Below are 268,423 nucleotides of genomic sequence, written 5' to 3'. Positions count from 1 at the left end.
CAGTCTTGTGCCTACGACCTGAACAACAGAAGTCATCTCACAGGATCAGATAATTGCACACAAATCTACCATCCTGAGCCACACTCACACATACAAAGCAGGGCTGCCAACTTCGATCAGCTGGCTGGAGTGACATTTTCAGTTCAAGACAAGTCTGCACACACATGCACATGCATTTACATGTATGTAACAATTTTATGACCTTGTAAATAGTCTGTGGGGTTTGCAAACTATCCCAACGCTTTTAACATAGCTAATTTTAGGTTTATGATGGAATAATATAAATTTGCCATAAGATTTCTTGCATGAGCGTGACAGTCAAAGTTTAAGTGGCACACCAGATGACTGAGAGTTGGCAGCCCTGACAAAGGCGAAGGACTTCAGTCTTAAAAGTACTTTCTTACCAATTCCACACACAAGTTACACTTCAGCACTTAAGTTTGCATTTTAAGTGTAACATGAGTACAAGCAATTAATTTCCAATGCTGGGCATCATTCAGTTATAAGGTCTCTAGGTCCTGCCCAAACATGGTTAAATCTCACTTTCCACTGTCTGGACCAGTCGGCATCCATTCCAAGCTGCACATCTCCATCTCCGCAGTCCCGTCAGTCTCTTGAGCTGTAGTAAATATCCATATATATTGTAGTCCCAGGAAAACATACATCAAACCCTACAGTGTGATTGTCCCATGAATTGTTTAATGGACATATAACACACTGAAATGATTCTTTTATATTGTCTTAATAAACATGGTCATTGATTTCACTGTGTTACTTAGCCCTTGGGCAAAAAAATGTATAAGACTCATTAGGAACAGCCAGACCATCTGTCATACCCATCATTTTGAGAACATGCAAACATATGTTTCTTTAAAATAACCATTGTGTATTGATCTTTTAGATTGCGATACTGAATCTTCTTGATATACACCTGAGTAATTAGAGGTCCTTACACCAGCAGTGCTGGATCCCTATTGTTTTTTTTCATTTGCAGTTTATGACATATATTCTGTTTCATGATTTAGAGGCTTTTCACTCGGTTTAGAAGCAGAAATGAAAGGTTTGCAAATGTCTACAAGCCTGTCATTGCCCAGAGATAAAGGGACATTGTTTTGGTAGTGAGGCACTGCATGACATGTGACAGATTAAAAATTAGCCAAATAGCTTACCAAAAAGGATTTGATATTGTGTATCATACTACAATGAAAATGAATACTTTCCTGTGATGGATGTGATCAAAGAACATTCACTGTTTTGCTTATTAGATAGCTTTCTTATCCTGTTTGTTATTGTACAGCATGATGTCACTATATAACTGTGCAATGCAATTTCCTTTAATAATCCATTATTTTGTTCATGTAATGCTTGTTTGTGCATGCTGTTGTCATGACGAGAAGGAAGGACAACCCAGATGCAGCCTAGGCGTGAACTGAAGTGCTTTATTTGGACATCAACACACAACCAAACAGAAACAAAAGGACCACAATGGGTCAGAATGGGAGGCTAGGAGAAGCAATAAGGAGAGTTTTGGGCCAATCAAACATAGGGAGGAGAGTCTAGGGCCAATCTAACATAGGGAAGAGAGTCTAGGGCCAAGTAGCATAGGGAGGAGAGTCTAGGGCCAATCTAACATAGGGAGGAGAGTCTAGGGCCAATCTAACATAGGGAGGAGAGTCTAGGGCCAATCTAACATAGGGAGGAGAGTCTAGGGCCAATCTAACATAGGGAGGAGAGTCTAGGGCCAATCTAACATAGGGAGGAGAGTCTAGGGCCAATCTAACATAGGGAGGAGAGTCTAGGGCCAATCTAACATAGGAAGGAGAGTCTAGGGCCAAGTAGCATAGGGAGGAGAGTCTAGGGTCAATCTAACATAGGGAGGAGAGTCTAGGGCCAATCTAACATAGGGAGGAGAGTCTAGGGCCAAGTAGCATAGGGAGGAGAGTCTAGGGCCAATCTAACATAGGGAGGAGAGTCTAGGGCCAATCTAACATAGGGTAGGGTGACCAGATAATCCATGTCAGGGAGGACACTTTGAGCTACTTCAGGTTTTACAAACTACTTTCAAATTGAAAGGCTCCTGTGCTCGGCTAATTAGTTCAGCTCTTCTTGTGCTTTGACTGGTTTATTTCCTTGACTGAAAGACTCATCTGTTAGCTGTTTCACATTAACATTAGTGACACATGCATGATTATAGGAGACTGACCAATCAGCACACAGCAAGAACTCAGTGCTCAAGTGAAATCCAGGTCCGTTTAATTGAAATGGTAATTTACAATTCCTGTCCTAGCTCAGAGTGTCCTCCCTGACATGGATTATCTGGTCATCCTAACATAGGGAGGAGAGTCTAGGGCCAATCTAACATAGGGAGGAGAGTCTAGGGCCAATCTAACATACGGAGGAGAGTCTAGGGCCAATCTAACATACGGAGGAGAGTCTAGAGCCAATCTAACATAGGGAGGAGAGTCTAGGGCCAATCTAACATAGGGAGGAGAGTCTAGGGCCAAGTAGCATAGGGAGGAGAGTCTAGGTCCAATCTAACATAGGGAGGAGAGTCTAGGGCCAATCTAACATAGGGAGGAGAGTCTAGGGCCAAGTAGCATAGGGAGGAGAGTCTAGGGCCAATCTAACATAGGGAGGAAAGTCTAGGGCCAATTAACATAGGGGCAAGGTTCAAGACAAGAGAGCAGAGGACACACTAACTGTGAAAGCGGAGTGACACCAACACTAACTACTAGGGCAGCGGTTCTCAATCTTGTTCCTGGCGCCCCTCCTGCAAGAATGTTTTCAATATGACCCACACTGCTTTCAGCCTGCCACATTCATTATTAGCCTATTGAGGACCACATAAGACTGATTAAGGTCTGATTAAGTGAGCCTGGCCCAGGAGGACACACATCGACAATAATGACCAAGCTGGGCAGTCTGGCGAGGGCAAGCACATGTTTACACAGATAACAAGTACTTGACAAGAGACAGGTGCAAATGATTGGTACATTAGGGAGGTATGGGATGACCAGCGACATCTGCTGGTCAAACAGGAACATGATAGAACTGATAGGGACAGATCCTGATTGCTATTTATCTTCAGAAAATGATTGTTAAAGCACGGATCTTTTTCATTATTGTACTGCAAATTGTACTATGCATTTTTAAATAAATTTGTAAAAGGTTATGTGGTGGTGAAGGAAATATTTTACAATGCATTAGGTGTTGGGATATTTGTATTCATCTGACATTTACATTTTGTTTAATTTAGTAGGCGCTTTTGTCCAAAGTAACAAAAACAGAGACATAACAATGTCAATGAGCTGTCAATGAGCCATCCCTGGTACAACAGACCTATAGCTAGGCTGAGCTTCAAATTATTGCAATATATTTGCTGGAAAAAAACTATAGGAACATGGCTTAAAAGTTGCCATTTGTAATCAGAAATACAGTGTCTTGTCATTAAGTGGGCAGACTCAGATGCAACGTACAATCAACATTTAGCATGATGCATGTGTAAATAACAGAGACAGCAAGCCCGCAGAGCAGACTTCCCCAATTCTGCTCTTGGACGGCCAGAGTCCAACAGTTTGCAGGTTTTCCTGCACAAACACATTTTAGTCAACTAATTACCTGTTTGAACAGGGAAATTTACAATCTGTAGCCTGTGCGTCCAACACCCCTGGCTGACACTGTCTTCTGCATTGTGTGTGTGTGGAACAGAAGTTGAAGAGTCAGGCTCCTTGTGCTGACTGGAGGGTTTATTCTGAATACGAAAATTAAAAAGACACATATGTACAGCACATCTAGGCTTACAAGTCTGTGTCACTCTCCTTTCCCTGGCAGAGTTCACGACCAACCGAGAATAAAGCAATACACTCTATTGCCGATAATGAAATAAATAAAATGAACAGTTCATAGAATAGACTCATTACAATAAATAATACATATTAGTGGAAAAATACCGTAACCCCAGCGAGATGGCTTCGACTAGCAGAGGCCATTTGCATATGCTGGCATGCTGGCAAGCTGTGTAAATTGCCCCTGTATGTATTTGTTATTGGAAGCTGTGTGTTCCCAGCTGTCGTGTGTCCTTGCCGTGTCATATGTGAACCCTGTCTGATCCTCACGTGTCTTTAGCTATTGTGTAAATTTACCATTATGTGAGTGCCTTGCTGTCCGGCGTCAGACTACTCCGCTTTGCCGTTACGTGTTGTCTGAGCTGTGGTTTATGGGCGCTCTTTTTAAGGGCTGCTATTAAAGAGCTAATATTCCAATCATGGGCGTCGCTAGGCCATTTTTAGGGGGGCTTTAGCCCCCCTAACATTTGTACTCAGCCCCCCTAAAAATTCTCCATAAACTTTACACAAATTGGTGATCGGCCACGTCCCCTTTAAATTTCATATGAAAACGGCGGCAGACTTCGGCTCCGCAACGTCTTTCAGCGCGGTCTTCAACTGAAGCATCACAGACTGCGGCATCACAGAGCGAGGATTAAGCCAAGGTGTGCGTTTTTCGATAAATTGTTATATCTGTATCAGTGCAGTCCTTTTTCATAAATACAGTTTACAAAAAATGTCAAAATTTTCGCTGTGTTACGTCATCACACCAGCTGTTTCCTCTAGCGAAAAGAAAGCCCTTAATACTTACCCTATTAACCTATAGTCTACTTTATAAAACAATGATGCTGTTTTAATTGGAAAACCTAACTGTCTATATTATATAAAACATTACACAGTGCATGGCATTAACTGCCATAGAGTTATGCACATAAATGATTAAAAACAGTGACAGACAGCATTCAATGCACTCGTTTTAACTGCATAGCAGTGTGATTTACAGAGATAGAAAAATCCTGTTTTTTTTGTAATAAATATTGTATTAAATAATGTCCCAGATCATGAAAAACATTTATTAGCCTTAGAGTAGCGTTTTTTGTCACTTTGATTTAGAAAAAGTTACTTTTTTAATGAATAGAAACAAAAAAAGAATGATATAAAAAAGATGTTTTGTTTAATTACATTAAAACAATGTTTGTCTATATTAATGAATTAGAATAAATAGCCTAGTAGATATAAAGTTTTAAGGGGTTGAATGTAGATTGTAGAACCTACTCTCTTATTTATGAGGAATCAGGAAGACTCATTTGAGTACTGATTCTGAACAAGCCAAATATGTGTTAAACATCTATGGGGGCTGAGCCCCCCTTAAATGAAAATCCTAGAAACGCCCCTGATTCCAATATTACAATATTTCTCCTATCAGTGTCCAATATGTCCAATATTCATTCCACTATAGCTATAGTCCACACACAGGTATTCATCATCCAAACTATTTAGCCGCGGTAAGCGTTCCAGGTTATAGGCCACATGTATTTATTTAGTATAAGGTAGCGCCGGCCAGACGGTTCCGAGTAACGGAGCCCAGTAAGTGCACTGTTCCTGTGTACTGTTGCTTGAGTGCAGAATTACATTACAAGCACAGCTTCGCGTCCTTTCACGCGTTGTCGTGTTTATTTTCCGCAACCACAATACAAATAATAAATATGCATAACGGCACCATACAGTGCTCAAAATGGCTATCATTAGCGTGGATTTTCAAAATGTTGTGATGTAGTTATAGCTCCATATGGATTTTTAGTGATACTTTTCTTATAAATATCTTTCCCCTTTACCCTATACCGGAGAAACAGCTGGAAGACAGAAGGATTTATATCTGCATACGCGTAACTTTTATTGTTATATTCATATCCGTGAATCTGTGACATGCATATTGAGCAGATTGCACCGCGCGCACCAGATGCCGAACACCTGGATGGCACGCGGGTGCTCCGGTGGCGCTATTGCTCCGTGATGGCTCTAGGTGGCGCTGCTGCTTCGCTGGCGCTGGGCGGCGCAAACAAACTGGCGGTGACGCTGCTCACATTAAAAACTTCCCGGATGAGCGGTGCATGGCGCGCGGGCGGGCAGTACCAGTATGTGTGTTTCTTCTTGTATTCTAAGGATTGGCTAATGTGGAAAAAACACTTCAAAGGTTAATTCAGTAATGAAACTTGATTGTCCGGTCTTACTGATCTGCGAACTAAATGGGTTTTATTTAGCGGTTATCGGGATGGTTTGAAAATGCATGGTTAGTTAGTTAGCATGCTAGGCTCCTGGCATGTGAATGCTAAAATTGTATGGTGAGGTGCTAATTTAGAGAGAAAATATATATTTCAATTGTAGAACGTGCAGTGTTTTTTGTATCATTTTATTTAACGGCATTGAATGAACTGTCCGGGTGCTTTGCAAGGCTATTGCTGACTTCAATGTTATTCTGCGTAGGGAATGCTGTATTATAACACATTTGAAACCTTTTTGGTGACCTCGTATTGATTTCCCCGAACCGAGGAATGACGCCGGTGAAGGAGGATATGTCGGCGCTCATCGAGCGGACCATGCGGATGAGGCGAGAGGAGCAGGCTCGGAAGGTGGTGCTGGCCTGGGCGGTGCTCAACATCTCCCTGGCCGGCATGATCTACACCGAAATGTGTGTGCCTTCGCCATGTAGTCTGTTTCAGTACTCTAGCTTTATCGGCTACCGTCAACCTCCTAATCAACTGTTACAAATGTTTTTAACAGGACAGGGAAATTGCTCCGGCGTTATTGCAACATATCTTACTGGCCTATCTGGTACATCGGTGAGTTTGTTTTATATTGCAAACCAAGTTTTTTCTTTACTAACGCCACTGCTAGGGTAATATCAGGGTCATGAGCGGGGTGCAAACTGAATTGCATTTTAGCTGAGTTAACTGGATATCATCATGTCTTGCATCTTTGTCTCTGATTTGCACTCAGAGCTGGCCCTGGCTTCTCTGTTCAGCATGAACGCCCTCTTTGACTTCTGGAGGTACTTCAGGTACACTATGGCGCCCTCCAGCGTTGCAGTCACCCCGGAGCAGCATCGTCTCCTGGGCCTCAGGAAGTCGGGTGAGCCTGATGTGCCGTGAAATCACTTGTGGAGTGGAGAGAGACGCGCTCATCTGTCAGGCTAATAGAAACCACAATAACTGTTCTTGAACTGCGTACCTGATTTAAGTCTTTGTTGCTCACTTGCTCTGATTTATATGTTCATTTTGTATTATTCGATCTATATAATTGGATATTTATAATAACATATAATTATGGATAATGGTGGGTGGCACCCATGGCCGGATTCGGGCGGCTGTGGGCCCTGGGCTTTGCTACAATAAGGCCCCTGTCACCCGATTAGCCTGCCGTAGCAGCAGCAATATCATTGGTTATTTCCTGACTGTTAACATCTGCATATGTGATATCTATGCTAGCATCGGCTTTGTTTGTATTGGCTTGATTTGATCTTTCCTGGCACATTTTTAAGCAGTTTGGCACCTTTTGCTTAGGCTCCCACTGGCCTGTCGGGTTCCAGCAAGATCTATTTTCCCTCCATAAAATCCTGCGGTCGCTCACAGTTTCATTTCCATACGTGAATGACTGTGAACATTTGCTAATATTTGATAGGCTGATTACTGTACTTTTCCTCCAATTATATTTTGTAAATCTGGCATATTCAAAGTCCCCTTAATACAGGCCCCCCCAGGCATGCTCCCGGGTTGCCCACATAGGCCTAATCCCAAACTATACCCTGGATGCTCTGCCTTCATTATGAGCTACACTCACGCTGAGTCACCCTCACAGCAGACCCTATGCACTTAAACTGAAGGGAGTTTTAGCAAGAAAGATTTGAGATGGACTCACCCTTACTGCGCCTTGTTCAGTCCTCTGTACAGGACAGGAAATGCGTTATATTAGGGTGTGATAAAATGGTTCCTTCAAGAAGTTGTATTTCTTTAGTAATATGAGTTAATCTTTTTTGATTTTCTTATCTGCTACTAGAAGACAAGTTGGGTGGTCTTATCACACGGATTGAGCAGAGTTTGTACACGTTTTATTTGGAGTTTGTTGTAAGTACAGCCTGCGGTTCACGAACAATCCATTCCAGGAAAGTGGAACCAAGACAATTTTCCCCATAAAGCATTGAAATTCAATGAATTTGTTCACGAGCCTACCAAATTATTTTTGTTAGTTAATTTTTTGGGTTTTGTAGTAAAAACTTTAAAGAAAAACACAATATAGTGTGGCGTTGGGCGGACCGAGGCATTGCGGGAGCAGAGAGAGACATGGAGACTTGCTTGTGGGGAAATCACGGTCCTCCTATTTACGATGGCATGCGGGGCATGCTGGCACATGCGCCCGCTGACGTTACACAAGTATTAAAAAAAGGAATCTGGTTGAGGAATCTTATTTAATCTGGACAAGAATCAGTGTGATGTATCCTCTTCTGATTAATACTGTACGACTGAATAAAAATGGCTGAATATAATTTTCATTTCTATTTAGCTTGTGAAAACGAACTTCAGAAATGTAAGCATTCATGTTTAAACATTCAGTTGCATTAACTGACTGACTTGATACTGACTTGATATGAAATATTTTATTTGAATATGTAATTGTTTTCTTACATTTGTGTGACAATACATTGTCCTCGTGTTTTGCGCTGTTCAGTTTTCTGTGTGCAAAGCATTGTGGGATATGAGTGGTAGTGGAGTTGTGTGAGGCTTCATTGTGCTGACTACCTTCTGGGGGGCATAATGGACCATTCCCCCTTACTGCTTTGAGACACACTTCAATATGGCGACAGGTCTCAGGAACACTCAAACAGAGGCGGAGTGGTGAGGCAGAGTGTGTAGGGACCGGTTTGAGATTGGGCTGTAATAGATATGGCTGTGGTGCCACCCACCTTGTGTTTGAACCCATGACTTCCTGATGACAAGTCCAGCCATGTAATTTCTGTGTCACTCGTCTCCCGTGTGTCTCAAGGCATCCAGGCCAGTCCACCCCAGAAGCCCGAAAAGAAGGAAGTACCTGCTCCTGTCCAGTCCTCGCCTCTCCAGGGCCAGAGCGTGCTCAGCTACAGTCCCTCCAGACCTCCTAGCACCAGCCCCAAGTTCTCCCCCAGCTGTGTGCCTGGCTACAGCCCGTCCCTCCAGAGCCCATCCCCAGCAAGAAGCGGGGGCTCTTACTCACCTGTGACCTACACCATGACCAACAGCAGCTTCATGAAGGTCAGCACTTCTCTGGGCTTCACTAGCAGTGCTACCTAACCCTAACCCTTTAATGCTTTTGTCTCTATTTTAGCTCTGTTATTCACCTTATAGTAAAATGCCTCAAGGCAATGAATTAATATCAAATATTACAATGACCAAGATGAATGTTCAGCATTTTGACATTTTCTCATTTTAGGCTGTGCAAAATAGCCCTCCCTTTGCCTCAATGACAGCATTGCAGACTCTTGGCATTCTTTCATCCAGCTTCTAGATGTAGCCATCTGGAATGCTTCTCCAGCAGTCCTGAAGGAGTTTACCCAAGTTCTGGGCACACGTTGGCTACCTTGCTCATACTCTGTCCCAGCTCATCCCAAACCAGCTCTATAAGTGTGTAGGTTGGGGGATTGTGGGGCCAGGTCATCTGTCACAGCACTCATTCGCTTTCCTTGTTCACAAGACAATCCTACACAACCTCAGAGTAATTAGGGTTATTATCTTGCTGAAAAACAAATGATTTTCTGCAGGTGTCCAAACTTTTGACTGGTTCTGTACAGTTCGTCTGTCAGGGCAGCCTGTGATGGACCTTTTTTCAGGGTGACATCGTGGGTTTGTTGGGTATTTTTATTGCCAGGTGTGGAGCTACAGCTCCTCCCCCGGGTCCTCCCCCTACCCCAGCAGCATTGGGCCTACAGAGGGCGCCAGTCTCCGGGCACGCTACCGCACCCCATCTTCAGTCTTCACCTCTCCAGGCGGCAAGGAAGACTACATGGAAGACCTCAGATCTCTGGAGCGGTTCCTTCACTCCGAGGAGGAGAAGAGCCAGCGCAGCCAGCTGGGTGAGAACGGGGACCCTGGGCGTTTAGATCCCGTCAGTCAGGGCTGTAGCCCTGGGTATTTTAACCCCGATGCCAACCTTGCTTTAAAAAAAATTATAATAAATAAAGAATTTTCAAGCCCCAGGTAAAGTTGCTCCTGATGCTTTTCCATAGCTAGAAATCCCCCTGATGGGGACCGTGGGGGTCTGTGCTGGGGGGTCGGTTAAACAGGGCAGAGTCAGCATGTTCCTGTCACGCCTCTTAGGGAGCCCGGAGTCTGCATCCCCTTCCCACAGCCCCACCTTCTGGAACTACAACCGCTCGGTGGGGGACTACGCCCAGAGTCTGAGGAAGTTCCAGTACCAGCTGGCCTGCCGGTCCCAGGCGCCCTCCGCTCACAAAGACGAGACGGACCTGGGCTCCAAGCAGGCTGCTGAGGAGGTGAAGAGGGAGCAAAGGGACTGGTCTGTAGGGGGCGCTGTTTTGGTGTTACATCCTCACAGCACTGCAGAACAAACAACTCCGTATGAAAGCCTATATCTGAGATTACATGCCATAGATGTTCCATCGTTTTTAATTCTGTCTCCTTTCTCTCTTGGTTCCAAACCATAGCTCAAATGGCCTAGTGCCCCCAGAGAAGTTAGTCTGCCTCAACTCTGACATTTTAAATTGGTGTAGATTTTAATCAGCTGCGCTGAAAATACTGAGGTGTATTTCGTGTCCTTTGTACTTGTGAAATTAATCTTTGCAAGACGCTTGACAAGCCTTCAAAGTTTAAAACCGGTGTGGAATGAGCAGGTTGCAGTGGAACAGAATGAAAGCATCAGCAGTGCAGCGGGTCACTGCTCTTCTGTGTGCTAGGTATGGGCGCGGATCACACCCAACCCGCCTGTTTTGGATCATATAGACAGCTGGACTGCGAAGCTGAGAAACGTGAGTAAAAGTCCGTCTTTGCTTATGGTGACTGTCGGCCCTCAGGGGTGGGGGGGGGGCACTATGTGCTGCTTCAGGCTTTACAAACTCCTCTAAAACTGAAAGGCTCCTGTGCTCGGCTGATTAGTTCAGCTCTTCTTGCCTTGACTGGTTTGTTTCCTTGATTGAAAGACTCATCCAGCTGTTTCACATTAACGTTAGTGAGACATGTATGATTATGGTTAATTTACATAAATGATATAGACACCAATATATACAGTAAACTGGTGAAATTTGCAGATGACACCAAGGTGGGTGGTGTAGCAGATACTGAACTAGCGGCTCAGCAGCTACAGCGGGATCTTAATTTAATTAGTGACTGGGCCGATACCTGGCAGATGAAATTTAACATAGACAAATGTATATAAATATAAAGTACAGGTATTTTATGGGACCTACTGAAATAAAGGTAGCTGATTATGAGAAAGACCTTGGTGTGTATGTTGATGCTTCCATGTCTCATTCTCGCCAGTGCGGGGAAGCAATAAAAAAGGCCAATAGGATGTTGGGGTATATCTCCAGGTGTGTGCCGCTCCCCTCCTCTCAGCCGCTGAACGCATTCGAGCTGCTTAACACACATACCGAGTTAGCCGAACATGGCATATGCTGCAGTTGAAGGCACTTCACAAGCTGCTTTAGTAAAAAACAAAAAAACAACGCAAAAGTGCCATTTGGAAGTATTTTGCAGATGAGCATGGAAAGGCTAAGGGTGTCGATAAGCCTCTATGCAAACAGTGGTACACAGTTGTGGTGACGAAGCCAAGTAGCACGTCCAACCTGGCGAAGCATCTTAAAGACCGACATCCTGGTCTTTATGAGAAGTTTCACGAGGTCAGTAAAGCTCGTGTTCCAGCAACACTGAACTATTAAACAATTATCAAAAATGTTAACTTGGCCGGCACACACCTTAACATTTGCCGTTTATCTATAAGCAGTTAGCCAACAAACTCGTTAGCCATATGTTATCATTAAGATAGCGGATAGGAGCAGTGGCTAATAATAAAATAAGTTAAAATGTGGGAACAATGCAAAAACGGAAAACAAAAATGTCCTGTAAAATCCTGTGGAATGTGGTGAACGCCCAGCCATACTTTAAAAAAATAAAATAAAATGCCGTTGTATACCATGAAACTGATATATGATAACGAATTGTGATATAAATTTTTGCTCATACCGCCCAGCTCTACTCCCTTGTGAGACTGAGAGTGTATTCCTAATATTCATATATTTAGTTCATTGATATTTATTGCATTTACTTACAAAACACAGTTTACCATTTTACACTTCCACTGGTTCTATCGGATCCTTTTCTTGCACGTGGTTTACTCAGGTTGCTCTGGTTCAGTACAGTAATATTAGAAATGTATTCTTTAGTTGCTGCGTACGCTGCCTGCTGCCCCTGTTGGCATTCTGCCCCTTGTCTCCCGCAGTGGATTAACGACACGATCCTGGTGCCTCTGGTGAAGGAGATCGATGCGGTGAACACACATCTGCGCCGAATTGGCTGCCCCGAACTGCAGACTGGAGGTGCTGCTTTTGCTTTCCTTCCTGCTCTTATGCCTGGGTGCCATTTATAGTAGCATGTTGCTAAATGAGCTATTTTTCGTTTTTTCATTAATTTTGTAATTCTCCTCTTCTACCACCAGAGGCCAGTATAAGTAGCCTGAAGCAGGCTGCTGTGGTTAAAGCCTCCTCAATTCCCACTCTGAATTCAATCGTCCAGTATCTGGATATCAGTCCTAACCAGGAATACCTTGTTGAACGAATTAAAGGTAAGTCAAAGGTTTTTGTGATTTTTTTTTTTTTTTGTGTCTTTCTTGGTTCTTTGATTTTTGCAAGGCCAAAACCTTTACCTTGGGTAAGCCAAAATGTGCATCACATTAATCGGCCCCCCTGCTCGCCCCCTGCAGAGCTGGCACATGGTGGCTGCATGAGCTCATTCCGCTGGAACGGGGGCGGGGACCTGAAAGGCAGGAAGTGGGACACAGACCTCCCCACGGACTCGGCGGTGAGTCGCTCTCTCCTCCCTGTGGTATGTGGCTCTGTCGGTAAGGACCTCGTGCCCACGGCCTGGAGGTTGTGAGTTCAGATTCCATATCGCCAGACTGATATCACTATCGGGCCCTTAAAGGCCCTTAACCCCAGTTGCGCCTGGGACTGTGACCCTGCTTTCTTAATTGTACGTTACTTTGTATAAGCAGTGTTTTGTATGGAGGCCTTGCCCTCTCGTCCCCATGATGGCTGCTCTTGTGTGGACTGGAGGGCTCTCCTGTTTCCTCCAGATCGTCATGCATGTGCTCTGCACCTACCTGGACTCCCGATTGCCCCCTCACCCCAAGTACCCTGACGGCAAGACCTTCACCTCCCAGCACTTCACGCAGACCCCTGACAAGCCAGGTGAATGTGGCAGATTTTGGGTCTTCATCTTAGAAGCTTCTCGTTCACTGACTTGAGTTTGTTGAATAAGGAATTCTGGGTAAAAATAAGTCTCATTTTGGAGTCTCGTCACTGACATGGTCCTGTTTGATCTGTTTGTGGTGAACAGATACATCAAATGAGAATCTGCTGTGTATCCATCAGAGCAGCATCAACCCACCACACTACCAGCTCATCTACCAGGGGCATGTCTACAGCCTCCCTAAGGTGAGGGCCATTCTCTGCTGCCCTCTTCTGGTCATGCATGGCAGCCCACATACGTGCACAGTCTGCTTGCAGTGCTCATGCGAGGTCTGCATGTGTACGTGTGCCTGCCCGTCTGTCTGTATATCATTGAGCCCGTCTGTCTGTCTGTCTGTATATCATTGTGCCCGTCTGTCTGTCTGTATATCATTGTGCCCGTCTGCGGGGGTGGTGATATGCTTTTCCCTTCATGCTTATGTGAGGTCTCCAGTGTGTTCAATTCACGTCTGGTTGTGCATTTTCACAAGATTTATCTCAAAGCGCTTTACATTATTCCCACCCAAAGCCCCCAATGAGCAGCCAGAGGTGACAGTGGCGAGGAGAAACTCCCTAGAAGGAAGAAACCTAGGGAGGAAAGGGACTCAGAGGGGGAGCCCATCCTCCAGGGGGCGACAGAGGAAGTCAAATGTACAAAATCCTAATTTATACCCAAATCAAATTGGCCTGAAGGCCAATAGGATGTTGGGGTATATCTCCAGGTGTGTGGAGTTTAAGTCAAGGGAGGTAATGCTAAGATTATTCCTTGGTGAGACCTCACCTAGAATATTGTGTGCAGGTTTGGTCACCATATCTTAAAAAGGACATTGCGGCCTTAGAAAAGGTGCAGCGTAGGGCCACAAGAATGATTCCTGGTCTTAGAGGAATGTCATACGAGGAGAGGTTAGTTGAGCTAAGTCTGTTCAGCCTCAAGCAAAGGAGACTGAGGGGGGACATGATCCAGGTCTATAAGATTCTAACAGGTTTGGATGCTGTTCAACCGAATAGTTACTTCAGCATTAGTTCAAATACAAGAACTCGTGGCCATAGGTGGAAATTAGCGGGAGAACATTTCAAACTGGATTTAAGGAAGCACTTCTTTACACAGCGTGTAGTCAGAGTATGGAATAGTCTTCCTGATAACGTAGTGCAAGCTGAATCCTTGGGTTCCTTTAAATCAGAGCTAGATAAGATTTTAACAACTCTGAGCTATTAGTTAAGTTCTCTCCAAGCGAGCTCGATGGGCCGAATGGCCTCCTCTCGTTTGTATAGTTTTTATGTTCTAAATTTTAACATTTTAGTCTCAACGTGGGGGGCAGGCAGGTGATGACTGGTGCTGCTTCAGATGGCAAGACAAACAGTGGTACAGCAGCAGGGCATTCAGGGAAGCGGGTCGCGGGCAGGTAGGGGATCGAGGGCGGGTAGGGGGTCGCGGGCAGGTAGGGGATCGAGGGCGGGTTGGGGGTCGAGGGCGGGTAGGGGATCGAGGGCGGGTAGGGGGTCGCGGGCGGGTAGGGGATCGAGGGCGGGTAGGGGGTCGCGGGCGGGTAGGGGGTCGCGGGCGGGATATCTTGATAATTTGGTGTCTCCAGGCAGCACAGCCCAGGAGGGGTAGGGGAAATAAAATGTGCCATTAGCACTAGAGACAGGAGACATACCTGGGCGTCCAACAGGCGGCTGCCCTTCGCAGACAGCTTGTTCTACAAAGAGCAAGTTGAGGGAGGCGTAAAAAGAATGTATGTGAGCTCCAGCAGATATGGCAGCATAAGTAGGAGGGAGAGGCAGGTGGGGAGTCCCTGAAATGTCAGCACTCCAATTCCACAAGGGGGGTGTGAAGCTAGAGTGACAGACTGATGGGTCAGTTCATCCAAAGCCAATGGCACCGACCCCCCAACCAGCTCTACACCTCACACTATAGGTCTAACTGGGAGTGAGGAGTTAGCTAGAGCTAGAACTAGAGTCCCTATAAGATAGACGAAACAAGTGTGTTTTTAGTCTGGACTTGACTATTGAGAGTGAACCTAAATCCCACACATCCAGTGGAAGATTATTCCACAGCTGAGGAGCTCTCTAAGAGAAAGCTCTGCAGCCTGCCATAGCTCTTTCTACCCTGGGTACTAACAGATATCCTACTCCTTGAGATCGAAGAAAGTGAGGATGGTTGTATGAGGGCCAGCAGATTATGAAGGTATTCTGGTGCAAGGCCATTCAGTGTTTTATAAGTTAATAGCAGTATTTTGTAGTCAATCTGAGTCTTAATTGGAAGCCAATTATGGGAACATAGAACAGGGCTAATATGATCACATTTTTGAGTGTTTGTAAGAACTCAGGCTGCTGCATTTTGTACTAGCTAAAGTTTATGTAAGGATCCAGATGGGCAACCAGAAAGGAGGGCATTACAGTAGTCCAGTCTGGAAGCTATAAAGGCATGTATTTTTTTCTGCATCATGAAAGGAGAGCATCTTCTGAAGTTTGGCTTTGTTCCATAGATGGTAGAACAGTGCTAGTGATACTACTTATGTGAGCATCAAAACATAGATCTGAATCAACCAGGATTCCAAGATCTGACCACTGTTAGGTTGGGTAGGGAGACCAGGTTGAGGTTGTCAAACTTATCTTGAGCAGCCTTAGGACCAACTAGCAATACATCTTTTTTTTCCAGTGTTTAACATAAGGGCATTTATAGCCATCCAACACCTGACGTCAAGTAGAGTCTACTGTCAGGGGCAGTGGTGGCCTGACTGTTAGGGAAGCGCGCTTCTGATTGAGGATTCAAACCAGCAGCCTTTCAATCAGGTACCACTGCCAGGTACCCTGAGCAAGGCACTGGCCCCAGGCACTGGCCCCAGGCACCTCATGATGTGACATAGGGTTAAATGCAGAGGACACATTTCATTGTGTAGTGTGGTGTGTCAATAATGACAACTAATCCCTTTCACTTCTCACCCAGAGAGCTGAGAAGCATCATCTGGCTTAACATGTACAGTTTTATATATCATCAGTATGACAATGAATCCCAACACCATGATTTCTGATAATGTTACCAAGTGGTAGCATCTATAACGTGAACAGTAGCGGATCCAGCACTGATCCCTGTGGGACACCATGTTTGATTTTAGTGGGCTTCGAAGACTGTTAATGTGAACAAACTGATAATGATGTCTCTGTCTGTGTGTATATTTGTGTGTCTGGGTCTGTGTGTGACTGTCTCTCTGTGTCATTGTGCCTTTCAGCAGGGGTGGTGACATGCTTTTCACTTCGTGTCCATGTGACTTTGTTCACAGGGGAGAAACAACATGTTCCACACCGTACTCATGTTCCTCTTCGTCATCAAGACCAAAGAGTCGGGCATGCTGGGGTAGGTGGTCGCCATGGAAATGAAAAAAGCAAGCGGAACACCGCTCCAAATGAGCAGAGACTAACAGGTCTTCTCTTCCCTCAGGAGAGTCAGTCTGGGCCTGTCTGGAGTGAACATCCTGTGGATATTTGGAGACTAATGTACGTTGCTCTAATGGAGATTAACAGAACATGCATGTGACCTCTTGACTGGAATGGCAGCCAAATTTGACTTGAAAATGTTCATCCTCTGTTTTGGTGCCAGTGGGTACCACTAAAGTGACTCGAAGATTATTTCAGATTCCAGATTCACACCAAGGGCCCTTGTGGAGCTGCACCTCCAGGACCTGGACACAGATTCAGCCATTTATCATACAAATCGTCCTGTTTCTTGCACAGCTCTTCAGTATTTTTATTTTTGAAGATGTTTTAGCCTTTGGATTTGACTCTTTTAGTGTAAATAAACCTTAGTCTCTCACGCTTTAGTATGTTTGAGTGCTGTATATTGACTGCTTGGCGGGTGTGATGTCACTTCCTGTGGATGTGTGTTTTACAGGTAATGTGGTGCTTTCCTAATGTGTTGGTGTGAATTACGTTGTGTAAATGCTATTTTCAGTCTCTCTGTTTCTCACCATTAGAACTTGGCTTCTTCCCGCTAGCCTCTCTTGTTTGACTTTCCCGCTCCGCGTTGCCATAGTGCTCAGCTGGGCTTTTAGCATGAGGTATCTTCAGCTATTTTTATCTTCTTAATTCAAAAGTTACATTCATTCACTGTATGAAGTTTACATTTTGCTTATCTATGCAGCGCCAGGTTACTATGAGGTAAAAAGGATAATTGATCTCTAGGTCTACTGAATGCGCCAAGGAGTAAAAATGTGGACACTACTTTTCCATGATTTCATAATTTCATGCATGACCAAAAGGCATGCTCTCATTTCCTGTTCATTTTTTTAAAAAAGCCTTTGTGAAGTTCTGGGGTTTCATAAATTATTTTATTAAAGCTGTGTTTTGGGAGAAGGTGGGGAAAAGTAATGTTTTAATGTCCAGAAATGTCTTAATTTACGTCTTTGCTCAGTATTTTTCAAACCAATTAGCGTAACTGCATAGGCGCCTGGGGTTATTGTACTCATGTTTTAATGTCTTCCACTGAGTGGCAGTATAACATTACTACCGAAGGCAGCGTCGGACCGTAGCTGTCTGAGGATTCAGGTGCATTATATGTACGCATACATAACTCAGTCGTTGTATAGAAATCCTTTTGCTAATAGAGGTTTCTTAGTTTCAGTTTAGTTACAAGACGTTTAGATGAACCTGCAGCACGCAGGGCTGCCTCAAGGTCCCGTAGCCAAAAGCCATACATTAACGACCGGTAACATCAAAGAAGTCCAAATAAATGCAGAATTGAAACAAAAGTTGGATTATTTTGCTATCGCCCTTCTCTCAATGATTAACAATGTAATTTGGGGTTGCGTATAGAATATTTTTCAGTTGTGGGTGAACTATATAACATATTACAGCTCAAGTTAACCATGCATCATTCGTTAAAGCTTGATAAAGCACCGTTAACGGATTAAAATGTAATTTAAAATCAGAATAATCGAAATATGCTTAATCTGACAATTTGTGCAGAATTAGATTAGGTTGAAGTTTGGCAGTGAATTGGATATGTAGTCGAATTAGAAGCGGCACTTCGTAAGTCTGCTAGTCACGTACAGCAGGTGATAGTACCTCCCCAACTGCGAAGGTAAACGGCGATGAGCTGTGTACGTCAGTGGCTCAACAAACTGCATTTACCAGAATTCCCTAGAACAAATATTTGGCGGGCGGGGGTGTGAGGGAACTGAATTTTTATCTGTATAAATACCCGATTGTATATACATATAACTTGCATTGATTCCACGTACATCCTAGTGAATTATTATGCAATGTAAAATGGCGCATAGTTGACAGAGTTGTAGAATGTACCATGTGTCATAGCTGTAGCTCACGTTTATAATATGGACTACATCTACCACAATCCTTTGCCTCTGCGTCATCCTTCACAACTGTGTTCTGTATTCGTTCATACGTTTGTGTTGGGGGGAAAAGGACTTCGAGTAACTACAGCGATGTCAGTCCAGGTTGTATCAGCGAAAATGGCCGAGGCGGACCTGCAAGCCAGTTCCAGCAAAGAGCTCAAAGCTGTACCTCCGGGAATGCCCAAGTCGGAGGAGAAAAAGGTGCTTAAAAACGAGCCTAAGGCTGCAGCTGCTACCTCACCGGTGGGTCCGTCGACGGAGGTTATAGCGAAAGGGGACCCCAGCCATTCTCCGACCCCCAGTCCAGACCTCCCGAAGATGCAGGCATCGGCGATGAGGCGAACGGACGGACGACAAAACGGAGAGTCCCTCCTGAACAGCGACGGCACCGTAGCCGAAGCTCCTAAGACGAAGAAGGTAATGCCGCTCAAACGGCGCCAGCCTGCCCCGGTTATTACTGTTATGTTGCTGGCTCCCTGCACGTCAGGTTATTACGTGACCTGCGGGCAAAAAAAATACATTATAATCCACACTATAACTCAGTATATACATGTACACTTCGGATTTTTTCCCGGCTCTTGAGAGCAATCCAGTTGAGCAGATGGCGATCAATATGTGGTGCGATAAGCTGTTACTACAAGCTGGCTAGGGGAGTGATGTTCCCGGGGACCGCAGTGCGCCGCCCGGCCGATGCTCTCCGGCAATCGCGCGCTGTTTCTGCCTTCGCATCGCTATGTCCCATTTTAAGTCACTTCGTCAGGCAGTCATTACCAACGTTAATGCTCTAAATATTTAGTCAGATCCAGCTGTCCACCAACCCCCAGCCCATATACCGTGCAACCTGTTATCTGTTAGTGATTTTCCAACACCTGAACCCGTAATTGCATGCAAACTGTGGCAACTACTCTGATTTATGCAGAGGTTATTATGTGCATCTTAACTACGTTTGACGATGACCTTTTCCACTGCCATCTGAGGCCAAGGAAAAAGTGCAAATGCAGATGAAGACGTCTTTGGGCCTTATCTTTCAGGTCTGTTTTCACAGAGGAGTTGTAGCGTTTCACTCAGACCAAGTGACATTTTGATTGGAGAATATAACTTAAAAGCATATTTACTTAGCAGATCCGTTTCTTGATCCTGCAAAGAGAAAAAATGTGCAAGAAATCTGTGCAAAGAACAATTACAGTAGCTGGAGTTATCTTCTCCACTATAGAAATATTTCTTAGAACCTTGGATCCCACTGCTCATCTCAAGTTTCTCATTAAACATAAACCCATAGATGTTAAGCCCAGGTAGTTTTGACGTGTGAAATTCCAGTGAAATGTAAATGAAGATGGGATGCCCAGCAGATTTCATATTTGTCTGCATAATTATGGTTTGTTCTCTAATTATGTTTTATGTATCACAAGTTCAGTAGATCATGATGGAAATGTGTGTTACAAATGAACGCCGGTATGCAAGTACTATAAGGCATTGTAAAAATGTCCTACAAATTGGCCGTTACATTTCATCAGTGTGCATGACAGATATCCTGAGTGTTGTCAATGCAAGATAAGACACGATGAGTCTGACTACATCATCCATCACATACTGAGGGATATGTTGGTGAATAGGGGAAACCTCACTAGGCTTAATCTACCTCCAGGAGTTCTTGTGTGCGTCAGTATTCTATCTAGCTAGTCTCGCCTTCCTGTCAAGCATGAACGTTTTTGTGATTACAACTAGGTGCATAAGGAGCACTGAGCTGCTTATGTGAGCTTTTATCTGGGAGGACTCGCAGAATTCTGACTCCAGTATCTCTGAAGAGAATTGACTGTCCTTCTTATGGCTGACGACCCAGGCTGCTGCGTGAATGTTATCATCATGGTTCGCCACAGCTCTGATAGGCCAGTAGGAAGCCATTTATAAGATCAAAGCTCAAGGTCACCTTTCACAATAAGAGCAGTTTTCTCGATGGGATGTTTTTCTTGGAATACTTAGACTTTGCCTGGACCTTACAGGTGCGACAGTTAACGAATGGCATCTCCAGTTAAAACATCAGGACTGAATACGCATCAAACAGGATCCCAGTGCTGTCCATTCACTTCATGTGAGCAGTGACGTGTATTGAAAGCATCAGATCACAACCGTGAGGAAGAAACTCTGTGTAATTGCATAAAGTTAATTGAAAATTCATCATTATTATTATTCCTTTATCTCCAATACATGGAATTATACATCATCTCATTTATTAACTATCCTAAGATGTGCATTTTATCTGAAGAGTTGTGTGTGTGTGTGTGTGTGTGTGTGTGTGTGTGTCTCTGTATCTATCTCTCTGTTTCTGTTTTTTGTGTGTGTGGGTTTGTGTGAGTGTCTGTGTGTGGGTTTGTGTGTGTGGGTCTGTTTGTGTGTGTGTCTGTGTAGGTTTATATGTGTCTGTGGGTTTGTATGTGTCTGTGTGGGTTTTTATGTGTGTGTGTGTGTGTGGGTTTTTATGTGTGTGTGTGTGTGTGGGTTTTTATGTGTGTGTGTGGGTTTTTATGTGTGTGTGTGTGTCTGTGTGGGTTTTTATGTGTGTGTGTGTGTCTGTGTGGGTTTTTATGTGTGTGTGTGTCTGTGTGGGTTTTTATGTGTGTGTGTGTGTCTGTGTGGGTTTTTATGTGTGTGTGTGTGTCTGTGTGGGTTTTTATGTGTGTGTGTGTGTGTCTGTGTGGGTTTTTATGTGTGTGTGTGTGTCTGTGTGGGTTTTTATGTGTGTGTGTGTGTCTGTGTGGGTTTTTATGTGTGTCTGTGTGGGTTTTTATGTGGGTTTTTGTCTGTGTGTGGGTTTTTATGTGGGTTTTTGTCTGTGTGTGTGTGTTTGTGTGGGTTTTTGTCTGTGTGTGTGTGTTTGTGTGGGTTTTTGTGTGTGTGTGTGTGTGTGTGTGTCTGTGTGTGTGTGTCTGTGTGGGTTTTTATGTGTGTGTGTGTCTGTGTGGGTTTTTATGTGTGTGTGTGTGTGTGTGGGTTTTTATGTGGGTTTTTATGTGTGTGTGTGTGTGTCTTTATGTGGGTTTTTATGTGTGTGTGTGTGTGTGTCTGTGTGGGTTTTTATGTGTGTGTGTGTGTGTGTCTGTGTGTCTGTGTGGGTTTTTATGTGTGTGTGTGTCTGTGTGGGTTTTTGTGTGTGTGTGTCTGTGTGGGTTTTTGTGTGTGTGTGTCTGTGTGGGTTTTTGTGTGTGTGTGTGTGTCTGTGTGGGTTTTTGTGTGTGTGTGTGTGTCTGTGTGGGTTTTTGTGTGTGTCTGTGTGGGTTTTTGTGTGTGTGTGTGTGTCTGTGTGGGTTTTTGTGTGTGTGTGTGTGTGTGTGTGTGTGTGTGGGTTTTTGTGTGTGTGTGCGCCTGTGTGTGGGTTTGTATGTGTGTGTGTGTGCGCCTGTGTGTGGGTTTTTATGTGTGTGTGTGTGGGTTTGTATGTGTGTGTGTGTGTGTGGGTTTGTATGTGTGTGTGTGTGTGCGCCTGTGTGTGGGTTTGTATGTATGTGTCCGTGTTTGTCCAGCATTTCCCCTAATCGTAACCCCACCTCCTATCCTGTATTTCTTACACTCATCGTGACGCTTCACTGGATAGGCATTTTGTGGAGGATGGATGGATGATATATATATTTAAGATAAACATGACCGTGTTTCTACCAACTAAGTTAGCTAATGGGTTGAGATGAAAGCCTGTTTTGAATCCTGTACAGCTTTAAATCTCCAGTCGCAAACCCCTGCAGAGGGAATCGGCCTGCTCACTGCACACAGCAGCTGGTCCTCCGAGGCCTTCCTCAGTGCTTACCCTTCTGACAGGGCAGTGTAAATTGGCCTTGCCGGAATAGTGGTTGCTGAACTTGGGGCAGGATTCACTTGCGCGTTACCCTGGCAGGCGATCGCAGATGGTGCTGAGTTAATGGTGCAGTCGCACCCGGCTACTGGAGGACATCATCACAACGTTTAAAGTTGTGCAGCCCTCTGTGTCACAAACAGCCGTCCCCTGATGGTGTCCCTCTGTGTCGCTGAGCACCTGTCCCTTGATGATGTCCCTCTGTGTCGCTGAGCGCCTGTCCCCTCACCGTGTCCCTCTGTGTCGCTGAGCGCCTGTCCCCTCACCGTGTCCCTCTGTGTCGCTGACCCGCTGTCCCCTGACGATGTCCCTCTGTGTCGCTGAGCGCCTGTCCCCTGACGATGTCCCTCTGTGTCGCTGAGCGCCTGTCCCCTGACAATGTCCCTCTGTGTCGCTGACCCGCTGTCCCCTGACGATGTCCCTCTGTGTCGCTGACGTTGTGGGGGTATGTATGTTTTTTGTTATTATCAGCAAACTGTCAGTCTGACGTTTCAAATTGCCTGCCAGTCCAATGCCATCCTTAGAATCGGAATCACAGCAACGTGTCACCTGTCATTCTGTCCCCAAGTGAAGCTCCACCTCCCAGTCTGAAAGGCACTGGAACATTTGCGATCTGAATGAAGGCCTTTGATCTTTGACCCCCAGCTTAGTGGTATAGCCTTCGGTCTGGCCTGTTATTACACGTTCTTATTGCTCAGGAACAGCGTTAGCTTGTTCTTCAGTCATTATGAGTGAGCGTCTGTCTGTGTCTCTGTCTGTGTGTGCGTGCTTTAGTGCTGGGTGGTATACCAGTTCATCAGTTTAAATTTTCCTGTACAGTTTGAATTTCTCAGGTATTGCCATACTATACCATAGCTGAAACAACAACTGTAATACTTCAGTAGGCAGCAGATTATATGATACTGCTCGCTGTTAGAACTGCCATGGATGGATATGCAGAGTGTACTGGAAGGACCCCTGTTAACTCTGCGTATCCTTCTTTCTGACAGTTATAACTTTATAACACAACAATTCTCCGTATATAACTGATCAGAATTATAGTATTTAAGCTACTGCTTCAGTCTGTGCCTGAAAATTTGAATTACGTGTAATATACCAAGGTCTGCAATTAAATGCATATCAGTAAAGCAAAATCCCTAGTATCATCGATTTTTATCGTGGTAATAATGACAGTTATAATCAATAAAATGTTATCAACCTTAAAATACGTTAATACTTGACGATGTCCCTCTGTGTCACTGAGCCGCTGTCCCCTGAAGGTGAAGGTGGGGCAGCGTGTGGCTCAGTGGGCTAAGCCTGTGTGCCTGTAATCAGAAGGTCGCTGGTTCAAACCCAGCCTCAGCGCGTCTGTGGGTCCTTGAGCAAGCAGTAGCTTAACCCCCAGCTCCCTGGGCGTTGCTATGGGTGGCTGCCCTTCACAGACAGCTTACTCTACAAAGATGGAGAGCAAGTTGAGAGAGGTGTAGGGACAATTTCCCCACGGAGATTAATAAATTATTATTATATAATAATGATAATAATCTAATAAAACTAATAAAATGACCATTTTAAGCTCAATGTTAACTTTTTATAATTATTAATAAAAACAAACCTTTTTAATGGTGAACTGGAGGGGTGGCCGACTGTGATGTATCATAAAACCGGCAGAATCTTTAAAAATTCAATGATACAAATGTTTGGTCACTAGCGTGGGTGTGTGTGTGTGTGCGCGTGGGTGTGTGTGCGTGCGTGTGTGTGCGCGTGTGTGTGTGTGTGCCCTTATGCCAGTTTCCTGGCAACGTGGCATCTGTCTGAGCCTCTTTGCGCATTCGTTGGTCACTGCATCCCTGGGGGGGTGGGGGGGCTGGGTTTACCTGACACGCTGCAATCACTTCATCTTTCAAGTCCGCACTGAAAATGTCTTCATTTGGAGAGGGGGCTCAGTAAATGAGTTGCATAATTCATACCTCTCTCTCCTGCTGAATGAACTTTATCTCCCTCTCAGAAGAACCCAGAGTCTGTTCACAATCTCTATAACAAAGAGCCATTAACAGGTTTTATTAGGCTCAAAGGATGCATGGAAGTTTTTTTTGCTGCTTTTATCTGGCGGTGAGGTGATTTATAGCGGGGGGGGGGGGTGGCTGTAGAGCAAAACGACAGGAAATCAGGACAGATGCCTAACCTGGGGAAGAGGGTCTCTTCACGACAGACAGTGACCCGTCTGTTATGTGACCATGACGTCCGTTACCTGACTGATGCAGGCCCGTGTGCCCCCTCCTCAACAGCAGTCCCCACATTCAGTGTGCTGTTTCCCCTTGGATTGGGGCCTAAAGCTCGCGGTCAGATCCAGTCCTGGTTCTCAGCCCTCCCAGGTGTTCATGCTGGGGGTGATGATGCCGCGGGCTGATAGCGTCTGTCTCTTCGTCTGCCTCTGTCTGTCTCTTCGTCTGTCTGTCTGTCTGTCTGTCTGTGGAATTTTCCTTTCGGTTGGGGGAGGCCCATATGATTATACTCTTAAACTCCTCAAATTGCAATGGGCCCCAGTAAAATGGGTTTAAAATAAGATGTAGTCTGCCTTTTGTGTTCACAGTAATTATACCCCTTGTTAAAAGTAAAGCGAAAAAACACTGTTTACAGAACATCACTGCCACAGACTGACATTATGGCTGGAGTCACCTTGGATTGTCTCGTTCTGAAAGGAGCGCTTTAAGCCACAGGTTTGTTTGGGAGGGTGGAGGCTGCTGTCTTTCTCCGGGGGGGTGCCTGTCTGTGTGCGGTCTGTAGCGTTTCCCTCAGTGTAGTGACTGTTCACTCACTTCAGGCGCCAGCTTTCTGCCTCACCAGTGTTTTGGGAAATGGCACATTTCCCGGGTGAAAATGCAAGCTGGAAACAGGAGGTCAGGGGACAGATACGTCTTGTGAAGGCCCCGGATCTGGGCAGCCCTCGACGGCGCCGAGCCTCCTCCATCTGGTAGCCTGATCCCGTTTTAGCCCTTAGAATCTCGGGATAATTAAACTGATAGCACCCCTCGCTTACACAAATTATTCAGTCCTCAGCAACATCCACCAGGCATTCACCCTAAGCGGGACTCCCTGGCAGTGCCTGTTCAGAGCGAGCTGGGCCGTCTGTCCCAGCCCCAGAATGTAGAGGGGAGTAATTAGCATGGAGATAGATGGTGAGAGGGAGAGGGTAGGTAAGTGCTGCAGTGAGAAGCTGGCCGGGGAGTTTAGTTTCACGTTCTGCCCGACAGCTCTCCGTCCGTGAGACGCAGCGTTGGAGGATTTAAACTTTATCTGAATCATCTCGCTGGAGGCCTAAAATAAACCTGCCCTGAGCCCTACCTTCCCGCCGTCCCAGCATGGTGATCCGGGGCTGCTCCTATCATTCCTACATGTCATTACTGTGGAGACCTGAGGGGACACAGCCAGCTTTCAGCCAACCTGCTCATTCCCCACCAGGGGGCGCAGCACCAGCCAGACCCCTTCCTGTACGTTTAGTAGCTGATGCTCCCTGCTTGAGCACAGGGCAGCCTGATATGCCATAATCCCCTTCTGCATCTGCAGAATATGCAGCACATTTAGTTTTAAAAATTACTTGATTAAAGTCGTTATTTGCATAAGGGCAGATTTATTAAAAACCCAGGATCCCTAACCCTGTGCACATTGATAATTACACCTAGAGCACCTTGAACCGGTGTGGCTTCCTCACATGGCCCTGAGTGTCACCATCCTAATGCAGCAATTAAACAGTTAATTAACCCTCCCAATGGGGAATGACGGTAATGGTGCCGAGTGACGATCATGGTGCCGAGTGATGGTCATGGTGCTGAAGAGTGAAGTGGAACAGGGAAACGATTTGGGAACCACTGGAAAAGAGACAGTTGCACACAGTACAAAGATGTACCCATTTTACATAGGAGGGTAAATCTTCACGCTGGGCTACTCCTGTTGTGAGGATGTATGTGTCCTTCGTCATAAATCTGCAACTAGTGAATATAAATAGTGCAGCTTTTGACGCCACTTGCGGGCAGCTACATGAGAAGACGTTCAATGTTCAAGGACCTGCAGCATCTCACTTCTGCTCAGAGGTGTTGGGTATCTTTGCTCTTTGGGCGCTGACTCCAGGTCCCTCACTTGGCTGAAACCAGGCGCAAAATGGCCTGTGTTCCCTTCTTGGAGGGTTCTGCCTTTAAGGGGGCCTGTTTTCCCTTGATGGAGGGTTCTGCCTTTAAGGGGGCCTGTTTTCCCTTGATGGAGGGTTCTGCCTTTAAGGGGGCCTGTGTTCCCTTCTTGGAGGGTTCTGCCTTTAAGGGGGCCTGTGTTCCCTTGATGGAGGGTTCTGCCTTTAAGAGGGCCTGTGTTCCCTTGATGGAGGGTTCTGCCTTTAAGGGGGCCTGTGTTCCCTTCTTGGAGGGTTCTGCCTTTAAGGGGGCCTGTGTTCCCTTCTTGGAGGGTTCTGCCTTTAAGGGGGCCTGTGTTCCCTTCTTGGAGGGTTCTGCCTTTAAGGGGGCCTGTGTTCCCTTCTTGGAGGGTTCTGCCTTTAAGGGGGCCTGTGTTCCCTTCTTGGAGGGTTCTGCCTTTAAGGGGGCCTGTGTTCCCTTCTTGGAGGGTTCTGCCTTTAAGGGGGCCTGTGTTCCCTTCTTGGAGGGTTCTGCCTTTAAGGGGGCCTGTGTTCCCTTCTTGGAGGGTTCTGCCTTTAAGGGGGCCTGTTTTCCCTTCTTGGAGGGTTCTGCCTTTAAGGGGGCCTGTTTTCCCTTCTTGGAGGGTTCTGCCTTTAAGGGGGCCTGTTTTTTTCCTTCTTGGAGGGTTCTGCCTTAAAGGCGGTGTACTTTTCCTTATCGGAGAGTTGTGGTCAATCCTCAAGAGGCGGGTGGACAAACAAAAACCCACAAATTCTGACAAACTCCAAGCATTAATTATGCAAGAATGGGCTGCCATCAGTCAGGATTTGGCCCAGAAGTTGATTGACAGCATGCCAGAGCAAATTGCAGAGGTCTTGAAAAAGAAGGGCCAACACTGCAAATATTGATTATTTGCATAAGCTTAATGTAATTGTCAATAAAAGCCTTTGACACTTGTGAAATGCTTGTAATTGTACTTCAGTATCCCACAGAAACATCTGACAAAAAGATCTACAAACATTAAAGCAGCAAACTATGTGAAAACCAATAATTATGTCATTCTCATAACTTTTGGCTGTGACTGTAGGATTTATTTAGTCAAGTCAAACTTTGACATTTCAAATGATGTAGGCATACAATGAAACAAAGTAGTTTTTTTTTTTTTTTATCTGAGTCTTTAAAAACAGCTTTAAACATAAGACAACATAGACACAAGACTATAATGAATAACTAAAAAAATATGCCGTACAAATTAGCGCATATTTATTTGCTTTTGGACTTTGAAACCTGATGATAATGAGGCATGAGGTCTCACTCTTTCTGCCTCCATGGCCATCCTGCTTGGATCATTGGTGGGCATGTATGGTTCCTGGCCGTCCTGCTTGGATCATTGGTGGGCATGTATGGTTCCTGGCCGTCCTGCTTGGATCATTGGTGGGCATGTATGGTTCCTGGTCATCCTGCTTGGATCGACGGTGGGAGCGTGGGGTCCCTGGTCGTCCTGCTTGGATCGACGGTGGGAGCGTGGGGTCCCTGGTCGTCCTGCTTGGATCGACGGTGGGAGCGTGGGGTCCCTGGTCGTCCTGCTTGGATCGACGGTGGGAGCGTGGGGTCCCTGGTCGTCCTGCTTGGATCGACGGTGGGAGCGTGGGGTCCCTGGTCGTCCTGCTTGGATCGACGGTGGGAGCGTGGGGTCCCTGGTCGTCCTGCTTGGATCGACGGTGGGAGCGTGGGGTCCCTGGTCGTCCTGCTTGGATCGACGGTGGGAGCGTGGGGTCCCTGGTCGTCCTGCTTGGATCGACGGTGGGAGCGTGGGGTCCCTGGTCGTCCTGCTTGGATCGACGGTGGGAGCGTGGGGTCCCTGGTCGTTCTGCTTGGATCGACGGTGGGAGCGTGGGGTCCCTGGTCGTCCTGCTTGGATCGACGGTGGGAGCGTGGGGTCCCTGGTCGTCCTGCTTGGATCGACGGTGGGAGCGTGGGGTCCCTGGTCGTCCTGCTTGGATCGATGGTGGGAGCGTGGGGTCCCTGGTCGTCCTGCTTGGATCGACGGTGGGAGCGTGGGGTCCCTGGTCGTCCTGCTTGGATCGACGGTGGGAGCGTGGGGTCCCTGGTCGTCCTGCTTGGATCGACGGTGGGAGCGTGGGGTCCCTGGTCGTCCTGCTTGGATCGACGGTGGGAGCGTGGGGTCCCTGGTCGTTCTGCTTGGATCGACGGTGGGAGCGTGGGGTCCCTGGTCGTCCTGCTTGGATCGACGGTGGGAGCGTGGGGTCCCTGGTCGTCCTGCTTGGATCGACGGTGGGAGCGTGGGGTCCCTGGTCGTCCTGCTTGGATCGATGGTGGGAGCGTGGGGTCCCTGGTCGTCCTGCTTGGATCGACGGTGGGAGCGTGGGGTCCCTGGTCGTCCTGCTTGGATCGACGGTGGGTGCTACATCTGCCTCTTTATCTTGTAGGCAATACAGAGCAGTCATTAGCTCTAACTGACCTTGAATCGCTGGGTGGGGTAGAGCTGAAAGGTCCACACTGAGCATTCTCTTTACTGGGGATGTGCCCAATCAAGTGTGTATGACCCATATTCCAGTTCTGAAATCACACTGCCACCTGTTGTTTGTAGCCTGCCATTGCAGACTGGAGCACTTTTTACTACTGATGGACCACGTTTAAATGAGTGGGGGGGACACCTTCTGACCATCCTGTTCACACGTTTGACGTCAGATCTGAGTCTAGCTTTGTCATGGCTCATAGCATCAAGTTCTCTTTCATTATTGATGGCTGGCTATCTGCATGCATAATGCACACAGCCATCTTCACCTCAGTCTGCTGAGCAGAGACAGGAAGCACTTCGGAACAAGCAGCTCATGGAGCATCGCTTGTCTTCTGCCTTCCTGACAGTGGGACATTCCATCCATGTTGTGCGGGTGGCACATGGGATGTACCATTCCATGGTGAAGTAGATACTCTGGGTCATATTTATTGTTATTTTTCCACGAGTACTGTACCTTGAACAGGAAGTAACAACTTAAAGTCCCCAGTCCTTACCCTGCATCTCAAGCAGCAGGTCTCCTGCATGCCACCTGCATGTTATTTGGCGTTAAACAGCGGTTATGTAGCAAGTGTGGATTTACCTGATTTGCTTTAAAAATGACCCAGCCGGTCGTGGTGGTACAGTACCAGTTGAAAGTTAGGACACACATATCAATAGAAAAGTTTTTGTACTATTCTCTATATTTTAGAATAATTATAAAGACATTAAATCTATAAAATAACATATGTGTTATGCACTGACCAAAATAGTATGAAAGCAGTTCATTTGTTGGGGAGGGGGTGGGCAGCTCTGTGGGTTGGGATGTTGGGACTTTTGTAGATGTTTTAGTACCACCTCTATGATAAGGGTACTGGTGCTGAAGATGTCGTAGTACCACCTCTATGATAAGGGTACTGGTGCTGAAGATGTCGTAGTACCACCTCTATGATAAGGGTACTGGTGCTGAAGATGTCGTAGTACCACCTCTATGATGAGGGTACTGGTGCTGAAGATGTCGTAGTACCACCTCTATGATAAGGGTACTGGTGCTGAAGATGTCGTAGTACCACCTCTATGATGAGGGTACTGGTGCTGAAGATGTCGTAGTACCACCTCTATGATGAGGGTACTTGTGCTTTAAAAATTGGTCATTTAAAAATACATTTTCTCTCCTCTTTGGAACAGGGTACCGTTATAATAATGTAAAATGCATCTTCTTACCTTTTCAGCCACCAGCTGCCTCTGATGCAGCTAATTGAATATTTCTGAAGGTGATGGGTGGGACACTAATGCCTTACAGGGAGAGGTTACTGGATGTCATGCGTGAGCTAAACTATCTCCTCTGCCGGCTACCATCTGACATTACCCGCTGGAGCTTCTCTGTGATTGGCCCCGAAGCCATCGAGCTGTCACTTTCCGACACGAGCACAGTGCGTCAGGAGCGGGACTCAAGGAGCTGAACAGCAGGGTCCCACGTCTTTTGCTCACATAATTTGCACCGTTGTCTTCCTCATCCCTCTGATGGGGCAGATTACCCGCACGTTCACAGTCAGTATGTTCCATAAGTGGTCACCTTGGCCTTAGCGGCTCCATGTGCTGGAAGTATGCAGTTTCCTTCATTTGAACCCAGCGCTTCTTGCTTTTCAAACTGTAAAAATAAATTTATCGATGCCTTTCCTGGTTTGACTGCATCAGAGAGCTTGATATTAAATGTTGCGACAACGTTACAAATTAGCCAACTTGATTGTGTGGGAGATGATTTAGATGCCATCTAAAGACGTTTGCCTCCAGTACAGATCATGTGCGCCATGGTCCCTGTTATTTTTATGATCACCTTAGGGGGGCGCTCCGAGCATTAGTTAGGGTTTATTCCTCCAGAGTCACTGTGAATTGCACTGTTTATTTCTGGTATTCGATTTAATGGATAGAGTTGATCTCCATCTTGTAACTGTAGAGTCATGCTGTGTGCTAATTGAGTGCAGAGGGTAATGCACCAGTGAGAACAGCATAATATTTAAGGAACTGTTAACAATTGTGACATTATATATAGGGATGGGCCGGTCCACATTTTTTCAGTTCCGTTCCGATTCCGATACACAACTGCTGATACTGATACAGATTCCGATACAAGAGCACTTTATACTTTGTTATACTTTATATATTAATTTTTTCAAGCTAGTAAATACAGAGGGAAAAATGTATGACAAAAAATATTTAATTAGGCTACTACTAGAGGTGGGCGATAAATCGATTTTATTGACTTCAATTGTATGAGATTAAAACTAGAAACTGTGAACTGGATGGAGTTAAATAACAAAACTGTTGAAGAGGCATGGGAATTTTTTAAAAGCACATTATTGCAAGTGCATGAGGACTTTATACCTGTTTCCAGGAAGAATAAATCTAGGAAATTGCAACCTAGGTGGTTTACTAGGGAAATAAAGTATAAAGTAAGGAGGAAAAGGGCTTTGTTCCAGAAATGGAAAATAATTGATGCTGACAGAATAAAGCAAGAGTATCTAAATCTACAGGCTGAAGTAAAAAATGACATTAGACGAGCTAAAAGGAATGTCGAAAGGAAGATCGCATTGGAGGCTAAGGACGACGTTAAAAGTTTCTTCCAGTATTTTAACTCTAAAAGAGCTCTAAAAGCTGAAATTACTAATCTGCAGGATAGTAAGGGTCTTATAATTGAAAACGACATTGATATAATAAATGAGTTCAATGATAGTTTTGCACGAGTATTCACTGTTGAGGACACTAGTAACTTACCAGTGCTTATTACTAATCCAACATCGTCTATAACTAATATATATATATATATATATATATATATATATATATATATATATATAACTGAAGCTGATGTTTTGCAAAGCCTAGCTAAGCTCAAAATAAATAAATCACAGGGCCCTGATGGCATCTTACCTATAGTGTTAAAAGAGATGAGGGATATTATTTGCCTACCCTTAACTTTACTGTTTCAAAAATCCTTATCTGAAGGTGTGGTACCTTCTGATTGGAAGCATGCCAACATAACGCCCATTTTCAAAAAAGGGGATAGAAGTAATTTGTCAAACTATAGGCCAATCAGTCTAACTTGTATAACTGGTAAAGTTATGGAGGTTATAATCAAAGAGAAAATGGTAGATTATAACATTTTGAGGGATAGCCAGCATGGATTTAGGAGAGGTAGATCCTGTTTAACAAATCTGTTAGACTTTTTTGAGGAAGCTACTCAGGAAGTTGATGATAAGAAGGCCTATGATGTCATCTACTTAGATTTCCAAAAGGCTTTTGATGTTGTCCCCCACAAGAGGCTCTCACTTAAACTCAAAGCGACAGGTATTTTAGGAACTGTAGCGACCTGGATTGATAACTGGTTAACGGATAGGAAGCAGCGAGTAGTTATAAGAGGCTCAATGTCACAGTGGGCCTGCGTTCATAGTGGGGTACCGCAGGGTTCAATTTTAGGACCACTATTGTTCCTAATTTACATAAATGATATAGACACCAATATATACAGTAAACTGGTGAAATTTGCAGATGACACCAAGGTGGGTGGTGTAGCAGATACTGAACTAGCGGCTTAGCAGCTACAGCGGGATCTTAATTTAATTAGTGACTGGGCCGACACCTGGCAGATGAAATTTAACATAGACAAATGTAAGGTACTCCATGTAGGGAGCAGAAATATAAAGTACAGGTATTTTATGGGACCTACTGAAATAAAGGTAGCTGATTATGAGAAAGACCTTGGTGTGTATGTTGATGCTTCCATGTCTCATTCTCGCCAGTGCGGGGAAGCAATAAAAAAGGCCAATAGGATGTTGGGGTATATCTCCAGGTGTGTGGAGTTTAAGTCAAGGGAGGTAATGCTAAGATTATACAATTCCTTGGTGAGACCTCACCTAGAATATTGTGTGCAGGTTTGGTCACCATATCTTAAAAAGGACATTGCGGCCTTAGAAAAGGTGCAGCGTAGGGCCACAAGAATGATTCCTGGTCTTAGAGGAATGTCATACGAGGAGAGGTTAGTTGAGCTAAATCTGTTCAGCCTCAAGCAAAGGAGACTGAGGGGGGACATGATCCAGGTCTATAAGATTCTAACAGGTTTGGATGCTGTTCAACCGAATAGTTACTTCAGCATTAGTTCAAATACAAGAACTCGTGGCCATAGGTGGAAATTAGCGGGAGAACATTTCATAAGAACATAAGAAATTTACAAACGAGAGGAGGCCATTCGGCCCATCAAGCTCGTTTGGGGAGAACTTAACTAATAGCTCAGAGTTGTTAAAATCTTATCTAGCTCTGATTTAAAGGAACCCAAGGATTCAGCTTGCACTACGTTATCAGGAAGACTATTCCATACTCTGACTACACGCTGTGTAAAGAAGTGCTTCCTCAAATTTGTTTTAAAATGTTCTCCTGCTAATTTCCACTTATGGCCACGAGTTCTAGTATTTAGACTGATATTGAAATAGTCATTTGGCTGAACAGCATCCAGACCCGGATTTAAGGAAGCACTTCTTTACACAGTGTGTAGTCAGAGTATGGAATAGTCTTCCTGATAACGTAGTGCAAGCTGAATCCTTGGGTTCCTTTAAATCAGAGCTAGATAAGATTTTAACAACTCTGAGCTATTACGTTCTTCCCAAGCGAGCTCGATGGGCCGAATGGCCTCCTCTCGTTTGTATAGTTCTTATGTTCTTATGATTAATTCGAATTTACAGTTCAGGATGATGTGTTTTTATGAAAATCGATTTTATTACTCATTTTACACGCGAGCGCCAAAAGCAGAACTAATGTGACGCACCGTTCTTCACGGGTAAATTAGCGCGGCGCACCCAAACATTCTAGCGCAGGGGTGGCCAATCTTAAGCGCGAAGGACCGGTGTGTATGCGGGTTTTCGCTGCAACTCCCTAATTAGATTACTAATTAGAGGACTGATTGGCTGAAGAGTCCTCACACCTGGGTTTGAACAGCTGACCTACAGGTTATCCCAAAAACCTGCATACACACCGGCCCTTTGCGGATACGATTGGCCACCCCTGCTCTAGCGGATTCAGAAACAACATGGCAATGGTTCGGTTTTGCACCATCGGACACAGACCAAACACGTCCTCGTTGCAAAGTCTGTTGCAACCAAAGGAAGCAGCAAGACAAATTTATTCCAGCACCTAAAGCAGAAGCACGCAGCGGAGTTGGAGAAGTGCAGCTCCCAGCGAAATGAAAATACCTGCAGCACCAGCACAACATCCAAAGTTAAGCAAGCAACCATCCCTGACACGTTTTCGAACTGTGTGCCGTATAAGAATCGGGCACGGTGGAAGGCGATATCAAACACTGTCACGATGTATATTGCAAAAGACATGGTGCCCATACATACTGTGGAAAAGCCGGGATTCATTAACATGCTAAAAGTTTTTACAAGTTTCTAAAAGTGTTTACAATGGCGTGGTCTGCCATCTCACTTACATTCATCTTTTTTGGCTTGTCAGATTGCACTTTAACTCTAACGTAAAAAAATAAAGTTAAAACTTGTTTTGAACCATTTATTTGTCATCTGTAGTTTGATTTTGAGTAGGGGAGGGGAAAATAGATTAAAATTGAAAATCAGATTTATTGTGAAAAAAATCGGAGATTTTATTTCTAGGATATATCGCCCAGCTCTAGCTACTACAAACGTACATAACGTACTGTACCACCTCGTTTGTATGTCTTGTTTTAACCGTTTCTGAGGCATTTGCAGTTCAATATGAAATATACACAAGTGACGAAAGCTTAAAATTTTAATACAATTTTTCTCCCATTGGCGTCAGCTCAGTTACACTGTGTTTCGATGGCAGCCCCTCTTGTATCACAAGCTGCAACGAGTTTGCAAGACAGTCCAAGTTAGCGACTCCCAATTTATCCATTACTTTTTTTGTCTGACACAGTTGCATGCGCTTTAAGTGGGATTGTCCATTAAACGCTATTCCCACCTCTCAAAACTTTATTTTACAAAGATTGCAAATCGCTGTGCTACTGGTTTCTGTTAAAAGCGTAAAATAGTCCCAGATCCTCACGTCTTGCGCTCCTCGTACTGCGAAGGGTATGCGCATGACGTCACAGCAGGCGGAAGTCACTGTACTCACACCCACTGAGTAGCAAAAAAGACTGAGGGGCAGCAACACATGTAAAATGGCAAAGAGCTGTCGTGCGATTGATTGTACAAATAAATTTAACACAAAATAGGAGCTATCTTTTTAGAGATTGCCAAAAACTAAATAAGTAAGTATAGGACATGGATCGGTCACGCATGGCCAATACCCGATTCGTCAAATAGGTCTGGATCGGCGCCAATACTGAATATCGGATCGGTGCATCTCTAATTACAGATATAGGACAGGACAGGTTGAATTGAGCTACACTAAAAAATGTTTTTATTGACAGAGGGTTACAGAGAGAATCCCTCTGGATAGCTGTTTCACACAAAGCCATTAACCAGGGATGGCTGATAGGGCAAAATATTTTATCATGATCATTGTTTCATATCAAGCAATATGAATAATTATTGTGGTATAATCCAAGTCATTATTTCTTTACTTCAATGCTTCACTTTTACAGTTTTGAGTTTTTCTGATTATGATGTCCAAATTGGTTTACCATTAGTTATGGAGCCTGCGACGGGTATACTGACAAATTACATCAACAAGAGACTCATACCTCGATGGAATTTGTATTAAAAAAAATAGTACCTTATCACTTTCAATTATGCTTGAAAACAAGACTGTTTAGTCTGTATCACGATACTCATGATATTCAAATCAAAGACCAGAATGTTAATTTAACAATATTACTGCTGTCTCGCCTAGCCCTGTGGTTAAACATGTAACATAATATACTGTTACGGCTACTATAATGAAGCCCTTTGTGGGAGAGCCCCCTAGTGGACTTCCATTGTATTGATCTGCAGGCCTTGGAAGCAGAAAGCCCAGGCTTACTTCCATGTTCTGCCATCCTGTCTGAATCGGGTATGTGCGCCTTCGCTAGCCCAGGCTGCCGTCACGGCCCCCCTCATGGCCTGGCCAGCGTCAGCGGTGAAGGGGACGATGTACAATGGACAGTGGTTGGCTGGGGGGAGGGCACAGTGGGGGGAGGCGTAGCCAGTACAGACACACACACCCCCCCCCCAGGGATATAAATCACATGGTGCTGCCATCGTCTGGGAGACTAGTCTTCTTGATACAGGAAGGATAAGGGAGCCCCCATGGTAAAGGTGAGTGGGGCGATTTTCTCTCTGTGCCTGTGACCAGAAGATCACGGATTCAAATCCCATGTTTGGCAGAGTATCCACTTCTCCATTGTGTCCTTGAACAAGATCCTTAACACCCTGAAAAATGCTGCAGGGTTACTGGATAGACAGCTGATCCTGTGCTTGGGCCCCAAGTGTCGCTCTCACCTGTGTGTATGTGTCTTTAAAGAAAAGAGCACGATGAGACATGTGAAAACTAACACATTCCAGTGTCCCTCTACTCACACGTGTACACATGGCAGATAAAGCATGATGTAGTCTCATTTAAACTGACCCACCCAAAGCAGTGACAGCGGGACATTGATGGTTTCTTGAGGAGCTCAGCATCCCTGGAAGACGGCCATTGGGGATGATGCCGTTCCTGCGTGGTATTTGGGGCAGTGAGTCACTCATGGAAAGCAGATCGCACTGGGGCTCGGGTCGAGCCAAGTCTCAAACTGGGACTTTATTTTGGCCCCTGCATTGCCAACATCAGCAACCCCATTAATGCCTCTCTCTCTGAATCCCCCCATTGCAGATCCAGTTTGCCGACCAGAAACAGGAGTTCAACAAGAGGCCCACGAAAATTGGGCGACGCTCACTGTCCCGGTCCATCTCACAGTCCTCCACAGATAGCTACAGCTCAGGTAATGGAGATGCACACCCTGGACAGCATCAGCAGCAGGATGTGATCCGCTCCCGTAGCCGCTTTGCCCGAGACCCCGGTCTGTGTCGATATAGTTCCGGTACTGACACACGCACCCAGCAACCATGACAGACCATGTAGCGTGCCCGCGTCCCCAGTCTCATTCTGGTACTGACACACACGCACCCAGGACAACATCAGCAACAAGCCGTGATCCGCTCTCTGTCACTGTGCCCGAGTCCCTGCTCTGTGCCGAGCTTCTCGTTCTGGTACTGACACACACACCCGGGACAGCATCAGCAGCAAGCCGTGATCCGCTCTCATAGCCGCTGTTCCCGACTCCCTGGTCTATGCCGAGCTTCTCGCCCCCGCCGTTCTGGTACTGATACGGGTGTGGCGACTTCTCGGCGCTCATCCTGCAGCTGCCTCCTACACAGACAGCTCTGACGATGAGACGTCCCCACGGGACAAGCAGCAGAAGAACTCCAAGGGGAGCGCAGACTTCTGCATCAAGAATATCAAACAGGCCGACTTCGGGCGCCGGGAGATCGAGATTGCAGAGCAAGGTGAGTGGCATGGAGCTTCAGGATGGGGGGGCGGGGGCAGTGCAGGTGCAGAAGGTACATGTACATTTAGCTTGCCGTCCACAGCCCGCGAGGGCCGTATGTTGACTTGCAGACAGATGTGGGCTCAGATCTGTCCACACTTCCTGCCACTTCCTGTGACAGAGAGTCGCGCTGCTTGCTCTCCCACTGCATTCCGGTCTAATCGGGCTGGGCCGTGTGCTGAGTGCAGTGCTGCTCTCCCACTGCATTCCGGTCTAATCGGGCTGGGCCGTGTGCTGAGTGCAGTGCTACTCTCCCAATATCTCTGAACATCAGTTCCCAAGCGATTAGAGTCAGTGGTGGGCCCTGGGGCAACAATGGACCATCCTCCCCCCCCATTTCCAAGGTCACACCTAGGGCTTGCCCCCCCCTTTCCAAAGTCACACCTAGGGCCTGCCCCCCCCCAAAGTCACACCTAGGGCCTGCCCCCCCTTTCCAAAGTCACACCTAGGGCCTGCCCCCCCTTTCCAAAGTCACACCTAGGGCCTGCCCCCCCTTTCCAAAGTCACACCTAGGGCCTGCCCCCCCCCAAAGTCACACCTAGGGCCTGCCCCCCCTTTCCAAAGTCACACCTAGGGCCTGCCCCCCCCCAAAGTCACACCTAGGGCTTGCCCCCCCCTTTCCAAAGTCACACCTAGGGCCTGCCCCCCCCCAAAGTCACACCTAGGGCCTGCCCCCCCCCCAAAGTCACACCTAGGGCCTGCCCCTCCCCCCCCCCAACAGGCCTGGCTGCAGGGCGGGACCCCAGTCTCCCCAGTCTGTGTGGGGTCACATCGTCCTTACTGTCCATCATAGGGGTCTGTGTGAATCTCACTTTGCCCGAGACCCTCAGAGGCACCCTCAACGTCACTGGGGGGGGCGTCAACCAGTCCACCTGTGATTAAAGTCATGCGTAAGAGTGTATTAAGAGCACAGAGTGTGTGTGTGTGTGTGTGCGTGTGTGTACACTAAGGGTCCCTGTGTGTTTCTGCTCCCCACAGAGATGCCAGCTCTAACGGCTCTTCGCAAGAGAGCCCAGGGTGAAAAGCCTCTGGCAGGAGCCAAGGTGGTGGGCTGTACCCACATCACCGCCCAGACTGCTGTGAGTATGCCCATATTCGCACACACACACACACGGGTCAGAGAGGAGGAGCCTAAACAAGCCCCACGCCCCACAGGTGCTGATGGAGACTCTCTCGGCTCTGGGAGCTCAGTGCCGCTGGGCTGCCTGCAACATCTACTCTACCCAGAATGAGGTAGCTGCTGCTCTGGCTGAGGCGGGTGAGTGTCTTCCATGCCCGCCCCCACCCTGCTCATGACCACACCCCCTTCCATGGACCCCACACAGTCAGTGTAACTGCAGATGAGCCCTGCTTATCAGTGTGACGTACATTGCATGCTGTCCCTCTGCTCAGGGATCTCAGTGTTCGCATGGAAGGGCGAGTCGGAGGACGACTTCTGGTGGTGCATCGATCGCTGTGTCAACCTGGAGGGCTGGCAGCCCAACATGGTGGGTCCCTCTCCCACACCGATTCTGCAGGCTTTCTTCATGAGCCTCGGCCTTGCCCCTTAACACAAACACAGCACAGGGGGTTGTGGTGAAGGAAGGCAAATTGCAGTTTGCAGATATACTATCAGGGATGTGTATTGATGTTCCTCACCTCGCACAGCACAGTGTGTGAGAAGCCCTGACTTCCAGTCCAGTTTGCTACTTATCGAGAGTTTCTGAATCGGTGTCTCTCAGTAGTCTCTCTGTTTTGGCAGATCCTGGATGACGGAGGCGACTTGACCCACTGGATCTACAAGAAGTACCCCAACATGTTTAAGAAAATAAAGGGAATCGTGGAAGAGAGTGTCACTGGGGTTCACAGGTATGGACAGTACCGAGCAGCCTTTTCTTGACAGGGGGCGATTTGAGTTCAGTCCTTCATCCAGCTTCACAGTAGCCCCCCTCCCCCCACACACTACACCACCTTCCTATGCTCCTCTTTTCTCAGGCTGTACCAGCTGTCTAAGGCCGGCAAATTGTGTGTTCCTGCTATGAACGTCAACGACTCCGTGACCAAGCAGAAATTTGATAACCTGTACTGCTGCCGTGAGTCCATCCTGGACGGGTAGGTGGAGCGACGAGGGTGTTAGTGAGACAAGAGCGATTTGGGGGGGGGGCTGGACATGCCTGATTCAGTGACCCTGCTTGCCTGCGCCCCCACAGGCTGAAGCGGACCACAGATGTGATGTTTGGGGGGAAACAGGTGTTGGTGTGTGGATACGGAGAGGTGATGTTCCGGCTATCACACTGCAGCCTAGTTAGTTTGTTAGCCTTAGGGTGAAGTAACCAACTAACTTAGAAATTCTGCTGGCACCAGTGTGAATTTTCTTGTACCGTAACGTTGGTAATCTACTAAACTGTATATTTTTAGGTCACCAGTTTTTAACATTATTCATCAGGCATCTTTCTCATTTTTCTCCCATTGTCACAATATTTTGTTTAGATTTTGTATCAGTCAGTTGGTAATTTAATCTTAGATGCCACCAGCTGAAAGTCATGGATGCTGGTCATAGCAGGAAGTAGCAGTTGGCCAATCACAGGCCCTGCTGCCAACCACGCGTGTTCTATGTGGCCGCAGGTCGGCAAGGGCTGCACGGCTGCTCTGAAAGCCATGGGTGCCGTCGTGTACGTGACCGAGATCGACCCCATCTGTGCTCTGCAAGCCTGGTATGTGCGGCCGGCTTTCCGGGAAGATTATCTCACCATTATGATGGATGGTTGGTAAACAAAGGGCTAGAGCAAGGGGGTGGAGTTTGATCGTCAGGTGTTGGGTGGGTTAAGTGCTTTAGCGAGAGGTAACCAGGGTAGTTAAACCTGTGTGTGCCTGGCCCTCCTTCAGCATGGATGGCTTCCGACTGGTGAAGCTGAATGAGGTCATCAGACAAGTGGACATTGTCATCACCTGCACAGGTAGTTCTCTAGGGTATGGCAGGTCCTCCCATCACGGGGGCCATGTGGCCTACTCACGCAGCTCACCACACGTTCTCCACCTCTCTCTTCAGGCAATAAGAACGTGGTGGTCCGGGAATACCTGGATCGCATGAAGAGTGGCTGTATCGTGTGTAACATGGGCCACTCCAATACGGAGATTGACGTGGTACGTAGGCCGCAATCTGCAGAGTAACACCCACAGGCCCCTCCCCCTCAGGTCCCTCCTCTTCAGGTTCCTCCCCCATATACCCCCCACCTCCATCAGACTCCACCCCCATATGCCCCTCCCCCACCCAATATGATTGACAGATTCCCCCCCCCCCCCCCCCCCCCATGTCCCGCTTCCCAGGCCAGCCTGCGCACGCCCGAGCTCACCTGGGAGCGTGTGAGGTCACAGGTGGACCATGTCATCTGGCCCGACGGCAAAAGGATTGTACTGCTAGCTGAGGTGAGAATTCAGCCCTGGCTCATACCTGTCAAGTTTTGGATTTGAAAATAAGGGAAATTTTCCGGCTCCCACCGCGAGCCACCCCACCCCCCCAACCAAGCTCCAGTATCCCTTACATTCTAAGACAGGTGTACAAGAAATCTAAAATAACCACTTCTCATTTACATTTTATTTTCATTACACATTTTCTTTTAATTTCTCATGTTCACTCATGTGGTTCTCTGGCATTCACTATAATGACTTATTATACAGATTTGTTGCAGACTTTGTATCCTTGTTGAAGTCGTTACAGAAGGTGAAAGTAACGTTGTTTTTGGCACACAGCATTGCCATTTTAACCTCCACATTTATGACCTGGTTAATGTTGTAAATGACCTGCAGGCTACTGCAGGTGGCAGTTCTCGTGAGGCTACTGGCAGTTCGGTTTGGAGAGGCAAAGGAATTTTTTTGAAATGATGATATAATACGGGAGATTTACGGGAAAATACTAATACGGGAGGACGGCGGGAAAGAGGGGTAAAATACGGTAGTTTCCCGGCCAAAATGGGAGACTTGACAGCTATGGTCTGGCTCCAGGTGAGCTGGAGGAGAGGCTGAGTGGCAGCACACTGCATGCTGAGGAAAGTTCCCGGCAGTCTGCATTGTAGAGGGCAGTCTGTTTTATAAGGATGGTCTCGGTTTAATGTGGAAAAGCAAGAAGACAGATTTAAGTCAATTTTCTGTGTGTGTGTGTGTGTGTGCGTGTGCGCGCATGCACCTATGGCCTGTGTGTGTGTGTCTGTGTCCACAGGGCCGTCTTCTGAACCTAAGCTGCTCCACAGTGCCCACATTCGTGCTGTCCATCACTGCTACCACTCAGGTAAGCTGGAGAGGGTTTCTTTGAAGGGTATGAGGTCAGCCTTTTGATTCCCTTATGCTCTGCTGAATCGGTGACCGAAATGAAGGTTTCCAATGACTCACTGCTCTGTGTCACAAAGGCTCTGGCGCTGATTGAGCTCTTTAACGCTCCTGAGGGACGCTACAAACAGGATGTCTATCTGCTGCCCAAGAAAATGGGTAAGGGCCTCATGCTATTAACCTTTACTCAGAGCAAACTTTTTGGCCCTCCTGCCTTCTGGTGGTTGCTTTTACTGCACTCTGTTTATGGCTCCCCATGCAAATTTAGTCACATTCTGTATTTTTTCATGAAATGATTATGGTTTTCTTTTTTGTTAAGGAAACCAATTCCCCAAAATTGTGGCTATTCTTTTCATGTATGGTAATAAAACTGATTACCGGAGTGTCTGTCTACCTCAGTGACTCTCACTCAAAGGTTCTTTCACTGGGAAGTTCTTGAGCTTTTACTGAGTTTAACCCAGGTCACACTTTCAGTCAAACTGTGTTCAGGGTATCAGCAGAAGACCCAGAGTGCTCAGCATCATGACACAGCACACAGCTGGCGCCGGTCACTGACCATCCGCATCTCAGCTTTCCAGCTACAGTCAGTCGCTCCTTCCCTTTCAGATGAGTATGTGGCCAGTCTTCACCTTCCTGCGTTCGACGCCCACTTGACCGAGCTGAGTGACGAGCAAGCGAAGTACCTGGGGTTAAACAAAAACGGCCCCTTCAAGCCAAACTACTACAGGTATGGGGCCCCACTCCACTACATCGGTGTTTCTCAACCCAGTCCTTGGGGACCCCCAGTCCACATTTTTGCTCACTCCCTGGTCTCAGCCAATCAAGAACACCGAATGCAGATCTGCTGGGAGCTGGAACGTGGACTGTCTAGGGGGGGGTCCCCAGGGACGGGGTTGAGAACCACTGCACTGCATGACGAGTCGTCATGCTGCTAATTTAAAGCGTTACTGGAATATCACTCTAATGCTCCTTCTGCTCTAAGGATGACGTAACTGAGATGTTTAGTGCTTTTGTTTTTTTGTACCTTGCCTGTATGACTAAGTCAGAAAGAAAATACATACTGTATAATACAGTAACAACATTATACACCCTCCACAAAAAATGAATAAATAAAGGCTTGAGCTGCCGTTCTTTCCACTGGCAGGTATTAAACCTGAGGGCACCGGGGGGGACACTGAAGAAGCCCTGGACATGTGGAGGGCCCCCCCACACTCAGCTGACTTGTCTCGCCCCCCCCCCCCCCCCCCCCCTCTGGAGATTTCACATCTTTAGGGCACTGTACAGTTGGCGAGCTCTTCCTGCTGCTGGGACCCCCCTGTCCTCCACCCACGCCCCCCCCCTCTCTTGTCCCTGTTCATCCTGTGCAGGCCCTTCGCAAATTTGGCCTTAAATTCAAAAATCCAGAAAACAGTTATGATGCATCTTTTTCAGGCTGATTGTCTTCATTTTTTTGTTCATTTGTTTTGTTTCTATCTTCCCACCTTGGTCACTGGAGTTTATACATGGTGCCAGGCCGAGGGTGGCTGGGTTCGCATATTTATTTATTTTTAAGAGATATCTGTTTTTAAAGCTCCTCTCCTCGTCTGGACAGATGTAGTATGTTATTGAGTTTGCGGACTGGACCCCTGGTGTCCTTATCACACGGACACTGCAAAGACAGCTTCTCTGCTCAGTGCTGCCGAAGCTGCTCATGTTTCATTCATTATTGTTCTGTTCTCTGACGCTCTAAAGTTTCCCTTCCTCTGAATTTTTCGTGATGCCTGTGATTCAGGTAGACAGATTTATCCGTAAGAGCCCGTGCTGTAATGTTATTTTAATTTAGCATATTTAAATAGCTAATGATACAACAACATGAAGTGTACAGAAACATTTTGTAAAGAAATGTAAGACTCTATTTTCCTCCATTGTTATTTCTTTGTTATGAATATGTTCTCATAAGAAAAAGTAATTACTCTTAAGTGTAAATTTCACTTGTAGAATTCAGTGTGCTGAAGTCATCATTTCAACGATAAAATGAAAAATCATGGGGGGGGATTTACTTCTGGTAAGATGGACTCTGTTTAAGAATTTTGTTTGTGAACTGTTTAGACATCATGTAAATGTTGAATTTATGTTTGCTGTGTCTGGAAAATTTGGCCATTCCGGATGATTTTGGTTAAATTCTTTTGGACAAAGGAAACTGCCTGAAAATGTTTCATCCTAATAACATTCCCATGATGTGTCTTATTGGCTCGTTGGCCTCTTTCAATCTCACGTTTTTCCAGACATTCCCATACTAGTCCCTAAGTTTCCCTTGTTCACCTCTGTAATTGCACTTTTATGTTTTTGTGCCCATTCTGTGCGTCAGTGGGTTATATAATTGAAAAGTGATTAGGCACAAATTAAGACATTTTGTCCAGTTCATGTACTCCCACCCGCAGCATTTTTATTATTATTTTACAATAATTTTTAATCGCAGAATTTATGTTTCCGGTTATTCTTGGTATGACTACTTGTACACCAGACCTGCGCGCCCACATGCGATCCTTACGTGTGATGCACGATGTATACGCTGCGTTGTCCTTTAGCGCCATCGTGTGGGAGAGGTTAACAGCAGCACCTCTAACGCAAAGTGGATCTGAAATTCACTCCGAAAACGACCGGTTAAATTTTTAGTTTTAAAGTTGTACAGGTTTAAAAGGTTTGAAATATTTCAAGTGATTATAGGTAATGAGCAATAAAGATTCTGTAATCTAAAAATAAAGAAATAGACTGTGAATAATCTATGGCTTATGTTTCGTTTTTTTTAGCTGTTTTTATTCGGCGTATTTTCACCCCCTTGGCGGATTTTCTAACTACCCATGGGCATTGCAAAGGAATGGTATTGCAACCGGGGACGGATTACGGACCGGGCCAGCGGGGCCGCTGCTCAGGGGCCCTTGGGGTGCAGGGGGCCCATGGGGCCCCTAGCCCAAAACAATTTGCAACGCTTATCAACAATGTATTTTTGTTCGTCTATTTTAGAGGGCCTACATTCTTTGATCCTCTGCCTACAAGGGCCCCTGACCCTATAGGGCCTCTGATGGAAACATGGAGGGAGGGCGTTTGGCTGCCAAGGGCCCTTGAATTGTGGTGGTGGTGGTGGGATGGGGTGGGGGCCCTCGCGAACGTTTTGCCCAGGGGCCCACACAACCCATAATCTGTCCCTGATTGCAACCCCCCCCCCCCCCCACACACACACACACGTTTTGGTGTGACATCGCATTTTACGTTAAAACTTGAAATAATTGACATACTATTGATGTAAAGGAAATGAGGAAATGCATGAAGTTAATTATGATTTGGTCCTTTTTCGAAGGGAAATTACCTTCCCCTCATTTTCTCAATTTCTTCTGATTTGTGAAACGTCACCATGCGCAAAATAGTTAACTTGATTTTGTTTTCATCTAGATATCTACGGCTGGGCGAATCACTTTTTTTTAAGAACCCATGTGAATGATGACCACATTTTTTTCCCCTTGTACTTATTACTCTATATCGTAACTTTACATGCAAATCTGAGGCATACAGCGGAATTCTCAATGTCTACCTATTTAACAAGTATATAAGGAGTAGACTCCAAATTATTTTTATATAGCGCCTTTCACAAGATAGTTGTGCCAAGGCACTTTACGTTGGTGTGTTGTGACTCATTATGACATCATAAAGGCAGTATGTATATACCTACACAGCGATACCTTTTCTAGGTATTCCAGTGATGATTGCAGTTTCCCTCAGCTAGTTGTTGGTGTAACTTCAGCCTCTATACAATGAACATTTCCTGAAAACATACCGACCCATTCAGAGCCGCCGGACACAGACACGCCAGCTCACTTCCAGACCGTCCCCAAGGCAACCACACGTCAACAGAGGCTGGCCCTCGTCAATGAAAGCCGGAGCATTAAGTAACGGAAGGAAAGTTATCAATTCTTTTGAACTTACCTGGAATTTTGCAGAGCCCTTCCAGTCGGTATAGTACATTTGGAAACGTAATGACAACCCCGATCATCCTGTGATACTTTTGTGTAAATTGCAAGTTTCAGTGATTGCTGACTGATTGTAATTGATTTTGAGTTTGGCGTAATATGGCATACTGATTTCCACCGATAACTGTAGTTACAAAAAAAAAATACAGTAAAATATATTCTCTGTACTACTAGTCTTTCGGGTAAATCTAAATATATCAGCCGTGGAAATATCGAATTAAACTGGAATAAAGAGGCCTGACTAGATCAGGAGTTTTCAAATACTGACCATGACAGACTATCAACCATCAAAGACAATCAAACCGTTTACCTGATTTTTGCAGACTGCGAATTGTGATGAAACAGAATAACTGAATAAAGTTGACAGAATGGTAATTGATTTCCATTCATTTAAAAGCCAGTATTATACATTAGTGTATTATTATGCTCCTTTATGCATTCTCATATATTGTATAATCACATAGTTTGGCAGATAGCTGTTCCGAACGTAATCTATGTAATGAAAGTTTAAATAATTGAAGATACAAGTGGTGTAAGAGGAGGAATTACTACAACAAACGGCCGTTAGGTTACTAATACATGTTCATGTGTTTTCTACAGCCTACAAAAACCAGAACATCAAAACTGCAAAGTGCTGAACCAACCAAAAAGAACAAGCGGAAAATCTCGTCCAAAAAGAGATCATTGAATGTCAAGTCCGCCGAAAAAGAAGGTGACATATTCAGCGCAGCTGCTATGGAGAACGTTTACTACATCGCCCATAATGCAGTGGACTGCTTACAATTCAGAGGATTTGGCAGGTCAAAAGCACCAAAGAAAAAGGAAAAGAAAGGCAAACTACATACAAGTAAACAATAGACGTCAAACCATACTCGTGCCAATACATTTTTTCTCTTATTTTTGTTTTTAAAATCTGCGTATTGCTTTTGGTTCAATGAAGAAATGTGCCCTCTAAGATGTTCAGCAACTTTGTAAAATATGACTGTTCATTTGACACTAAAGTATTTCCAAATGAATTAAGCGATTTCATCTCAAGATATGTATCTGATAAAAGCATTTCCGTGTGGCTAATAATTCATGTTACTTAATTGAATCGTCAGCAAAAAATATTAGCTGGATTGTATGTTTTTAGTTGTAAACCTATATTTTGTCCTAACGACTGTTTGTTTTATAAACCTCGTCCAGTCCTTATATCAATATTTTGGATTAACCTCAGTTGATACTGTGATACAGTATTTCTCTTTGTGGGACCCGAGCATGAAGCTGCTTTGACAGTCCCTTAGGCTCAGGTACACACAGACGTGCATGCACATTCACATTAAAGACACTGACTTGAAGAGTTAGGCAGCTACAAGAAAGCATTAAACTGGCTTCCCATCGTCGCCCACCGAGAGGCTGTTTCCCCCGAAATGCCCCGAGCAGCTCTTCCCCGCCGCCTTCCCTCCCCAGCATGGCGCCCGTGTCCGTGACGGCCGCTCCGTGACGTGTTGAAGCCCCAGGTCCCCGGCTGCGATGCGCCGCTGCGCCCCTGCTCTTTGTCCTGCATTAGCGCTCGGATTGCCAACCCCGTAACGCACGGCGCAGGCCCGGAGCAGCGCAGCCGCTCTGAGGTTAGTGCCCTACCGCGCAATCTCCAGCTATTTCAGCCCCGGCGCAGCCGCAGCAAAGAACCCGGCAGCGGCGGCTCGGTGGAGGGACGGGGGGTCCGCGCCGACGCGGAACGATAGCGGGGGTTTCGCCGATTGTGGGGCGCCGTTTTGCGAGCGGACTCAGGTTAAAGCGCCGATAAAGGAGGAGGAAGCATAAGCGCAGGCAGGCCACTCTAGGCCCCCATCTGCTGTTGCCTAACGGCGGCGGGCGGTGCTGCGGTCGCTAGCATCCCTTCGGATATACTAATGGCGATCGCGTCACGGCATTTTATTAATGGGGACATGTCAGAAATAATTCGATGTGCGTTTTAACACCCATAACATGCTCTTCCCGTTTTTACGTACACTGGGTGCTAAGATGCATTGCGGTGAGCGTGTTAACGATCCAGCCGGCGGTCTCTTTGTCTCATTAATAACAGCTAAGGGCGCTCTGTAATTCCTTAGTTTTATTAATACCTTTAGGTTGATTGTTGGCCGTAACAGAAGTGGCGTATGCAACGCTGGCTCGCTGGGAACCGCTTAAGGATGCGACCAGCAACCGGTCTCATGCCGCCGCCCGCAGCCTTAGTGTGGATGACAGCGCTTCCTCCGGCCTCTTCGCTCCCGATCGCGAAGAAAAAACACTTAATTTGGGGTCGCGATCTGCGGGAGGCTGCGGGCTGGCGCCTTGACGCCCGAAGAACCGGATGTACTCGGTTGGTTTCGAAGTGAGGCGCTTCTCCGTTTGGTGGCCGCCGGTCGAGGAAGCGTGCCTGGGCTGGGAAGGTCAGATCAGCAGAGCCTTCGCTGCGGCGGGCCGGGTGTTGGCGGCCTATGAAGTTTTAAGGAGCTGCTGGGCTGTTCTCTAGTTAGGTTCCAGTGTTAGCGACAGTAATAGTTATAACTAATGTTTTCATTTAATGAATCTAACAACCTGCTAGGAGCTTTAACCCATCAAAACATTGGTTAGCCAGACAAAAAGCTTGGTTAATTATGGTTAATTCTCACTGTGAACTGTATGTGATTGGAATTATAAAAATGTTTCGTGAATTTCCACCTATGCTGACATGATATGCACTCACTGGCCACTTTATTAGGTACACCTTGCTAGTATTGGGTTGGACCCGCTTTTGACTTCAGAACTGCCTTAGTTCTTCATGGCATAGATTCAGCAAATGGCTTGAAACATTCCTTAGAGACTTTGGTCCATGTTGACATGACCATATTTGTTCGGCTGCATCTTCATAATGTGAATCTCCCGTCCACCACATCCCATTGGTGCTCTTTTGGACTGAGATCTGGTGACTGTGGAGGCCATTTGAGTACAGTGAACTCATTGTCACGTTCAAGAAACCAATCTGGGATATGAGCTTTATGACAGGGTGTGTTATCCTGCTGGAAGAAGCCATTAGAAGCTGTTTACACTGTTTTCATAAAGGGATGGACATGGTCAGCGACAATGCTCAGGTAGACTGTGGCATTTAAACGATGCTCAATTGGTACTAAGGGTCCCAAAGGGTGCCAAGAAAATATCCCCCACACCATTACATCACTGTCACTAAGCAGAATTGTTGATACAAGGTATCCATGCTTTTATGTTGCTTACGGCAAATTCTAACCTTACCATCTGAATGTCACAGCAGAAATTCTTAATTGTCACTGTTGACACACCACAGCACAACCACAAAATGTGTCCTCTGCATTTCACCGATATGTGACAGCAGGGGCAGTTAATTCAATGCCCTGTTGAGCAGTGCTTGGGGGCGGTACCTTGCTCAGGGTACCTCAGTGGTGCTTTGCTGGTCGGGGATTTGAACCTGCAATCTTATAATTACAAGTGCACGTCCCTAACCATTAAGCCACCACTGCCCAAGACTTGTCTGACCAGGCAACGTTTTTCCAATCTCCCATTGTCCAGTTTTGCTGAGCCTGTGCCCACTGTAGCCTCAGCTTCCTGTTCGTAGCTGACAGGAGTGGCACCCGGTGTGGTCTTCTGCTGCTGTAGCCCATCTGCTTCAAGGTTCGATACACTGTGCATTCAGAGAGGCTCTTCTGCATACCTTGGTTGTAGCATTTTTCCCAGAGAATCGCAGCTCACTGGATGTTTTTTCCCAGCCCATTTTCTGTAAACCCTTGAGATGGCTGTGCGTGAAAATCCCAGTAGATCACCAGTTTCTGAAAATTTCATACCAGCCTGTCTGGCTGATGGCGGAGTGGTGGCTCTGAGGCTAGGGATCTATGCTAGTAACTGGAAGGCTGTTGGTTCAAATCCCCTGAACGCCCAGAGTGATCATACTCTGTTGGGCCCTTGAGCAAGGCCATTAACCTGCAGTTGCTTCGTTCTGGGTATGACATTAATCTACATCCAGTCCTATAAGGAGGTCCTCCAACTTACAGGGAGTAACTTGGGGGTAGGTGGCAGGATTGACACACCAGCCATTGGAAAAAAATAAACCTCACACTGGTCCATTCAGACTAGTGTGGTGCTGAGGGATCACCCGCCACATGGCTGCACTCAGGTTCTCATCCCTGAGGTGGTTTGTTATGTGGTGGGTGTGGCAACGCACTGTAATCAGTGCATGCTCCTTACACACTGTATCAGTGCACGACTCCTTATGCACTGTGATCAGTGCACGCTCCTTACACACTCTATCAGTGCACGACTCCTTACGCACTGTGATCAGTGCATGCTCCTTACACACTGTATCAGTGCACGACTCCTTACGCACTGTGATCAGTGCACGCTCCTTACACACTCTATCAGTGCACGACTCCTTACGCACTGTATCAGTTCACGACTCCTTACACACTGTATCAGTGCACGACTCCTTACGCACTCTGATCAGTGCACGACTCCTTACGCACTGTAATCAGTGCACGACTCCTTACGCACTGTGATCAGTGCACGCTCCTTACACACACTATCAGTGCACAACTCCTTACGCACTGTGATCAGAGCACGACTCCTTGCGCACTGTGATCAGTGCACGTTCCTTTCCTGTCTGGCACCAACATGCCATGTACAAAGTCACTTAAATCATCTTTCTTTCCCATTTTGGTGGATATTGTGAAGATTAACTGACCTGTATCTGCATGATTTTATTCATTGTGCTGCCTAACATATGATTGGCTGATTAGATATTTGTTTCGACCAGCAGTTGTGTAGGTGTACCTAATACCGTGGCCAGGGAGTGTATGTAAAGAGCTGCTCCACTGTAATATGGCATAGGATAAATGGATTTTGTATTTTAAACATTTTTGTAAGCACTTAAATATATTTATGCTGTTGGTGATAAATAAAGAAAAAAAATCTAAAGTTTTATAATGTCTCTATGTCATCACAAATAATTTTGGTGTATTCTGATGCAAAGGTCTGTTAAATCTTATCAAACAAAGCACACGTCAGAAGCGGTGTTGAGCTCTCAGTGATGCACACGAAAGCAGGCTGAAATTTAAAGTGGTTATGGAATTAGAAATACAGCGTCACCATTTTAGTTAAAATACCACCATGACCCTCAGCTGGAGAAGTGGGTCGCAGATGGCTGGAAGATAGCTGATGGATTCATTTAATAAGTTTTTGTCAGGTTCACTATACATACAGGAAGGAAGGTGAGTGTATCCTGCAGTGTATCCACCTTAAGATGTAACATCTGCAAAATTACAGCAAGAAGCAAAGGAAAACGACACAGTACCTTCATGAAACAAAGAAGCACAGATTAGAAACTGATTAGCCCTTTGGTTGTAATGGGCCAGTCTGCTCCAAAGAAATCCAGTGTCTCATCTGTTCATGTGTTTTAGTTTGGCTGGGACCAAACCGAGAACCATGGCTCAGCTATTTGATGTAATCTATAATGGAAACTTATGGGCCAGAAGTGTAACGTTTAGCTGCTATACACAAAACATGCTAATTGTGCGCCACTCAAAGTTCCCCAGAGGTATTTAGAGTGTTGTACCTCTCCCTGTAGCTGTAATGAACCCCCGGTGTGTGTTTCCGGCTCCTGCCCTCCCAGCTGATCCAGGTGAGCGACAGATAGGCCATGGAGGAGCACCAGACAGACATGAGCACCATCGAGGCACATGCAGTGGCTGGCCAGGTGCAGCAGGTCCATGTGGCCACCTACACAGAGCACAGCATGCTGAGCGCCGACGAGGACTCGCCCTCCTCACCCGAAGATGACACCTATGATGACTCAGACATCCTCAACTCCACTGGGGCAGATGAGGTCACAGCCCACCTGGCTGCTGCTGGTGAGATGTGCTTGTAGTGATGGGCATGTCCACAAGATGGAGCCCTTACACCACAAACTTCTAAACAAAAAAAAAGCCAAAAACAGCTTGAGTGACTGTGACACTCACCAAAAATGGATCCTTGAGAAATTTTTGATTTCAGGGAACATATATAATTGCTGTGAAACCATTATAGCAAAATACATGTCTAATCATCAGACAGATTCTTTGGTCTGGCTGGCAGAATATTCTCTTGTAGCCAAAAGCGAGGAGGAAAAACTGCCAGCCCAGAATATTTTTAGACCGACTACATGATCGGTGGCCCTGGTGTATCTTTTGGGGTTTGCATGCTCTCCACACAGCTCCCTCACCTCTTCTTTCCCCTCTAGGCCCAGTAGGAATGGCGGCAGCTGCTGCTGTGGCGACGGGGAAGAAGCGCAAACGGCCGCACATCTTCGAATCCAACCCCTCCATCCGAAAACGGCAGCAGACGCGATTGCTCAGGTGAGCGCCGCCCTAGGGGTTCTGATCTGCCTCTGCGCACAACACGGATACGACTGATGATACTAGACATCACAGCATCACAGCAGGAGTCCTCGGGGGTCACACTATGCCCTGGCCATCCGCCTTCCCTGCGGCCGCAAATCCCCGAGAAGCCGAGCTGTCACGTGTCGGCCACTGAGCATGAGCCGTTTGCCTCCCCAGGAAGCTGCGGGCCACGCTGGATGAGTACACCACCCGCGTGGGCCAGCAAGCCATCGTGCTCTGCATCTCGCCCTCCAAGCCCAACGCCGTCTTTAAGGTGTTCGGGGCAGCACCACTGGAGAATGTGGTATATCCCAGCCGCCTGCCACTCTCACCTCTCCTTTCCTGCCTGCGTATATTGCCTTTATTTCTATTGTATCTCAGCACATGAAAATATTCATAATTCCTAGATAGCACTTCGTAGAGCAGGTTGTTCTAAACAACTTTGTTTCCACCGTAGTTGAAAAGGAGCTTAATGAATTATTTAAAAATTATATCAGTAGTTCTCATCTAGGCAGCGATATTAAGGTATCCATCAGTAAATCCAGTCACGAACAGAAGAACAAGCCTTGTCTACCTTTCAGTGGTTTTTCTGCTGCCCCCTGCAGGTGAGGAAGTACAAGAGCATGATTCTGGAGGACCTTGAGAATGCATTGGCCGAGCATGCGCCCCCAGCCCCCGAGCTGAGCTCTGAGCTGCCGCCACTGACCATCGACGGCATTCCTGTCTCTGTTGACAAGATGACCCAGGTTAGGCTAGGCAGCTGCTAGGCACCAGGGGGCACTATTGCTATTGTTCATCAGATTAGTTCCTAACCTGATTTCCATTTACTGCCTGTCCTTTTGGTATATCTCTGATATATATACCCATACACTTTAAAACATGCTAAACTCATTACATGTAGTGGCTGATGGCGTTTTATTGGACATGGCTTTACTGGTGTTCCTTCGTGAACCATTGAGCTCCCAGTTGGCTTCTCCCAGCACTGGTTTGTTTACTCAGATCAGTGTAAATATCCCCCCACCACCACACTGGTTCTTTAGAGAAGCAACTCAGCAAAAGCAGTGCTGATAGGGTGGGGGCAGGGCTGGAAGTCAGCTGGCCAATGAGAGCTCTCACTCAGACAGGTGTGAGAGCCTGTGACTTGTTTTTCAACAGACAGCACAAATACCCCCCCAGGCACACGCACAAATCTAGCTTTGTATCGTGCCGGTCCCAGCACTGCACCTAATCAGAGAGCGGCAGGTGAACAGCGGCCTGTTGGGGGGTGGGGGGTGCAATTAGCCAGCCCTCTCAGCTCTCATAGCTGATTGGATCCCAGGAGGATTAGCGTGGAGGCTGACTTGTCCTCCCAGACACACATGGCCCCATAATTCCACTTCCCCTGTAATTAAGCCATGTGCCAAACACACAGTGCAGCCTGAGTGCTAGCTGGGGTGGAGCGATTGAGGAGTTGACTGGCCATGAGAGGGGACTGTTAAGACTGTTTTTAGCAGCCTGTACTTCTCTTTCCCTCCACCTGTGACTCATGGGGGGTCAAGGGAGTGGCCAAGGTCACGCTCAAGGTGACTGATGAGCTCTGTGTCCTGGCTGGAAGGGCTCCCAGTCCGCACTCCCTACTGCTGGGGTACTTGTGTGGGGTGGCTCTGCTTTCTGCCCTGTACAGCTGTGACAGCTGTGGTCGCAGCTGCTAGCATGGCGGTTAATGGTCTGGACTAACACTCGTGCTGAACCCTCTGTAGACATGCTGATGTTGATGTGTGTCACCCTCCTAAATGTACAGGCAGGAAAACACAGGTGGCCTGGCTGATAGGTTACAAGGAAGACAGACTAGGTGGCAGGCAGACAGACTAGGAGGCAGACAGACAGACTAGGAGGCAGACAGACAGACTAGGAGGCAGACAGACAGACTAGGAGGCAGACAGACAGGCTGGCAAGGAATCAGGCAGATGGACAGGTTGAGAGGAAGACTGACAGGCTGGGAGGCACACAGGCTGTAAGGGAGGCAGCCAGACTGAGAGGCATACACACTAGAAGGGAGATAGTCTGGAAGGGAGGCAGACAGACAGACTGGAAGGCTAACAGACAGACAGACAAGTGGGCAAGCAGACAGGCTGGCTGGTAGGGAGGCAGGTAGGCTGGTAGGGAGGCAGACAGACAGACTGGAAGGCTGACAGACAGACAAGTGGGCAAGCAGACAGGCTGGCTGGTATGGAGGCAGACAGACAGGTTCAGTGGCCGACAGACAGGCAGACAAGCTGGAAGGAAATCAGACCGACAGACTGGCAGACAGACAAGCAGACAGGCAGGTAGGTTGACAGACAGACAGGCTGGCAGGGAGGTGAGCATTCTGCTTTTGGCATTCAAAATCAACTCTCCATGCAACTTGATGGTGCCGGTCTAGCTCTGGATTTATATGCAAGCGATTCATTTTCCGGGAGCCAAATTTAGCCCATGAGGTCAGGCAGCCGACGCTGCAGTCCTCCACTGTGCAACATGATCCTGGTCCAGTGGGCAGCCTAGCAGCGGCACTGAGGCCTGGAATCAAACATCAGGATAGGGCGTGCCTGCCCTGCATCTGCAGACCGGCTGTGGGGGATAATACAGTCACAGCTCTGTCCACTAGTCAGCAGTGCTTTTTCTGAAACCAGAAACCCTGCATTAGCTTAGATCACACAGTTTTGCTTTGACTTAAAGACTTCATGACCTTGAATTTTCTACGCCGCGAGGCCGTTTAACAGAAATGTGGGTGTATCCAGACAGGAATGACCGGTTTGGTAAAGGGACAGCACGAGGCATCCTGTTTAAAAGATTGGAGTCAGGCAGATGGACAGTCGGAGGTTTGGCATGTATTTCAATCTGGAAGGGGGGGGGGGTTGTCGGATGGCTAGTCTCACAGATTAAGGAAAAGCCTTCTCCAGTGGTTGGGGAGTGTGAGTTTATGAATCTGAGCTTTGGCTTCTTGGAAAGCAGTAGGGGAATATTGCAGTCTGATTGTGGTTTGATCCCCCCACTCCTCCCGCAGGCCCAGCTGCGGGCCTTCATCCCCGAGATGCTGAAGTACTCAACGGGCCGTGGGAAGCCCGGCTGGGGCAAGGAGAGCTGCAAACCTGTGTGGTGGCCAGACGACATCCCCTGGGCCAACGTGCGCAGCGACGTCAGGACCGAGGAGCAGAAGCAGAGGGTGAGGCCACTGGAGTCACCAGAGTAGTGGGGACGTCCCACGGATATAAGCTGGGTTAAGGTGTGGCTCCATCTCTAGCCCAAAAGGATTCTGGGTAATCTTTATCTTTATAGACATGTAGCTGTCGGAGGCTATGCTTGATGCCACTGGGACGCCAGAGTACCCAGTCATAAACTTGGCTACCCAAACATAAACCTAGCCACCCACTCATAATTAATGCCACCCAATCATAAGTTTGGCCACGCAATCCTAAGAAATGTCACCCAATCACAAGCTTAGTCACCCAATCCCAAGCTTAGTCACCCAATCATAAGCTTAGTCACCCAATCATAAGCTTTAGGCATGTAATGATGAATCACGAATCGGTTAAAAATCCATGTAAATGTATGACGATTTAAACTGGCTGATGTGGAAAATGAATCGCTACTTTAGGAGTACTTCACAGTACTTTAACAGAAAAATGACATTTGATTTCACGACGTCAGTTCAACGTCAGATGTCCCTGCGTATTCACGTTGACGTCATATGTTAGTTTTTGGTTTTGACCGAACGCGAGATGGCGAGCGAATTTGAAATTGAGGACACGCTGCTGGGCGGCACGGTGCCGCAGTGATTCGCACTGCTGCCTCACAGCAAGAAGGGCTTGGTTTTGGTCCCGGGTCCTTCCTGTGTGGAGTTCGCACGCTCTCCCCGTTTTCACCGGGGGCTTGTGGTGTGTTGGCGACTGCCCAGGGTTGGTTCCCGTCTGCGCCCATTGTTCCTGTGGTCCCCCCCGCAACCCCAGTTGGGATTAAGCGGTTTCAGAAAATGGATGGACGCATCGTCCGATCTTAAATCGGCGGTGTGGCAGCATTATAGCTTTCTGGTAATTACAAACGAAAACGGTGAGAAAAGCACAGACAAGACAAAAACTGCATGCATAAAAAAATCGTGAGAAAATCGTATCATGAATTCAGAATCTTATCGAATCGTGAGTTGAGTGTATCGTTACATCCCTAATAGGCTTAGCCACCCAATCAGCAATGCCAATCATAAGAAATGCCACCAAGTCATAAGAAATCCTACCCAATCATAAACCTGGCCACCCAATCATAAGCAATGCCACTCAGTCATAAGCTTGACCACCCAATTATAAGCTTAGCCATCCAATCAGCAATGCCACCCAATCATAAGAAATGCCACCCTGCCTTAAGCTTGACCACCCAATGGGTGTTGTACCACTGGGGCCGTCATGATGGCATGGCACGTCTCCCTTCATGGTGCTCTCTCCATCTCACTCGCATCCCCTATCAGCCCTGATTTCTCTCCCCGTTTTCGGGCCCCATCCCAAGTAGGTGTCCTGGACCCAGGCACTGCGGACCATTGTGAAGAACTGCTACAAGCAGCATGGCCGGGAGGACCTGCTATACGCCTTCGAGGACCAGCAGGCACCCCCATCCCACATGGCCCCTGCCACCGCTGTGACCCACGGCATCGCGCACCTGGTGCCCTCGCAGACCGTGGTGCAGACCATCAGCAACCCGGATGGCACTGTTTCCCTCATACAAGTGAGTCTCTGCAGGGGCTGGACGGGCCCTGGAGCCAGCTGACCCAGGTCTGGACCACCTTTGTGCAGAGAGGTTCGACGTATCCCATGTTTTTTTTAGGGGGCGAGGGGGATACAATCAGTAGTCCTCAAAAAATGGATGTTCATCTGATTTTAGTCATCCACATAGCCAAGACGACTAAAATAGGTATGTACCTGAGTAATGGGGGTGCCCCCCGAGTCCCAGCACACCCAATATACACTGGTGTTTTACTCCCACCCCCCTGCTCCCCGTACTGTACTCACAGGTGGGGACTGGAGCGACGGTGGCCACCCTGGCAGATGCCTCCGAGCTGCCGGCCACCGTCACGGTGGCCCAGGTGAACTACTCCACCGTCACAGAGGGAGAGGTGAGGCCCTGCCTGATGGGGCACGTTGGAACCCGGTGGGTCTGAGTAAAGATACGGCAGTAACCCCTCACGAGGAGTCTCATCCTCGCAACAAGTCTCAGTCTGAGTAAAGATACGGCAGTAACCCCTCATGAGGAGTCTCATCCTCACAATGAGTCTCAGTCTGAGTAAATATACAGGAGTAACCCCTCACAAGGAGTATCATCCTCGCAACAAGTCTCAGTCTGAGTAAATATACAGCAGTAACCCCTCACAAGGAGTTTCAGTCTGAGTAAAAATACAGCAATAACCCCTCACAAGGAGTCTCAGTCTGAGTAAATATACAGCAGTAACCCGTCACAAGAAGTCTCATCCTCACAACAAGTCTCAGTCTGAGTAAAGATACAGCAGTAACCCCTTACAAGGAGTCTCATCCTCGCAACGAGTCTCATTCTGAGTAAAGATATGGCAGTAACCCCTCACAAGGAGCCTCATCCTCGCAACGAGTCTCAGTCTGAGTAAAGATACAGCAGTAACCCCTCACAAGGAGTTTCAGTCTGAGTAAATATACAGCAATAACCCCTCACAAGGAGTCTCAGTCTGAGTAAATATACAGCAGTAACCCCTCACAACGAGTCTCAGTCTGAGTAAAGATACAGCAGTAAACCCTCATGAGGAGTCTCATCCTCCCAACGAGTCTCAGTCTGAGTAAATATACAGCAATAACCCCTCACAAGGAGTCTCATTCTGAGTTAATATATAGCAGTAACCTGTCAAAAGGAGTCTCATCCTCACAACGAGTCTCAGTCTGAGTAAAGATACAGCAGTAACCCCTCACAAGGAGTCTCATCCTCGCAACGAATCTCAGTCTGAGTAAAGATACAGCAGTAACCCCTCACTGGAGACTCAGTCTGAGTAAACATATGGCAATAACTGCTCATAGGGGTCTCAATCTGAATAAAGCTATGACAGTTACTCCTCACAGGGGTCTCAGTCTGAATAAAGATACAGCAGTAACTCCTCACAGGAGTCTCAGTCTCAGTAAAGATACAGCAGTAACTCCTCACAGGAGTCTCAGTCTGAATAAAGATACGGCAGTAACTCCTCACAGGAGTCTCAGTCTGAATAAAGATACGGCAGTAACTCCTCACAGGAGTCTCAGTCTGAATAAAGATACGGCAGTAACTCCTCACAGGAGTCTCAGTCTGAATAAAGATACGGCAGTAACTCCTCACAGGAGTCTCAGTCTGAATAAAGATACGGCAGTAACTCCTCACAGGAGTCTCAGTCTGAATAAAGATACAGCAGTAACTCCTCACAGGGGTCTCAGTCTGAATAAAGATATGACAGTTACTCCTCACAGTGAATCTCAGTCTGAATAAAGATACGGCAGTAACTCCTCACAGGAGTCTCAGTCTGAATAAAGATACAGCAGTAACTCCTCACAGGAGTCTGTCTCAGTAAAGATACAGCAGTAACTCCTCACAGGAGTCTCAGTCTGAGTAAATAAATGGCAATAAACCCTCACATTGAGTCTCAGTCTGAGTGGTAGTAAATGTAGGGCAGTAACCCCACACAGCGAGTCTCAATCTTAGTAAAAATACGGCAGGAACCCTTCGTGGCGAATCTCAGTCTGGTTCCAGACGTTTATCCTCCTTTGTGTCTCTTTCTCCAGGAGCAGAACTGGGCGACGCTGCAGGGCGGTGAGATGACTATCCAGAGCACACAGGCCTCTGAAGCCACGCAGGCCGTGGCGTCCCTCGCAGAGGCTGCGGTGGCGGCGTCACACGAGATGCAACAGGGGGCCACCGTTACCATGGCACTCAACAGGTACACCTAGGGCACGGGGGACAGCAGCAGGTGTCTGCAAGGGGGTGTCTGTTGTCGGGACCCAGTGAAGTCACGCCATGTGGTTTAGGCCTGAGTGTGCAAGTGGCTGCCTGTTGCCTGCAGTGCTGCTCTTGACACTTGCCTGTTTGGGATTCGCAGAAGCATTGAAGATAAAGCTAGTAAAGTCATAGGTTCATTAGTCTGGACCTCTCCACCCACCCGGTTATATGAAACGTCGGCTGATGGGTAGGAATCAGGCGTGCAGAGACAGAAATCCCACCATGATCTTGATTCACACAGGGATATTTTTGCTCCTGGACTGTTTCTGGGCCAATATCCAGAGTTTCCCTGTCACGTTTCCTGGCAACGGCCCAGGCCTGGAAAGGACCCCAGGGGCTTGTTACCTTAGCTCACCTGTGGTTGCTGCCCCCCTCCCCGTGTTTATCACAGGTGAGCCCTTTTGAGCGCCCCCACGCTCACTTCCTGTTCTTTGTCCTAGCCGGAGGTATGAGGATCTCCCAGCTGACAGACGCTGCTGGGATCCCTCAGGACTGGTGATCGCAGATATTGGGAAGCAGGCTGTAAAGGCAGCATGTTTGTTAATGGCCTTACCTGGATTCTTCCAGAAGGTCTGCAGATACCCTGTACTGTGCTCACAAATCTCCAGTAGTAGTATTAAGTTTCCTGAGCCGTGTGGGCGGGGGGGCCTGGGGGTGGCATTCAGGCAGCTGGCGAGTAGCCTTACAAAGAGCCTCTTCCCATGTCAATTAGGCTCCTCATAATGACCCTCATTTTGAAATCTGCACTATAGGCCCAGTTCTTTGTGGCTGGAAGGTTTGGGAGACCCCCCCCTCCCCCCCGGCTGGGTGTTATCTCCCGTTTGCATGCGTGATGTAGAGCAGCACTGCCACTCCTATTACCAAAGGCCTGTCTCCATTGGGTGAGTCAGGTACCGCTGCCTTGGCGCCTCTTCACCTCCAGGTGTCACTAGTGCAGCAGAAGCATATATCATGGAGGCTTGTGATAGGCTTAAGTTATCATTTCTGGTCATGCTCATTCCCCTTTGGTGGTGGTCATTCACACACACACATAGCATCCGCTTCTGCTTCAGTGGGAATTCAGGAAGCCCCACCCCCACCTCTTAGGCTGTGTGACAGAAATTGAGCGCACCCAGCGTGTACAGGCCTAAAGATATGTGGCCAGGCAGATTATGGTAATCCCAGCACTGAGCTGACAGCCGGAACTCCATTAATGCCCCCCCAACCCCACCTGTACGTGTTACATCTGAGTGAGGGCTTCGCAGTAATATTGCACATTCGCTGTTTTTGTCTTTATTGTTGCATTTTAAATGGAGGGGGGAATTTTTTTTTACTCAGTGATTTATTTCTGGGATTTCAGAGTGATTGATGTTTATACGTCGATGAATAGCTGTTTCTTTACTAGACGGGAGCAGCTCCCTACACAAATGTTGTGTGACTTTTTAAATATTATTTTTGTTGGTTTTTCTGGAAGGGCTTTAACCTCCTGACACCCTACGTCCTCATATAAGGACATCATTTTTAGTTTAAAACTATTAATTGTTAAAAAAAATAATGTTTGGTTTTTATGATTATGAGGTCCTACTAATCCCAAATAGTTAAAGGAAATAAAACATGCACAAACAAAAGCCTGGGATAAATCATACATGTAAGTGAGTGTTTATGCGTGTGTGTCACTGGACACGCATGTGCCTGCCTTGCTGCCTGTGTGCATTTGCGTGTCACTTGTACATGACCCCCTCCCTCTCTTGCCAGTGAGGCTGCGGCCCATGCCGTAGCCACGCTAGCAGAGGCCACCCTGCAGGGTGGGGGGCAGATCGTCCTTGCGGGAGAGACGGCAGCTGCTGTTGGGGCCCTGACCGGGGTGCAAGACGCCAGTGGTGAGTGCAGCACACCTCTGTCTCATTCTCACTTACCTGCCTCTCCCTGTCTCATTCTCACTTACCTGCCTCTCCCTGTCTCATTCTCACTTACCTGCCTCTCCCTGTCTCATTCTCACTTACCTGCCTCTCCCTGTCTCATTCTCACTTACCTGCCTCTCCCTGTCTCATTCTCACTTACCTGCCTCTCCCTGTCTCATTCTCACTTACCTGCCTCTCCCTGTCTCATTCTCACTTACCTGCCTCTCCCTGTCTCATTCTCACTTACCTGCCTCTCCCTGTCTCATTCTCACTTACCTGCCTCTCCCTGTCTCTGTCTCACTTACCTGCCTCTCCCTGTCTCATTCTCACTTACCTGCCTCTCCCTGTCTCATTCTCACTTACCTGCCTCTCCCTGTCTCTGTCTCACTCTCTTGCCTCTCCCTGTCCCTGTTTTACTCTCCTGCCTCTGTCCCAGTCTCACTCCCCTGCCTCTCCTTGTCCCTCTCACTCCCCTGCCTCTTCCTGCCCAGCCTCACTCTCCTGCTTCTCCTTGTCCCTCTCACTCCCCTGCCTCTTCCTGCCCAGCCTTACTCTCCTGCTTCTCCTTGTCCGTCTCTCACTCTCCTGGCTTTCATCACTGTTCCCAAAGTACAATCTGTAGGCAGTTTCTCTGCAGCCTCCAGCTGTCAGCTGTCTGTCCCTGCTTTTAACCCCTAACCCTAGAGAAACCCTCCAGGCGTGCTGTGGAGGTATGTTTATGTGACTTCAGCGTCCTTCACAATATTATTCAGTGGGGGGGAGGGAGTCCCTCTTGCCCCTCCCACCCCTCCCTGTTAAGGAGACGAGGTTCATTAGGGGGCAGGCTGCTTCATGCTAATCCCCCAGGGCTCCTTCGGAGCAGATGGTATGTGTGTATCTCTGTATATGTATATGTGCTTTATTGTGTGCACACTATATGCACGCCCTCCAGCAGGTCACCACAACCCCGCGCTGCCTCCCATTCAGGCACAGAGGACACCTTCACTTACTTCCCCCTGGGGTGGTGTTTCTGGCCCTTTCCCAGGAGAGGACAGGCGAGCAGCCCAGTTCGGCCCATCACTAGGCATTGTGCTCCTCACTTGGCCAGCTGTTGGCTTCGCCCCAGGGCCTTGTGCATACCGAGAGCCAAGGGTCTGATGAGCAGCCCTTCCGTCCATGTGCATGAGGTCCCCCCCATGTAGGTCTCAGGCAGTGCTGGTCGCACCCCGGGGGACGGTGCTGGTGCATTGCAGTCAGCGTCCGCTCAGATGGTGGCGTTCTAGGTGGTGACCTATGTTGCCTAATGGGTTGACTGGCACTGGGCCAGCGAACATGACCGCCCTCTGGGGCACTAAGCCGCTACCACCCCCACCCCAGAAGGTGGTGTGAGAGGCGTAGTCTGGATCTGAGCGGGCAACATCTCAATGTCACCCCAAGGACAAGGTCACGGGGGCGCAGGGAGTCACTTCACCATGCTGATGGGCCTCAGTCCAGACCGCTCAATCACTCGGGCCCGATTAGGGGAATCAGCGGCACTTGAGGGCCCGATGCAGAGTGGCCCGCAGAGACAGCGCCAGGAGAAGTCTCCCTCAACAGCTAATTGGGTTCATTCAGGCTGAATATGCATTTGGCTGAGAGGGCGCGCAGAGTTAAAATAGGCCTGCCATGACTTATCAGTGATTTTGGGAATCCCAGGTGCCTGAAGGGTTTATGCATGAGGGTAGTGGGGTGGGGGCAGTGGGGGCGGGGCAGGGGGGTGGGTGCTCCATATGCCACTATGGGATAATCCCTGTTTGTCTGCTTATGCTATTAAGGGGTTACCCTCACCCCTCCACACACACACACACACACACACACACACACACCCAATGCCCTCATATGCATAACTAACCACTGTCCCTTTCATCTGGGAATGGCGGAGCTGTCCATTACCAGTCACCACACCAGTTAGCGGTCATTGCTGATTTATTCGCACCAGGATGTAGAACAAGCCACTATACACCATGAGTGAGACCATAAACACAGCCTGTCCATATTTTTACTGCCCTAAATTAGGTTGGACTAGTGTTTCCCAACACAATCCTCTGGGCCCCCATATCGTCCAAATTTTTGCTTCCTCAAAGCTCTCAGCCAATCAAGTACCAAGTACATGTGCTGGGAGCTGGAAGGGAGCAAAAATGTGGATCGTCTGGGGGTCCCTGAGGCCTGGGTTTGGAAACACTGGATCAGACAGTGCAGTCATACTGAACTGCATTGTCCAGTGAGCGTGTGGTCCAGTTCTATATGACCGCCTTACATATTCCTTTCCCTGTCTCCTCAGGTCTCGTCCAGATTCCTGTCAGCATGTATCAGACCGTGGTCACCAGCCTCGCCCAGGGCAACCGGCCCGTCCAGGTCGCCATGGCACCCGTTACCACACGCATAGACAATACCGTCACCCTGGACGGACAGGCCGTGGAGGTTGTCACCCTGGAACAGTAACTTGTGGCACTTCCTTGTCGGCAGTTGTACAGTATAAAATTGATCATTCACAGTTGGGGCGTATCGACTCAACAAGGCATTTTGTTTACTGTGTACAGTTATGTTTCATTCTGTTTTGGAGTCAGAGTTTTGGAAACGTGGCTCTGAATTTGGAAAAAGTCATGATATACCCTATTGTATTTATTTCTTACATGTTTTCACCTTTTTTAATAAACCAAAAATGTGAGGATGGGACAGAGACTTTAAATATGCTTCAGTGATGACAGACAAGAGGGACCAAATCATGGCAGGTTCTCCGTTGCCGCTTTTCATGTGTGTATGATAGAGCTTGGTGCCCTGGGCCTTTTTATTAAACCAAACATCCGGCACTGAAAGCGTTAAAGAGCTTTAAATAGGTGCCAAAATTAGTAAATGAGTTAAAATGATCATGGTGACCTACACTCCTTCCGGATTCATCCAAGCCCACACCTGTGTGATTCAGGGTTCCCTCATTCAGGGGCTGAGGTGTACCCAGGACTGGAGTGTGCTCACGGCCGGGGTGTGCTTACGGCCGGGGTGTGCTTACGGCCGGGGGGTGCTCACGGCCGGGGGGTGCCTATAGCCGGGGTGTGCTTACGGCCGGGGTGTGCTTACGGCCGGGGTGTGCCTACAGCCGGGGGGTGCCTATAGCCGGGGGGTGCCTACAGCCGGGGGGTGCTTATAGCTGGGGTGTGCTTACAACCGGGGGGTGCCTACAGCCGGGGGGTGCTTATAGCTGGGGTGTGCTTACAACCGGGGGGTGCCTACAGCCGGGGGGTGCCTACAGCCGGGGGGTGCTTATAGCTGGGGTGTGCTTACAACCGGGGGGTGCCTACAGCCGGGGGGTGCCTACAGCCGGGGGGTGCTTATAGCTGGGGTGTGCTTACAGCCGGGGGGTGCTTATAGCCGGGGGGTGCTCACAGCTGGGGCGTGCTTATAGCTGGGGTGTGCTTATAACTGGGGGGTGCTTATAACTGGGGGGTGCTCACGGCTGTTTATTTGACTGTTTTTTCCCCCCACATCATTACCAGCTGTGCTTCCATTTGGTCTGACACAGGAAATTATGCTTCCAAGGTACCCCCATAGCCGTCGTCACCAGGGCGACAGTGGAGGAGGGCATAGGTATGGCCAGCCGGGTGTGGGGAGGGCTAACTCTAACCCCAGCCCCGACCCGCACCCCCTTAAAGCACGCTGGGGGCGTAACCGCAGCCCCAACCCGCACCCCCTAAAAGCACGCTGGGGGCGTTACCCCAGCCCCGACCCGCACCCACTTCAAGCACGCTGGGGGCGTAACCGCAGCCCCAACCCGCACCCCCTTAAAGCACGCTGGGGGCGTTACCCCAGCCACAACCCGCACCCCCTTAAAGCACGCTGGGGGCGTAACCCCAGCCCCAACCCGCACCCCCTTAAAGCACGCTGGGGGCGTAACCGCAGCCCCGACCCGCACCCACTTCAAGCACGCTGGGGGCGTAACCGCAGCCCCGACCCGCACCCCCTTAAAGCACGCTGGGGGCGTAACCGCAGCCCCGACCCGCACCCCCTTAAAGCACGCTGGGGGCGTAACCGCAGCCCCGACCCGCACCCCCTTAAAGCACGCTGGGGGCGTAACCCCAGCCCCAACCCGCACCCCCTTAAAGCACGCTGGGGGTGTAACCCCAGCCCCAACCCGCACCCCCTTAAAGCACGCTGGGGGCGTAACCGCAGCCCCAACCCGCACCCCCTAAAAGCACGCTGGGGGCGTTACCCCAGCCACAACCCGCACCCCCTTAAAGCACGCTGGGGGGCGTAACCCCAGCCCCGACCCGCACCCCCTTAAAGCACGCTGGGGGCGTAACCCCAGCCCCGACCCGCACCCCCTTAAAGCACGCTGGGGGCGTAACCCCAGCCCCGACCCGCACCCCCTTAAAGCACGCTGGGGGCGTAACCCCAGCCCCGACCCGCACCCCCTTAAAGCACGCTGGGGGCGTAACCCCAGCCCCGACCCGCACCCCCTTAAAGCACGCTGGGGGCGTAACCCCAGCTCCAACCCGCACCCCCTAAAAGCACGCTGGGGGCGTAACCTGAGTGTTCCCAAGGTGACAGTTGGCCTGTATGCTTATGCATGTGTGTCTGAGGTACATTCAAGGCCGGACTGACACACCTAACCTGGGCTCTACATTCAAGGCCGGACTGACACACCTAACCTGGGCTCTACATTCAAGGCCGGACTGACACACCTAACCTGGGCTCTACATTCAAGGCCGGACTGACACACCTAACCTGGGCTCTACATTCAAGGCCGGACTGACACACCTAACCTGGGCTCTACATTCAAGGCCGGACTGACACACCTAACCTGGGCTCTACATTCAAGGCCGGACTGACACACCTAACCTGGGCTCTACCTTGGGGCTCCAAATGTTTTTTTTCTGGTTGTTACAAAAGCATGTTATGCTGTAGGCGGGACCACACCCCCTGAATTCAGCCCTGGGTGTGTTTCTTTGACACGGAGGCTTCCACCTACACAAATGCACACTTTAGTCCCTGCTGCTGCTAACGGACATGACCGGTCTCTCCTGCCTTTTGGCTGGAGCCTTTTCTATGCCAATCAATAGCTTTTCCTGCCTTCAAAATTTCATGATATTGAGGTTGAGGTATGTCTTTATTTTTTTATTTTGACAATTGCCAAATAATTTTGTCCTTTTAGAAACTCTTCAGCAGTGTATTATGTCCTATTATACTATGGAAATGCTATTAAAATTCTTTTTCGAATGGACATTATGTATATGTGGTTTATTCAGGCTAACAGGAATGAAAATCACAAATACAGCAAATAATTTTAATGATGCAGAAATAGGTTTTTCTGTAATCATATGCTTCTGTTTTCCCTGCCCAGACATTGCAGGTGTTTCCCAGCACCATTCAGTTAAAGGCTGTAAGAGCGTGTGGAGCAGAAGGTAGCCCCACTACTGCCCTCTACTGGTCACAGCATATTTAACATTGTGTCGGAAGGCAGGGTGTGACCTCATTCCCGGCACCATTCAGTTAAAGGCTGTAAGAGCGTGTGGAGCAGAAGGTAGCCCCACTACTGCCCTCTACTGGTCACAGCATATTTAACATTGTGTAGGAAGGCAGGGTGTGACCTCATTCCCGGCACCATTCAGTTAAAGGCTGTAAGAGCGTGTGGAGCAGAAGGTAGCCCCACTACTGCCCTCTACTGGTCACAGCATATTTAACATTGTGTAGGAAGGCAGGGTGTGACCTCATTCCCGGCACCATTCAGTTAAAGGCTGTAAGAGCGTGTGGAGCAGAAGGTAGCCCCACTACTGCCCTCTACTGGTCACAGCATATTTAACATTGTGTAGGAAGGCAGGGTGTGACCTCATTCCCGGCACCATTCAGTTAAAGGCTGTAAGAGCGTGTGGAGCAGAAGGTAGCCCCACTACTGCCCTCTACTGGTCACAGCATATTTAACATTGTGTAGGAAGGCAGGGTGTGACCTCATTCCCGGCACCATTCAGTTAAAGGCTGTAAGAGCGTGTGGAGCAGAAGGTAGCCCCACTACTGCCCTCTACTGGTCACAGCATATTTAACATTGTGTCGGAAGGCAGGGTGTGACCTCATTCCCGGCACCATTCAGTTAAAGGCTGTAAGAGCGTGTGGAACAGAAGGTAGCCCCACTACTGCCCTCTACTGGTCACAGCATATTTAACATTGTGTAGGAAGGCAGGGTGTGACCTCATTCCCGGCACCATTCAGTTAAAGGCTGTAAGAGCGTGTGGAGCAGAAGGTAGCCCCACTACTGCCCTCTACTGGTCACAGCATATTTAACATTGTGTAGGAAGGCAGGGTGTGACCTCATTCCCGGCACCATTCAGTTAAAGGCTGTAAGAGCGTGTGGAGCAGAAGGTAGCCCCACTACTGCCCTCTACTGGTCACAGGATATCTAACATTGTGTCGGAAGGCAGGGTGTGACCTCATTCCCGGGCACCATTCAGTTAAAGGCTGTAAGAGCGTGTGGAGCAGAAGGTAGCCCCACTACTGCCCTCTACTGGTCACAGCATATTTAACATTGTGTAGGAAGGCAGGGTGTGACCTCATTCCCGGCACCATTCAGTTAAAGGCTGTAAGAGCGTGTGGAGCAGAAGGTAGCCCCACTACTGCCCTCTACTGGTCACAGCATATTTAACATTGTGTAGGAAGGCAGGGTGTGACCTCATTCCCGGCATCATTCAGTTAAAGGCTGTAAGAGCGTGTGGAGCAGAAGGTAGCCCCACTACTGCCCTCTACTGGTCACAGCATATATAACATTGTATCGGAAGGCAGGGTGTGACCTCATTCCCGGCACCATTCAGTTAAAGGCTGTAAGAGCGTGTGGAGCAGAAGGTAGCCCCACTACTGCCCTCTACTGGTCACAGGATATCTAACATTGTGTCGGAAGGCAGGGTGTGACCTCATTCCCGGGCACCATTCAGTTAAAGGCTGTAAGAGCGTGTGGAGCAGAAGGTAGCCCCACTACTGCCCTCTACTGGTCACAGCATATTTAACATTGTGTAGGAAGGCAGGGTGTGACCTCATTCCCTGCACATCAGCACCACGTTCACTCTAACCCCTCCCTCTGCACATTCTCTCCTGATGAACTAGGAACTTCTTACATCATAAGCTGCAGCCCCCCCCCCCGCCCGATTTGTCTGTTAAACCCAGGATTTAGGGCCTGTGCCCTTCTGCTACAGAAACACATTTAATCCCTGAAGGTAGAGGGTAGCGTGGTGGTGCAGTGTTTAGTGCTGTTGCCTCATGCTTCTGGGACTAGGGTTCGAGCCCCTGCCATCGCTCTGTGTGTGTTTGTATTCTCTCCCCATGTCAGCCTGGGTTTCCCCCCACAGTCCAAAAACATGCTGAGGTTGATTGGTGCTACCAAATTGTCTGTTTGTGTGTATGGTGTGTAAGTGTGCCCTGCGATGTGTCGGCGCCCCATCCTCGGTTGCTTCCTACCTTGTGCATGTAGCCTCTGGGATAGGCTCTGACCACCCCCCCCCACCAGAATAGAACAAGTGGTTACAGAAAATGCACAACCAATGCATGGATGGAGGTACTTACCCCCCCCCCCCCCCAATACACTATTATAAAGCAATGGGGGAAAGGGAATTTTATAACCATTATCATAAATGGTACAGAAAATAAAGTTCGTAGCCATAAATATTACAGAGGTCAGTCTGACCACAGGGTTGTACTTAATGTCTCCGCAGCTGCCATCAGCCCAGCTGCAGCTCCTTCTTACGCAGCCACCATCAGCCCAGCCGCAGCTCCTTCATATGCAGCTGCCATCAGCCCAGCTGCAGCTCCTTCTTACGCAGCCACCATCAGCCCAGCTCCTTCATGCGCAGTCTCGGCAGCTGCCATCAGCCCAGCCGCAGCTCCTTCATATGCAGCCGCCATCAGCCCAGCTCCTTCATGCGCAGTCTCGGCAGCTGCCATCAGCCCAGCCGCAGCTCCTTCTTACGCAGCCGCCATCAGCCCCGACCTGCACCCACTTCAAGCACGCTGGGGGCGTAACCCCAGCCCCGACCCACACCCCCTTAAAGCACGCTGGGGGCGTAACCCCAGCTCCAACCCGCACCCCCTAAAAGCACGCTGGGGGCGTAACCCCAGCCCCGACCCGCACCCACTTCAAGCACGCTGGGAGCGTAACCTGAGTGTTCCCAAGGTGACAGTTGGCCTGTATGCTTATGCATGTGTGTCTGAGGTACATTCAAGGCCGGACTGACACACCTAACCTGGGCTCTACATTCAAGGCCGGACTGACACACCTAACCTGGGCTCTACATTCAAGGCCGGACTGACACACCTAACCTGGGCTCTACATTCAAGGCCGGACTGACACACCTAACCTGGGCTCTACATTCAAGGCCGGACTGACACACCTAACCTGGGCTCTACATTCAAGGCCGGACTGACACACCTAACCTGGGCTCTACATTCAAGGCCGGACTGACACACCTAACCTGGGCTCTACATTCAAGGCCGGACTGACACACCTAACCTGGGCTCTACATTCAAGGCCGGACTGACACACCTAACCTGGGCTCTACATTCAAGGCCGGACTGACACACCTAACCTGGGCTCTACCTTGGGGCTCCAAATGGTTTTTTTCTGGTTGTTACAAAAGCATGTTATGCTGTAGGCGGGACCACACCCCCTGAATTCAGCCCTGGGTGTGTTTCTTTGACACGGAGGCTTCCACCTACACAAATGCACACTTTAGTCCCTGCTGCTGCTAACGGACATGACCGGTCTCTCCTGCCTTTTGGCTGGAGCCTTTTCTATGCCAATCAATAGCTTTTCCTGCCTTCAAAATTTCATGATATTGAGGTTGAGGTATGTCTTTATTTTTTTATTTTGACAATTGCCAAATAATTTTGTCCTTTTAGAAACTCTTCAGCAGTGTATTATGTCCTATTATACTATGGAAATGCTATTAAAATTCTTTTTCGAATGGACATTATGTATATGTGGTTTATTCAGGCTAACAGGAATGAAAATCACAAATACAGCAAATAATTTTAATGATGCAGAAATAGGTTTTTCTGTAATCATATGCTTCTGTTTTCCCTGCCCAGCTGCAGCTCCTTCTTACGCAGCCACCATCAGCCCAGCCGCAGCTCCTTCATATGCAGCCGCCATCAGCCCAGCTCCTTCATGCGCTGTCTCGGCAGCTGCCATCAGCCCAGCCGCAGCTCCTTCTTACGCAGCCGCCATCAGCCCAGCTGCAGCTCCTTCATATGCAGCCGCCATCAGCCCAGCCGCAGCTCCTTCATATGGAGCTGCCATCAGCCCAGCCGCAGCTCTTTCATACGCAGCCGCCATCAGCCCAGCTGCAGCTCCTTCATGCGCAGTCTCGGCAGCTGCCATCAGCCCAGCCGCAGCTCCTTCTTACGCAGCCGCCATCAGCCCAGCCGCAGCTCCTTCTTACGCAGCCGCCATCAGCCTAGCTGCAGCTCCTTCATATGCAGCCGCCATCAGCCCAGCCGCAGCTCCTTCATGCGCAGTCTCGGCAGCTGCCATCAGCCCAGCCGCAGCTCCTTCATATGCAGTCGCCATCAGCCCAGCCGCAGCTCCTTCATATGCAGTCGCCATCAGCCCAGCCGCAGCTCCTTCATATGCAGTCGCCATCAGCCCAGCCGCAGCTCCTTCATAAGCAGCCGCCATCAGCCCAGCTGCAGCTCCTTCATATGGAGCTGCCATCAGCCCAGCTGCAGCTCCTTCTTACGCAGCTGCCATCAGCCCAGCCGCAGCTCCTTCATGCGCAGTCTCGGCAGCTGCCATCAGCCCAGCCGCAGCTCCTTCATATGCAGCCGCCATCAGCCCAGCCGCAGCTCCTTCTTACACAGCTGCCATCAGCCCAGCCGCAGCTCCTTCATGCGCAGTCTCGGCAGCTGCCATCAGCCCAGCCGCAGCTCCTTCATATGCAGCCGCCATCAGCCCAGCCGCAGCTCCTTCTTACACAGCCGCCATCAGCCCAGCCGCAGCTCCTTCATGCGCAGTCTCGGCAGCTGCCATCAGCCCAGCCGCAGCTCCTTCATATGCAGCCGCCATCAGCCCAGCCGCAGCTCCTTCTTACGCAGCCGCCATCAGCCCAGCCGCAGCTCCTTCTTACGCAGCTTCCATCAGCCCAGCCGCAGCTCCTTCTTACGCAGCCGCCATCAGCCCAGCCGCAGCTCCTTCATACGCAGCTGCCATCAGCCCAGCCGCAGCTCCTTCTTACGCAGCCGCCATCAGCCCAGCCGCAGCTCTTTCATATGCAGCCGCCATCAGCCCAGCTCCTTCATGCGCAGTCTCGGCAGCCGCCATCAGCCCAGCCGCAGCTCCTTCTTACGCAGCAGCCATCAGCCCAGCTGCAGCTCCTTCTTACACAGTCACCATCAGCCCAGCCGCAGCTCCTTCTTACACAGCTCCTTCATGCGCAGTCTCGGCAGCCGCCATCAGCCCAGCTGCAGCTCCTTCTTACGCAGTCTCCGCAGCCGCCATCAGCCCAGCCGCAGCTCCTTCTTACGCAGCTGCCATCAGCCCAGCTGCAGCTCCTTCTTACGCAGTCTCCGCAGCCGCCATCAGCCCAGCCGCAGCTCCTTCTTACGCAGTCTCCGCAGCCGCCATCAGCCCAGCCGCAGCTCCTTCTTACGCAGTCTCCGCAGCCGCCATCAGCCCAGCCGCAGCTCCTTCTTACGCAGTCTCCGCACCCGCCATCAGCCCAGCTGCAGCTCCTTACCGATCAGGGTTTGATCATCGACACCTGGAAAACTTTTTGTCCGCGAGTCCTTGAGTCCGGATTCTCACCGTTCTCACTGCCGTAACAGAACATTTACCACACACACATAGACATGACATTTCTGCCATGTTTTCATTTATTACAGCTATGTACTATGACATCACAACAATTATAACTCATATTAAATTTGTTTGCTGCAGCAACTACAAAGTGCTTTCCCTAAATACCATCTACAAGCGAATACGCAGATGCTGGAACTGGCACTAATAACATTGTGCTTCCTTAGATAGTGAAGTGATTGCTGCACTGCATCATGGAAACGTTTTTCTGTTATGAGGAACTGCAGAATGTTCCAGAAATGCTGGAGATGGGGGCTTCATCCATGTTTTGTATTTGCCTTAAGCCTAAGTATTATGCACCTTGCAGCGATAGCCATGGTCTTGCAGCCGTGCCTCTAGGTAAGCTGGAGGAGGAGAGCTGGGGGTGATCGGCTATTATTGACTTTCTGAGAGAGGAGCTCAGCACTCACAAGGACTTCTGGCGCATTGTATTTCATCCATTCTCCCGAGGGTCTGGCAGACACTGCAGATGAGCGCTAAGCTCAGAGCACAGGAATAAATGTAACATTTATGGTCCCTGCACTTACACTGGCATTCCATCAACAACATCACAGTAAGTAGAGAATTATAATTCTACACATTCTCTCAAATTTTAATCCATTCCTACAGCTTTAAAGAGAATATACGTACAGTGGTACCTCGGCTCTCGAACTCACTAGAACTCAAATTTCTTGAAAGTTGAACAAACTAGTTTGACCTAGAACTCGATCTGAATCTCAGAAGTCGAACCGTGAACGCTGACCTAATATAAATTGTACGCGCCAGGAAATGAGTCATACTACAATGCAATTCTTACTTGAATGCCTTCTTCACAGACTGGACGATTAACCAAATAAAGCAGCGCAACATTACAGTAACTAACAATAAATAAACCACTAACTTACGTGTACTATTAAAGCATTTATGTCATTTATTTAAACTTTATTTTACCAGGTAAATTAAATGAAAACCAGATCTCACTGCTTGGAACTGCCTGGGATACAAACGTCATGCGTGTAACTAAACTTTTCAGCCAATAAGGGCAAAGGTGTGTCGTCACGGAGGCGGTTCCAGTTTGTGCAGCCGGGTGAGAGGTTAGGATGCATCTAACCGTAATGCATTGCGTCAGGATCAGAATGCGTTGCTTTAAGCCAGCGCTGTAAGCAAGTCGAATGCACCCAATGACCGGACTGGGGAAACAAACTGAAACGCGGACTTAATACAGAGGACTAATGACAACAACCAGAAACAGCTGATCACATGGGGATCCCACACGAGGTAAACGAGGGGGCGTGGCCCACGGAAGGAGCGGACGATCGGGGCAGGACAGGGGTAATGTTGGGATAAGATCTTTATCGTTTTGGAAGCCATTAAGAAAAAAATTCTCTTCTTGTTTTATCCTGTTCATTTTGTGTTTAAATGCTAAAAAAAAAGAAAAAACATATTTAGGTGTAATTTTGGGGGGCCGGGAACCAATTAATTGGTTTTCCATTATTTTTTATTGGAAAAATTCGATCAGAACTCTTTAGGATTCGATCCGAAGTCCGGAATGGATTAAGTTCGAGAACCGAGGTACCACTGTATTTATATGCATTTAAAATACAGCTAGTGTATCAGCATAGCATATTAATTTTACTCTCTCACATTTATGATGTGGTCTTTCCTATGCCCTCCCACAAGCCCCGCCCCGAAGGCCACCTGGGGAGGGAGGCCCCCCACAAGCCCCGCCCCGAAGGCCACCTGGGGAGGGAGGCCCTCCCACAAGCCCCGCCCCGAAGGCCACCTGGGGAGGGAGGCCCTCCCACAAGCCCCGCCCCGAAGGCCACCTGGGGAGGGAGGCCCTCCCACAAGCCCCGCCCCGAAGGCCACCTGGGGAGGGAGGCCCCCCACAAGCCCCGCCCCATAGGCCACCTGGGGAGGGAGGCCCTCCCACAAGCCCCGCCCCGAAGGCCACCTGGGGAGGGAGGCCCTCCCACAAGCCCCGCCCTGAAGGCCACCTGGGGAGGGAGGCCCTCCCACAAGCCCCGCCCCATAGGCCACCTGGGGAGGGAGGCCCTCCCACAAACCCCGCCCCGAAGGCCACCTGGGGAGGAAGGCCCTCCACAAGCCCCACCCCATAGGCCACCTGGGGAGGGAGGCCTTCCCACAAGCCCCGCCCCATAGGCCACCTGGGGAGGGAGGCCTTCCCACAAGCCCCGCCCCGAAGGCCACCTGGGGAGGGAGGCCCTCCCACAAGCCACACCCCGGAGGCCACCTGGGGAGGGAGGCTGTCCCACAAGCCCCGCCCCGAAGGCCACCTGGGGAGGGAGGCTGTCCCACACATCCACTACAGACCTTTTTTCAATGGCCCCATTTGCATGTGGGTGCCGATATTTGCAGGCTGATGGCGTTAATGTAAAATATATGACCTTCCAGCTCGCTCTTAAAACATGATCTTTAATACAGCTATTTCCACTAGTGCAACATAGCTTTTCAACAGAATTTTCAAAGGTGATCATGACCCTGTAATGGACATGCTGTTATGGAAGATGAATGGATAGATTACAAGGGTATTTTTAAAAATAAAGATAAAAAACAAGTAGTTGAAAAACTGTGCTGACAACAGGAAAAAAAAACAAAACCCAAGAGAATATTCCAGTGCCTTGAGTAATCGGAAGGGCCTGCATCCGCCTTCATGTTGCGCACAGGAACACTGCTTTCACACAGATCCTATTACACCCCCTTGGCCAGGGCGGACCAGCGTCAGCTAGTCATGTGACCTGCTGCTGCAGGACATGGCAGAGATTACAGAGGCACTAACCCCCAACCCCCAACCTCCCCATCACAGGAAGCACGGACATGTCAGGAGGACACTGCCGCATCACAAAATTCCTCCATGTGCCATAAACACACAAAAGACCTGGAGCTGCAGCAGGATTAGCGGCTGAGAATCCGAGGTGCAGCATGCTGATCTCCATGAGAGAGAGAGAGTAACCCACAGCCGGCTACCTATATATACTGTTAGAATAAGCAGAATGGACAGAATCATCTGACATTTCCACGGGGCATCTCCACCCCACCCCAAGGAGATGGTTTGAGAGCTATTTCCATGAGGTGTGTACAGACGACATGCCACACAGTCACTAACCATGGCACAGAAGTAAAACAACTTAACATTGTTTAGGAGCTGCAATCAAAACTATTACCTAGTCAGGTAACATGGTAACATTTAGCTGAAACCTCAGCCCATCAAATCCTGGGATGTGGATATCCCTACAGATGACATCACTTCCTGGATGGAGCGTCCAGTGGAAGTTCAATGCTTTGTGACAGTGGCTGTCCAGAGGGGGCTTCCTTTATCATCCCACCCTGCAGCAGCCCCACCACTCGCTGTTTAACAAGGCCTGAGACCACCCACCCCCCTCCCCCAGAAGACCACCCAGTTCCTCTAACATGGTTACTTAGGTGTGCAGATCAGAGCGCTCTACCTGCTTGTGTTCCCCTGTCATCAAAATCACAGAACCGCAGGCATTGGGCTGCTAGAAGCTCTCGAGCAGTAGTTGGCAAGTCTAGAACCACCGGATCCATCTACCTCACCAGTGTGAGTTCTACCATTGCCAAACACCGCGAGAGAGCTGACTTTCTCACCAAGGAAGTCCCTGGTTTCAGTAATGAACAAAACAACATCAACCCAAGAGAATATTCCAGTGCCTTGAGTAATCGGGCTTGTGCCCCAACCAAGGGTTTCTGTCGTTGCAGTGATGTGTGGTACACGTCGGTATAGCATAAAAAGGAAGCAAACCAGCACTGAAGTTATTCTTCATTAGCGTCCTACAGAACCGGAATGAAAGTGAATGAGTCTCTGCTTTTAGAGAAGCATGCTACTGAGCGGAACCAAACACAACTTGCCAATAAATCCCATGAAGGACAGTCAACTTGAAAAAAATGTAAATGCAAAACACCTTTAAAAAAAAGTCCCTGCCTGTTATGGGAAGATAAAATGCATGTCAGGCATGTATGTGACAGTCCACATTCTGCTGTGTGAATCGTCACCTGATGACCGAATGAAAAACTCCTTTTGAGTCCATATACCACAATATACCAGTATAATTTCTTCTTAAGAGCAGTTTCCCACATTCTTACAATCTATGCCTCCAGAAATATTTACAGAAGGAAGATCATAATTTTCAGCATACATAACAAGGATATAGCCATTTATTACAGATTCAATTACAGGAGGAACCCAACAAACTTTACCAGTGAGAAGGTTTCAGTTCTTTGGAATTAATTACTGATTCTAGGGAGACAGATTTATTCCATGATAAGAGATATTGACATTTCCACCAAATACAGTACATATATAACTGACCTGTATAATGGCAATCTTTATAAAGATATTCAGTGAACCTTCACCTCATTCCGGCAGCAAGTCGTCGACCTGAGCAGTGCGTCTCTCTCTTCCTATATTGGCACTACACATAATTGCTCAACGGATATATACAGAAGCAAAAATGTGCTAGTGCCAAAATGGGCAAAGAAGACAGCTGTTGTTCAGCTGGGCACCAGCCTCAAGGACAGCAGGGCACATCTGGGGACTTTTACCTATCGACCGGCTTTTTCTAAGCCACAGGATCTAGTGTCATGGGGCAGCTCTCTCCAGCGGTAGGACAGCGAGACGATGACCGTGACACCAGAGTGCAGTGACGCGTGGTTCTTTCTCTGCTCTGTTTATGGCCCTATGGTAATTCACTGATGGTGCGCTTTCACAGTGAATTCTACCAGTGCCATACACAGAACAGGAGTCGTCATCACCCGACCCAATCCCCCCACCCCCGCAAATTGGAGCCTGGGGGGAGCAGCGGCTTGTCTCAATCTGCCTCAAGGAGGTGCAGCTAGGAAACATTTAAAAGTTTTGGGGGGGGGGGGGGGGGGTCAATGGCAAATGTGCAGGTTGACCCAATAGCCTGCAGCCCCTAGCTGTGGTGGCAGCAGAATATTGACTGACCTTGGTCTACAGTTGTGGGACAGGCAAAGTGGAGTGTACAGGCCACAGGGAACTCATACGGCTCGTCATTCTGTCAATCTTCCCTGACCATCCATCTTGGCTTCCTGAAGTATCAGTGTCAAAGACACTGTTAGAAAGTCTAGCAGTCTGTGCACATAATCTGCATCAACATAAACTAAGACCCACATAAACACCCTGTGATGCGTTATGTCTGCTCCCAGTGGAAATCGGGGACATTCAGCACTCTGGGCTCTCCGGTAGCCTGGCTTTCTAACCATCTAAGTCAGGGGTGGCCAATCTTATACAGACACGGCCGCTGTGTGGCGGGTTTTCACTGCAACACCCTAATTAGATTACTAACTAGAGGACTGATTGACTGAAGAGTCCCCACACCCGGGTTTGAACAGCTGACCTAAAGGTCACCCCAAAGACCTGCACACACACCAGCCCTTTGTGGATAAGACTGCCCCCCCTGCTCTAAAGCTTTAACAGACATCAGCTGATATTATGTCCGGGGCAGGAAGCCCTGATCCCGGAGTGCCAGCATCCAGCAGGTTTCCCATCCTACCTGGTCTCTGAGGAACCACCCCTGATCTCAGGCAGACAGTAACTGATCAGATAGGATAGAGAACCTGCTGGATGCTGGCACTCCAAGATTAGGAGGGCTGCCTATCCCTAGATTACATGATACACACCTTCTAATACATCTATGGAAGCCACAGTGTGGGACAGAAAGACAATGACCTAATGACCTTTCTCTGCATGTAATAAAATGCTGGGAAGTGCACAGTTATCCACTATTTATAAAAATCTGTTAACCAAAACCTTAATAACGGTTAGGAGTCACAGGCAAAGTCACAGTATTCATTTTATAATATTCTACTGAAATACAAACATCAATATAATCCTGTAGAAATAAATATCTAAACATACCAAACGCAACAAACAAAAACAGAAGAAAGATGAGAGAGTGGACTGATAAGCTCGCCCATCCGTCGCTCCCCCAAACTCTGCACAATTCCAGGTGCTGCAGTTTCTCTTGACACCCTGAACAGAGATTAAGGGCACCATATGTTGCTACACTGATGTTTTTTCTCATAAGATTTTTTTGAAACTATAATGAACCAAGAGGCAACGTTCCCTCAGAACATCCCCCACATGAAGCCGTCTGTGGATTTTTCAGCATTAACTGCACACTTGGCCTATTAGCTGCCTAAAAAACAAATATCAAAAGTGAGGCTCAAATGTAAATTCGCTAGTGAGGGTTCATTGTACCAAGTCATAACCCTGCTAAAGATCCAATAAAGGAAATGGGAGAACGACTGTTCCCAGTGTGGAGGCACCCTACTCTCCATAACACACTGCAGATCACCATAACCTTGACTAAATATCCAGTTATTAAAACTGCTTGGATAGAAACAACCTGTCAAGAGGAAACTTCATGGGAGGATGTGTAGGAACCCTCCCAGGTATGGTATTATCTTCCAGGTGGTTCCATGGAGATGCCATGAAATGCAGGCTGAGCTCCTGCGACGTGGGCTGTGCATGTCACCCGCCAAGCCGCTGCTCCTGCAGGTGCCCGGAGTCACAATTCTATGGCCTCCACCGCCTAATCTGCCCACACCATCTGCCGCAACCGTAGCCTTCAAGCAGCCGCCTCCACCATGCTCCCCAGGACTGCCCCCCTGGTGAGTCTGGGGCGATGGGGGTGGCCATTAGCTTCCCTGCAGTGCAGTGGGGGGAACCCAGATTGATCTCGGCTGGGAAAAAATGATGTTCTAAGTGATTTTTAAGACGCCCCAAATGGCTCCCAGAGATGGACTGGTCTTGCTATTTCCTGGGTAGATCAATACCACTAAGAAGGCAATATGGCTTTTAAAAGAAGCCCCATCAAGTCATGTTAAAAGGAGGCCTTTTCCACGCCCAGGGACTTATAATTGCCATTCAAGGCAAAATTAGTCATATTATTAGTGAAAATATGATTGGTAATGTGAAAAAATATATAGTCGATTATTTTCAATCTCTTTTTTTAAAAACGAATATTTAATTTCCGTAATTAAGGCAATTGGTCTTTAGCGGTTTTGAAACTTAACCATCAAATTCTAGTAAAATACAGGCCATAAGGAGATATTAACACAATCAATGCACAAGTAATGGTCTCTACGCAGATGTCACGTGTTAAAATTCGGCTTACATTTCAACGAGTAACTGTTTTCAGCATGGCTTGGAGTACCGACCAATGCAGCGACAGCGAGAAGCAGATGCAGAAAACCATTAAAATGAACTGTTTCAAAACGAAATCCTATACTTGAAAATTAGATTAAAGCGGACAGCAAAACCCTGATTTAAAAAAAAACGTAGTATTTTGAGAGAAAAACTGCTTAGATGTCTTCATAGCAAACTACACTACGCTACTGTCTGAATAACATAAATTCGGACAAATCATTTATATTGCTTCATGACCAGAAGTTGATGCAATTAAAAACAAATGAAAATGTTTTTCTATTTAACATGGCTCATTTACAGTGCAGCCGAGCTATTATCCTATTATATATATCACTAAAAATTCGATTTTAAATTCGAGACAACGCTTATATTTATGTATGAAACATGCTGATGTCTGGCAAGACACGCAGCTTTAGCTCGAGGCGCCGTCGTGCAGGGAGGGGCTTGGCGTCTCGGACTGATCCCTTCGAGTCACCTGTCTTTAAATTACCCTAAATGACAGCTGCATAGTCCGTTCGTTTAATCGTATTTGTCTTTGATTATAGCCTGTAACCTCCTTCAGACTTTAGTTATTTTTGGAGAGATCTGGAAAAAAAGCTCTTCTCTATTACAAACTAAAAATATCGAAACGTAACAATCGACGATTACAATTATATAAATGGCATAAGATAAAAAAAAGTGGCTAATTCTATTCCCCAGAATTAATACTATTTCAACAATCTTCCCATTGGGAACATTACATTTCAGCGGTCAGTAAAACTTGCTATTCATAACAGGCAGACGTTGGATAGGTCTACATAAATAAAAATGACTTTTTAAAAAGCAATGTAGTTTAAGCGATGATTAAGTAACCTAAACCATTCGTTTCTTACTGTACTGTTATTAGCAATAAGAGCAATCGTCCATCTCTAGTGCCCCTGCACCTAAATAACTTAAAATAATTTGTATAGCGATTTAAAAAGACTCTTTAGAATAAATATACAGAAACTACGACAGTGACGAATATATAAAAATTGATATAGGCCTAGTATCCTAAATATACAGTATCATACGTATTAAAACAGGTATGCCTTGACAAACATTTTCAATGTGTGTTTTAAATTCATTCTGCATATAAACCTCGGTTTCTATAGCGTGACGTTTACAGGTTATCGAATTAGATTACCTACTGAAAAGGCGTAGTACCGAATTATGAAACTGCCAAAAGCAGAAAAACATCAAAAGTTTGAACGCATCGTAGAAGAGTGAAAAAGGGAGACGCCGGCCCGCGCCGTAGTGCCGCACGTCCAGTGCGGAGCGCACAAAACGCGGAATGGAAAAACTGCGGCAGTACCGACAACAATCACACGTCGCAACCTAAGTTCACATAGGGGAAATTACTTCTTCGAGGTTCAGTAAATCAACACACAAGAATTATTGAAGCAGGTCGTTAAACTAAGAATTTCAGGGAAACAAAGAAATGCAGGCAGCTTTGCGGACTTCCTGGGTATCAGATGACACTTTTAGAGCTGTTTACCTCTTTACTTACTCGTATCCATTTGCTTTTTTCGTTCTTTTATTTTACCTGCAGAAAAGTTCAGCCTAGATCGCGGCTGTTGCGCTTAGGTGTATCTGAAGTCCCATGTTTTATTCTTCTATCTTCCAGGTCCAGTGTTTTTCATACTGCGCCTCTGCTGGTTTATGCTGCGAAAGCAGGGATTTGCCAATGGAAGATAATTAGTTTGTAAGCATCTTACCGTAGTGGTGGAATAATCCAGCCCCATCCCTCTCTCTCTCTCTCTCTCTCTCTCTCGCATTTTGCAGTGTCAGAGGCTCAGGTGTTTCTATTAAGGTGGAACCCAAGAGAAGTACCACCTTAAGAAATTTAGGGTCCATGCTGGACACCAGTTAATGTTTGAACGAAACAGATTTTTAGCCGTCGATTGGTTGCTCACCAGATAATTGGACTAGGCTACAAACATAAAAGAATAATGCAGCAAATTTTCAGCCTACATGTAAACTATCTTCGTGGACTACACATTACACAGTTCCCAAATACATGAAGAAACCAGACATACTAGCCTAAGTATATTGTGGTACATTTTAAAACTCAGATTCACATTATAGATCCACAAAATACGCACAAATATGTAACTCAACAATCGAATACCTTTTGCGATGACATATGCCATTCAACAGATCGTTAAGCGCATTCTTTGTTCCAGTCACCAGAGGTTTACTACGATGGTTAGACCTTCATCTGTCAGTGTCAAACAAAGGGAACCCTAGTTTGACCTGACGTATCTGAAGAAGCACTAGACAGGTGTTTACCTGCGGCGGGAACAGACAAAGGGTCACTGTCTAGGTCGAGAGGCAGCGTGAATGGGGGCTGCTAGGAAGCATGCGCAGAGAGGCTAACCCTGCCGGGGGGTGTAGCCTAATCCCGCATTACTATCTCTAATAGGAAAGTAAAACACCTCCATTAAAAATAACTGCAATTTCCGATAGGTTACGCGGATCTATTCGTTTAAAAAAGTATTTTGAATGCAGTTATTATATTCCACTAAATTTACTCCTATATTTTCCGCAACTTCGGGCAAAATTTCACATTTCGTATAAAATAACTAAATCTAAAAAATAAAAAAAAAACATTTTCAAACAGGTCTTGTTATTTCAAACAACTGTGATGGGTCATAAAAAGACTGACATGAGCCTAATGACCACATAGGTCTCCTTCCCGTTTCACAGTGGCTTATTATTCTTATTATTATTGATTAATATGCATGTTATTATTATTATTATTATTATTTCTTTTATTATTATTATTTTTATTATTAATAATAATAATAATAATAATGATGATGATCATCATCATAATAATCATAATAGTAATAGTAATTGAGCGTTTAAAGAGTTGACACAGGCCTACCATTGCGACGGAACGTGCACCGGTGATGTTCGCTGGGACAGAGCGCAGCAGGATCAAGTGACCGCATCCAGATGGTCAATAACGGACAAAGCTCTACGGTACCATATTTCATGTTCGAGGGATCTAAGCGCAGCGACCGGCCTGCCATTGCGGCATATGCTTCATAACGCGGCGGCAAAGAAGCATTCACCCCCCACCTCCCCCTTCCACAGCGTAGGCCGGTTGTTTGTCATACATCACCGCAGAACACAGAGACGTACAATAAGCAAATATAAAAAGAACAGAAAACAGCTATTCTGTTTAAACGATACACAAATGATTTTTTTCTCGTAAGACGTCCAATTTGGAAACTTAACCAGTTCAACGTCTAAAAAACAAACGCATAAGTTAATGCGTTTCCGAGTTTTAGGGGCCAGTTGTAGACCAAACGACATTCAAACGTACGCTTTAAATATACCCCTTACAAAGAATCCCCGCATACAACCTGAGAAGCAGGAGGCGCAGTCAGGCCGAGGGAGGCCGTCATCCCCAGCCAGCGGCCGCCGCGGAGAGTCAGCTCACATCCCCGAGCCTCTGGCCTCCTGGGTCCCAGCTCGGCCATTATATGGAGGTGAGATTTACCCATGCTCCTCTCTGCTATAACCTGAGTCAGTTTACCTGCTGTTGATAATTTGACAGACACCTTTGTGGAAAAAAAGACACCATCCTTTCGAGCGGAGTATGTCTGTAAGATCTGGTTACACCTTTTCATACGAATATCCACAGTGAAATCCATCCAGCGGGACCCATTGTTACCCCCGTACATTTTAAAACAGGACCGTCCAGCGCCGAACTCGAGCCTCCCCTGCCGTCCGACCCACCCAAATCGGTTTCTGCCTGATTAACTTCTTGAAAAGTTGAAATCCTAGCTGAGGATCCGCTGTGAATGAGACTGACGACATAAGTTGAGAGAGACTCATAAATATTTGAAATATTCATTAAGATGTGCCTCATAGTGGCGGGGTGAGGGTGACGCGCTGCATGGTGTCGCCTGTCGCATCTGCCAGAAAGGCCTCCGGTGTCGCGCCGGAGCACCTGTGGCACGTGCTGCCTCTCGCGGGCCGGATACGCGATACGTCCGCCCAGTAAAACACGATCACTGTAACGTGGACAGCACAATATAACCTTATTGCATTTTGCATAAAAAAATACGAATATTGTGATATAACTGCAGCAAATTTCGCGAGCCTTTCAAGTTTTTCCTTAAGTCCACATTGTCCTCCTCCTCCTGTTCTATCTGCAAGGAAGTCAGTCCATTCTGCGGAAATGCACAACTAGAACCTGATCTTAAGTTTTCATACATGCACTGCACATTTGCCTTTTGTCCATACTGCCTAATGTTTTGTCTATGTTTTTAAACACGGTATAGTTGTGAATATTCATTTACATGAGCAGCCCGGGTTTGCGCTGATCGGGGGAGGTGAGGTGTCCCCTTGGTATTAGACCGGCACACCGGAAAATATTTCACGATGGCCAGTCGGCGCCTGTAGGCCTGTATGAGTGCGGGAGACGGAGAGAGCGCGCGGAAGAATCGCTATATTGATATAAATGGTAAAATCTAAAAAAAAAAAAAAAAAAAAAAAAAGACGGAGACCGAGCTGTCAGGTTTAATTGATAATTATTTTATGACATTTGTGCAGCGTGTATCTTAGACATCAGTATTCGAAGTGAAGTTTTCATTTGTTTGTTAGGTAAATTAATAATCCAATCATATAGGCTATTTGTATTCATAAGTTTATGGGCCTGCCTTTTCGACGGAAAGAAAATAATGTTGAGATACAACAAATGTGTATATATAACAATTGGTGATATATAATGAGTTATTTATAAACATAGTCTACATAATTAAACGTAAGCTAATTTGAACCTGACTAACATTTTCCGCTTCCATGACATTGTTTCCATTAATAGCCACGCAAACGAGTCAAATTTGCAGTTCAGGCTAAAATCTGTTTTGAATGATAATAGATAGGCAATTTTTATATCTGAATCAGACGAGCGTAAACTGAATTATATCTCACTTTCAGCCAGAGAAACATAAAACTATAGGCTTATTACTGGTAAATTGTTACAAATATTTAACTACGTAACGATCCCAGATAAAACATCTCAATTACTTGTAATATATTAACACGCACAATTAGTTATGTGTTTTATAAAGTTGAATTAACTGAGTACGCAATATTATTCCTATTAGTAAAAAATGTAACGCTTTTTTAACGAGAATTTTTTATTCACAAACCGTGTTGCGTGACAACCAGTTACATCGGCAACAGATCATTTGAAATCAACATTAAAAAGATACCAGGTTTTTGTAAAAAATAAATCCGTTCAAACACTGATATTGTAGCCTGTGTCCTTCAAACCAAAATTTAGAGAGTGAAAAAGTAATTATAGAATGTATATATTTTTAACGTTTAGCCTATGTAATGCGATATAGTCAAAGGTGTTAATTGTTGTCTGGCAAACGTGTGCATGATATGTTCTTATTCGATCTACTTATTTAATAAGCATATTGGTAAAGCAACTAATGTTACAACAAGCGCGTAGAAAAATTTGGAGTCTGTAAATAATGAACAACATTTTTGTAAATACGGATTACATAAAAATGTGTCCTACTACCTTTGCTTTTAATAACGTCGGGACACTTCACAGGGGCAAGTTAGCAAGGAAAAACTGTAGCTACATTGAATGAACGTTGGCATTAACGTTGTGGCATGCAGTTTGCCACAATGTGTCATACATGCAGTATGTAATTGATGCATTCTTCCAAATCGAATTTGAACCCTACGACTTGAGCGTTTAGTAGCTGTCCAAGGTACAAGATTGTAAAAGAACACATACAGCAGGCTTCATTAGAAAAATAGGCCAGTAGTGTTTCATACATTTTCCTCCATCTCCGAGTTATAGTTTCAACGAAAACATGCATTTGAATATAGCCTAACATATTTTCAGTCTTAAAAAAATATTTTTAAAAGACAGCAAAAATTCTGAACGTCTACGGTAAATACTTACCGATACCATATAAAAATAATGCCGAATTAAAATCAAGTACTTAAACGAAGTTTTGTATTAGTTAACATCGGAATATCGTTACAATCAATATAAACGCCTGAGAAGAAAAAAATGCACATTAAAACGTTGCAATGCAGCAAAGTTGTGGCGAATTAAGCGATTGAGTATTTCTTAATGTTAATGTTTCTTGCACTTGGATCTGCGTCATTTTGTTCGCGTTTTCTAGGCATTGTTGTTTCTGTTTTACCAGGTAACATGACGTTCGTTTGCGTATCACAAGTTATCCTTACAGCAATAAATTATCCTTACAGCCATCGTGTAGCGTTGCTTTGTGCATTTCCAGACATTCGCGATTTCTAGGAATGAAGTGTTGAGTGTTTCCAACCTGTGGGGTTTAATTGCAGAGCAGCTGTTTTCGCCGGGATAGGATGCCGATGATGATTGATGCAGACATGATTAGAAGGTTGCTATGCAGAGGTACCATATAAAGAGCGCGGTAATTAGTGGACACGTTTTTTTTTATCACCGAAGTTAATCCATTCTCAGTGCATGGGGATGGTATAATTTTAATTTTGATGACGAAGAACGAATTTAAGTTCACCTTTAAAGCAGAATATTTGAATATTCAAATGGTGCGGTTGTAGTGCATAGGACGTTTGCGGTTTCCGTTGAAAATTTAGTTTGGTAAACAATCAGGAAATATTTGCATTGGATTTGAAGAAAACTTTCTTTCACTGCACAGATATGAAAATGTCATTGGCACACCTACAAAATCTGTCCTACGCCTATACAAGCATGAGGACAATAGATGCCCTTTGGTGTCATTCGACTTCTAAATCTCTGTAAGGTGCAGTTTTTTCGGCGAGGTTTTTTGTCCTTATGCACAATAGCAAAGTAGTATCCTCCTCGGGCTACAGTTGAAATGAGGTCTTCCTTTCACAGGGGAGGCCGATGAATGCCTAACTCCCACCATACTGCGGAGAAAATTCTCCTTTTTAGGCGATGGGTGAGAGTGTAAGAAGCTTACGCTGCTACTACAACAAAAAAGGTCACACAGAGAGAGAGAGAGAGAGAGAGAGAGAGAGAGAGCAGCTCCAAAGGCACCGTAGCTGAGCTCCTTATTACACAACACTTAAACATTTTATTTTTCAACATTTCGACTCTGCGTTAGTTTATTGCACTCACTAACACAAGACGCAATCACAAGACTCATGTGCCCGTTTATCCGAGAAGCTTTCTAATCAGACGGTCATACATTAATAAAAGGGTCTTGCATCAGTTCTCCACGAACCCGAACTGGAAACGGGAGTCGGGTTGATTTCGCTCTGCCAAACAAGCAGTTTGCAGGTCGCCCAGGATGTCATTTCACCGGGGAGCGCTGGGATCACCACCGGGGTCCCGGCCATAACACCCAACACACGAACAAACACACAGTGCGCCAGCTCAAAACACAAACATCAGCCGATACGGGGTTCTGAAGATTTAGCGACAGGGGCTCTCAGGCTGCCACAAGTTGTTGCCATTCGGCCATGTGAATCTAGCCTTCTTTATTCCCTCAGTAATACCATGGTGTTACACGCACAGTAAAAAAGATCATGAAAACAGTTTGCCCGTTGGTTTTGGGGGTTCAGTTCAACAAAATGTTTTATGCTAGAGTTAGAATGGAACGTTTCTATTTTCATTACATTTTAGAATAATAGGACATACCATACTATGCATGTTGGAAATGTTAAAATAGTAAGACTTTCAGAATCGGCATTGACCCCACAAGGTCATGTACAAGGTCAGTGCTTAGAAATTTGACGTAAGAAAATATATCATTAACACATTTCTGATAGTACATTTGTTACATTTTAACAATCATTAATTCAGATAGAATGCTGCATATGTCTAAGAAATATGTTGATGGTCTGCATGCTATTCCCATAAGCAGCTCCGAACCCGGTAATGAGGGTGCCAAACTAAAAGCTTGCTGGGGCACTTGGAGCAGTTTTAATGTCTGGATTGCCCACTGGGGCAGGTCATGTGACTGCCTGCCATGCTCTTACCCAATCAGAGGAGCTCTCTGGAGACTTCTGTTACATCACCGGAGGCCACAGCACCAGGCCTGCCCACCTGATCATCGCACTGCGGATAAACTGACTCTGAATATTTCATTGAGGAGTTTGGGTTTCTCTGCCCCTGGAGGTCAGGCCTCCACAGTCCACCCCCATCACTCTAGGCTGTTGGTCCTATGTTGCTTGTTCGTGCCACAGCTTTTGGGTCTGGGAGGGTGTCCTACCCTAATCCCCATGACCTAGAACCGGGGAGCGTATTACAAAAAGTGTACTACCCTACCCCCCCCAGCCCTCAAATGACATGAAGCATGATACCCGCCATCTGATAAATAAAGAGTGAGATTGTGGCGCTTCAGAGTATTGGGGAGACATAAACACCAGTATTTGTCTGGATGATGGGCTTGTGCACTTGTGTTGCAGACCAAAAACAGGGAAAAATATCTATGTCCATGTTGTAAGATTCCTGTGAGACTAAGAGCTTCATGCTATGCGTGAGGTATCACCACGGCAGGTATGCGAGCAGGACAGAGGTCCGTCCTGGCAGGGCACAGCACAGGCTGTGATGCTGAGGCATTATCCGTCAGATAAAGACCCCCAATAACCCATCGTGAGGACCTGAAGAAGAAAAATAAGACATAAAAACACAACATAGTATGTAATAGTGACTCCGAAGGGGAAATCCAGCCAAATGCAAAGGTAGTGGGTGAAGGTCACAGACCCACAGTTTTGCCTTCTGTAACCTTGATATAACCTGTGAAACTATTCTGGACCAGGAAATTTTGGTGGAACTGTCTTATTCATTAATTTGCTTACTTAATGCATCCCATTCATATTCTGTGAACTAATGTCATGTAAATAATAGCAAAAAAAACGCGTGATGTGGTTTGTTTTACTGAAAGAAATTGTCTTCAATCCTAGTGTTTTACACCTAATGTAGAGGCTTGGCAGGAAAGATGGCACTGGAGCGCCCTCTACTGGACATATCAGAAAATGATGAGTGAAAAGCAACAGTTTCTGTCCTACTCAAGTAAGCTGGACTGACCAGCCAGCATTCCAGGCTTTTTCCCAGTGGGCCAATGGGTATGCAGGTCAGCAAAATTTATCCCTGACCCCCACACAAGCTGGCCAAATGTATTGTGAGGGACCCAAGAGTCCGGGGACATTCATAAATCCCAGTCCAGCCCTGTGCAGAGCCTGTACATTTACTAGCAATCAAGACAGCTTATAGCTATGAAGCTCTATTATCCATCCCCAAAATTTCAGAATATCCCACATTTAGATCTTCTAATCGATTCAAGATATTCATACTCAGCAATTTAAATGCCCCTTAGATGGTATGACAGGGTGAAGAGCCCTTGATGTCCACAAAGTACACAGTGTCAAGACTTGTACACATTTGGTATTTATTTAAAAAGTTAGTCTTATTTATACACAACTACTTGACGTTATAATCATATAGATTAAAAGGCATGTCAGTGTCATGCATGCCCACTATATAATCACAATGAAAAATAACTAAGAAGGGAAGAAGAGAAAACGGGGGGTAAAGTAAGTTTGGAGAAGACAGTTGGGGGCGGGGGCAAGCCAATATGGATGGCAGTGTCATTTGCAGTTTTCTTGTGCATCGCCTTAGCTGTCAAACAGGGTTTCCATGGACTTCCGTAACCTCCACTCTGACCCTGCTGCAGTTTGACTGCATTTGTAAGAAGGAGGAAAAGAAATGAGTGATGAAGGTGGCAACTGGGCTGCTGCCTGGTCCTCCTCCCGGACCCGACGCCCGCATCATGCCCTCGGTCCCGGGCCGTGCCAGCTGCACTGGGGGTGCTGCAAGGGAACTCTTGGTGGAACGCCTGCTTCTTTCGCAGGTAAACAATCATTCATGCACAGCAGAGCAAGTCTGCAGCCTCATTTTAGACTGAACTGCGCTCTGTATAGGAGCCAGAAGGTGCATTCTGTGAGATCTGACTAAGCACACCAGCATTGGGGCCATTCCGGATTGCATTCATCAATCCCAGTCTAAATAAGAAAATGAAACTGGAGTTGGAATTTAAATCTCCCTGAAATTCAAATTCAATTCCAATTCTGTTCTCCATAGTTCTTTTTCCCAATCCCAACTTGATGAATGCATTCCAGAATGGCCCCAAACCTGAAGCACACAGAAAAGGAATCAGTTGCACATTTAATTTCATTCATTCACTCATTCATTCAGAGCGGTTACAAAAGCTGCTCTTTTTCAATTTTGAACTTTAGGTCATGCAAGCTCTCAATTCCAGCATATAAAAGGGGACAAGGTTAGTGTTACGTCCCTCTCGTTATTTTCTCGGGCAGAATGCGGGATAAACAGGAAATAAACAGACAAGCTGACCTCTGGCTGTTGCATACTGTTACTATGTGCTGCCTCGTTTATCATGACAACAGCGGGGTGCCGTGGGGAAAGGAGCAGCGCGGTGCTGACTGTGAAACCTTCCAGTCTGCAATCCAGAAGGCCCTTCCTGACCACAACATCCCATCTCAGCCCACCTCCAATTAATCCACTATGGCAAATACTCAACCCTATAAAGATATTAAAACCCCAGCAAAATACTTATTAGGTTTTATAGAAGGTCACTCCCTTCATGTGGCTGCAGGCTGAGCAGAGAAGGTAGACGTCCCGCTCCAGGCCGGCAGTGGCCTCATCCAGCACTTCCAACCCTCCAGGATGCAGGCTGCATTACCCAGGACTCCATAAAATAGTCAGGAAAGACTTGGAAGGGGAACAACACACAAGATCTGCAATACAGCAAATCATGTCATTGGAATGAATTACACAACATAATGATGCAAACTGAACTCATTAATCCTCTCCTCTACAGGAAGCTGCCTGAAACCAGTTACTTCTACAATGAGGGAAAACCTGCTGTACATATTTTAAACTGAATTTGCCACACATTTTCCTAAATAAGGAACTAACCCTAGCATTACAGTTCAGCTCAAGAAAGCAAGCTGACAAAATCAACAAGCCAACAAAGGCCTGTACAAGATTCCGTGAGAAGACTGCCACCCAGTGACGGAAAAATCAGGCAAACATCTAAACTATGAATGCAGCCCTATCCTTCACACAGAAACCAAAGAGTGCTGTTCCCCATCTTTTTACAGCACGGGCTCAACAAAGCCCAGGATAACTTACTTTCCGAATGGTGTAAAACTACAACAGGGTAATGAGACAAACAGAGGAGACTTTCCTATAATGGTCAATTAAACCAGGATAAAATAAATACCGCTTGTTTGTCTTGCAAGAATGCAAAACCACGTGAAAAATGTCTTTTGAACACCGGCCTCCCTGCAAGACCTCAGTAATATCAGCATCAGGCTAGCCGAGCTGGCAGGCTAAAAATAATGTTACACAGAGCCTCCAACGTGTCACCCCGACTGTGTGACCTTTCCCAGAATCCTGCTGTGTACAGGCAGCCATTTCTAAGGTGCTGACACTTCATGGTACTGGCCGGGGGGAGGGTGTTCAAGGGTTTGAACAGAAGGACAAGCAATTATTACCACTTTAAATCCAACCCAAAAAGACAGGGAAATTTCTCACAATCCAAAAAAGCTCTCAGAGAGGCATTTTCGGTGTGTTGCCAGATAAGACCAGCCTACAAACAGCAGCATTCAAATTAAGTAACATGATCTACTGACTGGAAGAAAGTTTAATACAATGAAACAGCTTTTTTGAACACTGTTTTTCTGGCTTGGGGTTTTAAGTCTTCAGTCACTCTCTTTAATAAGCACTGTCATGATGTCACAACCAGCAACAACATCTGTATTATTATGATGGCCACGGAGAAGAGAGGTGAATTCCAAGTGACCATGATCATACTGAATCACAGGTGAGAAAAGTGGGTAGTCCAGCGAAACTGCACTGCTCAGGGTGGTTAAGGGGTGAGCAGGATGCAAAAGATGGGCGTCTAGAGGGGGAGAGAGTAGAAATGAAAAACACCAATGCTACATCCATAAAAATCCTTTTTAGTCATAAAAAATTGCCTTGTTTAAATATGAATATCAGTCTGCTCCTTGCGGCTGGGAAATCGGAGTCTGTTTAAGGACATCGCCACACACTACAACTCCATATCTTGGGCTTCGTCCTCAGAGAAATCTGACATGGAGCTCTCCGACGAGGAGTCCCCGGCCCGCTCTTCCTGCTCCTTCAGCGCCTCCTCTGTTGCATATTTCTGGATGTATTCTGCAGATGCCAAAAAGGAGGGGAGGGGGTCAGGAGAAGTACTGACCTTGACAGAAAGGTCTGCTAACAACAGGATATCTTTAAATGGCCTGGACTGGCATGTAGTAATACATGGGCCTTGAGAGAGCATTCGGGCAGGCAGCCATACAAAGGCCTCTGGAGGGCAGACCGGCGGCAATACACGGGCCTCCCGAGGGCAGGCGGACTGTAATACACGGGCCTACCGAGGGCAGGCGGACGGTAATACATGGGCCTCCCAAGGGCAGGCGGACGGTAATACACGGGTCTCCCGAGGGCAGGCCGACGGTAATACACGGGTCTCCCGAGGGCAGGCCGACGGTAATACACGGGGCCTCCCGAGGGCAGGCGGACGGTAATACACGGGGCCTCCCGAGGGCAGGCGGACGGTAATACACGGGGCCTCCCGAGGGCAGGCGGACGGTAATACACGGGGCCTCCCGAGGGCAGGCGGACGGTAATACACGGGCCTCCCGAGGGCAGGCGGACGGTAATACACGGGCCTCTGGAGGGCAGACGGGCGGCAATACACGGGCCTCCCGAGGGCAGGCGGACGGTAATACACGGGCCTCTCGAGGGCAGGCGAGCAGGCAGCAATATACGGGCCTCCGGAGGGCGGGCAGGCAGGCAGCAATACATTGGCCTCCGGAGGGCAGACGGGCGGCAATACACTAGCTTCCAGAGGGTGCTCACCTCTGATTCTGCGCTTGTATTCTTCCGGCCGGTGCAGGTACATGGCAGCCGCATCCCCGTTCAGGGGATCAATGGGGTTGGGGTACGCCAGCAACTGAGGCAAGAACGACTCAAAGATATTGGTGAGATCTGCAAAACAAAATGAAAATTGTACATCCCACAGAAGACTCAGTAGGCTTTCAATTGTCAAAGTTACTGAAGCACTACATGTGGCCACTAGGTGGTACGCAGTCAATCACAAAAAACAATGCAGCCAAAACAGGCAGGGAAACTAATTCATTCAATCAGATTCAATTTAGAAAATTCAGTGAAACAAAAGGATTAACCTGTATTTAGCTCATTTATTTAATTGCCGATTTCGTTTTTGTATTAGCATATGGTTATTAATTTCAGTCTTTTAAACAGGCTAAATTATCAAAATTGAATGTATAAGAAATGCTTTGATTGAAACATTTTTTCATGAGCATTGAGTACACGCTGTAAAGTCATTTTTTTCTGGGATTTTCTTTAAGTTCCTTATTAAACTTCTTAGTCTTACATTTCTGAAACAAAAAAAAATCACCTGGGGTTTCATTTATCAAAGCGTGCGTAGACCAGTTCCTCAATGTGTGCACATGAATCATTGGAATGCACGGGCAAATCAGTGTTTATCACTCCTGTGTACAAATAGCTATACAAAGTGAACATTGATAAATCTCATGCATTCTAAATGTGAATGTGTGTCTGCAGCAATACTAATTAATGTGAAGGAGTACCCTCAATGAACCATATAGGGATGTGCGACTTCTACATAACACACATCAACACACAGAATAGGAGAACATGTTGCAGAAATGGAAACCGTGAAGAGAGATGTACCTTTATATCCTTATTCCAGTTTGTAATGTATTTTCCACTATATGCTTGTATTGTTATTTTCTAACTGTATTTTGCTATTAAGAAAAAAAAGGAGAAAAAAGTAAACTGAAGGGGGAAAATGAACTTGGAAAATGAGGTGGAAGTTTTGCTGGATGTAATAAACAAACAAGGTCTGTTTCGCCACTTTACCAGTGGTCTGTCTAAGAAGGCAAAGGACCCAAGATGGGGACAGGTGACACATGCAGGCCATGCAGTGTCAACTGTAATGAGAACAGCGGCAGAGGTGAGGAAGAAGTGGTCCGATCTGAAAATGGCCACTGAGAAAAGGATCGTAGCCCACTGATTCCACGTTCATGTCACAGGGGTGACATGACGATATATTATTTCTTTAGGTATGGACCTCAAATGACTTTGAAAAAGATTCCTTGTCATTAGCATGACCTGCCTGCACATACTGTGTGTGAACGTAACTAGATCAAGGTCTATCAAGGTTGATAATTATGTGCGCATCCCATGTGCCAATCAGTCTACTGCAGGACACTTCTGTGCCACTAAGGGTTTGTGCATATGCATTGGTGGGAGTGCTTAGAAATATACTCACAGAAAGAAACTGAATACCATTTTATGTATAAGAATGTGCATACGCACAAAACCTTGTACGCGCGGTTGATAAACCACTGTTCTGCTGCCACCCACCTCTCCACCCAAAAGCAAGGGGCAACAGAACAGGGGCCAGCCCAGCCCTTTCCAAGGTTCTAAGCAAAGTTAGATTATCTTGTTGTCACTTATCTTCCTTCCCATTCTAACAGGCTGATCAGATGGGGGATCCCTGCAGGCCGATCCCATACAGAACCCACCCCCCCATTTCACGTGGCAAGCCCCCACCCACCACCAAAGGGACTCACCGTACAGGGCCGACCACGTCTGGTTGATGACATCCAGGCAAACTGTTCCTGACCTGCGGGAGAAACACTCGGGGTGAAGAGGGGGGCTGGGGCTGCCTGCCCCTAGCTTGAGCTGATCCCAGATCAGGTCTGTGCAGCGTGCCGCTAATTCCTCCAGCTTTCACTGGCTACTGATCACTGATCTGAGTCGGCAGCCACAATGCGGTCCCAGACCCGCTGTTCATAATCCTATCAGTGTGCGGGAAACCACATACACTGACTTAGAGAAACACTGAGCAATATGCCCTGGACCCAACCACATGCAGAAAGCAGCAGTATGACCCACTTTCGGTCAAAGCGAGGCCTCTGTTCCACACGCTGTCCTGCGTGGGAATGGACAGCTGGGGGTCTCGCTGACGAGCTGGTCAGGCTGGGTCAGTGAGGTTAGGAATCTAATGCGTCCACAGCTGCACATAGCACAACTTGCAGATGAATAAAATTAATTATAACTTACGCTTCATCGATGTTGGGGTGAAAAATTTTATTCATGAACCCTGTTGGAGAGGCAAGACACTTAATTAGAATCTCCTATGAAGTGTGGGGGGGGAAAAAATCAGTTTTTCCTGAGTGCTAAACCTACTAGACAGTCATTCTTACACCTTTCTTAAAATCAAGCATAAAAGACAAATGCTTTCCGTTATTCAAGGAAGACTTGAATCTGCATGTTGCTGTATAATAATTTAGAATTTTAGAATTTAGAGATCAGTGGTCATTGTCAACACACCACAGCACACAGTGCGCAACAACGAAATGTGACCACTGCATTTGACCCATATGTGACTTTCGTGACATAGCAGGGGGCAGCTAATTCAGCGCCCGGAGAGCAGTGCTTGGGGACGGTACCTTGCTCAGGGTACCTCAGTGGTGACTTGCTGGGGGGGGGGGATTCGAACCTGCAATCTTTCAATTACAAGAGCGCTACCCTAACCATCAAGCCACCACTGCCCACAGTGGTGATAATGAAACATATACACATGCAGTATCTCACAAAAGTGAGTACACCTCTCACATTTTTGTAAATATTTTATTATATCTTTTCATGGGACAACACTGGAGATATGACACTTTGATACAATGTAAAGAAGCCAGTGTACAGCTTGAATAAGCGCAAATTTATTGTCCCCTCAAAATAACTAAACACACAGCTATTAATGTCTAAACTGCTGGCAACAAAAGTGAGTACACCCCTAAGCGAAAATGTCCAAATTGTGCCCAAAGTGTCAATATTTTGTGCGGCCACCATTATTTTCCAGCACTGCCTTAACTCTCTTGTGCCCGGTTGCTCTGCTTCAATATGTCACAGTACACGTTGGCATTCATCATTCCAACAATGCACTGTAGCTCCCCAGTGCCGGCAGCGATCATGCAGCCCCAAACCATGACACTCCCACCACCAAGCTTGACTGTAGGCAAGACACACTTGTCTTTGTCCTCCTCACCTGGTTGCCGCCACACATGCTTGACACCATCTGAACCAATTGAGTTTATCTTGGTCTCATCAGACCACAGGAAATGGTTCCAGTAATACATGTCCTTAGTCTGCTTGTCTTCAGCACACTGTTTGCGGGCTTTCTTGTGCATCATCTTTAGAAGAGGCTTCCTTCTGGGACGACAGCCATGCAGACCAGTTTGATGCAGTGTGCAGCCTATGGTCTGAGCCCCGACAGGCTGACCCCCCACCAGCAATGCTGGCAGCACTCATACGTCTGTTTTAAAAGAAAACCCCTGGATATGACACTGAGCACGTGCACCCAGCTTCTTTGCTCGACCATGGTGAGGCCGGTTCTGAGTGGAACCTGTCTTGGTCTTGGCCACCGTGCTGCAGTTTCAGGGTGTTGGCAATCTTCTTCTAGCCTAGGCCAGTATGACCAGTACGAGAGAGTGTGAGAGCAATAACACCAAGTTTAACACATCTGCTCCCCATTCACACCTGAGACCTTGTAACATTAACAAGTCACATGACACCGGGGAGGGAAAATGGCTAAATGGGCACACTTAGGGGTGTACTCACTTTTGTTGCCAGCGGTTTATACATTAATGGCTGTGTGTTTTGTTATTTTGAGGGGACAGCAAATTTACACTCTTATACAAGCTGTACACTGACTACTTTATACTGTACCAAAGTGTCATATCTCCAGTGTTGTCCTATGAAAAGATATAATAAAATATTTACAAAAATGTGAGGGGTGTACTCACTTTTGTGAGATACTGTACATCTCCACACTCACAAACTAAACAAGAAAATGACCAGAAACTGAATTCGCAGAGGAGATCAGTAAATGCTGTTGGAAAGGCATTTAGACACAGCTCAGTACCTATAGAGGGGGACTTGAATGGATATTTCTCTGGTAGATCTACTCGCACCTTCCACACACCATCTTCGTATGGCGCTAGAGCAGAGGGAAAGAAAAAAAATGGTCAGGGGCGAACAGAGCAGCTGAACATCTGGCGGTTCCCGGTGTCAGGTGACAGGGCAGGTTGTGGGGACGGGTGGAAGCTGGGTGCTTCCAGAAGGGACAGGCACATCGGGGTGCACAAGCACCATCAGCTATGACGCATTGCTGTGTCTCTCGAAAATATTTCTATATGATTTAGCAAAATTAAAGAAAAAACTATTCAGTCACAGAGTGATCTGAGTGATTTTGCAGGTTATCGGTTACAGGTGGTTTTTTTCTTGGCTGGGTGCACTGCATTCGCACTGGTACGTCATCCACAGTCTCATAACGGTCATTAGGAAATGGTTTCCTTCCACAGCAGCTACAAACAGACGGTGCTTGACTGGAAATCCCCGCTTCCTCGAGCAGAAGGCCCCACACTCACAGCCCACATGACGCCCACAGCAACATTCAGCGAGCGTACGGCCATTTTTGGGTTTAATTCCATTTCTGCAGCATACACCACCAAAGTGCTAAAACGAGTAGGCTGGGTTAGGAGTAAAATGAAAAAAAGTATGATTCTTACTTCCTTGAGGTCCATAAAACTTCACGAGTAATTCGTTGAGTCCGCTGAGTATCGTCACTTCATGTTTGCTTTCAATGCTGAGCAGAAGTAAAGAAGTTAAGGTCTTAACTGAAGGAAGACAGTTAGGACAGATAGTCTAGCTGGACTTTCGGTCTGGTCCCGTTCGACCAGTCACTTCCAAACAGAGCATTTATGTAGACCAGAGAGATATATGGAGAACCATAAAATTCATTTTCATATCTTATTTTTAAATCCTTTACCCATACTTAGCATTTCTGACTGAGCATGACACGGGTGGCATTTGTGTCACACTATGAGCCGGTTTGGGTTTAACACAGACAATAATTTCACTACACTCATCACTTCCCATTACAATGCACCATTACACACAATGTTACCATTGACACACAGCACCCTGCCTTCCATCTACAAAGCCAAACAACTAGTGTTTCACACAGTGGTTCCAGTCTGGAAGAAAGCTGGACTTCACCCTAGACCCTGAAGCTCTGCATTTGGGTCTGACCCACATCTGTTTGCCTGGCATAGGAGACGGTGCCAGGAAGTGCATGTCAGTGCTGCTGAGACCATAATCTGGCTAAGGCACCGAGTTATTTCAGTCGAGGTCTCCTTCCAAGGACCACAGAGGGTTAACAGCAGGGTGTGTTTAGAGTCACAGCTCAGCCCAGGAAGCACATGGCCCAGTCCCTTCGCTCTTTCAGAACAGAAGCACATGGCAGCCCTTCTCACCTGAGGTGAAACCAAGCTGCCCAGAGGCTACATTTCAATCAAACAGCTTGGATTGAGATGCTGGACAACTATGTTATACATCCATGTGGCAGCTCTTAAACAAGACTCTTAGCAGTGGAAATGGGCCCCATTTATTTAGCATACATGCAGGTCGGTCCTCAAGACATGGCTGCCAACAGGCATCTGGTAAGTAAATAAAGGATTTTAAAAAAAGGGATGAATCACTCACACCATAATGTGCACCATGTGCGATCACAGCCTGTCGACACAGAACCTGGCAAAGAGTTAGGACATCCAGAGGGGCTGAACGCTGACACGTCACGTCCAAACAAACTTCACGCACTGCTGCTGAGAATATGCAGAGCAGACGACGCACAGAGGAGCAGGGAGCCAGGAAAGCGAGCCTTCGCCAGGATGACCTCAGATAAGGACCAGGTCCAAGAGCAGCAGCAGTTCATCACCTCCATCATGCCCACTGTGTTTGCATTTGCCGCCTTGTCACTTCTTTTCGATGGTGGGCAAAGCCAACAGGAGGAAAATGTAATAAACTCAGACATTTTCACTTTGAGCTTACAGATGAAAAAGGCAGTCCTGTATGAAGCATATGGATCTCCAGTGTCATTTGGGACCACTGCAGATTGTCTAAAAGGGTTAAAGCAGAATCCCAGGATGTGACACGCCTGACTGTAGCTGCAGTGTGTTAAAGCTCATATATGGGAAAAAGCCAGAAGAGGAGAGAAAGAAAAAAAAAACAAAAAAAAAAAACAAAAACTTTATAGAAATGTATGAATTTCTAGGACAGAAGATCTTATCAACACATGCATCACTTGGTTAGTGGATTATAAGGGCCAACATTTACCGCAACAAACTCTATACCATGTGCTTCCATTCTGAAAGAGCAAAGGGACTGAGCCATGCTCCAGTATACGGCAGCAAGGCATTATGGGGAATCTCAGGTATGAAATCCCTCTCCTTATACATCATACTACCGTACCTACACTGGCCCACAGTCACGTCTCATGCATGGAGTTATCAGGACGACACTCTGTAAGCAGTGTTGCATTCACCTGTCTGTGTGTGCCATACAATAGCCACAAGCGTGTTAGGCTAGAAGAATGACAGGAAGTGAGACCGGGGCTGGGGAATAGCTGGGCTGAACCTTCAGCCTCACACCTTCACTTCCAGGACCTCCAGTGGGCCCAGAGGGGGCCCTTTTGCAGGGTTCGAACACTTTTGATCAACAAATTTCAATGACTTTTTCATGACTTTTCCAAGACTTCAGTGTTGCTAAATTTCAAAGAACCGATTCAAAGAAAGATTTTTTGTTCAGGCCATTCAGGAAAAGTGTTTCAATTTGTGATGTGATCATGATCACGACACCTTTACAAACATGCACTTTGTGTACAGTCGTGGCCAAAAGTTTTGAGAATGATATAATTATTGGTTTTCACAAAGTTTGCTCCTTGGGTGTTTGTAGATCTTTTTGTCAGATGTTTCTATGGGATACTGAAGTATAATTACAAGCATTTTTTAAGTGTCAAAGGCTTTTATTGACAATTACATTAAGTTTATGCAAAACTAATATTCAAAAATGTCAATATTTTCAGTATTGGCCCTTCTTTTTCAATTTGCCTGGCATGCTGTCAATCAACTACTGGGCCAAATCCTGATTGATGGCATCCTATTCTTTGTCAGAATTTGTGGGGTTTTGTTTGTCCACCTGCCTCTTGAGGATTGACCAAGTTCTCAATGGGATAAAGGTCTGGGGAGTTTCCTGGCCATGGACCCAAAATGTCGATGTTTTGTTCCCCGAGCCACTTAGTTATCACTTTTGCCTTATGGCACGGTGCTCCATCATGCTGGAAAAGGCATCACCCAACTGTTCTTGGATGGTTGGGAGAAGTTGCTCACGGAGGATGTTTTGGTACCATTCTTTATTCATGGCTGTGTTCTTAGGCAAAATTGTGTGAGCCCACTCCCTTGGCTGAGAAGCAACCCCACACATGAATGGTCTCAGGATGCTTTACTGTTGGGATGACACAGGACTGATGGTAGCGTTCACCTTTTCTTCTCTGGACAATCTTTTTTCCAGATGCCCCAAACAATCGGAAAGGGGATTCATCAGTCCTCAGCAGTCCAATCCCTGTATCTTTTGCAGAATATCAGTCTGTCCCTGATGTTTTTCTGGGAGAGAAGTGGCTTCTTTGCTGCCCTTCTTGACACCAGGCCATCCTCCAGAAGTCTTCACACTCACACCTGCATGCTGCCATTCCTGAGGGAGCTCTGCACTGGTGGTGCCTCGATCCCGCAGCTGAATCAACTTTAGGAGACGGTCCTGGCACTTGCTGGTGTTTCTTGGGCACCCTGAAGCCTTCTTCACAACAACTGAACCTCTCTCCTTGAAGTTCTTGATGCGATAAATGGCTGATTTAGGTGCAATCTTACTAGCAGCAATATCCTTACCTGTGAAGCCCTTTTTGTGCGAAGCAAAGACTGCACATGTTTCCTTCCAGGTAAAAATGGTTAACAGAGGAATGACAATGATTTCAAGCAGCAGCCTCCTTTTAAAGCATCCAGTCTGCTATTCTAACTCAATCAGCATGACAGAGTGATCTCAAGCTTTGTCCTCTCACCTGTGTTTACGGGAGAATCACTGAAATGATGCCAGCACGTCCTTTTGTGGCAGAGTTGAAATGCAATGGAAATAGGTTTTTTGGGATTAGGTTCATTTTCATGGCAAAGAGGGACTTTGCAATTAATTGCAATTCATCTGATCACTCTTCATGACATTATGTAGTGTATGCAAACCGGCATCATAAAAAGTGAGGCAGCAGACTTTGTGAAAATTAATATTTGTGTCATTCTCAAAACTTTTGCCCACGACTGTAGAGGAATCAGCTGCTATGATCTTGCATTTATCCTTTGCATATGGATGTACCTTCCATTGCGTATAATTTTACAGACATACATGGTGCCTTTCTCTCTTGTTCAGACACACGCTAGCAAAAAAAGTTGCAGTTTAATTTCCATCTGGTCTAATAATGGTGAGCTGAACAATTATTAACCAAACTAGACCATCTTTTCTAGCTATCAGCAAATAAAGTCATTAATTCATTCCTTACATTTGCAATAACAGGACACGATAATTACTGAGTTTTATAAGTTAGTGCTAAGACACATTATTTGCACGTGCCATTATAAATAACCTAATGGAACATAAGCATGATATAAGTGACACAAATGTAAGAAAGAAATGTCAACTTGAAATAGACCCAACATGTTATAGTACAGTGGTACCTCAGTTCTCAAACTCATTAGAACTAAAAATCGTACCAACCAGTTAAAAAAAAATTACCTAGAACTTGATCTGAATTTCAGAAGTCAAACCGTGAATGCAGACCTAAGATATCTTGTACGCGTGGGGAAATGAGTCACGCGGCACTTCTCTCAGCAGAAACAAAGGGTAACACTTCAGTCTCAGCCTCGCATGAATTCACTGTGATAGCATCGTGCATGTTTACACTAGCTGAATACATATATTTAGACAGTAAAAATAAATTGACAATGATAGTAACAGTAATTATTATTATATAATAAAATACATTTAAAAAAGATTTCTTATTAATTATTTTAATATTAATAATAAACTATTAATACATTTAATTATAATAATATTGTCATGCCCAGCGGGGACGGAACGGAGACAAAGGCGCAGACGTCAGGGTATTGGGATATACAGAGTTTAATTACGGGTAAGGCAGGCAAAACGCAGACGGACAATACAATGACTGGACTGGGGAAGCAAACTGAAATGCGGACGAAAATACAGAGGACTAATGACAACAACCAGAAACAGCTGATAACACGGGGATCCCACACGAGGTTAACGAAGGGCGTGACACACGGAAGGAGCGGACAATCGGGGCAGGACACTAGTTTGTTTTTTTTAACTTTACACATTGTTTGGATACATTTATTTTCTTACTTTACAAATTACTGTTTTGATAAATGTGCTTAGATGTGTTTAGTACATTATATGCTCTTCTTGTTTTATCCTGTTCATTTTGTGTTTAAATGCTAAAAAAAAAACATTTAAGTGTAATTTTTTGGGGCTGGGAACCAATTAATTGGTTTTCCATTATTTCTTATGGGGAAAATTTGAACTCGAACTTTTTAGGATTCGAGAATTGTGAAATTCTGAACTCTCCTATACAAAATCCATCATCAGTATGTTCAAAACGGTTTTGATTTATTCATCCTGGGAATCCCAAAGGGATTTTCCTCTTGGCCTCCCCCACCACTCCAGGACCTGCCCCATGAAGGGAGGTCTTTGTGTCATAAGCAACTCCATCCACTTCCACTCTCAACTGTCAGAGCACTTCATCTGCTCTGGAGCTAATTACACCCCCTACCTGCAGGTCGAGTCTATGCAGGCTTCGGTCATCAGGGAGTCACTTGCACTTATTGCAGATCAGCGTTGCACTTTGAGCGAGGCATATGACCTGGGTTACCAAAGCTAAGCAACAGATTCTTTTTTGTGGAAAAAAACTTGTTTTGTAGCAAATTTGACTATTTAGTACCAGGACTGAAACCTGGAGTCTGCAAGAAGGAATAAGAGGATTTAAGGGTTATATTAAGGTAGAACAGGAACACTGAGGAGAAAAGAATGTATCACATGACCAGGCCATACTGGTCAGAGCCTCAGTATGCCGCCATTGCTTTAGCACACAGAGGAATGGAATGGGAAAGTCACAGCGTGCTGCAGGCCTTAGGCCTGCCTCCACCACATACACTATGGTTGAATCTCGCTGTACTGGGACAGACCAACTATACACACAGGCAGCAGACACTCTCAGAGTGAGTCACAGACAGACAGAGACAGACACACAGACAGAGAGACACAGACATACAGAGACAGAGACACAAACGCACATACTGCCTACTCCTCTCCCATTCACCCATATGAGTTTCACCCACATCTTCGGCTGCTTTAATGCAAATTCACAGTAACATTAATTACTCTGTTCCATCTTAACTGGTGATCATCAAGACGCTTAAAGAACAACATAAGAGCAGCCAGAGGCGTGATGGGGTGCCCGTCCAGGCTGTACCTCAGCCCCGTGCCCCGTGATGGACTGGCACCCCGTTCAGGCTGTACCCCAGCCCCGTGCCCCGTGATGGACTGGCACCCAATCACGGCTGTACCCCAGCCCCGTGCCCCGTGATGGACTGGCACCCAATCACGGCTGTACCCCAGCCCCGTGCCCCGTGATGGACTGGCACCCCATCCAGGCTGTACCCTAGCCCCGTGCCCCGTGATGGACTGGCACCCCATCCAGGCTGTACCCTAGCCCCGTGCCCCGTGATGGACTGGCACCCCATCCAGGCTGTACCCCAGCCCCGTGCCCCGTGATGGACTGGCACCCCATCCAGGCTGTACCCCAGCCCCATGCCCCGTGATGGACTGGCACCCCATCCAGGCTGTACCCCAGCCCCGTGATGGACTGGTACCCCATCCAGGCTGTACCCCAGCCCCGTGATGGACTGGTACCCGTCCAGGCTGTACCCCAGCCCTGCGATGGACTGGTACCCGTCCAGGCTGTACCCCAGCCCCGTGATGGACTGGTACCCGTCCAGGCTGTACCCCAGCCCCATGCCCTGGCTACCTGGGAAAGACTCCAGGTCCCCCCACAACACTAACCAAAACAATAAGCAGGGATAGATCAATGGATAGATATACAGCCAGCAAAACAACAACCAAATTAACACAGACAGCAAAGAAATATAAGCAACCTCTTTGATGATATGTTCCGATGTCAACATTGCAAAGTCAGGCTCTCAGGGTAAACAGTGATGCCAGTGTGAAACAGCAGAACACAGCTCCGAAAACTACGTGCTTCCCATGATTTGACTGAAATAAAGTCAGAGCTCAAGCCAGCAAGTAAACTAATGACTTTAAGTGTCAGGTTAGGCTGGTAAATTCATTCAAGTTTTAGGCTTGGGGGTTTAAACCCCCCCCCCCCCACAAACCCATCTTGTATTGTACCTAAATATAATTCAAAGTAATACATTAAGAATGTATCGGAGTGTCTGTTGTGTCATGACTTTGTTAAACCTGCTATATGCACCCATAAATGCTCCAGGAAGCAATAAAGAATACCTGCCTACATATGCCGGAAACTTGAGAATTCAAAAGATTTTTAAATAACTTCTGTCTCAAGATGGCAAGTGATTTTTCATTTTTAATGAAATTACTTTTATGATTTCTAAAATGCCTCAGTTCATTATAACAAATGTTTCTCTTCAACATCATTAAGAAATTATGGGAGTAGTTAAAAATAACACAAAACCAAAAGGTGGCTTGTACACTGCAAAGCTCGATGGCATAACAGAGCGGCACAAGCGTTATGCACGAGCGCCTGAAAAGAAACCAGCAAGCGCTATTCTGGTTGATGGACCGCCAGAGTAGGCAAAACCACTGTAAGCGCTGTCTATTCATGTTTATTACATTCCCATTAGTACGGAAAACATGATTTTAATATCTTAAATTTAATGTCCTTGTATTTAATAAATATCTAATAATTATCTAATGATCTGCACAAAGTTTGATTTTATGGAAGAAAATTAATCGTTTAGATTAATCAATCAATCAGTAAAATAGTCCATAAATGAATCCATAGTAAAACAGTCATTAGTGGCAGCCCTACTGCTGTGTGTTAAACAGTAAGTGTCCCACACATGAGGAAGTTGCTGATCACCGGTGATTAAGTTGTTGTTCAAATTATCATCAATGGCATCTGTTTTCCAGAGCTGGCAGAGTTGTCAAGAAAACAATATCAGAGCCATACATCAGATCAAGAGATCAACCACGTCAACACCAGCTCAAGAGGAGTTTTTCCTGTTTGCTTGAAAACTAAGAGGTGGGAGATGAGCAGCGTTCCTTACAGCTCTGAGTATAAAGAGAGTATATGTGAGGATCCCACATTGATATGAAGAGGCCCAGCACAGACTAACATTCATAATCAGCTCCAGTCCTAGAGGGGACTACAGGAGAACAGCCAGGACAGGCAGACAAAAAGACAGCATTCAACCAGAGGCAGCCCTGCTTTGGAGAGAAGCCTACCTTGAAATGTAATGCAATGCCAATGGGCAAAGTGTCCCCTGAATAGGAGTTCTCCACCTCAGGGGAGGGCAGCCAGAGAGAGCGTTAACCCTCATTCACAAAGTCCAGGAGGGGCCACTGTGCCACCAGCGTGACCAGGGGTGTGAAGACTCAACCGGTTTTAACATGAAAGATGTAACTACATTGATACATGGACACCTGGATCAATCTATGTCCCACGAAACGGTTTACAGTCCACCATCAAATTCTAAAGTTAAATCTAAAATCTAAAGTTTGGAAGAAATTTGGATTTTATAAGAAGGAATGAAAATTGAACAAAATTCTGACCATTTGTAAAGTCTGTAGAACAGTGATTCAGTACAGCGGTAACGACAAATCTTCCCACTCACCTGGTGAGATGGCACATTTAAAAAATGGAAATTTGTACGCCAATATTTTCTATAGCTACTGGTTACAGTTTGCTGCTGTACCCTGTTTTCAGTTAAATGTTGCACTTGTTACTTTAGTGCTACTGTTATGTAATTATTACTGCAATTATTTTACCTCAATAGGATGCTCATTCGGATAAGCGAAAGTAAATGGATGGATGGATGGATGGATGGATAGGATGCTCATTGCCAAGGCTCAAGTTTCATCAAAGGTTTGGAGCGATATTACATTAGGGGCAAAGCGTATTTCTCACAGTCAGTGCATGAGACCTGAGAGCCCCGCCGACCTCATTCACTGGATATTGCTCTTACACTTCCTCCTTTTCTGCACTCCATCTGTGTGTGTATCCATGTAATAATGTGCTTGCAGCGGGATCATATATAACTTATTTTGGAATTTACCCGAAAACAACATATACTATTTTCTGACTGGCTGGTAGGTGGCTATTATCTCTGTATAACTCAGAACAGTTATTAAGTCGGCAGAAAACTCCGCTCCGTATGCCTGTGCATCGTCCATTAATCCTGCATAATGGGACACCTTGGTGGGCGTCATCCTTTACTTCTCAGGGTGAGGAACACAAAGAGTGGCGTGTGAGCGTGTGAACTGGTTGAAATGCGTGTCATGGTCAGTGCGTGAGACTTTAGAGTCCAGCTCATTGCTCTCCCATCTGAGCACTCATAGAACATTTTATAGCTTCGATGTTAGAGGGTCTTTGCAAAGTCATGAATTGCAATGTACTGAAGGGCTAAGACTGCTATGTTTTTCGTTTATTTTTATTGTATCGTAGCCCATGTATCACGAAATGTATCGGATGAGGGAGAGATGGGCACCCCTAACCATAACACATGATGAAAACGGCATGAGCGACAGACAACAGGTATGTCAGCAATTAAGCCAAACACCCATCTAAACAGTCAAATCAAGTCCTAAACAGGCAAACGGTACAAATGACCATCTGACTAGTAGAACGCGAGGAATACAGGGGGTGTTTATAGGGGTATGCTCCAAAACTCCTGAATACGTACAAGTAGCCAACAGAAAATCACAGAATATTTCAACAACTTGTATCATTTCTAAAATTTCTAAGTCAAATATAGGAGCATTAGAAACCATATCATTCACCTGTCTCCTGTATGCCATACAAGTGCTGATCTTATGCCAAGTCACTGTGAAGAAAAGGATCAGCTAAGAAATTGTGAAGCAAACATGAATGGAAAATTAACAGCATTAAATCAACACAAAGCCTTTGCAACGGGCAAATTGCCAGTTTGCCAGCAATCCATGGAATTACAAGACTTTCTAATGATGGGTTACGAGGCTTTTAGAAATAAACACACAGGAATATGGCTAACAACATAATTACATCCTGTTAAGTGCATAAAAATATGGAATATACGATACTGTCCTTTCTCAGGTCTGAAGGGGGGCTGAAGACTAAAACTTACTGAAATTACATTACAAATAATGCAATTACTCAGTACTAAAACAGCACACTCTTACAGTAGTAATAACTATCATATTTATAGCCCCTCTTAAAAACTCACCATTTTATGTCTAAATGTCCATTAACAGTGCACTGTCAGAAGAATCACTAGACTAGACAGACTAGACAGAAGAGAATCACTAGACTTTTTTTTTCCCATAAATCCAATTTCCTCCAGAACTTGTTAAGTCAGGGTTTTGGTGATCCAGAGCCGATCTCAGGGATTACACACAGCAGGCAAAAACCCTGCGATTCATTCCCAGTCCTCCCAGTCAGCCGCTCAACAAGGAAGACCACCCAAATACCCAACAAATCAATTCCCTTAAACATGCCTTTTTTATATATGTTTTGCATTAACACACAAAGTGAATTCAGAAGACCATAAAAGTAAATTATATAATTTAAGTTTTATCTATAATAACTACAGGGCAAAAACATGGTACCTCATATGAGCCTTCAAAATAACATCATTCCACATGATACTACAGACAGTGGGATTCAATTCTAGTATAACTACCTGTTGACTCGGGGGCAAACAAGAAAATCACGCAAATGAGATCTGACTGGTTTCTCTGCATTTTCTATGACTCCCTCACCTTTCAATTCGATTCCACGCGTGACGAGCCACAGTTGCAGCTCTCTTGTTGTTATTTTATCAGCTGTTCGCTTAGCCCCGCCTTCTGCCAGCTTCCGGGTAGTAACCGAGCGGCCAATCAGCGCTCCAGCTCGCCTCGGAAAAGGAACAAAACAGCAAACAGTTCGCTCGCTCGCTCCTCTGAATTTCACGGAAACTCCAGCGACGCGTTCGCTGCCCAAACTTAAAGCGTGTAACACGTTTACACGCGAATGACAAACTGACTGTGAATCGACAAAAACCCTGGGAAGCGCGACATAACGTGACTCGGTGTCGATGTTCTTTCAGACAAAAATCACACAGTAGTAAATAAGTGCTTGCACTCAAGTCATTTTACCACATAATGCAAACACTAGCAGACAACAGTGACAGGAAGAAAAAAAAACATCTAGTGGACAGTTTTACCGGTAATCCGCGTTTTATAACCGCGTTATACTCGAAAACAGCCGGATAATTTAAAGTACTTTAAGCAAAGCAAAGGGGGGATCAAACATGATAGAAAGCTGCGCACCTTTACAGAAATACATCACCCACTTTATTTGTACAATCCTACATTATACAATAGCAAAAGTACGGAACATGACTAAACTTGGTAAACTTACATTACCACAGCTGTTTCGGACGTTAAACCGGATGTTAATCAACTATATGTTTAAATGCATTAAACTTAAAGGTGATAGCGGCGTTAATTTTGCTGGTAACATTAAGTCTTTTGTATCTAGTTAAACGGATTAACTAGACTCGTGAACCGATTTTTTTTATTTCAAAAATATATACTAAGCTAGGTACCAAATCAGAAAAGGATAATGTTAAAAACACTATACCACATATTAACATTTAAACGACAAATCAGATGTGATATGCCTTTCTAATTCCCATTTCGGATTACTTGTGAGAGGAAAACTTTGCAATTGTGTACTTAAACCACCTGACTCATTAACCTATTTTTTAATTCGATGATCAATAATATCACAGTTTCATATATATCCTACATCGATGGCATATATGGCCCTGCTTCGTCAATATTAACACCGTAAAAAACAAAAAGCTTTCTCGGAGTTACAACTGCCTATGCTACAGTACTACATACAGTAAAACGTTGATTTCTCTGACAACAGAAGTTATATAAAGTTGTTTTAAATGTGGCAGTTAAGGCTAATTTATTAACTAGCTGCATGGAAGGCTATTCTTGTTGGGTTGCCATATTAATAATATTGAGAAAGTCAACGAAGGTAAATATTCAAACACACCGAACTATCGGAATTTTATAAATATTGTTAGTTTTACATTACCACCATGCAGTTACCACCAGTTAATCAGATCTAAAACAATCTTTAACCTGTATGAAAATACTGCAGTGGCTCCAAATATAGCCACCGAGCACTGTAGCTAGCTTAAGGCTGCAAATCGTTGAAAATCTGTCTAGCTGCATTTTAAGCAAGTAGCTAAAAATAGCCGGCTAACCAGTTAACTAGCCGCATTATATGCTCAAATGCTGCTGTTTGAAACGACCAGACCGAGCCACATAGCCAACACCAAGCAATAAGTGATTGTGTAATAACACCTATTTTTACTGTACAAACAAAAGCATTCGAGATATAGGACATTCACAACACTGCCACGTCCTAGCAAGATCAGTAAAGCAGAGGAAAATTATATATATATATATATATATATATATATATATATATATATATACACACACACACACACACACACACACACACACACACAAACGTCGGCAATGCACAAAATTAGGTTGTCTCACTTTTTGTTGTCATGAAAATCTTAACATCAATAACGCTGGCTTTATAATTGCTCATACAATACCCTACAGTTCGAGATATTAATACACGCCGGTTATAGATGTTAGGGCTGTTCGTTTTAAACAGTTGTCATTATATTTCTAGTGTAAGAAGAGATGATGCTTTCTTATGTTCCTTGTTGTTTATGTTGAGAAAGGATACAGTTTTACCACATCGGTGTCCATTCGCCTCTTAGCAGGACTTGGAGACGACATTTTTGTATTCCCGTGTAGAACTACAATCTTCTCTTCTGATCAGTTAAACGTTCGCCCAATATATACTATTTGTTATTTTTCATTTGCCTGAGCAAACTGCGGACTCTGTGAAAGCCTTCCACGTCCCCCCACTTTTTCTCCGCAGCAATTTTCGCTCTCTCGCTTTACAGCTCGGAACCCCCGCCCCCCTACCTCTCTCCGCCTCTCCGTCCTGCTCCTGATGGCAGTGACGTCAAATTGAGGCGTCAAATTTAAGGACAATACATTTGACGTTACAATAAATTGCATGCTCTGAATTGTAGTTGTCGCTGCAAATCATCTGTACAAAAAGGAGCCAAAGTTTTATGTTTTAATTATTCAAGATTCAAGATCAAGATTCAAGATTCTTTATTCGTCACATGTAGTTATAGCTGGTACAACATAGAGTGAAATGTGTTTTCCTGGCTGAAAAAAGTACTCTCCGGCTGTGCTAGACATACCAAAAAATGAGAGGTAAGAAATAAGTACTCAACAGAGGATAAGTATAAAATAAGAGAAAAAAATTATCAGTGTAAAAAAGACAAGGTAATAAGTACTAACAGAGGATAAGTATAAAATAAGAGGAAAAAACGAAAAAATCTTACTGTGGTAAAAATACACGAGCACACATTATTACAACAGAGGCCACTAAGTAAGTTAAAGAATTATTTGACTTTAGGGTTACCACCTAATCCATGTCAGGAAGGACACAGCTAGGACCGGATTTGTAAACTACCATTTACATTTGGCCTGGATTTTACTTAAACTGTGTGCTGTTTGGTCAGTCTCCTACAATCATGCATGTGCCACTAATATTAATGTGAAAGAGATGAATGAGATTTTTAATGGAGTGTTACGATCCCCAGTCTAGGGTTATGGATAAACAGAAAGAAAAGGGAAAGGGTAAGGGAAGACAAAAGGGACCGGGAAAAGGGAACACGAGACACAAAGGGATGTTTTTGTAGTATTTTTTATATTTTATTCACAGACACTTCACAACAGTAGGTGCAACAGACTTCAGTAGTGACAGTGGCCAAAATAACAAACAAAACACATCTAACGAGCACAACCAAAACTAAGCTAAACCTAAGTGTAACAAAAACAAGTGGAAACGAAACAGCAATACTAAACCTATCTCCCTAACCAAACATACAATAAATTACCACGTCTTGCAAAACAAAAAAAAAAGCAGTCACTCCTTATGCACCAAGTTAAACACATACAGCAAACACACAATTCAAAGCGACGGTGTCCAAGGGGGCGAGCAAAAGAATAGTCAACAACAGGCGTGAAATCAAACCAAAAGTGAAAGTACAAAAGGGCAAAACGGAAAATCAGAAACCAATAACCAAAACTTTCATACACCAAGTTCAAAACCAATAAAGCAAACCACAATAATCAAAAACAATGAGCAGAGCTCCCGAGGTACACCAGCCGTGGCCTTTTCTTTCCATGAACCGGAAACAGCTCCGAAAATGAGGGAGGCATGGCCAGGTCCGGAAGGCGGAGTCGAAGGAGCGGCTGACGAATGGCGAAGGCAGGACGTCCAGAGAACCTGCAGGGTAACCTCCCAAATCTTACAGCACGTAACTCCCCCCTCACACAAGAGTGATCCCGGGCAGGTGTTCACAATCACAGACATAAGCAATCAAAGGCACCCGAAAAAAAACAAACAAAAGAACAGAAAACTAGGACAAACAGAAAATGAGTCGCGAGTAACCGAGGGTGTCAATTTCTGGAGAGGGCATCTGCCACAAGGTTACTAACCCCTTTCTTGTGTTTAATCTCTAAGTTAAAAGACTGGACGATTAGAGCCCAGCACATTAAGTGCTGGTTCATATTGTGCATTCAGGACAAGAAAACCAAAGGGTTGTGGTTGGTATAGACAACTACTGGACAAGAGCAATCTTCTACGTACACCTCAAAGTGTTGTAAAGCTAAAAGAAGAGCTAGGGCTTCCTTCTGAATCACACTGTAAGCTAGCTGCTGCTTCACAAACTTCTTGGAGAAGTAACAAATATGATGGTCTAACCCTTGGCTGTCTTCCTGTAGGAGGACAGCACCGGCATCTAATCCGCTGGCATCCACTTCCAACTTGAAAGGTTTGGCGAAATCCAGGGCAGCTAGAATGGGGGAGCTGCTGAGCAAAGGCAGCCTGACAGGCTGGGGACCATACAAGCGGCATGCCCTTACAAAGCAACTGGGTAAGAGGTATCACAACATCCGAAAAATTGCAACAGAAGCACCTGTAATACCCGGCCATCCCCAAGAACCTCTTCAATTCATGCAGCGTTTGCGGGACGGGGAATGAGCATATAGCCTGGACCTTGGCATGGGTTTAATCATACCACGTCCCACTAACTTGCCCAAGTAACTAACCGTACCCTGTCCAAAATCACACTTCTCTAAGTTCAAAACTAACGAAGCATCTTTTAATCAAGTGAAAACTTGCTCTAGGGAACGTATATGCTGTTCCCACGAATCCGAGTAGATAACCACGTCATCCAAATAAGCCTCACAGTTTGGGACATCACCAAGCACTTTCTGCATCAGCCGCTGAAAGGTGGCTGGGGCATTATGTAACCCGAAGGGCATAACCGTGTACTGGAGGAAGGCATCAGGGGTAGCGAAAGCGGAAACTTCCAAAGCGCGAGGTGTAAGTGGGACCTGCTAATAACCTTTTAACAAGTCCAGTTTGGACACAAATTTGGCAGACCCGATGCGATCTACGCAGTCCTCCATACAAGGGAGCGGAAAAGCATCCGGCTTGGTTGCTGTATTCATCTTTCTGTAGTCTGTGCAGAAGCAAAAAGTGCCGTCAGGCTTGGGAACAAGCAGACACGGAGAACTCCAGGGACTACAGCTGGGGACAGCTAGACCGGTTTTTAACAGATAATTAGTCTCTTGCACTAACAAAGACCGCTTATCCCACGCAAATCAATGTCCTGCACCAACACATCGGTACCACAATAGGACATATCACAGAGTGAAACAGCATCTTCCACTAGGAATGACTGGCCAGCACCCGTATCCCGCAGGATAGTCACCAGGTGTCGCACGTCAGTTTCACTGAGCAAAACAGAACCGGAAAACACAAAAGGTTGAAAGGCAGGATCAACAGCATGGGGTGACGGCGAAATACCGTCGGTACAAGCAGCAACATGTACCTTTTTAGCCACAGCATGGACATCCTTCTATTTAAGTGCTGGACAAACTGAAATGATGGTGGCAGTAGAAGCATTCATGTCTTTCCACAGGCGGTGGAGACGAAGCAGGCGTAGCAGGAGGTGCCACCGGGCAGGGATAGAGTTTTCAGGGTAGAGGAGTCGGGGTAAACACAGTCCTATGAGTCAACACGAACTCATCGGCGAGGGTGGCAGCTTCAGCCAGAGAAGTGACTTTCTGCTCATTAAGATACACCACAACATGATCGGGAACACAATTTTTAAACTCTTCTAAGAGCAACAGCTCCTTGAGCTGATCGAAGTCAAATGCACCACTAGCAGATTGACCATTTTTCAAACAATAGTGACTTCTCCCGAGTAAATTCCACATGGGTTTGGCTGGCGGATTTACCAAGCTTCCAGAAGTTTTGCCGGTAAGCTTCGGTAACTAGCTCATAAGCCCGTAAAACAGTAGCCTTTACAATGTCATAATCCAGACTCTGCTCTAACACCAGAGCTGAACAAACTTCCTGTGCCTTCCCCACTAACTTGCACTGCAGCAGCAGCGACCACAGGTGCTTGGGCCAGTTCAACGTCGTAGCGATGCGTTCAAAAATGGAAAAATAGGTGTCCACCTCATTTTCCTGAAACACAGGAACAAGCCCGATATGACGACTGATGTCAAATCCCGAATTTCCAACTCCATTTTCCTGGGAGACTGGTGAATCTGAGGGAGAACGGAGGCTAGGTCGAGGAGTGTCTGGGGCAACAGCTCGGTCACGGGCGGACAGGCCTGAATGAGGGGTTGTACCTGGTGAGTGTACCTTAAGCGGAAGGGGCACAGGCTTTTGTTCACCCATGCTCATCCTTCGTAATGCCACCTCTTTATCAGCCTCAATCTCCACAGCCCGGACACGAAGTAGCTGAGCCTGGTACTCCTGCCTCGGAGGAGTATGTGGGATTCATGGGAATAGCAAATATGTTCCCTAGAGTTTTCCCTCAATTAAAAGATGCTTTGTTAGTTTTGCACTTAGAGAATTCGGACAAGGTACGGTTAGTTACTTGGGCAAGTTAGTGGGACGTGGTTTGGTTAAACCCCTGGACGCCAAGGTCCAGGCTATATGCTCATTCCCCGTCCCGCAAACGCCACGTGAATTGAAGAGGTTCTTAGGGATGGCCAGGTGTTACAGGTGCTTCTGTCACAGTTTTTCGATGTTGTGATACCTCTTACCCAGTTGCGTCGTAAGGGTATGCCGTTTGTATGGTCCCCAGCCTGTCAGGCTGCCTTTGACTTGATTAAGATGTTGCTCAGCAGCTCCCCTGTTCTAGCTGCCCCGGATTTCGCTAAACCTTTCAAGTTGGAAGTGAATGCCAGTGGATTAGGTGCCGGTGCTGTCCTCCTACAGGAAGACAGCCAAGGGTTAGACCATCCTATCTGCCCTCAGTTACTCGCAAAAAAGATCCTTTTGTGTCTCGTGTTCCCTTTTCCCGTTCCCGTTTGACTTGTCATTCCCTTACCCTTTCCCTTTCCTTTCTGTTGTTCCTTACCCTAGACTGGGGATCGTAACAGAAATTGGGGGCTCGTTCTTTCTTTTCTTCCGGTGTTTGTCTGGCGGATTTTTTGTGTGGGGGCTATTGTGGTTGTGTTAGTAGAAATGGCCCGGTTCAATTTTGTCACTTTCACCCTCTACCCCACACTCAAACAGTTCGATAAGTGCCATAAGGATGATCTGCTAGCAATAGTGGACTTCTTAAATGTTTTGGTTCCCGCTGAAACTCAGGTATCCTACCTGAGTTGGGTGGATCACTGAGTGTTGCATCCAGTCCAGTGGGAAACCTGTCAAAGTACATGAAGAGCTGAATTATTTAGCCAAACACAGGAGCCTTTCAGTTTTAAAGTAGTTTGTATAACCTGAAGTAGCTCAAAGTGTCCTCCCTGACATGAATTAGGTGGTCACCCTAGGCTCAGTGGATCCTCACTCTGCTCTCTATGTGGAGTTTGCATATTCTCACTCTGTTGTGCAGGTTTAAATACATATAATTATACACATATTTTGGCCTTTCTAGGAATTAAATTTGGAATTTGAAGCAAAATAAATGTACAGTTGTCTTTGGAGAATATTATTAGGTACCATTAAGTCATATGGATTAGGGGTGTATTGCCAGCAATTCTTCAGAACCTTTTCACTCGTGCCCTGATCTTCAAGTCTCCCAAAAGAATGTTTGTTGTTGTGTTAATTGAGTCCATCCATCTTGTAGCTAGTCATCATCTGCCTCTTTTATCATAAACTTCTTCATTGTATCTGGGTTAGGCCCTCTCATTCTCAAATGTGACTTAGTTACAGAAGGATCCTGCTCCATGCTCATTTCCTTCTTCACAAGTGTTAGAAATATTCAGTGTGTAATCTTTTGTATGTCAAGTGTCTCATTTCTAACCAGTTTTTATAAGTAATCAGGTCACAAGAAGACTGCATGTCGTGATACAGTGCTTAGCATGCAAAAGGTCAAGAAGGGCTTTGAGGTTGAATATGCTCAGCATTGTAAAAGCTTTTTTAAAATAAACCACAGTGTGAATCCATCTGACTCCACAGGACTGGTTGACTCACTCTTGGCTCAGTGCCATAACCCATTTTCTTCTTACCAAGGCTTGGTACGGAGCACAAACCTGTGGCACACATTCAGAATGACAAAAATGATATTAATGAAAAGGATGAAATCTGTTCATTGCTGTCAAACTGGCCCATGCCATGTTTTTATTTGCTCTCTCTGACTCTACAGTCAATTTTAGGATTAGCGCTCCTGTGATTTTCTTGTAGGTCATCGCTTGGCTTCATATTCTTAACATATTCAATAATAGGGGGGATGTAAAATGAGCACTGAGGAATCTGAACTGAAAGGTAAAATGTTTACAGTTATAAATGCCTCAGGCATCCAGACACATGATATCACTTTATTGCTCAGGGAAGATTTCACAACAAATCCTATGTTAGAAGTATTAATTCATAGCCAATAATTCCACCCTTTTCTACTAGAGAAGACTGTTTAACTCGGTTCCAATCAAGTATCAAGGGCCTAGTACAAAAAGTGTAACAGTAAATCTGTCTCAGATTAAAAGAAGAGGGTTAATCCCATTTCGGCTGACAGAAAACCAATACTCTAGAATAGGATTAAGTGCATAAGAGGCAGGCCCCAGTCTTAGCATGCATGCTGTTATTATCTTCTTGACCTAAATATGATGTGCACCAGAAGCCGGTCTCCATGATTTACATCTGTGTGCTAATTGACACCTCACTGATGGGATACCTGAGTACATGCATTGTTTTTTTATTGGCAACAGTGGTACAGTATTCAGTTTTCCTGTCACAAACTCTGTGACACATTTCACTGAAGAGAAAAAACCTAATTAACAGCTGAAATCTCTCACCACTCAACAGGATAATTACTACAATGGATACTACAGGAACAGCTTCAGCTTGTTCATTCACAGCTCGTGTATTTCTCCTTCTCTGCATTACCTAGCCATGCAATATCAGCAAGGGCAGGAGCACAAGGATTACAAAGAAATGTGACAAAGTGGAGCCATTAATAACTGAATGACATCGCAGGTGTGCAAAGATGCCGTAGTCTGACTTGGCAGGTTTGTAAAAACATTCTCTGCTCCCTGAAATACCCCTCAGTCCCCTGAAAAAAAACAATAAAGCAAACTAGGAATAAAGCAGTTTTATTCAGTTCAGATTTGAACTTCCCAGTGAATCTGAAGTATACTTATTTTATACAGAAAAACCTTCCGATAATCCTCTGATAGATGCCCTCTTGACACAAATGCAGACCATAAGTCCGAGCACGTGATGACACAGCCGTCAGAGGTATGTTCTCTGACTGCGCCCTGAGTGAGCTCCATGCCTACAGCCATTCCCCACAGGTCACACGTGTTGCTCTGTCCTGTCCCCCCAGGGCAGCAGCCATCGTCATTGTGCCAAATGTATTTTTAACATTTGTGCTTTCATCAGACAAAACATTTATCAGACAAAATATCTCTGCTTTCAACAACATAAACTACTATGAACTAATTAAAATAAGATGTTTAAAAAAATGTATTTGCACATATATACAATAATACAACAAGGGGTTAGGGCAGAGGTACAAGAACAGGTGATATCTTGCATTAATATAGGAACTGGTCAGTTACTGATGGCTCAGATGATTAAATCCCAAAATGGACAGAGATTTTAAAAATAGGATCACTTCAGTGATTAAGGGCAAGTTGAGTGAGCTTGAAGTGTGATCCTACAGAAGAGATATGAGTACTTACATATTGTGTTATGGATCATTCTGAGGTTTATTTTTCATGAAAAGGGTATTTTGGGCATGTTTACACATCTGTGGCACTAAATGTATGCTGTTCGGTCAAACCTGATTATTAGCTGAGGAAACTGCTGAGTTGTTGTCATATATGATGTCATCCAGCAGGGGAGGCTGTAAAACACCTGACATGTGAACAATTAGCTGCCTTATACTCAGTAACTGTGTTGCTTTTAGCAATAATCACTGTTAACAAACAGTTCCTGTTGCTTATTCAGTCTATCACCATTGATGAGTTTCTCTACACACAACGGCTTCAGCTCAGAGACAGTCCTGGGTTTGGGAATATTAACGGCTTGTTTCCATTCTTACCACAATTGGGTGTGGACTTGATGTAATAAATTCCCCCACCCCTCCTATCCATGTTCCAGAGTAATGGATTCCACCATGCTGTCCATTTTTGTTCACTCTTTTGAAGAAATGTAGGCAGGATGGCTATTCCGTGGAAGATTTGCTACAGTTCATCGTGTGGACAACATAGCTGTGAGCATGCATGCTATGCAGCCCCATAGCTTGAGGTATGACATAGTAAACATATACAGACATATTTACACCACCTCCCAGCCTCAAAGTCATATTCTTCTGCTCATAACATGACAGCCTTTTAAATGTAAAAGACATGTTGAGTCAGCTTTATTTTCAGTATTGGCCTAACTTAATCTCGAAAGACCTAATCATTTCATGTCTTTAATTAGCTAGGTGAGTAAAAACTCTAAGCTTCCCTCTATATTTCGCTCCACTGAAATCCACATGGCAATCTACCTCTAACCCTAACCCTAACCCTTCAAAATGACAGCCATCAAGGGTGCCCTGTCAGGGGTGCCACTCTTGATTTAGGGCCCCATGACAGTATCATATTGGCACCCCAACGCAGACCAATCCAACTATGGTCCAAATTTTTCAAATAACTTCTTGATGGGTTTGTGAGAAATTTATGCTGAACTCCTTTTCTGCTTCATAAATATCCCAATATTTATTACAACAAAATCACATCACAACATTTGAAAGTTTTCTAATACCATGCTTTTTTGTTGTCATACTTTCTTGATGTTGACGTAGCTGTTCTTCCGACCAGTTCGCCATTGAAGCTTGGATTTCTTCATTCGTTGATGCATTCATTATTATTATTACATTATTAATATTATTACTTTTTACTTCATCTGTTTTCTGAGTTCGCAGATTTTCACAGCAGTGTTTGTATTGTTTCCAAGGCAGGCTATTTGCATAACCAGTTGACAAAGAAAGCATTTTAAGTCCAAAGTACCAAAAAAGTTCCCCAGCTGGTTTGGTACTTTAGGTACTGGAACGTTTGATACTGGTACTTGATCAGAAGTCAACAGGAAAGGGAAAGTACTGAAAGTACCATACTAAAAGTACAGCACCTGGTGTGGTGGAAAGCGCCTTTAGTCTGGGGGTGACATGAGAGCTACACAGGTGATACTTTCTCGCCCTGCTGATGTGACAATGACAGGCTGCTGGAATGAAACACTCCTGATCCCCTACTGTGAATAATTGACAAAGCGACCTTGGGTAACCTATGACCAGGGCAGGGCCTGGAAAGTCGAGCTGAGATCCAAAGTTAGTGGAGGGGGATTAAAGGGCTCCTTGCTACTATTCAAAGTGACCTATTAATACATAAATGACACCAAAAAGGCCATATACTTCCATTGCCTTAATGAAACAAATTGTTGCAACAGGAACACAGTACCACTTCTAAATATATGGATCCAGCAGTAATGGAAAAACAAACAGGTATCAGAAACCCTTGTACAGGAGTTAATGTGCACTGTCAGTACCGGCTCGTTTACCTAAGCGGGGAATCAAACTCGTGGCTCAGGAAGTGTCTTGTTGATCTTTCACAGGCACAGTACAGATATTCCCTGCTTTATCAATGTTGGTGTGCCCTGCTGATCTTTCACAGTCACAATACAGGTATTCCCTGCTTTATCAATGTTGGTGTGCTCTACTGCTCTTTGACAGGTACAATACAGGTATTCCCTGCTTTATCAATGTTGGTGTGCCCTGCTGATCTTTCACAGTCACAATACAGGTATTCCCTGCTTTATCAATGTAGGTGTGCCCTGCTGCTCTTTGACAGGTACAATACAGGTATTCCCTGCTTTATCAATGTTGGTGTGCCCTGCTGCTCTTTGACAGGTACAATACAGGTATCCCTTGCTTTATCACTGTTGGTGTGCCCTGCTGATCTTTCACAGTCACAATACAGGTATTACCTGCTTTATCATTGTAGGTGTGCCCTGCTGCTCTTTGACAGACACAATACGGGTATTCCCTGCTTTATCAATGTTGGTGTGCCCTGCTGATTCTTCACAGGCACAATACAGGTACTCCCTGCTTTATCAATGTTGGTGTGCCCTGCTGATCTTTCACAGGCACAATATAGGTATTCCCTGCTTTATCAATGTTGGTGTGCCCTGCTGATCTTTTACAGTCACAATACAGGTATTCCCTGCTTTATCAATGTTGGTGTGCCCTGCTGATCTTTCACAGTCACAATATAGGTATTCCCGGCTTTATGAATTTTGGTGTGCCCTGCTGCTCTTTGACAGGTACAATACAGGTATTCCCTGCTTTATCAATGTTTGCTTTATGCCACTTCACTTTGAGCACCTGTTTTCTCTAACCAAATGAAATCTGTAGAGGATTTTTGCTTTTACAACAAAAGGAGAAAAGCAAAAAGAGCTTTTAGAATTTGCTTATCAGCGATATAGATGTTGATATGTGTCACATAACGATGTTTTGGTCAATGATGGACTGCATATACAATGGTGGTCTAAGATTGTAATGGAGCTGAAAAATGCCTATTGCCTAATGGTGTCATAGCCATCATAATGTCATAGTGCAACACATTACTCACATGTTTGACATACTGCGCTGAGTGATAACTATAGCACATACAGTTATGTGCAGTACTTAATACCCAATGATGATAATAGCTATGCTATTGGTTTATGTATTTACTCCGCTGTGTGCTTTTTATCAGTATTTGGGCTATACCATATAGCCTAGGTGTGTAGTAGATTATGCCATCTAGGTCACCTAACAACACATTTCTTAGAATGTATCCTTGTAGAGTAATTACACTGTACAAACATTATTCCTACTTCATATAAGCTGTGCATTTATCATATAATTCATACTTTTACTATATAATAACATTACAGTGAGGAGCTCAGACATTCAGGAGGGGCTCAAAGTGGAGCCACTGCTCCGCCACATCAAAAGGAGCCAGTTCAGTTGGTTTGAGCATCTATCCAGGATGCCTCCTGGACAACTCCCTGGGGAGGTGTTTCGGGTATGTCCAACCAGGAGGCGGCCCTGGGCCGCCTTGGTATTCCCCCGGAGGAGCTGGAGGAGGTGGCTGGTGAGAGGGAGGTCAGGCCATCCCTGCACAGACTACTGCCCCAGTGACCCGACCCCGGATAAGTGGCAGATAATGGATGGATGGATAATAGTTTGTGTAGAGGTTTAGTACTTCACACTAATAGGTTACACATAACCAAAACCAAAAAATAACTTTTCACTAAAAGTTTTATTAAAATAAGAACTACGTGCCCTTTCAAGACAGCATCTACTCAAATTTCAGAAGGCAGGGGAAGGGGAGAGAAAAGTAACACTTGGAATGAGATTTTTACATTTCTTAATTATATGGCATAATTCTTTGCTCAAATTTTCTCAGGCACATACATTTCAAGTCAACAGGAGAACAGCCCACACAGTTCAAACAGCTGTACCACACTTTAGTGTGTAAACAAAAAGTTTACAAATGACTTTCTATACCATACATAACAATAGGTTGATCACCCCAAGTGTTTTGGATTTTTGCCCACACCACACAGAGCTGCATACCGTAATATGGGCAAAGCTTCCAGTTAAGCCCATCAGCTTCAGTCTATAACCCAAACCAGGTGACTTTTGGAGTCAATGCTCATATTTCCTTCTCTCTGTAAAAGTTGTACACTCTCTTATTGGTGCATCAAGGTATTAAAAAAAAAAAAAAATAGTCCCAGAAAAACAAGCTCCTCCCACACTCACGCCAGGTGCCATAACAGGTTGGATGACAGGGTCCTGGGTCCCGGAGCTACAGACTTCTTGGTAAATAGCGCAGTGCTGAGACTCATGTTTGGCTTTGGCAGCAGTCACAGGTTCAGTAGCAGTGTTCAGAGCTTCTGTGTGACTGATCCTAACCCTTCTCACACAAGCATGCCTTCACCCCCTTAGAGTCACCTCCAAGGTGATTTACGTCTCAGAAATTTCCCTTACCTTGAGAGACACACACATGCACACACACACACACACACACACACACACACACACACACAATAAGCTCACCTGAGGGCAAAAAGAAGTCTTGGAAGCCAAAACAAACAGCTTGGGCTCCAAGTTCAGACCACATGACAAAAAGAAAAAGAATTGTAACAAAATGTTACACTAAAGAACAGACTAGTGAGCGGAGGACAGCTGCCACTGATGGAAAATCCTGAACACCCTCTTGGACTTGTCATGAAGGCCCTGAGAGAGGAGGACGGGTAACGAGGGTTAATGCTTAAAGACAAAGAAACCCTATCTGTGATGACAGGCCAAACATCACCAAGTGGAGGAGAGTCAGTCTAATTTCTGCATGTCTGTGCTAAGCACATATTTCATATTACAGCGCTCCTGTAACTACAGTGACCTTTCGTACACATGGCTGAACTTAAGGCAAACAGTAAGAAGTGATGTGTGAGGCTGTACCTGAGAGAGGCTGGACTCTGCTGTATTGTCAGGTTTCTTCATGGATAAGAAAAGATGCAGTGCAGCCTTCCAGGCCTGCAGGGGGTGCTCTGCTTCAGGGAGCAGGGGCTGTGGCTTAGTGAGCTGCGTTTCCCCAAGAGTGTCCCCACTCACTGCAGTCACCCAAGGGCACCAGTCTCGGTGTTGGCCTACTGGGTCAAACACACCCCTGTGCAAAGGCGCTTCCTGCCAAAGGAAGAAAGTTTCATGCTAATGAAATGAAATGAAGCTTTATTTTCTGTTTGTACAAATAAGAGTGCATGTACACTGGAATGTTTTATCTGCATGTAACATCTTGGTTGCCCTCCTTTTTTAAAGACAGACACAGAGGGGAGAGTGATGCTCGGCGTCTGAGTGCAGCCATTCATCCAGCACCCTGGAGCATTTTCGGGGGGGCCCATCATAAAGCACTCCCCCCCCCCCCCCCCCAAAGAGGACCCATACTTTCGGAGGCCTCACCATGCTGCCTGAAGAGAGGCGGGGCCGCTTGGCTTTGCGCTGGGGGCTGGAGGGCACCTCTGCCACCACCGCTTCGCCTTGCCCTTGGCTCCGGGTCACAGGCCGCTTGCCCCTCTGCGGACTTGGCAGCTCCTCGGTGGGACTTGGGGACTCTCTGCTACGCGCTCGACCCCAAACGGGGGAGGGACTCAGCTCCACCTATGATGGGGGACACCCATGCGACACTCAGCGCTGTCCGACACCTGACCCAGAGGAGAAGTGATCGCCACTTGCCGGTTCATGGCCATGGGAGCGCACTGTGTCCTGACTGCGCAGCTTCATGCGGCACGGTGTGGGCAAGGTGGCCGGATGCACATCCTGGCCCAGCGTGGGCGTGCTGGGGACTTCCAGGGAGACGTCGGCATCCCTAGGCAGACCCTCCACCTGGTGGAAGCTCCAGAGCCCCACCTTGCGGAGGCAGTAGGAGCAGGTGAGGGCGGGAAGGTGCAGGGAGGTCAGAGATGGGCTGCAGGGGAGGAAAAGGAAAAGGAGGTGCCATGGGCTGACTGAGTCGTCATCCAACGGCGGCATGTTTTTCATACCACCCAGACATCTTACTGCAGTATGTGGTATTTTGATGGCACTGAATGAGGAATGGTTCCCCACAATAAAATTCACCAACTGCCGGGGGGGGGGGGGGGGTTATGCTCAGTGAATGATTAATTTTTTCTGTGGGGGACTACCCCACCCATTCCACTAATTTGGTCACCGAGATTTCAAAATAACTATCTTGGTTATAAACAAACAAACAAACAAACAAACAAACAAGTGAATGAAGCTCCTTTCCGTTGACTAGGACTGTCACCATCAATTATAATCAGTATTTCACATGATGGTAAAGAGTAAATTAAGCAAAATAATTTAAGTCAAAATGATGACAGAGACAGGCTAGGCTATTCCAAGAGGCAAAATAGTACATATCTATGGCAATTTTGGGTGAATCCGTCAAACCTGAATGTCTGCTTTGCAATGCAGTGAGCTAAGCCTGTGTGCCTGTAATCACAAGGTTGCCGGTTCAAACCCAGCCTCAGCACGTCTGTAGGTCATTGTGCAAGGCCCTTAACCCCCAGCTCCCTGGGTGTCGCTACGGGTGGCTGTCCTTCGCAGACAACTTACTCCACAAAAATCAAGTTGAAGGATAATTTCCCCATGGGGATTAATAAAGTATCGATTATTATTATTGGTGCTGTGGTGAAATTGAAGTTCTGCTTTGCAATACCGACAGATGACTGCATTCTCGTAATCACGTTTAATGTGATGTGCTTCCACATAAATGATGCTGTCACCTCCTTGTCTGGACCCTCACCGTGCATCACGCTGCCTTCCATGCACCACATTGCCAAGTCATTGAGAAGGAAAAATTTTATTCAATGCCTTTTTAATAACTGAATAAACTTAACAGCTCTACCCTTCACCCAGATAAAATTTATAAAGTTGAAATATTTCATACGGTTTTAACTGTATTATATAAATGATGTTTTAATGATATAATATAGTATATTAGCAGTGGCCTGAAGAACTAAATGAATGAAGGCCAGTAGTCATTATGCAGGAATCCCAAAATCAGGGTGTGGAAAATGACAGAAGGAAGCTGGCGGTAATGGGGGCAGCTGGGGGGACGCGGCCCCACCTACCTGGCAGTCCAGCCACACAGGGCCACGATACAGGCGGCCACCTGCACGGAGACAGGCTCCGCTGGTAGCGGGGCAGCAGGGCGGCCTTCCCGCGCCAGCTCGTCCTCCAGCAGCTGCAACAGCACACCGATGGCATCCTCCGTCAGGGACTGGGCAGGGCAGAGACACAGCCCGACGTTTCACATGGTGAGGCACCAGAGTGGCAGGAGGTCGCCAACTAACCGAACGGACCTGAATCATTTACACACACTGACGGCACATTCATTCACTCACACTGCAATGCAATGTGCAACACTATTCATTCCTAAGTCGTTACGATGGAATTCCATGCAATATTTTCTCTGACATTCTTTGCACTGTTACTCTCACTATCTAGTTAGTCTAAACATCATTCTTACTGTCGAAATGCACGTGTTGTGGTATTGTAACCTGCAATTTCCTTTGGGTTTAATAAAGCATCAAACTGATAGATGGATGAACAGATGAACAAACAAACCAACAAAATCAAACTTGATCATGTACAACAATAATATGCCAGGTAATTTAAGGTATATTACATCTGCAAATTGTGATGCTAAAACCCCAAGTGTGTCAGCACAGTGTGCCAGGGGCTGAGCCTCGCCACTGTGCCTGTGCAGAGAGCCTCTTACCACGGCTTTGAGGTCCTCAGGCCTCATGGCTGGCAGCCGCTGCTCCAGCAGACAGGAGCTTCGGTACCGGTCCACGAAGGCGCTCAGCAGCACGTCGGGCTCACCAATCGGGATAGCCCAGAAGCGCTCTGAAAGCAGGGCGGCGTGTGGGTCAGTCCCCTCCCACTAGTACTGGGCGGTATAAACAGCATAAACGGTATAAATTTGGCCAACGGGAGAGATTTTGATTATACCACCCTACCGCAGAAATTTCCGCTCCTTGCCCGCAAAAATGACGTAATGAAGTCGCGTCAAATAATAAATAATTTATTTATATGAAAATTGTTTATATGATTATTGTTGCACCCGGCAGCAGAGTCCTGCACGGGTCTGATTTTGACAAACCGCACCCGGCCGTCATACTTAAACCCATATCCGAACCGTTATCCGACAGAAATAAAATAAAATGACCCGATCCGCTATAAATAAATACCGACACCCGACCCGCACTGAATGAAAATCAGTCAGATTAAAAATTAAAGACAAAAGTTTATTGGCACAACAAACGACCAGTGACATGTGCAACATCAGCTGAAAAGGCTGACCAAATGTAAATGTTGCTTAATAACAGCCTAATAAGCAAAACAAATGGTAGTAGCCTAACTCCAAACTCAAATGTTTTATATTTCCATGCCCATACATAGCCTTACCAGCTTACAATTAAATGTTAATAAAACTAATATAATAATGTACATTAGGCTACCCTTGCACAGTATTGGGTTTTATAGGCTACCTACGTGCACTGTCCATTTTCCTTTGATTAGTCGACTGGAATTCCTACGCGAAGGCGAAGACTAGCGTTTGATGCGGTGCTTTATATTACTGTGTAAAAAAGGATATCGTCCACAGTTGATGGCCTCAGCTGACTACTTCAGCATCCATTTCGAACAACTGGAGGAGATCGCATGCGTTTTTTGAAAATGAAAGTGGGAGAGATTTCCGGGAATGCGCGTGCAGGCATAAACTGATACGGATTTTAAGTTTAATCATCTCTAATGCAGGGATTTTGTCACTAAAATATAGCCCTAGGGTTTTTTTGTTGGCACATGATGTTTTGAAAACCACAATTTAGCTCTCCTGCGTCTGACCTGACCCGAACCCGTATCCGACAGAGTAGAATATTTTTCACCCGTTTCTTCAAAATTTGCGGGTCACCCGTCGGGTACCCGAACCCGTGCAGGACTCTGCCTGCCAGGACCTTTATGGGAGAGACGGTCATACTAATATAGATGGAGTTATGACACTAGTCTAGTTCTGTGTCTTGTTTTCTGCTTACCTATACAGTTTACAAACCCAACCTGTGTTTTTAATATAAGATAAAACCAGTTAAGTTACCTGAAATGTTTTCATATTTTTTCTACAATTGCAGATTTGCACAATAAATATTCTACGTTCATGACTACTAATGACTATGAAATGTTTTAACAGTTTATTATACAACTTCCTGGTGCAATGCCTTTGCTATGGACATACATTACCCTTTCAAAAACAGTTATATTGAAATTTACAGATCAAATCATATACCGCAAAATATACCGTCTACTGTCTATGGTTCAAATTATACCGCAATATGAATTTTATGCCATATCACACAGCCCTACCTCCCACACAACAGGAACCAATCAAAAAGCCCAAAAAAACCCCATCAGGCATCTCACCGGGACATGGGAAGTCAGGCCAGAAGCAGAACTTTTCATGCTGCGTCTGTAGGAGTGTGGTCAGCTCACCAAGGCGCCCATCATCTTTAACAAATACAAGAAGCACTTAACAGCCCACACTGATGGTAAACTCAAGGTGGCAAAATATGAAAACAATATTAGCACAAGCAGGGATGTCCCTGTTGTTTTTGGGCCCTGCTAAAGTCACGTCCAGGCCCCCTGCCCCCTTTAGTGTAGTGGCTGTCAGTGGCCAGAAGGGGGCCCATGCAAATATAAGGTGGGAAATGGCGCAGAAATAAAAGTATGTGACCAAGTGCTGGTCCTCCAGGACCCCGGCGTCACAACGTACATTTCTCAATGTCCAGGGTGGGCTGAAGCGACACACAGAGGAAGGCCTGGCAACTGGAGCACTTCAGCATGTCGCAGTCGACATTCACCCAGCCGTACTGCGCACACCTCAGGGGCGAGAGAAGGGTGGGCTTCCCTGCCCATTTCAGACAGTTCTCAGAGTAAAGGAAGATACCCTCTCAAACACAGGAAAAATCAGGCACATGCAAAAAGTTAGAATCCAGGTCATGGTTTAACAGCTTGCAACTCTTATAAAAATCAGATGGCTCCCCATGCACATATTTTTAATCTATGGATCTAAATTTAGTGTCTGGTAAGGATATTGAATATGACTCCACCCTTAAAAAGAAAGCTTCCTTGCTCACAGCTTCGCAGGGTATTTGTGTGACCCCGTTTGGGGCCACTGCTTCTCCTTCCTGTTCCGCCTCTGCACTGGAAGGAGGAAACAGCGTTTTCATACAATATCGATGTTGCTGACATTTTCATCAGAGCATCAATTACATACACTTGCCATTTACTTATTTCACAAGCATTCTTAGTGTAGCGATATACTTCACGCGAGGAGACGCGACGCTATGGAACGCCAAACAGGTCAAAAACATTAGAATTTTAACATATATACTGTATACATAACATAAATCAGGCCTTACTGTTCAATATTTTACCTGCCTTTATACCACGGCACTATCAGATTCTTCAGTCTGAAGGTGTAATTTCCTATAAACGCACACGTGCCGGCCATGCCAATCAATGCATTTCAGTAATTCGCCTGATGGGTCTGGAATGTAACTTCAGCGATAGGTGAAAATCCGAGATATAGAAAGACCATATAAATAAAAAAAAATTATAGTTCAAGCATTATATCGTGGGGCTTAAAACAAAACGAAAAGTTAACAAAATGTTTGCTCACAACAATTGGACCACAAGCAAGGTACGCGATACGCAGAGAACTGTGATGCGTCGGGTGAAAATCCGCGATATAGCGGGGGATCGCTGTATTATAATCTTTAATCTGTAATCTTTAATTCTAAGTAACCTTACTTACCGAAAACTACAAAAGCCAAGAAACTGCTGAGTACCAGGACCTGTGGTCAGTGATTAAATAAAAGGTTTTACTGATGTAATACACTTGTAGTCCATTCATAAATTACAGTCTCAAATTGAGTCTGAATAAACAAGTGAGATTATTAAATCCGGTTTTAATAATTGGTAAACGGTAAATAAATCGGCTTTCATCCATAATGCTGCTGAAAACCAGGTGTTACATAAAGCTAAATTGATAAAAAACAATAGCTGAATACATTAATTTACATTTGCCTTCGCAACCGTGCGTTTAAAAACGTATAGTAGGCGACTCGCCCTGCATTAACCCTTTTTTAAACAATAAAAGCACGTTCAAGGCAATTGAAATGATCAAAACAATGCAGATTCGAAGTTCAAAATAATAAGTCATGAAAAAATAACGAAAATAAAGAACACAGAACGCGTTAGCATCGGTCTTAAGCTCCTTCACATTATAAATACGTTTAAAAGACAAGTGCGTACTTGTTTCTTCAAAGCATTTGGCGTTGTAAGGGAAATGTATTAATTATATACAGAGATATCCGTTTGTGGAGTGCCCAGTTAATTGACATTCCAACTGCTCATTTAGCCGAGATTACATTAAACCGATCGTCAGTCACGTTTCCCATCCCCTTTTGCTACGGGCATGACGGCAGGCTGCTGCTTGAGAAATGAACGTTAAGGCAAAAAAGATACAATAATTGCGAATGAAAAATATTACTACTTTTGCTTGCTGTCCTCTGATGCGACGCCCTCGTTGAGAAGCTGTCGTACTTTCTGCGCCGTCACTTGGGGAGACTTATTTTTATCACTTAAATTGTCAGCAGAGTTACTACAACCGCCGAGCGCCGCCATTGCGGGTCCCGCACTGAAATCGCTCCCCGGGACGCGCTTCCCTGTAGTTATAGTGCGTGTCTTCGCTTAAGGTAGCCTATTAATGTGTGTGTCACTTTAATCATAGTATGTATGCTACTTTAGTTATGTGGTGCTGTTGTGTCAGAAATGCCTGCCCTCCGCATTTAGACTCGATTCTTAAAATCGGGGCTGTATAAATTAGGATTTTGTTATATTTTGTTCATTTGACTTCCCTTGCCGGCCCTGGAGGATGGGCTCCCCCTTTGAGTCCGGTTCCTCCCAAGGTTTGTTCCTTCTAGGGAGCGTTTCCTTGCCACTGGCCTGCTCAGTGGGGGCTTCGGGCAGGAATAATGTAAAGCCTTCAGACAATGTAATGACGTGGAAATGGGCTATACAAATAAAACGGAATTGAACTAAAGTAGCCTATGTGTTACTTTAGCTACAGTTTAATTAACGTCGATTTAATGACACATATGACATTAAATAAATATGGAACATCAGTATATGTATAATTAATGGTTGTTTGTGACTGGTTTAACTGGTCAATTTTTCTTTGTTTAAATTTCCAGGGAGCTGGGTATCTTTTGAAGATATGATATCTTTGAAAAAAATCAGTCAGCTTCATTGCTCTTATTTTAATTAAAACAAGTGGACCCCAATAAACATGAATGTGCGAATAAAGCACTTTGAATACTGAATCATCGTGCAATATAACGATCTTGATACACTCTGCCACAACACCCGGCCGGTAACCCCCTTCCACCCCGGCGGGCCGCCTCCTCCTCCCCGCCCCGCGTAATCAGCCCCAACGTCGGCCTCGGCCATTCGTCCGCCGTATTTAAGGCCCGCGCAGATTCGCCGCCCCTTTCGCCGGTAGGGGCGGCCGACTTGTTTTGATGCAGCTTCGGGAATGTGAAAAAAGCGGGTCGGAGGGGTGTGTGCGCCTGTGTTCGTGTTTTTCCGGCATTTAATTCCGCCCGTCCGCGGCGTTCGGCGGGGAAGATGTCAGCCGCTGACGGCGCCGAGCAGCTGAACAGGTTCGAGAAGCTGTCAGGGCGGCCTCCTTTCCGGGCGGCAGGTCAGTGCGAACGCCGGCCGGCCGGCCGCCCCCGCGGCGCCGATACCGTCCGCTAAACGGCTTAACCTGCTCATTCAGGCTTTGCTCGTCAATCGGCTCGCCGCTTAGGTAACCAGCGGGTGCTAACGGGCTTAGCCAGCTAATAAAAGTGACCGGATAGCAGTTAGCGAAGTAAACCTGCCTCTTGCCGCGCGCGTTACCGGGTGTGTTAACTGTACCGGCTGTGGCGAAGTGCTACATCTCGGTCCCAATTACCTAGCGGGGGTCGCCGCTGATTTTCGGACTGGACTATCTGAAAGCATTAATCCATTTGGCTCATTTAGAGCCATACTTGGTTTGTTTTTAACTTGCTACTTTGAATAGTCAGTATTAAAGTCCACCGGCCTTGTTTACCGTCCCCGTGAGTGTTGCGGTGGTTTTAGGCGTTGCGAACAGGTATCGCTGCGTTATCCTGCAGTCTGCTGCTTAGCAAACGCGCTGAGGGCTATATGAGCGGTAAAATGGTACTTTTCTGCTGTGGCTTGATAAGGTGCGATGTTACAGGTTTTCTTACACACTGTGGCGGGAGATGACGCGTTTTCTCCCCGCAGAGAGCGTTTCCCAGGCCAGCGCTCTTTGCACGGCCCTGACCTTGGTTCTCGGAGAGCCAGGAAGCGCTTCGGACGGGCCGTGCAGCGCCGGCCTGGCGAGGCTGTCCCGTCTGCCTGATCCTACGCCATTCACCCACTATGCTCTCAATTGCGCATCATCAGTTAGACATTCATGCAATATTAACAATTTAGACAGAATTTCCTCCTCGGACCCTTAAATCATATGAGGTTATGGCAGCATTATGCAGTACTACCTGCTGATCTGAACGGTTTGACACATTCTGGGCTTTGTCAAAATTCGGAACAGAATGACGTTATTGCTCATAGTCTGATGAAATGATTTATTTTCCAGCATTTGTTGAAGGTCCGGTAAAACTGATAAGCCTATATAGATATGTTTGATAATTGTATTAGCGTGGTATTGACTTACTTTTTATTCCATGTTTATTCATCTGCCCGGAACTGTTGCTTCTAAATATTGGCGCAGCTGATGATGTACCGGTTTTTAGAGGGTTTGACAAAGGAATGTTGTTGGAAAGGAATGTCTTCCTTGGGAAATGCTGGCTGCACCAGGACATACAGGGCCTGTCTAAGTACATATGTTTGTGCTGCTTGCATATGCTTGTGGTGTTCTTAAGGTAGAAGCTGTTTGGATCCTAAGATTATGAATTATCTTCTCATGAAGGTATGTTCATCTTACTCAGCCTGTTATTTCATAAACGACTGTCTGGCAAAAAGTATGAAGTTCATGTGAAAGCGTGAATCATTGGGTCCATTCACTGGACTGTTATATGTAGACTGTTACAATGATGGTATTCTCACAGGGATGTAACCTGAACCTAGGTGTCTCGGATGTTTTGTTGCTTCTGATAGTTGCTAGATATGTTTCATCTGAAGTGTTTCCTGTGACCTTTACACTGAATTTTTGTTGCTAAATTTGCAATGAAGTGGTTCCTCCCAAGGGATCTTCACAGTTAAATTCCAGTGTAACCATGTATCCAGTTTGGCTGACTTGTCTCTGCCGCGGTGTCCCTCTATGCACCCATGCCAATTCTGTGGAGTTACTTTGTCTACAACTACAAATGCTTACACGTCTGTTTCATCGCTTTACTTGCAGGGTGGAGAAGGTGGTGCATCAGCTGTTGGTTTGTTTTCTTGGAACAATACTAATGGCTCTTGATATGAAGCTGCTTGGCTTATGGTGCTGTATATTCTCACAGGCTACAGTTTTTTTAATAGTTTCTACATCTGAAGCTTTAGTTTTAAAGCAGTTGCAGTTAAGCAGCTTGATGATGAAAACAATTGTGCTCCCTGTATTCTGAGCCGTGAACTTCAGGTTACAAGGCCTGAATAAGTGCATTTTTTGCACAATCCGTCACTTAAACGGAATCATTCTTCATTAAACTGTGTATTGTAGTCTATTGTGCAAACCTTTTTTCAAAATATATGAAATCTTTGTTGTAATTATCAATACAGAGGACTGGAAATGTTCTATGATTTTTAAAGAGCTGTTTTATGTATTCCATCTCTCCCCTTCCCAGGTACCTATTGACAATCTAAGGGCCATGATTTTAAATGGAGATGCACCGATTGTATGGGCCAGCTATCTGTATCGGCTGATACAGCAATAATCGGCCATCTGTCGATGGTTAAAAATGAGCCGATATTTACCACCGATAATTTCCTTTAAAATGGTGACCCATATTGCTTTGTACACCCACATACTAAATGGACAGAAACATGCTATGAAAACAACATTAGAAATAGAGATGCAGCGATCCAATATTCGAATTGGTATCGGTGCCGATCCAGACCTGTTTGACAGATTTGGTATCGGCTATATCTGACTGATCCATGTCAGTGTAACAACATCAGATAAGAAGATGACAATCTGGAAGTATTTTATGCTTTTAACAGCAACTAATAGCACATAGATTTGCAATGTTTATAAAAAAAGTTTTGAGAGGTGGAAGTAGCATTTACTGGAAAATTCCACTAAACAAAGCACACACAATTGTGTGAGACATTGCGAGTAATATGGAAATGGAAAAAGCAATGGATGATTTGGGAGTCGCTAGCTTGGACTGTTTGCACACTCAATATGGCTTGGGATGCACGCGGGGCTGCGATTGCAACGAAGTGCAAGTTCTTATCGGTATCAGCAGTTTTGTATCAGAATCAGATTGAAACTGAAAAAATGTGGGTCAGCCCATTCCTAGTTAGAAATGCATTTTGCAAACATTGCTCTGCTAAAATTTAATGTGGAGAATGTAATAATCATTTCAGCACAAGAAATCTGATTGTTCACCCTAAGGTGAGACAGAGTTTCTGAAAAAAATCTGTTCCAATAATGAAGGCTACAGTTCTGTGGAATAATGCAAGTCCGTCAGTAAAGCAAGCGTTTGATAGCAAAAGAAAATTCAGTGCGGACAGTGTGAAATCAAAAGATGTTATCTGGAAAATTTGGAGGTTATCACACTTGATGATCAGCCCTTCTCTGTTATAAATGTTATAAACATATAAGATGTATAGTTATAAAATATAGTACTCTGTGACTGTTGTATGCCAGAGTTGTTTTCTTGCCAAAAAAATATACAAAACTTTTTCATAATGTATTTTTTTAAATGACTTGGGTGGAGTGGTGTCACTTTTGGAAATGATCGGCTGGTCGGTATCGGCCAGAAATTCCCTTCTGGGTGCATCACTAATTTCACATTTCAAATGAGTTACTTTCACATGGTTACCGTTGTCCCCTGTGTCTGTATTTGTTCCGGCTGAGATTCACCAGAGGTTGACAGCTGTGTGGAGATCTGCGGTTCTGGGTAGCATGCCCCTTTGTTTTTCTCTCCATTGTCTTGCGCTGTCTGTGTGACTGACTCATTGCTGGTGGTTGTGGTGACAGGCTTTAAGAAGAGAGTCCGCTGGCTGCAGACTCGCCGCATCTTCATCTACTCTTGTCCCAGCCTGCGGATCCCTAACAGGTTTTTGAGAGAAGGTGGGTAATGAGCCAGCTAAGATACGCCACCACCAGGTCGATAGAATGAGGCTCACCTGTTCAGAGCCTCCATGTCCTGCAAAGGCAGAAGCAGGACTGTAAGATGCTCTGTCTCTAACCACGCCCCCCCCCCCCCCACTTGGGTTTGAGGCTCTGCTTTCTCTTTCTCCGGTGCCCAGTTGCTCTTCATCATGCTGGGTGGTCTGACCACTGCTGGGGATCATGTCCATCCACGTGACTGTCTCTGGGGTGAATGACGACGTCCTGTAGTGTCTCCCTGCCTGTCCCTCTTCTTCCCAGTCTTTTGCTTCATTGGCCTGTGTTGTCGTGCAAACCTTCAGTCTGGGGGAGTCTGGCTTCCAGATTTTGACCAGCACAGATTGTACTGGAAATGATAGTGCTTAGGATTAAAGAGATGACAAAGTTGGGTGAACTGTCAAAATTCTGTTCTGATGTAAATCGGTTTTTGAAAATCTTTCTTACAAATTGCACTGCTAAAAAGTAGGTAGAATTGTGCTGCGAATATCCATCACTGTTGCTATGTTTTCTGGAGCTATTTAACCTGTTTAATGTTTTATCTGAACCAACATTTTCCACCTCTATAGATGGTCAAAATCTCAGCTGCTTTGAGTTTCACCATGTGTGAATTAAAAGAACCAAACTGTACACAGCTTCTGAAAGGTGTATGGAACAGTGTTGAAATGGTGTTGTGCTTTAGGCCGAACGTCCTTGCTGAATGCTCCTAACTGAAAATGGCAAACTGTGTTCAGAAGTGTTTGTGTGGAAGTGGATAAACTACTTTCGCAGGGCACTCTGGGATACGGGAAACAGTTTTACCCATGATGACCTTCTAGGTTTTTATAGCTTGTTCCAGTGTTTTCTTTCAGCTGGAGTTTTGGTGCAGAGGATTTCTCATTGAAATTACTTAATGAATTTTGCTGCATCTGCCTTGAGTACCAAGGTGGTAAAGAAGGTGAAGAACATTTTTATAGACAGTGTGGACTGAAGCTTTCCGCGAGCTAGATCATGAGGACTACTTGGACTGGCTGACTATCAGTTCATTACTGGTGGAAATTTGCTTTTCGAGGTATCAGGATGGGGCAATATCTGCATTGTTTTAATGCTCCCCCCTTGTCCATCTCAACAGGACACCGCACGCCCCCTGCTCGGAGCGGACACCGCTGTGTGGCAGATAACTCAAGCCTCTACGTGTTTGGTGGGTACAACCCGGATTACGATGAGTCGGGTGGCTCGGAGAACGAGGACTACCCGCTGTTCCGGGAGCTCTGGCGGTATCACTTTGCCAGCGGTTCCTGGCAGCAGATCCGCACGGAGGGCCACATGCCCACAGAGCTGGCATCTATGTCAGGTGAGAGGTTGGTGATAGATTGGCTCATGTTCTGACACATTTTCTTTAGCTTTGGGTTGATACCTAATGAATAAATACACATGCCGATTATGAGGAACATGGTATTTAAGATGTGTCCTGATTTACGTCACGAGGATGGTGTTAAATAGATCTAACACATCCCATGCTGAGGTTCCATATGGCTTTTTACTGTACTGGCTGGTAAATCTGGTTTCTGTTGGATATGCTGTGCGAAAGGGGGAGGTTTTGCATTTGTTCTTGTGAAAATTGCTGACTTAGTTGGAGTTTTAAATGTAGTAAGCTTTAAAAATTTTGGGTCTCTTTTTAAACCTCCTGTTTCGAAGTGTGCAGGTGAATTAAACTGAAACGCCACTGAAATCTGCTTGCTGGCATTTAGCTGTTCTGCACGGAAACAACTTGCTGGTGTTTGGTGGCACTGGGATCCCCTTTGGGGAGAACAACGGCAACGATGTGCATGTCTGCAACGTGAAGTACAAGCGGTGGTCACTGCTGAACTGCCGGGGGAAAAAGCCCAACCGGATTTACGGACAGGTGAGAGGGAGAGCTGCCCCGCCAGCTGAACATTAATCCACATAAATGGCTGCAGCCATATCTCTGCTCTTTACTAGCTGATTAATATGTCATTAGAACTGCGAGTGAATGATGTGCTGGCTGGGCTGCTGGTGGCTGATCAGCAGAAGACAGGTGATGTGCCTCTGCCCTGTGTGGTGGGCGCCTTGGCGTTTAAGCAGAGCTCTCATTAATCATCAAGGCGATGGTCATCATCAACGGCTACCTGTACGTCTTTGGAGGGACCACAGGTTACGTCTACAGCACAGACCTGCACCGACTGGACCTCACCACCCGCGAGTGGATCCACCTGAAGCCCACCAACCCTCCCGATGACCTTCCAGAGGAGAGGTGACCTCCTCCTTTAACATCTATAACTCTCCTAAGCTTCTCAAAAGCATGCAACCGCTTTAGACCCAAGTTCAGTGAAGAGAAGAAAGAGTAATGCAGTAATTGCATGATGTAATAGGAACAATCCTATTACCATTCTTTACATCACAGACTCGAGATACAATTCTGGCTCATGCTTCTGGCTATTCAGATTTCTGTGACTGGGATATATGAGTGAAGGGAAAGAAGTGGAAGTGTTTTATTGATTCCAGGAGGACACTCATTTGCAAACAGCAGCAAAGGAACATAAAGTGAATAGATGCACACAGTATTAAAAACTCTATTTCCCATGTAAGAACCTCCTGCAGCTCAGTATCCAAAGGATGGAACATCTGGGCTGCAGCTGGAGCCGAGAGCTGCTGAGCTCAGTGTCGCCCGGACGACAGTGAAGAGTTTGTGCTAGAAGGACCTTGGCATCTGTATTCTTACACATTTTATCTTGACCTGGCATGCTTCTGTTTCACTTGTACAGTACATCGCAGGCGATACATTTTCTGATTATTTGCTAATTGCTTTGGGGAGGGGTGACTTTAGAGCTGGGGTTTCTTTGTTATGCTGCTGGACAGGAGATCTGTTCTGTCTCAACTACACTCAGTTTTCCCATAAGAACCGTAATGAAATTAGATGATTAATTTGCCACGCCGAGTTTTGTCCTAACCAGCCGATGGCCGTTTCTCAGGTACAGGCATGAAATCGCACACGATGGCCAACGGATTTACATCCTGGGCGGGGGCACCTCCTGGACCTCCTACCCTTTAGACAAGGTACCGTGAGCAGTCCCATGTGGGAGCAGTGCTGTGGCCCCTCAGCCCAGGCACCCAGGAAGCGGCGCCCTGCGCTCTGCCCTCCTGAATCCTGCCAACCTGCACGCAGTGATACCTACTGGGTGCAGGACCTGCGTTTCAGGGCAGCTGGAGATGGAAGGGTCATAAATAAATTTAAAAAAATGCCAGATGTAGATTTTAGATGAAAAGCTAAGTGTGTAGCTACTGGTAAGTTAATGTTTTGCTGTCTTCTGTTTACGTCTCAGATACACGCATACAACCTGGAGACAAACTCGTGGGAGGAGATCACCACCAGGCCACATGAAAAAATAGGTTAGTCATGGATTCTTTGACTCTGTCTAAACCTGAACAGCAGAACAGAAATGGAAGCAAACGCAGGGTGGGTCTGCTTACTTGGAGAAGGAGCATATTGCACAGATGAGCAGATGTGTTGGGCTCCTTGTACGGTGACTGTTTGGTGCTCTGATCTTTGCAGGGTACCCAGCTGCGAGACGGTGCCACAGCTGTGTGCAGATTAAGAGCGGTGAGCTTCTTTCGTCTGTAAAATGAAAACATTAAGCTTCTGTCCCTCTCTCTGGGTGGGACACACCTGTCATTCCCGTAGAAAGTACCCCTGTTTCTGGTTCTGATTCTGCCTGCATCCTCCTTTGTGTGATGATCGCTGCTCCCATCTCTGCAGATGTATTTGTGTGTGGTGGTTACAACGGGGAAGTGATCCTGGCCGACCTGTGGAAGATCAGCCTGCAAACGTTCCAGTGGACGCGGCTGCCCGCGGTGATGCCCGAGCCAGCCTACTTCCACTGCGCTGCTGTGACCCCGGTCAGTGCTTGTCCGTCAGCCCGTCTTCGTGCTTGTCCATCTGCCATCTGTAACACCTCGCTGCGGCAGATTGGCAGCCATTTCCGGAGGGTGGGACTGGACCGCGTGTCAGCCTGGGGGGTCACCAACTGGGATCCCGAGGTGTTTTGTCGTGTGGTGGGTGCAGCAATGCACTGTACCAGTGCATGCTGCCGACCTGACCTGACTATGACCAAGGAGAGTATTTCATTGTGTATCTAAAGCCCTAACATTTCCCAGGGATTAGTGGACAGTCACTAAATGCTATGACTGTGCTGGCCTATGAAACAGGACCCACTCTAGGCTCTGACTGTGTCGTGTCTCTCTTCCCAGGCGGGCTGCATGTACATCCATGGCGGCGTGGTGAACATTCACGAGAACAAGCGCACTGGCTCCCTTTTCAGGATCTGGCTGGTGGTGCCCAGCCTGCTGGAGCTCTGCTGGGAACAGCTACTGCGGAGCTTCCCTCAGCTGTCCCTGCTGCCGCCCATGCAGCTGCTGAACCTGGGCCTCACGCAGGAACTCATCGAGCGCTTGAAATAGTGAACGGGGAGACCCAGGAGGCCCGGGGTGGCCCACTTTCGGCACCGAGGAGCACGGATGAGGCGGTCTGGTGGATGCGGATCGCTGGACTTGAGCGGGGGGGCTCTTTGAGGGCTCCTCCAACATAGCCCCCGCCTTAAAACCAAATCATCAGATGCCTTTGTGTGTTTTGGGGTTTTTTTTGCGGCATTTTAAATTTTATTTTATTTTTATTTTATATATATATATATATATATATATATATATATATATATATATATATATATATATATATATATATATATATATATATATATATATATATATATATATATATATATATAAAAAAAATTATTTTAAAGCCAGGTGGAATTTTGTCTTAGAGCCGTCACGCCGAGCACACAGATGGAGGACATTGAACCAATGCCGTCGTCTCCCTGGAGTTTGCATGCGTGCATCGCGCAGTACGTAGCGTGTGCTAATTAGGAATGTACAGTCACATATGGCAATCTGTCTTTTTTTTTTCCCCCCTTGATTTAATTTTCTTTATGCATTTCTTGTACATAATCTTGCTTTTTTCTTTAAAGTTGCATTGGCTTTTTTGTGGCCATATTCTCCTCTGCAAGTTTCCTGTTGGACATGAAGATGGATTCACATTTGCTCAGTTTTACAATAGAAGTGAATTTTGTCATGAATTTCCTTTTTCAGGGTTTTTAATGGCAGTGGGTAAAAGCAGATGGGGAAAGCGGGTTTTTTCTTTTGCTTATTCGGAGCTGGCTGACTGGTTTATTCTGGTTCTGTCCAGGCGAATGGCAGAGAGGGCCGCTGGTGTGGACAGTGGGGGGGGGCCGTCAATTGTCTCCCAGCAGCCATTCCCCACTGGTCCCAGTCCTCCTCACCTAGAACCAGTTTGACCAAATAATTACATCACTGTGAATCTGGGTGCATCTTACTCTTTAAAATGTTCTGTTTAAATAAAAGTTGGACCTTAAGTCTTAAACTGACTCCACCAGCCTTTGCTTGCGAGTTCCTTATGAACCTTTGCCCTGGGTAGTGACATATGGGGTCATGCATAACTGCACATTTTCATTAGTGCCTTTAAAGTACTGTCTCCAAAAGAGCTGAACCTTTAGATAAATCTATTAAAATTACTTCCCCAAGTAATACCAGCAGGTATTTTGCAATAAATGCTATGTTTATATAAAAAAAAAAAAAGATGGGTGTGTTGAGGGGGTTAGGGGTCGAGCTTGGTAACTTCAGCATGTTTAACTCGTCGCACCCAGTTGTACTGTGTGGTAAGGGGCATGAGAGACAGAGTGGAAGGAAGCCATTTTAAGGCATTCTGGTCTGACTGCGGCTTGGAAGCTGTAACGAGGGGCGGTAACCTTTGGTAACCTGCTAATCCCAATAGACAGTTTGCATTATCTATGCCACCTCCCCCACCAGAGCAGCTTTTACACCCCAAGGTGTCAGGCTGGATGTTTCATGGAAGAGAGGGTGTGACCCCACTCAGATGTACACATTGCACATGAACAAGGAAAAGGATTGTCATTTTTTTCCCCAAATATGGCCACAGATTTTGTAGAGCAAAAAAAAAACTCCCTCTTGCTGTGTTCAGTGATGTTTTGGATTAGCTTGGCACTGCTGTCATGCTGAAGTGTGAGTATTTAACCAGACTAACTGGATGGTTTACAGCATAGAAAACGATACGATCATACTTTATGGAGCCCAGGGGAAATTACATTTGCTGCACCCACCACCAAATTGACCCTCCATGCCCATCCTCCTTTTGTTTATGCATGGAACTTGAACCTCGTGTGCATGATGTTATTTCCGGGATGTTGGGTAGAAGGGCTTCCTGGACTGAAGCCACCGTCCTGACCATGCAGGAAATGGTTTTAAGGCAAAATCGCTAATTGTCAGTACTTGTGTACGTGTTTTATGTTCTCAATGCTGAAAAAAATAAACTTGAATGATAAGTTGAATATAGCATTATTTGTGTAATCCTGTTCATTTGCATTTAAGCACACATGGAATTTATGCAGTTATACTTAGAGAAGCTTGGTTTGCAAAGATCCAATGGCTTTATTTGCTGGCAATTCATAAATACTGCTAACCGGTCTCCCAGTTCCACTACATTAGTGTTACGGACCTCGGATGTGTTAGGTCACCCTCCAGTGATGTAAACATTTCACAAACTCTGAGCTGCTTTGAATTAATATTTTAATTATGGTTAACATGCTTTTCATTACAAAATGTGGATTTGTCAGTTTTCTATTAAAAGTTACAGTATTTCCATTAGATTTACAAAAATATTAATCTTTACCCAATATATTGCAGTTCACAGGACAAATAAAAAAGCACTTTTGTTTTACACCATGTGACAGTCACCCAAACATTTAAAGACAGATCAAGTATTGCTAAGGACAAAGTCATCTACGATTCCTGTATGGAATGGAGCAAGGAAACTTTAGATAAACCCACAATGCCCACAATTTGAACACAGCAACAAAAAAGCAGCATCACAAAGCAGGACTGAAGCCCCCCCCTCTTAGCAGCCAGCAGGTGAAGGTGCGAAAAAGTAGAGGGCCATAAAGACAAGGTAGAGGACCACCAAGGCTGTACCTGGCCAAGGGAACAGAAGAGTTACATATGGACACACCACACCCAGGCTACTGCTAACCAAATGGAGATGAATCCTGAACCTCCTATATAAAAGGTCTCAGATCCAAAATAGAACACTTCAGATGTCCACTAGAGGGCAATATTGATTATGCATCCATTCATCCTCCAGCTCCATAGGAGGGTTGCAGGATGGCCTGAAGATGGAATGTCTGTCTAGCACAGGGTACGCAGGATATGCAGAGTCACACACACAAACACCACGTGCAATGGTACAGATGCCAGTTAGCCTGCGTCTCCTTGGACTGCCGGAATAAACTTCACAGTGCTAACTTGTACTTTAGTTTCTGAATTGCTAAAGCACATTTCCTGAAACCTTCCATTCTTTTCTCAAAACTGTAAAAACAAAACCCATTTTTCAAACTACATTAAAATAAAAAAACCTTTGACTCAATCTACTCAAATAGATCTACTCAAAACTATTTTATCTTTGCTCAAAACCAAACACTGCTTTCAGATCACGCACCAAGCCAGCCAGTATATAGACTAATGTTCAGTCATTACACACTACAGCAAAAATTTTAAAGCAATACCAGTCAAAACTGTTATTGGCATAAAAAGATGTTTACTATGAATATGGCCTTCTGCAACAACTATACCTGTTTAGCAAGAATGTATGTACAATTACACTTAAAGCAATATGAAATGTTTGCAGTATTCAGTACTACAAAAAAGTTACTGTAAAGTAAAAAATCCAAATGAGGCATATTACAGTAAAATGTTGTACAAGTGCCAAGCCAGAGTCAAGGAAGAATGTTTATTCTGTCTCATGTCTCAAGGCTGGGTCAAGACAGAGAACTTTGTCTACATCACATGAAATGCTCAAAGAATGAGGTTTAGTGTTTCAGCAAAACTAACATAATCCTAAAATTCAATTATTCTCCTCCTTCCTGCAAGGCTTTCATTCTAGGTACTTGCAGATGCTCACAAATCTATGTAACTCACAGCCATTGGTGTCGCTGGAAACTACACCAGGATGCACAATTTACCTTGAAAGTAGTCTGACTTCCCGTCCATGAAAATATAGTTGACAAGGATGACACTGAAGATACTGGACCACAGGTGCAGGTCGCTGAATATGAGTACGAAGCCAACATCCTGCCAAAACAAGCGAATAGGACGTTCACCACAAAGGGCTGCTGGCACATGCCTTTAACATCTTTACTGTGAGGACGACACAAGCAACAAATCTGAAATTGTTCAAAAATCTACGAAGGCACACTTCACTAAACTTTAACTGAATGACCGAAAGACCAAACTGAGCACATAAAAGTAAGGGATTGCCTGAATTTGATTTAGTATTTAGAGCATATGAAATAAAATAAGAAAAAAAACTGACTCTGTGGCTCCTCCGGGGCTCCGCAAAAAAACACAGGCAGCAGAGTCAGCATTTCGGCAGAGCTCCTGATCTGGTGCATGTGATCAGATTCCAGATGCCAGATGCCACTGGCATGCCATGTTTTGATAAAATGCTCAGGTTTGTAAAGCTGTGTTCCAAGAATGTTGGGAGACTAGCAAGCTACAGAAAAGGAACTCACACAGAAAATGTTGAACAAGATGAGGACTGGGATCTGCAGCATGCAAACCTGCACAGCTAGACAACTTCCAACCTCCAGGCTGATTGGAGACAAAAGGGGAAAAGAAAAAAAAAAAAAACAGCCATTATTCAGGGTGGAATAAAAGAATGAGCACATTGCCCTGAAGGCCAATCAAAAAACAAAGAGGAGGAGATTTTAACAGGAACCAGCCTCAAACTCATGTTGTTCTGCAGGGCAAACTGAATGCCGTTGACAATCTCTGGGAGTTCAGGGATCATCGCGATCACGGTGACGCCTATGAAATACTGCCACAAGAGAAAGAGGTGGTTACTGTGTCCTATATTCTCAACACTAATGACTCCATCAACAATAGAACATGTAATTTCTCCTGTGCTATGGAGGAGGTACTGATGAGGCCCTACCTCTCTTACAGCACCACAGCGTTTGGATGACCCCAGTATAACAGGCGAGTCATGAAGCAAATACCTGGGAGATGTGAGAGTGGGCCAGGATGGGCTTGATGTGCTCCGTGGTCAAGTCAGCGCAGGCAGACATCAGTAACGTGGCTGTGATGAGGATGACCAAAGCTCTCCACCTGGACCAGTGCACCACAGCGCCATGGTGCCCAGATGCTGAGGCACACACACACACACACACACACACACACACACACACACACACACACACACACACAGAGAGAGACATGAGCGCTGATTCCACTTCTCACACTTCAAAAGCCATCTCTCTGGACCCAACAGTACTGTCCCACCCTCATCCATGTGGAGGCTGACCGTGGCAGCCGCTGATGTGGATGTCATAAATGTGAGAGTGCGTCTTCAGCGTGAAGATGAGGCCCACAACATAGGCTGCAGGCAGCAGGATGGAGATAGTGTATATCAGAGGCCTGTGGGACAGCACAAAGGATCAGATTATTTTTTGGTAGAAGTGAGCAGATACAAAATGTTGCAAAAAACAAAAATCAGAATGTCGACGAACAAGCCCAGGGAGATGTGTTCAAAAGTTACATTTGTGATGTGCTCACTGACCACTGCCCAAGACAGATATTCTATACAATTAGCAATTCCAACACTCACTCAATGTGGCTGTGGAACAGGGAGTAATTATTTTCACTCTGCAAAGAACAAGAAAATTTTGGGCAGTGAATTTAACTAAAGTGAACTTCAAAGCGTAGTTCAGATGTCCTATAAATCAGCAGGATGTGGGTCAGTGCCACGGTTCAGCGAAGCGGACACCCCCCCGGACACCTACCAGGTCATAATGACAGTCCCTGCAGACCAGGGGGCCGCTGCCGTTTGCCGCAGAGCTGGTGCAGCTGTCGCACATCAGATTCCCATAGGCCTTGGAGAAAAGCGTGGGTGCAAACACCCCTGTAGACACATTGGGTGGGGAGGGTAAACACACGACCAGTCACGGCAGACACGATTGGCTGGGCGGAGCCTGGCTGGGCGGAGCCTGGCTGGGCGGAGCCTGGCTGGGCGGAGCCTGGCTGGGCGGAGCCTGGCTGGGCCCTTACCTCCCACCGAAATGAAGAGCAGGGCGGAGCTGACCCCTGCCGAACGGCTGTTGAACCTCTGCTCCTGGTGCCGACAGCCTCCGAGGATCATGCTTATCCCCTGTGGGGGGGTGAGGTGGACAGACTCAGGGACCGATACAGCTGGCAGAAATATTATCCAAAACCAGAATTCTCTGAAGGCTGAAACCTGCAGGTTAGCCGTCCCTCAGTCTCAGCACTGGGAGACCCCAGCAGTATCAGGGAGCTACTCACAGGGATGAACAGCACACATCCCAGCAGCGTCCCCGTCAGGGCAGACTTCACAACCTCCTCATAGCACTTGGTCCCCCCTTGGTGGCCCCGTAGCAGTGCTGTGATGTAGAAGGTCAGCTCTGTGATGGAGCCGAAGGTAGCGTTGACCACTGCCCCCACAGCAAAGTTACTCTGCGCCGAAATACTGGAGAGGAGCACGAAAGGAATCCCGGTGGACAACAGGACACGTGACAGTGAGAAGAGCGAGAGCAGGCCGTCAGCTGTCACTGCCATGCCTGGTGAGGAGGTACCTGGCAATGCCCATGCCAATGTAATAGGACAGGGGCATGATGGAGACCATGGCTAAAGCAAACTTGGTTTCAGAGTTGGTACAGTAGTTATCCTTATCCACATAACCAATCACCAGCGTGATAATGACCAAAGGCAGAAGATCTGTAGGTAGATCGCTGTAAGGAAGACAGGAGCCAAAGTGGCATCAAGGCAATGTGGGGACATTCACTTCCGGCCTGAACAACACGAGAGCGCTTGCGGAGAAGCCACAGAAAAAAACATTTAGTAGATCAACTTGTCAATGATGGTTAAGCAAAGCAACTGACTAGAGTGTTAAAATAAGATTAAGGTATTAATAATAATAATAATAATAATAATAATAATAATAATAATAATAATAATATGACTATGATTATTAGTATTGGTAAGGACTTTCTTTCATCCATGAGAGGCGGCCGTGTCCCATAAGGAAAAGCTGCTGGGCTTCTCTTCACAAAAGGATACTGACGGCAAAGACGTTGAGGCCATCGACCGTGTACTTGTAGTAATACCAGTTGAAGGCATAGTAGCAACAGAGAACTGCTCTAGTCTCACAACCCTGATTCTGAGGGGAAAAAAAAAATCAAAGATTCATAGAAACATTTCAGAATAATGGACCCCCATATCGACAGTTAACAGCTGCAATCACCTGTGACCTGGTTGGCAGGACTAGTCTGGCTGAGTTCTTCAAAATCACTTAACTGATCTAAGAGGAACAGAACTTCAGTAATTCTCTAACTAATGGGTTAATGTGAAGAATCACATCTGAAAGGATGCTGGACGCTGGGTGACTGTTCCCTGGCACAGATGTCTCCAACTACACGTGCTGACTTGAGGAGCCCCAGAAGCTGCCTCACCTTTCCAGGCACGGTGATACGGATCTCCTCCGGGGGCATGAGCAGGATGGTCCCCATGGTACGAGCGTTCATTTTGGTGACAGGGATGGTGAAAACCAGAAGCCAGGAGAGCAGGCAGGCCAGAGCGTGGACCACGCACAAAAGAGGGTATCCCAACAACAGCCACACGTATGTGCTGACCCGACGCTGTGGGAGGAGTTCAGTGTCATCACTTCCTGTGAAATATTCTGCTCACTTCTCTCTAAAGAGGAAATCCTGGTCGTTAGATCTGAAGACACCAAATAATCCATTACAGTGAGACTAATAATTCTAGAGACACCAGACGCAGGATATGAATGAAAATGTTGGCAAATATGATGAAATAACTAACCTGTAATTCACTGGTAACAGGAACAACAACAAAACCAAACCAAAAGACAACAAACCTCAGTACAGAAAGCCTTCAAGCCTGACCTGATTCGATAGGGAAGCATTAAGCATGCAGACAGCCTCACCCAGTAGCGAGGCAGAGGTTCTGCAGGAGCACGGGGGCAGGGGGCAGCAGCCTCCAGGGACGCGGTGTCCAGCAGGGGCGTAGTCTCCCGGACCTCATCCACCTCAGGGATGGCCTCACAGTGGGGGAACTTCACGCAGCACCTCCTCATCATGCTGGAGGCCTGAGGAGAAACCAGGACACTAAATGGGAAAAAGAGGACTTTGGAACAATCTCCATTAGTCGCAACAGTATCACAGCACACCCATTTAAAAGCGCCTGTTGTGAAAGGCGCTATATAAAAATAAACTGAATTCCACTGAATTGAATAAAGGTTTACAATAAGTATAAATCCCATTTCTTTGGATCTATAATGTTCTCCTGCATGGAGCAAATCTGATTAAACGCAATGAAACACACCACAGCAAAATAATGCATTCAAAATGTATTATAAATTTTGAAGGAGATTACAGATCTCCAATCTGTAAACATACCTTTTGTACTGACTTCCCAAATGGCCATAGAAAATAATAAGACAGCTGCAAGCAAAGCTTCCCTAGAATGAAGGGCAAGAGTTAAAGCAGTGAAATCACATTATGGTAGATGCCAATGACAAAGACAATACTCACCATAAGGGACTCCAAGGACTGTTAGAAACATGAAAAAGCTAACCAGGAAGTAAGCCAGGGACAGCCACCAGCCAAAAAGGAACACATACACTATATTTCCACATGTAACCAAAGACCCTGCAATGACAGAGTGGGAAAAACATTAACTAATGACTCCTAATCACCACCATGTTACACAGATTTTATCTTTGCCAAAAGCAGACATCACTCTTGTGTTCTCTGTACCTGTTTGGGGTTTGATGAAGTTGAGTTCAGAGTAAAGCTCCTTCACAATATCAGACCTATCCTCAAACGGCCGCTCAGTCACATGGCTCTTCCACTTCCTGAAACCGAACTGGAATGGAAAGGACACACCTACTTGAAATGTTTGGGGGGGGGGGGGGGGGGGGGGCTCTACAAAAATTGTCCACTGTCATGTTTAGGTTATATTTTATTTTCTGTACTTTAAGGTTCCCAAAATAAACCATATGTCAATGTTGTACTTCTATTTGCTCATTACATTCCATTTTCAGAATATCGGTCTCCACTAATTAAGACAATTCTGTGTCTGTTCCTGCTGCGGCCAGCCATGCATGGGGGCTCTGCACTCAAATTACTACATTTACGCAGCCACCTGAACTCATTATGTAGACGCATTATTTGAATGCCATCCATCCATTATCTCCCGCTTATCCGAGGTCGGGTCGCGGGGGCAGCAGTCTCAGCAGGGAAACCCAGACTTCCCTCTCCCCGGCCACTTCATCCAGCTCCTCTGGGGGAATCCCGAGGCATTCCCAGGCCAGCCGAGAGACATAGTCCCTCCAGCATGTTCTGGGTCTTCCCCGGGGCATCATTTGAATGGAAGTTGTAAATTAAGAAACAGTATTTTATTCAGGATTTCTGCATGATTCTTATGTAGTTAAATGTCACTGACAGTATTAACTGCCTGCAGTAGTAAGAGTAGAATGCTTTTTGCAGTAATCCGGTTACTGACCATGCTGCCGTGCACTTGTGTGTGTGTGTGTGCACATGCGTGTGACTTTGGAAGTCGTGGTGCACACTGGAAAATAAGGTTCTCCCAAAAGCCACTGTGCAATTCAAACCCTGGATGGAGTCAATGCCAAATGCAGCCGGGACATGCAGACATGCGCAGCAGTGGGATCTCAGATTAGTAAGTTCTTTCAGAACTGCAGCACCATCCACAGCATCGGAGACGTCACTCACCCGGTAGTTGTTAACTAACTTGTGAGCTTCCACTTCGTTCTCTGCTCGGATGGTGGTCTTGCAGGTACATTCCTCCCACAGGTCGTTGGAGGTGTGAGCACACCTTGAAGGGGAAGAGTATCCTGCAGAGAAACACGGAGGGCCTTGGTGTCAGCTGCCACCGAACAGCAAAGACCGTAAATGGGAGAAGGCTGTCTGATTTCAGGATGTCCAATTACCTATTTCCAGTAGGGCCCTAAACTTCTAATCAACTTTTTTGGTTCAATCCAAAGAAGGGGGGGATGAAGAGGGACCCAGAGGAGATATACGATGGGGCTTGGTCGTTAAAAGCTTTGAATGTTAGACGTAATATTTTAAAGTGGATGCGTTCTTTTATAGGGTATGGGCATAATGTGCTGGTAGGAGTGAGTGAGGGTGAGGAGGCAGGCGGCAGAGTTCAGGACTATCTGGAGTTTATGGAAAGATTTAGCAGCAATACGCGTACCAGCGAGTTGCAGGAGTCAAGACGGCTAGAGATAAAGGCATGAATAAGGGACTCAGAGGCAGAGTTAGAGGGGCAGGGCCTAAGCTGGGTGATGTTGTGAAGAAGGACGAGAGCTGTTTTTACCATGGAATATATGGGTGCATCAAACGAGAGGGTTGGGTCAAATGTAACACCAAGGTTACAAAGCAGAGTGGTGCAAAGGAGGACAGTCGACCTGGCTTTGCGGAGTGTGGCCTCTGACATGACAATTAGTTCCGTTTTAATTTGCGGAATAAGAGAAAAGGGTTAGTGTAACATTCCATTTTTAATCAAATTACTACTATAAAGATATAATGTTTCTGCTCCTCAGGAAATCAGTGTAAAGTGAGTAACATTACTTTACACACAGGCTTTACATAAAGTCTCTGCCTCAGGTTAAGTTACAGTCATGACGGTCCAACCCGAAACCAAAAGGGAAAGTGAAGTTATACTTGGAGACAGAAGTCAGAGAGACGGGTGCAGGGGCCGCAACAAAGAGAATCACAGTGAAGCGGAACGGAAAGACGCTCACTTCTCTGTCTGGACAGGCAGCCAGGGGTGGCGTGACTGTGTTGGTGGGTGAAGGTTGGCGACGGGGTCTCTGCCAGCTCGGGCTGCAGGCTGGCAGCGCAGAGCCGGTCGCACAGTGAACCACGGCGGTGACCTCGAGGGTCATGATCCCACAGGGCCTCTGGGGAGGGGATCGAAAATAAAAATGGAACCGAACTCCATCAGAAGGGGATGTTAATATACATACACAAAGAGCAAATCAAAGTGGAGGTAAGGGAGACGGAGTCCGATGAAGCGTCACTCCAGGGGAAACAGAATATAGCCAGGATGGTACGGGGGACTTTTCCCTGCCGGGTTCGGTGGGCTGACACGAGGACGGACCGCACACCCTGATACACAAGGCACGGGGGACATTTCATGTAGGTGCCAAGAGAAACTTTAGCAATGAAGCATTAAATTTAACCTGAAGAGCTGGTCTGGCCAGGTGTGTGAATGGTCACAGGACGGCACTCCAGGCCGTCAGCACATGATTGGTGTCTTGTGATTAGTCACTAATCCAACCCCAAGTCTGCGTGATTCTGTTTTAATACTGAAAAGCATTTGTTTCTTCCCGCTCGTTAAATTAGCGTAATCAACTAGTGAGTTGATGGCACTTAAGCACGTGCCAAAAATGGGGACCTTGACAGCTACATCGATAACAATTCTTACAGAAAGATACAAATATAAATGAAGACAGCATGGGGCCAGTGCATCATCAAAAACAATGTTTACTTAAAGCATGTTTCTGATCTGAGGTGGGAAAGCAGAATACCCATGTGAACACGCGGAGAGGGTACGAAGAAAGGAAACAGGAATCAAATCCGCCACTTATTCTCTTTATATTAAGTGTATGCAACAATCGAGTTGTATTCACGGTTATAAAACGAAGGCATTCCTTTGTAACACCATTATTATGCCGCCTAGATCCCCGTTTGGTCTGTCCCCCATAATTATCCATCTCAGCCATTTCAACAAGCCAAGCTAACGAAACATAACATATAGAAACTACGGCTGCAAGAAGCTATGACGAAGGCCTAGGTGAATACACACTGCATTTAGATTAGGCCTCATTACAGGAGAGAGTCGTTTTAAAAGCGCGATATAACCTGTTAAAAATAATAATATAAACATTAAAAACGTATGCAAAACAAACAGCCTCAATGGATCAAGTTTAAGCTAAATTCATGTGCCGCCTGTATAAAAATCTGCAGCGCTGGGCAATGAGCAAAGTGATACGCAGAGAATTATAGCAATGCAGCATTTACCAAACAACACAGACCAAAAAAAAAAAAAAAAAAAAAAACATGCCGTTAGTTTCACCAGGCAGCGGGTTTGGGTTTCAGCTTCACTGTTTCGATACCAGGATTTGATAATACGGAACTTGATTACGCCGCTGAATATTTTCTGTAAGTGAAGTACGATGATTTTTATCGTTTCATAAGAAAATTTGTAAGTCTTTCGTTTGTTATAACATGTAACATCAAGAAACTTAAAAGCGAGGAACCATCTGCTAATGTCCATGCATTCACCATGAAGATATTCATTTGTACTACGAAATGCACCAAAAAAATGAAAGACAAGATCTTTATAATAAATAAAACTGATATTTTGATAAGGATGTTCAACAACTCGGCACGAATTTTCTATTGTAGTCAACTACAATTTAGGTTTCGAAAACAAATGCGAGGTGTTCCTCACATAAACCATTTGGATATCATCTACACTGAAATTACCAAACTTTTGGACAATGTGAACCGACATGTCAGCATTTTTGCTCCGCACATTAAAATGAAAATTCACATTTTTATTGCGACCGCAAAGGCACCATCGATGGGATTTATGCAAAGGAATCTCACCTTGACTGTCGACTGTGGACCTACGTCTGCGGCTTTCCACGTCTGTCGACATGGCTACAATGGACAAAGATAAAAGAGACGCACCATCGGCTTATCCGGAGAGAGACCGTCAACCCTGCATCTTGTAAGAGTTGAACTGCGCACCACAGCGCTGTAAAGCGGCGTGAAGAGCCGCGCGAGCGAGAGGGCGTGTCCGTGACGTCACGACGCAGCCGGACCCGAGGCAATAAACTACATTAACTACCACCAATATAATAATATTAATAATAATAATAAAATAATAATAATAATTCGGTTCCATCGAATCTCCCTAAATCTGTTTTTCAGGATGCTGGCATTTTCCGTAATTATCTAATCAAATGTTCGCCAAACCCGACAGAAACGGGGATGAGCGACAGAAACGGGGATGCACGCACGAGAGAGATCGAGTTTTACTGCGCGCGAGAGAAATTTACTTAAAAAAGGGTGATAAAAACATGGCAGGTGATTTGACCTGCAAAAACTTCTACCTGGAGCAACAAATGCTGCTGGTTGATATTAATTATTTGACTCTGTAGTAGGCCTGATTGCAGTTAATGTACACTGTTGTCTTGGTTTACTCAAAGCATATTTTGTTAGTTAAATTCTCAAAGCACTGTAAACTCGTTATCAGTTATTGCTTTATCAAAAATAAGCAGCCTTACAATTGACCTGCAAAGTATCTGCTGCAGCCAGGTGTTACGGGGGCGTCCCCTTGGCCTGGTTTAGCTGCTGCCAGTCGGATCGCCCTCAGGAAAATGCGCCACACGCCCGTAGTGCGGTATTTGACGCTCCCTCACAAATGCAGGTAATGTGCCTCATTCTGGACTCCCTGAGCAACTGCTTGTTCAACACAAAATCAAACCAGCAGTACCCAAGGATTCTCCGAAAAGACACATTACTGAAAGAGTCCAGTCTTCGTCTCAGGGCACTGGATAGCATTCATGTCTCAGAGCCATACAGCAAGACAGGGAGCACCAGGACTCTAAAGACTTGGACCTTTGTCCTCTTGCAAAGATATCGGGAGCCACACACCCCTTTCCAGCGACCTCATGACCCCCCATGCTCTCTCAATCCATCTACTGACTTCATAGGAAGAGCCTCCATTGGCTCCATGAAGACCACAGCATCAGCATAGTCAAGATTGGTAAACCTATCCTCACCAACAGATGCCCCACAGCCACTAGACCCCACGACCCTGCCCAACACCCAGTCCATGGATTACAGCATTGAACAGAGTAGGACAGGGGTGCCCAACTCCAGTCCTGGGGGGCCGGAGCCCTGTGTAGCTTAGTTCTTTCCCTGTTCCACCATAAATGATTCAGCTCAAGAGCTGTGTGGTAATTAGCATAAGGAGTTGAATCAGGTGTGTTAAATGAGGGGAAACCCAAAAATGTGCAGGGCTCTGGCCCACCAGGACTGAAGTTGGGCACCCCTGGAGTAGGAAAAAAGACACACCCCAGGCGAACCCCAGAATCAACGCAGAGGTTCTCCCTCCACTCTGCACAGCACTCACAGTACCAGGGTAAGGGCCGGCCATTATGACCAGCAACGTTGGGGGGATCCCGCGAAGTCTCAGGATGTCCCACAGGGCAGCTCGATCAACTGAGTTGAGCACTTTACAAACATTGCAAAAAAACTCGCATTTGCCGTTGTTGAGAAACCTCAGTGCCAGGATGCCACGATGGTAGACTTCTTAGGCATAAAACCAGACCACTCTGGTTGCTGGTAGGCGAGCAAATGATCACAGACCCTGTTGAGGATGACCTTAGCAAGGACCTGACCCTAGCAAAAGCAGTGTTCATTCTCAGTAGCTGCCACAGTCCAGGTGATCACCCTTCCCTTTCCAGATAGGAACAACAAGGAAAATCTTTCTCAGAGGAAGCAAACCCCATATTTTCAGCATTGCTGAAACCACACAATGCAGTCAAAGCACAAGGGCCTTAATTGAGCATAATTTCCATGTTTAAGTGTGTCCTGTCTCAAAAAACAGAACCTCATGAAATATTCAAAAGAAAAAGAAGGAAAACATGGTATTGTGATGCTTTTACTGGCATACTTTGCATGATCTGTAAATAGTGTACTGGAATATGTGTAACCATGTACTTATGTACTGGAATATGTGTAACCATGTGCTTATGTACTGGAATATGTGTATTCATGTATTTATGTCATACATAGTAAATGCCATGATCTTTTTATGTTTGCTGTGGAATGCATGTGTTAACATGTAACTCTGAATGCTAGTGTCAACTATTGGGTTCCATGTCTGTGCCGCTGTTTTGTGAACCATTGTGAGTGTCAGTAAATCTGATTTCCCTTTTTAAAAGAGCCATCATCACTGTTTTTATTAAAATGACATGCACACTGACTACAGTATGCATTATATCTACATATATAAGTATGTTAAAACTGAAATTTCACAAAACCAAATAAGACAGGAATAGATATTCATCTGGGGAAATTTTACGACCTCGGCATTATGACGTCATCTTTAGTCTATTCAGAAGGCGACACCGGCCCAGGCTGTCCCTTGTCTTGTAGATGGACGTATGTATCATCAGAAAATTACCTTTTTTTTTTACTATAAAAGCATCGTTATAAATTCTTAAATGATCTGAAACTTTAATTTTTAAAACAAATGACTACCTTGAATTGCCAGAAATGCTCCACTGAAGAAGCAAAGCCAGTGTCTTTTTTCGAAGCAACTGCTTAATTTAAAAAAAAAAGCTTTTGGAGGCAGAACAGCTGCCACACATCAAACAGTTGGGTGACACAATGTTATAAACACTGTACAGTGATTTGGCATTTCAGGACACAGAGCCCAATATAAATGCTTTTAGTATTAAAGGAAGTATTATGGCCCCCGGTGCTTGGGCACATTTATACAAAGTGTCTGGCAGACGGAGAGACGGGCAGCCAAGGGTCGTAGTCATGGCGACACCCCACATCGCTCACTGATGGCGGGAATGATTCTCCTGTAGCTCAATCTGGTCCTTGATCTGGTTGATTAGTGTCTGGGACAGAAGCATCCCCACCAGCTAGAACAGGCAAAGAAGAAAGAGTGTCGGGTATGTGTGCGGCTCAGTGGGTTTGGACACTGCTTCTTATCCAGAGGTTGCCAGCTCAAATCCCAGAGCCGGCAGAGTGATGTCACCATCAGGCCCGTAGTCCCCTCTTGTCTGACCCTGCTTTCAATTGTACGTCCCTTTGGATAAAAGCCCAGGCTAAATGAGAAAACTGTAATGTAATCTTGGTCTCTCAAAACACAGAATTGCTTACGTTAACCCAGCATGAAGAAGTCACATAATTATTAATAGACCCGATCAAGCCAATGAGAGTGTGTTTCCAGGTCAGACAGATTACAGGTGTTGGGCAGACATGAGGTTAACTGTAAAGGTGCACAGGACTGACAGGAACGCACCTGGAACACACCTGGAACGCACCTGGAACACACCTGGAACGCACCTGGAACACACCTGGAACGCACCTGGAACACACCTGGAACGCACCTGAGGAATAGCAAGGCCCAGCACTACACCACCCAGCAGAAAAAGGTTGCTGTGGATCCAGTCGACAAGCTTGTCAATGCAGCCGCTGGTGTTGATGAAAATGCTGACTTCACTCTCTTTCATATCCTGCATCCCGTGGCCACATTTGGTGTTTATGATGCTCTTTAAGAGAGTCAGGAAACACAGTGACCACCAGTTTGTCAGCATCATACTCAACAGCGGGATGAGAGACAGCTCACCTCATTTTTGGACACTAGGCAGCAGGAGTAAGGCACAGAGCATCGCTCTTGGCTGGGGTTGAGCGTGCTGCAGTTGAAGTAGATGTTCTGGGTCCAGTCTTTGTGGGAGATCGCTCCACAGCAGCTGAACTGAATGATGCAGACTCAGGTTTGTGGCAGGTCATGGTTCATCTTTTTGATACCCATTAATAATGAGGCAGCATGCCAACTCAGCACAATTCATTCTTGCCACTCCAGTTTTTGACTGACTGAGTCATACACTGATTGTGACTGGGAGCCCCCTAGTGGCTATGACTGGATTTTATAAGCAGTAGATGGCAGGTCCTATAATGAATTTGGTGGAAAGCAATAGAATGAGACACGCACACAGACACACACACACACACGCACACACACAGGTGCACACAAGTTGGTCTTCCTACCTAAATGGGGACCATCCATTCATTTATATGGGAAAAACCCTAATCCCAATCACGACACCCTTAACCTCTACCGATTCCTAACCTTAACCATAGGTAACCAACCAAAATACAAGACTTTTGGCGTTTTTACTTTTTTGATTGCATTCACAGATTTTTATAAAACTGAGGTTATCCAAATGGTGACCTCAAAAGATGTCCCCAAAAGTAGGGAAATTTTAGGTTTTACTACACTTTGGGGACAATTTGGTCCTCAAATGTGATCTATGCAAACCCACACACACACACACACATACAGACACACACACAGGTGCACATACATACGCACACAAACAGACCCACACGCACACACATACAGATACACACACAGGTGCACACACACACACACACACACACACAGGTGCACATACATACGCACACAAACAGACCCACACGCACACACATACAGATACATACACACGCAGGTGTGACACCCCAACAACCACTGAAAGTGAAGCAAACAGGAGCAGCTGCATTGGAGTCTTTTGAGCTTAAGAAGTACTATAATCAAACTATAATGCCTATTATGACTATCAGTGCTTTAAGCCAACCCCAAGTTAACAATATAGGCATTTGAGCACCACATCCAGAGGGGAAATTAAACAGAGCAACCCCCCATAACACCGCCCCCCCCCCCCCCGTCCCATTTGCGAATGTCTGTTAACAAGTTAATGCCGTGTAATATCAGATATATTAAACATGACTGTATATTGTCAGTTTCATACCACACTCACTGAAAAGCCCATTTCTGAATTTCTTGCACCACCGGTTCGTTTTTTTTTCTGACGTAACGTCACATGTGCTGCCGGCCAAGGCTGCTTAACAATCTGAGGTGGTGCCTGATGGTTATGGGAGTGCGCTTGTAACGCAACGATTGTTGGTTTGACCACAAAGGTACCCCCTACACGCACTGCTCCCTGGGTGTTACATAATAGCCGCCAGTGCTATGTCACATATGGGTTAAATGTAGAGGCCACATGTCATTGTTGTGTTGTGGTGTGTCAACATTGACAACTAATCACATTCATTTAATCTGGCCTTGGATTTAAGAAAGATTTGCTCTTAAATTAGTGGACTGTCTGGCAGTTGTAACCAGACAGTTAGAAATGTGCCCTTCGGCTCACTTCGCTTTTCTCCTCGCTGCATGAGGAGTCCTGGCTGTGACTGTCACCCACACTAACCAGCGGTTCCACCAGCCCCCCCGCCCACATAGCGCCTCTCAGCATAACCTCAACAGCCACAGGAAATCAGCGGTGCTGACACAGATCAAATGCACACATTACCATAAGCTGTCCCTAACCTGCATGAAGCACGGAAGCCACACATCGGTGCCTCACCTCTTTCTGCCCAAAATCGATGAGGTTTTGTAAGTCCAGGTCATCCCTGTAGTGAACAATAGCGTCGTTCACCATCCCAGTCACTTTAGCTCGAGCCTGTACAGGTAAGAAATGGTGATTTACCTGATCTACCTAATCATTGGCTAGATGATAAAATATGGAGTGTTCCAGCAAGACGTGTCCTAAAGATCTCTCAGGCCAACTTTACTACAGTTGTAAAGCTGAAAAACTCTACAGAACTAAGCCCCTTTGGCTGGTGTCACATTGTGTGTATAATGGTGACAAAATGTAACTAAATTTTGCTCCAGATGATCCTCTTGTCATCATGTGTCCAATGCATCACACTTCTGACTGTGCTTATGGGGTTTCGGGGCAAATCTGCCCATCAAGTACAGCTTACCTTATTGGAGAAGATGAAGCCCAGGACCCCAGTGGCCAGCTGCAGCAGGAACACCACAATCAAAGAGATGCAGAACTTTTGGGAAGACAGAGGCAAGCAGATGTAATGACCTGATCCACACTCATCGGTTGGAACTTCAACATGATCAAAGACTTACAATTTGGATAATATCTACTACAAATTAATTGGTAAAGAAGCTACTGCTTCGAACTGCATTCCTCAGTGGAACAACAGCAGTGTCCTGGGACACCCTGAGTCAACCTACCGTTTGCAACAGGCAGATGTTTTCACGCAGGGAGCCAACACAGCCACAGAAGGTGAGGAAGAACATGAGCACGCCAACAACCAGCAGCAGGATGGCTGGATCCAATGACAGGTAGGCCAACGCCGCCTCTGCAGAGACACAGGGCAGAGAAGCAGGGCAGAGACACAGGGCAGTGATGCAGGGCAGATGCGGAGGGCAGAAAAGCAGGGCAGAGATGCAGGGCAGAGACGCAGGGCAGTGACGCAGGGCAGTGACGCAGGGCAGTGACGCAGGGCAGAAAAGCAGGGCAGAGACGCAGGGCAGACAAGCAGGGCAGAGACGCAGGGCAGACAAACAGGGCAGAGACGCAGGGCAGAGACGCAGGGCAGAGAAGCAGGGCAGAGACCCAGGGCAGAGACGAAGGGCAGACAAACAGGGCAGAGACGCAGGGCAGAGACGCAGGGCAGACGCACAGGGCAGACAAACAGGGCAGAGACGCAGGGCAGAGACCCAAGGCAGAGACAAAGGGCAGACAAACAGGGCAGAGACGCAGGGCAGACAAACAGAGCAGAGATGCAGGGCAGATGAACAGGGCAGAGACGCAGGGCAGACGAACAGGGCAGAGACGCAGGGCAGACAAACAGGGCAGAGATGCAGGGCAGACAAACAGGGCAGAGATGCAGGGCAGACAAACAGGGCAGAGATGCAGGGCAGACAAACAGAGCAGAGATGCAGGGCAGAGAAGCAGGGCAGAGACCCAAGGCAGAGACACAGGGCAGAGAAGTAGGGCAGAGACCCAAGGCAGAGACGAAGGGCAGACAAACAGGGCAGAGATGCAGGGCAGACAAACAGAGCAGAGATGCAGGGCAGACGAACAGGGCAGAGACGCAGGGCAGACGAACAGAGCAGAGACGCAGGGCAGATGAACAGAGCAGAGATGCAGGGCAGACAAACAGGGCAGAGATGCAGGGCAAACAAACAGAGCAGAGATGAAGGGCAGACAAACAGAGCAGTGATGCAGGGCAGAGAAGCAGGGCAGAGACACAGGGCAGAGACCCAAGGCAGAGACACAGGGCAGAGAAGCAGGGCAGAGACCCAAGGCAGAGACGAAGGGCAGACAAACAGGGCAGAGACGCAGGGCAGATGAACAGGTCAGAGACCCAGGGCAGACAAACAGGGCAGAGATGCAGGGCAGACAAACAGAGCAGAGATGCAGGGCAGACGAACAGGGCAGAAATGCAGGACAGAGATGCAGGGCAGAGACGCAGGGCAGACAAACAGGGCAGAGATGCAGGGCAGACAAACAGGGCAGAGATGCAGGGCAGACAAACAGGGCAGAGATGCAGGGCAGAGAGCAGGGTGGGAGCCATTTGTCACTCCTCGTTGTCAGCTATTTTCCAATTCTCCTCCTACATATCTTTTCCGCCAGTATTTACATTGATTTTACAAAAGAAAAAAAAAACAGCCCATGAACCTACCAGCATGTTTCTCGATCCTTGCATACACCCCTACAGACATCAATACCATTGAAATCACCTGTACAAGAAAAACAGCTATAATTTTATCTGATTATATAAGACGCATAAAGTCAGCCTTCACTCTGCAGTGAAGGGGTAATGGTCCATCCATTGATCAGAACTGCTTATCCAGTGAAGGGTCATGATGAGACTGGAGTCTATCCCAGGAACCACAGGGTAGAAGGGAACACCCTTGATGACATGCCAGTCCATCACAAGGCCGCACCATCACACCCTGTGGGCAATTTAGAGACTCCAGCTTACTTAAATGACCCAAAGTGTTTGGGCAGTGGAAGGAAACCACAGTACCAAAGGAAACTGACAAGAGCATTGGGAGAACTTCACTCCCCCAGAGCCAGGGTGGGACACACCCACCGTCCTGGAGATGTGAGAGCTCGGTGCTGCCTCTAGTGGCTGATGGCACTCAAGCATTATTTGTTCCTTTGAGGAATGTTCGCCCTGGGAACATGTAGCAGCATGTCATGTACGTCATTCTGCATGTAGAAAAACAGCCCCCTGAAGGTGATCCTGCCTGCACACAGGAAAATAAGTCTAGTTAATTGGTACACATGCGCACGCACAAACGCACACACAGGTTTGTAATTATACCTTTGTGGGGACTCTCCATTCATTTCTATGGGAAACCAGCCCTAATATTAACCATAAGCAACCAGACAAAATACAAGACTTCTGGCATTTTTACTTTTTTGATTGCATTCACAGGTCTTTGTGGGACCTGAAAAATGGTCCCCACAACGTAAAAAGACATGTTTTTATTATATTGTGGGGACATTTGGTCCCCACAATATAATATAAACCTAATCCACAAACACACATGCGCGCACACACACACACTCACTAATTTCTGCAGCCTTGGTCATTGTATACCAATTTTTCTGTCTGAGTAACTGACTGTCAATCACAATGTCAGAATTCATTTTCGCTATCCGTAAGTATAGATCAGCTTTATACAAAAAGCGAACGTCAAAGACGCCTATGGGAGGAATGCAGGGGAATGAGATCGGTTTAAGTTTTAGTTGCTCATTCAGAAAATGCCCACACTTGCTTGCATGCTTTCTGAAGTAGGCCCCCGCCTTCGCATTGTCCAGACAGGCATATCTCCAAGGGAACATTTACGGTCATAAAAGAATGCCGTCAATGAACTGCCTGCTTCGAGCACACAGTGTCTGCAAGCAAAAACACGGCATAGACCTCCCGAGTCCCATCATTACGAAAGAAAAGCCCTCGGGTCACATATTTCTCTTGTATCTGATGAGGAAATCAACATTCAAATCAAAATAGGAAATCAAATAGGAAAAAATGAAATCAAAATATCGTGGAAGGAAACACGCAGCAAGTGACAGAGGGGACACTCCTACTCTTTAGGGTTAGTAATTTCTGCATAAATGGGTAAAAACACAAATCACCTATATCTCACACTGCTTTTATTGTCATACACCGTAAACTAAACTGGAAGCCTGTACTCTGTGTCCTCCGTAATAAGGAAATGAACCCGCAGCAATAAGAACTTTAGGAACCCTTCATACCTCCGGTTTTCGGCGCTGAAATAAGGTAATGACATTTTAATGTAAGAATTTATGGACGAATTTCCCAAATGAAAACATCCAGTCAATATCCTCAATAGACATTGCACCGTTAATAAATATGTCATTTGTAATTTATTGACAATAAAAATGATGGAAAAAAATTATGTGACGTTAACTTACCCAGAATATAAAGTTAAAAAAGAAAAGTAAATATTTGATGCACGGGCTAACAAAACTAAAATTTTCGTCATCCTGTCTTCTTCCCATTTCAGTTAAATATCCAAAATACTTATGCAGACGTCTACCTCTTCAACACAAGCGTCTAAGATAGTATACTGCAAGGTGCTTCAAGTTCAGACAAAACGCTTTAGTTTTGGACTTTCAAACGAAGGCAGAAGATAGTTTTAGTCTCTTGTAACGTATTTCTTCAAACCCAGTTGTCTGTATTTTCCTACCATTGCGTGTGCTGCGATGGCAGATACCTACCTATATGAGACCTTGCGATTAACAAACGCAAAATTAGTCTTCGGGAGGAAAATGGGCGTTTCTTCAGGTAACTGGATATGGATACTTAACCTCACTTCGGTTTATTAGACTAGGCCTACCACTATTTTCGCACGAGTCGATTTTATAATCACAATCTTGCTTTATTGCCACCTACACTGATAATGACTGATAATGAGAAGTTTTAAATATCTATAATGCGTACAAAAATAACAAAAAAAAAATCACTGGTGAAATAACGTAACACGTTTGAAGATTTGAAAATGTTTTCGACTAAAACTATATTTTTAAATCCAATTTTAAAGAATTTCTAAAAGAAATGATGGAAATAGCATGGATTAACTACGGATCAGTCAGTGGGAACGTGTATGTTTCCGTGCAAATTCGTTATTAAGAGTGGGCAAATTCGTTATGAAGAGCGGGCAAATTCATTATTAAAAGCGGGCAATCATCTTCCCATTTACCTTACAAACTTACAGACCTATGTTATGGGGCGCCGTTTGTAAAGTTACGAAACATTTTTGTACTTGCCACTTTTTCAACATTTAGTGCAATTTTCTGACATTTAGCTAGAAGTCAATGGTGTTGTGGATCATCATATTTTTTGCTGTGTAGATTATTTGCACAATTGTTCATCATATGTAAATATAAATGGTATGTCTATATATAAATATTAAATGTAAATGTCAAATATAAATGTTAAATGTAAACGTAAATATAAAAGTTAAATGTAAATATAAATGTAAACCTCCTTGGGTTGCCACCTTATCGTGGTGGAGGGGTTTGTGTGCCTCCGTGAACCTGGGGGCTAGGTTGTCGGGGGCAATAGCCCCTGGTAGGGTCTCCCAAGGCAAAAAGGTCCCAGGGGAGGGGCCAGACAAAGAGCAATCCAAAAGAACCCCATGAAGAAGTTTAAAAGCAAAGTCCCGTTTCCCTCGCCCGGACTAGAGTCACCGGGGCCCCACCCTGGAGCCAGGCCTGGGGGAGGGGCCCGTTGGCGAGCGCCTGGTGGCCGGGCCTTGGCCCGTGGGGCCCGGCCGGGCACAGCCCGAAAGAGGCACGCGGGACTATCCCCAGGTGGGCCCACCACCCACAAGGGGAATGTCAGGGGTTCGGTGCATTGTGGATCGGGTGGCGGCCAAGGGAGGCCCTGGCGGTCCAATCCCCGGCTGACAAAACTGGCTTTCGGGACATGGAATGTCACCTCTCTGGTGGGGAAGGAGCCTGAGCTTGTGCGTGAGGTTGAGAGGTATCGACTAGATATAGTCGGGCTCACCTCAACGCATAGCTTGGGTTCTGGAACCAATCTCCTGGAGAGGGGCTGGACGCTCTTTTACTCTGGAGTTGCGGCGGGTGAGCGACACCGGGCTGGGGTGGGGCTATTGGTGGCCCCACAGCTCGGTGCATTAACACCGGAGTTTACCCCGGTGAACGAGAGGGCTGTTTCCCTGCGCCTTCGGGTCGGGGATAGGTCTCTGACTGTCATCTGCGCTTATGCGCCGAATGTCAGTTCGGAGTACCCGGCCTTCTTGGATTCCCTTAGCGGTATGCTATTTGGCGTGCCGCGGGGGGATTCCATCGTTTTGCTGGGGGACTTCAACGCTCACATGGGCAATGACAGTGTGACCTGGAAGGGGGTGATTGGGAGGAACGGCCTCCCTGATCTGAATCCAAGTGGTGTTCTGTTGTTGGACTTCTGTGCAATGCATGGTTTGTCCATAACGAACACCATGTTCGAGCATAAGGGTGTCCATAAGTGGACATGGTACGAACATGCCCGGGGCTACAGGTCGATGATCGATTTTATAATCGTATCAACTGATCTGCGGCCCTCCGTCTTGGACACTCGGGTAAGGAGAGGGGCAGAGCTGTCAACTGATCACCACCTGGTGATGAGTTGGCTCAGGTGGCGGGGGAGGAAGCCGGTCAGACCTGGTAGGCCCAAGCGCATAGTGAGGGTCTGCTGGGAACGTCTGGCAGAGGCTCCTGTTCGCTGGAGCTTTAACTCGTGCCTCCGGCAGAATTCCGACTGCATGCCGGGGGAGGTAGGGGACATTGAGTCTGAATGGACACTGTTCCGGACCTCCATTGTGGAAGCGGCCGTACGGAGCTGTGGCTGCAGGGTGGTCGGTGCCTGTCGTGGCGGTAACCCCCGTACCCGATGGTGGACACCAGAGGTGAGGGGGGCCGTGAAGCTGAAGAAGGAGGCTTACCGGGAATTATTAGCCCGGGGGTCTCCGGAGGCAGCTGACGGGTACCGGCGGGCCAGGCGGAACGCGTCTCGGGCGGTCGCAGAAGCAAAAACCCGGACGTGGGAGGAGTTCGGTGAGGCCATGGAAAGTGACTTTCGGTCAGCCTCAAAAAGGTTCTGGCAAACCATACGGAGTATCAGGAGGGGGAAGCAGCTCCTGGTTCCTACTATTTATAGTGGGGGGGGGGGGGGGGCTGTTGACCTCACCTGGGGACATCATCCGGAGGTGGAAGGAATACTTTGAGGACCTCCTCAACCCTGCCTCAGATACATCTACGCATACTGCCTTTGAGACATCTGAGGGCACAGAGCCCGAGGGTGCTTGGGGGGGCTTGCCCATCACTGAGGCTGAGGTGGCCGGGGTGGTTAAACAACTCCGTGGTGGCCGGGCCCCGGGGGTGGACGAGATCCGCCCGGAGTACCTGAAGGCTCTAGATGTTGTGGGGCTGTCGTGGCTGACATGCCTTCTCAACAGTGCGTGGAGGTCAGGGACAGTGCCGCTGGATTGGCAGACCGGGGTGGTGGTCCCCTTATTTAAGAAAGGGGACCGGAGGGTGTGTTCCAACTACAGGGGGATCACACTTCTCAGCCTCCCTGGGAAAGTCTATTCCGGGGTACTGGAGAGGAGGGTGAGATCGATAGTCGAATCTCGGATTCAGGAGGAACAATGCGGTTTTCGTCCTGGTCGTGGAACGCTGGACCAGCTTTATACCCTTGCAAGGGTACTGGAGGGGGTCTGGGAGTTTGCCTATCCAGTCTACATGTGTTTTGTGGATTTGGAAAAGGCTTACGACCGGGTTCCCCGAGGTGCTCTGTGGGGGGTGCTTCGAGAGTATGGGGTCCGGGGTCCACTGTTGTGGGTGATCCGGTCCCTGTACGAACGGAGCAGAAGCTTGGTCCGCATTGCCGGCAATAAGTCGGACGTGTTCCAGGTGCGTGTTGGGCTCCGCCAGGGCTGCCCTTTGTCATCGGTCCTGTTTATCATATTTATGGACAGGATTTCTAGGCGCAGCCAAGGCGTCGAGGGTGTCCAGTTTGGTGATCTCAGGATTGCCTCGCTGCTTTTTGCAGACGATGTCGTCCTGCTGGCTTCATCTGCTGGGGATCTCCAGCAGGCACTGGGGCGGTTCGCAGCCGAGTGCGAAGCGGCAGGGATGAGGATTAGCACCTCCAAGTCCGAGACCATGGTTCTCAGCCGGAAACGGGTGGTTTGCCCTCTTCGGGTTGGGGAAGACGTACTGCCTCAAGTGGAGGAGTTTAAGTATCTCGGGGTCTTGTTCTCGAGTGAGGGTAGGCGAGATCGGGAGCTGGATAGACGGATCGGAGCGGCGTCTGCAGTTCTGCAGGCGCTTAACCGGTCCGTCGTGGCTAAGAAAGAACTGAGCCAAAAAGCCAGGCTCTCGATCTATTGGTCCATCTTTGTCCCAACCCTCACCTATGGTCATGAGCTATGGGTAATGACCGAAAGAACGAGATCGCGAATACAAGCGGCCGAAATGAGGTTTCTCCGCAGGGTGTCTGGGCTCTCCCTTAGGGATAGGGTGAGAAGTTCGGATATCCGGGAGGGCCTCAGAGTAGAACCGCTGCTTCTTCACGTCGAAAGGAGCCAGTTGAGGTGGTTTGGACATCAGGTGCGGATGCCTCCTGGGCGGCTACCCGAAGAGGTTTTCCGTGCATGTCCTACAGGGAGGAGGCCCCGGGGCAGGCCCAGGACTCGCTGGAGGGATTATATCTCTCGGCTGGCCTGGGAACGCCTCGGTGTCCCCCCCGAGGAGCTGGTGGGGTTAGCTGGGGAGAGGGAGGTCTGGGTGCCTCTACTGAAGCTGCTACCCCCGCGACCCGAACCCCGGACAAGCGGCAGATGATGGATGGATGGATGGATGGATGTTAAATATAAATGTTAAATGTTAACTTATATCTAAATGTTAAATGTAAAAGTTAAATGTAAATATAAATCTAAATGTTAAATGTAAAAGTTAAATGTAAATATAAATCTAAATGTTAAATGTAAATGTTAAATATAAATATAAATGTTAAATATAAATGTTAACATATCTAAATGTTAAATGTAAATGTTAAATGTTAAATATAAATGTTAAATGTAGACTCCAAATGTTGAGAACATATGCAAATTAGCCACGCCCGTCTGCATAGAAATGAGGGTAACGACGAATTAGCTCGCTAAGTGGTTCGCTTGCAAAACGGCAGGTCCAATCGCGAGGACCGTAATTCATTGAGATTATGAAAATATTTAAGGACAATTTATACGATACTACTGATCCCCTTCTTGGCCCATTAAACATTCATAATTTATCGATGTTACAGTGGAAAGTGCAGATGATGTTGCTCCCGGCTATGAAGCAACGCCATTTAATGCAGCGTTCTATAGCATCTAAGTGAGCCGAATTCGCCATATTGTCCTCAATCGCCCCTAACCTGCAACCACTTAGCGGGCTAATTTCGTCGTTACCGCCCATTTCTATGCAGATGGGCGTGGCAAATTTGCATATGTTCTCAACATTTATGGCCAGTTTCCCAGTCAAGGATTAAGCCTAAGCCTAGACTAGCTTTGAGTTTCAATGGTGAATCTCCATTGATACTGCAATTTAGTCCAAGACTAGGCTTAATCCTTGTTTGGGAAACTGGCCCTTAGAGTCTACATTTAACATTTATATTTGACATTTACATTTAATATTTATATATAGACATACCATTTATATTTACATATGATGAACAATTGTGCAAATAATCTACACAGCAAAAAATATGATGATCCACAACACCATTGACTTCTAGCTAAATGTCAGAAAATTGCACTAAATGTTGAAAAAGTGGCAAGTACAAAAATGTTTCGTAACTTTACAAACGGCGCCCCATACTATGTAGGCAATATTTACAAGTTTAATAAAGTGCTGTAGGGCAACATTGGTAGGGACCAAACAGCCCCGAACCCCCCCCCCCCCCAACACACACGGTACTCCAGCAGTACTGGCAGGAACCTGTTCCTACTGTCCATACCCAAATCTAGGCCTATGCCCTTGTTGTGCGGTAGTAATCTAATTATTTTTATCCACTGTGGAGATAAGTCTGGTAACATTGTTATCCCAGTCCCAGCCTCTGGGTGCTACACCTATTTTCCTGATTCTGCTTGCTTCACAGTTTCCCTCAACAAGAACTGAAAGGCTGCAAGTTTTGGCAAATGCCGCAATGGAAATGGGGCACTGCTGTAATAATGACGACGGCAAGATTTTGGCAATGTCGAAATGGAAATGGGGCACTGCTGTAATAATGACGAAGGCAAGTTTTGGCAATGCCGCAATGGAAATGGGGCACTGCTGTAATAATGACGACGGCAAGTTTTGGCAATGCCGCAATGGAAATGGGGCACTGCTGTAATAATGACGATGGCAAGCTTTTGGCAATGACGCAATGGAAATGGGGCACTGCTGTAATAATGACGGCGGCAAGATTTTGGCAATGCCGCAATGGAAATAGGGCACTGCTGTAATAATGACGACGGCAAGTTTGGCAATGCCGCAATGGAAATGGGGCACTGCTGTAATAATGATGGCATAGTACAGGTACATTGGATTCTTCTCTTTCTGACCCATCTTGCTCTCCACAGCTTGGGGGTCACAGCACAGGGTCAGCCAACATGTGGTGCCCCTGGAGCGGGGGGCGAAGGACCTTGCTCAAGGGCCCATGGGCATGAGACTATCCTGCCAAGGCTGGGGCTCAAACCTGCAACCTTCTGATCACAGGCAGAGAAACTCAGCCTGTTCAATTACTCAGTGCCCCGCACACCATTACCCCATGGGTCATGTGGCAGCATGGTAAGACCAGCTGGTTGGGGATTCGTCTTAATATCTAATCTTTTATGTAGAGTGACTTACATGTTTTAGATGTTCACATCTTACCTATTTAACCTCCAAAATGAACAGCACTTAGCTCAGCCTTCCAGTTCTGGATCGCTAACCACAGCGCTTACCTATAGCCCACTTTCCAATGCCTGGACATATAAATTTACCAGAAGTATAATTACATTTTAATCACCACAGTGATTAATCTTATGAGTCAAGAAACTTAATAGCATCATTATGAAAGCGCACATAGGAATCCCATCAATCAATTGCATGCCACTGCAAGGTGCCAAAATGCTTTTTAAATCTTAAAGGTGTAGTAGTCGCCGTTTTTCTCGTTGTTTAAACTGCACAGGGTTTCCCTCTAGTGTCAGCTTATGGAACCTTTGAATTCGGTGTCAGCGTTTTCCTCTGGAGAATCATACCCATGTTTGGTTTGAATTCCCCGTGAAATTGAAATTCTTGTTAAAACAAACGTACTATTAAAGAATACGGCTCAGATATACTTGTAAGTTTCGTTAGACTACTTTGACAATTAAATTACGAGAAAATGTTTATTAGACAAATACACACTTACAAGTATCCTCAAACTAACACAAATTTTGTATGACTGAATAAAAGTCCTCAGCTTTTTGGGTTGATTAAATTGCGCAAATCCAGCTAAGAACGATTAATCTAAAACTCAGCGGAAACGACACACAACATATAGCCTACCCTCCTTCTGCGAAACATTAACTGTTCAAAACTGGTATAGTTATGGCATCCTCTCCAGGGTGTAACACCGCTTTGGACAGTCGCCAGCCCATTCACGACCTGAATAAGACAGATGGATGGAAATTAATTTCACCAGTGCATCATCTGACAACATTTACAAATGACTGCAATCACTAATGACATATTGCCATACCCTATAACCCAAACAGGGTTCCTCCGGGGGACATCACGATTGACGCGAAACTAGGAACCAAATGGCGTAATTACACTATAAAACGCGCAGTTTATTCATGCAAAGCATAGCGAGGGCGAAAAAACATCACGTGTTCAAGCATGTAATACAATGTTGCGTATCACTGTCTGGAAGTTGTAGTTCTTACCGAGGTCAGAGGAACTGAGGAAATACAAATCCCATGATAACGTGATGTGTGCTCGGTGGCGAGCCATAGCCGGTGTGGGAGTACTATGTGGCCGATGCTTTAAGGACTTTACGGTGTTAAACATTAACTGGAGCCTCGGCTTGGGGTGGCTGGCGGTGACATTTAATTCCTTTCACATCCAGCTATCAGTCTGAAAGGGTAAGAAATGAACACGTTTAGGCCATCTTATTACGAGGTCACAGCGAATACTTAGACTGTTAACTCGCTGTAGGTAAAGCGAATCAGATAATAAACATATAGTCGTCTGACAATCGCTTTTTGGATGACAGTATCGCTGGCGCGGTTGTTCATGTATCGTTACAGCTTCAGTATTGAAGAAAATGTCTACGGATTTTCATGGTTAATAGCATCGTTTGAACGATGAAGTGCTGGAACGGATACTCCTCGGTTTTCTGAAAGATGATTTTAAAATGTATATATTATGGTAACAAGGTTGTAGTAGGCTATATTCTTTAGGTGGTTGAACTATTTTACCAGTAAACTTTTCTGCTCTTCTTGTGATATTTTATAACGGTTTCCTGAATATTCAAGTACGGAAAGACAATTTAGCTGTATGGTGTCTCTTCCTTGTACCAGTTTTGTTTTGCATGGAAACGTAAAACTTTTATCACAGCCAGTTCTACTCGTTTTGCTTTAGTTTTTCAGTGCATCGCTACTATATGAAGTCATATGCTTCCTCATATCCTTAGTTTGTGCAACATCTGACAACCTGGGTGTTAATAGTTTTCATGTCAAGCGTTTGACAGGAAATATGCGCCGTGCTTGTGACGGTGTTTTGCTGTCCTGGCAGATCCTTCCCTTGCGCTGCATGTGCCCGAGGAAAAGATAAACGGGAGGTTTGCCACGCGGTTTTCACAGTACTTAGTCAAATCAGGCCAGTCCTAAAGGTCGGTACCCTAGCACTTGGCAATTTTTCGCCTGATCCCCAATCTAAATGCCGAGCTCATAAATTCACTTATTGTCCTGTTAATCAGACACTTTCCTGAAGGCATTACCCATTATTTTCAGTATGTGTTACCGCGGGGGTCCTCCGTTGCCAAGGGGCTGCTAAATAACAGTTACTTTGCGGGTATAAAGACCCACTTCTCAGGAATTAACCAGTTAAGCAGACGTGCGAGGAAGGCATAGGAAGAAGACGGCGTGACTACTGTCGATTACTCAAAATTGTTTTTCTTCCTCACAAGATTTTCCGGGAGGCTCTGCCCAGCCTGGCCGCCCTGTGAAGCCTGTGCCGAGGCGGGCTGCGGAGCGCGGTGCGCGGTTCGGATCGCTAGGCGCAGGTCCGTAGGTGAGCAGACGGCGGCCAGCATCCACAAGCTTGACGGATACCACCAGCTCGGTTTAATAACCGATTTTCCGGTAACATCCAAACGATTATGTCGTCTTGTTGGTCTTTGCAATAACATAAAGCGATCTAAGTCCTTTTGTACAGATGTCTGAGTTAATCTCATAAAGTTGTCGAGACTTTCCTAAGGATGTCAAGATATTTATCTGTATCAGATGTATTTGAGTATTTATAGACCAGTGAAACACCAATATGGGAAGTCGGTTTGATACCAATAACCGTTATATTTTTGTCTAATATCGACGATACCGATAACCTGCTAACCTCTGAGCCGCGTGCCGAAAGAGGGGAGGTAATGCCCGGGTGAAACTTAAGGCAATTACCGTACATGTTTTTATTCACTTGGAAGCGGATGATCAATCTGCTGGTCATACTTCATAATGAACTGAAAACATATTGTGGGCCAGCTCTTTCAGACCTTTCGGAGGTTGCCAACCGGCTTATATTTTACGTGATCATCTCATGATGAAAATAAAATACCGTGTTCCAATTTTAGCTAATAGGCCTACTGGTTGTGGTTTGTTCAGTATTTTTGGACCACACTATTTATTCCGTAAGGTGGCATCCGTCATTTCTAATAATTAAAGTGGAAACTGTACTTCAAAGTGGGAAATAAGCCCAAATGGCTCATTTCCGATATAAATGTTCCCTACCCTGGTCTGCACCGGGTGTTTGCAGAAGTGTTGGTTAATTTACAAAAATAAAATATATTTTTTATTTTTTAATGACCCCTTACGTTTTCTGGTTCTGTTCGTATCTGGAAAAAAACAAGTTAATCTTATTAAGATTACTAGTTCCTGAAATATTTGTACCACGTAAACCAACCCCTATGTTAACCGACATCATTTGTCAAGTTTGATTAATGAAATTCGTTGGTTTAGTGTATGTGAGCATGGACACAGAGGGCCATGGTTACCCTGACAGATTCAGGGGCCCAGCACTTTATAGGGGCCATTGAATCCGTAAAAGTATGCGTAAAACTGAACAGGAGGGCCCAATATGGCATTTTATAAAGGGATCCGGAATCTCTAGGTACACCTCATGTCTGTGAGTAGTGGATTTCCAGCACCAGGGGATGACAACCACCTCCTGTACAGCCCTCTGTTTGCATTCTGTCAGTAGCCTGAGCCATCAGTCAGGCGGCCGTGTAGAGGTGGCCTTGATGACAGTATATGTAAATATTCACCTGAGGAATTGATTAGTAGTGAATTGTTTTATTGAACAGCAGATGAACTACCTGCTGTTCATGCCAGGTAATTCACCTGAAGTTAAGCAGGTTTGGGCCTGGCTGGTGCTTGGATGGGGCACCAACTAGGAAAGCTGGGCTGCTGCTGGAAGAGGTACTGGTGTGGCCGACAGAGGAGCCCATTCTATGGTCTGTGTGGATCCCAATGCCCCAGTACAGTGATGTGGACACTATACTGTAAAAATGGTGCCATCTTTTGGATAAGATGTAAAACTGAGGTCATAAAAGATCCTTGGACATCTTTTGAAAGAGTAGGGGTGGAACAAGCATGTACTGTCTTGCCCACTGTGGCCCTATCAAATCTCGCCTCCTAATCATCCTCTATATTTAATAAACAAATTATCTCCTGGCCTTTCACCACCGTAGCTTCTGTGTGGTGAGTGTAGTGGTGCAGAGCGGCTGCTGCATCATTCAGGGTGCTGCAGAGCAATGGTGGGTGAATTGGCTCCCCATTGCTTCATATAATGTAATGTTCATTCATTCATTTGCATAGACGTTAACTCAGATGTGAGTGGTTTATAACCCCTGTTTCCATATACACAGAACAGGAGTGGCACAGATCCAGACAGATTGTGATTATGCCCGTCCCTGATCTTACGGTCACGGCCATGGAGCTTTCAGCTGCTAAGGATACTGGCGCCGCCCTGGTGTACAGAGTGGAACGCCCCGTGTACAGCGAGGGGCACTTGGAGAGGGAGCTGTTACACAGGAAGACGAGGAGGCAGGAGCCCTTCAAGGAGAAGCTTGCTGGGAGGCTCCGGTGGGTCCTCACTCTCTGGACATTCCGTATGAAGGTCAACATGCTGCCAGCTCTGCTGCACGTCCAGCAAATGATCTCTGCTTGTGTTCTCCATGCATTTTATAGTGAACAAGCTGTGCAGTATTGTCATCTGATTTATGCTGCTTGCTGTCATTTGCTTATTAAGGTCACACGTCACCCTGGTAATCGAGTTGCATCGCCAACGACTTTATGGTGTGTCCAGGTTCCGCAGTTTGAAGGGCATTCTCTCCAGGGAAGCCTCTCCGCTAATTCCCCTGTCTTGGTTTCCTAGCTGTTCCTCAGAGAAGGCCAAAATGACCCTGCACAGCTTACTGCCCATCCTGTCCTGGCTGCCCTCCTACCCTGTCAGAGAGTACCTGTTTGGGGACCTTGTCTCAGGCCTGAGCACGGGCGTCATGCAGCTGCCCCAAGGTCAGTCTGTCAGGCTATGGTCAGTCTCTTTCAGCCAATGAGAAGCAATGTTAGGCAATCCACCTCTCTTGCTGTTTGCACTGTGTCTATATGCAAATAATTTCAAAGTGTTCAAAAAAGCTTTGTTCCACAAAGCACTTTGCATTTTACCTCGACTGACCTGTTTGCTTTTTGAAGTTCAGTTCCTTACAAAAGAGGCCATGTGAATGATTCTTGGCTGAATGTCGGTGCTCTCTTGTCACTTGTCGCTGGCAAACGTGACATAATGGAAAACCAGGGATCTCCACTCAGTTGATCAGCAGCTTGTTGAGATTTTGACCTGAAATTCACTGAGCAGATCCTGGAAGCGGCGTTTTATGTGTAATCAGGAGTCTTTGATGGAATGATGGCAGCCCCAGTGTCTTTTAGGTCACCTCGAACAGGTGATTATTACTTTTGCTTCTCCCGCTGTGCTGGTGTTGCCCTGCCCTGATGGGTACTGGGCACTTTCTGCTGTTTCATGTTCTCTGAGCTGCGCCCCCACACTTAAAAATGGCCCTCATTCCTGGCATGCTCTGGAGCGAGTCGGCGTGAGGTTCGGCTAAGGGTATTTTTCAGAGTGACCTTGGTTGACCCCTCAGGTCTGGCCTATGCAATGCTAGCTGCTGTGCCTCCGGTCTACGGCCTGTACTCCTCCTTCTACCCCGTCCTGCTCTACACCTTCTTCGGCACGTCCAGGCACATATCAATGGGTAGGCCTCCGACGGTTCATACTCACTAATACCATGGGACTCCATGAGTCACCATGAACCCAAATACACACCTGAATCACTCACTGTTGTAGTTCCATCATCATTGTTGTATTGCTGTGGAATCTTGACAGTGGGATTTGAATGTGAAGGCACGTGTCCTCAGCAGTGTGCCTGTTTCTGCATGTGTCCTGCTGCTGGTGCTGTAGGCACTTTCGCGGTGATCAGCTTGATGATCGGCAGTGTTGCCATGCGAGAGGCTCCCGAAGACATGTTCCATATTCAGGCTCCAAATGGCACCAACGCCACTGTGGTCGACACGGAAGCCCGCGACGCCCACAGGGTCCAGATAGCAGTGGCGCTAACCTGCCTCGTGGGCATTATTCAGGTGGGCTTTCAATACCCCTTCTGCATTAAACTACACCTCCCACAATTCCTTGCCACCAACTTGATCAGACCCTTTATCGACAAACTGGTTGATGGAGCGGTTTCCAAACGATGATGGCTTTTCTGCCCTACAAAGGCAACACACAGTAACTACACTGACACTGAAACTGAGAAAAAGGGCTTTGGTGTTTTTTGACTATCTACCCACATGTTTAGTAGGTGGAAAAATGAAAGTGTTTTCTTCAAACTGAGCACAGTTGAACTAAGATGTTTTGTTATGGGATAAAACAGAGCCTAAGAAAAACGATTTTGTTTAAAACTCAATTTTGATAAACATGCAGTTACAGCGTTTCGCTGTTGTGTGGCAGTATAGCTGAAATGGGTTTTGGTTCATTTCTGGCTCCCATAGCTGTTCCTGGGCCTCCTACGCTTCGGATTTGTGGCCATCTACCTCGCCGAGCCTCTGGTGCGCGGCTTCACCACGGCCGCCGCCGTCCACGTCTTTGTGTCGCAGCTGAAGTACCTTCTGGGAATCCAGACAATGCGGTTCAGTGGGGCCCTCTCAGTGATCTACGTGAGTGACTGCCCCATGAACGCCGACCGTGCCCCCCTCCCCCATGACTTCCATCTGTACCCGCCTCTCCCATAGCCACTGCCCGCACCCCCCTCCCACTGAAAGGTGGGAGCTCCTCTATCTGACTGCCCTCCTCTCCAAAACAGAGCTTTATTGAGGTGATGAAGAACATCACCAGCACCAACCTCACCACAATCACCGTGGGGCTGACATGCATCGTGTTCCTGTATTCCATCAAAGACCTGAATGACCGCTTCAAAAAGAAGCTTCCGGTGCCCATTCCGGGGGAAATCATAGTGGTAATGTCACATCCCTCCGCCTACTGTAGCGTTGCATCGGCACTTCTGCCGCAACGCCATCAAATAATAATAATAATAATAATAATAATAATAATAATAATAATAATAATAATAATAATAATAATAATACAGCTTCTCCTGTTGCAGGTCATCGTCTCCACTGGGATCTCCTACGGAGTCCAGCTCTCCTCCAACTACAACGTGGATGTTGTTGGAAATATCCCTGTGGGGTAAAGATGAAACTGTTTTGGTTTTGAAATTGGAGGACAATACTGGTGCTGAATATAGTCTCTGTTTCTTAGTCACAAATATAATATCAATGAAGCAAAATATTTAGTGTGTATATCCAACAAAGTTTTAAAACTTCTAGGTAGTAATATAACAACACCTATGAAATTGCTTCCCAGACTCCTTCCTCCAGCGCTGCCAGATCTCTCTGTTTTTCCCAACCTGGTGACTGACGCCGTCGCTGTCGCGGTTGTGGGATTCTCCATGGCTATTTCCCTGGCTAAGATCTTTGCTCTTAAACACGGCTACAGCGTAGATGGAAACCAGGTATTGTTGCCATAATCCCAGCCTAATTCTGAGTGTGCGGTTATGGACCAGGAAGACCCTCTGCTGTTCTATCCACATGGTGCTCTTATGCTGATTTATTGTCTTGAGACATCTTGCACTGTGTTTTCTGTAAATGTGTAAATTCTATTGTATTCTTTATATTGTACAGTGATGTGTGTCTCCTGTGTGCCTTGTAATATTGTCTTCCACAAACAGTTCTGGTTTGTACATGCTGGCAATAAAGTGTTCTGAGGTGTATTTTGGACGTCAGGATGGTATGAAGCACAGCCAGGCTGATGTTGCTGACAGCTGACCTTTCCCCATCTTTCAGGAGCTCATAGCGCTGGGCCTGTGTAACCTCACCGGCTCCTTCTTCCGCACCTTTACCATCACCTGCTCCATGTCCCGCAGCTTGGTACAGGAGAGCACGGGGGGCAGGACGCAGGTAACCGGGCTGCTCTGCTCTGTAATCACGCCAACGGGGGACAGGGCGGAGAGGAACACCCTGTGATGTGCTCTGATATCGCTCGTTTTGTTTGAGTATTCCTGACATCGGATCTGTATATTGGTGCTGTAAAGGCATAAAGAGATAAGCGGAATGAGCTGATTAACATTGAGTGAGGAGTTTGTTGGCAGTAGATCCTGAAGGAGGGCAGTGTTGGCTAACTGTCGCTTTGTGTGCCTGTGTCACACAGATTGCCGGACTGCTGTCCTCGCTGGTCGTCCTCCTGGTGGTGGTGGCCATCGGCTTCATGTTTGAGCCACTGCCTCAGGTGAGTCGCAGTCTAACGGTCACTTCCAGTGTTAACGGGAAGTTGCCCCCTTTCATTTTTAGGACTATTATTAGTCTGCAAAATGAAACCCTCCATGTGTGTGTTTACTCTGTATCTGTATGGAACATTGTATTTGTTATGTTCAGTAGTTAAATGGTTTAGTGCTCGGCCTAACAATGGTTATTTTTAATGTGTCTTACAGCTGGTTACTTTTCCTTGTTGACTTTGAACCTTAACTCTGAGTTCTCTGCCCTGGGGTTCCCCCGTAGACTGTGCTGGCTGCTATCATCATGGTGAACCTTCTGGGCATGTTTAAGCAGTTCCAGGACATCCCTGCGCTGTGGGGGACCAGCCGCATCGAGCTGGTGGGTCTCACCTCCCATAAATCCGCTTCTGTTCCCACCATGTGCTGTAACCCTGTGTTTCATAGTCATTTCCCCTAAGGCCTCTGCAATATGCTGATATCTGTCTCCAAGTCCATTAGTGATATCAAATAAGGATGTAAACACTTCCGTGTGGAAAACAAAGCCCCTCCTGCCCCTCTTATAAATAACCATGGAAATACAGAATAGATCTTCCTTTGTCAAATTAGTTTAGAACAAAATCAGTGGGTGTCTCCAGAGAGTCCTGGAAAACATGATCCCACCGGAGACCTCCATGTCGTCCTGTGCACACGTGACACTGATGAAGCAGATAAAACAGCTCAAAGATGCTCAGAATATGATCTGATTGGCTATACATGCATTAAATGGCCCTGATTGGCTATACATGCATTAAATGCCGTGTTCAGATTTAAAGGTGCCAGAGAATGGAAATATGACTTTACCTCAGCAGAGCTGAATAAGGAGAGTTTGGTACATGGAACTGACATTCTGTCAATCTCAAACACACCTGCAATTTGCACACATTTGCAGCTTACATAGTTGACACCGTTCAGTTGCATGGATCCAGCTGCAAGGCTCTCAACTTTCATCCAAAGATTGAAGTAAGATGACATCTGTTAGGGGCGGAGTGTGTGTCTCACGGTCATTGTGTGACACTTGAGAGCCCCGCCTACCGCATTCATCGGATCATGCTCTGCCACTCCCACCTTGTCTGCACTCTGTATGCGTGCGCATCCATGTATTAATGTGCTTGCAATGGGATCACATGCGGCAAATGCTATTTTCTGATTGGCTGGTAGGTGGCTATTAACTCTGTATAACTCGATCAGGACAGCTATGAACTCAGAGGAAAACTCCACTCCATACACCTGCACCTCGTCCATTAATCCTATATAACAGGACACCTTGGTGGGTGTCATCCCTTACTTCTCAGTGTGGCGTGTGAGCGTGTGAACTGGCTGCAAAAGCGTGTCTCTCAGTGCATGAAACCTGTGAGCCCTGCAACTATGTAAGTTGCTAATGTTGTTTGCTACTTTGTTTTTGTAATACGTAGCCCGGGTTAGCAGGACAGTAGTACACAACATTACGAAGTCTGTGATACTGGCATTGACAAGAGACTTCTGTACTGCCTGTCGTCTACTTTTGGTCAGCTAAACAAGTATCTAATCCATAAGTCAATAAAATTGAAAGCAGAAAATTCATCACACACACATTTACAAGCTGCTCAGGTCGATGTTTGGAGTCCTTGATAAAATTGCACAATGAAACTAGCATTGTGAAATTGTTGACAGATCTATCCATCCATTTTCTGGTACCACTTGTCCTATTCAGGGTTTTGGGGGGGTCTGCGGCCTATCAACACAAAGAAGGGAACAACTCAGGATGGCGTGCTAGCCCATCACATAGCATACACTCACACTCACCATACACTTGCAGGTGATTTGGGAACTCCAGTTAACCTCGGCATGTTTTTGGGCTGTGAGGGGGAAACCAGAGTCCCCAGAGAGCATCCAGTGATGACACACAGAGATGCCCTGCTCCTTGAGTTGTTAGGCAACAGTGCTAACCACTGCACCACTGTGCCACCTCATGTTTGGCTTTGATGAGAAATAAAAAATGAATAATAATAATAATAATAATAATAATTAACAAAAAATAATAATAAAAACAAATTATAACTATACTAATGTGCCTAAGTGGGAGTATGACAGTTACGTGTGTCAAAGCTGAAAGAGTACACTGTAAAATAACGATAAAAAGGACTATAGTAAATACATAAAGTAACATAGTTGTTTACTATCATTATTGGGTATTATGTACTGTACATAATTGTATGTGTTATACTTTTACAAGACTAGCAGCACAGTAGGTTTGTTTGCATCAGCATCACAAACACCTGAGTAATGTGTCACTAGGCGAAAGAAAATTTTCAGCTGTTGTAATCTTATAGAGCCACAGTCATAAACACCAGAGATCAATTTGAAAAAATGCATTTTGTGGCACTTTGGTCCAGTGTGAAGGCACATTCGATTGTTTTTCAATTACCTACCGCATGGTGGTGTCCTCACACCTCCTGGTGTCGGGGACCCTGCTTCTGTGCTAATGCTAGTAAGACAGTCTGTGACTTTCCTAGGCAATCTGGATGGTGGCCTTTGTAGCGTCGGTTCTGTTGGGGCTTGATTACGGGCTGCTGGTGGCCATCGGGTTTGCCATCCTCAGCGTCATCTACAGAACGCAAAGGTATGTGGCTCACTTAGATCTGGGAGCTGTGAAGGGTAGTGAATGCATTGCATAAATTCAACAACTAAATGCGAACAGAAACATTCAAGGGAGATAATCAGAGTACATCTGATCATTTATGATGTTTTCTGGACCCGGAGGAGAGGGAAGGCTGCTGTTACTGAGTCGCGCAGGCTTGTAGCTGTGATTTAGTGTCATTATTCACCAGGCCTCAATGTGTGTTTTTTCTCAGCCCAAAGAAAACGATACTTGGCGAGATCCCCGACACAGGCATATACTGTGATGTGGAGGAGTATGAGGAGGTAAAGACTTTCCAATCATTTTAATCATTAAGCTACGTGATGCATGCTTAGCATCCTACACATAACACATACAGAAACCACCAGGACTGAAATGTTAGTTCTAATTGTCTATGGTCTCCTTATCTCCAAGAAACTGTTTCTCTTCCAGGCTACTGAACGTGTTGGGATTAAGATATTCCAATCCAACACCTCTATCTACTTTGCAAACAGTGATCTCTATGTCGGCGCCCTCAAGGAGAAGGTAGGATGAATAATCAATCCATTCTCCAACCACTTTTCCTCATCAAGGGTGTGGGGCTCTGGAGCCTATTCCAGGCAGCATAAGCCCCAAGCCAGGGCACACCCTGGAAGGGATGCCAGTCCATCGCAGGACACACACAGATAATCACACACTATATGTCACTTACCCTAATTGGCATCCTGTTAGTGACGGACAATACAGTGAGACACTAGCAACTCTTTTTAGACAGCAAACTTCTGCAATGAATTTATGTATAGAGTGTACAAAGGAGGGAGCAGGTCACTTGGTGTACAAAGGAGGGAGCAGGTCACTTGGTGTACAAAGGAGGGAGCAGGTCACTTGGTGTACAACGGAGGGAGCAGGTCATTTGGTGTACAAAGGAGGGAGCAGGTCACTTGGTGTACAACGGAGGGAGCAGGTCATTTGGTGTACAACGGAGGGAGCAGGTCATTTGGTGTACAAAGGAGGGAGCAGGTCACTTGGTGTACAAAGGAGGGGACAGGTCACTCGGTGTACAACGGAGGGAGCAGGTCATTTGGTGTACAAAGGAGGGAGCAGGTCACTTGGTGTACAAAGGAGGGGACAGGTCACTTGGTGTACAACCGAGGAAGCAGGTCATTTGGTGTACAAAGGAGGGAGCAGGTCACTTGGTGTACAAAGGAGGGAGCAGGTCATTTGGTGTACAAAGGAGGGGACAAGCCGCTTGGTGTACAAAAGAGGGGACAGGTCGCTTGGTGTACAAAGGAGGGAGCAGGTCACTTGGTGTACAAAGGAGGGAGCAGGTCACTTGGTGTACAAAGGAGGGAGCAGGTCATTTGGTGTACAAAGGAGGGGACAGGTCATTTGGTGTACAAAGGAGGGAGCAGGTCATTTGGTGTACAAAGGAGGGGACAGGTCATTTGGTGTACAAAGGAGGGAGCAGGTCACTTGGTGTACAACGGAGGGAGCAGGTCATTTGGTGTACAAAGGAGGGAGCAGGTCATTTGGTGTACAAAAGAGGGGACAGGTCACTTGGTGTACAAAGGAGGGAGCAGGTCACTTGGTGTACAAAGGAGGGAGCAGGTCATTTGGTGTACAAAGGAGGGAGCAGGTCACTTGGTATACAACGGAGGGAGCAGGTCATTTGGTGTACAAAGGAGGGAGCAGGTCACTTGGTGTACAACGGAGGGAGCAGGTCATTTGGTGTACAAAGGAGGGAGCAGGTCACTCGGTGTACAACGGAGGGAGCAGGTCATTTGGTGTACAAAGGAGGGAGCAGGTCACTTGGTGTACAAAGGAGGGGACAGGTCACTTGGTGTACAACGGAGGGAGCAGGTCACTTGGTGTACAAAGGAGGGAGCAGGTCACTTGGTGTACAAAGGAGGGGACAGGTCATTTGGTGTACAATGGAGGGGACAAGCTGCTTGGTGTACAAAGGAGGGGACAGGTCACTTCGTGTACAAAGGAGGGAGCAGGTCACTTGGTGTACAAAGGAGGGAGCAGGTCATTTGGTGTACAAAGGAGGGGACAGGTCATTTGGTGTACAAAGGAGGGGACAACCGGCTTGGTGTACAAAGGAGGGAGCAGGTCACTTGGTGTTTAAGGTGTCAGAAATGTCCCCTGGATGATATTAGTTGGTGTACTAGCAGTGGCCCTCAAACCTGTAAGTGCACTTAACCTGCGTGACACATCCACTCATACAGACATTAGATTAGCCACACAATGTACTGTATGTTTACTATATACGTTTATGTGGCTTCCATGTTCCTGGCAGACGGGGGTTGATCCAAGTGTTATGCAGGCGATATATAAATCCTGCCGGCAGAAGAAACAGCGGAAAGAGAGGGATGCACAGGACCATACAGGGCCCCCGATAAGGGACTCTGTGGTTAAGCTGGTGAGCCCCCAGCAGCTGAGCGATCGATCTGGTCTGTATGCATGTACCATATCAGAGAGGCGGGTCTTCAGAGCTGCCTTTTGACCAATAGAACATAGAGACGGGTATCACTCAGGAGGTGCTGGACATGGACGGGCCAGAGCCGCAAGAGAACGGGCAGCTGGTGGAGGGCGCCGCTGAGTCGGACTGGGAAGAGAGCAGCAGCTTCCTAGGGGCACTGGGCCCAGTACGGGCCATCATCCTGGACTTCACGCCCGTCAGCTTTGTCGACTCAGTTGGAGCCAAGGCCATCAAGGCTGTAAGCGTCACTGTACTGTCCATGGCATGTGCTCGTCGCTAAAGCGTGTTTTCATAACTCTAACGATGTATCGTTTTTCTGCAGGTGATGAAGGAATACGCAGAGGTCGGTGTTGAGGTGTTTATCGCTGGCTGCAGTGGTAAGTGGTCTATGTGTATACGATTGCACTAGTGAAAAATAAAGGTTCTGATTGTCATTATTGTAATTGTTCAGCCCCTCAGTGCACGGTCCCAGTGTGTGATCATATCACTTGTCGGGACCCATGCTGATATCCAGCTGATATCCTGGTTTGATTGCCTGTACTCTTTGTCGACAGGCCCCCTACTGGCCGACCTTCGCGCCCTCAAGTTTTTCGACGGAGCTGTGACCACAGAGCTGCTGTTCCCATCTGTCCATGACGCTGTATTGCACTGTCAACACCAGATGGCGCCCCAACAGCGCTATGGGATACAATGACTCCCCAGTCCAGTGATTCCCCCGGGGATGGGGGGGGGGGGGGGGCGCATTTGTGTCACAGTGCACTGATTAAATAGGAAATATAGGACAAAATGCCAAGGATGGACGTGTTGCGGCTCCTGCCAGGCACAGCTTCGCTTCTGCTAGCTGCCATTCCATTGGAGATCCTGGAGACGGTTATTTAAAGCTGCCACTTCATCTCAAGGGGACGCAAGTACAGGGGCTATGGATGCGTTTCACAGTGGGAGCTTGTAAAAGCTTAAACTTTTAAACAACATATTTTTTTCAAATGAGATTTATAACGACAGTCATTCCGAAAGGATTAATGTCAGACACAGTGTGGTTAACTGAGAAGAAGTGTGCCGAATGGTACTCAGTGTCCACCTTGTAGTTACGCAAGTTTTATGCCTCCCGGTGGTGAGTGAGTTTGTCCAGCTACAGCTGCACCGATAAGAGTGAACCATTCGGTTCCATTACCCTGAAATGTTGTATTGTACTCATATTCAACATATTGCACTAGTCTGACTTTTAATGTGAAACCTGAGAATTACAAGCAGTGCAACTGCCATCCAGTAAGAGGCACTAATAGGCAGGTTAAAGCCGGTCTGCTGCTGACTAAGACCTGGGACCACCTGCTTGGTACTGGGGGTATTTTTCAATGCTGGATGCTGCAATGTCAGCGACATCGGTCATTGCTGAGTAATGATTTGGTTCTCCTACTCTCATTTCTGTCACTTCCCTCTTTGTTTACACAGCACAGGTCCTGATGTGCATGATTTCTAAATGTTACTGAGGTGGGGTTCCCAACTTCTTGATATCCGAGGACCAGTTTGTCGTACAAATTTTTCGCAGACCCGGGAGGTGCCGGCAGTGAAATTTCTTGGGGCTTTCCTGATTATACCATTAGAAAATGGGAGAAAGAATACAATTTGTACAGAAATATGGGATAAATTGCATATTTTCAGGGATTATTTTACAACACGGCACAGGATCCGGTTGAGGGTTGGGATCCTCTAGAGCTTTTTATACAGATGAAATGATTGTATTAGCCAGGGCAGCTTGAACACCTTCTTTTAAGTTAAATGAGAGATTATATCTGTGTTTGAATTGTGTCCGGCTGACTTTATGTTTGTCGTGAACTTGTTTCACATTCACTGTTACCGTCTTCTGTGGCTCACTGCAGTTTCATCTGGATGACAAGGAACCAAGGCAACATTGTCCTGCTGAACTTATTACTCAGTATGACAGCAAAAAAGCATGTGGAGGCCAAATTTTTGGAATCAACAATGATTTTAAAATATTAGACCATTGTTATAAAAGAATGATTTTGTATTTAACACTGTAATCTACACTGAGGATATAAATGTGTATATATATATGTGACTGTGCTGTATATCAACAAACCTTCAGGTGAAGCTAATCTTTCATGCAGTTACTGTTATGCGAGTCTGTTACCTGTTGGGATTTCTGGGCCTTGACTAATCTGGACATTTTACTCAAGCCTACAAAAGTTTGACCGTAGCCAGAGTCCGTGTCCGTTTCATTCTAAATAGGTGTCATTTTTGTTATACATGGGAAGACCCTCTAAAAATTGTTAAATGGCCAAAATCACCGCATATTGTACATTTACTATTTAGAAGTTTGTTTTGGCGATGTGGTGAAATTTCAGATGATTATGCCAAATATTTTTGTGTAACCAAATGCATTAAAGTATATTTTAGAAAATAAGTGCACCCTTTAAACACCATTAAAATTTTTTAAATCACATCAGCTTTGAATCAGCACAGATACTGCCATTACCCCCCATCACAGGTAAGGGATGTTAAATGGTTATGCGCCTTTATTCTCAGTCTGGCTTCCTATGGTAGAGGGTAGCATATGTAATGTATCCCCACTGCAAGTATCATTGTCACCAGCAGCAGGCAGTGTGTATTGAGTATATGTGGCTGTAAGCATTTAGTGTTCACGTTTATCACGTACGCTGTACATCTGCATATGTGTTTGCACACAATTCCTGCCACTAATAAAATCTCAAATTGCACAATGCTTTCATTTTCCATACTGTGATGTTACTTCCAGCACAAGAGTTAATATGCAATCTGGAATTACATTTATTGAGCCAGTTTAACCCTAAGTTCTATGTTGCAGAAAAAAACATTGATTTTGGAGAAATTATTTTTCAAAATCTGTAGGACTCTGCTTTTTTATTTCAGTGATATTTATACATTCTTTCCCACCGGGCTTCGTGGACACACTACAGAAGCTACCCAAAACCAAGTGACAAAAAAAAAAAAAAAAGACACACGTTGTTCAGTTGTAGGTCATATATCTTGGGGTGGCGCTGAACTTCGCGTAGGACTTGATGACCTTGTTCACAGCTTCCAGGAAGTCCTTCTCTGTGGCGATTTTCCTGCGGGCCCGGATGGCAAACATGCCTGCCTCCGTGCAGACGCTGCGGATCTCCGCACCTGCAAAAGCACCAACAGCCAATCAGACACGTCCTCAGAACCTAATGGCATCACATGACCTTGCCTCGCCTCACTTTGAATGTTCATGGTAGGGCAATTTGCCTGAACCACAGCAGCTAAATCCAAGTACAGACGGTGCCAAAGCAACATGAGGGGCTGTTCTGAGCAAACCTCACCTGTGCTGTTGGGGCAGAGGCGAGCCAGCAGCTCAAAGCGGATGTCCCTCTCGACACTCATGGAGCGGGCGTGGATCTTAAAGATGTGTGTGCGACCCTATAACACAAACATCATGGCTTTACTTGCACACAATGGAAACTCAGTATACCTTCTGCCATATAGACAAGTGCTCAACCTATGAAAGGGTCAGTGGATCTGTGGTCACACCTCCAAATCGGGCAAACTGAACTCGATCTTCCGATCCAATCGGCCAGGTCTCATCAGGGCTGGATCCAATGTGTCGGGTCGGTTGGTCGCCATCAGGACTTTAATATTGCCCCTTGGGTCAAAGCCATCTAGCTGGTTGATGAGCTCCAACATGGTCCTCTGGACCTCGTTGTCTCCACCAGCGCCATCGTCAAAACGGGCCCCTTGGGAAGACACTCAATCCTTAAAACATGTTCAGGAAGAAGCATCTTTCTCAATTAAATGTCTTTATAACCAGGATGAATGAGTGGTGATTACTGCGCATGTGCGATGTATCAATGCGATATCGCCAAGCCCTAGGTCAGAGTAACTATACAACTTAAAAAGGAAATTATAGCAAGACTCGAAGGTGGTGCACGTGTGTCTGCTCTCGCTTCGGGGGGTCTGGAATGAATTAAGTTCATATACATTTTTTCTTATGGGGAAATTTGACTTGGACCATATGCACACGCACACACACAATTAACGATTAAAATTTTAAATCAGATTAATCACAGGGTTGCTGTGGATTAATTTCGATTAATCACGATTAAATATCATTCATTTTTAATCTATATTAATCACATTTAATTTTGCATGAGCAAACCGACTCAAGAAAAAAGGGAATATAGATGCACTTAACATGTTTATTGAACATCTTGAACATGAGTCGGATGCATTCCATCTGCCACAGAAGTGCAATACCATGGACCCATATCAAAAAGCAAGATTTTTTGCTTAGCCGGACAACTTGTTGGATTTAAGGTACCTCAGTTTAAATGGTCTTTATCTTCGTTCGCTTAGAATTAGCACAAACTACCGTAAATCCGACAAATAATCCAACTAATCATGAAGTAAAATTCTAGCCCGGTTAATTGCCATTGTTTGCAATATCAGTTTACGTGCGGTGCTTTACATATGAAACTCCGTAGCAACACATCCACAGATAACTTGGACAGTATAGCGTGTGCGACCGATTTAATGAGCCACAAATGAGAAGTAGTGCTTAAACAGTAAAACTACAACTTTCCCTTCTGTTGATAAAAGGCGCAACCATCTTGGATCTTGAACTCGGGATCCTCTGTGCTGCTCCGAGATATTTCTCGGATCTCTGAGAAACGGGAGCGCATGTCGTCACTTCCGGCTTCAAAACTACGGAATCCGACTCGTAATACGAGTTCCGAGGGCAAATGGAACGCACTAAAACTGCCCGAAATGGGTTGACAGAGACATTTCAGGGATTTTGAATCATTCTGCGCTGCAGATGGGTTAATTGCGTTAAAAATTTTAATCAGATTAATCATGATGATGGATTAATCCGCGTTAACCCGTTAATTTTGACAGCCCTAAGATAGATAGGTAGGTAGATATATATATATATATATATATATATATATATATATATATATATATATATATATATATATATATATATATATATATATATATATATATATATAATATGTAAAAATAAAAAGTCTTTGAAAGCTAAGGTTATTAGCCTACCCTACTTGTATGTTTCATGTACACCTGGTGAAAACAAACACACCTCCAATGGCATCAATTTCATCGAAGAAAATGAGGCAAGCCTTCTTGGTTCTGGCCATCTCGAACAACTCACGCACCATTCTTGCGCCCTAGTGCCAAATATCAAACAGACATCAGTCAGGGGAAAGCAAGCCCACCACTTCACATCTTTCTGGGTTGCCTGACCCTGTGGTGAGCCCTGCTTACCTCTCCCACATACTTCTGCACCAGCTCAGAGCCAATGACGCGGATGAAGCAGGCATCTGTGCGGTTGGCCACAGCCCGGGCACACAGCGTCTTGCCTGTGCCTGGGGGGCCGAAAAGCAGGACGCCTTTGGGCGGCTCAATGCCCAGGTTGACAAATCGTTCAGGCTGAAGGAAGAGAGACCAGAAACATTTGGCGAACAAAGGCAATGTATACAGCAAATCCGAAAATACATTCAATTTATGTATTTACAGAAATAGAATAAACCCAGCAACGGTCCTCTCTACACTGGAAGCTCAGTCTTTAAAATGGTGCCTACATGCTGTCTTTCAGCCCAACCATACAGAGATACTAGAATACATACATAGAGCAATGGTGTCTCAACCACCTCCCTCAGCTTCTCAATCTGCTCTTTGCACCCACCAACGTCGCTATAGGTCACATCTGGTTTCTCATCCACCTGAAAGACAACAACTCATTGTAAATTGATACCTCATGCATGGACGCTTTTCCTACGGCGCACAATGAAAGGACTTCCTGACATGAAGCGCAGCATGCAGGCCTGCAGTACATAAGGAGAGGCCTTCGCTGAACTCTCACCTGCATCATGGTGACAGTTGGGTCAATTTTGGGAGGAAGAGGAATGTGAATCTGGTACTTGTTTCTGTCAACCCTGAAAGTTAAATTCACACAAATGATAAAAACATTTTTTCTTTGCTTCTTTTTAATCTATTGTTTTCATCATGTTTAAAATTTATATTCTATACATTTTAAATTAGAATTCTCTTTGCATTCTGTATTTTTGCTTATATGTAAAGCACTTTGAATTAACTCAGTGTACAAAAGGTGCTATATGAATAAACTTGCCTTGCTTAATGCAGCACACACTGCCCAATCACAAGTGATACAGTTAATTGGTCAGGTCAGGTCGGGGAGCATGCACTGGTACACCTCAGGATCCCAGTTGGTGAACCCCCAGGCCGACATGCGGTCCAGTCCCACCCTCCAGAAATGTGTACCTGCCGCAGCCGGGTGTTACGTGGGCGTCCCCTCGGCCTGGTCCAGCTGCTCAGGTCCTCAGCAATGAGGATCCTGCGAGCCGGACCATCCTCAGGGAAATGCGCCACATGGCCGTAGTGCCGTAACTGACACTCCCTCACAATGCAGGTAATGTGCCTAATTCAGGACTCCCCTAGCAACCGCTCGTTCGACACAAAGTCAAACCAGCGATACCTAAGTATTCTCAGAAGAGGCACACCAGTATTTACCTTAATCCTGTGATTTACAGAGGATGTTTTTAAGCACAGACATAAAAAACCTCAATCTCACCCAACTCTCATTCCTTCTTCAATGTCAGTGGGAGCAACCTGGTCACTCAAGTCCACCACAAACTTAGCAAACTGCTTCACATTGATTATGTACTTTGGATCTTCAGAATCAGCATTGATGATCTTGGTGCACCTATCAATAAGAAGAATGGGAGAACAATTTCAATTCAAAATTTACAGGTGCCATAACAACAGCCATTTCAGGTCTTGAAATGTGCACTTCAACAGTCAAAGCAGTATATTTACAATGGCTACCGGTACATCTGCACCATGGCAGATTATGCTAGAGCCCCCAGATAGGTTAGAGACTCAGATGTTGCTAATTTAATCAAGTGTTCCATGTTTCTTGAGGCAGGGAGGGCCCCTGATGTTTGCTGGGAGGCCTAAGCATAAATGTACCCCTGTACTCTGATCAGTCATACCTGGCCACCTGTAAGGGCTGTTCACTCTGCAGGGTCTGCTTATCTGCAGCCAAATCCCAAAGGGCTGGAGGGGCCAATCCCGTGTCTGACTCTTTAATGCCTGAAAAATAAACAATAAACGTATTAAACTTTCAGCAGGTCTCCTTAACAATAGCAACTTCATTGTGCATTAAAGATTCTATAGGCTTCAAAATGCGCAGTTACCAGTGAGTTCGTTGATTTTCTTGAGGAGTTGCTGAATGTCATCTTCCACTTGCTTGATCTGTCTAGAATACGTACTTTGACCCTGCAGAAAATCATAAACAAAACACATATAAACTTACAAATATTAGGTTACTAAAACAATTCAGTTTTAAGTAACCGATTAAAAGCATTGTTAGACAAGAGAAACGAACGCTGTACATTCAACATGTCACTTACATATGTCTTCAGGAGAGCGATGTCGCCTTCATCCAAAGCTAAAGAAGTTACACCAGACGGAAGGTACTAAATTAGTATAGTGCTGCCTTTAGAATGCAAATACTAGCATTACTGATGTGAAAATATACACATTAGTTTAACCTATCCCAAAGGCAACATCGAACTGCTAGCCAAATCTAGCTAATCAGTAAGATTTATTTTACCTCTTATGGGTTTATCATCTTTTTCTTCTTCTTTGACTTTGCGCTGTTCAGTTCCCAAATAATCAGGCATTGTTTCGCTTTGAAAATGTAATCCTGTTCGAATTAATAAAATACAGATTCAGGTCTCACGTAGCTACCGAGGAGTTACAATTACACAGCAGGTTTAAGCACTTCCGTTGTCCAGGATTTGCCGGAAGTGAGTGTCGGAAGCCTATTAACAGCCCACGTGCGTCCGATAAATAACTCAATGACAAAAAGAACAACAAAATGCGTTTTTTAAAAACGTCTACATGGTAATTATGTACTATATATTTTTGTTTATATAATTTCGTTAGTTTGTAATATTTACAGTTCTCCTGAATAAAAAAAACTAATGGGAATCAAGGACGATAAATAGCAATTGCGAGCCCGGAAAAATAAATATGTTACTCAAGCGGTTCTCTGCAAGGCGCTTGGTTATTGCAGGCCCATGTGGTGTAAACGTAAACCGGCCTTAGGCAGTAAATATTCTTGAAAACGTTTTGTTTCTGTAGGTGCACATCTGAATGATCATTATTTGGAGTGAGTAAAAAGTTGGAAATGTTGAAGGAAGCGCTTGAAGGGCAAGTTACAGTTGTCTGTAACGTCATTGCTGGTAAGAACTGTCTCATGGAAATCTTGCTGATACTGACATTTTAGCTAGCTAACCAAGAGCTCAGCATTGTTTTTTTGTCTTAGCCAGTATACTTGCTGTTATAAATGGATAAATATTAGTAAAATTACGTACAAGTGTCGTTGTTCATGCCAAGTATGATTATTTCTTTCAATGTCATGTTCTGACATGCCTAAAGAACAGTTAACTCTGTTGTACATAGTTCACCATTAAGCGACTTTAAACTCATTTTTGTATTGTGTCGTGTAAAATGTAGAAAGGCAGAATGTCATAAATAAATGTTATATATAAAAAATCCCTTTAATATTTAAAAGTTTTGAAATCAGCTCTTGGTATATGATTTTTTTATGCATTGTGCAACAGAAAATTCTTAACATTAGAAAGATGTTAAGTTTTGATCTTCCTGGGAGAATTCAAATATAAATTAGTTTTAAATGTAGACTACATGATCACTGTGCAACCTAAACAGCCCTCTAATCGCAGCCCCAAACTACAGCCTCTGTGCAGTTCCAGGTGGAGCCGGTGGGTCGGTGGTTCGAGGCTTTCCTGAAGCGCAGGGACAGGAATGTGTCTGCCTCCTTCCAGGAGCTGGAGGAGGAGGAGGAGCTGGAGGAGGAGTCAGAGGATGAGGAGCTGCAGTTGGAAGAATATCCCATGCTGAAGACACTGGATCCCAAGGACTGGAAGGTAGTGGGAGTCAGGAGTGCTGTTGCTTAGAGTAAAACACGCAGTGCAGTGCTTATTTGTAGCGCTCTGCATGAGAAGGCCTTCCTTTGACATGCCCTCCAGTAACAGAAATGGGAAATCACTGTAATCTTTCAGCTAGACTGGATTCAGCTGTTCATTAATATTGGACTATTTGGGGTCCCTCCCATATAGACTATCTAGCAATTAGAACACCCACTGGCATGAGATTCAGTGATGATTTGGATCTGCAGCTCCAGCACTGTGGCACGTTTCCACTTTGTTCTTTCTTTGTTCATGTTCTGGATTTGTCGGAATGATGAGACAGGCTGCACACATGGATTTATGTTTTATTCAACAGCCTAATATTTTTTGGAAAAACGCAAACTGCGTGTGTCCTCCCCAAGTGCAGGGTCACATAATAGCACAGGGCAACATTAAAGCACCAATTAATTACCTTGACATTATATTCATTATTTTAACTTGTTGATTTACTGCTGTTTTAGGTCTTTTGTCCCATACATGCCATATACAGCACAATATACACATCTTAAGGAGTTAAGCACACATCTTCATTTATATGAAACCACAGTGATATCCTACCTTCTTCCATGGCTGTGAATATCCTACCAGCCTGGTGGTTGAATTCACAGTGAATATGAGGTAGATGTGAACAGAAATCTATTTATTATATCTCGGTGACCAATTATCTCTAACGCTTCAACATAATGCCCTAAATTAAGGACTTATTCTTTTAGGTTGTTTGGTTTTTATAGACGTGTTTTGCACTAAGCCATCTACAAGGTGGTAAGAAGATGGCCTAGTGGCAAAATGTGTCGGTCATTTGATATGCTTCCAATAAATCAGTATGAGAGTATATGCCTGAGAGTGCTTGTTTTCTTTATGAAGCCTTTGTTTAACTCACCAAAAGTTCTAGCTGAATTAAAGTTGAATGGATTAGTAATCAGAGCGTCACTTATTTCTGAAACAATTCATGTAGAAACAATTCAAAGAGCCTATAATGCATAGCTGGCTGCACACAAAGTTTCTGTAAGTTATTTATAACTCAGTTGGAATGCTGCTTTGTCACTTACCCAACTCACCCATACCCCTGATATTTTCAGGTACACTGACCCTAACTCTTACCTGACTCGGAGGTCGACTCGAGCATCACTGATGCCCAGATAATTGCTAATATGGATGTTTTTCAGCGAGTACCCTGGTAGAATATAAATAAGTATTCATGATTCCCCTTGTTTAAAACTCCTTATTGGAAATCATCCCTTTTATATCCTCTCTGTGTTGTCATGTCTGTGACTGAATATTCAAATCGTCAAATTAGGGCAGCCCTAATTAAATCCAGTATCAAGATTCGGTGGATGTTAAGTGTTTTTATGCACTTGATGAGTGTGTTGGTTGGTAAATGTCCTTCTTCTCCTAGAATCAAGATCACTATGCTGTGCTTGGATTGGCTCACTTGAGATACAAAGCAACTCAGAGGCAAATCAAAGCTGCTCGTGAGTGTTTAAAAATGTTCTCTCTTTTGTTTGCTCATGTGTTGTACCTTCTCCCTTAGCTGGGTCATTGTTGCCCTATTTCAGGGGTATTCAACTAAAATTTAAAGAGGTCCAGTTAGAGAGAACTTCTTGAAGCAAAGGTCCGGAAGATGACAATGTCTAACTATTTAGTGTGATCTACATTTAAGTAGCCTATTAGTTGTATCAACATTGCATGTAATCAGTACCTGACTGTCAAATCAAATTAATTCAGTACAATTCAAAAACGTTTTGACTATTTATTGTCACGTGACATAGAACTTCGGCCAGCTGGCTGGAGTGAGATTTTCAATTCGAGATGTCTGCACACATGTAACAGTTCTTACCTTGTAAATAGTCTGCTTTTGTATTTAACCATGTAAATACACTTTTGACGTAGCTAATTTTAGGTTTTATAATGAAATAATATAGATTTGCCGTAAGATTTCTAGCGTGTCTGAAAGCGTGTCATGCCAGATGCTTGAGATTTGGCAGCCATAAAAACGTAAATTTTTTGTTTCACCTGAGTTTATTTATATAACAGATAACATTACTTTATAAATATGTTAAAAAACAGAAACTTCAACGAACATGAAATCAACAATAAACTGTGTCTATTTATCCAACATGTTATATAATACATACTGTATGTGAAAACTGTTCAGCTTTACGATTTCAGAACAGACCAGTCACTCTGTTAGGAACATTACGGCTTTTTGGTTGTGGTTTTAGCTTCGATGCTATTAACACTAACGGCACATTAGCGCAAAGGGCTGCATACGCCGAACTACGTCTTGCTTGGCGATCAAAGGTGTTTGACGTTCATTGGCGTGGGAAACGGCGGCTCTACTGCTAAACCATTACCGAAAAGACTACAAACGCTTCGCCGGTTAAAATAGAAGCGTCCCGTCAGGTTTTAATTAATGACTTAATGTTATGGCGATCGGTCCGGGTCCGTATGGGACAGCTTCTGGGTCCGGACCCGGCCCGCGGTCCGCCTGTTGGTGACCTCTGCCCTATTTGGTTCAAATGCTGAGACATTATCAACCCTTTTTTACTGAGCACAACTGCTCCAGTATAGTTCATGGTTATTTTTTCCCAAAGCTGCTTTTGTCATTGTGGGATCTGTTTTTACAGACAACTTTTAGTGAAGAAATTCATATATGATACCTTCTCAAAGGTCGCAAAGCTTTTGGGACTGGAAGCAGGAACTATTGGGTTAGAAGTAGAAGTTCTCAACCACTTCCCCACCTACTGCCCAGTACAGTGTGTCATCTGGACCTAATGCGTTTTTTGATGGCTCTAACCACCAGATAAAGCCATGGTGTTGAAGCACCACCCAGACAAAAGGAAAGCAGCGGGAGAGCAGATTGTGGAAGGAGACAATGACTACTTCACCTGCATCACTAAAGGTGAGGCTTCCCTCTGCTTCAGAGCAGCTTGTCGTGGATCCTGCTGATGGCTCCAGGTTATTTTAAAAAGGGGGAGATGTTGTTGAGGCTGAGTTGTATTGCCTGTGTGTTTCCTGTGAACACAGCTATAGAGATTCTGTCAGACCCCGTGAAGCGCAGAGCTTACGACAGCATTGATCCCACCTTTGACAACACCGTGCCCACCAAGAGTGAGGGGAAGGAGAACTTCTTTGATGTGTTTGTACCCGTTTTCGAGAGAAACTCCAGGTGAGCTTTCGATTTGGACGTGCTACTGACAACACAGCACGCCATGCCGACGCGCTTTCTTATCTTTCTGTTTCTTGGTTTTGTAATTTTAGATGGACCTCAAAAAAGCATGTCCCTAAACTAGGAAGTATGGATTCAACCTTTGAGGAGGTGGATAGTTTCTATTCCTTCTGGTGAGTTATGTACAGTTGCATGTGTTGGTCTGCTCTTCTCATGACACCATGGACTCTGCGTGTTTGGAGGTCACCTCTGCAGACTGGCAGTGGAGACTTAAAATTTTGGCAGTGGGCACAGAACCTGTGTGCTGCTGTTATGTGCTAAAAGCAAACAGCATTGACTAAGGCGCTAATGTATTCATGGCCTGGAGAAGTGGGCACTATAGCCCTCAGGGGATACGGCTGACGACCTGCTCGTCGTGTCACTTAGGTATAACTTTGATTCCTGGAGGGAGTTTTCCTACCTGGATGAAGAAGAGAAGGAGAAAGCAGAATGGTGAGTGGCCATGAAACTCTTGCAACCTATGAAAAGTAAGCTTAAGAAAATGAGCTGTGTTGTAACATAACATAATAGTGAAAGCTGTGATAATCAGCAAGATGCATTTTGGTAGCTTTAAGGTGAATAATATAAAGATTCTGTCCCTTTTTTAAAAATAAATATGTGAAATAAACCAGCCGAGATGAAAGAAGATGGATCGAGAAGCAGAACCGGGCATCGCGGGCGCAGAGGAAGAAAGAGGAGATGAACAGGATACGGACACTCGTTGGTATGACTTTTATTTTGTGTTTTTTGTGGTATGAATCTGGGCAGACCTGCCCTTCTTCTCATCTCTCCATCCAGCCATCAATTTTCTGGCACTTATCCGTGGTCAGGTTAGGTGGGCAGGAGTCTTAAGCAGGGATGCCCAGACCTCCCTCTCACCAGCCACCTCCTCCAGCTCCACCGGGAAATACCAAGGCGTTCCCAGGCCAGTCGAGAGATATGATCTGTCCAGCGTGTCCTGAGTCTGCCCTGGGACCTCCTCCTGGTTGGACACACCCAAATGACCTCCCCAGGGGGGCGTGCAGGAGGCATCCTATATAGATGCTTGAACAACCTCAACTGGCTCCTTTCGATGTGCAGGACGAGCGGCTCTGCTTTGAGCTCCTCCCGAATGTCCGAGTTCCTCATCCTATCGCTACGGCTGAGCCCAGACACCCTGCGAAGGAAACATTCTTCTGCTTGTATCCACGATCTCATTCTTTCGGTCACTAGCCAAAGCGTATGACTACAGGTCTCTCTTCGGTGCATTAGTGCCGATGCGCCACCGATCTACCTGTCGATCTCACGCTCCCTTCTTCCCTCACTCGTGAACATGACCCTGAGAATTCCTCCACCGGGAGAGGGTAATCCACTCTTTTCTTTTTCCAATCGAGAACCATGGCCTCAGACTTGGAGGTGGTGGTCCTCATCCCAGTCGCCTCCCACTCAATTGCAAACTGCCCCAGTGCATGCTGCAGGTCACTGTCTGATGAAGCCAACAGGATCACGTCATCCGCAAAAAGCAAAGACAAGATCCTGAGGCCCCAAACGGCGGAGGGCCCCTTGGCTATGCCTAGAAATTCTGTCCATAAATGTTATCAACAGAACCGGTGACAAAGTCCAACACCCACCAGAAACAAGTCTGACTTACTACTGGCACTGTGAATCAAACTCTCGCTCCATTTATACAGGGACCTGATGGCCTGGAACAGCAGACCCTGTACCCCATACTCCAGAAGCACCCACACAGCACCCCCTGAGGGACACGGTCGTATCCCATTTCCAAGTCCACAAAACACGTGTAGACTGGTTGGGCAAACTCCTATGAACCTTCCAGTATCCTTGTCAGTGATATTCAGGAGGTCCTCAAAATACTCCTTCCACAGCCTGACTATATCTTCATTTGAAGTCCAAGTTCTCTGCCACTAAAGGACCTGCTGCCATCATTTCAGTGATTTTTCTCGTTAACACAGGTTGATGTGTTGATGAGGACAAGACTGATTGGGTTAGAATAGCAGAGTGGGTGCTTCAAATGGAGGGTGGTGCTTGAAATCATTGTTGTTCTTCTGTTAACCATGGTTACCTGCAAGGAAACACGTGGATTCATCATTGCTTTGCTCAAAAAGGGCTTCACAGGCAAGGATATTGCTGCTAGTAAGATTGCACCTAAATCAACCATTTATTGGATCATCAAGAATTTGAAGGAGAGAGGTTCAATTTTTGTGAAGGAGGCTTCAGGGTGCCCAAGAAAGTCCAGCAAGTGCCAAGACCATCTCCTAAGGTTGATTCAGCACCAGTACAGAGCTTGATCAGGAATGGCAGCAGGCAGGTCTGGTTGCATCTGTACGCACAGTGAGGCTCCCCAGACCTTTGTCCCATTGAGAACTTGGTCAATCCTCAAGAGGCGGGTGGACAAATAAAACCTCACAAATTCTGACAAACTCCAAGCATTAATTATGCAAGAATGGGCTGCCATCAGTCAGGATTTGGCCCAGAAGTTGATTGACAGCACGCCAGAGCAAATTGCAGAGGTCTTGAAAAAGAAGGGCCAACACTGCAAATATTGATCTTTGCATAATCTTAATGAAATTGTCAATAAAAGCCTTTGACACTTATTAAATGCTTGTAATTATACTTCAGTATACCATAGAAACATTTGACAAAAGTATCTACAAACACTGAAGCAGCAAACTATGTGAAAACCAATAATTGTGTCATTCTCAAAACTTTTGGTCACAACTGTAGACCCACACCTACCCAGCGTCTCTCACTATGGGCAACTCCAGAGTGGAATACAGTCCAGCTGTGTGCTGAGCATAGCATACTATATCTAGTTGGTATCTTTCTACCTGCCCCACTAGCATAGGCTCCTTTCCGACCAGAGAGGTTACGTTCCACGTACCTATAGCCAGATTTTGTTGCCGACGATTGGTACGCCAAGGCACTTGCCTGGGAGCGAAGCTAACGGCTGGTCAAGTTGAACTGGTGAGGCACTCTCTCCTAGTCTTTCCCAGCACTGCACCTCCTCTGTGATGACCGGGGACTTGCAAGTGAGGCTCAGCAAGGTCACAGTGCAAGTCCAATATGGTTGCCTTTCAAGGTGGGGGGTGTGTGATTGGCCGGTGGACTGGGGCTCTGTGCGCAGGGAGTATGTTTGTTTAAGGTGTCACTTGCTCTTGGTACCCCGCTTCAGATACAGCGTACAGCTGCGATCCGAGGATAAGGAAGTTCAAGGAGGACGAAAAAGCCAGGAAAGAGTCGGAAAAGAAAGCCAAGGCTGAGGCCAAGCGGAAGGAGCAGGTGGAGCGAGAAAAGGTGTGTGGGTGTGTCAGGCAGGGGGCTCAGTGTCTGCATTCTCTGGGGCAAATAGGAAGTTACACAAATAATAACGTTTCAGGGCCTTGTAATGGCATTCTGCTTTGGGCTCTGAAGGGTTACCTAGCTTAACAAGGTTCCTGCAGGCTTCTGAGTTTTGTTACAAATCAATTTCTTTACAATGTATAGCTCAGTTTTAAATGGTGTATATTACCATGGTGATTTACAGTGCATGCCTAACCTGGTTCGAGCAGGTTTAATGGCAGGCTTCCAGCTTAAAACAGGTATAAGTCCTGCCCTTCCACCAAAAACATATATGAACCACCCTTTCACAAAAACACATAGTTACATAAGAACAGCCTCAACTAAATAGTTAGGATGGGTGATACCACTGATTTTCTTTTCGATCTGACACCAAGCAATGCAAAGGTTTTTATTTTTATCCCGATACTGATATTCGGTGCTGGTTCCATTCCATCCAGTTGTCAGGGTGCCAGGATGCTGACCATAAGGTTTGTCAAGCGAGGCGGCTATTGGCTACCTCCTGCCTATCACCTAGTGCCTTTCAGTTTGCTGTGTTGACTCCACCCTATTTATGCGTACGTGCACAGACACATCTTGAGCTAATTCACTGATAACCACTGTTGTAGTACCATTTAATGCATCACCCTGTAGTCAGGGTTAGTTAACCCAGCTCTGTCAAGATAACTCTGGGTATATTCGACTCTTCACAGTACATGGGATGGAGTGGTGGCTCTGAGGCTAGGGATCTTTATGCGTGGGGGTCCGTGTCACATTGTGACTCCGACCCAAAAGTGCGTACTGAGTGTAACATCACTGCAGGGAGTTTGCCAGGGAAACAATGTAGGTTCTTTTAACTTGAGGGATTCAGTGTTGTTTTTTCTCTCACTTGTCTGTCAATTAAAAAAAAGTGATCTCGCGTCATGTATATCAGCTCAGCTGTTGTTTGAGCTCAGCCCTCGTTTGAAAGCACTCGGGCTGCTGTCACACAACCATAGCTGCACATTAACGGTGTACTGCTGCCCTCCGCGGCGATGACGGAACACGACCTTCCTCCCCGGCAGGCCAGGCAGGCAGAGGTGGAGGCGGCGAGACAGGCTAAAGAGAAGGAAGAGGAGGAGGCCAAACAGGCTGCTCAACAGGCAAAGAAAGAGAAGGAGGTCCAGAAGAAGGCCATCAAGAAGGAGCGGCAGAAGCTGAGGACCAGCTGCAAGGTCATCCGGCAGCCCCCAGAGAAGCCCACCTGCATTTCACACCTTGTTCCCCTCTCGTCTGATTAATGTGCTTAATGCGTTTATTTATTTGCTGTTTGTAGAACTGGAATTACTTTTCTGATAATGAGGCAGACAGTGTGAAAATGATGGAAGAGGTGGAAAAACTCTGCGATCGTCTAGAGCTAATGAGGTAAGAATAGCCGATTTACAAATATATGTTCAAGTGGGTTGTACAAGTTTGTTCCATTGGTGTGAGGTTTGCATGTCCTCCATGTGCTGTGTGGGTGGTCGTAGGGAAAGTCTGCTCTCCGAGTGGCACATAGGATGTGTGTCTGTATCTTGTAGCGCAACCAATTTAATAAATTTTACATATTAATTAATGTAGCATATCAGAAAATAGGGTTGATCACCAGGTAGAATTCTTCTACCACAGGGTTGCCTAGACGCTACAGCCATACAGTTGTAAAATCAGTGTCTCAACACCCCACAGGAAAGGAAACAAACATATATTTTGCCGGAAAAGGGAGAGAAAAAAAATCATTAACTCACGACTCGGTTTAGATATAAACCGACAGCAGTCTGACAATGAATTAACCCGGGCTCTCAGTTAGTCTGAGATCACAGCAGTCAAGCGTAATTAATGTTCTAAACTTCTAAAGCTTTGAAATTGTCTCTTTAAAATTTAGAAGACAGACTGTCAACAAAAATAATTCAGTCCCATGGAAATCGATGGAGGGAGTATATAACAAAAATAAATTATTTTATACTTAAATGACATGAGACGTAAACAGGGGCCTGGGGAGATTTGTACAAGTCAAGTGGAGTGGTTAATGATGCACAGAAATGGGAGCATCGGAGAAAATAGGAAGAGAGAGCCTTGACAACACCGGGCGCCATCAGCAATCCAGTCTGAAGGTGTCTAGGCAACAGAAACTTTGACACCATTGAGATGCGCCGAATCAATTCAGTCAGTCCACTGCCTGTAGTGGATCCTTGCAGTCACAGCAAGATCAACCAATCAATCAATCGAGCACTTTATTTGTCCCCGAGGGGCAATTTGAGGGCACATAAAGCAGTGTTAAGATCAACCCGACCATACATATACAGACATCACAGTGGGGGAAGACAGGTCAGGAAGACAGCCGCTCTACAAGCCAACCGGTCGACCGCACGAGCAGCGACCCAGTCATAGGAAGAACAGAGAAACAGAATTACATGAGGTGAGAATAAAAAAAAACAGCCCCTAGACTATACTCCAGTAGGGAGTACAGTCTAGAGTAGATTTACTCCCAGGATAAAATCCATAGACAAAAAACAGAAGTTGACTATATGTAACCTGCTACGGTCTGTGTGTGTGTGTGCCCTGTGATGGACTGGCACCCTGTCCAGGCTGTACCCCAGTCCCGTGCCCTGTGACGGACTGGCACCCTGTCCAGGCTGTACCCCAGTCCCGTGCCCTGTGACGGACTGGCACCCTGTCCAGAGTGTACCCCAGTCCCGTGCCCTGTGACGGACTGGCATCCTGTCCAGGCTGTACCCCAGTCCCGTGCCCTGTGACGGACTGGCACCCTGTCCAGGCTGTACCCCAGTCCCGTGCCCTGTGACGGACTGGCACCCTGTCCAGGCTGTACCCCAGTCCCGTGCCCTGTGACGGACTGGCACCCTGTCCAGGCTGTACCCCAGTCCCGTGCCCTGTGACGGACTGGCATCCTGTCCAGGCTGTACCCCAGTCCCGTGCCCTGTGACGGACTGGCATCCTGTCCAGGCTGTACCCCAGTCCCGTGCCCTGTGACGGACTGGCATCCTGTCCAGGCTGTACCCCAGTCCCGTGCCCTGTGACGGACTGGCATCCTGTCCAGGCTGTACCCCAGTCCCGTGCCCTGTGACGGACTGGCACCCTGTCCAGGCTGTACCCCAGTCCCGTGCCCTGTGACGGACTGGCACCCTGTCCAGGCTGTACCCCAGTCCCGTGCCCTGTGACGGACTGGCACCCTGTCCAGGCTGTACCCCAGTCCCGTGCCCTGTGACGGACTGGCACCCTGTCCAGGCTGTACCCCAGTCCCGTGCCCTGTGACGGACTGGCACCCTGTCCAGGCTGTACCCCAGTCCCGTGCCCTGTGACGGACTGGCACCCTGTCCAGGCTGTACCCCAGTCCCGTGCCCTGTGACGGACTGGCATCCTGTCCAGGCTGTACCCCAGTCCCGTGCCCTGTGACGGACTGGCATCCTGTCCAGGCTGTACCCCAGTCCCGTGCCCTGTGACGGACTGGCATCCTGTCCAGGCTGTACCCCAGTCCCGTGCCCTGTGACGGACTGGCATCCTGTCCAGGCTGTACCCCAGTCCCGTGCCCTGTGACGGACTGGCACCCTGTCCAGGCTGTACCCCAGTCCCGTGCCCTGTGACGGACTGGCACCCTGTCCAGGCTGTACCCCAGTCCCGTGCCCTGTGACGGACTGGCACCCTGTCCAGGCTGTACCCCAGTCCCGTGCCCTGTGACGGACTGGCACCCTGTCCAGGCTGTACCCCAGTCCCGTGCCCTGTGACGGACTGGCACCCTGTCCAGGCTGTACCCCAGTCCCGTGCCCTGTGACGGACTGGCACCCTGTCCAGGCTGTACCCCAGTCCCGTGCCCTGTGACGGACTGGCATCCTGTCCAGGCTGTACCCCAGTCCCGTGCCCTGTGACGGACTGGCATCCTGTCCAGGCTGTACCCTAGTCCCGTGCCCTGTGACGGACTGGCATCCTGTCCAGGCTGTACCCTAGTCCCGTGCCCTGTGACGGACTGGCATCCTGTCCAGGCTGTACCCCAGTCCCGTGCCCTGTGACGGACTGGCATCCTGTCCAGGCTGTACCCCAGTCCCGTGCCCTGTGCTGCCTGGGATAGGCTCCAGGCCACACTATGACCAGGATGAATGGATGGCAGTCTGTGACAGCTGTCTGGCTGTGTTCTGACATTCTTTCTGGTGTGCCTCCCTCCTCACCCATCAGTCTGCAGTCGCTGAACGAGGTGCTGCTGTGTGACTCCAGAGAGGAGGCCATGGCTGCCGTGGAGAAGCAGGTGAGTACAGACGTGTCGCAGCATCACGTGCAGAGGGCAGCGATCCCTCCCATGCAGCTGATCACGCTTCTGTGGGCCCCGACACCAGATCCAGGAGGTGAACACACAGCTGCAGCAGGAACGGGATGCGGAGCTCGCAGCTCGACAAGCTGCACGAGGGGCGGAGCAAGGCGGAGGTGGGGGAGGGGCTGGCAGCGGCAACAAAGGCTGGAACGAGGATGAGCTACAGCTGCTGATTAAAGCCGTCAATCTTTTCCCGGCCGGCACCAGCGCCAGGTGGGGAGACCCTGCCTGGTTTGAGAAGGTGGCACTGTAGGGTCCATGACACGCAAATCAGTATCTGTACTGTGCCTTTGTTTGCCATTTATAGATGGGAGGTGATCGCCAACTACATGAACTTGCACTCTACCAGTGGCATCAAAAGGAATGCCAAGGATGTCATCAATAAGGCCAAGAATTTGCAGAAGCTTGGTGAGTCTTGGGGGCAGTATGTGGCTTGATCTGAGGAAGACCCTTAACCTCCAGGGACTGACTGACCGTGCTTCCTCTGTGCGTTGTTTTGGATAAGCATTTGCTTAATATGTAAATGTATGTCATAGTGAGATCCATTCCATGCTGCAGAGGAGCCTTATGACCATCATGTTCTTGGCTAATGAAAGATTTTTGGCTAGGATTTGTGCTCACATTTGTTGCATCTTCATCCTCAGATCCCCAGCAGAAAGATGAGATCAACAAGAAAGCTTTCGAGAAGTATAAGAGGGAGCATGTGGCTGTTCCTGCCACCGCAGACAATGCAGCGCCTTCAGAGAGATTCGACAGTACGTTGAAACATCGTTGCTATTTGCAGAACCCAGAGGCACCATGGACTATAACGGAGAGATGCTCGGCTGCCGAAGTACAGCTTTGGGCATTAGCTGCCTCCCCTTAGGGAGGAGCTCAAACAAACCAGCCACCCCAAGATGTGGCACTGAGAGACATGGGAGATCACCAATCCACTATATGTGCAGACTCCTAAACAGCAGCTTTTAGTTTTTAAATCAATCAGATATCAGAATTTTCGTTAGCTTAATGATGTTAGTAATGTTTTATTGTGACAGTGTTTTTAACAATAATGGTCTTTATGAACCTGTGATGTTACCGAAGTAAATTAACCGTTGCTTTGCTGTTTGTTTGCTCAAATTCTCCTTTTTTGTCCAGCATCTGGCACAGATATTAGCTCAGCAGCCTGGACGACAGAGGAACAGAAACTTCTAGAGCAGGCCCTGAAGACCTTCCCAGTGAGCACCCCGGAAAGGTGGGAAAAGATTGCTGCCACTGTTCCGGGTCGCAGCAAGAAGGACTGCATGAAGCGATACAAGGTGAGGGTGAAATGACGAGCGCAACTTGCAGGGATGGAAGTGGTGTTTTTCTAAATGACAGATCATTTACCTGACAATGTACAGCACCAGCAGAGATCAGATGCAAAGGTAATGGACTAGTGCTGAATCCAGGCCGTTTCCTGTTCCCCGTGTCTGTGTGGGCGTCCTCCACAAGCCCAGAGCCATCTGAAATATTAGCATGGCCGGCTGCCCTGTGCTGGACAGCCTCCCAGCCTAGAGGGGGACTTCTGGCCGTATGCGGCCACGCGACATTTCACATACAAAAAGGAACTCAAAAGTACAAAAAAAGACCTTACTAAAAATTATCTTCTCGTGATAAAAGAAAAGTGAGGCTGTGTATTAGCAAGATTCTGGCATTAAAACTCAATATATTTAGATATTGTGATACTGTAAGCAAGGTGATATATTCTGATTTTCTTAAACCTAATATTAATTACATTGTCACAGTATAAAGAAACCACCATAATGAATAAAATAGTTAAGAAGTTTAGTCTTTTATCCATTCAGAACAGGGTGACCTGCATTTGCATTTTTTTACAGTCCCTGTAACATCATAGCACTACTTTTTGCACAATCTGAGCAAAGGAATAAACATTTGCTTATCAATAAAAAAAAAAAAAAGTCCTTGTCAAAATGAGCCCACACTTCAGCTCTGTACGGTGTGACCCTAGCCTTTACGCTACTTCCTGTTTCAGTTCACGTTGTTACATTACAGTGGAAGAGTTAATGAATTTGGTGATCAGTGATCACTGTTGACACACCACAGTACACAACAAAATGTGTCCTCTGCATGTAACCCATATATGACATCACGACCTAGCAGGGGGCAGCTAATTCAGTGCCCGGGTAGCAGTGCCTTGCTGGTTGGGTATTCGAACCAGCAATCTTTCAATTACAAGTGCGCATCCCTAATCATTAAGCCACCACTACCCCAATAAAGAGTTGTAATCTTTTTTCCCACCAATCAAGAGGTCAGGCATTTAAAAACCACTAAATGAACCAGTGTGCCACGATTCTTTGCATTTAAACTATTAATTTAAAATGGACAGTGTTTTTGAGAATCAATACCGTATCTCAAAATCGCACGAGAGGCTAGTGTGATATGGAAGTTCCCCAGTGCACAAGCCAGCCACCTGAAGTCTTTTTAATGAAGGCGTTTCTTCTGGCAGTTCCACGTCAGCATTCGGATGGCTGACTAGCCCTTCCTCTACCTTTCAGGAGCTGGTGGAGATGGTCAAAGCCAAGAAGGCGGCCCAGGAACAAGTAACAACTGCTAAGAGTAAAAAATGACCAGAATAAACCCCCCCTCCTCCCCCCCAACCCTTAATCATCTTTCTTTTAAATGTTGTTGCATTGTCTTTATTTTATAATAAAAGTGCAAAGAAAAGTTACAAGTCTCCTTTTTGCCCCCGAAGTATCACACTGGGGTGGTGCCAGGCTTGCAGCCTCAGCCCCGGAGCCAGTACATGCCGCTTCGAATCTGCTGGTAGTCTGGCAGGTGCTCTATGGGACCTGAAACAAGAACCAAGATGGCAGGAGGAGGTACGAATGCTATCAGGCACTTCACAGTCAGAGCTCACTAAGCCTGTGACCACCATGCTAAAGGAAAGCAGGCACTCAAACGGAGGTAAACTTTGTGCTTTATGCGCTGCTTATCTACGGTTATTGTAAACAAAGTAACATACCAACTGCTGCAAGAGCAGGGGGTTTGTTGTAAATGTATCTGGTGCAGACGTCCTTGATGGTCTGTGCATCGATGGCCTGGAACATAAACAGTAGTTGCTATCTGAGGACACTTCAGTCCCATGCTGCTGGTGGGGCTCAAACAGGGTGCTTACAATAGTCTTAGTCATGCCCATGAAACCACCCCCCCTGGCAGCTGGCACTTACGTCGATCCTGGCCTCCAGCTCATGAAGGGGGATCCTGCGGCCATAGCACAACATCTGCCTGCCAATGTCCTCACAGATGGGGGTGGAGCCTGGCCAGCAAGTGGAAGAGAGGGGAGGGTCCATTCAGTAAGGAGGGGGGGTGGTTCGGGAGACCCCTCAAGCTCAGCTGATCTCCCCAACTCCACCCACCGTCCAGATGCAGCAGCATGTTAGTCTTCAGCAGATTCTTGGCCCTGGCCACTTCACCCTCAGTGACATCAGTGCAGAGAGACATCCTGGATGGGAGGGGAAGCTTCAATGTGGTGCCTTCCAGGGAAAAAGGCTAACAAATGATTCCAAGGTCCCCCCTTCCCCCTTAGTTTGGCTGGACCCCATTAGTTTCAGATTGGTTCTGTCTAGCTGACAGTTACCAGCTGATAGAGGAACGTGCCACTTGTAAAATGGGGGGAACGTGCTGCGCTCACCATTCACGCTGGGCAAAGTGCAGCATGTCCGCTACTGTCACAGGCTCGCACACCATGTAGAGGCCCCAGAGGCCGGTGTCCGTATAGCATGTGTTGAAGGACTGGAAGCTGTGGCAGAGGCTGCCCTGGCACGCCATCTGAGCCAGCTTACTAGAGAGGTTCTGGGGGGGGGGGGAATGCATGTCAGCCGGTGGAAAAATCAACTATGGAAGTCAGCCTACGAGAGACGGCTGCTCACCACACCCCCGCCGAAGGAGCGGTCCCAGTTGCCGATGAGTGTGTTGGCCACCATCAGCGGGATGGTGTCAGGGTGTGACCAGCCCACAGCCTCCACGGCCACAGCGATGTGTGCCAGGGGCATCTTGTCATCACGCACACGGATCTGTGGAGCAGTCGCTGCGTTAGCAGGCATGCTGCAAGTGCTCTTGCGTGGTCACACAACCACACAGCCTTAACTACATCAGAGACCATATATGCGTTTGGGAAGGACCTGAAGCACCCCCTCACCTCGCTGCCGGTGAAGGTGCACGGGGGCAGGGTCGGGGGCTCACCCTTGTACCTCTCGGGCAATCTGCCAAAGTGGTACGTCGCCAGGTCGATGAGCTCGTTATGTGAAACCCCTGGACAGAGAGTCAGCTTTAGTGTGACGTTGACAACACGTGTACGTGCTTAACGAGATCGTTGAACGTGCCAGACACTCACCTCCTGCAGCAGCTAGGACAATCCTGGGACCTTTGTAGTGTGTCGTGATGTATTCAACCAGATCAGCCCGGTTTATAGTTCTGCCGGAAACAAGAGATGCCAAGTGAGGTATCACTGGGGTATTGGTGATGTCTGATGCGGGTTCACTGTGGGGAAACCTCTGAGCCAATGGCACATGGAGTTAAATGTTAAGATTAGATCATAGCTGTGCTCCTAACATGATTTTGCATGTGAAAAACAGGAATGCTGCAATTACACCAAATTTCTTGAGCTTGGCTGATCATGGCGAATAAAGTTGATTTCGATACGTACCAGAACAGCATCTAACAGACCACTGTCACAATAGCTACACCAGTAAAACAGTTATGAGCAGAATCGTAATCTGCAAGACTCTGGCCATGAAGGAGACACTGATACAGACAAATGTCAGATGAATCTAGAAGTGAAGAGAGCTCCTGGAATGTAGAAAATGTCTGGGAAACAAATTCCCATGCAGCTGGGGAGATACAAACGGAAGATAAAATGCCATCTGAGGAGAAATCCTTGTAATCTGATGAAAAGTGGTAATGTATAATGGACTGGTGAGCCCAGCTGAATATAGCTTTGCTTATTGCAACCTTTTGTGGTTGATAATGGACGGTCACCTTAAAGGCAGAGATCACACACACACTAGGGGGCCGTACTTGATGTTTTCTGTGGGTCCGAGAATGGTCCTGCCAAGGGCTGTGTCCTGATACGCCGTGGCGTGGAGGTAGTCAAACACCACTTCCTGCAGGTTGGTCTCCACTTCCTGCATCTCCCGAAGGATGACCCCCCTCTCACGCTCAATCTCTGCCTCCCCCAGTGTGCTGTTCTGGATGATGTCGGCCAGGATCTCCACCGCTAAAGGGCATGAGAGCAGAGGCAGTGACGCAGAAACAGCAGGGCACCATGAGCCCAATGTGACAGCAACCTTGCTACAGCACCAGTACCTCTTGGGAGGTCCTTAGAAAAGGCCTTGGCGTAGTACACGGTCTGCTCCCGCGACGTGTACGCGTTCAGGTGGGCCCCCATGTTCTCGATCTCCAGTTCAAGGTCTAGCTGTGAGCGCTTTCTTGTGCCCTGCAAATAAAGTCATGAGTCAGTAGCACCAATAACAATAACTCAATTTATGAGCTCAGGAGACCTTGAAATATACCCACCTTAAAGGCCATGTGCTCCAGAAAATGGGCTGTACCATTATTCTTTTCATATTCATATCGGCTTCCAGCATCTATCCATAGACCCACCTGTATGGGCAGAGACCCAAGCAGCCTTCTACTACACTGACAGAGTACTACATAAAAGTCACCATCGGAGATCAACTGTTCGGGGTCAGACGCGTGCCAGTCTACCCACCGTGCACGTGGACAGACCCGAATCCTCGGACGCCACCCGGAGCCCGTTCTCCAGCGTGGTCACCTTGGTTTCAGGTACGTTCAAAACCACCTGGTGAGCGGCCTGCGTAGCTCCATGTCTCTTTGATACGATGACGGGCTGTAAACATGAGTGACGGTCACGTTACATTGCTAGAAGCAAAAACACACCGTCATGCTTACAAAAGCAAACAGTTATGCAAAGTCACTGTGATATTACACGACACGATCAGCATTTCTAAGTTAAAACAAATGTATCTACTGTCTTTTTAGTAGTCATCGGCCATATAAAATTTTGAGAAACATGATAAATTATTTTAAGTGCGAAAGCTTAATTATGCAACTAACTAGCACTGTAACCGGGATATTTGATCAGGTCGCCTCATTCACAAGTCAAAAATTCGGCTTGTAATACTAAACCCTTCAGCTAAAACAGCCGTGTGCGTACCCTGGTCACAGCACATGTCTTCAGCAAACTATCCTGGAGCAGGTATTTTCCGGCAAGTCTGAGACGCTGCAACACCGTCGCCATGCTGTTTATTAGACAGGCTCCGCAAGAGCGTAGCGCCTCCCCCGCGGAACCACGTGAACGTGTGGGCGGTACTCAGCGCGCACGTAACCCCAAGCGTCACATATGCAATTTCGCTTCGCTGGTAGTGTTGTACATGTAGGTAATTTAAGTAATACTTAACGCCACAACTCTTTCTGTGATTACCGAAATACTCCGTGATTTTGTTCTGTGCTGGAGAGAACTGCTACTTGGTTTTCATGACTATGGAAAAGCGGGAATAAAAGAATACTGTTATTTTACTTGCCAAATTTCACAGTCATAAACAAAAACTTCGTAATAGAAAACTTTTTTTTTTTTTACAGCTTTTTAAAATTTAACTTGAACTGTGCTATTCAACTGTTAAGCTGTCCACAAACTGTAAAGCTGTAAAAACTGTGGAGTTCTATCAACAGTTGAATTTGTAAATGTGCCATGTCCCCTTTTGTAGTTGTTCTTCTATTTTCTTATTTGCTGTCATTTGTTGATGGTGTTCATGTCGTTTTTACATTGTAATAATTGAAGAAAAAAAATAACGCCACTTTGTATGCTTACAGGAACTGTTAACTTTTTTATCAGCACAGTGAATTTACTAACGTGGCTTTACAGTCAAAAATATTACAATTTTTAAAGGCCCGTTTTGGTCTGCTCAGAGGCGTACATAAAAACACAATAACTCGCTATGCATAAAACATCAAGCCTTTGTATAAAAGTATCACTATACTACATTATTAACTAGAACAATAAAGAGCTTTTCACCTGGCAAAATTTCCAGCGTACTAAGAACTGTGAGTTCCATCTCCATGCTACAGGGCACCTTTCTGGCTCACAACTTGCAATGTTATAGTACCCTTGGTTCTTTGTGTGCGCGGTTTCCATATTGTCTACATGTTCGCCTGGCTTTTTACCCAGTGCGTAGCATTATGTCGGTGCCCCAGGATGGACCGCTGTCTCTTACAGGGCTCCCTTGCCTCTTGCCCTCTTTCCCGGGGTAAAGTTCCACCCTCATAATCACCACAACTAGACAAATAGTTACCGAAGAAGGCTGTCATTGGCCCTGAGGGTTGCCAGGATGTAACACCGGCCACACCACCATGTTTTATCATGCAAAAAACGGTAATGGAAACACAAACGCTATCCCAATGTTCTGGTAAAGTAAAATATGTAACATAAAGATAAGTTCAAAGTTGAAAATGAAGCTCGTCCTCTCGCCTGAGGTAAATATAAGGACGAGTATAAAACCATGAACACTGGCCATCTGGCAAGTAAAATGCATGTAGGACTACATGTTTTACTGAACTAGACCAGTTGGCTAGTAGCAAAAATGTCCACTCCCGGATAGATTCACCTGTTTTAACACGAAAACGAGCTCCTGGGTATTTCTTCACACTGTATCGCACCCTAACAATTTTGTTTGTATAATCAAACTGCCAAGTAATTATCTCTGGGGCCGTTGGCCTGTATTTTAACGGCACTTTCAAAATGACTATTACTGCATATTTATGCGACGACACTGATGTCAGTCGCGTTACGTCATTTATTGGCGACTAAAATGGTCGTTAAAGCTTCCGAAACAAGATAGTTGTAAAAACAGGCAATATGCTGCTCCAAATACAGAATTCTTAAGTGGGCTTTGTAAGGTTAGTTGTTTCTTTTGTTTATGGTAAATATCGGCACATTGAGTTTTTAGCATTTTCTGTTGAATTGCTTCCCCAAAAACATGTCGCTATGTTAATTTCATATTGAAAATTCACCACACGCCCGTGTTAGTCTGCGTTTCCCCCCATGTAGTTTTTTAGTAAACAGTCTGAATTGGCTATTAGTACTGCCTCCATTAATTTTATATTTTAAACAAGCTTCAGTAGATTTACGCGGGATAGGTACTCAAGACAGTTTCAACGTTTTGTCTTTTTGCACTAGCAACGGAAACTATTTTATGTATATGTCTCATAGATTAACCTTTACGGTGACAGTTGAGCCAATATGAGTGGTGGTTTGGCTCCAAGTAAAAGCACGGTCTACGTATCCAATTTACCCTTCTCTTTGACCAATAATGATCTTCACAAGGTAAATTCCCTGCTGCTGTGATTATCATTCCTTTTCGCCATCAGTCAATTAACATTAAATTTAAAATGATTTATTTTTAAATGAAGCTGAGAAAATGTCTTCATATGGGGTCATCTGACGTTTGACAGATTTTTTATTCTCTACGTTTTCCTTCCAGTTGTTCACCAAATATGGGAAAGTTGTGAAGTGAGTACTTGGCAATAGCTGTTTCTCTAGTATTTTAATGTCATACTTTAATACCTATTCTTAAAGAATTCCTTCAAAAATGTTGTTTATGACTTCCTAGTAGTATATAAGACTAAAAAGAAATGTAGAATGTGTGGAGCGGGTTCATGCAGATTTATTTTGAAGGGTGACGATTGTGAAGGACAAAGAGACCAGGAAAAGTAAAGGAGTGGCATTTGTGCTTTTTCTGGACAAAGAATCTGCTCACAATTGTGCACGATCTCTAAACAATAAGCAGGTAAGTCAGCTCTTACCTTTGGTGTTTTGTAACAAACTAAGGATGCATTGGGGCAGGGATGGATTTTATATATATATATATATATATACACATACAATGTGTGTATGTCTCATAGCTATTTGGCAGAACTGTGAAGGCCAGCATTGCTATTGACAATGGAAGGGCACCTGAGTTCATCAGGAGGCGTAACTACACGGACAAGACCAAATGTTATGAGTGTGGGGTAGGTCTTTATGTAGTATCATGTAGCTATTTGGTTCTGGTACACTAAATAGTTCAATTATTTAACCTTGTTCCTCTCTCTCCAACTTTTCTATTTACCTGCAAAAGGAATCTGGGCACTTAAGCTATGCTTGCCCAAAAAATTTGCTTGGAGACAGGGAACCACCAAAGAAGAAAGAGAAGAAGAAGAAGAAGAAGGTGGAAGAGCGTGAGGAGATGTAAGTGCATTTATATAGAGAAACTTAAATACTGATAGCATGAGTGCATGTTTACAGAAGCAAATCGGGTAAATTGCCTTGCTTAAGAGTATCTATTGGTGTGAGCTTCCCACTAAAAGTCTTATAGTTAACTGTCTTCTTTCAAATAAGTGAATTTATTCACAATATGCAATAAGTGGGGCAGCATGGTAGCACAGTGGTTAGCACTGTTAGCTCATGCGTCTGGGCCCACGGTTCAAGTCTCTTACATGGCTCCAAATGTGTGGAGTTTGCATGTTCTCCCTTTGTCGTTGTGGGGTTTCCTCCAGGTACTTGGGTTTCCCCCCCCCACAGTCCAAAAACACGCTGATATTAATTGGAGTTACCAAATTGCCCATAGGTGTGCATGTGTGAGTGAATGGTGTGCGAGTGTGCCCTGTGATGGTTTGGCACGCTGTCCTGGGTTGTTAACAGCCTTGCACCGGTAGCCTCCAATATAAGCTCCGGACCCCCCAAGACCAAGAATAGGATAAGCAGTTACAAAAAATGGATGGATGGATAAGAATATTAGAAATTTGCAAATGAGAGGAGACCATGTAGCCCATCAAGCTTGTTTGGGGAGAACTTAACTAATACCTCAGAGTCGTTAAAATCTTATCTGGCTCTGATTTAAAGGAACCCAGGGTTTTAGCTTGCGCTACATTAGCAGGAAGACTATTCCATACTCTAACTACATGCTATGTAAACTGCTTTCTCAAATCCAATTTAAAATGTTCTCCCGCTAACTTCCACCTATGGCCACGAGTTCTAGTATTTAAACTAATATTGAAGTAGCCATTTGGCTGAACAGCATCCAGACCTGTTAGAATCTGATATACCTGGATCATGTCCCCCCTTAGTCTCCTTTGCTTAAGGCTGAACAGATTCAGCTCAGCTAACCTCTCCTCATAAGACATTCCTCTAAGACCAGGCATCATTCTTGTAGCCCTACGTTACACCCTTTCTAAGGCAGAAATGTCCTTTTTAAGGTATGGTGACCAAACCTGCACACAATATTCTAGGTGGGGTCTTACCAAGGAATTATATAATCGTAGCATCACCTCTCTTTACTTAAAATGGATACAATAAATGTTCACCTCCATGTCCTTTTCAGGGAAGATGAGGGTAGTGAAGAAGAAGGGGAAGATCCTGCTCTCGACAGCCTGAGTCAAGCAATCGCCTTCCAGGTGAAGCAAAAGTCTAGACTCTGTCATGTCTAAAAGAAGTGTGTTTTTCCAGAGTGTGTTCAGGTTCATGTATAAAAAAAAATGCTAAAAAAAAAAAAAATAACCTTTCGTGTTTGTTTATCCAAGCAAATTACAAGGTTAAATGGTCACTAGACCATTTAAGCTGGATAGTGGTTCATGCTTTAACTTTTCAGGCTTAAAGCTTTCATAAGCATTTATGACACATTTCTGTCCATCCTTCACATATTTATACATTCTGTATTACTATGTTTTAACGAAAAATGCCCACAGCAAGCACGAATTGAAGAGGAGGAGCTGCGACGCAAGCAGACAGCGCAGGGTGCGAGCCATGCCTCCACGTCCGAGGATTCCAGGAAGCCAAGGATCAAAAAGAGTGCTTACTTCAGTGATGAGGAGGAGCTGAGTGACTGAGCTGCAGGGGTAGCCAATGCTGGCAGGTGGTTTTAACTTTTTAACTCTGTTCTACAAGCACTAGAATCTTGTCACTTTTCTGCTGCTGCTTTTTTCCCCCCTCCTTTCCATAAAATAAAGGTATTGAATGTTAAAGTCTCTGAATGTCTCACCCTGTCTCCTGGAAACCCAGCGGAGAAACCCCATGTTATCCATTTTTACCCCAGGCCTGTTTTGGTCACTACTCACAGCTCTTGACCACGGGTGAGGGTAGCAGTGTAGATTGAGCAATAAACCATCAGCTTTTTCTGACAACATATGCTGAGTTCTATTTGAACTGGGAAATTGGAATTTCCTAGTTCATAGGCGGAACTTTCAACTGGAACATCCCCTGAAGTTGGAGTTCTGACTCAGAAACGTCGGAGGAACCTCTAAAACCCCGACCTCAAAATTCAAGATGGCTGTGCCCTTCATCAACAGAACTTAAAGCTGTGGTTATATACTGTATATTAGCACTTGCGTCTTACTTGTTTCTCATTGAATTGGTTGTCCACACAGTGCTGTCCAGCCGCTATCTGTGGACATATTAATGTGGTGTTTGTGCAAAACACCATGACATGGATTGTTATCAACTAGTACTGCTAATTATGTCTAACGATCAACCTGGATAGAACTGGTTTTGCTAAATGTCTTTCCAGTGTATACAGAATACAAATTTTTGGGCATCACAATATACCTCTCAATATTTAGGTGTATAACTAATCTGCTTATGAAATTGTGGGTGTAAGTATCTGTTTAGTACTGAAAAGCTATTTAGACAGATTTTTCTGGGCATAAATACACCAAAATCCCTGTAATAGAGCCCTGCATGGTGTTATTATAGAGTTATCATGAATTCTTTTGGCCACAATGATCATGTAGTGAAAATGTGAGATGGTGACAGCTCTACCAATTGGTAGCAGGAAAACACTGATATGCCAATGCAGCCATTCCATTCTCATTCCAGCTGCTCGAATCCTTATGTTTATGCAGGGAGTCTGAGCTGGATGAGGCCCAAAGCACATCGTTTGCAAACTGCGAGACGTCACGTCTCCCCTCCAGAGTTCAGCCATGCCTGCACCCTGATATCCTGTCTTTAAAAATCACAAATTGGAGTGGAGACCAGATTTCATTCTGTACAAAGTATCTTGCTGCATTCAAACAAGGTCTCGATAGCACACAGTAGCAGCCCTCAGGACCCTGTGTTCCTGCAGCACCTCCTGCAGTATGTACTGGGTCATGCAGCCATGCTTTCCTGGCACCCAGAAAGCACCAAAACAAATTAACAGATGTGCAGCATACTGAATTTCTATTTCTCTTAATTTTACAGTTGTCTAAATTAGCAATAAATTACTTGCAAAATCTTATGACCTATTTAATGAGAAATTAGATTATGTTCTTTATGTTCTGTCAGTACGTTACCTTTGATAATGTAGCCAAATCAATTTCTTGGAGACTATCAATTATTATGTAAAAATAATTCTACAGATTCAATGGCTCACAAGAGCTGCACAGTATAATCGTGCTGTTCACCCATACTGTAGCTGCAATAAAATATTATTTGCTGATTTTGTTCCTCACACATTTTGCCCCATGTTTACCCACTTGGGTGAAAATTGTATTATTCGGTAAGGGTTTCTATTTTGCCTTCATTTGTTCAGTTAAGCCTAATCAGAACAAGGTATACTTCAAGACATCGACTTGCAGTAATAATAACGTGCTTCCATGCACGTTGCCTTACAGAAACAAATGTTATTTAAACTTAATGACAGATATTTTTCTTCTCTAAGGAAATCCTGTGTGGCAATGTTTCTCAACCGGTGGGTCTCCCATCGACAACTTTTATCCGTCGCCGCTACTGGCCAAGTAATAATGAAATAATGTGCATCTTAAGGCAAAACCAGTTGAGACACTGTGTTTGATTGTTGTGTCATATAAATGTAAGTATAAAGGCACGTAAGTTATTTCTGTTACAGAAGCTGCTACTAATAAAATTTCGTTGTACTTGTGTAACCCTTTCGAGCAATAAAAACTATCGATGCTCGACTTGCACTCCAGTTCTTTTCTTGAGGAATTTGTACTGAGCCCTCAATTGGGATTGCCATCATATATATATATATATATTTGTGTGTGTGTTTGCGGTTTGTTATCGCTTATTGTATCATCTAACTAGTTTATACACGACAGTACCCCGTTTCCCCTCCGTTCCGATACATCTTCTGATCTGGTTCCATCTCCACCCACTCCCTCTTCTGCTGGAGCCGCATTCTTTCTTTCTCGCAGCTTTAACCGACTTGCTTCCGCGCGGCGCTGCGTCTGACCAGCGTCAGTCAATGTTACTGCGAAATGGACCTCCGATCGGAGCTTCTCAAATCCATCTGGTATGCATTTACCTCGCTGGATGCGGAGCATAGCGGCAAAGTGTCCAAGTCACAATTAAAGGTACTCTTCTCGTATTGTTTCTCCTACAGGAAGTGAGTTTTCGAATACTTTTAATAGACGTAGTCAACTTTACCTTAATGACTACTGCAGATCTTGTCCATGTCGTTAGAACACGTACTTTTCTATGCATCTGTTATAACTTCTTTTCCTTCATGTGAGGACGGGGACTTTTTCATATTATGATCTTATCATCACGTATTTTAACTCGATCTAAATATATGTGGTCACGCACCACAATATGTAACTTGGTAAATGAAACCTGAAACTTTACACATGTGTACATCTAAAATTAAGAAAACAAAATTAAATAGACTGTAACCAGATTGCTTTTGTGTCTGCAGCTTCTCAAAGGATATCTAATGTTGGTCGCAGATTTCTCTGCAGTGCAAAGGAATGTTGTTCAGTGTGTCAACAAGCCTCAAAGTTTAATGCGAAAGGGGCCTGCATGTGTGAATATGAACCAGTCCAGACATCTAGTGCGCTACTTGCTTTGCAGTTGTAGTTAAATTCAGGAGTAAAAACTGAAAAAATGCATGAGCAATCCTGGCTGACGCAGATTCGTCGGTCTTGCCTTTCTCACGGCGCTTTCGAGTCGCGGCACGTCTCGCCCAGCATCTTTAGTTGCAGGCTGCAGAAGGCGTCTCTTGCTGGGACTTGTTCCCTGTAGGAGCTGCGGTTCACATCTTTCGAGAGGGCCGTGTGTCGTGCGACTTCCCGAAAACACGTGTTACATTCCTAAGTATTTCAACAGAACATGTTTGCTAAAAAATGCCAGTTCCTTGTAAGAAATATTTTATTATTAGGCATACTAAGCTCTTACTATATTAAACCTTTAAAATCGAACTGTTAGATCAACAGTCCGATTTTCCCTCCAATTTTCAAAATGTTCGCGTTTTACTTATTTTACAGAATGAAAGATAAGATAGGACTTGATGCAAGTGCAGGTTAAGGGCCTTGTCCAAAACCCCAATGGAGAAATCGCTCTGGGGACCCTGGGATTTGACCAGCGCACAGGCGCAGGTTCTCGAACACACCATTTTACTGTATGACGTGGTGCCGGATCATTTTCGTTAGAGATCGTAGCTTAGGTGAATAATGACTACAGACAGAGCAATTCAGTGTTAGTTTTTTATTTACAAAGTACTTGCACTAGAATATTTGAATAATGGCTTAAATAGGATGTTGCCATAGGTGTGTGTGGCTTGCCAGTGAAGGCAGTTTAATGGAGACTGTGACTTATGCTGTAGTTACTCCTTAGCTTAATTTTTTTAACAATAACTCTACTGAACAAGAAGGACTCATTATTACTTAATTGGACCACAACGTAAATACTCTAACCGTTTCCATTACTCATGGGACATGTAGGTAGTATTGACGCTGGTTAATCTGCCTTTCAGAACATGGGCCCAAAGAGGCGACGTAGCTCTGTGAGCTATTTCGGTATCTCACACCTCTGTTGTGGTTGGTGTCACTCTGGCTTCAGATCGTAAAGTGAAGAATTTCTGCTTTTCTTGTTTATTACAGTGTATCCTTGTGTTTCCTCTGGGTACTTTAGCTTTCTGTCTAAGACATGTGGCATCTGTGCCATGGAAATATCCTGAATGTCAGGGCCCAGGAAATAGACTGGCTTCCTGATTATGCTTTGAAATCACAGTGTTTAAATGAGACTTCAAGACTTTTTATTGTCATTGTACAGTTGCCTGGACAACGAAATTAGCTGGCAAGACCACAAAGATGCAAGAAAAGTGACAGTGTCAGTACAAGATATAAAAACACAATATACACAATGTATAGGTCAAGAAACATTGTGGGGGGTATATGCAAGAGCATCATAAATATAATAAATAAAGGAGGAAGGGCTTTAGTCAATAAGAATAAGTGAAACTATTGGGTAGGTTGGTAATTGCACATTTGCCAAGATATTGCAAAGGAATTGATAGGGTACATTTTCATTTGGCCATGCATCCATTAATATTACTTTAATTTTTTTACTTTGTTTATTGTTTTCTGAGTTGGCAACTATTTTCAAGGCGGCGTTTGTACTGTGTTTCAGAGACAGGCTATTTGCATAACCAATTGACAAAGAAAACGATTCAAGTCCCTCCCCAAAGTACTGAAGTACCAAAAAAGTACCCCAGCTGTTTTGGCACTTTAGGTACTGGAATCTTTGGTACTGGTACTCGACCAGAAGTCAATGGAAAAGAGAAAATATTGAAAATACCATATCAAAAGTATGATACCTGGTGTGGTGGAAAAGCACCTTAAATGATTCTGGTATGAGAGTATAGCAGTTTTGTCCTGTACACAGCTGTCAAGTACTGTTTTTGGGAAGGGAAAACTGCTTCTACTCTGCTTTTTAAAATCATTTCAAAGAACAGCTCTTTGTTCTTTGTGTGCAGGATTACCATTTTCTGCAGGAATGCACTGAAATTTTCAGTTGAGTACTAGTGTTGAACTCAAATTAAGTATTTGGCATAAACAATTTTATCTTATCAATCAATATCTCTCAATATCTTATCAGTGTGAAACAAATATGGCATTTTTGCTCTGTAGTAGGAATGGAAAATAATCATTCTGTTATAATCTTGACAGTTCGTTCACAATGGCTGTAATTATGTGTTGTGCAGTGTTACAATGGGAATAATTGTATAGTTAATTATTTGTATAGTAGTCTGAGGGCTGTCCTTGGCCACACAATAGACCCAAATAATGACATTAATTACATGGTGATGTCATCTCTCGAACCCTCTCCAGGTGCTTTCTCACAACCTTTACACGGCCTTGAATATCCCGCATGATCCTGTGGCACTGGAGGAGCACTTTCGTGATGACGATGAGGGGCCGGTATCCAACCACGGCTACATGCCCTACCTCAACAACTACATCCTGGCCAAGGTACCGCATGTTGACTTTTGTGTAGCATTAGCATCGGACCGCCCACGCAAACATGAAGTCCACATTCAGGCTCGAAAAACAACAGGGCATATAACAGTTTGCATTGTAGTCTTTGAAGAGTTTGGTAGCAGATTTTCCTTACACATTGTGATTAACACCAGTTAATTATGTTAAAACGGTGCTAAATCTTTTGAAGAGTTAACGTTTCAGGGCAGTGGCCTCTCCTGTGGTCCTTAAATGAAAGGTAGCTGAGTACTGAGTGTATTGAGCAGATACAAGATGGTTCTCTACAAGTCTTTGGATACGCTACAGGAAGTGACCTTGCTTGGTGAGCAGAAAACACGTAGGAGGAGCTGGTTTTTGTGTTTTCCCCCATGACCTTTGATCTCTGATTGTTTGATTAAAACATTTAAAAGTAGAACTAGAATGTAAGGACAAGTGAGAGCATTGATAACGTAATGATGTCTGCATCTTCCCTGGCACTACAGTGAGACATCGCTGTTACCACTGCAGAATGCTGACAGTCACTAGGATCAGCTGTAGATTTTCCATATTTAGGCAAGCAGACTTTTCAGACCGTAGTGATGTACTTCCTATGTTATCTGTAGTGCCAGTATAATGTCAGATCTTTCAGCTTCCTGAACTGTGGTCTACTGTCTCCAAATGTGAGGCCAGGCTACTTTGTATATTTCTTTCCATTAGGTGTATAGTTAATGAAATAGTGTCCTATATACCATGTGTTCCAAATACTGTTATATTAGCATATAGAATTTTGAAACAGAGTAGGGCAAATACAAAAAATACTGCAGCTTGGCAGTTCAGGGCAGCCACCTGCAGCGGTACCCATGGACCTGGGGCTTAAGGGCCTCGCTCAAGGGCCCACAGACATGTGGCTATTCTGCCGAAGCTGGGCTCAAACCGGTGACCTTCTCATCATAGGCACAAAAGCTTAGTGGCTTATTTACTTGGTGTAATTTAGCATTAAAGTGATGCAGTGTCACACAAAAATATTTCAAAACTCAAATAAGAGATATTCAACTTAAAGACGCCATGAGAAAAAATACAATAGCATCCATTATTGTCAAGAATCCATAGCTGAGGTATCACAGAGCAAGACAGAGCAGGTCAATGGTTGAGGTATTCTTATAAAAGATGGGTCTTGAGGTATTTCTTGAAGGTTGAAAAGGAATCTGATGACTCGCTGTTGATAGCTCTTTCCATCAAGGAACCACACAGGAGAAACATCTAGAGCTCAATTTATTTTGTATCTCCAGATGCCATTAGCTTGCTGACTAATGAGGGCGACATAGGATGTAAGTCTTGATGAGCAAGTCAACATAGTGCCTAAATAAAGAGAGTCAAAGAAGGGTGGGACAAGAAAGCATTTTGGCCGATTGAATACCAGACATGTTGCTGCTTTTTGAATCACCTGCAGCGGTTTGACGGCACAAGCTGGCAGCCCTGTTAGTAACTAGGGTGGTAGACAATCCATGTCAGGGAGGACACGTTGAGTTACTTCGGGTTTTATAAACTACTATCTAATTGAAAGGCTCCTGTGCTCGGCTAAATAGTTTAGCTTTTCTTGTGCTTTGACTGGTTTGTTTCCTTGACTGAAAGATTCATCCAGCTGTTTCACATTAGCATTAGTGACACATGCATGATTATAGGAGACTGACCAATCAGCACACAGCAAGAGCTCAAGTGAAATCCAGGTCCGTTTAATTGAAATGGTAATTTACAATTCCTGTCCTAGCTCAGGGTGTCCTCCCTGACATGGATTATCTGGTCACCCTATGTTAGTAACAAGTTGAGGTAGTTAAGTCACAAGGTGACAAGTGCCTAGACTAGACGCTGAGCAGCATTTTCTGACGAGTATGGCCGGATCTTTTTGCCATTATAGAGCAAGAATCCACAAGTCCAGGAGATAGCTGCTATGTGCTTAGAAAATAATGTCTGGTACCTCTAAGTTTCTGGCATAGCACATAACAAACATAATAAAACACTAGTTGGCATGGTGTATGCACTGCAAAAGAGATAATTAAGTACATTGTTCTGGTTAATGTCTAAGGAGCACTTGCTGCACCCCCAGTCCACCTTACTTATATACAAGCTCAGCAAGACTCCGGAGGTTTGTCTGATGGTTGGTCATAAACTTCTTGTTTTGTCAGGCAAAAGAGGGAACCTTTGACAAGGAGATGTTAGATGACCTGTGCTGGATGATGACGGTGAAGAAGAACCTTGGGCCGGGGGTGAAGGACACTGTGTGCTCACGGAAGGACAGCTTCAAGCTCTTCTGTCTCTTCAACCTGCTGTCGGAAGATCGCTACCCCCTGATCATGATCCCAGCTGAGGTGCATGGGGAGGGGGGGGGCTTAGCTGTCTGCAAATGTGTTCGAGTACGGCACTGATGAGAGAAACATTTTGACATCCACAGTACCCAGCATGGAAAGAATTCTCATTATGTTTCATAGACCACGTGCTAATTTTTATATGTTCTTTAAATTTCAGTGTGGTTCAGATTGCCTACAGCTATTCTATCACAGAAGTGCGGTTTGGGGTATGGCCTGCTATGTGAACCAGGGTTATCTGTTCTCTTATCCTGACTGGGGTCACAGAAGGGCCTGGAGCTGTGCTACACCTGAGGCTATGGGATTGGTACCCACAATGCTGGAGGTTTGAGTCAGCGGGCCTAGCACTGAGCCCATGGGCCACCCTATGGCAGAGTGAATAGGTTTCCTGCCTAGACTACAAATTAAAAAAATGTTTGATTTAACAGTGAAGTAGAAATTGTTGTTGATCAACTGGTCTATATCATTTGGAAGGCTTCCATATGAATCCAGTGTAAAGCAGTGTAATCCAGATCATGGTGGGTGTCATCATTACCACCAGCAACTAGTTTTGACAGAGCTTCTCCAGCAGAGCGAAGGTTTGCCACCAGCCCTTTGCTCTGCAGTAAGGAAACCAAACCTGAAACAAGAGACCCACAGATACTGAAAAGGATTATTTTTCTCAAGCAGTGGATAAGGGATTATTAAGTATGTATGGGTGGATTATTCTGAATTAGACTTCCCCAGAAGTGCAGCATAGAAGGAAGCTGCTGGGTTCCTCCTCACAGCTGCTGGGTTCCTGCTCACAGCTGCTGGGTTCCTTTTCGCAGCTGCTGGGTTCCCCTTCACAGCCGTGAGGTTCCTGCTCACAGTTGTGGGGTCCTCCTCACAGCTGCGGGGCTCTTCCTCACAGCTGTGGATTTCCTCCTCACAGCTGCTGGGGTCTTGCTCACATTTGTTGGGTTCCTCCTCACAGCTGTGAGGTTCCTCCTCATTACTGCTCGGTTCTAGCTCAGTGTTCTGTCAGGTTCACCTCGTCTAGCTACTTCCTGCAAGGCAGCAGCAACTTCCTGTTGGTTTCAGCAGTTGTGTCATATCTACAGATTATATCTTATATTGCCATGGAGACGGTGGAGAATGAGGCTGATAGGTACCATGGTGATGTTCAAAGTACAAAGTCAATACTGCACTTTAGCATCATTCACTCAAGTCAATGCAAATATATAGCATTCTCTATAGCATTGAATTTGACAGGGGGCTGTAAAAACAAAAACTATGCAAGAGACAGTGCATTATGCAGTCTATCTGTATCCTTTTGTGGTTTTATAAGCTTTTTCCTTATTTGATTGCTGTCAGTGTTGTCTGAATATGTTTGCATTGACTGCATATTAGGTGTTTCGACATGTCATCAGGAAGCCTCTGAGAATCGAGGCTTACATCAGTCCAGATAAAACTCCTGGACATTTTGTCTGGAAACTTCTTATCTTGACGTTCTGCCTTGGTCCCCTCACAAAGAAGATACCAGCTGTGTCTGCAAGCTGCTTATAGTACAGGCTCACTGTCTTTCTCATGTAGCATTCCTGTCTCTAGAATGTCCCTAGAAATGTCACAGTAGTTTTGTAGCTGTATTTTAAGAGGTTTCAGCTACCTTTGTCTCAAACCCCATCTGTGCACTTCAAATAGGTGGAGTACCTGATGAAGAAGATCTCCACAGCCATGAACCAGGACTGGGATGGCAGACTGCTGGAGGATCTCCTATCCCATGATCCTTCCCTGCAGGAAGGCATGTCTGTCTGGAAGTTCCTGGAGCACATTAGTTCTGGGCAGCTCTTGCGGATCACAAGCGTGGACACCTTCAGCCTGACTTTGGACGATGTCTTTCAGGAGATGTACCACAACATCCTCAAGAAGGTGATGCTCGTCTTACCCTTAAAGTGGATCTGTTCTGCTGAATATGAAATGGCCACACTGTAGTGTTGTTGATCAGTATGCCATTGATAGATATTTGCATTCAGCGTCTCCGTTGTCATGAAACAGCCATTGCATTTGTGAGTCGTCACAAGTAAGGCTTGGGATGTATTTCTGTGTATTTAATAATCATCCAATAATACTTTAAATTAAAGTAAGACTTTCCACAGTATGAAGATGTGCCGGATTGTCAGTTTGTTAAAGCTGAACCTTTCTTATGCCCAGCATTGATTGATAAAGGAACTGCTCAGATGTGAATCTTCCTTTTAGATTAACTTCTAACCCCAAGTGCGGTTCCCTAAATACCACGTGGGGTGCTTTTCCAATACACCAAAAATAATTGTACTTCTTGTGCTGGTTTTCCACTGGCATAAAACTGGTACTGGTACTGAATGACATCATCAGGATGCAAGGCGTCATATTTTGTACAGAATTCGGATAATGGCTAGAGCATATGCGGCTGGGCAATGTGTGATATTGCGGTTTTTCTTAAACACAAATGCATAATTGCACATTAATCTTCACAATTTTCAAACTTTCATGTCAAAACCAAACTCTACTCAAAACTAATCTTGCATCTAACCCAAACTTTGCCTTCGGGCATTACATAAAAGCTATCAAATACACACACTATGAAGTAGCCACTGCACCCCAGCAGAGATCAATTCAAAACACTACCGTAAAAACCTGCTACTGCAATAACCAATGGAACAACATCTTTAAACGATGAACACAAAATAAAGACACAACCCATGTATAAATTTATCAAATTTTCATTCCTCAATGTACTGTAGTAAAATAAACCATAAAGGTAAATGGACTGTAAATATGCAACTGATACAGTAAAGAACATAGAATACAGTAAACATTTTAATGTATTACAGTAGCCTGCGGGGAGAGGCCCGAGCGAAGGTGGGCATACTTATTGCCCCCTGGCTGGGCACCTGTACATTAGGGTTTACCGCAGTGGACGAGAGGGTAGCCTCCCTTCGCCTTCGGGTGGGGGGACGGGTCCTGACTGTTGTTTGCGCTTATGCGCCATCGGCAGTTCAGAATACCCACCCTTTTTAGAGTCCCTGGAAGGGGTGTTGGAGAGCACTCCTTCTGGGGACTCTCTTGTTCTGCTGGGGGACTTCAATGCTCATGTGGGGAATGACAGTGAGACCTGGAGAGGCGTGATTGGGAGGAACGGCCCCCCCGACCTGAACCTGAGCGGTGCTTTGTTGTTGGACTTCTGTGCTCGTCACGGATTGTCCATAATGAACACCATGTTCAGGCATAAGGGTGTCTATATGTGCACTTGGCACCAGGACACCCTAGGCCGCAGTTCGATGATCGACTTTGTAATCGTGTCATCGGACTTGCGGCCACATATCTTGGACACTCAGGTGAAGAGAGGGGCGGAGCTGTCAACCGATCACTACCTGGTGGTGGGTTGGCACCGCTGGTACGGGAGGAAGCTGGCCAGACCTGGCAGGCCCAAGCGTGTAGTGAGGGTCTGCTGGGAACATCTGGCGGAATCCCCTGTCAGGAGGAGTTTCAACTCCTACCTCCGGCAGAACTTCTCCCATGTCCCGAGGGAGGTGGGGGACATTGAGTCCGAATGGGCCATGTTCCGCGCCTCCATTGTGGTGGCGGCTGGCCGGAGCTGTGGCCATAAGGTATAATGCTAACGAGCTATATCAGTCTGGTTTCAGACCCAATCATAGCACAGAAACGGCCTTAGTCAAAGTGATAAACGACTTGCTTATGGCTTCCGACCGTGGCTGTATATCGCTATTATTCTTACTGGATCTAACTGCAGCATTCGATACTGTAGACCATAATATTCTTTTGGACCGGCTGGAAACATTGATTGGCATTAAAGGGACAGCACTACTGTGGTTTCGTTCGTATTTAACTGATCGTTACCAGTTTGTCCATGTAAACAATGAGTCATCCATAGCCACTAAAGTAAGATATGGTGTCCCGCAGGGATCAGTGTTGGGCCCACTACTGTTCAATCTATATATGCTACCGCTTGGTAACATAATTAGAAATTACAGTGTTAATTTTCATTGTTATGCTGATGATACACAATTGTATCTATCTGTCAAACCTAGTGACGCATCCCAGCTCTCTTCTTTAGCCGACTGTCTGCTAGACATCCGTTGTTGGATGGCAAGGAATTTCTTCATGTTAAATACTGAAAAAACTGAGGTTCTTTTAATCGGTCCTAAGGATGCCCGCAATAAGTTTGTAAACCCCAACCCTAGCGGCCTCCCTACTCAATTTAAAACAGTGGTCAGAAATCTTGGTGTCCTGGTAGACTCTGACCTCTGCTTCAGTGCTCACATAAATAGCATTACCAGTACGGCATTTTACCATCTACGGAACATAGCCAAGCTTCGGAAGATGCTTTCCTTTCAAGATGCAGAAAAACTAATACATGCCTTTATAACTTCTAGATTGGACTACTGTAATGCCCTCCTTTCGGGTTGTCCATCTGGATCTCTACATAAACTTCAGTTAGTACAAAATGCAGCTGCCAGTGTTCTCACAAAAACTAAAAAATTTCATCACATTAGCCCTATCCTGTCTTCCCTGCACTGGCTACCGGTCAAGTTTAGGATTGACTACAAATTATTGCTATTGACCTACAAAACTCTGAATGGCCTTGCACCACAATATCTCAATGATCTTCTGGTCCCTTACAACCCTTCTCGCCTGCTTCGTTCACAAGGAGCAGGATATCTATTAGTTCCTAAAGTAGACAGGGCTACGGCAGGCTGCAGAGCATTCTCTTACAGAGCTCCGCAGCTGTGGAATGGTCTCCCGGCGGATGTGCGGGATTCAGGCACACTCTCGCTTTTCAAGTCTAGATTAAAAACGCAGTTGTATAGCTTAGCGTATAGGAAACCTAGTTCTGGTTCCAGCTAGTCGCTCACTCCCAGTCAGACTAACAGTATGAGGTGATGAGCTGGGTGGGGATCGGTGTCATTGGCTTTGGATAAACTGATGCGTCAGTGCTGTCACTCTAGCTTTACACTAGAGTGCTGATGTTCAGGGAGTCCCCATGCCTGTGTTTCCGCCTGTCTCTCCCTCTTTCTCATGCTGCTATACCCAGATCTGCCGGAGCCTAGACGAATATTGCACTCGATCATTTTGCTTGCATTGCCTCTGGTTTCCTCAACTCTGGCTAATACACAATTATTCTTACTTCCTCCCTCACCCCTTCTGGGGTGTGCTCCCTGGAGCACAATGTCATTGAAGAATTTATGCCTCTGCTGCCTGCAAGACAACTACCTCCACCTCTGGCAACTGCCCTCCAACCTGCCTGCCCTTGGCTCAACACGATGCCTCGCCATCCTTCCCTGCAGCTGTGCCTCTATTAATCCTGCCATCGTGCATCAAGCACCCCGTGCCTGCACTGGTCGGCCGCTGCATTCAGACATATATTTCAACCCCTGTATTAGCTTAGTCATATCATCTTGTTTGTTTGACTCATCTGCCGGCCCCTGGAGGATGGGCTCCCCCTTTGGGTCTGGTTCCGCCCAAGGTTTCATCCTCTTAGGGAGTTTTTCCTTGCCACCGTTGCCTTTGGCTTACTCAATGGGGGGTCCTTACGAGGCAGAAATGTAAAGCGCATTGAGACAATGTAATGTTGTGATAATGCGCTATATAAATAAAATTGAATTGAATTGAATTGAATTGAATAAGGTGGTCGGTGCCTGTCGCGCCAGCAATCCCAGACCCCGCTGGTGGACACCAGTGGTGAGGGATGCTGTCAAGCTGAAGAAGGAGTCCTATTGGGCCTTTTTAGCCTGTGGGACAGGTGACAGGTACCGGCAGGCCAAGCAGGATGCGGCTTCGGCGGTCGCTGAGGCAAAAACTGGGGTTTGGGAGGAGTTTGGTGAGGCCATGGAAAACGACTTCCGGACGGCTTCGAGGCGATTCTGGTCCACCATCCGGCGGCTCCGGGCAGGAAAGTGGTGCAACATCAACACTGTTTATGGTGGGGATGGGGTGCTGCTGACCTCAACCCGGGACGTTTTGGGTCGGTGGAAGGAGTACTTCGAAGACCTCCTCAATCCCACCGACACGCCTTCCAATGTGGAAGCAGAGTATGGGGACTTGGGTGTGGACTCCCCTATCTCTGGGGCGGAGGTCGCTGAGGTGGTTAAAAAGCTCCTCAGTGGCCAGGTCCCGGGGGGAGGATGAGATCCGCCCGGAGTTCCTTAAGACTCTGGATGCTGTGGGGCTGTCCTGGCTGACACGCATCTGCAGCATCGCATGGACATCGGGGGCAGTGCCTCTGGACTGGCAGACCAGGGTGGTGGTCCCCCTCTTTAAGAAGGGGGACCAGAGGGTGTGCTCCAGCTATAGGGGGATCACACTCCTCAGTCTCCCTGGTAAGGTCTATTCAGGGGTTCTGGAGAGGAGGGTCCGCCGGATTGTCGAACCTCGGATTCAGGAGGTGGTGTTCAGGAGGTGGTGTTCGTCCCGGCCATGGAACAGTGGACCAGCTCTATACTCTCCGCAGGGTTCTGGAGGGTTCATGGGAGTTTGCCCAACTAGTCTACATGTGTTTTGTGGACTTGGAGAAGGCATTCAACCGTGTCCCTCGGGGAGTCCTGTGGAGGGTGCTCCGGGAGTATGGGGTGCCGGGCTTCCTTTTGAGGGCTGTTCGGTCCAGCTCTATACTGTCCGGCACCCACCGCGAGCCATCCCACCACCCCAACCAAACTCCAGTATCCCTTACATTTTAAGACAGGTGTACAAGAAATCTAAAATAACCACTTGTCATTTACATTTTATTTTCATTACACATTTTCTTTTAATTTCTCATGACTTATTATACAGATTTGTTGCAGACTTTGTATCCTTGTTGAAGTCGTTACAGAAGGTGAAAGTAACTTTGTTTTTGGCACACAGCATTGCCATTTTAACCTCCACATTTATGACCTGGTTAATGTTGTAAATGACCTGCAGACTACTGCAGGTGGCAGTTCTCGCGAGGCTACTGGCAGTTCAGTTTGGAGAGGCAGATGATTTTTTTTTAAATGATATTATAATACGGGAGATTTACAGGAAAATACTAATAAGGGAGGACGGTGTCACCCCCCGATCGTGCTGATCCTTCTGTGCCACGCCCCCCTCGTTAACCTCATGTCGATTCCCAGTGTTTCACGGCTGTTTTCAATTGTCTGTATTAGTTCGATGTATTTAAGTCCACGTCAGAGTTTGTTTCCCTAGTTCTGTCATTGTAATGTTATGCCTGGTTGTATCGTCCTGTAGCTCTGTTTTGTTGTTTTTTCCTTATGCCCTTACGTTTTCCCATTAAACCCTTTTATTTAACCCCGTTCCTGATTTCGTCCGCCTGTTTCCCTGGTCCGTGTTCTTCGTGTCATGACAGATGGCGGGAAAGAGGGGTAAAATACGGTAGTTTCCCGGCCAAAACGGGAGACTTGACAGCTATGGTCTGCAGTACATGTGCTGTAATAGCAAAGAGTACAGCACTCCACGGTTACAGTAGAGAGCAGTATACAAATTACCTACCAATTTTCCTCTCTGAAGGTCCAGATTATAGAAGCCACTGTGAAGCGACTCAGATTCTATTGTACTCTTTGTCCAGCTTCTCTCATTGATTGGTTATGGATAAGGACATGGTCAGCCAGAGTGACAGGAATCCCATCGAAACCAATGGTGTGATAGCAATGCACATTCAACAGTCAACTTTGAATTTTGATCTATTCCGGGTTAGCGGTATGTCGTACAATAATTTCTATTGATGCCAGCCGATGGCAGCATCTCAGTCTCTTTAGTGATAGCCAGTTTAATACAGTGTTTAACAGTGTATCATGTGGTGTTTTTTTCCCTGTGTTTAACCATATACACTTACTTTTCAGTTACTGTATTTAGTTGATTACAGTAATTATTTATTTATTTATTCAGTGACAGTACTTATTTTACTTATTTATCATATCACACTCATATTTAACTTATGATATTTTCCACTTACGATGGGTTCATTGGGTTGTAACCTCATCATAAGGTGAGGAACACCTGTGGATCATTGAATGGGCACTAAAGCTTGTGCTTTCACTAAGGGAGCCATTGGGGTAACTCTTCCATTTGATGCTTTTGACCTGCCAGCAGCCAATCACATTCCTTAAGGCCCTCCTTTTCTCTCCCACAGGGATACATGTGGAAGAAGGGGCACATGCGGCGGAACTGGACAGAGCGCTGGTTCGTCCTGAAGTCCTCCAACATCTCTTACTATGTCAGTGAGGACCTTAAGGAGAAGAAGGGAGAAATACCTCTGGACAAGGACTGCGTGGTGGAGGTACAGCTACAGTGTGGGGCTTTCGTGCATTGGTTTTCCATTCACGGGATGACATTGTTTTGCCATATGTTAGCTGTTTGTTATAGTCGATTAATTCATTAGATGGTATCTCTATGTGTATCGGTATATGTTAGCTGTTTGTTATAGGCGTTTCATTCATTAGATGGTGTCGCTATGTGTATCGGTATATGTTAGCTGTTTGTTATAGGCGTTTCATTCATTAGATGGTGTCGCTATGTGTATCGGTATATGTTAGCTGTTTGTTATAGGCGTTTCATTCATTAGATGGTATCTCTATGTGTATCGGTATATGTTAGCTGTTTGTTATAGTCGATTAATTCATTAGATGGTATCTCTGTGTATCGGTATATGTTAGCTGTTTGTTATAGTCGATTAATTCATTAGATGGTATCTCTATGTGTATCGGTATATGTTAGCTGTTTGTTATAGTCGATTAATTCATTAGATGGTATCTCTATGTGTATCGGTATATGTTAGCTGTTTGTTATAGTCGATTAATTCATTAGATGGTATCTCTATGTGTATCGGTATATGTTAGCTGTTTGTTATAGTCGATTAATTCATTAGATGGTATCTCTATGTGTATCGGTATATGTTAGCTGTTTGTTATAGTCGATTAATTCATTAGATGGTATCTCTATGTGTATCGGTATATGTTAGCTGTTTGTTATAGCCGATTAATTCATTAGATGGTATCTCTATGTGTATCGGTATATGTTAGCTGTTTGTTATAGCCGATTAATTCATTAGATGGTATCTCTATGTGTATCGGTATACACTCACCTAAAGGATTATTAGGAACACCTGTTCAATTTCTCATTAATGCAATTATCTAATCAACCAATCACATGGCAGTTGCTTCAATGCATTTAGGGGTGTGGTCCTGGTCAAGACAATCTCCTGAACTCCAAATAGAATGTCAGAATGGGAAAGAAAGGTGATTTAAGCAATTTTGAGCGTGGCATGGTTGTTGGTGCCAGATGGGCCGGTCTGAGTATTTCACAATCTGCTCAGTTACTGGGATTTTCACGCACAACCATTTCTAGGGTTTACAAAGAATGGTGTGCAAAGGGAAAAACATCCAGAATGCGGCAGTCCTGTGGGCGAAAAATGCCTTGTTGATGCTAGAGGTCAGAGGAGAATGGGCCGACTGATTCAAGCTGATAGAAGAGCAACTTTGACTGAAATAACCACTCGTTACAACCGAGGTATGCAGCAAAGCATTTGTGAAGCCACAACACGCACAACCTTGAGGCGGATGGGCTACAACAGCAGAAGACCCCACCGGGTACCACTCATCTCCACTACAAATAGGAAAAAGAGGCTACAATTTGCACGAGCTCACCAAAATTGGACAGGCGAAGACTGGAAAAATGTTGCCTGGTCTGATGAGTCTCGATTTCTGTTGAGACATTCAAATGGTAGAGTCAGAATTTGGCGTAAACAGAATGAGAACATGGATCCATCATGCCTTGTTACCACTGTGCAGGCTGGTGGTGGTGGTGTAATGGTGTGGGGGATGTTTTCTTGGCACACTTTAGGCCCCTTAGTGCCAATTGGGCATCGTTTAAATGCCACGGCCTACCTGAGCATTGTTTCTGACCATGTCCATCCCTTTATGACCACCATGTACCCATCCTCTGATGGCTACTTCCAGCAGGATAATGCACCATGTCACAAAGCTCGAATCATTTCAAATTGGTTTCTTGAACATGACAATGAGTTCACTGTACTACAATGGCCCCCACAGTCACCAGATCTCAACCCAATAGAGCATCTTTGGGATGTGGTGGAACGGGAGCTTCGTGCCCTGGATGTGCATCCCACAAATCTCCATCAACTGCAAGATGCTATCCTATCAATATGGGCCAACATTTCTAAAGAATGCTTTCAGCACCTTGTTGAATCAGTGCCACGTAGAATTAAGGCAGTTCTGAAGGCGAAAGGGGGTCAAACACCGTATTAGTATGGTGTTCCTAATAATCCTTTAGGTGAGTATATGTTAGCTGTTTGTTATAGTCGATTAATTCATTAGATGGTATCTCTATGTGTATCGGTATATGCAGGGACGGATTATGGATTGTGTGGGCCCCTGGGCAAAACGTTCGCGAGGGCCCCCAAACCACCCCCCACCACCAGCACCACCACCACAACCACCACAATTCAAGGGCCCTTGGCAGCCAAACGCCCTCCCTCCATGTTTCCATCAGAGGCCCTATAGGGTCAGGGGCCCTTGTAGGCAGAGGATCAAAGAATGTAGGCCCTCTAAAATAGACAAACGAAAATACATTGTTGATAAGCGTTGCAAATTGTTTTGGGCTAGGGGCCCCACGGGCCCCCTGCACCCCAAGGGCCCCTGGGCAGCGGCCCCGCTGGCCCGGTCCGTAATCCGTCCCTGGGTATATGTTAGCTGTTTGTTATAGGCGTTTAATCCGTTAGGTGGTGTCGCTATGTGTATCGGTATATATTAGCTGTTTGTTATAGGCGTTTAATTCGTTAGATGGTGTCGCTATGTGTATCGGTATATGTTAGCTGTTTGTTATAGGCGTTTAATCCGTTAGGTGGTGTCGCTATGTGTATCGGTATATGTTAGCTGTTTGTTATAGGCGTTTAATTCGTTAGGTGGTGTCGCTATGTGTATCGGTATATGTTAGCTGTTTGTTATAGGCGTTTAATCCGTTAGGTGGTGTCGCTATGTGTATCGGTATATGTTAGCTGTTTGTTATAGGCGTTTAATTCGTTAGATGGTGTCGCTATGTGTATCGGTATATGTTAGCTGTTTGTTATAGGCGTTTAATCCATTAGGTGGTGTCGCTATGTGTATCGGTATATGTTAGCTGTTTGTTATAGGCGTTTAATTCGTTAGGTGGTGTCGCTATGTGTATCGGTATATGTTAGCTGTTTGTTATAGGTGTTTAATTCGTTAGGTGGTGTCGCTATGTGTATCGGTATATGTTAGCTGTTTGTTATAGACGTTTAATTTGTAGGATGGTGTCACTATGTGTATCGGTATATGTTAGCTGTTTGTTATAGCCGTTTAATTCGTTAGGTGGTGTCGCTATGTGTATCGGTATATGTTAGCTGTTTGTTATAGCCGTTTAATTCGTTAGGTGGTGTCGCTATGTGTATCGGTATATGTTAGCTGTTTGTTATAGGCGTTTAATTCGTTAGGTGGTGTCGCTATGTGTATCGGTATATGTTAGCTGTTTGTTATAGCCGTTTAATTTGTTAGATGGTGTCACTATGTGTATCGGTATATGTTAGCTGTTTGTTATAGCCATTTAATTTGTTAGGTGGTGTCGCTATGTGTATCAGTATATGTTACCTGTTTGTTATAGGCGTTTAATTCGTTAGGTGGTGTCGCTATGTGTATCGGTATATGTTACCTGTTTGTTATAGGCGTTTAATTCGTTAGGTGGTGTCGCTATGTGTATCGGTATATGTTAGCTGTTTGTTATAGGCGTTTAATTCGTTAGATGGTGTCGCTATGTGTATCGGTATATATTAGCAGTTTGTAGGCTTTATGGGTTAGTTGTGTTTGTGTGTGTGTGTTAGTAGCTCATCAGTTGTTCTCCTGCTTCTCCTCAGACCCTGCCTGACAAGGAGGGCAGGCGCTGTCTGTTTTGTGTTAAGACACCCACCCGGGCCTACGAGATCAGCGCCTCGGATCAGAAACAGCGCGTTGAGTGGATCCAAGGTGAGAAAATGATTGTGATCAAGTGTGCTACGTGAGTTAGCACGAGCTGGTTATGGGATTTATAGCCACTCGGCATGTGGGGTACATCCCAGGTCGGGTGGATTTTTGGTTATTTAGCTGGCTTTTGATGAGTCTGTGCACATGCAGCTGTGCAACGCTGCCTCATTGTAGTGGGGTTCATCTGTCCCCCCCCCCCCCCCCCCAGCCATACAGACGGCACTGCGCCTCCTGGGGGAGGGGAAGTCATCCCTGCACCAGGAGCTGAAGCTGAAGCGGCGGGAGCAAAGGGGGAGCAGCCGGCGCAGCCGAGGGGAGGTGCAGGTGGCGCAGGAGCTACAGGAGGAGAGGGAGCGCCAGGAACAACAGATCGAGAGCATCATCCAGGTGAGGATGAAGGCTCCGTCTCTGTGATTACAGAGGCAAAGCCTATAGTTCTGTACTGCTGCCAAATGACAGATCTAAATTGCTACATTCAGAGAAAAGCAACAATGATGAAAATGTTCATCTATGTCTGCACCATCCTTCCATCTATCCATTCATCTAGCCATCAGTCCTTCCATCCATTTACCCATCTATCCATTCATTCATCTATCCATCCATCATTCTGTCCATCAGTCCATCAATCCATCCATCTCCAATAGTTTACTCAATACAGGTGTACAAGCTAGTGTAATTTCTCTGAGGAGATTTAATTGATTCTTATTTTGCTTAACCCTATGGTTGGTGTCATGTAGCACCAGAGGGAGGTGGAGGCTAAGCGCCGGGAGCAGGAGGAGAAGGAGAGGGAGCGTCAAAGGGAGGTGCAGAGGGAGCTGGAGAGACAGCTGCAAGAGGCTGAGAAGGTGAGCGAAAGGCAGAGGCATTGCATCTGCCCTGACGTCAGGGCAATGAATCTCACTGCTGACGTATGCCAGGCCAGGGACACTATGGTGGAGGAGCTGACCTTGAAGGAGAAGGAGGCGGAGCGGCAGCGCAGGAGGATTCAGGAGCTGGAGATGACACAGGAGAAGCTGGAGGCGGCACTGAACACTGAGATCCAGGCTCGCCTGGAAGAGGAGCGAGCGCGCCTGGAGCAGGAACGGTAGGCACTTACATGTACACACATAGGCTGACACTAGGGGGCACATGATGGTAGGTGGCTCATAGATGATTTAAAATATCTGTGCCTAGTAGTAAGGTAGATGACAAGGGCATTGGATGGGTGATATATCACTGTCAAAATGGGTGCATAATATTATTGGGTGGGTTGTTTATTTTGTTGCCTAACAGTATTATTTGCCATTTTGCTGTGTGGGGTCAAGTAAAAACAATTCCAGTGCTACAATATTATAAAGTAGCGTTTCCTCAGGGACCCCCAAACAGTCTACATGTTTGCTCCTCCCAGCTCCTAGCAAATCAAAACACCAAATAGCTGGTAAAAGTGTCTTGGCAGCTGGGAAGGACCGAAAAAATATGAACTGTCTGGGTCCCTAAGGAAACACTGCAGTAAGTCCAACACACTGTTGGTTTGCTTCACACATGTCTGTATGTCCTGGCACATCTGTCTCCATCCTTCAGGCTACTGCAGGAGGAGGAGGAGAAGCTGAAACAGCTGCAGAAGCTTCAAGAAGAGCAGGGAGCCCTGCAGCAGAAGAGCCAGCTGGAGATAACCACCCCAGCAAAGCCGTCCGCCATCGACGCTGCCTCACAGGAGCTGCAGACCCTGAGGGAGACACGAGAGAGGAGCCACCAGCACCTGGAGGTGAGTATGTGCAGGAGAGAAGAGCTTTCTAGCAGGGTGGGAGCAGGTGTGTTTGTGTGAGTCTGTGTCTGTATGTGTGTGTGTGTGCGTGTGTATGTCTGTGTGTGTCAGGGTACCCACGGTCATGGAAAACCTGGAAAAGTTTTGGAATTTTGAAATAATTCTTCCAGGCCCTGGATAAGTTTTGGAATTCTTGGATAGAGAGGAAAAGTTATGGAAAAGTTTTGGAAACTAGCCTTGTTCATTTTTTTTCCCACTTCGTTCCGCAACGTACTAACAGAAACGTACGAGTGGAGGTCAATAGTTATAACTACCTTGGTAAACATCCGTGTCCGGGCAGATTTCGCGTATTTGAGATCGCTGCTTTTTTGCTCGTTATTCCAGTTTTTATGGTTTTATTTAATTTTTTGGAAAATTTTCTTGTGGTATTTGAAAAGTCATGGAAATTTATTCTGCCAGAACTGGGGGAACATGTGTGTGTGTGTGCGTGTGTGTGTGTGTGCGTACCCTACATGCGCATGTGTGTGCGTGTGTGTGTCTGTGTGTGCGTGTGTGTGCGTACCCTACATGCGCGTGTGTGTCTGTGTGTGTGCGTACCCTACATGCGCGTGTGCCTCTGATCAGAAGATCGCCAGTTTGAACCCAGCTTCAGCATGTCTGTGGCTCCTTCAGCAAGGCCCTTAACCCCCAGCTCCCTGGGCTCTGCTACAGATGGCTGCCCTTCAGACAGCTTACTCTGCAAAGAGCAAGTTGGGGGAGGCGTAAATTTCCCCACAGGGATCAATAAAAGTATCAATTATTTTTATTATTTATGTATGTGTCTGTGCGTGTTTGTGTGTGTAAGTGCCTATGTGTGTCTGTCTGTGTATATATGTATGTGTCTGTGTCTGTATGTATGTATATGTGTGTGTGCCTGTGTCTGTGTGTGTCTATGTATATATGTATGTGTGTGTAAGTGCCTGTGTCTGTATGTATGTATATATGTATGTGTCTGAGTCTGTATGTATGTATATATGCATGTGTCTGTGTGACCCCAGCTTTGACGTACTGTGTCACCCCCCAACTATCATGCAGGAGGCTCAGAAGAAGCTGGAGAAAGCCAGCTGTCACGTAAAACACTGGAACGTGCAGCTGAACAGGCTGCTGGGGCCCATTTCCCCTGGAGGTAAGAGCCTGATGCATCTGTGATGCATCTGCAAAAGTTGACCAGCAGCTGTTTGGCAGTTGTGCTTTCTTCAGACTCCTCAGGAAATGTAACCTCTGTAGACCTTTTTTGGCAACCTGTTTGCTATTGATGGACCATGACAGGTCTTGCCTGGGATGGACTCCTAGGATTCTGAAGTTCTGAAATGCCTCCATTTCTCACCATTGATGCTGATAAGATGGTGACCATTGTGTTCCAGTCTCCTGAAGTCCAAAATGGATGGATGGATGGATGGATGGATGTATGGATGGATGGATGGACCTTCTTTTAAGAAGGGATTGTTCAAATGGTAAACAGCCTAAATATGGCCGTTATTAGTTAAAATTTTAATTGTTGAGAAAAAAAATATTTTTTGTTATTAATGGCTCCAGGTAAGAAGAGACACACCCAGCAACACTGATCTGCCTGTTTGTGTCGCTGATCTTGGCTTATGTTGTGTTTTGCTGCCCCAGAACGGTTTGAGACACACAAGAACGTGAAGAAGAACCATGCCAAGCCAGAGTTTGCCTTCGCCAGCCAAGAGTTTATTTCCAAATTCCAGCCTGACACCAATCAGCAATCACCCAAGTCTGACAGCCAATCATCGGAGGAGGAGGAGGAGGAGGGTCTTCCTGGGCACATGGATGCTGTCAGCCTATCAGACAAGGATAAAAACCAGACACCAGAAAATAGGAAAAGCTGTTAGGTGCCTGTTGGGACACTTTCACTCTTGATAAGTGACATAGTTTTCATAAGTTTTTTTTATAGTTCAGCAGTAAAATCACTACCCAGTGATAGTAAGACAGCTCATGTGGATTCCTTGTAAAAAATGACCTTTGTATATATTGTGCCTTGGTCTTGGTTATGGTTAGTTTGTAAAAATGCGTGTGGTTAAACTGTTCGGGCCATAATGGCACCTGGTGATGCTTTGTAAACAAACCCACTGAATCATTGGGAGGGGGGGGTTGCCCATAATGTACCTCTCCTTTTCAGATATGATGAATAAGTTTGAATTACGTCTTTCGAAGAGACCATGAAGGCTTATCGGACAGGAGATAAGCTTCACAGCGGTATCTTAGTCTGCATGATTATCCCATGCCTTTTTACAAACAATTGCCCTAAAAAAACTTTTACAAGATCTTCTATACTAGACAAGCTGGTTACAGAACAAACATGAACAAGAAGATATTTTTCACTCTAATGGTGCGATAATGAGCCATTCTAGAGCAGACATGACCTGTGGTTTTAGGGACAACTACACTCAGTTCACTCTCAGTTCCTGGCTGTAATCAGTGTGTAATGAATCTCATTTTAATATGCAGTTGTTGTAAATGTGAATGTAACCTCCACTAATTGCATGGTGTTCATAGTCTTTCTTAGACTGTTATTTTCTGTGTACAGTATTTGTGTACTGATTATATGACTCTAATAAATGGGTTAATTACAGTCTAATACAAGGATTTCTGTGAATCTGCTTATACCAGAATCCACATGATCCATAGTGGTCTGTAAGATGTAGGCTCAGAACATACAGCAACATTTACAGTATTTGTCTGTAATGTATTTGATTAGCATGGAGATTACTTACAAAGACCAAAGTGCGGTCAGATTTGCAAGGCGGCACCCTCAATCTGAACAGGTCACTCACCATAAGTACCACAGGAACCCAAATCTGATAGCCTGTGGCTGTTTTATTCCTTTGCCCTCAGAGGTGAATCGCTAACTGTGACAGAAGACAGCTGTAACAGGTGCAAAGGGCTGCCTGAGAATGTGAGCACTTGTTGATTGACAAAGAGGTGGGATTGATGTAGTATAGACAGAGTAGTGGTGCCCACCCGGGTGCGTGGGGCTTCAGTTATTAAATATAAAGCTGTACGTATTGGTGTACACAGATAAAGGGTTAGTCTGACTTGTATGCTAATACTAGTGCTAACAGCATAAGTTGCATTTAAAAGAACTAAATTCTATCTACAGAGCATGTGATCTAGCTCAGATTCCAGAGTAAACAATGGAACACTAGGACTTTAACTCAGTCTGCAACCTGTCAAGTATGGATGTCTGGGATTGTGAGATCAGCAGGCCAATTGGAACACATGTGAACTTGGGTTTTTCCAGTTGTATTTATAACAAGATTACTGGTGGAAATGATTAGCTTAACAACAGATGGTGGCTTCAGCCACACCTCACCACCCAAGTGCTAGTCCATGTCAGCTTCAGCTGCAACTTCCTCTTCAGTCAGATCATTAGCATGTGCCATGTGATCGTTTCAGCTTATGAAAAAACTTTTGCAGTATTGTCATCAGCTTGCCTACATATTCCTACCTCTAGCTCCCTCTTCTGGACACTAGTCGAAGGTTAGATTAAGTTCAAATCCCTTGTACTGGGTCTCTGGGCTGCTGGAGAGCAAGCTGTATCCTAACTAAAGATCGCAATCAAAACACACCCTCCCCACTATGGTCTGTCTGATCTGTATTTGTAGATTATGTCCTTGTCAGAATTGAAGGGCCAGAAACTGAGCTTTTAACCTCAGTCCCTCTAGTGGAATGAACTCCCGTCTGAATGAAAACTACTAAACCATTCTGCTATTCTAGAAAATTCTCAAATCTGACCTTCCCCAATACTTAACCCCTTACTGATCTTTCCTAGCTGATTAACTCAGAATTGTACACATACTCTACTTGTCTATACATTTCTGCATTTAAATGTTGTATTTCTCAGTAAAGACTGGAAATTAGTAGAAGATAGTTTCCCTGTTGTTAAGTTGGTTAAAAGTATCTGTACAATTTTTTTGTGCAAGGCTTCAGCAGATCTTTGTTGTACTATATTTTCATGTTTTTGACCTTTATTTTATTCCGATGCATAATCTTGTCCTTTAAGTTGCTTTGGATGTAAAGGGCTGGTGCTCTGTCCTCCAGGGTCATTCGCTTCTGGGATACGCTCTGGACCACATGACCCTTGCATAATACAAATGGGTTTGGCAAATACATGGATTTAAGAGTTTATAATGTGTTTTCTAAGAATCAAAGAAAATTACAATTACAAATGCTATAAAATGACAGGAAGTCTGGCCTCCACCCGGCTATGTAACTCCTCCCAAAATTCCTTTACAAATAAACAGGAAATTAAATAAATGGTCCATCATCTCATCATTGTCCTGACAGGAAAACCATGTTAGTCTTCAGTAGCTCAAATCTCTGCTGTAACTCTTTAAATGGTTATTATGACAGTAAAAATCTTAATATAATTTTGTTTGACATTTGTGAATCTTGAGTGAAAGGTACCTTGTAGTAATCTTTGAATTTTAGGTTTGTCATTTCTTGAATTGATCCCAAAGAGAAATGCTCAAAGAGAGTATTAAAGGTTCCACATTTGAAGTGCACAAATGTTGACTGAAATGGCTTCAGTAACTTGTTAAATATTTTTGTGTACATTTAAGCACTTACATTTATATAAATTGCAGAGATTCTTTTATATTGTGGAGCTGACGGACTGGCTTCCATATAACGGCGCTCATTTACATCTCCCGGCATACTCTGCAGTATTGTGAATAGCCCTTGTTTGTCCGCTGCTGTAAATAATTGTAGAATCGTAGCCCAAAATCAGTGTTGTGTGCATACTTGTGTTGTTTGTAATCCTTGCCTGATCCTCGCAAGTCTCCAGCTGTCTTGAAAAAAATTACCGTTTGCTGCATTTCGTCCATTACGTGCTTGTGCCTGCATTTCGTCCATTACGTGCTTGTGCCTGCATTTCGTCCATTACGTGCGTGTGCCTGCATTTTATCCATTACGTCCGTGTGCATGCATTTCGTCCATTACGTGCGTGTGCCTGCATTTTGTCCATTATGTGCGTGTGCCTGCATTTTGTCCGTTACGTGCTTGTATTTGCATTTCGTCCATTACGTGCTTGTGCCTGCAATCTGTCAATTACGTGTGTGTGTCTTCATTTCGTCCATTACGTGCGTGTGCCTGCAATCTGTCAATTACGTACGTGTGCCTGCATTCCGTCGATTACGTGTATGTGCCTGCATTTTGTCCATTACGTGCTTGTGCCTGCATTCCGTCCACTACGTGCTTGTACTTGCATTCCATCCATTACGTACGTGTGCCTGCATTCCATCCATTATGTGCTTGTGCCTGCATTCCGTCCATTACGTGCGTGTGCCTGCATTTTGTCCATTATGTGCTTGTGCCTGCATTCCGTCCATTCCGTGCGTGTGCCTGCATTTTGTCCATTATGTGCTTGTGCCTGCATTCCGTCCATTACGTGCTTGTGCCTGCATTTTGTCCATTATGTGCTTGTGCCTGCATTCCGTCCATTACATGTGTGTGCCTGTACAGTGGCATTTGCTCTTGTGTACTTGAAGGATGTAAAGAGTCCTTTCCAGGGCCATTAATAAAAGAGTGTGGCTTTACCCAGTAAAGCTGCCTTCGCATTTCTGCAATGTCCGGACTTGCCTGATGCTGTACTGGTGTCAGAAGTGGGATGCTGCAGATTGTGAAACTCCAGCTGGAGCTTTTCCAACTTCAAAGGGAGCAGCAACCGGTGAGGGTGAACAACCCAAGCACATGGCGATGGGTGGAAGAAGCCAAAGAGTCCACACAGAGAGCAGTCTATCCTACTATCCTACCAGCAGCAGCTGCCTGGCTCCCCAATTATAGAGGAGACCAGCCATGTGCGCTCTTCAAGGTCCAAGAACAACACTTGGGATGACCACATGGTGGCCATCCACCTAAGACCGGTGGTCGAAGATGGAACCCTCCAGACCCTTCTGGACATTACCCCAGAGGTCTGCTTCCATCTAGCAGAGCTGAAGGCAGCACTGAACCAGTGGTTCAGGAGGGGTAAAGGGGAGGCAAAAGCCTGGCAGCAGTTCAGCGTCAGGCGGTGCACAGAGGGGAGCAGCTAGGAGTGCTGGTTGCTTACCTCTACATGCTAGCCCAGCTGTCCTACCCTGACTACCCAGTAGCTGTGGAGGAAGACCTGGCTTTGCAGGCCTTCCTCTCTGCTCTCCTCCAGGATTACTTACAGCAACAAGTGTAAGGTCCATCTAGTAAGTGCAGAGAACATAGAGGCTATCCTTGGTGCAGTGCCTTAGGAGAATGCCCATATGTGTTCTGTGGCACTGGAAAGGGTGGGGAGCAAGGCTGGGAAAGGATATAACCTGGCTGGGAGCCCGCTACCCCCCAGCTGTGCTCAGGGCCAGGGGAGACCATCCAATGCAGTGCCGTCATCACTGGGGTGAGTGCTCATCTCACATGAATGCAGTGCCATCATCACTGGGGTGAGTGCCCATCTCACATGAATTCTACCTCGACCCCATCCAAGGTCACTGCATTGTGGGGATGAATTTCCTCACCAGCTAGTAGGTGGTCCTTGACCTGCAGAGAAACACCCTGGCCCTGGGAGGGGCCATCATTGCCTTATCCACAAGACAGCCCTGAGAAGTCTTGTCACCTCGCCCACAAGTCATGACTCACTAGCCCTGAACCCAACATCAGCCGTTGCCCCCGCCCACTGAAATAGCGACAGTGTCAGCAACTGGAAACGATTGGGTGCCTGTACCAGCAGAACAGCAAGGGCCTCAGGAAGTGGGAGCAGCCTCAGCTTTGGACGCTGCTGAACAGTGTTAATTTCGTCAACGAAAATTTTGACGATAAGTATTCATTGACGACCTTTTATTTCATGACTAAATTGCAACAATAATGTAAATGAAAAAATGGTTGACAACAAAATTATGGTAAAATCTCTTCATTATGCTCTGACAAGTAAAGAGGAGACAAAATTGCTGGTTCTGTATGGGCAGACAACCTAGATCACAGTAGCCACCTCAAAGCATTTTTAACCATTTATATACACATAAATCTGCAAGTGCACATATCAGTTCTCAATGTCACCATTCAACTTTCTCATTGGATGATTTGCTTTTCCCACTTGGTGTAAGTCTGCGCAAATGCCAGCTTCCAATATTACTAATGTAAAGTTCACACGATTTTAGCCCTAATGTCGCTGTGACTGCCACTGAGTGCGGCTGTGAGCCCCAGCCAAGGAGAATGCAAGAAACCTAAGGGAAGAATTTAAAACGATGTAAAAAGTTCAATTTGTTTAGGAACTGTTCTTAGTGTTCAAGGACACACACACACGTGTGCAAGGGTCATCTTGGGGATTAGTATCATCCTGAAACTAAACCGAGATAAATAAATCATATCTAGTAAAGAGAAGGAAAGACACATGAGATTTATGTTTAGCCCTAATATTTTTGAAGAAGAGTTACTGTAAATTGTGAAGACAGGTTTTGCACATGATTAAATGGGTGTTTGGTAGGTGTTTAGATGTACGTGTTTGGTAGGTGTTTACAGTGTAAAATGGCCATACAGTTAAATTTAATGGGTGTTTTAATGTCCTAATAACAAAAATAAACCAGGGAAAAGAATAAGTATGTGTTGTTCATGTATGCAGAAATAAATATGACCTGTGAAGGAAATATGATCGTATTATCGTATATTGCACTTTTTCTAACAAACTTCAGGCATTCATTTTTATTTATGAAAGAAGTATGCTAAGTCAGTAACACATTCCCAGCCTAGATAACTAAACATCATAGGGTATACATATGTATAAGGTATGCTTATGTATAAGGTGTGTGTATGTATAAGGTATGCTTATGTATAAGGTATGCTTATGTATAAGGTGTGTGTATGTATAAGGTATGCTTATGTATAAGGTGTGTGTATGTATAAGGTATGCTTATGTATAAGGTATGCTTATGTATAAGGTGTGTGTATGTATAAGGTATGCTTATGTATAAGGTGTGTGTATGTATAAGGTATGCTTATGTATAAGGTGTGTGTATGTATAAGGTATGCTTATGTATAAGGTGTGTGTATGTATAAGGTATGCTTATGTATAAGGTATGTTTGCTTCTCAATTGAATTTATACAGCCAGGAGAAATATCCTTGAGCAAAATCCATCAAATCAAAACAAAATCAAAAGACTAAATTGTGACTTTAATCCATTGACTACCACTGACTCAAAGTGTTGACAAAGAGGGTCTCTTATCCCCTGCCACGTATGAACAATGCCTTAGACACCTTGGCTGGCTTAGTGGTTCAGTTTGCTGGACTTCTGCAGTGGCTACTAGTAGGTGGAGCTGAGTACAGAGGCCCAGAGAGGGGCTTGTGGCAGTTCTAGGTTCCTCTTATTGGACTCTGCAATGCCCCCATGACCTTTAAGAGACTGATGGAGCGGGTGTTTGAAGGGTTCCCAGAGAGCCACTGCATTGTCTACCTGACAGCCTGCTTGTCCACACTTACACCTTTTACAACGCAGCGGCCAACCTGCGACTGCTGTTTTGGGCCATCTGGCAGGCGATTCTCTGGCTGAACCCAGCAAAATGGAGCCTCCTGTAGAGGGCAGTCAAGTTCCTGGGCCACATCAAGAGAGGTGTTGCTCCTACTATAGAAGATTCATCTGGGCTTTCACCGACATCGCTGCCCCACTATACCAACTGACCGGGAAGGAGACTTATATTGGGGCCACAGACAGCAGGAGGCCTTCGATCGGTTGCGGGCTGCTCTTATCTCCGCACCTGTCCGGGCATGCCCAGACCTCACCTTGGCATATGCCACAGACACAAACAATAGAAACAGCAGCATTGGGACAATCCGGTCCCCACTGCAATTGGGAGTGGGCCATCACCTACTACACCTACTTGAGGAGATCAGGGGCGCAATGCCAGACCAAACCTTTGCACCCCAGAGAGTTTCCAGTCTTTAGTCTGCTAGGGCTCAATCAGAATCAGAATTCGCTTCATTTGCTAGGTACAACTGCATGTACTAGGAATTTGTTCTGGCAGTTTTGGTGCATACATTCATAAACAAGACAGACATCATAGAACAAAAATTAAGAAAAATGGTATGAGTAGAAATTATATAATAGAATAGTGCAAACAGTCCAAATTATCAATAAATATAAACTTAAACTGGAAGGAGGTCCCGGAGAAGATCCAGGAACGCTGGAGAGACTATGTTTCTTGGCTGGCCTGGGAACGCCTCGGGATTCCCCCAGAGGAGCTGGATGAAGTGACCAGGGAGAGGAAAGTCTGGGTTTCCCTGCTTAGACTGCTGCCCCCACGACCCGATCCGGAAAAGCGGTACTTGATGGATGGATGGATGGATGGATGGAAACACTATATTGGCAAAAGTATTGGGACACCCTTCCAAATCAATGAATTCAGGTGTTCCAATCGCTTCCATAGCCACAGGTGTATATAGTCAAGCACCTAGGCATACAGACTGCTTCTACAAACATTTGCGAAAGAATGGCTTGCTCTCAGGAGAGCAGTGAATTCAAGCATGGTACTTTGATAGGATGTCACTTGTGCAATAAGTGCATTTGTGAAATTCTCTAACTACTAAATATTCCACAGTCAACTGTTAGTGGTATTATAACCATGTGGAACCAATTGGGAACAACAGCAACTCAGCCACAGAGTGACAGGCCACGTAAAATCACAGAGCAGGGACAACGCATGCTGAGATACAGTGTACACAAGTCGCCAACTGTCTGCAGAGTCAATAGCTACAGACCTCCAAACTTCATGTGGCCTTCAGATTAGCACGCCACTGGACTCTAGAGCAGTGGGGATGTGTTGTCTGGAGTCACGTATCATGCTTCTCTGTCTGTCTGGCAATCCAATGGACAAGTTTGGGTTTAGCGATTGCCAGGACAACGCATGTGGTGTACTGTGTTTGGACGGGACCAGGGCATCAAACTGTGGTAGTTTACCCTCATTGGCTGGCATCTTGCAGGCCTTGGGAGGCTCTGCCTGCTCCCGTGCCGATGGCCCCACCTATGGCCACACCTTCATCAGAGCCTGCCTATCCCAGGAGGGCATGGAAGCTTTATTGGACTTTATTGTTTGTAACCCTCAGGAGACAATCCGCAAATATGTACCATGATACACAAATACAGTAGTACCTCAGAACTCGAACTTAATGCGTTCAGAACTCCGGATCGAATCCTAAAAAGTTTGAGATTTGATCGAATTTTCCCCATAAGAAATAATGGAAAACCAATTAATTGGTTCCCGGCCCCAAAAAATTACACCTAAATATGTTTTTTTTTTTAGCATTTAAACACAAAATGAATCAGATATAACAACAAGAGCATATATTGTACTAAACACATATAAACACATTTACAAAACAGTAATTTGTAAAGTAAGAAAATAAATGTATCCAAACAATGTGTAAAGTTAAAAAAAAACAACGTGTCCTGCCCCGATCGTCCGCTCCTTCCGTGTGTCATGCCCCCTTGTTAACCCCGTGTGATAAGCTGTTTCTGGTTGTTTTCATTAGCCTTCTGTATTTTCGTCCGCATTTCAGTTTGATTCTCCAATCCGGTCATTGTATTGTCCGTCTGCGTTTTGCCTGCCTTACCTGTAATTAAACCCTGTATTCCCCGATACCCTGACGTCTACGCCTTTGTCTCCATTCCGTCCCCGCTCGGCACGACGATATTATAATTAATTGTTTAATGGTTTATTATTAATATTAAAATAATGAATAAGAAATCTTTATTTTAAAATGTATTTTATTATATAATAATATTCACTGTTGCTATCACAGTGAATGCGAGGCTGAGACTGAAGCTTTACCTTTTGTTTCCACTGAGAGATGTGCCACGTGACTCATTTCCCTGTGCGTACAAGTTATCTTAGGTCGGTGTTCACGGTTTGACTTCTGAGATTCAGATCGAGTTCTAGGTAAAAAAAAATTTAACTGGTTGGTTCCACTTTTAAGAAATTCGAGTTCTAATGGGTTCGAGAACTGAGGTACCACTGTATTTCACTATCCACTAATATGTATTTTTTATCTTGTCATCTCCCCCCTGCTCCCCCTTTGTGTCTCAAATTTTACTGTATTTGACTCTCCCTGCCGGCCCCTGGAGGATGGGCTTCCCCTTTGAGTCTGGTCCCTCCCAAGGTTTCTTCCTTCTCAGGAGTTTTTCCTTGCCACTGTCACCTATGGCTTACTCACTGGGGGCTTTGGGTGGGGATGCTGTAAAGCACTTTGAGACGATGTAATGTTGTGATAATGCGCTATACAAAAATAAATGTGTTTGTTGTTTGTTTGTATTTGTGTTGTAACTCAAAAATGCATTTTCTAACTAAAGTAAACTGAAGTAATTACATGTTTGTGGATAGTGAGAGAGACGTCTCCTGACCGGCCTTCGGGACTGTGTGCTCTGAATGACGGCTCAGATCAGAACAAACATGAAGCTGTTCCTGCCTGGGGGGACATGGGAGGGATTGTGCTCAGTTTGGGGACATGACAAGTACCCAACCATGAGCTGTGTCAAGGCTAGTTCATACTTCACTTTTCTGTGTGTAATTTCAGGCCACGGACAGTCTTGTGTGCGGAATCTTTCTTTCATATTATGTTTGGCTGCAGATGTAAATTTTATTGCCAAGATTTCAAAATGCCACTATAGTGTTGCTTCTGAAAATACTGTAAACCATGGCATAATGTCTGGACAGTATGAAAAATTAGATTCTGTGTGCAACCCTGACCCTCCTCATATAGCTGCTCACCATAACTGCTGCAACAACAGTTATTCTTTCTTTACTCTTTCTTGGTTGACCTCTGCTCTGTGAAAGTGAGAGCTGCTACCTACTGGAAATACCTAGTCAATTATCTTGCACATGCGCAGTTGACGTGCATGGACACGCATGGTCTCCAATGGATTAAAAAATCTGGGCTACACAGGCACCATCCACAGCCAACCTGCACAAACCCCCGATGATGAAATTTATGCCATCTCACCCTGTGACCAACCAAAAGCACATGTGGAAAAGTGAAGTATGGCATTTATAGGCGTGAGTGTCAGGATCTATGGCTATCTGGCCCTATTTCCTGTGTCTTCTCTGTTTGGCCAGCAGTTCCCACTGGCGATCGCATTTGGTGTTGCCCTAGTGCAGGGGTGCCCAACTCCAGTCCTGGAGGGCCAGAGCCCTGCACATTTTTGGGTTTCCCCTCATTTAACACACCTGATTCAACTCCATGTGCTAATTACCACACAGCTCTTGAGCTGAATCATTTATGGTGGAACAGGGAAAGAACTAAGCTACACAGGGCTCCGGCCCTCCAGGACTGGAGTTGGGCACCCCTGCCCTAGTGTGTCCCCCCTGGGCTGCCATGTACTGTAGTTCAGTGTATGACTCGGAGACAGATGTCCCTCTGTCATGAGTTCAGGGTTGCCTTGAGGCCGTCTTCACCTTTGTTTAATATTTTGGTTTTATTTTATCCCCTAGCACCTGGTATTGTTAATTTATGTCTTTGCTTTGTGTTCCTGTTAATGGTTGCCCTGCACTTGCCTTGTTTAATGTTCTGTTTTGCATGTGTTCCTAGTCTTTCCTTGTGTAGATAGCCTGCAGTGTTTGTTAATGTTTCTTAGACCCTGCCTGTTAATTGTAATATACCCCACCTATTCCTTGTTTCCCTGAGTCCTACCTGATTGGTTGATTAGTTATGGTTCTCACCTGTCCTTTGTCTTGTCTCGTTAGTAGTGTATTTAAGTCCCTGTTTTTGGTTTGTTCAATAGTGGTTCATTATGCCTGTTTTACTATGTGCTTCTTAGTTATAGTTACCTCGTGTTAGTTAGTAGTTTCCTGTGCTTCCTACCGACCTTTGGTGGTGTTGCTCCCTGCCTTAGTTTAGGTTTGACCTCTTGTGGTCCCTGTGTTTTCCGTTTCTCCCTTGATGTTCCGTTTTGTTAATAAAACCCTGTCTTGTCAGAGCTGCTATGTGGATTGTCTCTTCCTCCATCAAACCCCGCCATAACAGTGAACAGAGAGGTAGAGGTATGAAACCTCAGTTCTTTTAAAAGACTGCATTAAAGAGCATTATCTCCCTCCACATCATGTCTTTGCCTCGATTCGTTCCACTGCCTACTCTCCCACTCAAGGATTCAAGGATTTTATTTAACAGTCCAACTGTAACCTGCAGTGTGATGTGGGGTGGTCAGCTCCGCCACAAGAATACAGAAAACAGTAAGACAAAGTAAACATGTAATAAATAAGGAACAGTAAAGTTATTCTGGTAATTAGAGAAAGAAGACCAGATATTCCATTCAACCTATTTTTACGTAGCACCTTTCACAACACCACAAGGTGCTTTACATGGGTGTGTTATGATGCAATACAGCATCAATAAAATAAAATGTGCAACATAGTCCCAATAAAGAGTTTGGTGCATGAATAACGAAGTTTAATTATTACAGTCAATTAGTGTTAAGTACTCTGATGGCCTGAGGGCAGAATCTCCTTCTGAGTTATTCAGTTCTCACTGAGAGACAGCAGAAGCACTTTCAGGACCTCAGCCCACCCAGCAGGTGAAGAGGTGGTTATTTGAGTGGGTCATGTCCCTGCTGATGTTGGCTGTTCTGCTCCTGTATCGTCTGAGGTGAATGTCCTGCAGTGTGGGCAGACCAGCCTTCCAGATGTATTCAACTAAATGAAATTGTCCTCGGCAGCTTTGTGGTCCAGAGCAGAGCAGTTACCCCTGTGATTCCCATAGTGAGGATGTTCTGAAGGATGTAGGACATGGCATCATCGGTGGAACGATTCATGTGATATGCAAACTGAAGTGAATCAATGGTTGTAGAGAGGGTGGAACAGGTATAATCTTTAACCAGCTTCTCAAAGCTCATCAGTGCAAGGGAGGTCATAGCAAATGGGTGATAATCATTTAGGCAGGTGAGGCTGGATATTTTTGGAATACGAACGATTATGCATTTTTTAAACAAGAGGGAATCCCAGCACTGGACAGAGACAGATTGAAAATTTGTCGAAACACCCCAGCAAGCTCACTTGGGACGCAACAATAATAATAACCATCTAATAGCTTTTCCTGACCAAATACCATTGACTAAGGGTATAGGAGACAGTTTGATATTGAAGAGGAACAATATCTGTTTGGGGAATGGATGGAAATCTAATACATCTGTACACAAAATCTAATTCCTACTCCTGTGCCTTTAACCATCCAGCCCTTAAGAAAGACATGTGTAGGTTTTTTGCTTCAGATAATGGACTCTTTTCAAATGTCAAATAAGAACACACTATATTATTGCTTTAATAGACGTAACATTTTCATGCTTATAACTGAGAATTACGTGGTTTGCGTGATCACGAATTGAGCATGCGCAGAAGGACCAACATGGCGGCGCCCGTTGATACTCGTGAAAAAAAAATGAGCAAACATATGCAAAACTAGATAGTTGAACGTGCCTTTAGTTGTTTTGGTTACAAATCCGGACAACGAATGCTAAAGCGTCCGATTGTACACATGTCGTTTAAAGTTTTCTGCCAGAATACGAGGATATTTCCCAGAGTGGACATCGCATCTCTCCTTTTGCGAAGGACACTGTTAAGTACTGCACGATGTTTCTCTCAAAATGCAAGTCCTCCATCGTCGTCTCTAACCCTGGAATGGATGCAGGATGAGTCAGATCATCTGAAGCAACCAGCGAGGAAGAAACCGAACGAGTGCTCGGTACTGCTTTTCCCGGGCCAGGGTAGTCAGTTTGTGGGGATGGGCCAGGGACTTTTAAAGTACAGAAACGTAAGAGAAATGTTCGATGTTGCTCAGAAAATATTGGGCTATGATCTGCTGTCACTGTGCCTAAATGGGCCTGAAGAGGAGCTGAACAAGACGGTCCATTGCCAGCCTGCTGTATTCGTCACGTCGCTGGCCGCCGTGGAGAGACTGATTTGTGAAAAGCCTGAAGTATGTTTTTATCCCACATATTTTCGTGCTGTCATTGCCATCTTCTGTTAACTTTCTGATTATTTCAAACGCGAATGGAACATCCCGCGTACGGGGCTGCCAACTCTCACGCATCTGGCGTTATACTGACACTTTCAGGCTCTCACGCTAGAAATCATACGGCAAATTTATATTATTCCATCATAAATCTAAAATTAGTTAGGCTTAATCGCTAGGCACTGAGGTAGTATGCAAACCCTGCAGACTATTTCCAAGGTAATAAAAGTGTTACACGTAAATGTGTGTGCAGGCTTGTCTCGAATTGAAAATCTCACGTCAGCCAGCTGACCAAAGTTATTCATAAATCGATTTACTTGTTTGGATTACAAATTGTAGCTGTGCTGTACTAGTGTACAGGGCTATACTGGCTCTCTGACATACTGTGCATTTTCCCGGTGGGCCGATGAGTTTGTGGTGTTTATGCAGTACTTAACAGTAGATACAGGGCTGCAGTTATGATTTTTAAAATACCAAGGTCAGAAGTTTTAGCCCTTCCTATGTGTGTCACAGACAGGATCGTGGTTATTGGAGGCAACTGAACCCTAACCGTAGGACTTGACCTCGGTCTCCTGAATGGTAGGTATGGGCATGAGTAGATACACTGGCAGGGCTTAACTAGGATCAAAATTCAGCCCTGTACTTTGGGATCCCCCATTACTACACAGTAAAATGTGCATTTTGAAAGTCTGGGGCCGAATTTAAATCCCAACCAGTGTATCTACTGTTAAGTAATGCACACCATTTCAGCTACCCAGCAATCCCCTTTAATCACATCCCCAAAATCGTTTGTCCAGTAACCAATGTTTTTGAAGTGTTTCCCTGAGAACACGCGAGTCACTTCTGCGGTATCCGCTTTCAGGCCATTGAGAACTGCGTGGCGGCTGCTGGGTTCAGCGTGGGCGAATTTGCTGCCCTTGTTTTTGCGGGTGCCATGGATTTCGAGGAGGGTAGGATATGTGAATGTGTTCAGGGCATCGCTGTTCATTTGAATTTTGCTTTTGGAATCTATGAAAACCATGTGAAATAATGTCCCGCCACAGCCCTCTATGTGGTGAAGGTGCGAGCTGAAGCCATGCAGGAGGCCTCTGATCGCACCCGGAGCGGTATGCTGTCAGTGGTGGGTCTCCCCAAGGCGAGCTACAGCGCAGCCTGTCTGCAGGCACGGGAGCACTGTCGGGCCCTGGGGGTGAAGGACCCCATCTGCACTGTCGCCAGCTACCTGTTCCCCGATGGCAGGGTCATCGCCGGCCACCAAGAGGTGACAGTTCCTGCCTTTGTTATTAGTAGCACAGCAGGTTGTTACTTGTTAGCAGTGAAAAGAAAAAGAGCTCATTTTTATTTTCTATAAGCCTGCTTATTTTGTCACAGTGTCTCCTGTCATTCACCTCAGATTAGCAGTCAGGTTGAGCTAGGGGCGAGGCCACTGAGGTACTGGCCTCAGCTGAAAGCTGATTGGCCTCTGAAGTGCTCCCTGTTCTGTCAGTCATCAGTTTCAAACATATGATTGGGTATGATAAGGTTGACCCCACTGTATGAACTATAACCCCTCTTATGCCCTCCACCTTAAAATATTCGTGTAATGACCCCTGGGTCCCCCCCCCAGGCGCTGGACTTCCTGCGGGAGAACGCGAGGGCCCTGCACTTCCTGCGTGCACGGCCGCTGCCGGTGAGCGGCGCCTTCCACAGCCCCCTGATGGAGCCAGCGGTGGAGGCGCTCCGCGAGGTCCTGAGGCATGTGACGGTGCGGCGCCCCCAGGTGGCCGTGCATGCCAATGTGGATGGCAAGCGGTACGCACACGAGGCCCTCGTGCGGAGGCTGCTGGCTAAGCAGCTGGTGTCGCCCGTGTGCTGGGAGCAGACGTTGCAGGAGCTCTATGCAAGGGAACGGGGGAAGGGCTTCCCCCACACCTACGAGGTGGGGCCTGGCCGGCAGCTGGGGGCCACGCTACAGAGGTGCAACCTGAAGGCCTTCAGGAGTTACACACATGTTGACGTCGTCACCCCCCAGGACTGATGTAACCATAGAGACATGAGGCGTGATTTCATATGAAGACATCTAGTGTGTGTTTTTAAGATAATTAAAAGCTTTGATGGTATTTTTGTGTGTTCTGAGAGACCTCATTTTTCAGAAATTTCTACAGCTACTAAAGGAAAGAGGCATGACAAATAGTTATCAGAATATTAGAGCTAAACAGAGCTCATTTGTGTAAAAGTTGCCACTGCAGATACATTATGCAACAGAAGCAGCACCTTCTGCAGGAAGCGGAATCTCTGATCTCCCATAGTGCCTCTGAACCGCCACTCAGCTCAGCCATCAGACAGCGCTGTTCTCACTCAAGAATCATCACTTATATATATATGTGGGGCAGTTTTATTTATTTCAATTTTTGTACAAAACTTACTCTGGAGAAAACCAGCTCCCTGTAGAGAATTGTAAACAAGCCCAGCAGAATGTACCACAGAAAAAAAAAAGTTTTTACCCCAATTTTTCCCCATAATGTGAGCCAGTCATTATAAAGGTAGACTGTGAACCAGTCACAGGTATATTCAGTGAACCAGCACTTCATGTTAAATACTTTCCATTTTATGTTACTGAAAAGGTTTTGTTATGATATATTCTTTTTAATTTTCCTGTGATGGTGTTTACGTAGCGGCCAAAGCCCGGCCTTCGCCACCCTTCCCGCTTTCCTCCGTGTCTCCGCATCTCCTCTCAGAAGTAGCTCCAGGCCGCTGCTGTCACCAGCAGGATCAAGGCCACCAGTCCCCCACTGGGGTGAACACTGACCTGGGTGGTGACAGAGTGACACACATCACTAACATTGTTGCTAAAGGGAGTTTGCAATGTGCTAGAAAAGTGTCACATATGGAACTGGGTCATGACTGAGGTGGAGCATGTGACCAGGATGAATAAGAATGGAAGGTTCTAACCCAAATTCTCCATCTCTCAACTGTCTGGGTCATCTGTCGGCAGAGCAGCTCAGTCAGCCACCCTTGGATCACTGTGGTTACCGTGTTCAGTTCCCGCCAGACACCAGGAAACACCCTGAAATACAGCCACATGAGTTCAGTGACTGAAGCAGCTTTTTCATGGAACTGTTTGAAAAATAAAAATATATTATGAAATTTTGGGAAAATTCAGAAACAAAAACCAGAATTTTTCAGTGCAGTAATTCTTATCAGCTTTATTTTTCAGGAAAATCTGTACATTCCTGAACCAAAACCCTTCATTAAAAATAAACCAGGAAACACAACTCTTCAGCAATGAAGCACATTTTACAAGTGTTCCTAGATGGGCTGGCTTGGTGTATACGGCTTACCAGTAGGGGGCACCCCTGGCCAACAGATTGCCAATATCTCCTGGGAGCCATGCTGCCAGGTGGGCGTCGCTCAGCTGCCGATTCAGCTGGTCTCCGATCGCAGCCAGCTGCTGGCCGATGTGCCGCGCCGCCCTATGGCACAGCTCACAGTCAAAGTGGGGCCAGGGACAGGAAGTGACACGGTCAAACTGGGAGCAAAGGAATGCATGACCTCATACACAGTCACAGCACAGAAGGTAGGGGGAAAGGCGTGGTTATAGCTTCTTATCTCATGTTCACATCAGATTGAAGGTTGTTGGGAGTGGCGGAGATCCATGCCCATATCAGAGAGAAGGTTATTAGGGGAGGGGTGTTTACATCATGCCTGCATGAGAAGGATGCTTGCTGAGAGGGAGGTGCTTACCTCACATCTACATCAGCGTGAAAGCCATTGTCTGCCTCACTGGAACCAGCCTGGAGACGCCTCATCTTATTGGGTTCTTTCCCCTGAGCAACCATCTTGTTCCTGGTTTAAATAATCCACAGTACAGGTGCCCTGTGTTTGCGTGTCTGTTTACCGCATGACACCTGTGTACTGTGTATGTCGAGCTATATTTGTACTGGCATGAGGTAAGAGTGCATGTGGAATGCTGTGTGCTGCGTACTGTACACAGGACTTTCAGCCATCTGTGACTGTAACATCCCGATATCCGTGAGCAAACAAAGCCTCACGTGACCAAGGGGTTTCGGTTTTGTTGCAAATGAAACAGCTGCCTGTCGCTCACTTCACTATTCTATCAAAAGATGATTGCGTCTGCTGCCGCAGAATATCCGATTTCATTTTGTGTCTGTACCCAGCTACACATTTGGCAAAGATTCCAAAAAAAAATAAAAAATCTGTTTTTTACTTTCCTTTCCTGTAATGCCGTGCTAGATCCCCCCCAGCCCCATTAATGGTGAAATGCTCACAACAGCCATAGTTAAAATTCTACACTATGTTTCTCTCTTATTTGTCCTGTCTGCCAGGCAGAGCCGGTTTGAATGCAAATGGAACATGGTCATTACACAAATTACTGCCCTCCGCACAACATCCATGGCACACACCAATGCGAGAGATACTGGTGGGATTTACTCCTAAATGTTCAAAGTGCCAGGCTTTATAAAAAAATCAACAGCTGTTTAAAAAACCGAGTAACAAATCAACTTCATCGATAAGATAATGTCTAATCACTAAGGTTGGGTTTACAGCAGTATGTGTACATTGTGTGTACAGGGTTATGGTTTCTCCCAAACGGAATGACGTAATGCAAGTCTCAACACTACTTTATTGATTAATATTACTGGATGTTTTTACTAACAAAACTCATTTCTGTTTTCAAGGGTTCAGCAGCAGCCCTTCTGAGACTGAATAACATCAGTTCAGTTTAACTACTTTGCGACACTAACATTCATCAACAGATGGTTCCTCACCTACCTTGGTAAACTGAAAGTAAAATTTCCTTTTGAATTAATCTTTAAGTGAGACCCTTTAAGATATTTATATAGATAAGTAAATTTAGACAACTTATCAAATACTTTCTGTATTTAAAAGGAGTGTTTTCAGTTCAGTCACCTGAAATTGAATATAAATATTCTAAGAGGTAATTCAGTTCACTTTTGAAAACCCAGACTGAGAATCAGAACCAGCATGAGATTTATAACTGGGATTATCTGCGGTGGTAAGGATGGCATTTATTTTAATTTAAACTTTTGTAAATCACCATGTTCATGTACTGATGGCTTTCTATGTAAGGTTTGCATAATGCTGTACATAATCAATATCCCCAGCAGGGACGAATCCGCAGCCATCTCTGTTTAACAACAAAGGACAGGTGCATTGAAAAAGACTGGTCTTACCTGATAGCTTGTTGAAGATTAAAGTGAACGCCGCCCTACCACACAAAATTTGACAAGGTTACATTTAACACATTGATTTTTATTTAACATATAGTAATAATGCATTTTAAATCACATTGAAGTACTTACAGCAGCGTCCTTTAATCTTCTTGTTTTCAGGTAACTAACAGCAGCCCCTGTCACTGTGACCACGCCCAAGGGACTTTCTCCAGGAAGAGTGTAAATGAGTGTTTAATTGTGAAACCACAAGAGGGCGCACTCTTGCCTATCGGCCATAAAGACACAGCGAGCAAGTCAGCAGGAATCATCTTGAACATGTGTGCTGTGAGGCTGAAAGCAGGTGAAGTGAGTCATCGGATGAAGAGAATCAATTTAACCTTTATGATATTGAACCTCAATAGCCAAACAATTTGTCTTCAACCCTTCTTAACAATAAACAATAAAATAGTTTTGATGTATTATAAACAAGTGATGCAAATATGGTCTTGTCTCGTATTAAAAACAGATTAATGACACTTAGTCATGGAACTATAGTTATAGATACCATTGTGCAATCATGCATTTATCCATTTTCTGTATCCCCTTGTCTTATTTAGTGCTGCAGGTGGTCCAGAGCCTATCCCAGGCTTGAAACCTAATCCCAGAGGTGTGAGACAACAGTACCAAGCACTGCACCACCATTCTGCAATCATGTCATAATTATTACTCTCAGTACTATGATCTGCTAAACACTGATGAGAAAGTGTTTATATAAGGTCTGAACTTTGACAGCTTAAACTTATTTTGCTCAAAACCTCATTAGGCATCATTAGAGCTGCAAACCTTAAACCATTTTTTAATACTCATATTACCTCCTTACCCAAGAGATGCTTTCTACATCTGTTAAATATTGTAATTCTAAAGTGTCTTTGTTCTGATAGTACTGTTAAATACACCTTCAACTATAGGCCTCCTAATCTCAGCATTTAAATGTAGACCAAATACTTACTGATTGGTTCCAAGTTACCTCACCTTAACTAAGTGTAATTTACTTTAAACACTGCTGGTGTTTTTGTATTTCCTACCACATTTATTTTATTATTTATTGAGCAGAGACTTTTGTCCAAAGCCACACACAAGTAAGGGTCAGAAATCATGGTCAGCTAGTGTTCCGGGAGCAATAGGGGTTAGGGGCCTTGTCCAGGGGCCCACCAGTGATATGGTTACTCTCCTGGTCATTGGGACCTGAACCCAGCTAGTGTTCTGGGAGCAGTAGGGGTTAGGGGCCTTGCCCAGGGGCCCACCAGTGATATGATTACTCTCCTGGTCATTGGGACCTGAACCCAGCTAGTGTTCCGGGAGCAGTAGGGGTTAGGGGCCTTGCCCAGGGGCCCACCAGTGATATGGTTACTCTCCTGGTCATTGGGACCTGAATCCAGCTAGTGTTCCGGGAGCAGTAGGGGTTAGGGGCCTTGCCCAGGGGCCCACCAGTGATATGGTTACTCTCCAGGTCATTGGGACCTGAACCCAGCTAGTGTTCCGGGAGCAGTAGGGGTTAGGGGCCTTGCCCAGGGGCCCACCAGTGATATGGTTACTCTCCTGGTTATTGGGACCTGAACCCAGCTAGTGTTCCGGGAGCAGTAGGGGTTAGGGGCCTTGCCCAGGGGCCCACCAGTGATATGGTTACTCTCCTGGTTATTGGGACCTGAACCCAGCTAGTGTTCCGGGAGCAGTAGGGGTTAGGGGCCTTGCCCAGGGGCCCACCAGTGATATGGTTACTCTCCTGGTCATTGGGACCTGAACCCATGACCTTATGGACATGACCACAAACCCCATGCCCACTGAGCTACACACATAATATCTTCCCTTCCATCATATCCACTTTGTCAACCTATCCATATTCACTGAACAGACCATCTTAGTAAGCAACTGGTTCTTGGGTGTTTGACTTCTAAACAATAATATATTCCAACACATTTAAAATACAAACATGTAAAAAACACATTACGTAAATTCAGTGATTAAACCATTTTCTTGATAGGCTCGTGGATAGTTCTGGACCAAAGAGTAACTAGTATTGCCTGAATACACACTAACATTGAACTGGAGGAAAGTCAATGTTGCCATTATTGAAATAGCTGAGGTATTTCTAAGTATGCACACAAATCATGACGACATTGTTGTCATTTGGTACCAATGTGGTCACAGACACCTTTCCTGCTTTGTCCTGCCAACAATAATGTTCCATAGAAAACAAGAGCAGGATAAATAATATTGTCCACCCACAAAATGCACGAGCGGGATGTTACTCACCCGGAAGAGGATCGTTTCTGTACTCAGCCGTCTGCTCTGTTTTGCTTTTCTACAGGTTTATACAAAATAAGTTTCTAGGTTCAGATGAATAGATAAACGCCAAAATTACACAAAACCTTACAGCCAAAAGCATGGATAAAACTGAAACACGGCTTTGTTTAATAACTCGCGTGGCTGCTGGTCATTACTTTTCCTACGCAAATTGAGATGATGACAGTTATTTTTTTCATGATCTAAAAGGATCAGTTTTATTCTGAGAGAGACGCTCCCTTTGTAGGGAAGGCTTCAGAAAGTCTTCAGCTTTAGTATGATCGCTCCCCTGAGGATGATGTCATCTCCCCCATGCTGGTCTCCCTAAAAGCCCTGTTCCGATTGTCCTCCTCCCCTCCTGCTTGCTTTGAGGCGTTTATGATATCTTTAATCTAACGATGAAGGGAGCAAAGCATTATAATTATGCCCAATTATCACGACAGAAAGCGGTGTATAGATTGCGCCAACGTAGCCCGATGTCTGCCTTTCGTCTTGTATTCCATATTTAGGCTAAATCGATTTATTTGAACATGAATGATCTGTTGGGCAGATTACCGATACATATCATACATGGAATAGTCGAAAAAGAAAACCGTAAACGAATCATTTCCATTGTCATTACTCTACACCTAGTTCCAGGTTTATTTTGCGCCTTTTCGCTTTGGTTCAGTGTTCGTGTTTAAATTCATGAACTCTTTTGCTTGCTTCATAATATCTGTACAGATTTACATACATGTTTATGTAAAAATAGCATGAAAGTCGTGTTAACGCAAAATATAAACAGCAATTTCTGTTTGATTCGCGATTTGTTGAACGATGTTAATTAATGTACAAACAGGTAAGAAATACATAGGTACTTGATAAGGTCCATTAACTAACAGGAAAAATACCCATCTACATAGGAACTATGCCAATGAGATACCCATGAGAATTAATTCACTATTAAAATTATTGATAGGATTTATTTGTAGGACTACTATTTGTGCCAGCCTAGGCTATGTTATAATAATGAATACTTATATTTTGTTGCTTATTTACAAATCGAACCAAACTTATAAGAATAATGATAACAGAACTTTCCAATGCCTTCCCAGATAATAAATACACCACTAGGCTACATACTATTTATTTTAATTTAAATTTGTTCAATGGTGATTCTTGGTGTCAAGCAAGTTAGGAGTCCCACCCTGGATCGAGCACGTTTACCTGAGATTTACATTTAATTTGAGAAATGTTCTCTTTTGCTGGTGCATATGGTGTCCTTCATTCTGGGTGACTGAATGAGCCGGCGCTGGTAAGTCATGAGCTAGGTTGAACTTTTGAACATCTACTGACCACTGAAAACATGTACATTCTAGGATAATGGTCTCGTTTATCTGTTCGTGATTTTAGAAATCTAAATCCACAGTCTTTCTTAATAGAAACTTATAAAAACAAAAGTGTAGCCAAAGATGCACTATTTTATCCAGCCATTGATAGATTCATTTTCCTACAGCTTTCACTCTCGCGGTAATCCAATCATTTTCTTTGATCGAAACTATGATGAGACTCAAAGCTTTCCCGGAATCCCAGCTCACGTGGTTCGCAGTGTTTTATGACGAGAAACACTAAAGTTGTAAAGAAATATTGACGCAGCAAGCTGGCACCAAATGCCCTTAAAAACTGTAATCGGCTTATCTCGTAACCTACAGAAGAGCAATGCATGATTTTTATAACAATGTTGTTGCAAACATTTATTCTTGTTGGCTTATTGTCATCGATGTAGTTGTAGATTTAAGGGAGACATAAGCATCAACAGGAGCGTCACTAGAGATTTATGAAAATGGAGGGCTAAGCTTTTATGATGGCTGTCTGATTTAAATGAAAATAAATTAGAACATGGGAGGCGAGGTGGACCAGTAGTTAGAGCCGTTGCCTCACCCCTCTGGGAACAGGCTTTGAGTGTCTGCCAAGGCTCCATGTGCGATGGGTTGGCGCCTCATCCTGGGCTGCTCCCTGCATTGCGTCCGTAACTTCCGGTATAGGCATAGGCTCCGATTATTTTAAATAATTTGATGGATGAATGAACGAGAACACACTATTTAAACGAATTAGTCTGCATCTATCTATCTATCTATATCTATCTATCTATCTATCTATCTATCTATCTATCTATCTATCTATCTATCTATCTAGCTATCTATCTAATTTCTTTCCGGGGGATGGGATAAAGCCTCCTAAAATAGCACAAGCGACGCCCCTGGCCATCAGTTAATATTTCCAGTATCATAGTGTTTATAGTAATGCACTATTACACGGCGTGTACTTCTAGGAAGAGTAAATGCGCTTCCCAAGAAGCCAACCCGCAGCGGCCGCCAGTACTCGGTTCAGTCGGAGCGCCTTAACTCCATTTTTAGGCTTGTGGCGCCCTCCAGTGGCAAACACGTGTATGGCATTTGGCGTTGGCGCGAAACATCACAAACTGCGAGACTGATGACACAAGTATGATTTTTGTAAGAAGCAGTGGCGGGCTCAGACTGTTTGAATGGTAGGGGCACCGAATTCATGACGTGCCCCCCACTAAGATGTAAAATATGTTATTTTATTTATCAACAAGAATATCCGTTTATTGACTGAATTTATTACATTTTAATTTTATTTATAAACTTTATTGTGGCATCCTAGGCCATAATTGGTCTTTTAATATTAAATATGATGTTTAATGTATCACAACACATCCATGTAAAGCGCCTTGGGATGACTCTGTTGTGAAAGGCGCTATATAAAAATAAATTGAATCTACTTGAATTAAATAAATCTAACTTAGGGTAATCTAACCTAACCTGAAGGAAACAACAAGAGGCAGCCTTACAGATTCAACTAATGTCTTGTCGACTACAGAGGCTCCCTAGAAGTACACTTTCTTGCATATAGCAGCACCCTGAGGTACATTATTTCATCTCATTTCTGTACAGGAAATGGCATCTCATAGTGGAGCACGGCATCTCATTTTCTTCATTGGAAGTCAAGTCAAAGTCAAAGATATTTTATTGTCAATTTACATTATATGTGCAAGACATACAGGAGAACCGAAATGCCATTTCTCGCTCACTGGTGTGCAAACCATACAGTTACAAAATTATAGACATTCTATACAAAAAGACAGATAACAAGACACAGGACAAAGTGACAAGGCCAGAGACAAATTGACAAGTGCAGATGGTACAAAGTGCACATGGTAACAATAAATATATGGTCAGTTGTGCAAATGATAGCAGTTTAAGAGGCAGTTGTGCAAATAGAAAGAATAGAAGAGGTGATTGTGCAAATGGTAATAATATTAAGGTAGTTATGTAAATGGTAAACATAGATAAAGTAGTGATGCAAATGGTGAACAATACAGTGCAAATGGTAGCAATCATGCAAGTCAAATACAGAGGAAAGGTATGAGTGTAAACAATACTTGAGGTAGTCAGTGAATAAATAAATTAAATTACTGTCCAGGGGCAGGAGGCAGAGTGGGGGGGGGTAATGGACAGAGTTCAGCCTCATGACAGCCTGGTGGATAAAGCTGTTTAGGAGCCTTGTGGAGCCCGGGGGGTCCGGTACCTTCTTCCTGAAGGCAGGAGGCTGAAGTGGGAGTGTAAGGGGTGGGAGGAGTCACCAGCATTGCTGATGGCTTTGCGGGTGAGGAGGGTATGGAAAGTGTCCATGAGGGGGGGCAGGGAGGTGCCGATGATCTTGCTGGCTGTGTTCACTACCCATTGCAGAGCCTTACGGCAGGAGGCAGAGCAGCTTCCGAACCACACAGCCATACAGCCAGTGATGATACTCTCAATAGTGCCTCTGTGAAAAGAGAGCATGATGGGGGGTGGAACGTTCGCCCTCCTCAGTTTGCAGAGGAAGTAGACACGTGTTTGTGCCTCCCTGGTCAGTGATGTGGTGTTATTGGTCCAGGAGAGATCCTCAGAGATATGCACCCCCAGAAATTTGGTTGTTGTGACCCTCTCCACAGCAGCACCGTCGATGGTCAGTGAGGCATGCTGAGGAGGTCTTCTCCTGAAATCTATAACCATGTCTTTGGTCTTCCTCACATTGGAAGGGCAGCCATCACAGATATTTTGCAGGGCCACTTCATCACACTTTCTCACCTGGAAGGGCACTTTAAAGGGCATGAATGATTTTTTTTCCACCAGAAATGAACGCATAGGGCACCTTATATGGCACTGCATCTCATTTTCTTCACTGGAGGGGCATCCATTACAACAATTATCCACTTACACATAGACAGATACCGTATACATCACTGCATCTCATTTTATCTATTATTGAGACACCTACATGACCACTTTATCATGTTTTCCTGTCACTTAGTAGTACCCTTTACATTGTATCCCATTATCTCTACTGGAAATGAACCCTTGGGGGCACTTGATCATGGAAGAGTGGCACAAAGGACACCCTTTTCCCTTGGAAGGGTACCCATAGGAGCCGCTTAGACCATTGTAAGGGCACCTTATAGGGCACTGCACCGCATTCTCTCTACTAGAAGGGCAGTTCATAAAGGCACCCTTTTCCACTGAAAGGGTACCCATAGGAGCCGCTTAGACCATTGTAAGGGCACCTTATAGGGCACTGCACCGCATTCTCTCTACTAGAAGGGCAGTTCATAAAGGCACCCTTTTCCACTGAAAGGGTACCCATAGGAGCCGCTTAGACCATTGTAAGGGCACCTTATCGGGCACTGCACCACATTCTCTCCACTAGAAGGGCAGTTCATAAAGGCACCCTTTTCCACTGAAAGGGTACCCATAGGAGCCGCTTAGACCATTGTAAGGGCACCTTATAGGGCACTGCACCGCATTCTCTCTACTAGAAGGGCAGTTCATAAAGGCACCCTTTTCCACTGAAAGGGTACCCATAGGAGCCGCTTAGACCATTGTAAGGGCACCTTATAGGGCACTGCACCGCATTCTCTCTACTAGAAGGGCAGTTCATAAAGGCACCCTTTTCCACTGAAAGGGTACCCATAGGGGCCGCTTAGACCATTGTAAGGGCACCTTATAGGGCACTGCACCGCATTCTCTCTACTAGAAGGGCAGTTCATAAAGGCACCCTTTTCCACTGAAAGGGTACCCATAGGGGCCGCTTAGACCATTGTAAGGGTACCTTATAGGGCACTGCACCGCATTCTCTCTACTAGAAGGGCAGTTCATAAAGGCACCCTTTTCCACTGAAAGGGTACCCATAGGGGCCGCTTAGACCATTGTAAGGGTACCTTATAGGGCACTGCACCGCATTCTCTCTACTAGAAGGGCAGTTCATAAAGGCACCCTTTTCCCTTGAAAGGGTACCCATAGGGGCCGCTTAGACCATTGTAAGGGTACCTTATAGGGCACTGCACCGCATTCTCTCTACTAGAAGGGCAGTTCATAAAGGCACCCTTTTCCCTTGAAAGGGTACCCATAGGGGCCGCTTAGACCATTGTAAGGGCACCTTATAGGGCACTGCACCGCATTCTCTCTACTAGAAGGGCAGTTCATAAAGGCACCCTTTTCCACTGAAAGGGTACCCATAGGGGCCGCTTAGACCATTGTAAGGGTACCTTATAGGGCACTGCACCGCATTCTCTCTACTAGAAGGGCAGTTCATAAAGGCACCCTTTTCCACTGAAAGGGTACCCATAGGGGCCGCTTAGACCATTGTAAGGGTACCTTATAGGGCACTGCACCGCATTCTCTCTACTAGAAGGGCAGTTCATAAAGGCACCCTTTTCCCTTGAAAGGGTACCCATAGGGGCCGCTTAGACCATTGTAAGGGCACCTTATAGGGCACTGCACCGCATTCTCTCTACTAGAAGGGCAGTTCATAAAGGCACCCTTTTCCACTGAAAGGGTACCCATAGGGGCCGCTTAGACCATTGTAAGGGCACCTTATAGGGCACTGCACCGCATTCTCTCTACTAGAAGGGCAGTTCATAAAGGCACCCTTTTCCACTGAAAGGGTACCCATAGGGGCCGCTTAGACCATTGTAAGGGTACCTTATAGGGCACTGCACCGCATTCTCTCTACTAGAAGGGCAGTTCATAAAGGCACCCTTTTCCACTGAAAGGGTACCCATAGGGGCCGCTTAGACCATTGTAAGGGCACCTTATAGGGCACTGCACCGCATTCTCTCTACTAGAAGGGCAGTTCATAAAGGCACCCTTTTCCACTGAAAGGGTACCCATAGGGGCCGCTTAGACCATTGTAAGGGTACCTTATAGGGCACTGCACCGCATTCTCTCTACTAGAAGGGCAGTTCATAAAGGCACCCTTTTCCACTGAAAGGGTACCCATAGGGGCCGCTTAGACCATTGTAAGGGTACCTTATAGGGCACTGCACCGCATTCTCTCTACTAGAAGGGCAGTTCATAAAGGCACCCTTTTCCACTGAAAGGGTACCCATAGGGGCCGCTTAGACCATTGTAAGGGTACCTTATAGGGCACTGCACCGCATTCTCTCTACTAGAAGGGCAGTTCATAAAGGCACCCTTTTCCCTTGGAAGGGTACCCATAGGGGCCGCTTAGACCATTGTAAGGGTACCTTATAGGGCACTGCACCGCATTCTCTCTACTAGAAGGGCAGTTCATAAAGGCACCCTTTTCCACTGAAAGGGTACCCATAGGGGCCGCTTAGACCATTGTAAGGGTACCTTATAGGGCACTGCACCGCATTCTCTCTACTAGAAGGGCAGTTCATAAAGGCACCCTTTTCCACTGAAAGGGTACCCATAGGGGCCGCTTAGACCATTGTAAGGGCACCTTATAGGGCACTGCACCGCATTCTCTCTACTAGAAGGGCAGTTCATAAAGGCACCCTTTTCCACTGAAAGGGTACCCATAGGGGCCGCTTAGACCATTGTAAGGGCACCTTATAGGGCACTGCACCGCATTCTCTCTACTAGAAGGGCAGTTCATAAAGGCACCCTTTTCCACTGAAAGGGTACCCATAGGGGCCGCTTAGACCATTGTAAGGGTACCTTATAGGGCACTGCACCGCATTCTCTCTACTAGAAGGGCAGTTCATAAAGGCACCCTTTTCCACTGAAAGGGTACCCATAGGGGCCGCTTAGACCATTGTAAGGGTACCTTATAGGGCACTGCACCGCATTCTCTCTACTAGAAGGGCAGTTCATAAAGGCACCCTTTTCCACTGAAAGGGTACCCATAGGGGCCGCTTAGACCATTGTAAGGGTACCTTATAGGGCACTGCACCGCATTCTCTCTACTAGAAGGGCAGTTCATAAAGGCACCCTTTTCCACTGAAAGGGTACCCATAGGGGCCGCTTAGACCATTGTAAGGGCACCTTATAGGGCACTGCACCGCATTCTCTCTACTAGAAGGGCAGTTCATAAAGGCACCCTTTTCCACTGAAAGGGTACCCATAGGGGCCGCTTAGACCATTGTAAGGGTACCTTATAGGGCACTGCACCGCATTCTCTCTACTAGAAGGGCAGTTCATAAAGGCACCCTTTTCCACTGAAAGGGTACCCATAGGGGCCGCTTAGACCATTGTAAGGGCACCTTATAGGGCACTGCACCGCATTTTCTCTACTAGAAGGGCAGTTCATAAAGGCACCCTTTTCCACTGAAAGGGTACCCATAGGGGCCGCTTAGACCATTGTAAGGGTACCTTATAGGGCATTGCACCGCATTCTCTCTACTAGAAGGGCAGTTCATAAAGGCACCCTTTTCCACTGAAAGGGTACCCATAGGGGCCGCTTAGACCATTGTAAGGGCACCTTATACGGCACTGCACCGCATTCTCTCTACTAGAAGGGCAGTTCATAAAGGCACCCTTTTCCACTGAAAGGGTACCCATAGGGGCCGCTTAGACCATTGTAAGGGTACCTTATAGGGCACTGCACCGCATTCTCTCTACTAGAAGGGCAGTTCATAAAGGCACCCTTTTCCACTGAAAGGGTACCCATAGGGGCCGCTTAGACCATTGTAAGGGCACCTTATAGGGCACTGCACCGCATTCTCTCTACTAGAAGGGCAGTTCATAAAGGCACCCTTTTCCACTGAAAGGGTACCCATAGGGGCCGCTTAGACCATTGTAAGGGTACCTTATAGGGCACTGCACCGCATTCTCTCTACTAGAAGGGCAGTTCATAAAGGCACCCTTTTCCCTTGAAAGGGTACCCATAGGGGCCGCTTAGACCATTGTAAGGGTACCTTATAGGGCACTGCACCGCATTCTCTCTACTAGAAGGGCAGTTCATAAAGGCACCCTTTTCCCTTGAAAGGGTACCCATAGGGGCCGCTTAGACCATTGTAAGGGCACCTTATAGGGCACTGCACCGCATTCTCTCTACTAGAAGGGCAGTTCATAAAGGCACCCTTTTCCACTGAAAGGGTACCCATAGGGGCCGCTTACACCATTGTAAGGGTACCTTATAGGGCACTGCACCGCATTCTCTCTACTAGAAGGGCAGTTCATAAAGGCACCCTTTTCCACTGAAAGGGTACCCATAGGGGCCGCTTAGACCATTGTAAGGGTACCTTATAGGGCACTGCACCGCATTCTCTCTACTAGAAGGGCAGTTCATAAAGGCACCCTTTTCCCTTGAAAGGGTACCCATAGGGGCCGCTTAGACCATTGTAAGGGCACCTTATAGGGCACTGCACCGCATTCTCTCTACTAGAAGGGCAGTTCATAAAGGCACCCTTTTCCACTGAAAGGGTACCCATAGGGGCCGCTTAGACCATTGTAAGGGTACCTTATAGGGCACTGCACCGCATTCTCTCTACTAGAAGGGCAGTTCATAAAGGCACCCTTTTCCACTGAAAGGGTACCCATAGGGGCCGCTTAGACCATTGTAAGGGTACCTTATAGGGCACTGCACCGCATTCTCTCTACTAGAAGGGCAGTTCATAAAGGCACCCTTTTCCCTTGGAAGGGTACCCATAGGGGCCGCTTAGACCATTGTAAGGGTACCTTATAGGGCACTGCACCGCATTCTCTCTACTAGAAGGGCAGTTCATAAAGGCACCCTTTTCCACTGAAAGGGTACCCATAGGGGCCGCTTAGACCATTGTAAGGGTACCTTATAGGGCACTGCACCGCATTCTCTCTACTAGAAGGGCAGTTCATAAAGGCACCCTTTTCCACTGAAAGGGTACCCATAGGGGCCGCTTAGACCATTGTAAGGGCACCTTATAGGGCACTGCACCGCATTCTCTCTACTAGAAGGGCAGTTCATAAAGGCACCCTTTTCCACTGAAAGGGTACCCATAGGGGCCGCTTAGACCATTGTAAGGGTACCTTATAGGGCACTGCACCGCATTCTCTCTACTAGAAGGGCAGTTCATAAAGGCACCCTTTTCCACTGAAAGGGTACCCATAGGGGCCGCTTAGACCATTGTAAGGGTACCTTATAGGGCACTGCACCGCATTCTATCCACTAGAAGGGCAGTTCATAAAGGCACCCTTTTCCACTGAAAGGGTACCCATAGGGGCCGCTTAGACCATTGTAAGGGCACCTTATAGGGCACTGCACCGCATTCTCTCTACTAGAAGGGCAGTTCATAAAGGCACCCTTTTCCACTGAAAGGGTACCCATAGGGGCCGCTTAGACCATTGTAAGGGTACCTTATAGGGCACTGCACCGCATTCTCTCTACTAGAAGGGCAGTTCATAAAGGCACCCTTTTCCACTGAAAGGGTACCCATAGGGGCCGCTTAGACCATTGTAAGGGTACCTTATAGGGCACTGCACCGCATTCTATCCACTAGAAGGGCAGTTCATAAAGGCACCCTTTTCCACTGAAAGGGTACCCATAGGGGCCGCTTAGACCATTGTAAGGGTACCTTATAGGGCACTGCACCGCATTCTCTCTACTAGAAGGGCAGTTCATAAAGGCACCCTTTTCCACTGAAAGGGTACCCATAGGGGCCGCTTAGACCATTGTAAGGGTACCTTATAGGGCACTGCACCGCATTCTCTCTACTAGAAGGGCAGTTCATAAAGGCACCCTTTTCCACTGAAAGGGTACCCATAGGGGCCGCTTAGACCATTGTAAGGGCACCTTATAGGGCACTGCACCGCATTCTCTCTACTAGAAGGGCAGTTCATAAAGGCACCCTTTTCCACTGAAAGGGTACCCATATGGGCCGCTTAGACCATTGTAAGGGTACCTTATAGGGCATTGCACCGCATTCTCTCTACTAGAAGGGCAGTTCATAAAGGCACCCTTTTCCACTGAAAGGGTACCCATAGGGGCCGCTTAGACCATTGTAAGGGCACCTTATACGGCACTGCACCGCATTCTCTCTACTAGAAGGGCAGTTCATAAAGGCACCCTTTTCCACTGAAAGGGTACCCATAGGGGCCGCTTAGACCATTGTAAGGGCACCTTATCGGGCACTGCACCGCATTCTCTCTACTAGAAGGGCAGTTCATAAAGGCACCCTTTTCCACTGAAAGGGTACCCATAGGGGCCGCTTAGACCATTGTAAGGGTACCTTATAGGGCACTGCACCGCATTCTCTCTACTAGAAGGGCAGTTCATAAAGGCACCCTTTTCCACTGAAAGGGTACCCATAGGGGCCGCTTAGACCATTGTAAGGGTACCTTATAGGGCACTGCACCGCATTCTCTCTACTAGAAGGGCAGTTCATAAAGGCACCCTTTTCCACTGAAAGGGTACCCATAGGGGCCGCTTAGACCATTGTAAGGGCACCTTATAGGGCACTGCACCGCATTCTCTCTACTAGAAGGGCAGTTCATAAAGGCACCCTTTTCCACTGAAAGGGTACCCATAGGGGCCGCTTAGACCATTGTAAGGGCACCTTATCGGGCACTGCACCGCATTCTCTCTACTAGAAGGGCAGTTCATAAAGGCACCCTTTTCCACTGAAAGGGTACCCATAGGGGCCGCTTAGACCATTGTAAGGGTACCTTATAGGGCACTGCACCGCATTCTCTCTACTAGAAGGGCAGTTCATAAAGGCACCCTTTTCCACTGAAAGGGTACCCATAGGGGCCGCTTAGACCATTGTAAGGGTACCTTATAGGGCACTGCACCGCATTCTATCCACTAGAAGGGCAGTTCATAAAGGCACCCTTTTCCACTGAAAGGGTACCCATAGGGGCCGCTTAGACCATTGTAAGGGCACCTTATAGGGCACTGCACCGCATTCTCTCTACTAGAAGGGCAGTTCATAAAGGCACCCTTTTCCACTGAAAGGGTACCCATAGGGGCCGCTTAGACCATTGTAAGGGTACCTTATAGGGCACTGCACCGCATTCTCTCTACTAGAAGGGCAGTTCATAAAGGCACCCTTTTCCACTGAAAGGGTACCCATAGGGGCCGCTTAGACCATTGTAAGGGTACCTTATAGGGCACTGCACCGCATTCTATCCACTAGAAGGGCAGTTCATAAAGGCACCCTTTTCCACTGAAAGGGTACCCATAGGGGCCGCTTAGACCATTGTAAGGGCACCTTATTGGGCACTGCACCGCATTCTATCCACTAGAAGGGCAGTTCATAAAGGCACCCTTTTCCACTGAAAGGGTACCCATAGGGGCCGCTTAGACCATTGTAAGGGTACCTTATAGGGCACTGCACCGCATTCTCTCTACTAGAAGGGCAGTTCATAAAGGCACCCTTTTCCACTGAAAGGGTACCCATAGGGGCCGCTTAGACCATTGTAAGGGCACCTTATTGGGCACTGCACCGCATTCTATCCACTAGAAGGGCAGTTCATAACAGACCCTGAAATATGTAAAATGACTTGTAAAATTTTTCCTCGACTATTTTAGCATTATGACAAAAAAACTGACATTATATAGCTATCTCATAAAATGTACAAGTCTGCAAACATAATTGCTTTCAAACCATCAACCATCTCCAGCGTACGGTGCTCATGTCCAAAATCTCAAGCTCTGACTGCTAAGACATAATTTCATTTGATTTCTGCTTCATTTTAGTCTCATGTTGTAACATAGATTTGTCTGACCTGCTTTCTTATCTGAGAAACTCTTCTGTGCAAAGGTGAAAATTCTTCTGGGAGGCTGTGTCTTTTATCCTGCCATTTCCATGACACCGTGGGATTCCTTACCTGCAGTGGTAGCTAAGCGGGAAGAGATTTTTGTTTGCTTTATTTTGGGAAAGAAGCGGTTGTGCTTAAAAATGCTGGGATCTCTGTAAATGGGGCAGATACTGAATCATAAAGTGTCTGGTGAAAGTAAATGCTTGATGAAGAAGTCACAGGATGTTAATAAGTGTTAATGGTGAGACTTCCTGTATGGCAACCATGCAAATCTGTTGCATATGCAATCTTTCAAAAAGAATGGAGGTTGATGGCCTCTTTGTGTATCTTATCTGTGTCAGTCTAAGAAACAGAGGGATGGTTTGGTAAAGGTCTGCCGGCTTTGGAGCACGACAGTGATGTAAAAGTGAAGGGGCTCTTATTTCTGTTAGTCCAAGACACAGAGAAGACCTTACTGGCTCCCCAGTATACCCAACAAAATAGTCACTCAGATATTTCATCTCAGCCTGTCCAAGTTATCTGAAGGATTTTTAAATAGTATGAGTGGTTTATTAGGAGCAAACAATTAGAATATATTTTGAATATCTGTGGACAAATGATGAAACTGAGTGTGGTCATTGGCTTGATGCCTGTAGATACACATGTATGTTATTTATGGACCAGCCCTTTTGTCAGAATTCACCTCCATTGAATCAGAATGATTCTTTCACTGCAGTTCCGAGTGACGACTGTGTTGTGGAATGACATTGGCTTCTTACATCTCCATCACTTCAGATTTGCAGGTTGGGTGGAATGGCACCTGTCCACTTTCATACAGGAACCAGGCTGGAGCTGAGCTGTACTGTGAAGAAAGACTCCTTACAGTGTGGGACTCCTTACAGCGTGGTTCAATTGGTTTCGGTTTTCCACTACAGAAGGGTTGGTTTGGTAAAGGTTTGGCGGATTTTACAGTAATGTAAAATTGAAGAGGCTCTTATTTACTGTTTACGTGGTGTACATCATGATTTATTATGTGCTAATTTCCAATAGCAGGTCTGCGAGAACAGCCGTGTCATGCTAGCATCAAACGCTAGCTGGATTTGCAGCATGCATCCCTCCTGTTCAGCTGTTCTATAGCACTTTTTCAAGTAGGAAGTTGGAAATTTTCAGGTTCCAAGTTATCAGGAATGCATCAATACATCACAATGTGTGATACTACTAATAATAAATAATATACAGAATATGTCCATTTTCCCTTCAGATAATCAGTACATATTGAAGCAGATCTCCATTTTTTGTGGTCTCCGTGCATTTTGACCAAGCAGATGGTGGTGATTCAAACGGTTCAGATTATTCATGCTCTTGGCCCTGCTAGTAAGATTTGACTCGGCTACGGCTTGGTTCTTGGTGGCAGTGAAAAAGCGCCATAATAAATGTCTCAGAGAGTGTGTGCATATTTCTGGAAAACATAGGTATACAGAGTAGTGTTTGGAAAGTAAAGCAGCGTGTATCTGTGTGTAGGGAGGTTATTCCACATGCAAGGACGAGAAAATCCCTGGGAGGACCAGGAGAAACCTCCCTGAAAATGAGTCAGCGCATTACATCAACATCCCTTTTACCATTCCAAGGGATTCCCTGCTTTGTTTTCACAGGAAATCTGATGGAGGAGGGGGAATGTTATTACAGCCAAACTGTTTCATCGCACGTTACAGCTTCCCACACGTGTGACTGAAGGAAGTGCACACAGAATTTGTGGATCGGGCTTTGTAAATGTGTTTAAATGCCTATAATAGGCATGTAGCCAGGTACGGGTTTAACACCATCCCCCACCCCAAAATTTGCCCCACATAAATCGTGAAGCGTGTATGCATGCTAGATCGGTATTACACAGGGCCGGTCAATCCTAAGGGCGGCATAAGCGGTCGCTTAGTGCGCCGACTTCTGAGGGGCCGCCAAATTTCCACTCAATTTCACGTTGGCTCGGACGGGGGCGCCGGCACTGGTGCATGCCTAGGGCGCCACATAAGCTAAGGCCGGTACTGGTATTACACCTTTAATAACATTATCAAACACTGTCGGAGAGCTCGCAGGCTCGTTTATATCACGAAGCTACAGTCTATTTGAATACTCTATATGTCGCTCCTATGCGTTACTCTCCTGTCAATTTTGCTCATCCCTCATTCATTTAAATCCGTTTCATATTTTAGAGCCTTTCTTTCCTCAGTACTTAACTGTATTCGGTCACGAAACAAGCTTAGAAATGTATATGTTGAAAGGCAAATGAGATTATCTTAAATGAGAAATGTTATGTAATTACAATAGCTCGGAAACAGTACAGAAACTACTTATGAGATGGCAGTTGATCTTTACAGGTCCATTCCATACATTAACCCAAGAATACATTAA

The 268,423-nt window shown here is 45.7% G+C and overlaps 17 protein-coding genes across 47 annotated transcripts; 10 read left to right on the top strand and 7 right to left on the bottom strand.

Annotated features, from left to right (window-relative positions):
- The first annotated feature begins 5,870 nt into the window (after positions 1-5,870).
- Positions 5,871-17,132, top strand: tmem209 (transmembrane protein 209). 4 transcript variants are annotated; one of them, XM_023801651.2, is made up of 16 exons: positions 5,917-6,018; positions 6,375-6,513; positions 6,606-6,664; positions 6,822-6,953; positions 8,862-9,106; positions 9,720-9,924; positions 10,169-10,344; positions 10,765-10,836; positions 12,306-12,402; positions 12,522-12,647; positions 12,786-12,883; positions 13,158-13,272; positions 13,421-13,518; positions 16,596-16,669; positions 16,754-16,809; positions 16,948-17,132. In XM_023801651.2, exons 1-15 carry the CDS (start codon positions 5,925-5,927, stop codon positions 16,806-16,808), a joined length of 1,785 nt encoding a protein of 594 aa, XP_023657419.2. In that variant the 5' UTR covers positions 5,917-5,924; the 3' UTR covers position 16,809; positions 16,948-17,132. The 4 variants fall into 4 exon arrangements, with proteins under 4 accessions (XP_023657421.1, XP_023657419.2, XP_023657418.2 ...); XM_023801653.2 differs by having other exon boundaries at positions 5,871-5,959; positions 16,754-17,132; XM_023801650.2 differs by having other exon boundaries at positions 16,754-17,132.
- A 656-nt stretch (positions 17,133-17,788) lies between these two features.
- On the top strand, positions 17,789-44,720 carry LOC111838556 (S-adenosylhomocysteine hydrolase-like protein 1). Of its 2 annotated transcripts, none has more exons than XM_023801649.2 (17): positions 17,789-19,082; positions 36,943-37,051; positions 37,488-37,616; positions 38,636-38,736; positions 38,813-38,915; positions 39,050-39,144; positions 39,399-39,505; positions 39,632-39,748; positions 39,847-39,910; positions 40,262-40,350; positions 40,523-40,593; positions 40,686-40,780; positions 40,964-41,062; positions 41,853-41,921; positions 42,040-42,118; positions 42,566-42,686; positions 43,104-44,720. In XM_023801649.2, exons 1-17 carry the CDS (start codon positions 18,645-18,647, stop codon positions 43,108-43,110), a joined length of 1,893 nt encoding a protein of 630 aa, XP_023657417.1. In that variant the 5' UTR covers positions 17,789-18,644; the 3' UTR covers positions 43,111-44,720. The 2 variants fall into 2 exon arrangements, with proteins under 2 accessions (XP_023657417.1, XP_023657415.1); XM_023801647.2 differs by having other exon boundaries at positions 37,473-37,616.
- Positions 44,721-45,834: 1,114 nt separating this feature from the next.
- LOC111838560 (small lysine-rich protein 1) lies at positions 45,835-46,897 on the top strand. The gene is made up of 3 exons (XM_023801661.2): positions 45,835-45,947; positions 46,287-46,334; positions 46,564-46,897. The coding sequence occupies exons 2-3, from the start codon at positions 46,332-46,334 to the stop codon at positions 46,819-46,821; spliced, it is 261 nt and encodes an 86-aa protein (XP_023657429.2). The 5' UTR covers positions 45,835-45,947; positions 46,287-46,331; the 3' UTR covers positions 46,822-46,897.
- Positions 46,898-47,309: 412 nt separating this feature from the next.
- Positions 47,310-66,443, top strand: LOC111838559 (nuclear respiratory factor 1). 6 transcript variants are annotated; one of them, XM_023801660.2, is made up of 11 exons: positions 47,310-47,573; positions 51,602-51,839; positions 52,208-52,322; positions 52,524-52,650; positions 52,952-53,092; positions 55,369-55,527; positions 56,862-57,074; positions 57,340-57,462; positions 59,117-59,271; positions 59,572-59,721; positions 61,065-61,191. In XM_023801660.2, the coding sequence occupies exons 2-10, from the start codon at positions 51,629-51,631 to the stop codon at positions 59,678-59,680; spliced, it is 1,353 nt and encodes a 450-aa protein (XP_023657428.1). In that variant the 5' UTR covers positions 47,310-47,573; positions 51,602-51,628; the 3' UTR covers positions 59,681-59,721; positions 61,065-61,191. The 6 variants fall into 6 exon arrangements, with proteins under 6 accessions (XP_023657428.1, XP_023657424.1, XP_023657427.1 ...); XM_023801656.2 differs by lacking the exon at positions 59,572-59,721 and adding an exon at positions 63,510-66,443 and having other exon boundaries at positions 47,312-47,573; positions 52,524-52,647; positions 61,065-61,189; XM_023801659.2 differs by lacking the exon at positions 59,572-59,721 and adding an exon at positions 63,510-66,443 and having other exon boundaries at positions 47,314-47,573; positions 57,361-57,462; positions 61,065-61,189.
- A 24,480-nt stretch (positions 66,444-90,923) lies between these two features.
- On the bottom strand, positions 90,924-109,595 carry ube2h (ubiquitin-conjugating enzyme E2H (UBC8 homolog, yeast)). Its single transcript, XM_023795555.2, has 7 exons — positions 109,335-109,595; positions 96,949-97,025; positions 96,303-96,377; positions 94,442-94,481; positions 93,949-94,001; positions 92,186-92,314; positions 90,924-91,474 (listed from the first exon to the last, which is right to left on the bottom strand). The coding sequence occupies exons 1-7, from the start codon at positions 109,385-109,387 to the stop codon at positions 91,350-91,352; spliced, it is 552 nt and encodes a 183-aa protein (XP_023651323.1). The 5' UTR covers positions 109,388-109,595; the 3' UTR covers positions 90,924-91,349.
- Positions 109,596-120,465: 10,870 nt separating this feature from the next.
- Positions 120,466-128,906, bottom strand: zc3hc1 (zinc finger, C3HC-type containing 1). The gene is made up of 10 exons (XM_023795550.2): positions 128,339-128,906; positions 126,876-126,984; positions 126,554-126,704; positions 126,205-126,288; positions 124,508-124,635; positions 123,858-124,006; positions 122,458-122,689; positions 122,185-122,382; positions 121,687-121,911; positions 120,466-121,464 (listed from the first exon to the last, which is right to left on the bottom strand). Exons 1-10 carry the CDS (start codon positions 128,467-128,469, stop codon positions 121,396-121,398), a joined length of 1,476 nt encoding a protein of 491 aa, XP_023651318.1. The 5' UTR covers positions 128,470-128,906; the 3' UTR covers positions 120,466-121,395.
- A 361-nt stretch (positions 128,907-129,267) lies between these two features.
- klhdc10 (kelch domain containing 10) lies at positions 129,268-137,869 on the top strand. Of its 2 annotated transcripts, XM_023795552.2 has the most exons (10): positions 129,268-129,547; positions 133,040-133,132; positions 134,280-134,501; positions 134,899-135,053; positions 135,274-135,422; positions 136,141-136,225; positions 136,492-136,558; positions 136,722-136,769; positions 136,926-137,065; positions 137,417-137,869. In XM_023795552.2, exons 1-10 carry the CDS (start codon positions 129,472-129,474, stop codon positions 137,624-137,626), a joined length of 1,245 nt encoding a protein of 414 aa, XP_023651320.1. In that variant the 5' UTR covers positions 129,268-129,471; the 3' UTR covers positions 137,627-137,869. The 2 variants fall into 2 exon arrangements, with proteins under 2 accessions (XP_023651320.1, XP_023651321.1); XM_023795553.2 differs by lacking the exon at positions 133,040-133,132 and having other exon boundaries at positions 129,271-129,547; positions 137,417-137,868.
- Positions 137,870-139,811: 1,942 nt separating this feature from the next.
- On the bottom strand, positions 139,812-150,222 carry cax1 (cation/H+ exchanger protein 1). 2 transcript variants are annotated; one of them, XM_023795556.2, is made up of 20 exons: positions 149,989-150,220; positions 148,116-148,274; positions 147,082-147,203; positions 146,104-146,212; positions 145,879-145,995; positions 145,744-145,805; positions 145,272-145,433; positions 144,778-144,963; positions 144,386-144,485; positions 143,902-144,043; positions 143,612-143,795; positions 143,360-143,459; positions 143,095-143,213; positions 142,920-142,957; positions 142,617-142,729; positions 142,312-142,457; positions 142,036-142,130; positions 141,826-141,904; positions 141,277-141,385; positions 139,812-140,230 (listed from the first exon to the last, which is right to left on the bottom strand). In XM_023795556.2, the coding sequence occupies exons 1-20, from the start codon at positions 150,038-150,040 to the stop codon at positions 140,157-140,159; spliced, it is 2,268 nt and encodes a 755-aa protein (XP_023651324.1). In that variant the 5' UTR covers positions 150,041-150,220; the 3' UTR covers positions 139,812-140,156. The 2 variants fall into 2 exon arrangements, with proteins under 2 accessions (XP_023651324.1, XP_023651326.1); XM_023795558.2 differs by lacking the exon at positions 148,116-148,274 and having other exon boundaries at positions 149,989-150,222.
- A 2,104-nt stretch (positions 150,223-152,326) lies between these two features.
- On the bottom strand, positions 152,327-166,927 carry tspan33a (tetraspanin 33a). Of its 8 annotated transcripts, XM_023795545.2 has the most exons (9): positions 166,783-166,927; positions 166,590-166,688; positions 157,675-157,732; positions 156,218-156,345; positions 155,953-156,027; positions 155,553-155,648; positions 153,758-153,886; positions 153,519-153,680; positions 152,327-153,047 (listed from the first exon to the last, which is right to left on the bottom strand). In XM_023795545.2, the coding sequence occupies exons 2-9, from the start codon at positions 166,605-166,607 to the stop codon at positions 152,961-152,963; spliced, it is 753 nt and encodes a 250-aa protein (XP_023651313.1). In that variant the 5' UTR covers positions 166,608-166,688; positions 166,783-166,927; the 3' UTR covers positions 152,327-152,960. The 8 variants fall into 8 exon arrangements, with proteins under 8 accessions (XP_023651313.1, XP_023651309.1, XP_023651311.1 ...); XM_023795541.2 differs by lacking the exons at positions 166,590-166,688; positions 166,783-166,927 and adding an exon at positions 159,441-159,832 and having other exon boundaries at positions 153,497-153,680; XM_023795543.2 differs by lacking the exons at positions 166,590-166,688; positions 166,783-166,927 and adding an exon at positions 159,441-159,831 and having other exon boundaries at positions 153,508-153,680.
- A 53-nt stretch (positions 166,928-166,980) lies between these two features.
- Positions 166,981-181,653, top strand: slc26a5 (solute carrier family 26 member 5). 7 transcript variants are annotated; one of them, XM_023795531.2, is made up of 20 exons: positions 166,981-167,167; positions 168,214-168,317; positions 170,169-170,380; positions 170,673-170,812; positions 171,433-171,543; positions 171,750-171,928; positions 172,337-172,501; positions 172,648-172,800; positions 172,948-173,030; positions 173,208-173,355; positions 173,687-173,800; positions 174,051-174,128; positions 174,398-174,493; positions 176,646-176,752; positions 176,985-177,054; positions 177,203-177,295; positions 179,049-179,171; positions 179,263-179,469; positions 179,554-179,608; positions 179,786-181,653. In XM_023795531.2, the coding sequence occupies exons 3-20, from the start codon at positions 170,199-170,201 to the stop codon at positions 179,923-179,925; spliced, it is 2,244 nt and encodes a 747-aa protein (XP_023651299.2). In that variant the 5' UTR covers positions 166,981-167,167; positions 168,214-168,317; positions 170,169-170,198; the 3' UTR covers positions 179,926-181,653. The 7 variants fall into 7 exon arrangements, with proteins under 7 accessions (XP_023651299.2, XP_023651298.2, XP_023651296.2 ...); XM_023795530.2 differs by having other exon boundaries at positions 168,214-168,388; XM_023795528.2 differs by having other exon boundaries at positions 166,982-167,167; positions 170,164-170,380.
- A 444-nt stretch (positions 181,654-182,097) lies between these two features.
- psmc2 (proteasome 26S subunit, ATPase 2) lies at positions 182,098-187,097 on the bottom strand. Its single transcript, XM_023795539.2, has 12 exons — positions 186,901-187,097; positions 186,698-186,735; positions 186,482-186,563; positions 186,278-186,377; positions 185,857-185,988; positions 185,128-185,200; positions 184,892-184,987; positions 184,530-184,694; positions 184,345-184,432; positions 182,778-182,980; positions 182,570-182,666; positions 182,098-182,393 (listed from the first exon to the last, which is right to left on the bottom strand). Exons 1-12 carry the CDS (start codon positions 186,968-186,970, stop codon positions 182,236-182,238), a joined length of 1,302 nt encoding a protein of 433 aa, XP_023651307.1. The 5' UTR covers positions 186,971-187,097; the 3' UTR covers positions 182,098-182,235.
- On the top strand, positions 187,096-201,843 carry dnajc2 (DnaJ (Hsp40) homolog, subfamily C, member 2). The gene is made up of 18 exons (XM_023795536.2): positions 187,096-187,193; positions 187,434-187,534; positions 188,049-188,239; positions 189,678-189,753; positions 191,085-191,183; positions 191,309-191,450; positions 191,543-191,623; positions 191,877-191,942; positions 192,122-192,213; positions 194,662-194,783; positions 195,869-196,018; positions 196,120-196,208; positions 199,008-199,077; positions 199,166-199,353; positions 199,448-199,548; positions 199,785-199,895; positions 200,275-200,435; positions 201,675-201,843. Exons 2-18 carry the CDS (start codon positions 187,480-187,482, stop codon positions 201,744-201,746), a joined length of 1,866 nt encoding a protein of 621 aa, XP_023651304.2. The 5' UTR covers positions 187,096-187,193; positions 187,434-187,479; the 3' UTR covers positions 201,747-201,843.
- On the bottom strand, positions 201,800-206,940 carry pmpcb (peptidase, mitochondrial processing subunit beta). 3 transcript variants are annotated; one of them, XM_072709789.1, is made up of 13 exons: positions 206,802-206,940; positions 204,890-205,027; positions 204,694-204,780; positions 204,484-204,613; positions 204,196-204,394; positions 203,513-203,592; positions 203,318-203,430; positions 203,049-203,192; positions 202,811-202,971; positions 202,536-202,621; positions 202,347-202,435; positions 202,142-202,217; positions 201,800-201,968 (listed from the first exon to the last, which is right to left on the bottom strand). In XM_072709789.1, the coding sequence occupies exons 3-13, from the start codon at positions 204,703-204,705 to the stop codon at positions 201,904-201,906; spliced, it is 1,155 nt and encodes a 384-aa protein (XP_072565890.1). In that variant the 5' UTR covers positions 204,706-204,780; positions 204,890-205,027; positions 206,802-206,940; the 3' UTR covers positions 201,800-201,903. The 3 variants fall into 3 exon arrangements, with proteins under 3 accessions (XP_072565890.1, XP_023651305.1, XP_023651306.1); XM_023795537.2 differs by lacking the exon at positions 206,802-206,940 and adding an exon at positions 206,213-206,432; XM_023795538.2 differs by lacking the exon at positions 206,802-206,940 and adding an exon at positions 205,355-205,454.
- Positions 206,941-206,948: 8 nt separating this feature from the next.
- On the top strand, positions 206,949-210,200 carry zcrb1 (zinc finger CCHC-type and RNA binding motif 1). 2 transcript variants are annotated; one of them, XM_023795548.2, is made up of 8 exons: positions 206,949-207,093; positions 207,407-207,520; positions 207,678-207,706; positions 207,872-207,983; positions 208,099-208,206; positions 208,314-208,423; positions 209,556-209,628; positions 209,920-210,200. In XM_023795548.2, exons 2-8 carry the CDS (start codon positions 207,437-207,439, stop codon positions 210,058-210,060), a joined length of 657 nt encoding a protein of 218 aa, XP_023651316.1. In that variant the 5' UTR covers positions 206,949-207,093; positions 207,407-207,436; the 3' UTR covers positions 210,061-210,200. The 2 variants fall into 2 exon arrangements, with proteins under 2 accessions (XP_023651316.1, XP_023651317.1); XM_023795549.2 differs by having other exon boundaries at positions 207,022-207,093; positions 207,374-207,520.
- A 145-nt stretch (positions 210,201-210,345) lies between these two features.
- def6c (DEF6 guanine nucleotide exchange factor c) lies at positions 210,346-234,134 on the top strand. The gene is made up of 13 exons (XM_023795535.2): positions 210,346-212,018; positions 212,362-212,520; positions 215,275-215,415; positions 217,584-217,766; positions 219,426-219,653; positions 225,889-226,035; positions 229,645-229,753; positions 229,959-230,137; positions 230,488-230,595; positions 230,668-230,834; positions 231,311-231,494; positions 232,569-232,659; positions 233,151-234,134. Exons 2-13 carry the CDS (start codon positions 212,425-212,427, stop codon positions 233,381-233,383), a joined length of 1,866 nt encoding a protein of 621 aa, XP_023651303.2. The 5' UTR covers positions 210,346-212,018; positions 212,362-212,424; the 3' UTR covers positions 233,384-234,134.
- Positions 234,135-245,862: 11,728 nt separating this feature from the next.
- On the top strand, positions 245,863-248,600 carry mcat (malonyl CoA:ACP acyltransferase (mitochondrial)). Of its 3 annotated transcripts, XM_023795513.2 has the most exons (5): positions 246,328-246,465; positions 247,015-247,080; positions 247,364-247,451; positions 247,545-247,762; positions 248,108-248,600. In XM_023795513.2, exons 2-5 carry the CDS (start codon positions 247,078-247,080, stop codon positions 248,516-248,518), a joined length of 720 nt encoding a protein of 239 aa, XP_023651281.1. In that variant the 5' UTR covers positions 246,328-246,465; positions 247,015-247,077; the 3' UTR covers positions 248,519-248,600. The 3 variants fall into 3 exon arrangements, with proteins under 3 accessions (XP_023651280.1, XP_023651281.1, XP_023651282.1); XM_023795512.2 differs by lacking the exon at positions 247,015-247,080 and having other exon boundaries at positions 245,863-246,465; XM_023795514.2 differs by lacking the exon at positions 246,328-246,465 and having other exon boundaries at positions 246,472-247,080.
- A 263-nt stretch (positions 248,601-248,863) lies between these two features.
- On the bottom strand, positions 248,864-254,324 carry bik (BCL2 interacting killer). 2 transcript variants are annotated; one of them, XM_072709304.1, is made up of 7 exons: positions 253,989-254,324; positions 251,826-251,961; positions 251,697-251,731; positions 250,225-250,326; positions 249,822-249,953; positions 249,433-249,547; positions 248,864-249,289 (listed from the first exon to the last, which is right to left on the bottom strand). In XM_072709304.1, the coding sequence occupies exons 4-7, from the start codon at positions 250,317-250,319 to the stop codon at positions 249,215-249,217; spliced, it is 417 nt and encodes a 138-aa protein (XP_072565405.1). In that variant the 5' UTR covers positions 250,320-250,326; positions 251,697-251,731; positions 251,826-251,961; positions 253,989-254,324; the 3' UTR covers positions 248,864-249,214. The 2 variants fall into 2 exon arrangements, with proteins under 2 accessions (XP_072565405.1, XP_072565402.1); XM_072709301.1 differs by having other exon boundaries at positions 251,826-254,324.
- Between the last annotated feature and the right edge of the window lie 14,099 nt (positions 254,325-268,423).

This window comes from Paramormyrops kingsleyae, chromosome 1 (assembly GCF_048594095.1).
Source record: "Paramormyrops kingsleyae isolate MSU_618 chromosome 1, PKINGS_0.4, whole genome shotgun sequence".
NCBI lineage: Eukaryota > Metazoa > Chordata > Actinopteri > Osteoglossiformes > Mormyridae > Paramormyrops > Paramormyrops kingsleyae.
Note: the sequence above shows the minus strand (reverse complement) of the source record. Positions and strands in the feature narration are given on the sequence as shown.

Coding starts and splice junctions, on each gene's coding strand:
- tmem209 (XM_023801651.2), top strand. CDS start 5,925: ATGAGCGGTGCATGGCGCGCGGGCGGGCAGTACCAGTATGTGTGTTTC. Junction 6,665..6,821: donor CTGGCCTATCTGGTACATCG/GTGAGTTTGTTT, acceptor ATTTGCACTCAG/AGCTGGCCCTGGCTTCTCTG. Junction 13,519..16,595: donor ATGTCTACAGCCTCCCTAAG/GTGAGGGCCATT, acceptor CTTTGTTCACAG/GGGAGAAACAACATGTTCCA.
- LOC111838556 (XM_023801647.2), top strand. CDS start 18,645: ATGGACTACATCTACCACAATCCTTTGCCTCTGCGTCATCCTTCACAA. Junction 40,781..40,963: donor CCAATACGGAGATTGACGTG/GTACGTAGGCCG, acceptor CCCGCTTCCCAG/GCCAGCCTGCGCACGCCCGA. Junction 41,063..41,852: donor GGATTGTACTGCTAGCTGAG/GTGAGAATTCAG, acceptor CTGTGTCCACAG/GGCCGTCTTCTGAACCTAAG.
- LOC111838559 (XM_023801654.2), top strand. CDS start 51,629: ATGGAGGAGCACCAGACAGACATGAGCACCATCGAGGCACATGCAGTG. Junction 51,840..52,207: donor AGCCCACCTGGCTGCTGCTG/GTGAGATGTGCT, acceptor TTTCCCCTCTAG/GCCCAGTAGGAATGGCGGCA. Junction 57,463..59,116: donor CCACCGTCACAGAGGGAGAG/GTGAGGCCCTGC, acceptor CTCTTTCTCCAG/GAGCAGAACTGGGCGACGCT.
- ube2h (XM_023795555.2), bottom strand. CDS start 109,387: ATGTCGTCTCCAAGTCCTGCTAAGAGGCGAATGGACACCGATGTGGTA. Junction 97,026..109,334: donor GACACCGATGTGGTAAAACT/GTATCCTTTCTC, acceptor ACTTCTGCTCAG/CATTGAAAGCAAACATGAAG. Junction 91,475..92,185: donor ATACAAGCGCAGAATCAGAG/GTGAGCACCCTC, acceptor TGGCATCTGCAG/AATACATCCAGAAATATGCA.
- zc3hc1 (XM_023795550.2), bottom strand. CDS start 128,469: ATGGCGGCGCTCGGCGGTTGTAGTAACTCTGCTGACAATTTAAGTGAT. Junction 122,690..123,857: donor CTGTGTGGCTGGACTGCCAG/GTAGGTGGGGCC, acceptor CCTCCCCTGCAG/CCCATCTCTGACCTCCCTGC. Junction 121,465..121,686: donor CAGAGTCCAGCCTCTCTCAG/GTACAGCCTCAC, acceptor CTCCTCTCTCAG/GGCCTTCATGACAAGTCCAA.
- klhdc10 (XM_023795552.2), top strand. CDS start 129,472: ATGTCAGCCGCTGACGGCGCCGAGCAGCTGAACAGGTTCGAGAAGCTG. Junction 129,548..133,039: donor GCCTCCTTTCCGGGCGGCAG/GTCAGTGCGAAC, acceptor TTGTGGTGACAG/GCTTTAAGAAGAGAGTCCGC. Junction 136,770..136,925: donor CTGTGTGCAGATTAAGAGCG/GTGAGCTTCTTT, acceptor CCATCTCTGCAG/ATGTATTTGTGTGTGGTGGT.
- cax1 (XM_023795556.2), bottom strand. CDS start 150,040: ATGTCGACAGACGTGGAAAGCCGCAGACGTAGGTCCACAGTCGACAGT. Junction 144,044..144,385: donor CCTCAACGTCTTTGCCGTCA/GTATCCTTTTGT, acceptor ATCTACCTACAG/ATCTTCTGCCTTTGGTCATT. Junction 142,131..142,311: donor CCCACTCTCACATCTCCCAG/GTATTTGCTTCA, acceptor CTCTTGTGGCAG/TATTTCATAGGCGTCACCGT.
- tspan33a (XM_023795540.2), bottom strand. CDS start 159,527: ATGGGAAGAAGACAGGATGACGAAAATTTTAGTTTTGTTAGCCCGTGC. Junction 156,346..157,674: donor AAGGATCGAGAAACATGCTG/GTAGGTTCATGG, acceptor GTGTCTCTGCAG/AGGCGGCGTTGGCCTACCTG. Junction 156,028..156,217: donor ACATCTGCCTGTTGCAAACG/GTAGGTTGACTC, acceptor TCTTCCCAAAAG/TTCTGCATCTCTTTGATTGT.
- slc26a5 (XM_023795531.2), top strand. CDS start 170,199: ATGCCCGTCCCTGATCTTACGGTCACGGCCATGGAGCTTTCAGCTGCT. Junction 174,129..174,397: donor TGTTTGAGCCACTGCCTCAG/GTGAGTCGCAGT, acceptor GTTCCCCCGTAG/ACTGTGCTGGCTGCTATCAT. Junction 177,296..179,048: donor TCGGCGCCCTCAAGGAGAAG/GTAGGATGAATA, acceptor TGTTCCTGGCAG/ACGGGGGTTGATCCAAGTGT.
- psmc2 (XM_023795539.2), bottom strand. CDS start 186,970: ATGCCTGATTATTTGGGAACTGAACAGCGCAAAGTCAAAGAAGAAGAA. Junction 182,667..182,777: donor TCAGTTTGCCCGATTTGGAG/GTGTGACCACAG, acceptor TTTGTGTTATAG/GGTCGCACACACATCTTTAA. Junction 182,394..182,569: donor CCTCTGCCCCAACAGCACAG/GTGAGGTTTGCT, acceptor GTGCTTTTGCAG/GTGCGGAGATCCGCAGCGTC.
- dnajc2 (XM_023795536.2), top strand. CDS start 187,480: ATGTTGAAGGAAGCGCTTGAAGGGCAAGTTACAGTTGTCTGTAACGTC. Junction 191,943..192,121: donor GAGAAGGAGAAAGCAGAATG/GTGAGTGGCCAT, acceptor GAAATAAACCAG/CCGAGATGAAAGAAGATGGA. Junction 196,209..199,007: donor GATCGTCTAGAGCTAATGAG/GTAAGAATAGCC, acceptor CTCACCCATCAG/TCTGCAGTCGCTGAACGAGG.
- pmpcb (XM_023795537.2), bottom strand. CDS start 206,332: ATGGAAACCGCGCACACAAAGAACCAAGGGTACTATAACATTGCAAGT. Junction 204,614..204,693: donor TGGAGCACATGGCCTTTAAG/GTGGGTATATTT, acceptor CTTTATTTGCAG/GGCACAAGAAAGCGCTCACA. Junction 202,622..202,810: donor CACTTTGCCCAGCGTGAATG/GTGAGCGCAGCA, acceptor CCTCCCATCCAG/GATGTCTCTCTGCACTGATG.
- zcrb1 (XM_023795548.2), top strand. CDS start 207,437: ATGAGTGGTGGTTTGGCTCCAAGTAAAAGCACGGTCTACGTATCCAAT. Junction 207,521..207,677: donor CCAATAATGATCTTCACAAG/GTAAATTCCCTG, acceptor TTTTCCTTCCAG/TTGTTCACCAAATATGGGAA. Junction 207,707..207,871: donor AAATATGGGAAAGTTGTGAA/GTGAGTACTTGG, acceptor TTTATTTTGAAG/GGTGACGATTGTGAAGGACA.
- def6c (XM_023795535.2), top strand. CDS start 212,425: ATGGACCTCCGATCGGAGCTTCTCAAATCCATCTGGTATGCATTTACC. Junction 212,521..215,274: donor TGTCCAAGTCACAATTAAAG/GTACTCTTCTCG, acceptor AACCCTCTCCAG/GTGCTTTCTCACAACCTTTA. Junction 230,138..230,487: donor AGATCGAGAGCATCATCCAG/GTGAGGATGAAG, acceptor GGTGTCATGTAG/CACCAGAGGGAGGTGGAGGC.
- mcat (XM_023795512.2), top strand. CDS start 246,001: ATGCTAAAGCGTCCGATTGTACACATGTCGTTTAAAGTTTTCTGCCAG. Junction 246,466..247,363: donor TGATTTGTGAAAAGCCTGAA/GTATGTTTTTAT, acceptor ATCCGCTTTCAG/GCCATTGAGAACTGCGTGGC. Junction 247,763..248,107: donor TCATCGCCGGCCACCAAGAG/GTGACAGTTCCT, acceptor TCCCCCCCCCAG/GCGCTGGACTTCCTGCGGGA.
- bik (XM_072709301.1), bottom strand. CDS start 250,319: ATGGTTGCTCAGGGGAAAGAACCCAATAAGATGAGGCGTCTCCAGGCT. Junction 249,954..250,224: donor CACGCTGATGTAGATGTGAG/GTAAGCACCTCC, acceptor GCTGTGCCATAG/GGCGGCGCGGCACATCGGCC. Junction 249,290..249,432: donor TTGAGAGATGGAGAATTTGG/GTTAGAACCTTC, acceptor GTCACCACCCAG/GTCAGTGTTCACCCCAGTGG.